Raw genomic sequence first — 288358 nt, 5'->3', positions numbered from 1 at the left:
CCCAGTTTGGGTGCATAGATCCTGAGAAATCAGTACCCAGAACAACAACCTCTGGCCATAATAATGGCCTTTATACGCCTGAACATTGAGTCAAACACAGCTTGGATGGCGTGTATAGGTACAGCTGCCTATGCAGCTTCAACACGATATCACAGTTCATCAAGAGTAGTGACTGGGATCGAATGAAAGGTAGAACCACGGGTCGTAACACATCTGAAATGTAACGTCCACTGTTCAAAGTGCGAACAAGAGGTGACCGAGACATGTAACCAATGGCACCCAATACCATCACGCGGGGTGATACGATAGTATGACGATGACGAATACACGCTCCCAATGTGCGTTCACCGCGATGTTACCAAACACGGATGCGACCATCATGATGCTGTAAACAGAACCTGGATTCAACCGAAAAAATGACGTTTTCCTATTCGTGCACCCAGGTTTGTCGTTGAGTACACCATCGCAGGCGCTCCTGTCTATGATGCAGCGTCAAGGGTAACTGTAGCCACGGTCTCCGTTACAGCCATGTGGACAAGACGCCTGTCATCTCGACTGCTAGTGATACGAGGCCGTTGGGATCCAGAACGGGGTTCCGTATTACCCTCCTGAACCCACTGATTCCATATTCTGCGAACAGTCATAGGATCTCGACCAACTCGAGCAGCAATGTTGCGATACAATAAACCGCAATCGCGATAGGCTACAATCCGACCGTTATCAAACTCGGAAACGTGATGGTACGCGTTTCTCCTCCTTACAAGAGGCATCACAAGAACGTTTCACCTGGCAACGCCGATCAACTGCTGTTTGTGTATGAGAAATCGGTTGGAAACTTTGCTCATGTCAGCACGTTATAGGTGTCGCTACCGGTGCCACCCTTGTGTTAATGCTCTGTAAAGATAGTCATCTGCATATCACAGCATCTTCTTCCTGTCGGTTAAATTTTTCGTCTGTAGCAAGTCATCTTCGTGGGGTAGCAGCTTTAATGGCCAGTAGTGTAGTATACCACAATACTTTTGTAGCTAGAAGGGACGTTCAATGAGCAATGTAATAATTTATTTTCTGAAAGCAGGTTGGTTTTATTCAAGCTTCCAATATACCATTCTATTCCCCACACTTTTTCATACAAACCCCTATTTTTCAACGTAATCTCCGCTAAATTCGACGGTGTTGGGTCACCTTACTGGGAGGGCCTTTATACCCGCATTGTACCAGTCCACTTGTCGACGTCGGAGTCAACGTCTTGTTGCATTAATAACTTTCTCGTCATCCACGTACTGTTTCCCGCTGAGTGCATCAGTAATTGAACCAAACACATAGAAGTTGGAAATTGGAAATTTGTGGTAAGTCCTTGTGCTACCAAACTGCTGAGGTCATCGGTCCTGAGGCTTACACACTACTTAATCTAACTTAAAATGACTTATGCTAAGGACAACACACACACCCATGCTCAAGGGAGGACTCGAACCTCCGACTGGGGTAGCCGCCAGAACGGTGGCATGGTACCTTGATACGTCCTTTGGAAAATTAAGAAAGATTGTGCTGGTAAACTTCTACGTTATCTGATACTGAAAGAGCTGAGTAAAACTAAACGTATTGAGACTGTTTTATCTTTACTTATTCTGATCATGTCTAAACTGACAGACAGTATTTTAGCGCAACGCAATCTGACTTTCAATAGTCCCTGCATAAGAATGGCCCTGACTAACAATGAATCACTTACCTCACAAAAATCTTCGTTACTCGAAGTACTCCAATACAGCGAGCGCCACTACTGCCAGTTAAATAAAAGATTCTAACTACTGAAGGCACTAACTACTGATAGGGATAGTTAGGAAATGAAAGATTTTGATAGAGAACAAACAACGTATTTACCTTAATAGTCTTCTAAATTCAAATCCAGTTCGACAAATTTTCTTTTTCTGACGGACACACGTCCAGATTGTCCGCTCATATTAACATCTCAAAACTCTGGCATCTCTCTCCCCACATCCACCACTGCTGGCGGCTCACCTCCAACTGCCAAACGCTACGCGCTGTTCACATCTAACTGCCCAACACCACAATGGCGAATATTCCAACAATGAGTCCAACCAGCCACAGACTGCAGACAATGCAGTCAGCGATTTTAATACAGAGCGCTACGTGGCGTTACCAACATAAAAACCTAAACAGCCTACTTAAGAACCACAGACCGGGCGGCTAACCCGCGCAGCTAGAAGTCGGAAGGTGCAGGATCCGGTCTGTAGCGTGTATGAGGGAGAGCAATCCAATGAAAGTTCGTGAGCTTCTCTCGGGTTCGTACTCTAGTGTTAGGTCTTGCGTTGACGTGGAAAGGAGAATTTCATTTGCATTATTGTGGCTACGAACACAATGAAGTCGTTTCTTCAGTTTTCTGAGTGTAGCACAGCACACTTAGGGGGTTGATCGTTGCTCAATGAGGGAGGACATGAAACCGAGTGACCACTCCAGAATTCCAGAAGACCGTCGCGATGTCTTTATCGGCAGAGGGTGCGGCTTTGAACTTTTCCTTCCGGGGAGAGGTTGTAAGGCGCCATTTTCTATCTGGTTCGAAGTGTGGGTTCCATGTTTCATCGCCTGAGACGATGTTCGACAAAAATTGTCACGATCAGCTTCTTAACGCGCAAACAACTCCGCACGGATGATCCTTCGTTATTCTTTATGACCTTCTGTTAGGAGGCAACGTTCCCAGAGGGTACACACATTTGAGTGCCTCAAATGGTGGACGAGTGTGTCAGGAATACCAACAGAGACGTCCAGGTGAGTAACGGGGTGTTCGACTACTACGAGCCGTCGATCACCTCGAATGAGTGTGTACACACGTTCCAGCACTGCAGGTGTAACAGCAGTGTGCAGCCGGCTAGCACGCGAGAGATCGGATACGTTTGCGTTACTCCTCGCCCAACGACTCGTCATGCTTTTGTTCACTTCCAGCTCTCCGCAGACATTCTCCAAGCGCCTATGGGTATCTGAGATAATCTGGTTTTCCGCCAAAAGAAACTCAGTGGCAGCTGTCTGCTTGAATGAACCTTTTATTACAGACGCCATTTTGAAGGATATATTTAGCGCCATCACCTTTAGAAACTTTATGAAATTATATGAGCTGACGCGGGAATATTTCATGATGTCTCAAAACAAACTCTGCACTTTTTCAGCCGAAACCGGCCGAGTAGAAAAGCTTTGCATTTTTTTATTGGACGCTCCTCGTATTTATCCCAGCATTTACTTCACTTATCCTTATACTACAAAATCATAGTACATACTGAACACAGAAATGTTGCTTTGAACGGGTTTGTACCCATTAGGAAGGTTGCTGAACATTCCATTACCAAGACGCAACGAACTGTACATAACTGTGTGCCCGACCGAAACTCGAACTCGGGACCTTTGCCTTTCGCGGGCAAGCGCTCTACCATCTGAGCTACCGAAGCACGACCCACGCCCGGTACTCACAGCTTTACTTCTGCCAGTACCTCGTCTCCTACCTTCCAAACTTTACAGAAGCTCTCCTGCGAACCTTGCAGAAGCTGTGAGTACCGGACGTGAGTCGTGCTTCGGTAGCTCAGATGGTAGAGCGCTTGCCCGCAAAAGGCAAAGGTCCCGAGTTCGAGTCTCGGTCGGGCACACAGTTCTAATCTGCCAGGAAGTTTCATATCAGCGCACACTCCGCTGCAGAGTGAAAATCTCATTCTGGAACTGTACATAGTCTCGATCACGATTTGCGAAATATCTAGGTAGAGTATATAGAGCGGATTTACTAAATGAAGACAAACTTCAGGAAACTACCTCTGAGAGGTTGAGGAGTAAAGAAGGTAATATGGACATACAACTGAAAATGTGCTGCAAGGGAGGTACATCCACTTGAAGGTGTGAATAAAAGATCTATGGCAGTGTACGTTTTAATGATTGAAAGCACACATTAGAATCCACGGGGCAAGTGTTCTGGTCAAGTGGGATTATTCTTTCTGTACTAGTGTTTTAGCTTCGCACTCACAAGGACATACACAGGTCCATGCTTCACAGTCACCACTGAGACATGTCCATAGGTAATGAGATCTGCATGCTTTGTATGTGCTATGAATGATGTCTTAGAAAGCATTAAATCTCTCTTGAATGATGGCAAACAGAACATTTCCACATGCCTTGTGTGTTCTGATCTGTGCTTTTAATCTTTGATTCCTACACTATCAGGCAGCTTTATCTCCACCATCAAGTGGATGTACCTCTCTTGGAAAGCATTTACAGCCATACCCATACGACTTTTTTGTTTCTTATTCTCTCAGTGATTGTTTCGTGCTGTTTGTCCATATTTAGCGGAATCTACTTTTATACGAGGGTTGGAACTTAAATAGTGGGAACTACTTATTCACAACCGATACAAAAAGGTTACAAGTTTGCACCTGTTACTGTCATTCAACGTAGTCACGAGCGTTGTGTAGAACCCGTTGCCAGCGATGTGCAAGGCGTAGTATACCGTTAGCAGAGTCTGTTCTGTCGAAGGTGCGAATGGAGCGGTCTAATGCCAGTAAAATCTCTCTAATATTTCTGAAACGAATACCACGAAATGGGTACTTCATCTTCAGAATCAAATCAAAGTCGCAAGGACTTACGTCCGGGGAGTATGTTGGATGGTACAGTACTTCCCAGTCCCATCAACCGAACAGAGCAGCCACAGCTAGAACTTTATGTGCCCGCGCATTGTCGTGCAAAAAGATGAGGGGGTTGCGCAGGAAGTGTCGCCGCTTCTTTCGCAAAGCTGGTCGCAGGCAGTGCTCCAAAAACGAAGAGTATATTGTGCACTGAAGATGGCATTCTCTTCAGAACTGTTCCAGAGATTCGACAGGCAGTAGACCGCTCCATTCGCACCATCAAGAGAACGGGCTGTGCTAACGGTATACTACGCCTTCCACGTCGCTGGCAACGGGTTCTACACAACGCTGGTGACTACTTTGAAGGACAGTAACAGGTGAAAACATGCAACTCTTTCGTATCGGTTTTGAAAAATTGTTGCCACTATTTAATTTCCAACCCTCGTAGAATACTGGCTTTCGCCCCATGGTGTTACGCATAGTTAAACAGCTATTTATAAAGAAATGTTAATGCTGAGACTCACTATCCATGTGTATGACCCCATTACAATATTTTAATATTTTCATGTTCGTACATTACTTGTCACAAAGCTTAGCGATGATTTTATTCTACAGAAATATTTATGATCTCCTAGATTTACGTATATACTTATTTGTCAAAAGATTTAGGAAACTAATCCTTAAGCTAAACTTAATGCGTTCATTTGATAATTAACTTCCAGGACAATTTTCTTGTTACGTTACCGATCCCACAGGAACAATAGCAACGTTATCGTCCCATCGGAACAGTGCCCTATGAGGTAATTCAGGGTATTGGCTATGTGGTAATTTAGGATATTGGATATCTCCACTCTGAAATTCATCTGAATCTGTCCAGCCACCTCAGCGTGAAGGAGTAAAAAACATACTAACTGGACAAAGAAAGAAAATAAGAAATTTCTAGTTATGTGCAACGCAAATTTTTTAATATTTGTACATGCAACAACGTCTTCTGACCTCGCGCGTGTGCCTGTTATCAGCAGATACGCTCGCGTATCAGAATCACATCCAGCCCCACTAAAGGCCAATCTCGTTCTACACGTAGAAGCACAACGTCTCTCTGCCGAACATAATTTATATGACACCGTCATTCCGAGACTTTAAGCGTCTCTGAAGCTATAAAACATACCTGACGCTCAGAGTCTGAAATGTAATTAGCTTCTATGGAGCTATGGACGGAACACCTTGAGGATTGTATAAGCATTGTGTTCACCAAGTTGAATCTTATTATGTAGACATAAAGTATTAAACAATGGAAACATTTTCACAAATACGATATAGCTCAAAAATCAAAGAAAAAATTGCTTCTCCTAAGAGTAATTATTGTTCTGCATTTCGCATCATATTCTTCAAATCAATAAATATATTGTACTACGGTTTTAAAAGTAGCCTTTGTGTTAATTCAGGGTATAAGTTAAATACATTCCCAATTTCTTCCAAATCCATCCAACCATGAAACAGTAACAAACATACTCTCACACGAACTTCCGCATTTATAACTAGCGAGTGTATGGGAAAAAATGGATAGCGATCTGAAAGACATTTGGGATCCATTATTACAGTCACAGTTTGACAAGGATGTAGAAGAGTTTGAATCAAACAAGACGGAAGGATATACAAGATACCTTCGTAATTTCTAAAGTCATTGGGGGAACTGAGAGCCAACAAATGACTATTGAAGTTTACTTGTAGAATATATGACACTGGACCGCTGGAGACACTCCATCAGACTTCCACAGAATATCATTCTCCCAGCAGCGAAAATTTAAAAAAAAGAAATAATTAAATATGGTACACTGTCGCACAGATCATGCACCCAAGTTACTAAGAAAAAGAATGAAAAAGAAAATTCAGAATATCTTAGTCGAAAATCAGTTTAGCTTTAGGCAAAATAAAGACGCCGGAGAAGATTAACTGACGATGCGCTTGATGACTGAGGAAAAGTTAAGAAAATAGTGAGGACACTTTGATATTACTTGGAGAACTTACGAGAGCGTAGCCAACGTGAACTGATGAAAGATTTTAGAAATTCTCGAAAAAACAGTAGTTTGAGCTTTGGGGAAAGATGGGCAAGAATGGAAGACCAAGAGATGTGACTCGGAAAAAAGGATATAAGGTAAAGACGTAGTTTTGCCTCCCTGATATCAACCTGTACGTAGAAGAAGTAATAACGGTAGTAAAATTAAGCTCGAGGAGTTAAACTAAAATTCAGGGTGAAATGATATGTGTCATAAACATCACTAGGGAAGCGTTAGTGAAAGCGACGAAAAATTGCAGGTCGTATTGAATGAACAGTCTACAGAGAACATATTATGGACTGAGAATAAAACAAAGTAAGAGCGAAGTGATGACGAGTAGCAGAAATGACGTAAGTGAGCAACGTAAAGACAGTATTGAGGCCGGGAAATAGACGAAGTGAAGGCGTTCTGGTACCTTGGAAGCAAAACAACATGTGTCGGAACAATATTTTATAAGTACCAGACCAGACTAGCGCAGGAAAAGAGGATATTCCACGTTAAATTAAGTCAACTAGAGTAAAGCATAGTACTAAATATGAAAATGAAATTTTTGAGAATGTACTTCTGGAGCACAGAATTGTAAGGTAGTTGTCCTTTGTCTGCGGGAAATCAAGAAAAGAAATGAAGCTTTTGCGATGCGGTGTCACAGAATGATGCTGAAGTTTAAGTGGACTGATAAGATGAGGAAGACTGATAACGCAAAGAAAATATAGTTTTATAATCTCTTATGCTAGTGAAGAAGTGACAAGCAGTACGCAAGTAGACTACAACGCGGCGTATACAACTTTACAAGAAACACACACAAAAAAAAAAAAATACTTACAGACGTCCGACCCGTCAGTCGGCAAGACTCACCGGCGGAGAAACACCCCTCTGAAGATGTCCAGTGCAGCTCTGGACGAAACGTTAGGAGCTGAAGAGTTTCATGGACCACGACCTTACATTCCGGAAGGTTTACCGGAAGATACTTACAGGAATGTTTTAAGGTAAAAAAAATAGATAGTGTGAATTGTGATCTCGATCTGTTGTTACAGGAACAAGAACATCAACAACTGTATACACGCTGCATGAGGTGTACAACTGACTTGAACTTAAGGGAAGTGAACCCTACTCGTCGCCAAAGAAATCGACGTAGAAGGGATGCAGAAAAATTTTCGGTAACGTGGATCAACTCGTGTTTCACTGCTGTCCTTAAAGTCTTGTACCTCTTGACAGGAAAGACGAACCACTTTTAATCATGCAACAAAAGTTAACTTTAAAATTCGAGACCTTGAACAAAAGTATATTGGAACAACTGTTTCTCGAGACATCATCACTAAAAAACGTAACAAACAAACAAAAACATGGCTCTGAGCACTATGGGACTCAACTGCTGTGGTCATCAGTCCCCTAGAACTTAGAACTACTTAAACCTAACTAACCTAAGGACAGCACACAACACCCAGCCATCACGAGGCAGAGAAAATCCCTGACCCCGCCGGGAATCGAACCCGGGAACCCGGGCGTGGGAAGCGAGAACGCCGTAACAAACAAATTCTAGGGTACGTCTATAGGCGTTAGAGAGAGAATAATCGTCACAACTTCCATAGTCAGGAAGAGTTTTATGTATTAGACTTGAAAAAATTCCGTGAAGCCTTGAATGACCAAACGTCAGAGATATCTCTACTAAAATGTAAAGGCGAATAGCATGAATGGCTGCGGGACCCCGAAGGGCAGGTTCATCCAACTGAATGGGAAAGCTGTTTCCTTTCTTCGCACCCATAGGCATCTTCCCTTCGCGAAGTGCGGTCTTTGTGTTTTATTGAAATGTAACTGTTAAGAGTAGGTGATTATAATGGGTGTGTGTATTGTATGTTGTCATGTATGTGTTGTATGAAGATGCGAGAAGGGAGAGTGTCAAACCCGGTGCCGGCACGTATAGTCCTCTCGAATAGCATCAAGGGTGTTACCGAGCTTAACGTTCACATCTGACGGACGGATCATAATCAACAGTGTCCCATGCTCTCTCTTCATGAGACAATGCAGAGGGCTTTGGACTTCAATCCATGATATTTACGTCAGGACTGTTGATCACGGACTTCATGCCGTCACCCGTCCTGCCCTTCTACCGGGAAGGCAAAAAGCCAATTGCCAACAGCGCTTAGCGTACGTTGACTGTCATCCATCCAAGTACGGGCCACGCCCGATGTTGCTTATCTCCGGTGATCTGATGGGAACCGATGTATCCACCGCAGCACTGCGTGGTATTGAAGACGTTCTGTCCTTCTAAACCAAACTTCTTCATCTATGGACACATTACTCCACTCCATTTTGGCCTGATACAGCAACAGTGTTTGAATGTTCCAAAAATAGAAAAAAATCAGTGTTGCAAGTGAATTATTAATGTGACGTGTTTAGTGTGGTTAGAGCATCTTTAGATTGTCTTGTACAGCGAAGATCGCATTAGTCATATATTTTAAACACATTGATACATCAAATACAGTGGAATGTCAGGTCTTAAATGGCTACACAGGATAATTGAAATGGCCTGGGAGTCGGGACAGGTTCCATCAGACTGGACAAAAGCAGTAATCACACCAATCTTTAAACATGGAAACAGAAAAGATTGTAACAACTACAGAGGTATCTCTTTAATCAGCGTTGTGGGTAAATTCTTCTCAGGTATTGTTGAAAGGAATGTGCGAGTATTAGTTGACGACCAATTGGATGAAAATCAGTGTGGGTTTAGGCCTCTTAGAGGTGGTCAGGACCAGATCTTTAGCTTACGGCAAATAATGGAGAAGTGTTATGAGTGGAACAGGGAATTGTATCTATGCTTTATAGATCTAGAAAAGGCATATGACCGGGTTCCTAGGAGGAAGTTATTGTCTGTTCTACAACATTATGGAATAGGAGGCAAACTTTTGCAAGCAATTAAAGGTCTTTACATGGATAGTCAGGCAGCAGTTAGAGTTGACGGTAAATTGAGTTCATGGTTCAGAGTAGTTTCAGGGGTAAGACAAAGCTGCAACCTGTCTCCACTGTTGTTGATATTATTTATGGATCACATGTTGAAAACAATAGACTGGCTGGGTGAGATTAAGATATGTGAACACAAAATAAGCAGTCTTGCATATGCGGATGACTTAGTTGTGATGGCAGATTCGATTGAAAGTTTGCAAAGTAATATTTCAGAGCTAGATCAGAAATGTAAGGAGTACGGTATGAAGATTAGCATCTCCAAAACGAAAGTAATGTCAGTGGGAAAGAAATATAAACGGATTGAGTGCCAAATAGGAGGAACAAAGTTAGAACAGGTGGACGGTTTCAAGTACTTAGGATGCATATTCTCACAGGATGGCAACATAGTGAAAGAACTGGAAGCGAGGTGTAGCAAAGCTAATGCAGTGAGCGCTCAGCTACGATCTACTCTCTTCTGCAAGAAGGAAGTCAGTACCAAGTCTAAGTTATCTGTGCACCGTTCAATCTTTCGACCAACTTTGTTGTATGGGAGCGAAAGCTGGGTTGATTCAGGTTACCTTATCAACAACGTTGAGGTTACGGATATGAAAGTAGCTAGGATGATTGCAGGTACTAGTAGATGGGAACAATGGCAGGAGGGTGTCCACAATGAGGAAATCAAAGAAAAACTGGGAATGAACTCTATAGATGTAGCAGTCAGGGCGAACAGGCTTAGATGGTGGGGTCATGTTACACGCATGGGAGAAGCAAGGTTACCCAAGAGACTCATGGATTCAGCAGTAGAGGCTAGGAGGAGTTAGGGCAGACCGAGGCACCAATGTTAGCACTGGATAGGGGATGGTGGAGGAACTGTATAAGGGGGGCTATGCTCCAGACTGAACGCTGAAAGGCATAATCAGTCTTAAATGATGATGATGATGATGATGATGATTGATACGACGGAGGTCTTCGCTTTAAAGACATTAATGACTTTTAAATATGGCTAATGCGGCCTCTGCTGTTTAGGATAACCTTAAAATGCTCGAAATGCGCAAAATACGTCATTATTAATTAAACACTTGCAACAGAGACTGCTTTCCATTTTTGGAACTCTTCATCTCTGCATAATTACTGCAAACCAATATCCATTTGAGATGTGCAGCAAACAGCCCCAAAAATATATAAAATTTATTTTTGCCAGCCGGCCGTGGTGGCCGAGGGTTCTAGGCGCTTCAGTCTGGAACCGCGCCACCGCTACGGTCGCAGGTTCGAATCCTGCCTCGGCCATGGATGTGTGTGATGTACTTAGGTTAGTTAGGTTTAAGTAGTTTTAAGTTATAGGGGACTGATGACCTCAGATGTTAAGTCCCATAGTGCTCATAGGCATTTGAACCATTTGAACATATTTTTGCTATGGGAAAAACATAAACCTGTCACTAAATATTCAACTATTCTTGTGCGGTTCTGGAGCTGTGAACAGCTGTTTCACCTAACATCTAAATAAAAGCATGTTTATTAGGACGTTTTTGCTGTTGAAACAACATAGAAGTGTCACTAAATATTCGAATATTCTAGTGCATTGCTGGAGCTGATGACATGCCGCTGATGAAAAAAGTTAGCCATTTGCAGACGGGGATGAATGAAACCAGTTATGGCTCTTTTACATGTAACCATTTTACGAGTAGCTGTGGCTGGATGTGTTGTTTACTAACAATGGCCGCAGATTTCACAAGATCCAGCATGGATAAATTAACATTTTCTGTTGCATCTAGAACTTTTTTGTTGTTTGGTTATTTCTTAGGTGGTGCCTCAGTGTACCACATGTTAAACATGTGAATAATTATTTTCATCAAATCGTTGAGCTTTCAAGGTCTGTCTGTATCAATAATTATGGTTTGAGTGGAAACAATTTCCACTAGAATTAAAGGTTCTATGATTCACATTTCCATGCCACTAATGAATTTATGTTGTGCGAGTAGGTTAATGGCTTTTTATGCTTTCAGCAGGAATTCTACTGAAAATGAGACATAACTGCAGTCGGTATGAAATTTTTGGACCGCTGCAGCAGAAAAAATATGCTATACTCTCAAAGCTTTACAAATTAGAAGGTAAGTGTCAGCGTAGCAAACCCAGGCTCTGTAGCTGTTTAGTGCTGTATGCTACATCTAACAGCATTACGTCTACTGACTGTCTGCTTGAGCATCTTCTTGATGTTCTTCTTGTATCTAGCTGACTACAATAATGAGTATTTGGTACGATTCTTTCCTATAAATTTCTGATTTTTCCATTTCCTGACAGCTGATGTGTGATCATACGTTTAGGTGTAGTTCAGGGTATATGACCATTTTATATTTTCATTTATCGGTTTAACAGTGTATTTATTATATGTTTGGTTGTCAAAGGTTTTTAATATAATGATGTTGAACAACTGACTTTCTTTTACTTTCAGCGTAAAGTAGTGAACTTGCGGTGTTTTATTTTATTTATTTTATAGACAGTTCTTAAGACATTTATGCATAATAAGACTAAAAACAGCGAACCAGTTGCAATGGATAAAGTAATCTTTACCTAGGTTTCGACAGATTTAAATCTATCTTCTTCAGAAGGCGGCAGTATTACATACACTCCTGGAAATGGAAAAAAGAACACATTGACACCGGTGTGTCAGACCCACCATACTTGCTCCGGACACTGCGAGAGGGCTGTACAAGCAATGATCACACGCACGGCACAGCGGACACACCAGGAACCGCGGTGTTGGCCGTCGAATGGCGCTAGCTGCGCAGCATTTGTGCACCGCCGCCGTCAGTGTCAGCCAGTTTGCCGTGGCATACGGAGCTCCATCGCAGTCTTTAACACTGGTAGCATGCCGCGACAGCGTGGACGTAAACCGTATGTGCAGTTGACGGACTTTGAGCGAGGGCGTATAGTGGGCATGCGGGAGGCCGGGTGACGTACCGCCGAATTGCTCAACACGTGGGGCGTGAGGTCTCCACAGTACATCGATGTTGTCGCCAGTGGTCGGCGGAAGGTGCACGTGCCCGTCGACCTGGGACCGGACCGCAGCGACGCACGGATGCACGCCAAGACCGTAGGATCCTACGCAGTGCCGTTGGGGACCGCACCGCCACTTCCCAGCAAATTAGGGACACTGTTGCTCCTGGGGTATCGGCGAGGACCATTCGCAACCGTCTCCATGAAGCTGGGCTACGGTCCCGCTCACCGTTAGGCCGTCTTCCGCTCACGCCCCAACATCGTGCAGCCCGCCTCCAGTGGTGTCGCGACAGGCTGAATGGAGGGACGAATTGAGACGTGTCGTCTTCAGCGATAAGAGTCGCTTCTGCCTTGGTGCCAATGATGGTCGTACGCGTGTTTGGCGCCGTGTAGGTGAGCGCCACAATCAGGACTGCATACGACCGAGGCACACAGGGCCAACACCCGGCATCATGGTGTGGGGAGCACGGTACATCCAAACCGTCATCGAACCCATCGGTCTACCATTCCTAGACCGGCAAAGGAACTTGCTGTTCCAACAGGACAATGCACGTCCGCATGTATCCCGTGCCACCCAACGTGCTCTAGAAGGTGTAAGTCAACTACCCTGGCCAGCAAGATCTCCGGATCTGTCCCCCATTGAGCATGTTTGGGACTGAATGAAGCGTCGTCTCACGCGGTCTGCACTTCCAGCACGAACGCCGGTCCAACTGAGGCGCCAGGTGGAAATGGCATGGCAAGCCGTTCCACAGGACTACATGCAGCATCTCTACGATCGTCTCCATGGGAGAATAGCAGCCTGCATTGCTTCGAAAGGTGGATATACACTGTATTAGTGCCGACATTGTGCATGCTCTGTTGCCTGTGTCTATGTGCCTGTGGTTCTGTCAGTGTGATCATGTGATGTATCTGACCCCAGGAATGTGTCAATAAAATTTCCCCTTCCTGGGACAATGAATTCACGATGTTGTTATTTCAATTTCCAGGAGTGTAATAATACGCTTGTGAACTCTGCAACATCCATGTACTAAATTTTATTTACATGACAAACCCTATTTACAGGGCTATATTTTAATTTGGACTAATGGAGTTATGCAGATATTTATAAAATTGACGATGATACATCATCCCATATTAATGTAATACTGCCGCCTTCTGAAGAAGATAGATTTAAATCTGTCGAAACCTAGGTAAAGATTACTTTATCCATTGCAACTGGTCGTCTGTTTTTAGTCTTATTACGTGGAACCGTTGCTGTTGCGCAGCTATGTTTAAAATACATTTATGCATGTGACATATTAGTTGCCAATTGAAGCTATTTCTACTAAGATTATGAATATAGGTGTTAAATACCTATTGTGTCTAGGAATCCTTCATACTCGGTTCGCTAGACAAACAATTAAACCACTTGTATTAATTAGTTTTATTACGAGACAAGTACAAATACTTAACTTTGGTCTGAACATTCTTGTAGTCCTTTCTACATATCATCCAGAAGTGCAATGACACACATATGTCATAAACAAAGGGCGACATACAAGATAATAAGTCTTCTTCACAATAGACAAACACAAGTAACACTTCAGGTTAGGCAGAGATTGCTAAAGAAGAGGCTACGATGCGTCGGCTAACGAAGTGCCTAATGTCAAAGCTGCTATAGAAGTGGGCTGCCACCAGTCGGGCGTGGCGCTTATGCCCTCTTCACCTAGGGGCCGCTGTTGTCGCGTTGTCGTCCTGGAAAGAAAGTCGGTCAGCGTGCGATTTGCTCACCCCTTCTCACAGTTTTCTCTCCTATGTCGTTCCCGACCAGCGTGCTGGCGCTGACTTTATGCCGTAACAATACCATTTAAACGGGGCTGCATTAATAACAGATAATTCATACAGTTTCAAACATATTCCTGTACTTACCTATAATGTATACTTGATTATGACTCATGAGAGTTCCTGACGCTGTTGATAGAAACCTCTTCTTGTGCTGTATTATTCGCTGAATTTTTTTTTCAGCCGTCAGTGTTCTGAGTGGTTTGATGCGGCCCGCCACGAATTCCTCTACTGTGCCAACCTCTTCATCTCAGAGTAGCAACCTACGTCGGCAGTTATTTGTTGAATGAATTTCAATCTCTGCCTTCCTCTCCTGTTTTTGCTCTCTACTGCTCCCTCTACTACCACGGGAGTTATTCCCTGACGTCTTAACAGATGTCCTATCATCCTGTCCCTTCTCCTCGCCAATGTTTGCCACATACTCCTTCCTTCTCCGATTAGGCACAGTACCTTCTCATTCCTCAGCTTATCAGTCTGTAACGCCGGAAATGCATATCCTCCTATTTCCATCTATTGTACTAAAATTTGTTTTCCTTGTTTTGTTACCTCAAGATACGACATTTCTGTGTCTTTATATATTGTAATTGTTTTACTATTTGTATATATATATATATATATATATATATATATATATATATATATTTATGTCGATGTATAATTGGTTGTTTTGTAAATATTATTTGTATTTTTACACCGGGTCTTGCCTAGGGAAAACTATGCTATCGAACGAATACGTCGATAGGTCGTGTGGAGAACCAGAGTGTTTAGGATCTTTGGTAGTGTTAACTCTGCCGCGTGGAGCGCGGACAGAGCAGAGGGGGTCTGGCTGGGGTGGTGCAGTGGAGCAGGTGTGTTGTGTGAAGCTCCCGCGAGTTGCCGCGCTTTCGGGGTTTGGCAGCATGTAATTGCGCTCGACTTGAGATTATAGTTTCTGACATGGTGTCGCGGACGGGAAGCATTACTTGGCGCACATCAAGAGCCCGTTTCGTCTGGTGACCGTGTCGAGAAGAAGGCGCACCAACATCCAGCTTCTGCTACAGCGACGGCTGACAATGAGTGACTGTCGCCACCTCCTCGATCGACGGCTTGAAACCTTCCATCAACCAACAAGGAAGACTGGAAGCACGTAAAGTTTTAGAACTGTATGGCAGACCTCAGTTTTTCAAACTTTTAAAATTGTTGCATCACAAAATTACAGCTACTTAGCATGAATGTATGTTGCTCATTGTCCCAATTGCATTACCAAGCAGGGTCCCTTCCTTTTCTGGAATGAACCCGAGTGTCGTTGAAATTCAAACGCCAGCCACATTCGATTTCACTGCTTTAATTTCAAAGTTCAGTTAAGGTATTCATAGCTGGCTACGATATCTAGATTACAGAAGCACAAATTAAGAGTGCGAGTTTTGTTACCGTATTTTAGCTTACCTGTGACTGCAGCTCAGCTTGGTACGTACTAAATTTTTCTATTGTTAATTTTTCAGAATCATTTAATTCAAGTTCAAAGTTAAATCTCTTATTTCTAAATTGCGTAGATTCAAGTAGTTTTTGAAGTGATTGTTGAGGTAGTCCAAGACTAACCGTATTTTACTGAATTTCGATGTGCTTCAGAAAGAAAGCTCACTATTAACTTCAGTCACTAAATTAACTTTCGATTTTCCGGTTTTATTATTTCTTTTGCTAAATTAAGTCAGGGTGTAGGGAAATTTATTACTTCTGACAAACTTTCGTTTTCACACTACACCTGTCAACCTTCAGTTGCCACGCTTCTAGTGCTAATTATGTGTCTAATAATCTTTCTTTTTCAGTTACTATATTAATTGTCCTTAGGACTGGCGACCGTAATTTCCCCCAAATCTCAAATACCTAAGTTACCGCTAGTTAATTGTTAACGTAACGGCCGCACATTTACTTTCTTTATTAACTTTACCCCTTTTTCAAAATTAATTTCCACCAGTTTCATTTGCATTTTTCCTTTCATTTTAGATGTAACCCTTTCCTCCCTCTTTACCGACAGGTTAACTTCGGTGACGATTGCTTTTCCCAAATTTCCATTAGGTACACGCGGTTTAATTTTTCACTGTCATTATGGTCGATAAGTGAGGGGGAGGTTACAAGTCCACCTAATTTTCAACATTCATCTGTTGCACCGTACCACAAATGCTTCGATTATCTTCTGTTCCTGCTTCTCCCATAGTCCATGTTTCACTACCATGCAATGCTATGCTACAAACGTACATTCTCAGAAATTTCTTCCTCAAATTGAGGCCTATGTTTGATACTAGTAGAATTCCCTTGACCTTTTTTGCCAGTGCTAGTCTATTCTTTTGATGTCTTTCTCACAGCGCCCATCACTGGTTATTTTGCTGCTGAGTTAGTAGAATTCCTTAGCTTCACCTACTTCGTGACCATCAACCCTGATACTAAGATTCTCGCTGCCCTCATTTCTGTACTTCTCATTACTTTCTTCTTTTTCCGATTTACTCTCAGTCCATTCGGTACTTATTACTTTGATCATTCCATTCGGCAGATCAAGTAATTCTTCTTCAGTTTGACATCAGCGAATGTTGCAAATGATGCCATTTCACCTTGCACTTTAATTGCACTCCTGTATCTTTCTTTTATTTCCATCATTGCTTCTTCGATGTACAGATTGAACAGTAGGGCCGAAAGACTACATCAGTGTGTTACAACCTTACTAATCCGAGCATTTCGTTATTGGTCGTACACTCTTTTTTTCCCTCTTGGTTCTTGTACGTATTGTATATTACCCGCCTCTCCCTATAGCTTACCCCAATTCTACTCAAATTTTCGAACATCTTGCACCATTTTACATTGTCGGACGCTTTTTCCAGGTCGACAAATCTTACGAACGTGTATTGATTTTTCTTTCGCCTTGTTTCCATTATCAACCGAAACTTCAGAATTGCATCTCTGATGCCTTTACCTTTCCTGAATCGAAACTGATCATCTAACATATTCTCAATATTCTTTTATGCTCTTCTGTATATTATTCTTGTCAGAAAGAAACAGGAGTCGACTTAGAAGAGATCGGGATCCAGTATTCGAATTAGTATTTAAGAGAAATTTGGAAGACTTAAGACCAAATAAAGCAGAAGGCATAGATAACATTCTGTCAGAATTTTCAACATCATTTGTGAAAATCGCAAAAAACCGACTATTAACGATTGTGTATAGAATCTGTGAGTATGCTGACATATCATGTGACTTTCGCAAAAATATCATCTTCACAATTCCGAAGACTGCAAGAGCTGACAAGAGCGAGGATTATCGCACAATCAGCTTAACAGCTCATGTATCGAAGTTGCTGACATGAATAATATACAGAAGAATGGAAAAGAAAATTGAGCATGTGTTAGATGACGATCAATTTGGCTTTAGGAAAGGTAAAGACACCAGGCATTCTGACATTGCGGTTGATAGTGGAAACAAGACTGAAGAAGAACCAATGCACGTTCATAAGATTTGTTGACCTGGCAAAAGCGTTCGAGAACGTAAAATAGTGCAGGATGTTCGAAATTCTGAAAAATATTGGGATAAGCTATACGGAGAGACGGATAATATACAATATGTACAAGAACCGGGAGGGTATAGTAAGAGTGGACGGCCAAGAACGAAGCGCACGGATTGAAAAGATTGAGAGACGGGGATGCAGTCTTTCGCCTCCACTCTTCATTCTGTACATCGAAGAAGCAATGATGGAAATAAAATAGAGATTCAGGGGTGGGATTAAAATTCAAGGTAAATGAATATCAATGATACAATTAGCTGATGACGTTGCTATCCTAAGTGACAGAGAAGAAGAATTACATGATCTTCTGAATGCAAAGAACAGCCTGTTGAGTACAGAAAATGTACGAGGTGTGGCTAGAAAAAACCGGACTAGTACTGGTGAAACAATAAAACGAATGCAATAAGGCTGAAAGTCGCGTGGCCTGTCACGTGACTCTCGCTCCTCCTACTGCTCGAGTTTCATCTGCCTCCTGCACTCAGTCTGCCCGTGGCGTCTGTTTTAAGTAGTTGACGTTTTGTCTGTGCGTCGGAAAATGTTGAGTGTACAGAAAGAACAGCGTGTTAACATCAAATTTTGTTTCAAACTATGAAAATCTGCAAGTGAAACGTTTGTAATGTTACAACAAGTGTATGGCGATGATTGTTTATCGCGAACACAAGTGTTTGAGTGGTTTAAACGATTTAAAGATGGCCGCGAAGACACCCGTGATGACACTCGCACTGGCAGACCATTGTCAGCAAAAACTGATGCAAACATTGAAAAAATCGGTAAACTTGTTCGACAAGATCGCCGTTTAACAATCAGAGCAGCGTCTGAGTTAACAGGAGTTGACATGGAAAGTGTTAGGCAGATTCTTCATGAAAGTTTCAACATGCACAAAGTGTGTTCAAAAATGGTTCCAAAGTGTCTCACAATTGAACAGAAGGAACGCCGAAGAATGATTTGTTCTGACATCCTGGAAAACATTGAAAGTGATCCCACCTTCTTACAAAATGTTATTACTTGCGATGAATCGTGGTTTTTTACTTACGATCCCGAAACTAAACGCCAATCGATGCATTGGAAAACTCCTGGTTCTCCACGACAAAAAAAAGCACGAATGTCAAAATCGAAATTCAAGGCAATGATGATTTTTTTTTTTTGACGTCAAAGGGATTGTGCACTTTGATTGGGTACCAGAGGGACAAACAGTGAATCAGCATTACTACATTAGCGTCCTGGCTACCCTACGTGAGCGAGTACGGAGAAAACGGAACGATTTGTGGAGAAAAAAGTCATGGATCCTTCACCAAGACAATGCCCCAGCTCACAGTGCGTTGTCAGTGAAGACGTTTTTGGCAAAACACAACATTCCCATCTTAGATCATCCACCCTACTCACCTGATTTGGCCCCCTGTGACTTATTTCTTTTCCCTAAAGTCAAGTCAGCTTTGAAAGGAACTAGATTTGAGACTGTTGAAGCAGTAAAGAAAAAGCGACGGAAGTAATGTATGGACTTACCGAAAATGATCTGCAGCATTGCTATGAACACTGGAAAATTCGTATGGAGCGGTGTAGAGACCGAGGAGGAGAGTACATTGAAGGAGATAACATGAAATTGTAAATAATTGTAAATAAATGTTTTTTTCCAGCATCAGTCCTGTTTTTTTCTAGCCGCACCTCGTATTGAGAGTAAATCGAAGAAAGGCGAACGTAATGGGAAGTATCAGAAGTGAGAACAGCGAGAGACATAACAGCAGGGTTGATGGTCACGAAGTAGATTAAGTTGCTCCCTAGGCAGCAAAATAATGCATGACGGACGGAGCAAGGAGGACATCAGTAACAGACTGGCGTTGGCAAAAAGGTCATTCCTGTCCAAGAGAAGTCTGCTAGCATGTTACACAGACCATAATTTGAGGAGAAAATTTCTGAGAATGTATTCAGAGCACATACCGGCAGCGAAGCATGTACTGTGGTGAAAGCGGAAAAGAAGAGATTCGAAACATCTAAGATGTCGTGCTACAGCCAAATGTTGAAAATTAGGTGGACTGATAGGGTAAGGAATGAGGAGGTTCTAAAAAATGGCTCTGAGCACTATGGGACTTAACATCTGAGGTCATCAGTCCCCTAGAACTTAGAACTACTTAAACCTAACTAATTTAAGGAAATCACGAACATCCATGCCCGAGGCAGGATTCGAACCGGCAACCGTAGCGGTCGCGCGGTTCAAGACTGAAGCGCTTAGAACCGCTCGGCTACACCGGTCGGCGAGGAGGTTCTACACACAGTCGTAGAGGAGAGGAATAAGTGGAAAACACTGACAAGGAAATGGAAATGGAAATGTCGTGTGGCTAGGGCCTCCCGTCGGGTAGACCGTTCGCCTGGTGCAGGTCTTTCGATTTGACGCCACTTCGGCGACCTGCGCGTCGATGGGGATGAAATGATGATGATAAGACAACACAACACCCAGTCCCTGTTATAGGATGATATGACATCTGTTAAGACATCAAGGAATGATTCCTATGCTACTAGAGGGAGCTGTAGAGGGCAAAATGTCTAGAGGAAGACACAGATTGGGATACATCCAGCAAATAATTGAGAACTTAAGTTGCATGTCATACTTTAGGTGAAGATACTGGGGCACTGGAGAGGAACTGGTGGCGGGTCGCATCAAACCAGTCAGAAGACTGATGACTAAAATCAAAGTAAGAACCCTGCGTCTAATAAAAAATTACGTTCGTTGTAGTTAGTTCACTAGGCGACAGTGCGGAATGATGGGCTGCCGTTATCTGCTAGATTAGAGATTTCATAGAGAAATACAGCTAGCTCAGTACCATAAGAATGATGTTCATGGAATCCATCTTCATTCCTGCAGCAGTAGTCTTCCATCTGAAATTAGTCTATCACAAGCAAGCGTAAAATGCTTCCCATAGCTCTACGACGTATTGCCGCGCGGGATTAGCCGAGCGGTCTGGGGCGCTGCAGTCATGGACTGTGCGGCTGGTCCCGGCGGAGGTTCGAGTCCTTCCTCGGGTATGGGTGTGTGTGTTTGTCCTTAGGATAATTTAGGTTAAGTAGTAGTGTATAAGCTTAGGGACTGGTGACTTTAGCAGTTAAGTACCATAAGATTTCACACACATTTGAACATTTTTGACGACGTATTGAGGTCACCGATTCGTGGATAAAGTTGTACATAACACTTAGGTCAATGTTCTCAAAAACCCTGCCCCTCTATTAAGTCACCTGGATGGATTCGTTCTTCTCGACTCTTACCAGGGCGCTTCGAAAAGGAAGCTACACATTATTGTGGCAGGAGAAGTTACTTTTATCGAATGCTAAGTACACTTCAAAGTGACACTGATATCTGGTACTATCCGCTATCACAGGAAGTCTCTGTATGCAACGGTCTGAACATTCTAGCAATAGTTCAATTCCCCGACGATAAAAACCCCTGCTTGGTCACGGACACGTAGAAGAACCCCTGTGTGAAAGTCTACTTCGTTGGAAAATCTCTGTTTCCCTCTAGACGTTCTTTGAGCTTGCCGAAAAGAAGGAAATCACATGGTACAGGATCCGGAGATCCTGAAGAAGATCATCTACATCTGTATGCCCTTGGTCAAATTGGTGGCACCATTTCACTTGTGGCTTGACGTGACATCTCTTTGCAACGATCTTAGCGAGAGCAACATATGCGACTAACTTTATGAAGTTAGCATGTAAAATAAACTACTGCCAAAAACCAGTTACTTCTTTTGTTCTGTCTACCTAGCGTCGTACAGGTAAAGAAAATACTAGATTCTTTTCCTCTGGCCCTACAGATCATGTATATCAGTAAACGGTGGCCGGCCGAAGTGGCCATGCGGTTAAAGGCGCTGCAGTCTGGAACCACAAGACCGCTACGGTCGCAGGTTCGAATCCTGCCTCGGGCATGGATGTTTGTGATGTCCTTAGGTTAGTTAGTTTTAACTAGTTCTAAGTTCTAGGGGACTAATGACCTCAGCAGTTGAGTCCCATAGTGCTCAGAGCCATTTGAACCATTTGAAGTAAACGGTGTTTCAGCATTCGTGGGAGCTGAAAACTGATAGCCGAGCTCATAATTGTACCATTACCTCTCAAATATATATTATTATTTATTCATGGACACGCTGACTAACTTTTTACTTCCGGTCATAACATTTATTCAGATGAATTCCGAAGCTTTCAGAAATATAATGTCACGGCAGTGTAAAATTACATTAAATTAAGAGCGGAATTAATTTTGCGCGAGTCGTGCAAATTTCGTTGAAATGATAAGAGGGCAGAATAATAATTGCTTGTCGTAGTGAATTCAGTCACAGCAAGGCAGAAAGCGCAAAAATTCCTGGAAGATCTGGTACTGAGCCAGCTGAATTGCCGAAAGTCCATCGCTACGGTGGTACAATTCGCTACGCTTGCGGTACCTTTGGACCAATACGTTATATTTAGTTTCTACCGTATGAATAAGGACTGCTGAAGAAAACCTTGAGCAAGAACTTCAGTTACTGTATCTTTTTCAGTTATGAATATTGAAAAAATTTACACCCTCAAATAATAACGCTATTAACATTATTTGGACGGTAATAGTTTGTGGCTTGTCTGTGAAACGCCCCCTTAGAAAAATTTATCAATTACTGTACTGGTTAACCCCTTACGTTATTTGGTTTTCAAACAACTGAGCAGAACTGAACGTACTCAGACATTTCTCTCTTTACGTACTCTGATCAACATTAAACTGACACACAATATTTTTAGCGCAACGCAATCTGACTTTCAATAATCCCTACAAAAGAATGGTCCTGACTAACAATAACCTACATCTTTCATGAATCACTTACCTCACAAAAATCTTCGTTACTCGAACTACTGCAATACAGCGAGCGCCAATACTGCCAGCTAAATAAAAGATTCTAACTACTGAAGGCACTAACTACTGATAGGCATAGTTAGTAAATGAAAGATTTTGATAGAGAACAAACAATGTATTTACTTAATAATGTTCAAAAGTCATCATATGTATCATTTCATGATATCCAATATTACAAATTTACTCCTTCTGATGGACACACGTCCAGATCGTCCGCTTTCAAAACTCTTCCATCTCTCTCCCCACATCCACCACTGCTGGCGGCTCACATCCAACTGCACAACGCTACGCGCTGTTCACATCCAACTGGCCAACATTAGAATAGCAAATATTCCAACAATGCAACCCAGCCACAGACTGCACACAGCACAGTCAGTGATTTTCATACAGAGCTCTACGTGGCGTTACCAACATAAAAACCTAAACAGCCTACTTACTTCTGTTTGATGCTTTCTGGTTAGAAAACATTTTTCCCACGCCTTTTACCATAAATTATCGCCGAGATTACTTACAAAGAGGCCTTATTAATACACTCGATACTTCAAAAGTTATTGTAAAATACAGTTGAATGAGAATGGTTAATCCTCTAAAATTAGTAAGACACGGATAAATATTGATAAAAAAAACTCTTCTACATGTCAATGGATGACGTATGTCAAGCACTGTAAGAATGTGCGGGGACCTTGTAACCTCCCCCTCACTTATCGACCTTAATGACAGTGAAAAATTAAACCGCGTGTACCTAATGGAAATTTGGGAAAAACAATCGTCACCGAGGTTAATTTGTTGGTAAAGAGGGAGGAAAGGGTTGCATCTAAATGAAAGGAAAAATGCTAATGAAACTGGTGGAAATTAATTTTGAAACAGGGGTAAAGTTAATAAAGAAAGTAAATGTGCGGCCGTTACGTTAACAATCAACTAGCGGTAATTAGATATTTGAGATTTGGGGGAAATTACGGTCGCCAGTCCTAAGGACAATTACTATAGTAACTGAAAAAGAAAGATTATTACACATATAATTAGCACTAGAAGCGTGGCAACTGAAGGTTGACAAGTGTAGTGTGAAAACTGAAAGTTTGTCAGAAGTAATAAATTTCGCTACACTCTGACTTAATTTAGTAAAAGAATTAATAAAACTGGAAAATCGAAAGTTAATTTAGTGACTGAAATTAACAGTGAGCTTAGTTTCTGAAGCACAACGAAATTTAGTAAAATGCGGTTAGTCTTGGACTACCTCAACAATCATTTCAAAAGCTACTTGAATCTACGCAATTTAGAAATAAGAGATTTAACTTTGAACTTGAATTAAATGATTCTGAACAATTAACAATAGTAAAATTTAGTATGTACCAAGCTGAGCTGCAGTCACAGGTAAGCTAAAATATGGTAACAAAACTCGCACTCTTAATTCGTGCTTGTGTAATCTAAATATTGTAGCCAGCTATGAATACTTTAACTGAAATTTGAAATTAAAGCAGTGAAATGCCATAATATTACTTTAATGCTGGCGTTTGAATTTCAACGACACTCGGGTTCATTCCGGAAAAGGAAGGGACCCTGCTTGGTAATGCAATCGGGACAATGAGCAACAAAGGTTCATGCTAAGTAGCTGTAATTTTGTGATGCAACAATTTTAAAAGTTTGAAAAGCTGAGGTCTGCCATACAGTTCTAAAACTTTACGTGCTTCCAGTCTTCCTCGTTGGCTGATTGAAGGTTTCAAGCCGTCGATCGAGGAGGTGGCGACAGTCACTCATTGTCGGCCGTCGCTGTTGCAGAAGCTGGATGTTGGCGCGCCTTCTTCTCGACACGGTCACCAGACGAAACGGGCTCTTGATGTGCGCCAGCTAATGCTTCCCGTCCGCGACACCATGTCAGAAACTATCATCTCAAGTCGAGCGCAATTACATGCTGCCAAACCCCGAAAGCGCGGCAACTCGCGGGAGCTTCACACAACACACCTGCTCCACTCGCTACTCCAGCCAGACTCCCTCTCTCTCTCTCTCTCTCTCTCTCTCTGTCCGCTCTCCACGTGACAGAGTTAACACTACCAAAGATCCTAAACACTCTGGTTCTCCACACGACCTATCGATGTATTCGTTCGATAACATAGTTTTCCCTAGGCAAGACCCAGCGTAAAAATACAAATAATATTTACGAAACAAACCAGTTATACATGGACATAAATGCATAAATATATATTTACAAATAGTAAAACAATTACAATATACAAAGACACAGAAATTTCATATCTTGAGGTAATAAAACAAGGAAAAAGAATTATAGTACAATAGATGGAAATAGGAGGATATGCATTTCCGGCGTTACAACCTCTGCCATATACAGATTTGTTTAGCCAGCAGATAGGGAAAGCCGCTAATGCCGTTAATGACATTAATTTCTGATAATGAATGGATACGCTGACATACACAACAGCATGCACGAGAATAAATCAAACTCAACCAAAATATTGTTTTAGATCTTGGTATTTTAATTACGTCATACTTAATTAATAAAATTTTTGATCATGTGTCTAATTACCGGAAAGAGGAGTAAACGGTGGGTTCATCACTGTCAAGAGAATTAAAAAGTTGCTAGACTAACCTCATGTGCCAATGAGACATAATAATTAGAAAATTTCTATTGCATTATTTGCGTACTTACCAACTTCTGGGGGTATTCATAAGTACAGCGGTTAAGAGTTAGGCCTTAACTGGCGTTTTTTCAGGTGTCGTATTCTGGAAAGAAGAATGAGGCATCCCTACATAAGGCGCAGCACATGAACTGGTCTAGAATACGATTGCAGGCGCGAAACGACGTACAGCCTGTGTTGGTTTGAAGTGTGGTTTTGTGTGAACTTGCACGAATCCATAGTTACGTGCAGCACAGTGGACGCAGTACCTGTAATATTTTGAATCGACTACATTTCTCTATTCTGCCTGTTTCACTCAGAAATCCAGCAAAGACTTGGAAGAAATCCGACAGCAAGTGGGAGATTGTGTACTTGACACGACTTTGAATTTAAACATTAATAGCAGTTGTGGCCTGCGGTTAGGTTGCGGTATTTTACAAATCGTGGGCAGGACTACAACAAAACCAATTACTTACGATTAATGTAACAGGAGGTTTCATTTACTCACTACCTCACCCGGCTGAAGATAGTTATTCTGTCGAAGAAAGCTCCACCTGGGAACGTGTACCAATGTTGTCTGTCAAGCAGTGTAAATGGGACTAAATTTTTTCACAAGAGTGATCTCACACAATGTAGCAAACTATTATTGAAGGTGGCAACATTTTTTCTCGAAGAATATGAATTATTTTTACACACAATACCACACGCACACCGCAATAATGTATTCTTTCCTGTCAAAAACATTTCTTGATAGTTCTGACAAAATGATCAGGGTTCATACATTAGCAGAGAACAATTTCACCACGTTAAGATACTGTTTGCAGCATATTTAAAGATTATTCATAATCTAAGTCGAATTTATGATTTCTGGGTACTATCGTGAAAATTGACCAAGATTCTTGTGTCCTTCAGTAGTTTTATTTAAAACTGCCGCTGCAATATTTCACTAAGATGGCGACCAATATAAGACAGTCACTTATCAATTCTGGTTCAGGCGTTGTTTCACTCTTAACAAATAATATATATATCAAATCTTTTCTGTACCTTAACTATATGCATTAACATTTAAAAGTATTTTTCCATGTTAATCACTCATTATTCAACACTTTACCAATAATCCGCGCTGTAGATAAATGGCGCTAATGGCTGCTCTCCATTCTCGCCGTACAGAAACCTTAACATTTGTATCGGACGAGAATCATATTAAAATAAAAATTCAAACACATGTATTGATTTCAGTGACACAAACTCTATTTTCCAAATATTACTTAACAACATAATACAGTTTTCTACCGACATCAATCGCGTCCGATCATTACAACAGTTCGAACAAGAAGAAGAATTATTCTAGAAGTAACAAAGATAGAAAAAAAAGATGAAGATTTCCATTATCTTTTTCCATGAATATTGTCTGAGATATAATTCCCACTGAAAATTAAATTATGCCACTGTCATAATTAATTATTATTATTTTAGTATCGGCGAAGTCCTTTTTTTAATTAATATCGCGAGAATATTCGCTCAAATACACACACAATGCTGTTGTGAATATTGTTCTGATTAAAATATAGTCGTGGATATTACACAGTTGTGTGCTAAAACTTTGTTTCAGTTTCGCAGGGATCAGTCTACCATTAAAACTTATTCGTATATTGGGAACCAAGAGAAAACTCTAACAAGGGGAGGCCGCCAATTGTAAAATTCAGATTCAATTCGTACTGCGCATAATAAAAGCTCATGGCCAGAGTTGCAATGTGGCAAAGTACCAAGATGCACTTCTCAGCCGTTTTCGAGAAAATCGACAGTTTCCCCGAGCACGGGGTCCCGGGTTCGATTCCCGGCGGGGTGAGGGATTTTCACCTGCCTCGAGATGACTGGGTGTTTGTGTTGTCCTCATCATTTCATCATCATCCCGGAAAGTGGCGAAATTGGACTGAGCAAAGATTGGGTAATTGTACGGGCGCTGATAACCACGCAGTTGAGCGCCCCACAAACCAAACATCATCATCAAAATCGACAGTTAAAAGAAACCGTTGCGGTGAAATACTCTCTACGATTAAAAGTTTTCTACAGCGTCGTGGCGCAGCGGTAAGCGCTCGGGTTCGTAATCCGAAGGTCGCCGGATCGAATCTCGCGCCACGCAACTTTTTCTTTTATTATTAGTTTTTTGTAATTCAAATATATATATATATATATATATATATATATATATATATATATATATATATATATATATATAAACTATTAATGAATTGCTTACGCATGTTGGTGAAGGCGGATCGCTCAGCAGTTGTACCGCTTCCATTTTTGCGTTTGTTTAACAGGTTGGACCAAAGCTCTCACGTCCGCACTGATTTTCGACGATGTTATAAGTTGCGCTAGGGACCGCATCTGCCTTCTTTCGAAGTTAGCAGGCAACTACGCTGTTATGCGGCGGCTCGTTTCGGCCCATTCAACATCTGTCCTTCAAGTGCAACGAGCGAGTAACGGAGTTTATATTTCATAGCTGCCACAGCAAATTTGTGTTCCTGGGTTTTCTATTCTTAATTCGAACGTTTGACTTACGCAATACGTATTCGTTTCGGAATATCGTTTCTACGTCTTCCGTTAACCATACGTGGTTAACATTATGAAGACAATTAATAACATTACAATTAATAACATTTGTGAAATACAACTTTGTTTGCGGAAAACGTAATGATGTTCGAAGTCGCCAGTTTTTCCACGACAAACGACTTTCAACAACTTATTATATGCATAATTGTTGCAACTGATTACCGGGAATTTTATATATATATATATATATATATATATATGTGTGTGTGTGTGTGTGTGTGTGTGTGTGTGTGTGTGTGTGTGTGTGTGTGTGTGTGTATACACACACATTTGAAGTACAAAAAACAAATACTAAAAAAAATTTAAAAAAATCTTGCATGGCGCGAGATTCGATCCGGCGACCTTCGGATTACGAACCCGAGCGCTTACCGCTGCGCCACGACGCTGTAGAGAATCATATATCGTAGAGAGTATTTCATGGCAACGGTTTCTTTTAACTGTCGATTTTCTCGACAACGGCTGAGAAGTGCATCTTGGTGCTTTGCCACATTACAACTCTGGCCAGAGCTTTTATTATGCGCAGTACGAATTGAATCTGAATTTTACAATTGGCGGCCTCCCCTTGTAAGTGAAATTCACCAGATTTTAAGGAACTCGTATTGGTTTGGAACTGTGTTCAAATTAGGTCCCACCCGAGATATTTTCTTTTTGGCCCTGACAGACCACGTGATCGCCTATAACTTACTGGTTCTTTTCTCTAGCTCGATTGATTATTTCAAGTCAGCCAGAAGGGCAAACGGGCCCTCAATCTTTGTTTTGTCTGACATCGAGCAACAGCCCTCTTTGTATCCACACGTCAAGGTGTGGTGACGTACTCACTAGCCTCTTGATGAGGGCCCTTATTCCGAGCTCGCTGCCCAGTTGCCGCTTGCAGATGTCCCAATGCCCTTTTTCTACATGAGCTGCTTCTTCCCTGAAGGCAGCTACATCCAGACCGTGCTTCTCACTCCACGTCTACCGACTGCCAAGTTAGTGTATGCCTCGCCGCAATAGCGGCTTTCGCCAAATGTGATTGAAGAAAAGTACTGTCTCGTCCGGTGGAACTCTTGCGTCAGACGTCCAATCCACTTGGTAGTGACAGTTAATGAGAAACAGTAGTAGACACCAAAAAATCCTGAGGAAGATCCCAGCAGAGGGGTCGAAACGTCGAACATTTTAGAAGAAACATGACGCGGCCTAATAACTCAGAAGATTTTAACTTCAGTGACAACGGCCACGAAAACCTGCAGACTTACAAGAAACAGTTATGCCACTCCCTTGTTCACAGAGTGGATCTGGTGGTATCGTGCAAGGCGACGATAGTCATCGACTTGTCTGTGGCGAAGCAGTCGACGTTTTGCGTTTGGTCCGCCATGATGTTGGCGTTCATCACCCGCACGACTCCGAACAGCATCCCCGCCCAAATTATTTCTCTTGCCGGACGCGGACTACTTCCCGCTAGCGAAGACCCACTCAGTTACTTTTTTGTGAGGACGCTGTCCAATATCTGTTTGGTGGCAGTGACATTTCAGCCGATCTTGTGGACTTAGCAAGAACTCTAAGTACCAACGGTATTTCTCGAACTTTCTCCCGAGTGCTTCCCCCCCTCCCCCCCCCCCCAAACATCTCGCCCATCGCAGCTGGATCATCCATGCCAGAAGCAGCTGACATACGTCCTTTCATGCATTTTACAGATTCGATCCTCTCAACGCTTATCCATACACACTTGCCAGAAGACGAGCATCGATAATCTACTGATGCGTCGGCACAAAGCGGGTTTTCTCTCACTCACGTCGAAGGCGAACGCCTTCCTTGTCTCCACCTTTCCTGCTTTTCTTAGACGTTCTTGGGATCCCTATTAGTAGGTGCCAACGCCTGAAGTGGCGGAGCTTTCTTATGTGGCTTCTTAAGTTTAGGGTAAAGTTGGCCTCTTTTTGTAGGCTGGCATTAGCTTCCCCTTTTTTTGTAGGCTTAGGTATATTCTGAAACGTGAGTAATTCAGAAAGAGAGCTTCTATTACGTTTGGAAGGCAGGAGACGAGATACTGGCAGAAGTAAAGCTGTGAGGAAGGGGGCGGGAGTCGTGCTTGGTTAGCTCAGATAGTAGAGCACATGCCCGCGAACGGCAATGGTCCCGAGTTCGAGTCTCGGTCAGGCACACAGTTTTAATCTGCCAGGAAGTTTCATGTGAGGAATTACTTTTAAAAAAAGCGGTAAAGCGCATGTCTGGAAGCCCTAAGGTCCCAGGATCGAATTTTGGTTGGACTACGAATTTCTCACTCTTCGTTTTAACGTAGCTTACCCCTCTCAACGATGTGAAGAGCCGCCAGAAACAACACGTGGTCCGGATTTCACGTTAAAAGTGTATCCCCTTTCCTTGGTTGGGTAACTGTGGCATGTCAGCAACATGTAAGTTGCCGAAATGCCATCAATGGAAGGACTTCCACCAGTCCACTGAGCCACACGCACTTCTTTTTTTTGTTTCTTTTTTCTGTTTCTTTAGTCTCAAAGAGTTTCTTCCATCCAACAGATTCGGCTACTCTTCCTCACGAGGAATGTCAAGGTATCAACAACTTTTATCTCTGACCTCTTCATCAAGAATTTTAATTTTACTTCTGAGAGTTTCTTCTGAAACTTCCCAGCAGGATAAAGCTTTCAGGCGGACCAGGCCTCGGTCCCAGGATCTTGCATTTCACATGTAAAATTCTAACTAGCTCAACAACTGCTTCTACCCACCAAACTGATATGAATTTTATACGGCGTGAGTAGGCTGCTTCCCTACAAACACGTGGTCCGGATTCCACGTTAAAAGTGTAGATCCCCTTTCCCTGGTTGGGAAAGATCACCTCCATTCCTTGTTGGACGAAAACTCCTGGAAGACAGTTAATCCCAAAGACATAGCCACAGTTAAGTCAGGTCCAGTGTAAAGCCGCGCGCGGTAGCAGCGCGGCCGAAGTGCGCCTTGCTACGGTTCGTGTGGCTCCCCTGGTCGGAGGTTCGAGTTCTCCTGTGGTTATCTGTGTGTGTGTGTGTGTGTGTGTGTGTGTGTGTGTGTGTGTGTGTGTGTGTGTGTTTTGTCCTCAGCGTTAGTTTAAGTTAGATATAGTAGTGTGTAACCCTAGGAACCGATGACCTCAACAGTTTGGTCCCATAGGAATTTAACAGCCATTTCCAGCATAAAGTCTTGATTGGTCCAGATATTTTTGTTCAGTGCGCACTGTACTGCATGGTTAAATATTCATTTTCTATAGCTTGTAAGGTGGCGTGGTCTCCTGACCTTCATTTCTTACATATTCTATCGTCACAATAGTACTCTGCACATCAAGATGCTTCATTCGAACCTAAACTCGATAAGGTAGAGTCAATTTTGTATGAATTCATCTAAGTGATGTGCAAATCTAATAAGTAAATCGCAAGTGTGCACCAAGGCTGTTAAAGTCGAGGCTGGCGTACACAACATGGCGGACACAGGAATTTTCGTGACAGGAGGACAGTATATGCCTAACGGAGATGCTACATATTTCCGCATTGGTCGACTTAAACATCTACATCTACATCTACATCCATACTCCGCAAGCCACCTGACGGTGTGTGGCGGAGGGTACCTTGAGTACCTCTATCGGTTCTCCCTTCTATTCCAGTCTCGTATTGTTCGTGGAAAGAAGGATTGTCGGTATGCCTGTGTGTGGGCTCTAATCTCTCTGATTTTATCCTCATGGTCTCTTCGCGAGATATACGTACGAGGGAGCAATATACTGCTTGACTCTTCGGTGAAGGTATGTTCTCGAAACTTTGACAAAAGCCCGTACCGAGCTACTGAGCGTCTCTCCTGCAGAGTCTTCCACTGGAGTTTATCTATCATCTCCGTAACGCTTTCGCGATTACTAAATGATCCTGTAACGAAGCGCGCTGCTCTCCGTTGGATCTTCTCTATCTCTTCTATCGACCCTATCTGGTACGGATCCCACACTGGTGAGCAGTATTCAAGTAGTGGTCGAACAAGCGTACTGTAATCTACTTCCTTTGTTTTCGGATTGCATTTCCTTAGGATTCTTCCAATGAATCTCAGTCTGGCATCTGCTTTACCGACGATCAACATTATATGATCATTCCAGTTTAAATCGCTCCTAATGCGTACTCCCAGATAATTTATGGTATTAACTGCTTCCAGTTGCTGACCTGCTCTTTTGTAGCTAAATGATAAAGGATCTATCTTTCTGTGTATTCGCAGCACATTACACTTGTCTACATTGAGATTCAATTGCCATTCCCTGCACCATGCATCAATTCGCTGCAGATCCTCCTGCATTTCAGTACAATTTTCCATTGTTACAACCTCTCGATACACCACAGCATCATCTGCAAAAAGCCTCAGTGAACTTCCGATGTCATCCACCAGGTCATTTATGTATATTGTGAATAGCAACGGTTCTATGACACTCCCCTGCGCCACACCTGAAATCACTCTTACTTCGGAAGACTTCTCTCCATTGAGAATGACATGCTGCATCCTGTTATCTAGGAACTCCTCAATCCAATCACACAATTGGTCTGATAGTCCATATGCTCTTACTTTGTTCATTAAACGACTGTGGGGAACTGTATCGAACGCCTTGCGGAAGTCAAGAAACACGGCATCTACCTGGGAACCGGTGTCTATGGCCCTCTGAGTCTCATGGACGAATAGCGCGAGCTGTGTTTCACATGGTTTTCGAAACACATGCTGATTGCTACAGAGTAGATTTCTAGTCTCCAGAAAAGTCATTATACTCGAACACAATACGTGTTCCAAAATTCTACAACTGATCGACGTTAGAGATATAGGTCTATAGTTCTGCACATCTGTTCGACGTCCCTTCTTGAAAACGGGGATGACCTGTGCCCTTTTCCAATCCTTTGGAACGCTACGCTCTTCTAGAGACCTACGGTACACCGCTGCAAGAAGGGGGGCAAGTTCATTCGCGTACTCTGTGTAAAATTGAACTGGTATCCCATCAGGTCCAGAGGCCTTTCCTCTTTTGAGCGATTTTAATTGTTTCTCTATCCCTCTGTCGTCTATTTCGATATCTACCATTTTGTCATCTGTGCGACAATCCAGAGAAGGAACTACAGTGCAATCTTCCTCTGTGAAACAACTTTCGAAAAAGACATTTAGTATTTCGGCCTTTAGTCTGTCATCCTCTGTTTCAGTACCATTTTGGTCACAGAGTGTCTGGACATTTTGTTTTGATCCACCTACCGCTTTGACATAAGACCAAAATTTCTTAGGATTTTCTGCCAAGTCAGTACATAGAACTTTACTTTCGAATTCATTGAACGCCTCTCGCATAGCTCTCCTCACACTACATTTCGCTTCGCGTAATTTTTGTTTGTCTGCAAGGCTTTGGCTATGTTTATGTTTGCTGTGAAGTTCCCTTTGCTTCCGCAGCAGTTTTCTAACTCGGTTGTTGTACCACGGTGGCTCTTTTCCATCTCTTACGATCTTGCTTGGCACATACTCATCTAACGCATAATGTACGACGGTTTTGAACTTTGTCCACTGATCCTCAACACTATCTATACTTGAGACAAAACTTTTGTGTTGAGCCAACAGGTACTCTGAAATCCGCTTTTTGTCACTTTTTCTAAACAAACGCCTCCCCCTTCACTGTTCAGCCTGTCTCTGCGGTATACATTCCAATCTGAGTTTAGGATTTCATTACTGTTTACGTCTGGTTTCAGCCAACTTTCTGTCCCTAGTACTATATGGGCGTTGTGACCGTTTATTAATGGGAGCAGTTCTGGGACCTTTCTATAGACGTTCCTGCAGTTTACTATTAGCACATTAATATTGTTATTCCCTGTTGCATTTTGCCTACTCCTACCTTGCCGCGTCTCAGGAGGCGTCTTGTCGGGCCTAGGGAGGGGATTCTCTAACCTAAAAAACCCCCATGTGCACTCCACACGTACTCCGCTACCCTTGTAGCCGCTTCCGGCGTGTAGTGCACGCCTGACCTGTTCATGGGGACCCTACATTTCTCCACCCGATAGCGGAGGTCGAGAAATTTGCACCTCAGATCTCCGCAGAATCGTCTGAGCCTCTGGTTTAAGCCTTCCACTCGGCTCCAAACCAGAGGACCGCGATCGGTTCTGGGAACGATACTACAAATAGTTAGCTCTGATTTCACCCCGCGAGCGAGGCTTTCCGCCTTCACCAATTCCGCCAACCGCCTGTACGAACTGAGGATGACCTCTGAACCCAGACGGCAGGAGTCATTGGTGCCGACATGAGCAACAATTTGCAGTCGGGTGCACCCAGTGCTCTCTATCGCCGCCGGTAGGGCCTCCTCCACATCTCGGATGAGACCCCCCGGCAAGCAGACAGAGTGAACACTGGCCTTCTTCTCCGACCTTCCCGCTATTTCCCTGAGGGGCTCCATCAGCCGCCTAACGTTGGAGATCCCAATAACTAATAAACCCCTCCCCCCGTGTGCCTGCTCGGACCTGCTGAAGGAGCAGCCACATGTCCACTCACAGGCAGAGCGGGCGATGCCACACGACCAGCCTCCACATTGACCTTCCGCCTCGTGCGCCGCGAACGCCGCTGAACCCGCCACTCCCCTTGGAGAGAGGGTGGCCCAACCGCGCCCCGTACCCGCGAAGATGTCTGGACAGCAGGGACAGTGGGTGCAGCATGTAACACCTGGGGTGTACCCTGCGACGCACCAGACTCCCCACTGCCGCCACACTCCGAGGCAGCAGCCTGAAGACGGCTGACCGCGACCATCAACACGCTCAGCTGTTCGCGAACAGTGGCCAGCTCCTCCTGCGTCCGTACACAGCAGTCACACATCCTATCCATCCTAAGGAATCAATTTACTGAAGAGAGTTAATCAACCTTTAACTAGACTGCTAATTCAATAAAGGCCGCTGTTTATTCACTAAATTGTGGTTGCTAGCCACTTCTTGTAGAAAACAATGAAAATAGCACTACCTGTCTCTGGACTGTATTGAAAACAAACTCTAGCACTCCTGGCACTATGGTTGACTAAAGGGACTCTGACTGTATTGAAAACAAACACTTAATAGCACCCGACAATTAAAGCTTCCTAAAAGCAAATACACACGGAAGAAGAAGTGACAAGTAAGAAAAATACAGTTAATACTTAAATTATGGTAACTCGCTGCAGAGCAGACGTGAAGCAGACGGCAGTTACGACGACACTGACTCTACGAAACGTCATTCTCCCGTTTTAAAAGAGCAGCGCTGATTGGCGGAATATTTGTGACGCAAAGAGCCAGAGGAGTGAGGGAAGACAGCGAATGATATACCCTTGCAATTTTTCCAGAAAAAGGGGCTGTTCCGTTGTTGCTCTTGGAGCGGGAACACGTAACGAGAGCGAATGCGCTCGTACCTGCACGCGAAGAGTGAGGAACAAAGTATCTCCTCAGTAGTTCACTGGGAGAGCGCCTCTGTCGTTAGCGAATCGGTTCACTACGTTGGCCGCCACACTTATTGTGGGGTGTGAACATGGAAAAACGCCTGTGAGCGAATATTGAGTGGTATCGTGGTGGACTGGTTATCTGACCGGTGTACCACGCCAATAGTCAGACTAGGGCGGATAGGAGTCCTTCATCAAGGCATAGGGAGAGTTTGATTGGCGAAGGTCAGTCCAGATAGAAAGAGATAGTTGTGTTATTTGTCAGCTGCGAGCGACGCAGGCAGCAGTCGCCGCAGCTCACGGTATTGTGCACTACAGCGTATGCGAGCCCCATCTGTCCTCCCCAGCAGTACACTCCATTTACATTTCTCACTCGACAGCCTTGACTGTACCTAGAAAAGTTATTCAAGTTGTGTAGGCGCGGCTCTCAGCTATTCTGCCGAGTAAATAACATTCTTGAAGAAAAGGGGGGAAACAACCTTTCCGTACTTTGTAAAATAATATTCCTATCCATAAGAGCAAAAAGAATACCACAACTTTAGGAATTTAAGACTCTGCAACGACAAAAGGCAGAGCTAAGCACTATCTGTCGGCGAATTAAGGGAGCTACAAAGTTTCATTTAGTTGTACATTTGTTCGCTTGAGGCGCTGTTGACTAGTCGTCAGCGTCAGTTGATGCTAAGATGGCGACCGCTCAACAGAAAGCTTTTTGTGTTATTGAGTACGGCAGAAGTGAATCGACGACAGTTGTTCAGCGTGCATTTCGAACGAAGTATGGTGTTAAACCTCCTGATAGGTTGTGTATTAAACGTTGGTATAAACAGTTTACAGAGAATGCGTGTTTGTGCAAAGGGAAAAGTTCTGGACGGCCGAGAACGAGTGATGAAAATGTAGCACGCATCCAGCAAGCATTTGTTCGCAGCCCAGGAAAATCGACTCGCAGAGCTAGCAGAGAGCTGCAAATTCCACAATCAACTGTATTGAGAGTCCTACGAAAAAGGTTAGTTATGAAACCTTATCGTCTGAAATTGGTTCAAGCACTGTCTGCAGCTGATAAGATTAAAAGAATCGATTTCTGTGATTTTATCCTTGCTCAAATGGAAACAGAAGAATCTTTCGTTTCAAAGATTGTGTTTAGTGATGAAGCAACTTTCCACACTAACGGGAAAGTAAACCGTCACAATGTCTGTATATAGGGCACTGAGAATCCGCGGGAAACAACTCAGTATGAACGTGACTCGCCTAAGGTGAACGTTTTCTGTGCCATTTCAGCCAATAAAGTTTTTGGTCCCTTTTTCTTCGAAGGTGCTACTGTAACTGGACTACAGTATCTGGAGATGTTAGAGAATTGGCTGTTTCTTCAGCTCGAACAAGAAGCACAACAATTCATATTTCAGCAGGATGGAGCGCCACCACATTGGCACTTATCTGTCCGTAACTACCTGAACGTCAACTACCCGAGGCGATGGATCGGCCGCCAGGCAGCCCGTGACAGAGCACTTCATCACTGGCCTCCAAGAAGCCCTGATTTTACCCCCTGCGATTTTTTCTTATGGGTGTATGTTAAGGATATGGTGTTTCGGCCAACTCTCCCAGCCACCATTGATGATTTGAAACGAGAAATAACAGCAGCTATCCAAACTGTTACGCCTGATATGCTACAGAGAGTGTGGAACGAGTTGGAGTATCGGGTTGATATTGCTCGAGTGTCTGGAGGGGGCCAAATTAAACATCTCTGAACTTGTTTTTGAGTGAAAAAAAACCTTTTTAAATACTCTTTGTAATGATGTATAACAGAAGGTTATATTATGTTTCTTTCATTAAATACACATTTTTAAAGTTGTGGTATTCTTTTTGAATCACCCTGTACACTTCCGAAAAGAACCTGGAAATTTATTATTTTATAAGAAAAAGGTTCACTTGATTTCTCAGATTTTTTTTGCAATAAATAATGTTTTTTGTTCGTTTAATGTCTTTGTTACAGTAACTAGCAATACTCCAGTACCCAACTATTCCTGTAGTTACGTAAGAATATAGAATATTTTTCTGTTTTTTCCTTACAGCGGACGACTCGAGAAGATATTTGTTGCTGAATGTTTTTCAAGCCGTTGTTGTTGGTACATGAGGAGCGTCTGTCTGCCTTCTGTGGTAGTATGAGGTGGAAAGTGTTTCTTGCAGGAGCCAAAGAGTACTTGTTGGATCAATCCATTGGGCAACTTGACAAAATAAAACTCACACACTCATAGAATATACTCTGTTCGCGATTGTAATGGTTCCCTGTTGAAACTGTAAGAAATATATAAAATAAAAATGTAAGAGGAACGCTGCGTTCGTTTACTGAAGAATAGTTTCTGTGCCAAGGCTCAAAATTTAGCCGCGTGTGGCTGCTGACGTTGCTTTCTCCTGCTACATTTTCCCGTGTGGCAGTAACTGCAACGCACAATACCCTCGCTCTCGCTCTTGACCTCTCCCAGCTACGCACACGCACCCACACACTCGTATGCACGCATTTGCTGCGGGCAAACACGAAAATGGTATGAAAAGCAAAACCGCAGAGGGCTGGCCGCCTGGCCGCGGTGTTGTCGTAATGAATTGTCGGGGAACGCACTGGGACGTAACGCGCCGCGCGGATTTATGTGCGCCCGGCGCGCGTATGACGTGACTTGTGCGCGGGGTGCCCCAGCCAGCGGTCGGCAGGAAACGCAGGCGTGCGTGGTTCCCGTGCAGTCAGGGCCGCTCTGCGACACGCGTGTAGCGGAGGAGGGGAAGCCGAGCCTGCCGCCGCCCGAAACTGCCGCGAACTTTAGCCCAGTCTGCCCACTCTGCTGCGGCCGTAATGCAAAACGTAAGCTCATCGTGAAAAATAGTAGTCACCCTCTTACAAGGACGCACAGATAGCTTTGCAGCGTTTCAGAAAGTGTACAACAGCTACCAGCCGTTCACGGCAAAGCGGGGACAATGTGCAGTTCGGTTGTATGAAATCGTCGCAGTAAGATAGGTCAATCTGGAGACAGAAAAGCACAGAGGAGCTATCGTGAGCCGTGCCGCTCGCGATTCTCAGTGGTGTTTTGTAATATTATACCACTAAATTGCGCGTCATTTATGTTGGCGGCCGAGTTTAGGTTCGTTCTGCGCATCTGACGTCACAAAACACAGTCAGCCAATGATCAGAGAACGACGTTGCCAGATCTCGACTGCAGTACATAGCGTGGACGAGTGTCTTCAGTTTTAGAAACGTTCAGTCATAAATAAAGTAATAGAACAAAAGCAATGTCTTGATAGCAGACTTTCTTTTATAGAAAGTTTGGAAAAAGCATTCTTTATATCAATTGCTTCATATTCTATTAATTAATTAAACCAAACAAGCAATAAGACTTCTAATTCAGGCGATAGCAAGGAAAGGTGCTTGTATCAATTTCACGAACCGCTTTTACGCAATAAAGAACAGTGGTAATTGTTTATTTCCTATTGTACTTCGCCGAAGCGTGAGTAATTCTTAGTCATACCAACAGTGTTTATCAGTATTTTGCGTGACATGTTATAATCCTCATGGCATTTGGTCGTCAGACGAGCTGCATTAGCGTAACGGTTAAGGTGTTGGGCGTCTAAGTGAAAGGTTATGAGTTCAAACCTCATGCGCTGCTTAGTATTTTCATTATTTAAAAACAATATCGAAGTGCCTTACTTCACGAATTACGTTCGTTTGAATGCAATTTTTTGAAATTTCTAGTGCTTTGTCTCTTCTTTAACCCTTTCGCTGCCGCAGACACGTGCTCCCCGCATTCCGCGCTGTGCGCGATTTTGTCATCACTGCACTGCTGGCCTGTGCAGACACATGGTGTTCCCACTTGACACACTTATCATTCGATTTCACAAAAACTATTTGCCCCAAAAATTTGATTTTTACACGTCTTCTTGACTGATACCTTCCCCCGATAAATGACTTAATTTTGTTTCGATGTTCAACGCAGTTATTATGTAGTAATTTTATATGAAATTTAAGTATCTTGTCCACATTTCATTCTCAACATCGCGGCAACAAAAATCGACCATTCGGAAAGTATACTCTATGGACTTTTACCTCTGCAAACTCTTCAAAATTTCGTGCAATGGTTTACTATATTTAATGCTGCATAATAACTGCGTTGCACATCGAAACAAAATTAAGTCATTTATGGGGGGGAGGTATCAGTCAAGAAGACATGTAAAAATCTAATTTTTGGGCCAAATAGTTTTTGTGGAATCGAATGATAAGAGTGTCAAAGCAGTCGGAACACGATGTGTCTGCACAGGCGAGCAGTGCAGTGACAAAATCGCGTACAGCGCGGAATGCAGGGAGCACGTCTTTGTAGCAGCGAAAGGGTTAATGCGTGGTGGCTTAACTTCATGAACTGTGCGCTCCCCCGTAAACGTAAGCTTGCGAACTATGCTATACTATGGCGGTGCTTCCATTGGCGCTTGCGTCGTGTGCAACTGGCAACGCAGCAATCTCCCGCGTCTGGGCTGGCATGCGCGAGCCGCCAAGATAAAAGAATTGAACTATAGCAACTAAAAACCTAATCCGAAAACTTGAACTGACTTTAGCAAATGGCTCCGAGCACTGTGGGACTTCTGAGGTCATCAGTCCCCAAGAACTTAGAACTACTTAAACCTAACTAACTTAAGGACATCACACACGCCCATGCTCGAGGCAGGATTCGAACCTGCGACCGTAGCGGTCGCGCGGCTCCAGACTGTAGCGCCTAGAACCGCTCGGCCACCACGGGTGGCTGACGTTAGCAGTCTCCTACGAGTGTACTTTACCTGTTGGGTGACATACAGATATACTTAGAGACAAACCAAACAAAAACACAGTGATCACTGGAAGTGAGGTATTAAGGCGAACTGTGTTCCTCAAGTGCCAAAAAGCGGACATCCCTGGTACACAAACCAACTGTGTGAAACTCCAGGTCAGCACATTTAATGGAATTAAATTTTAAAAAAATAAATTAAATAGTTACTTTTTTTATAATTTTTTTTGTTATTATTTTTTCCTGCTGTCTTTCAGTACGAACTTTGTTGTAGAACCCCTTATTTACGTGTGGTAATAAAAATTCATTTAGACAGAATTAAGTACATTTAAAATTACGTGAACTTAGTCAATCAACCCTCTCATGCTGATAAATTCATATTAACTGATTAAGAATATTTAGTTGAGAATTAAATCCTTTACATAATTCGGCCTTGGCACATATTTTCTAAATGCAGTGTTTTTTTTTAAATATTTACTGAACTCTTTCCCGGCGTTAGCTATGGAACACAAGACTGTCTCTATTAGCACAAAATGGTTAAGTATTGCCAAGCCAACGTTTAGTTATCATTGATGAAACACACTCCACTATACATTTAAGTTATTTGAAAGAACCAACAAAGTGTTAAATTTCAACGTTAACTATCCGCCTATGAATGGACAAATGTGAAACTAGTAATAAATTCCGTCAGTCTCTGGATCGCTGTAAAAGAAAAACATTTTCTTAATTCACTGCTAATTTTTATCTGCTCCCGATTTACGGGTTTGGTTAATTTTTCTTAGCGGAACAATTTTTTAAATGTGCCGCCGCTGCAAATCGTTCGGTCGCGGCACAGCCCATCAACACTAGCGATCATTGCTAAAAATGCTGAAAATCCTTTAAAGAAATATTATAGATGACATGGGCAAGCTAATTTACATTAGTAATACACACTTTTGATAAATTACAATGTATTTAGACCACAACAATAATTCAACTTACATTAGTTTGTAATTTCTCCTCTAATGGCGGCTAAATCTAGATACAGACAAATGAAGTCTATCCATTCATAAAATGCTACGTCACAGGTTCCTCTCTCTCTCAGCTCTCGAGGAAGACGACAAAGAATACACACTACATGGTGCTTTTTATACTACTGCTGACCATTAACATCTCTTTGTAATCTTACAACATTATTTTCCTCTGTGGCTGAATTTTACATTTTTATTATCACAGATATTGACACATTTCGCAATTACATTATGAGTATAGAAATATTACAATCATAAATACATAGAGAATATCACTACAGAAAATATTACAATAATAACGAATGTCCTTTACACAAAATTAAATAATATTTTTTGTTAAATAATTACAGTATATACAAATTGTTTCATAGCGGCGTATATAGTACAATTAAATTTTAGTTTATTAATAGTGTGAGTGTTGCCAGGGAACGTTACACACATATGCACTGATAAGATCACAAATCGGCAACGAAGATTCTTCACAAATAAAAAGAAGCGAAATGCATATGGAGTAATAGAAATGGCTTTTCATTTAGTGTCATTAGACGAACCACCTCAAAAGATATTTTGACATGTGATGCGTTATTCCTTTCGACACATCGAAATTAAGCGCATAACCAGTCTGTAGTTGCCGTACACTTCTTTATTACAAACACATGCTCTTAATGAAATTAACAGTAACAACGATTATAATAAAAGGTACCTGCCCTACCGAACCACCAGCAGGACTTAGATTCAGACAGTAATGCATTTAAGTCCGATAGACACAGATCTTTCAAAATTTACGCAACCAATTTTTATTAAATAAAACAATGTTCATAAAACCACCATTAATCAAATTTAACTGACCTAACTGAACCACAAAAACCTTTTACCGAGCGAGGTGGCGCAGTGGTTAGCACACTGGACTCGCATTCGGGAGGACGACGGTTCAATCCCGTCTCCGGCCATCCTGATTTAGGTTTTCCGTGATTTCCCTAAATCGCTTCAGGCAAATGCTGGGATGGTTCCTTTGAAAGGGCACGGCCGATTTCCTTCCCCATTCTTCCCTCACCCGAGCTTGCGCTCCGTCTCTAATGGCCTCGTTGTCGACGAGACGTTAAACATTAATCTCCTCCTCCAAAAACCTTTTAAACGTGCTTCATGACTTACATAGAAACTGCCCTTCTCATAACTCATATCAAATTTCAAAACTACTTCCAACAACTAAGACATCTTCCATGGACTGATCTTGAGCAATTCTAACAAATTAAAAGTATTATCAGATTAATACACTCATCGAGGCTTCTATTTAGTATTACTTCCAGGTGCAAGGTTCACATACATTTCATCCCCAGAATATAATAATAGCGTATTAAATAGTCTTAAATAGGGCCATTTCAATTTTACGTTGAAAATTAGTGATGGACGCGAGGAGACCAAAAGGTTCTAACAGATACAGGAGATTCACGCACCAGACGGTGAAGTAGAAGTATACCCAACTTCCAGCTACAATTAAGCTACCGGGAAACCACAACGCTCCACCGGAAAGATGGAACTGCAGGACACTGACAACGTAACCATAGACGCCGATCCAGGTCCTTAAATTTCCCTCTTCGACCGCGATATCCCCATCGGAGTTTTCTCGCGTCGACCACTGCCATTTATCTGAAACATAAACAAATCAGCGGCGGACAACATTCTGGCGCATCAGATACACAAAACATATCTGCCCAACTGGTTATAAATAAAACTTTATTTATAAACGGCACAAAATGAACGCAAGCAGAACTAACCTATGTGACCACTTGACCAGCAACAGCTATTAAAATTTTATTAGCCAATTCTCTAGAACAAACAAATAAAATAATAACGAAGAAAAAGGAAATAGGGAAAATTATTTCGGCCCGCTCTCTAGCGCCAGGCACTGACTTACGCACTACTTGGTAAGACCTCTAGCTACGCATTAAGCACGGATTCACGTCTATTTGTTTTACGTAGCTAGCACTCCGTTATATGCCGTCATTATATCAGGCGGCCAGACCAAATACACTGACAAGTAACTGAAAGAATCAAGACAGTTTTAAGTGCACTCGGGTATTCAGCTAACGTGAATTGAACCCGCCAACGTACAATTCGACGACTCCAGTTCATTCACTTTGAGTAACATGTAACCGACGCGAAGGAAATCTGTCCTTCAGATCGCAAGGAAATCCCAATCACCGCCGGCAGCGGATCTGCATTCCAACGGCTGAACGCGCCGCAGCGGCTGCCCTCCCCCCCCCCCCCCCCCGGTCCACCTCCCTACCGACTCGGCCACTCGCCACCCTGCATGCATCTACAGCGCCACACCTCGGTGTCGCTCACAGATGATATTCGAAGTCGAGCCCCAGCAGAGCATTTTTTTTCTTTATTGTTATTTTAATCAACTTATACAAGGCAGGCTGTCAGCAGCATATTACGCTGCTCTTCAGCCGTGAGTGGTACAATACGAGGTGCATTCAAGTTCTAAGGCCTACGATTTTTTTTTCTAATTAACTACTCACCCGAAATCGATGAAACTTGCGTTACTTCTCGACGTAATCGCCCTGCAGACGTACACATTTTTCACAACGCTGACGCCACGATTCCATGGCAGCGGCGAAGGCTTCTTTAGGAATCTGTTTTGACCACTGGAAAATCGCTGAGGCAATAGCAGCACGGCTGGTGAATGTGCGGCCACCGAGAGTGTCTTTCATTGTTGGAAAAAGCCAAAAGTCACTAGTAGCCAGGTCAGGTGAGTAGGGAGCATGAGGAATCACTTCAAAGTTGTTATCACGAAGAAACTGTTGCGTAACGTTAGCTCGATGTGCGGGTGCGTTGTCTTGGTGAAACAGCACACGCGCAGCCCTTCCCGGGCGTTTTTGTTGCAGTGCAGGAAGGAATTTGTTCTTCAAAACATTTTCGTAGGATGCACCTGTTACCGTAGTGCCCTTTCGAACGCAATGGGTAAGGATTACACCCTCGCTGTCCCAGAACATGGACACCATCATTTTTTCAGCACTGGCGGTTACCGTAATTTTTTTGGTGGCGGTGAATCTGTGTGCTTCCGTTGAGCTGACTGGCGCTTTGTTTCTGGGTTGAAAAATGGCATCCACGTCTCATCCATTGTCACAACCGACGAAAAGAAAGTCCCATTCATGCTGTCGTTGCGCGTCAACATTGCTCGGCAACATGCCACACGGGCAGCCATGTGGTCGTCCGTCAGCATTCGTGGCACCCACCTGGATGACACTTTTCGCATTTTCAGGTCGTCATGCAGGATTGTGTGCACAGAACCCACAGAAATGCCAACTCTGGAGGCGATCTGTTCAACAGTCATTCGGCGATCCCCCAAAACAATTCTCTCCACTTTCGCGATCATGTCGTCAGACCGGCTTGTGCGAGCCCGAGGTTGTTTCGGTTTGTTGTCACACGATGTTCTGCCTTCATCAAACTGTCGCATCCATGAACGCACTTTCGACACATCCATAACTCCATCACCACATGTCTCCTTCAACTGTCGATGAATTTCAATTGGTTTCACACCACGCAAATTCAGAAAACGAATGATTGCACGCTGTTCAAGTAAGGAAAACGTCGACATTTTAAGTATTTAAAACAGTTCTCATTCTCGCCGCTGGCGGTAAAATTCCATCTGCCGTATGGTGCTGCCATCTCTGGGACGTATTGACAATGAACGCGGCCTCATTTTAAAACAATGTGCATGGTTCTATCTCTTTCCAGTCCAGAGAAAAAAAGATCGGAGGCCTTAGAACTTGAATGCACCTCGTAATATGACATATAGGTGGCACACATAGTACAATAAAAAACGGCGGGCAAAAAAACTGTAGACACGAAAAACAACAAACATGAAGCTGTTCACACTGGACGAGAAAAAACACTAACACTTGTTCACACGGCGCACATAACATGGATGAGTGCGACGGCACACGTGAACAGTGTTGGCGTGACGGCGAAAGAACACTAAACACAAAACGAAGGCACACATACGAGACACTGATGGCGATGATCTCCGGCACGCGAATGTCCACTGAGCGTGTGCGAGTCCAGGGACCTTCCGAGAGAGAAGGAGGGGGGGTGGGAGAGGGAGAGGGGAGAGCAGAGAGGCCACAGGCAGGGGAGATAGGGGGAAGGGAGGAACGGGGAGGGGAAGCCCGGGGGAAAAGGGGTGGAGGAAGGGGGATGGGGGGAAAAGGAGAGAGAAGGGAGTGAGGGTGCCTAAAGGAAAAGACACAGGAAGTGAGGGGGGAGGATCAAAGTTGTGGAGGGGAGGAGGACATCATCAGGGAGGGGGAGCTGGCGGAAGCCACCTTGGGAGAGGTTAAGGAGGGTGGAGACCGGGTTAGATGTGGGAATACAGGCGCAGCAGCGGGTGGGGGTGGAAGAGGATGGGCGACACAAGCGGGTGAGGAGGATCGAGTTTATGGGAGGTCCCCAGCAGAGCGCGCGCGCCGCAGTTAAATAGCAAAGATGCGAAGAAGACAAGCAGGCATCGAAAATCGACTCACAACAATCGATGGAGACTGGCGCCAGCAGTGCACCAGCTCAATGTGTGCTAAATTTTTACTGATCTTCGTAAATTCGGTCGTAAGCCGAATAAAACTGCCTGCTTACCTTAGAGTCAGAGTTCAAGTAGCTTGACCACTGAGGGGTTAGTGGATGTGAGAGAGAGGAATTTTTTATTGTTTGTCTTCCAGTACCGACAAGTCACGGACGAGCGCGACTCGTACGGATCAGCTGCTATGGTGTAAATTTTGACCTGCAACTAAGATTGATTCGCGAATGCAAAGATGGTGATCTTCAAATGCGGCACATACAATATATGTAGCAAGAAATATGAAATTAAATTAAGGAAGGAAGGAAAATTAGGATTTGATGTCACGTCGACATCGAGGTCATAAGAGATGGAACACAAGTTCGGAACGTTTCAGGAAAGGAATCGGTCGTGCCCTTTCAAAGGAATCATCCCAGAATTTGCCTGGCACTATTTAGGGAAATAACGCAAAATCTATGTCTGTATGTCCGGAAGCGGATTTGAACCGTCATCTATAGTATCAAGTCCAGGGTGCTAAGCACTGTGTCACCTCCATAGGTGTAATTAGATTAATGCTGTTGTAACACAACGCAATGAGTAGAAGAAAAACGACATTAAAAACATTTCGTAAGCTTTATTTGATCACGTGTCTTATTGGGAAATACATTAAAATGCAGGTACTATTACTGACATTAATCAATAAATCATCCCCTCACACAGAGCATACAACATTTCATCAGACAATGGCAGTGTCACAACTTTGGTGTCACTGAGGATGGCAGCAACGTGGAACGGAGGACAGTCGACACGAAGTGTGTCTTTCAACGATCACAAACTCGGGAGACGACGGCCAAATTGTCACGCCACGAATGTAGCTAGGCCACGTGAGTGGACGACATTCCGTTAGAACCACTGTTAGCCTTGGGAGAGCCAGCTGTAACAAAACTCTTACATCGGGTTAGCAAGATGTTACATACACGTGAAATACTCTCAGACTTCAAAAAGAATGTAATAGTACCCATTCCAAAGAAAAGAGGTGCTGACAGGTGTTAATATTACCGACCTATTAGTTTAACAAATCGTGGTTGATAATACTAACACGAATTCTCTACAGAAGAATGGAAACCCTGGTAGAAGCCGAACTCGGGGAAGGCCAGTTTGGATTCCGGGGAAATACAGGAGCACGGGAGGCATTACTGACCCTACGACTTATAATAGAAGATAGGTTACGGAAAGGCAAACCTACGTTTATAGCATTCATAGACTTACAGAAATCTTTCCACAACGTTAACTTGAATACTCTATTTTGAGGGTAGCGGGTGTAAATTACAGGGAGGCTATTTACAACTTGTATAGAAACCATCCAGCAATTGTAAGAGTCGACCTGTACTTGAGAAGGGAGTGAGAGGGACAATTGCCTGTCCCCTATGTTATTCAATCTGTACACTGAGCAAGCAGTGAAGGAAAAAAAAAGGAAAATCTGAAGTAGGAATTTAAGTTCAGGGAGAAGAAATAAAAACTTTGAGGTCTGCCGATGACATTGTAATTCTGTCAGAGACAGCAAAGGACTTGGGACAGCAGATCAACAGAATGGACGGGGTCTTGAAAGGAGGATGTACATCAACAAAAGCAAAACAAGGATAATGCAATTTAGTCTAATTAAATCTGGTGAGGCTGAGGGAATTAGATTAGGAAACGAGACACTTAAAGTAGTAGATATTTTTTGTTTCTTGGACAACAAAATAACTGATGGTGGCCGAATTAGAGAGGATATAGGATGTAGACTGGCAATGGCAAGAAAATCATTTATGAAGAAGAGAAATTTGTAAACATCAAGCATAGATTTATCAAGAAATCTTTTGTGAAAGTATTTGTAAGGAGTGGACCCATGTACGGATGAGAAATATTCACGATAAACAGTTGAGACAAGAAGGCAATAGAAGCTTTTGAAATGTGGTGCCACAGATGAATGCTGAAGATTAGGTGGGTGTAGCACTTAACTAACGAGGGAACACTGAAGAGAACTGCGAAGGGAAGAAATCTGTGACACAACCTGACTAGAAGAAGGAATAGGTTGCTATGACGTATTCCGAGACGTTAAGGGATCCACAATTTAGTATTGGAGGGAGGTTTGCGGAAGGGGAGGGGGAGGGGGGTTGAAAATCGTAGAGGAAGACCAAAAGTCGAATACACTAAGCAGATTCAGAAGGATTTAGGTTGCAGTGGGTACTGGGAGATGAAGAGGCTCGCACAGGATAGAGTAGCATGGAGAGCTGCATCATACCCGTCTTTGGACTGAAGAGCACAACATCAACAACAACAGCTACTGTGGCTAGTCAATAAAGGGTTAATAATGTACTAACTTATGTAGATTAAAAACTAGCAATAATGTCTTCGTACATCCATAGATGAGATGGAGGACAGTGGGACGTCATCTGATATAAATTTTTATTAAAAATGAAGAAATTCCTCCTGCTGTATTTTTGGTGTCGATTTTACTTTTGGTAACTAGTTTCAACGTTGTAACAACGTCATCTTCAGGCCCATACACTTGTTGACGTCAACTGCGTGCGGCTGATACTAGAAGTCCGTGGTAAGATATGGACATGCTCCGTTTGGAAGGTGGGTAGTAAGTAGTATCTTACTACGTTACGGCAGTGTGTAAGAAGGCATCATCAACTGTTCACTCCACAAACAAATTCAAAAACCATTTCTCTGCTGACCTTAAAAAGAAACTAGTATAAACACTTATGCTTCCAGTTCCTCGCATTTATTACAGCGATGTTACCCAGCAGGGCTTTTGTGAAGAAAGCTCACTGCTGGAAATGGTTACGAATATCTGATATCTGTGATGTTGGACTCATCGGCTACCATGGCTTTGTGCAGACAAGCGCAGAGAAATATCCTCTGTCTCCTCTACTCTTATAAACGTATACTGGCCCACATGTCTCTCTCGAGCTCAACGTTCTTATCTGAACAACACGGTTTTTAATATATTGCTAATTATGAGACTTAATTTTCTTCTTTCTCTTTTTCTGGTTCATTTATTCTGTTCACCTATCTCTGACGGTTTACGGTATTTGTTGTTTTGTTCTACAAGATGAAATGTAACTGTTTTTGGCTTTGTTAATATTGCTAGATGAACCTGTTTTAACTGAGTATGCAAAAGTGTCAATGTATGTTTGATACGCTTTGTAATGCTTTTGGGAAATGCACTGTGTTGAAAAAAATGTAATGTGCACCACTGTTGTATATACTGTGGTGCCACAGCGACATCGAGAATTGGCAGTCGAACAGTGACACTGAATGGGTGTGCAGCGTCGTGTAATAATCGTCCTAGACAGAAGAACACGAAAATTTCTGGCTATGTTCTTATTTTTGGTCCAGGTATAAAATAAATTTCGACGTGAATGTATGAAGCAAAATGTTAGACTGTGAATTGTGTGAGCTTCATTGAGTACAATAAACAGCAGCGACAATGCTTATGCGAATGGACTGTGATTGTCATCGTTTGAACCGAACTGTTTCGCACGCAATTAAGTTGCACAAACTAATGTTAGGTTGACAAACTAATGTACTTGGAACTTATTATCCCGTGAGTTACTTAATGAATGAGATGCAGCGCGCACAAAAGCGTTATCTGTCGCTGTGAAGAGTTTTAAACTGTTGGTTACGTAAGGTACTATTTTATACTAGAACTGTGATTGCTAAAACCTAGCGTACTGTAACTTCACGATCGGGAAGTTTAAATGTATCGTATACTGTTTTAAACCCGTGTAGGGCCTCTAGAAACAGACGTGTGTGTGTAGAAACGTTGTAATCGCACACATATAAGCGCGGATTTATACAGCAACAAATATTTCTAACCGGAGGGATAATATTACCGCCTGGGGAAACATATTCCAAGCCAGAGGTTGAATCCGTTGTAATTTTATGGTTGATGGATCTACAATAATTACGCCGCCAGAATAACCAAGCCGCTCCTGACGTCACAATGCACTGTGGACAAAAAGGTAAACTGCAACGCCACACGCTCTCTCCCCGCAAAATCTCGAAGAATTTCGTGTAGTTTCAAATCTAATTTCTTTCTCGTTTGTGACGAACTTTGCTAAATATTTGCTTTCCGTAGAAATAAATGTAATTTCAGTGAAGTGTGTTTACTATCTGTGTTGACATTGTTGATCCACATTAATTGTAGTTATTGCTATTTACTTTCTCTGTTTTACTCATTTATTTTATTACGGTTCCGTGCCTTAATCCGTAGAAACGGAACTCTTACACGATAGCTCTGTTGTTCGTCTATCTGTCTGCCCGAATGCTACGAACTCTTTTTCTCAGGAATGGGTAGACGTATTTAGTATCAATTTATGTCAAATATTACGATCTATGGTCCCTTGATCATGTAAAAATTTTAAGCTTCTAAGCCAATTAAATCAAAATACAAGGCCATTTATGTCACATGTTTTGACAGTCGAAAAACGACTCGCCAAATCCATTTCCTGCTGACCGAAAATGACATAATTTGTCATGCAGCGAAGTTTTGCAGAAAAAGTGAAGGAACAAGTCCTGAAATTGTTAATTTTAAGAATGTGTCCGTTAACACTTCTTTTTCTCTGGGATAGTTCAAAGTTATGCCACATAATGAAGTATATCGTGGTGCAAAACAGTCTTCTAAGTCATTCAAGTCAAAAGATTCGGAAATTAGTTTCACATATTTTGCAACTCGATAACCCACTCATCAAAACCAATACGACGCTACCCGTTGACGTGGAATCACGAAATTCGGCAAGAAGCACGGTTTCACACTGCCGGTAAAAGAAAAAATCCGAAAATTGTTAATTTTTTATACAACACGAACATATATTTTTAGTCATTTCTATCAGTCTATCTATTTGTCTATCTGTTTGTTAGGAGCCCTTCTCCTCGAGAACATCTTGTCGTATCAAATTCAAATTTATGTCACTACGATGTATGGTCCTCTGGCGGTGTACAAAATTTACTGTTATAAGTCAATGCAATCAGAACATTCAGCCATTTATGTCAAGTGTTTTGATACCCGCAGACTGACTCACAGAAGACTTCATGTTCAAGTAGAATCATTAAATTTGGCAAGAAGCTAGATTTCACAGTACAAGTAATAAAAATATCAGAAAATTGTTAAACTGTAATTATACCAAATAAAATTGCATTCACCATTTAGGAAAAGGATAACAGACGAACACAGCCGCATGCAAAAAGTAAAATGTAAGTTTTAGTCAGGTTTTAGTAATTAAATAAAAAAATTATTTTATTAAATATTCCATATCTAAATATATAAACTGAGGTACTATGCTCGGTTCATTTTATATGTCTGGGCTAGTCTCAGGAACTATTGTGGACATTTTGACAGGGTCTTGGAATCCACAGGAGCGACATCTTGCCAGTTTCTATATCGAAAACAGCCAAAAATCATTTAGGTTCTCTGTTCCAAGGGTGGGTAAACTGCAAACACACGCGCGCACACAGATACACACACACACACACACTCACACACACACACACACACACACACACACATAATAAATAAAAAAAATAATAATAAAACCAACAACCTGCAGGGGCATTTGCCTGTCTGGAATGGAGGAAAAAAAGGTCCTGGGAACATGTATCAGGAAATGCATCATTATCATGGCAGATGGCGCTAACGAATAACAATTCCTCTGACCTCGTGCCGTGTATTCTTTGTGTGTTGTAGGCTGTGTGTTAGACGCAGCTTCAGCAAGCAGCAGAGTGGTTTGGGAACATGGCAAGAGCCGGCCGGGGTGGCCAAGCGGTTCAAGGCGCTACAGTCTGGAACCGCGCGACCGCTACGGTCGCAGGTTCGAATCCTGCCTCGGGCATGGATGTGTGTGGTGTCCTTAGGTTAGTTAGGTTTAAGTAGTTCTAAGTTCTAGGGGACTGATGACCTAAGATGTTGTCCCATAGTGCTCAGAGCCATTTGAACCATTTGAACCATTTGAATATGGCAAGATGGTGTTCGTGTACCGCCAAGCAGATGGAATCGGTTGAGGAGCAACACGGATAGACCAAATCAAGTACCCTCACAGGCACCAACGAATCGCACAGCATTTGAAGCCCTTTATGGGTGTTTGTGTGGTCATATGCCCTTTCAGACAAACGAACGTGAATGAAGGAGGCCGACTGTGCATATACCAGATTTGAGCTCCGGGTTCTATAGGATATCACCAACCCTATTACAAACTCCAGGCAAGAGGTCCGCCAGCGTGGTGTAAGCTAAAGTATGATTATGTGCACCCGGCACGGCAACCGTTACAATACCTACCACCTGCAGCGAGTGCAAGCACTACCAGCGCGGATTTCTCTGTATGGGAAGGATTTTATGGATGGTTTTGCACCGGGACTTCTGTCATCAGCGCGGCAATCCGTGATGCGACGTGTAACAGCGAGCATTACATCCTTTGGACGCTACTTTGAAAATCTGCGATGCAGCTCTGGACTGTGTTCCGGCACAATTTGTTCTCGTTGCATCCACGCCGCCCGTTTCCAGACACTTGTTCAAAGACCATATTTTCCTCTTTTTCCAGTTTGGAGCCGGTCTTGCAGTCCTGCAGTTCGTCGGTTTTAATATATATACACTACTGTCCATTAAAATTGCTACACCACGAAGATGACGTGCTACAGACGCGAAATTTAACCGACAGGAAGAAGATGCTGTGATACGCAAATGATTAGCTTTTCAGAGTATTCACACAAGGTTGGCGCCGGCGGCGACGCCTACAACGTGCTGACGTGAGGAAAGTTTCCAACCGATTTCTCATACCCAAACAGCAGTTCACCGGCGTTGGCTGGTGAAACGTTGATGTGATGCCTCGTGTAAGGAGGAGAAATGCGTACCATCACTTTCCAACTTTGATAAAGGTCGGATTGTAGCCTATCGCGATTGCGGCTTATCGTATCGCGACATTTCTGCTAGCGTTGGTCGAGATCCAATGATTGTTAGCAGAATATGGAATCGGTGGGTTCAGGAGGGTAATAAGGAACGCCGTGCTGGATCCCAACGGCCTCGTATCACTAGCAGTCGAGATGACAGGCATCTTATCCGCATGACTGTAACGGATCGTGCAGCCACGTCTCGATCCCTGAGTTAAGAGATGGCAACATTTGCAAGACAACAACCATCTGCACGAACAGTTCGACGAAGTTTGCACCAGCATGGACTATCAGCTCGGAGACCATGGCTGCGGTTACCCATGACTCTGCATCACAAACAGGAGCGCCTGCGATAGTGTACTCAACGACGAACGTGGGTGCATGAATGGCAAAATGTCATTTTTTCGGATGAATCCAGGTTCCGTTTACAGCATCATGATGGTCGCATCCTTGTTTGGCGACATCGCGGCGAACGCACATTGGAAGCTTGTATTCGTCATCGCCATACTGGCGTATCACCCGGCGAGATGGTATGGGGTGCCATTGGTTTCACGTCTCCGTCACCTATTGTTCGCATTGACGCCACTTTGAACAGTGGACGTTACATTTCAGATGTGTTACGACATGTGCCTCTACCCTTCATTCGGTCCCTGCGAAACCCCAATTTCAGCAGAATAATGCACAATCGCATGTTGCAGGTCCTGTACGGGCCTTTATGGATACAGAAAATGTTCGACTGCTGCCCTGGCCAGCACATTCTCCAGATCTCTCACCAATTGAAAACGTCTGGTAAATGATGGCCGAGCAACTGGCTCGTCACAATACGCCAGTCACTACCCTTGACAAACTGTGGTATCGTGTTGAAACTGCATAGGCAGCTGTACCTGTAAATGCCATCTAAGCTCTGTTTGACTCTATCCCCAGGCATATCAAGGCCGTAATTACGGCCAGAGGTGGTTATTCTGGGTACTGATTTCTCAGGGTCTATGCACCCAAATTGCGTGAAAATGTAATCACATGGCAGTTCTAGTATAAAACACTTGCTCAATGAATACCGGTTTATCATCTGCATTTCTTCTTGGTGTAGCAATTTTAATGGCCAGTAGTGTATAAGCCAGATTTTTATGAAAACCGATGTACTGTCGATATAAACCCGTCCTGGCGATAGCAGCGTCACCTGCCGAGAAATGGCTACTAGTCTGACACACATGTTGTTCATCTAGCATCACTGAGCATCCTGTCTGTGTTAAGAATGGGGAAGGCACGCGATCTATCTGAGCTTGACCAACGGCAGATTGGATGGCCCAGAGGCTCGGCACAAGTGTTTCGGAAATTGTACGACTTGTCCCGTTGTGGGGCGGCGAGTAAGTTCCTTCTACTGGTTTAAAGTTTTGATGCCGTCTTTAATTACGTGAGCCTGGCAACTAGTCTGGTGGTCAGCCAGAAAGCGAAGGGAAACGTACTGACCTTAGTTCCAAGTCTGCACGGCCACATTCCGGTCCAGCCCACTGAAAGAAAAGTGTCTATTTCCTATATCTTTGCGTGATCAGGACTATGACTTCAGTAAAAATTTAAATTTCCAATTAAGATTTACTTTAATTAAAGTTTCTCACAAACAACACTTAAAATTGCGTTATGTTCAACTGAAAACAAGTGTTTCTAATCTAACAGCACCTTTAGCAGTTCAGAGGCGACCTCTACGGTAACTTCCTACCAGATTGTTTTTCGCCCTGACTAACATCTCTCAATTGAAAGTTCGCAATAAATGTTCAAAAATTAATGCTCGCCATAAAAGTGGAAATAAATTCACCACTTGCTACGCGGAATTGAATTTCACACGGACGGTACACTAAGAGTTATTTTACCGATTTCTAAACGATTCAGGACGGTGTACAGTCCTCGCGAGTTCACTATCCGTTTTCACTGCCAAATACGCGCTTGTCACAGCTCGGCTCTGACGCCATCCGAGGCAGAGCGCGACCAGACGTTTAACTGGCGTGGACCTCACAGTGTCAGAGAGCGAAGTGAATCTTCCTACTGCTTCAGGGGCTGTATTTATAAGGTGTCGGTGCGGACTGCCGAGAAAACATTTATTGTCTCTGTCTATTTGCTTACGGCGGCAGTCTACAAACGACCGCTATCTCGGGCACATAATCTTTAATAATATACTAACCAATTACTTCTGAAACTTCTTAATTTTTGCTGATATGCAGATAAGCAGTTTGAAAGGTCGTAGAAAGTTTCAGCTCGCTAGAATGAAAACTTTGCTTGATAGAATTTATTTGGTCGAACTAACGGTAGATTGTTACCTCTGAATCATACCTTTGCTAAGACTTACATCAGTTGCTATTTATGTTACAAGTCTTAAACTTCGTGTAGCTCTATTATTTGATATGTTTGATAATCTGGTTTAACCAAAATCCTCTATCATTAAATTTTCAAGTACTTAATCTACAACACTTCGGTACATTTTAGTTACAAATTTAGTTTTTACTTAATTACTTAAAAACTATAAGAGGTAGATTAACGTGGACTGTCTGTTATTATTTTTGGGGTTTAGCGCCTCTGTTTTTTCCGAAAACGTGGATTCTGGCGTTAATTTTTGTTTTATGGTATTTGGAAACCAGCATCACTTATTTATAACTTGTAACTGCACCTTCTGACCAAATTCTGGCCTTCTAGCGTCATTATTTAGCGAATATGATTTTTCCCTTAAAACGGCAATCTATTAAGAATGAGATTTTCACTCTGCAGCGGAGTGTGCGCTGATATGAAACTTCCTGGCAGAAGTAAAGCTGTGAGTACCGGGCGTGAGTCGTGCTTCGGTAGCTCAGATAGTAGAGCACTTGTCCGCGAAAGGCAAAGGTCCCCAATTCGAGTCTCGGTCGGGCACACAGTTTTAATCTGCCAGGAAGGCAATCTATTAAGTTTAGAACATCAAGACCAGGTATTACACTAAACTATAATTTAACAAAGTTTTAAACACAAATTTTGATTTTTAATTTCATACCAAATTGTGGTGCAACACTTGTGCGCTACATGCAGACGCGTTAAGGTGACGTGGCGCTACTATCAGGGAACTGGGGTAAGTCCCGGCGCACTCGCTCGCCTCTATACCTCACACATGATACAGCGCTTGCTTTGCTTCACCGTGGTAGAGGAGTTCTGTGGTGAGTGTCTTCAACACTTGGCGAAACCAAGATGAAACCACGCCCAGACGTCGTGGGATTGGACGGTCACCCTTCATTACAGATGTCGGACGCCGCAGACTGGACATACTCGTAAAACAAGAAAAGCATAAAACTGTAGAGGAACGAATATCAGACAGTAAAGCTGGACACAGTGCAAATGTGTGTGAATTCACAGTGCACCGAACACTCCCGGCCTCTGTAGCCGATGTCTCAGGCATGTGCCAGTGTTAACACCACGAAACAAGGCAACATCGGCAACAAGGACAGAAATGGGCACGTGACCATCGGCACTGGACGTTGGCGCAGTGGTAGAGGGTTGCATAGTCTGATGAATCCCCATGTCTTCTTCATCAGGCTGATGGGATAGAGCGAATCTGTCGTCTTCCAGGGAAGCACCTCCTTGACACTTGTACTGCCGGACGAAGACACGCCGGCGGCTGCCCTGCTATGCTCCGGGCAACGTTTACGTAGTCATCCATGGGTCCAGTGGAGCTCGTGCAAGGCACCGTGACGGCCAATAAGTGTCATACACTGGTTGCAGACCACGTACACCCCTTCATAACGAACGTGTTGCCCGACGATAGTTGCGTTTTTCAACAAGATAATGCGCCGTGTGACAAGGCTGGGCGAGTGATGGAATGGTTCGCGAAAAACATTGACAGGTTCCAGTTCATGTTCTGGCCTCTTCAACTCGCCAGATGTGAACCCGATCGTACCCATCTGCAATGTGATTGAACGTGTCGTCAGAGCTCACGCCCCCCGTGCAGGATTTCTTTGAATTAGGTGCAGATGTGATCTCAAGTCCCTACAGAGACCTACCGAGGCCTCATTGCTTCCATGCCACGACAAATAGCTGCTGTTATCCGTGCAAGAGGTGGACTTACCGGCTATTACGTAGGTACTCACAATGTTCTGACTGATCAGTACACTTTTTTTTAAGATTGCGCAGTACGCGAGTCCTGCTCGCATTTGGCCAATGTTTGTAGTTGATATTCCATGTGTTTTATGTATTCTTTTCGAGAGATGTGTTTTCATACATGTCTGTAGTGTTTTATCGGGTGAATTTACGCATTTTTTTGTTTATATCTAAATCTACGTGGATACTCTGGAAATTACACTTCAGTATCTGGCACAAGTTTCACGGAACAACCTTCACAATAGTTCTCTATTATTCCACTTTCGAACAGTGGGCGGGGAAAACGAACACACATATCTTTCCGCACGAGCTCTGTTTTCCCTTAATTAATTATGATGATCGCTTCTTGCAAAGTACGTCTGCGTCAAAACAATATTCAGAGGAAAAAGTTGGCGACCGCCCTCATACACATTGAGCTAAGCCTATTACTAAATATGGAATTCCTGATAATAAATTAGTAATTACTGTTGCACCTCAGAATGATATTTGACCTCAAGATAAAACATTTCGTGAGAAGACCTGCCATAATGAAAAACACCATTGTTTTACAGATCTCCACCCTGAATCCTGTATCATGTCCGTTACACTCTCTCCCTCCATCTCGATAATGTGTTGTTGTGGCTGGTTTGATGCAGCTCTCCACGATACTCTATCCTGTGCAAGCCTCTTCATCGCTCCGTAACTGCTGCGACCTACATTCTTCTGAATGTGCTTACTATATTCATCTCTTGGTCTAGCTCTACTACTTTTACCCTCCACGCTTCCCTCCAGTACTAAACTCGTGATCCCTTGATGCCTCAGAACGTGTCCTACCAACCGATCCCTTCTTCTAGTCAAGTTGTGCCACAAACTCCTCTTTTCCCCAATTCTATTCAGTACATACTCATTAGTTTACGTGATCTACCCAATTAACCCTTAGTATTCTTCTGTAGCACCATATTTCAAAAGCTTCTGGTCTCTTCCTGTCTAAACTGTTTCTCGTCCATGTTTCACACTCATACATGGCTACATTCCATACATACACTTTCTGAAAAGGCTTCCTGACACTTAAATCTATTCTCGATGTTAACAAATTTCTCACCTTCACAAACGCTTCCCCTGCCACCATCCGTCTAAATTTTATACCCTCTCTACTTCGAACATCGTCAGTTACTTTGCTGCCCAAATAGCAAAACCCATCTACTACTTTAACTGTCTCATTTCCTAATCTAATTCCCTCAGCATCACCTGATTTAGTTAGTTATTCCAGTATCCTCGTTTTGATTTTGTTAATGTTCAACTTATATCCTCCTTTCGCGACACTGTCTAATCCGTTCAACTCCAAGTCCTTTGCTGTCTCTGACAGAATTTCTGTGTCATTGGCAAACCTCTAGCTTTTTATTTCTTCTCCCTAGATTTTGAACCCTACTCTAAATTCTTTTATTTGCTTTAGTGCTTGTTCAAAGTAAAGATTGAGTAACATCTGGGGTTACGCTACCACCCTGTCTCACTCCCTTCTAAACCACTGCTTCCCTTTGGTGTCCCTCGACTCTTACAACTGCCTCCTGGTTTCTGTACAAGTCGTAAATAGCTCCCTGTATTTTACCCCTGCCATCTTCAGAATTTGGAAGAGAATATTCCAGTCAACACCGTGAAAAGCTTTCTCTAAGTCTACAAATGCTATAAACGTAGGTTTGCCTTTCCTTAAGCTAGCTTCTAAGATAAGTCGTACAGTCTGTATTGCCTCGCGTTTTTCTACATTTCTACGGAATCCAAACGGATCTTCCTTGAGGTCGGCTTCTACCATTCGTCTCTAAAGAACTCGTGTCAGTATTTTGCAGCCGTGACTTAATAAAGTGATAGTTCGATAACTTTCACACCTCTCTACCCCTGCTTTCTTTGGAATTGGAATTATTATATTCGTCTTGAAGTCTGAGGGTATATTGGTAGTCGCATACACCTTGCCCAACAGATGTAAGAGTTCGCTCATGGATGGCTCTTCCAAGTCTATCAAAAGTTCTAACGTGATGATGTCTTCTTCTGGGGCCTCGTTTCTACTTAGATCTTTCAGTGCTCTGTCCAATTTCTCACGCAGTATCATATCGCCCATTTCATCTTCATCTACGCCCTCTTCCATTTCCATAATATTGCCCTCAAGTACGTCGCACTTGTATATACCATCTATATACTCCTTCCACATTTCGGCTCTCCCTTCATTCCTTAGAACTGTTTTGCCATCCGAGCTCTTGATATGCATACAGGTGGTTCTCTTTTCTCCAAAGGTCTCTTTAATTTCTCTGTAGGCGGCATCTGTCTTACTCCTAGTGATAATGCTTCTATGTCCTCTAGCCATTCCCGCTTAGCCGTTTTGTATTTGCTGACGATCTGATTGTTGAGGCATTTGTATTCCTTTTCGCCTACTTAGTTTACTTCGTGTTTATATTTTCGCTTTTCATTAGTTAAATTCAATATCTCTTGTGTTACCCAGGGATTTCGACTAGCCCTCGTTTTTCCACCTACTTGATCCTCTGCTGCCTTCACTATTTCATCTCTCAAAACTACCCATTCTTATTCTACTGTATTCTTTCCGCCTGTTCTTGTCAATCGTTCCGTAATGCTCCCTCTAAAACACTCTACAACCTTAAGCTTTTTCAGTTTATTCAGGTCACGTCACTTTAAATTCCTACCTTTCTGCAGTTTCTCCAGTTTTAATCCACAGTTCAAAATCAATAAATTGTGGACAGAGTCCACATCTGACCCTGGGAAGTCTTACAATTTTAAACCTGGCTTCTAAATCTCTATCTTACCATTATATAATCGACCTGAAACCTTCTGGTGTCTCCAAGTCTTTCGACATATACAACCTTCTTTCACGTTTCTTCAAGTGTTAGCGATGACTGAATTATGCCCTGTGCAAAATTTTACCAGGCGGCTTCTTCTTTCATTCCTTACCCCAGTCCACACTCATAAACACATGACGTACTTCTTTGAACTTTCTCGAAGTACTCCTTTAATCCCCTCTGGTAAGGGTCCAACACCGCGCAGCAGAACTCCAAAAGAGGACGAACAAGCGTAGTGTAGGTACTCTCTTTACAAGATCTGTTGCATATGCTAAGTGTTCTGCCAATAAAACGCAGTCTTTGGTTCACCTTCCTCGCAAAATTTTCGGGCCGGCCGCGGTGGCCGTGCGGTTCTAGGCGCTTCAGTCCGGAACCGCGGGACTACTACTGTCGCAGGTTTGAATCCTGCCTCGGGCATGGATGTGTGTGATGTCTTTAGGTTGGTTAGGTTTAAGTAGTTCTAAGTTTTAGGGGACTGATGACCTAAGATGTTAAGTCACTTAGTGCGCAGAGCCATTAGAACCATGTGAAAATTTTCGGTGTTCTTTACGGTGAGGTTGTTCGTAATTGCATTTCCTAGGTATTTAGTTCAAATAACGGCCTTGAGATTATAATGATTTATCGTGTAACCGAGGTTTAAAGGATTCCTTTGAACACTCATGTTGATGTCCGCTCACTTTCTATTATTTAGGGTCTATTGCCAATCCTCACACCATACATACATCTTTTCTAAATCGTTTTGCAATTCGTTTTGATCTTCTGATAGCTGTACTAGGGGATAACCGACAACTTCATCTGCAAACAGGCTAACAGGGGTTGTGGTATACTGCATAAGGTGTAGGTTACGGCGTCCGCCATTACATTCTGAGTGCCGATTAATCAAAATTAGGCGCACCGTAGATTATTGGTGCAAGGACGCTCTAGGTGGGAATTTTGAATCTGACAGCCGTCAGGTACGAAAACATTCCAGAAGACGTCGTATTACGACGTACTCGTGACCTAGTGCGAGTTAGTCTGACGCTTACAGTTATAACTGAACAAAGATACAGTCATTTCCTTAATCATTTACTGATTTATTTACGAGAATTTTCGTATTTTATGTTCTCTTGGAGTTTGTTGACAGAATCAGACGTGGTTACTTTCGTTAAGTTTAGAAGTAAAACGGATTCTTGTGAGTTAAATAATCAAAGTTCAAGGTCAAAATTATGCAACGTAGATCTCTGACTACCGTTTCTTCATATATGACTCAGTTCGTGACAGGAATGGGTAACACAGTATGTTATGCCTTAAATTCGTTACTTTATTCAGTCATTTTCTTCATAGTAACTGACACACCCGTTCAGATCAGAGCAAAATCCTTTGTGTGTAAATTGATCTTTCACCCATTTTCTCGAAGTCGTTTTCAGTAGAAGGATCCCGTCTCTGGAATAAAACGAGTAAAAACCAGATCCAAACACAATGCATAACTTAGTAAAACGTGGAACACAATAGCCTCCACAAAGCAACTGTATTGGAGAGATATCTATAATTTCAGCAACCATTGCAGGCAGCTGTTCCACTACGCTCATTATTCGAAGCAACCCTAGGACGGAGGTTCGCATACCTGGAAAGAACGCTCAGTATCATCTATTCTTGAGAAGGTCGCAAACATCCATGGGGAAGCATAATACACTCCTGGAAATTGAAATAAGAACACCGTGAATTCATTATCCCAGGAAGGGGAAACTTAATTGACACATTCCTGGGGTCAGATACATCACATGATCACACTGACAGAACCACAGGCACATAGACATAGGCAACAGAGCATGCACAATGTCGGCACTAGTACAGTGTATATCCACCTTTCGCAGCAATGCAGGCTGCTATTCTCCCATGGAGACGATCGTAGAGATGCTGGATGTAGTCCTGTGGAACGGCTTGCCATGCCATTTCCACCTGGCGCCTCAGTTGGACCAGCGTTCGTGCTGGACGTGCAGACCGCGTGAGACGACGCTTCATCCAGTCCCAAACATGCTCAATGGGGGACAGATCCGGAGATCTTGCTGGCCAGGGTAGTTGACTTACACCTTCTAGAGCACGTTGGGTGGCACGGGATACATGCGGACGTGCATTGTCCTGTTGGAACAGCAAGTTCCCTTGCCGGTCTAGGAATGGTAGAACGATGGGTTCGATGACGGTTTGGATGTACCGTGCACTATTCAGTGTCCCCTCGACGATCACCAGTGGTGTACGGCCAGTGTAGGAGATCGCTCCCCACACCATGATGCCGGGTGTTGGCCCTGTGTGCCTCGGTCGTATGCAGTCCCGATTGTGGCGCTCACCTGCACGGCGCCAAACACGCATACGACCATCATTGGCACCAAGGCAGGAGCGACTCTCATCGCTGAAGACGACACGTTTCCATTCGTCCCTCCATTCACGCCTGTCGCGACACCACTGGAGGCGGTCTGCACGATGTTGGGGCATGAGCGGAAGACGGGCTAACGGTGTGCGGGACCGTAGCCCAGCTTCATGGAGACGGTTGCGAATGGTCCTCGCCGATACCCCAGGAGCAACAGAGTCCCTAATTTGCTGGGAAGTGGCGGTGCGGTCCCCTACGGCACTGCGTAGGATCCTACGGTCTTGGCGTGCATCCGTGCGTCGCTGCCGTCCGGTCCCAGGTCGACGGGCACCTGCACCTTCCGCCGACCACTGGCGACAACATCGATGTACTGTGGAGACCTCACGCCCCACGTGTTGAGCAATTCGGCGGTACGTCCACCCGGCCTCCCGCATGCCCACTATACGCCCTCGCTCAAAGTCCGTCAACTGCACATACGGTTCACGTCCACGCTGTCGCGGCATGCTACCAGTGTTAAAGACTGTGATGGAGCTCCGTATGCCACGGCAAACTGGCTGACACTGACGGCGGCGGTGCACAAATGCTGCGCAGCTAGCGCCATTCGACGGCCAACACCGCGGTTCCTGGTGTGTCCGCTGTGCCGTGTGTGTCATCATTGCTTGTACAGCCCTCTCGCAGTGTCCGGAACAAGTATGGTGGGTCTGACACACCGGTGTCAATGTGTTCTTTTTTCCATTTCCAGGAGTGTAGTTAAAAAGACCGTGTTGTCGCTCTGACGACAACGCGAAAAATAACGCGAAGTTAGTGGATTTTAGACACGTATCGCAAAATTAACTGATTTTACAAACTGTAGCGAAATTTGGGATTTTACCCATTAGGGTGTAAAATAATTGTGAATCAGAACTGAAGGGAAGTTGCACATGAAACTCAATCTTCACCTGACGGCGGCTTACTGAATGACAGGCGTGCATTGTCCTCGTGCCTACATTTGTTTGCTGTTTACTTCAATAAGTGGACGATTATGTTATCCTAGATACTTGTACTGCGTGTTAGTACAGAAAAATCCAAATCAGTCAGGCCTAGAGGAGAAGAAGTATCAAAAGTATAGTTTTTTCTGTTTAAAAAGGCGTATTGCTGATCATGTCTTCGTAACAAACAAAGTAACAAGAAAAGTAAGCCTGCTGATTAATTTTACTCTGGTAATCAGACAACATTTGCTTGCAAAAATTTTTATTTTGTTTCTGGATAAGTGGAACACACTATACAACCAGTTGTAGTGCCCCACCTACCATTTGCACAGTCTCAGATAACGTCGCATTTGATTACCTTCTGTAGCTCAGTACTCGGTGAAGTATATTTATACGTGTTCTGCTCACCAAATAAGTTTGGACCCCAACATAAAAGACAGCGTAAAGTGAAACTTCTAATATATTCGAGTGACTCGCTTGCACGCTTGCTACTATACGTATTTGGGAGCGATCGTAAACTAAAACAAATAATTTGGGCAATATAGTCTGTAGCAAATAACAATCATTTATTGAAATTATGTACAAAAGAAAGAGTGACCTTTAGATTGACGATCAGGCATGGCACTGAAATAAAAGCTTTGAACATTCATCTACCCTACTGGTTAAACGCTAAATAATATAACTGTTGTTCAGACTGGACTGCTTTACGGTAGTTTTTAGGTCAGGCTCGAATAATGGTAAATACTTCGACACTCAGTGTTGCCTGTCTGACAACCACTCGCTGATAGTTGCAGGGTTATAACTGCGACGACTGTAGGTAATTGTAATTGTTCTGCAATTCTAAATGGTTTGCAGCTCGTGATCTGCGGCAACAGGTGACCTGTGACAATTGGAACAACTGCTGGAACTGTGAAAATTCCCCGAATGAAGCTGTGCGGCCGCGTCTATCCTCGAACGGTGGCGGAACTTTGCATCTGCAAACTATTGGCGGATGCAGAAAGTTGCCCCTTCGGCATGTACATGTACATAACTGTACTACAAATCACGCTTAAGTGCCTGGCAGAGGGTTCATTGAGCCACCTACACACTACTCTCTATTATTCCACTCTCGAACACCATGGGGAAAATACGAACACCTGAATATTTCCTTGCGATCTCAGATTTTCCTTATTTTATTATGACGATAGTTTCTTTCTATGTAGGTATCCATCAACAAAATATTTTCGCATTCGAAAGAGTGAATGAAATTACTCATCTGATAATCCCCATTGCGCAGCAGTACTCCAAAAGAGAACGGAGAAGAGTAGTGTAGGCAGTCTCTTTATTTGATCTGTTCATCTTCTAAGTGTTCTGACAAAAAAGAAAAAAAAATCGCCTTCACTACAACGTTTTAGATGTTTTATTTACAATTTAAGTTGTTTCTGATTGTAATTCCTAGGTATTCGTTTGAATGTACGGCCCTGAAATCTAGAAATACGGAATCAGTTTGAAATCCCTTGTCCACAGCACTAAACACTTTGTGTGAGTAAACAGCTAGTTGTGTTTCAAAGGAACGATGTTTTCTAAACCCGTGTTGACTATGTGATAGTAGATCGTTCTCTTGGAGGTAATTCATAACGTTCGAACACAAAATATGTTCCATATCGACGTGGGACCGTCATTTAGTGTATTATTCCTATTGCCTTTCTTGAATGTTGGTGTGCCTTGTGGCACTTTCCATCTTTGGCCATATATCTTTCGTCGAGCGAGCGGTTGTATATGATTGTTAAGTGTGAAGCTATCGCATCAAATACTCTGAAAGGAACCTAATTGGGATACAATCTGGCCAGGAGGACTTGCTTTTATTAAGTGATTTAAGTTGCTCCATTACTCCGAGGATACCTGCTTCTAAGTTATTCACGATGGTAGATGTTATTGATATTAGAATTCTGGAATATTTACTTCTACATCTACATCTACATACATACTCCGCAAGCCACCTGACGGTGTGTGGCGGAGGGTACCTTCAGTACCTCTATCGGTTCTCCCATCTATTCCAGTCTCGTATTGTTCGTGGAAAGAAGGATTGTCGGTATGCCTCTGTGTGGGCTCTAATCTCTCTGATTTTATCCTCATGGTCTCTTCGCGAGATATACGTAGGAGGGAGCAATATACTGCTTGACTCTTCGGTGAAGGTATGTTCTCGAAACTTTGACAAAAGCCCGTACCGAGCTACTGAGCGTCTCTCCTGCAGAGTCTTCCACTGGAGTTTATCTATCATCTCCGTAACGCTTTCGCGATTACTAAATGATCCTGTAACGAAGCGCGCTGCTCTCCGTTGGATCTTCTCTATGTCTTGTATCAACCCTATCTGGTACGGATCCCACACTGCTGAGCAGTATTCAAGCAGTGGGCGAACAAGCGTACTGTAACCTACTTCCTTTGTTTTCGGGTTGCATTTCCTTAGGATTCTTCCAATGAATCTCAGTCTGGCATCTGATTTACCGACAATCAACATTATATGATCATTCCATTTTAAATCACTCCTAATGCGTACTCCCAGATAATTTATGGTATTAACTGCTTCCAGTTGCTGACCTGCTATTTTGTAGCTAAATGATAAAGGATCTATCTTCCTGTGTATCCGCAGCACATTACACTTGTCTACATTGAGATTCAGTTGCCATTCCCTGCACCATGCGTCAATTCGCTGCAGATCCTCCTGCATTTCAGTACAATTTTCCATTGTTACAACCTCTCGATACACCACAGCATCATCTGCAAAAAGCCTCAGTGAACTTCCGATGTCATCCACCAGGTCATTTATGTATATTGTGAACAGCAACGGTCCTATGACACTCCCCTGCGGCACACCTGAAATTACTCTTACTTCGGAAGACTTCTCTCCATTAAGAATAACATGCTGCGTCCTGTTATCTAGGAACTCCTCAATCCAATCACACAATTGGTCTGATAGTCCATATGCTCTTACTTTGTTCAGTAAACGACTGTGGGGAACTGTATCGAACGCCTTGCGGAAGTCAAGAAACACGGCATCTACCTGTGAACCCGTGTCTATGGCCCTCTGAGTCTCGTGGACGAATAGCGCGAGCTGGGTTTCACATGACCGTCTTTTTCGAAACCCATGCTGATTCCTACAGAGTAGATTTCTAGTCTCCAGAAAAGTCATTATACTCGAACACAATACGTGCTCCAAAATTCTACAACTGATCGACGTTAGAGATATAGGTCTATAGTTCTGCACATCTGTTCGACGTCCCTTCTTGAAAACGGGGATGACCTGTGCCCTTTTCCAATCCTTTGGAACGCTACGCTCTTCTAGAGACCTACGGTACACCGCTGCAAGAAGGGGGGCAAGTTCCTTCGCGTACTCTGTGTAAAATTGAACTGGTATCCCATCAGGTCCAGAGGCCTTTCCTCTTTTGAGCGATTTTAATTGTTTCTCTATCCCTCTGTCGTCTATTTCGATATCTACCATTTTGTCATCTGTGCGACAATCTAGAGAAGGAACTACAGTGCAATCTTCCTCTGTGAAACAACTTTGGAAAAAGACATTTAGTATCTCGGCCTTTAGTCTGTCATCCTCTGTTTCAATACCATTTTGGTCACAGAGTGTCTGGACATTTTGTTTTGATCCACCTACCGCTTTGACATAAGACCAAAATTTCTTAGGATTTTCTGCCAAGTCAGTACATAGAACTTTACTTTCGAATTCATTGAACGCCTCTCGCATAGCTCTCTTCACACTACATTTCGCTTCGCGTAATTTTTGTTTGTCTGCAAGGCTTTGGCTATGTTTATGTTTGCTGTGAAGTTCCCTTTGCTTCCGCAGCAGTTTTCTAACTCGGTTGTTGAACCACGGTGGCTCTTTTCCATCTCTTACGATCTTGCTTGGCACATACTCATCTAACGCATATCGTACGATGGTTTTGAACTTTGTCCACTGATCCTCAACACTATCAGTACTTGAGACAAAACTTTTGTGTTGAGCCAACAGGTACTCTGAAATCTGCTTTTTGTCACTTTTTCTACACAGAAAAATCTTCCTACCCTTTTTAATATTCCTATTTACGGCTGAAATCATCGATGCCGTAACCGCTTTATGATCACTGATTCCCTGTTCTGCGTTAACTTTTTCAAATAGTTCGGGTCTGTTTGTCACCAGAAGGTCTAATATGTTATCGCCACGAGTCGGTTCTCTGTTTAACTGCTCAAGGTAGTTTTCAGATAAAGCACTTAAAAAAATTTCACTGGATTCTTTGTCCCTGCCACCCGTTATGAACGTCTGAGTCTCCCAGTCTATATCCGGCAAATTAAAATCTCCACCCAGAACTTTGCCTATTTTGTTGAAGGAATTTCGGAGGGCTGTGTTTATAAACTGTGCTTTAGCAGCATTGTCATCAACAGTATTCCCAATACCACCGAGGAGAGAAGGATTTATTGTGTCGTGCATACTTTAAATACTTTACATACTACCAGAATCACTGTGGATTTTCTGCAGGGCTTCGAGACAAAGTTTTGTTGCGGAAACTATCATAAGCATATCGCATTGAAGTCCGCGCTAAATTTCGAGGTTCGATAAAAGGTCGCCAGTCTTGGGAATTTTGAGTTCGTTTTCCGTTGTTTCTGCAACAATTTTACGACCTGTTTTGTGTACCATCGGAGATCAACTCTGACTTGACTTAATTTGTTTGGTATAAATCTCTCAGTTCACGTCGATAATACGTCTTTGAATTCAAGCCACATCTGGTCTACACTTATATTGTTGGTTTGTAAGGGTGGAGACTGTCAGGAAGGTGACAAGTGAATTCTTATTTGCTTTCTTGAATAAATAAGTTTTTAGTTTATGTTTGCTGCATTTGGGGGCTATGGTATTCAGTTTCGCTACGACAACCCTGTGTTCACTAATCCCTGCCTCCATTTAGATGCTCGTTATTAGCTCCTATTTATTTGTTGCTATGAAGCCAGCTCTCTCTTTGGTGGCTGACCTATCAGTGATAACAAAAACGTAAAATTCTTTTTCAGATTAGAAAAGAACCACTCAACATAACTACTACCGCGCTACTTAGAAAGCTACGGTATGCGCATAACACGGTGATAAGGTGTGAAAGCTACTTGAGAAAATGGGCAGCAGCATGTCGTGTTCCTCTGGGCGAATGAAACATCTTAGGGAAGGAATTTCTGTCAAGTGTGCCTCAGGGGTCTATGACAGGTCCACTATCGCGTCCATGCATGTCAATAACATCTTGTCGGTTGTGTTATTCCACAAATGCCTTTCCTATGTCGAAGATCTCGATCTTTAATTAAGTGCGAGACCCTGAGACATCAATACAGGCCTCGTGAAGACGAATGATAGAGTGTTTCGTTGGGCACAAGAGGAAAGAAAGAACAAACTTTAACGTCTCGTTGACAGGGCGTCATTAGAGACGGAGCATAAGCTCAGATTAAGACAGGATGGGTAAGGTAGTCAGCCATATCCTTTTCAAAGGAGCCATCCCGGCATCTACCTTAGAGAAATCACAGAAAATATCAATCAGGATGCTCGATATGAATTGGAATCGTCGTCCTCCAGAATACAAGTCCAGTGCGTTAACTGCTGCGCCACCTCACTCCGTTGATGGGCACAAAACTTGCTAATTAAGGTGATTGCAAAAGAAGTGTCTAGTAATTTCATTATCTCATTAAAAATTAATTCCTTCTAAATTCCACAAACAACTGCTCCCTTTTCTCCTGGAAGGTATCCCTATATCGTATCAGAAAACAGTGAACTTTGGAGAAACAATCAGAAGTTCCGAAAAGACACTTGGCAAATGTAAGACTTCAGCTGACCTCTACGCCCTTCGGAAGCTTTCGAACGTTATTCCGCAGGGTGAGGAACGGAAACTCGTGCGATCATTCGTTCTGCCGAACCTCTACTATTCAACTGCAGTGTAATCCTACACTTTACAAAAGTGAAAGCTCTAGACAGAATTAACTACGGAATGTTTTGTGTATTACATCTGCAACACCTGTCTAATTCATCGTGTCTGGACTTAGAATGGTTGCCGCTCCTCAATGTGCACGCTCCCCTGTACACAATAAGAGAAAATAATTAGCATCTTACGTACTTGCTTTACTTTTCCGTGTCCGCAAAATTTCTTTTTAATTTTTTTTGCATCCAGTATCAGGCAACCTCCAGTGCTTCTTTCGTATCAATCCTTTGGTCGTCAAAGATACATTTCGTGGAGCAATCTGAGCATTGTAAGCGATGTTCGCTATCCTGGACTTCATTACAGTCGCATTTGTTGTCGGGATCGTTTTCGAGGCCCTATCGAATTAAATTTCTTTTGAATGACGCTACACCCGTCCTGATGTTCTGCAAATCTTCCAGTTCGACGTATTGGCGTTGAGCATTTCAAATGGTTCAAATGGCTCTGAGCACTATGGGACTTATCATCTATGGTCATCAGTCCCTTAAACCTAACTAACCTAAGGACATCACACACATCCATGCCCGAGGCAGGATTCGAACCTGCGACCGTAGCAGTCGTGCTTGAGCATCTCATTTGAGGCACGGTAGTCCTTCGGGGTTTTACCTCAATACTAAAGAATAGTGCGTGATGAAAGTCTGAGAAATCCGTATGAAGCACCGTGTACGGAATGGTGTTCATCGAAACTCTGTTTAAATTTTTCTTTATACATTTCTTCGTGATTCAAGATCTGAGAATCAGGCCGCCTTATGTAGCTCCCCAAGTGTTACAGGTTTCCTGCACCCTGATGTCAACCCAGTTGTCTCACTTAGGATTGCATAGACTTATTTAGCATGTGCGGATCTGGATCATAGATGGCACATACACTATGTGATAAAAAGTATCCGGACACGACCAAAAACATACTTTTTCGTTTTAGGTGCATTTTGCTGCCACCTACTGCCAGGTACTCCAAATCAGCGACCTCAGTAGTCATCAGACATCGTGAGAGAGCAGAATGGGGCGCTCCGCGGAACTCACGGACTAAGAACGTGGTCAGGTGGTTGGTGCCATTTGTGTCATACGTCTGTACACCAGATTTTCTCACTCCTAAACATCCCTAGGCCCACTGTTTACGATGTGATAGTGAAGTGGAAACGTGAAGGGACACGTACAGCACAAAAGCGTACAGGCCGACCTCGTCTCTTGACTGATAGAGACCGCCGACAGTTGAAGAGGACAGTAATGCGTAATAGGCAGATATATACAGGGCTATTACAAATGATTGAAGCGATTTCATAAATTCACTGTAGCTCCATTCATTGACATATGGTCACGACACACTACAGATATGTAGAAAAACTCATAAAGTTTTGTTCGGCTGAAGCCGCACTTCAGGTTTCTGCCGTCAGAGCGCTCGAGAGCGCAGTGAGACAAAATGGCGACAGGAGCCGATAAAGCGTATGTCGTGCTTGAAATGCACTCACATCAGTCAGTCATAACAGTGCAACGACACTTCAGGACGAAGTTCAACAAAGATCCACCAACAGCTAACTCCATTCGGCGATGGTATGCGCAGTTTAAAGCTTCTGGATGCCTCTGTAAGGGGAAATCAACGGGTCGACCTGCAGTGAGCGAAGAAACGGTAGAACGCGTGCGGGCAAGATTCACGCGTAGCCCGCGGAAAATTGGCTCATGCCACAACTGGAGACCGACAGCGTCGACTTCATCTTTCAACAGGATGGTGCTCCACCGCACTTCCATCGTGATGTTCGGCATTTCTTAAATGATCAGCAAATCATGTCATGGCCTTCACGCTCTCCCAACTTAACCCCATGCGATTTCTTTCTACATCTACATCTACATTTACATCTACATCCATACTCCGCAAGCCACCTGACGGTGTGTGGCGGAGGGTACCTTGAGTACCTCTATTGGTTCTCCCTTCTATTCCAGTAGGAGGGAGCAATATACTGCTTGACTCTTCGGTGAAGGTATGTTCTCGAAACTTTGACAAAAGCCCGTACCGAGCTACTGAGCGTCTCTCCTGCAGAGTCTTCCACTGGAGTTTATCTATCATCTCCGTAACGCTTTCGCGATTACTGAATGATCCTGTAACGAAGCGCGCTGCTCTCCGTTGGATCTTCTCTATATCTTCTATCAACCCTATCTGGTACGGATCCCACACTGCTGAGCAGTTTTCAAGCAGTGGGCGAACAAGCGTACTGCAACCTACTTCCTTTGTTTTCGGATTGCATTTCCTTAGGATTCTTCCAATGAATCTCAGTCTGGCATCTGCTTTACCGACGCTCAACATTATATGATCATTCCATTTTAAATCACTCATAATGCGTACTCCCAGATAATTTATGGTATTAACAGCTTCCAGTTGCTGACCTGCTATTTTGTAGCTAAATGATAAAGGATCTATCTTTCTGTGTATTCGCAGCACATTACACTTGTCTACATTGAGATTCAATTGCCATTCCCTGCACCATGCGTCAATTCGTTGCAGATCCTCCTGCATTTCAGTACAATTTTCCATTGTTACAACCTCTCGATACACCACAGCATCATCTGCAAAAAGCCTCAGTGAACTTCCGATGTCATCCACCAGGTCATTTATGTATATTGTGAATAGCAACGGTCCTATGACACTCCCCTGCGGCACACCTGATATCACTCTTACTTCGGAGGACTTCTCTCCATTGAGAATGACATGCTGCGTCCTGTTATCTAGGAACTCCTCAATCCAATCACACAATTGGTCTGATAGTCCACATGCTCTTACTTTGTTCATTAGACGACTGTGGGGTTATGTGAAAGATTCAGTGTTTAAACCTCCTCTACCAAGAAACGTGCCAGAACTGCGAGCTCGCATCAACGATGCTTTCGAACTCATTGATGGGGTCATGCTGCGCCAAGTGTGGGAGAAACTTGATTATCGGCTTGATGTCTGCCGAATCACTGAAGGGGCACATATCAAACATTTGTGAATGCCTAAATAAACTTTTTGAGTTTTTGTATGTGTGTGCAAAGCATTTTGAAAATATCTCAAATGATAAAGTTATTGTAGAGCTGTGAAATCGCTTCAATCATTTGTAATAACCCTGTATTCAGACCATCACACTGGAATTCCAAACTGCATCAGGATCCATGGCAAGTAATATCACAGTTAGGCGGGAGGTAAGAAAACATGGATTTCATGGTCGAGCGGCTGCTCATAAGCCACACATCACGCCAGTAAATGCCAAACGACGTCTCGCTTGGTGTAAGGAGACATTGAATGATTGGACAGTCGAAAAACGTTGTGTGGAGTGACGAATCACGGTACGCACCGTGGCGATACGATGGCAGGGTGTGAGTATGGCAACTCTCCGGTGAACGTCATCTGCCAGCGTGTGTAGTGCCAACAATAAAATTCGGAGGCGATGGTGTTATGATGTGGTCTTGGTTTTAATGGAGGGGGCATGCACCCCTTGTTGTTTTGCGTGGCACTGTCACAGCACAGGCCTAAATTGATGTTTTAAGCACCTTCTTGCTTCCCACTGTTGAAGAGCAATTCGGGGATGGCGCTTGCATCTTTCAACACGATCGACCACTTGTTCATAATGCACAGCCTGTGATGGAGTGGTTACACGACAGTAACATCCCTGTAATGCACTGGTGTGCACAGAGTCCTGATCTGAATCCTACAGAACACCTCTGGGATGATTTGGAACGCCGACTTCGTGCCAGGCCTCACCCACCGACAACGATACGAGTTCAATGGTCTGTTGTATTTACAAAATGGGTGAAGCGCTTTCTTCTGTCAGTCTCATAATTTATAAAAACATAGAAGTATAAGGTCTGTCAGAGGGTAAAGCAATTGCTCTCATCTTCCTGCAGTTTTTCTCTTTTAGTTTCCTTACCATTCACGCCACATGCTTTTGCTCACCGTTCACAACTTGTGTTCTATCATTTTTCTCTTTCTCATCCTTTGCCATCGTTTCCCTGCTAAGCAATCATCGTTTAAATTCAGCTGCCTCTAATATGTCTTCGTTGTTCTATTCTTGAAGGACGAAAATAAACAATTTTCTTCGGCTATTACTACTGCTGTTCCCCCTTTTTTTACGTCATCTATGTTTTGAAATATTGGATTCTACATTAAAGGTAAGATCTCTTATAAGATTCTTGTCGCAGTGAATGTAATGAAAAGTATGTGGAATGCCTTGCTACATGTGAGAGAGCGCCGGAAGGCCATAGTATTCTCCGGATAAATAAATAATTAAATACACTTAATAAATTCATCACTGAAATGTCGTACCTGTTGAGGGAATGACTTGACTTGATGAATCTTTCAGAGGTTTACAGTTCACTCAGGGTATTATCGCAACAGCGTATATGGAGTACATGAAATGAGTACATTTAGAGGTCAACTGCACAAGTAGTTATGAGGGGCTGACCCATGCCGAAACGCCCATATTAGTACATGCTGCAGCCTCCAATGGCGATGTTGGAGGTGCCAACTCTGGTATCCAGTCGACAATACAGATGGCTAATACTGTACTGGGATACGTTATGCCACAACTGCTCGACCTGGTCACATAGTTCTGTGAGAGTTGTTGGCTGAAGACTCGCATGAGTCACTTCTTGTCCCATCATATTCCACAAGTGCTTGACTGCAGACATGTCCGGAGATCTTGCTGGCCAGAGAAATTGCTGTACGTCATGTACACTGAGTGTCATGGGCTGAGTGTGAGTGAGCATTACCCTGTTGGAACAGCACTTCACCTTCCTGTTGCAAGAACAGCAAAAGACCGGGTCTAACAACATTCTGCACTTACCGAGCACTGGTTAGCGGCCCCTCCAGAAACACCAAAGGTGATGAGAGTTGTAGCTTATCGCACACCAGACCTTAAGGGGTGTAGGACGTCAAACGGGCCGACTTCGAGAAGGAGAGGCACCACAGGACATTTTAATTTCCACTGTCTATACTTTTACGAATAAATTTATAAAACTTTGTCAGCATGACCTTGCCGGCCGCGGTGGTCTAGCGGTTCTGGCGCTGCAGTCCGGAACCGCGGGACTGCTACGGTCGCAGGTTCGAATCCTGCCTCGGGCATGGGTGTGTGTGATGTCCTTAGGTTAGTTAGGTTTAAGTAGTTCTAAGTTCTAGGGGACTTATGACCTAAGATGTTGAGTCCCATAGTGCTCAGAGCCATTTTTTTCAGCATGACCAGGAGGGATTCACGATTCACATTCGTGGCAGTGCAAGGTCAAAAACATAACAAAATAACTTTTTTTACGTGTGAAATGTCATCTTTTTTCACTTACTGTTGGCTGCATTTGTTGCTATAGGTACACTTTTCTTCATAAGTAAGAGAGACTGTTCGATGAATTTTGCACAGCATACAAACCATATTTACAGGTGTCTGAGACTCTAGAATCTACACTCCTGGAAATGGAAAAAAGAACACATTGACACCAGTGTGTCAGACCCACCATACTTGCTCCGGACACTGCGAGAGAGCTGTACAAGCAATGATCACACGCACGGCACAGCGGACACACCAGGAACCGCGGTGTTGGCCGTCGAATGGCGCTAGCTGCGCAGCATTTGTGCACCGCCGCCGTCAGTGTCAGCCAGTTTGCCGTGGCATACGGAGCTCCATCGCAGTCTTTAACACTGGTAGCATGCCGCGACAGCGTGGTCGTGAACCGTATGTGCAGTTGACGGACTTTGAGCGAGGGCCTATAGTGGGCATGCGGGAGGCCGGGTGGACGTACCGCCGAATTTCTCAACACGTGGGGCGTGAGGTCTCCACAGTACATCGATGTTGTCGCCAGTGGTCGGCGGAAGGTGCACGTCCCCGTCGACCTGGGACCGGACCGCAGCGACGCACGGATGCACGCCAAGACCGTAGGATCCTACGCAGTGCCGTAGGGGACCGCACCGCCACTTCCCAGCAAATTAGGGACACTGTTGCTCCTGGGGTATCGGCGAGGACCATTCGCAACCGTCTCCATGAAGCTGGGCTACGGTCCCGCACACCGTTAGGCCGTCTTCCGCTCACGCCCCAACATCGTGCAGCCCGCCTCCAGTGGTGTCGCAACAGGCGTGAATGGAGGGACGAATGGAGACGTGTCGTCTTCAGCGATGAGAGTCGCTTCTGCCTTGGTGCCAATGATGGTCGTATGCGTGTTTGGCGCCGTGCAGGTGAGCGCCGCAATCAGGACTGCATACGACCGAGGCACACAGGGCCAACACCCGGCATCATGGTGTGGGGATCGATCTCCTACACTGGCCGTACACCACTGGTGATCGTCGAGGGGACACTGAATAGTGCACGGTACATCCAAACCGTCATCGAACCCATCGTTCTACCATTCCTAGACCGGCAAGGGAATTTGCTGTTCCAACAGGAAAATGCACGTCCGCATGTATCCCGTGCCACCCAACGTGCTCTAGAAGGTGTAAGTCAACTACCCTGGCCAGCAAGATCTCCGGATCTGTCCCCCATTGAGCATGTTTGGGACTGAATGAAGCGTCGTCTCACGCGGTCTGCACGTCCAGCACGAACGCTGGTCCAACTGAGGCGCCAGGTGGAAATGGCATGGCAAGCCGTTCCACAGGACTACATCCAGCATCTCTACGATCGTCTCCATGGGAGAATAGCAGCCTGCATTGCTGCGAAAGGTGGATATACACTGTACTAGTGCCGACATTGTGCATGCTCTGTTGCCTGTGTCTATGTGCCTGTGGTTCTGTCAGTGTGATCATGTGATGTATCTGACCCCAGGAATGTGTCAATAAAGTTTCCCCTTCCTGGGACAATGAATTCACGGTGTTCTTATTTCAATTTCCAGGAGTGTATTTAATTTATGAAATAAATGAATTAGCTGTTACGATTTAACCGCACGGCCACCTTGGCCGGCCGCACAGTTTTTAATATATTTGGAAAATTCTAGAGTTTCTTACACCTGTAAGTATGGTTTGGATGCTGTGCAAAATTCATCAAAGAATCTCTGTTACTTGAGAAGAAAAATGTACCTATAGCAACAAATGCAGCCAACAGTAAATGAAAAAATGATGAAATTTCATATGCAAAAAAATGTATTTTGCTATGTCTTAGCACTTCCGCTGCTATGAGTGTGAATCCTGAATCCTTCCTGGTCAGGCTGACAAAGTTCTAGGAATTTATTTGTAAAAGTAGAGACAATAGAAAATAAAATGTCCTGTGGTGCCTCTCCTGCTCCAAGTCGGCCCGTTTGACGTCCTACCGCCTTAAGGCCTGCGGTGGGACTACTGTGTCCTGGACGATGCACTCACCAGTCTACGTCGTACGTGCAAACGACTATCACTTACGTGCAGGCAGACTCTGCTTTTATCACTGAAGACCATGGTGCACCACGAAAGGGCCCTCTGCTTTCCTGTGATGCAGAACTCTCTGTTATGCGTGAGTGAATGAATGTAGGTGGGTTTCATTTTGCTATACAGTGGTGTAGTCTCCTGCAGAGAATCAGCGGTAGTCGTACAGAATGGCCAACCCTCGTAGTTTTCAGGTAAGCAAAGAGGTTTGCTCCTCTTGTGTGAAAGTTACCGGTGTTAGGTTGGTGGCGGAAGCCTCATCTCTGGGTTTTCCTGGCCACGGGGTCGCGAGGGAGCCGTTGGAGTGTGTGAGACGGGCAGTCTGCTTCCAACTCGCCGAGGGTCTGCAGCCGAAGTCTCTTCGAAGAAGGTTGAGTTGACTTAACCACGTGGCGCGGTTATCGTAGCGAGGGGGGAGCTTTCAGCTTTTGGTTGATTGATTTGCTGGGTCGCAGCAAGGAATGCAAGGCTTTTTCAGACTTTCAGTTTGATTTCTAGCGCAGACTTTGTAACCTTCCCCTCACTTATCGACCCCAGTGACAGTGAAAAATTAAACCGCGTGTACCTAATGGAAATTTGGGAAAAGCAATCGTCACCGAAGTTAATCTGTCGGTAAAGAGGGAGGCAAGGGTTACATCTAAATGAAAGGAAAAATGCTAATGAAACAGGTGGAAATTAGTTTTGAAAAGGGGTGAATTTCATAAAGAAAGTAAATGTGCGGCCGTTACGTTAACATTCAACTAGCGGTAATTAGATATTTGAGATTTGGGGGAAATTACGGTCGCCAGTCCTAAGGACAATTACTATAGTAACTGAAAAAGAAAGGTTATTACACATATAATTAGCACTAGAAGCGTGGCAACTGAAGGTTGACCCGTGTAGTGTGAAAACTGAAAGTTTGTCAGAAGTAATAAATTTCGCTACACTCTGACTTAATTTAGCAAAAGAATTAATAAAACAGGAAAATCGAAAGTTAATTTAGTGACTGAAGTTAATAGTGAGCTTTCTTTCTGAAACACATCGAAATTCAGTAAAATACGGTTAGTCTTGGACTACCTCAACAATCATTTCAAAAGCTACTTGAATCTACGCAATTTACAGGTAAGGGATTTAACTTTGAACTTGAATTAAATGATTCTGAACAGTTAACAGTAGTAAAATTTAGTATGTACCAAGCTGAGCTGCAGTCACAGGTAAGCTAAAATACGGTAACAAAACTCGCACTCTTAATTTGTGCTTGTGTAATCTGAATATTGTAGCCAGCTATGAATGCCTTAACTGAACTTTGAAATTAAAGCAGTGAAATCGAATGAGGCTGGCGTTTGAATTTCAACGACACTCGGGTTCATTCCGGAAAAGGAAGGGACACTGCTTGGTAATGCAATTGGGACAATGAGCAACAAACGTTCATGCTAAGTTGCTGTAATTTTGTGATGCAACAATTCTAAAAGTTTGAAAAGCTGAGGTCTGCCATACAGTTCTAAAACTTTACGTGCTTCCAGTCTTCCTTGTTGGCTGATTGAAGGTTTGAAGCCGTCGATCGAGGAGGTGGCGACAGTCACTCATTGTCGGCCGTCGCTGCTGCAGAAGCTGGATGTTGGCGCGCCTTCTTCTCGACACGGTCACTAGGCGAAACGGGCTCTTGATGTGCGCCAGCTAATGCTTCCCGTCCGCGACACCATGTCAGAAACTATCATCGCAAGTCGAGCACAATTACATTCTGCCAAACACCGAAAGCGCGGCAACTCGCGGGAGCTTCACACCACACACCTGCTCCACTCGCTACTCCAGCCAGACTCCCTCTGCTCAGCCCGCGCTCCACGCGGCAGAGTTAACACTACCAAAGATCCTACACACTTTGATTCTTCACACGACCTATCGATGTAATCGTTCGATAGCAGTTTTCCCTAGGCAAGACCCAGCGAAAAAATACAAATAATATTTACGAAACAAACCGATTATACATCGACATAAATGCATATATATATTTATATATACAAATAGTAAAACAATTACAATATGTAATGACACAGAAATGTCGTATATTCAGGTAACAAAAACAAGGAAAAAATTTATAGTACAGTAGATGGAAATAGGAGGATATGCATTTCCGGCGTTACAACTTGACTTCGATCCGCAAGAAGAACGTAGCACAAAGGTGTTGCATATGTTGAAGCGTCCTTAGTTCAGTGTCAATATTTATGTGCCTGCAGCTGCGTGTATATGCACTCTCATCTTTTCCGAATCTGGGTAATTTTTGCTTCTCTGAATTTTCATTGTCTCAGTTCCTTATGTCCGGTGGAAACCATCCTCGTGGCTTAATATTAGAGTTTGTTGGCCCTCTGTCATTATCCTCTGTCTATTAAAATGTATCCTGTGTAAGATGTGAATTGTTCGCGACTGCTTGGTATGATGTTACCAAAATTTGGCCACGGTACGTAGAAATTTTGTCTCCACAAACCACGTGGGCACACTAGTCTGTTGTGAAACGTATGAGGCTTCACAAGCAGTTATACTTAGTTACCAGGCAACAGCAGTCTATAGATGCATTACATCAATGCTTTAAGGAATAAATAATTGTGCCTCCAATCTTATCCACTGTACCGATGTTATGCCTCCGTTACCTATACCATTTACCTTCTAGTTTTCCTTGTTAGCCCATCCATAACGTTTCCATCTGCACAGCTCCAATAACTAGTGTCCTTTTTTTTATTTAAAGCAAGTGCTCTGGAATAGATTTTGTTTACAGGAATGTTGCTGCAAGTTGCACTTATGCACAGTTTTCGCGCACCCTTTACTCTATTCTATATTTGATTCACGGGAACAATGCGTGGATCATATTAATAATTACATCCCATTCTTTATCAGTGACTTTACAATGAATGTTTTCTGTGAGTTTTTCTTACGAGTAAATTCCGACTCAGTGCAACGTCTTATCTGTTGTGTGGCTAGAACTGGGGGTGGGAGGGGGGGCGACTCAATCTTTTACACTGATTTCAATGTCAGATAGCATTTTCTTATTCAAAGTGCGAGTGGCTCTTTTAGCCATCAGGATACATTCAAAGTGTGCTTCACGCTTCTTACAAAAACCGACCTTTTATACACACTACTTACAACCATTCCATCTTCGAAGTAATCCTCAAAAAAATGGTTAAAATGGCTCTGAAGACTATGGGACTCAACATCTGAGGTCATAAGTCCCCTAGAACTTAGAACTACTTAAACCTAACCAACCTAAGGACATCACACACACACCCATGCCCGAGGCAGGATTCGAACCTGCGAACGTAGCAGCCCCGCGGTTCCGGACTGCAGCGCCAGAACCGCACGGCCACCGCGGCCGGCAAGTAATCCTCTGACGGCACCTTTAGATCCTTGCACGTCTATTGTATGGCGTCAGTGGCAACAGGTTAGAGGTGTGCCTGCCCGTAGTCCCACTCCTTATAGTCGGTTCGCAACAGTTCGTGTTGAGCGCTCTCAGATGTGCTGCCACTGGTGCCTTTACAATACGAAGATCCTAGCGGGCGTTTGTGTTGCGGTGACGTCCAGTACCTCATCTGTGGGTCTGAGTGTGTTCACGTGCAGCATCGTTGCACAGCTGACACATCACGTCCAACTTGTGTGGCAGTTTTCCGAAAGGACCATCCAGTCATGAGCCGTGTGCGGCTCATGTTCATGCCATTTGTTCTTTGGCATTTTGTCACGTCGAGTGGCGTCTTGTTTCTTCCTCACTTACTGGTATAACGAAGTTGCTGGCTTGCCTCCTTGAGTGGCAGCAGCAGCGCTTGTCGATTCTATTACTGTCGTACTATTTTTGGTGTGACCGCTGGTACTATCGGGTGGTGGTGGTATGTGTGGTGGTCAGTCGGTTGGGACGGAGCAGCGAGGAAGTCTCCGCGGCCAGGCTGGGACCGCTGGCGGCGTACACACTCTGCCAGATCGTGAGGCGCTACCTGCGAAAGCGACAAAGTTCGTTTCCCACCGAACCTGGACGCTGAAGTTGAGTGATCAGTTAACCTGTTGTGAAACCTCAACTACTGTGACATCTCTTCGTTCATTTGCAGGTTGCTTCTCCCTGGAACGTTCGAGCTAGCAGCAACGTGTGATATGTTGGCTAAATCTTGCAGCTGTCTTCCTATATTGTGATTAATTATTAAAGTGACTGTTACTTACCAGTGAAGTGCACCAGCGGTATTTTCTGCCCTGAGGCCGTTAACGCCCCAGTTACCTACCCTGGTCGTTAGCAGAGTTGTCCATAAGTGTGCCTTTCCTCGTTGTGTTGGTGCTGTATGGCATGGCGTGTAGTTCGACAGACTTTTTAGTCGTTTGGTTCATATTTTGCTTAGAGTGATTATTATTGCCTTGGCTGTTTTTAGATGCCAATTTCTTAAGACGTACTCGTGGTAATGCAGTAGCGTTCTCGCTTCCCACGCCCGGGTTCCCGGGTTCAATTCCCGGCGGGTCAGGGATTTTCTCTGCCTCATGATGGCTGGGTGTTGTGTGATGTCCTTAGGTTAGTTAGGTTTAAGTAGTTCTAAGTTCTAGGGTACTGATGACCTAAGATGTTAAGTCCCATAGTGCTCAGAGCCATTTGAGCCATTTCTTAAGACGTAGTGCTGTTCGTATCCTCGTCCTTGGCCAATATTTTCCATCTTTGTGCCGTTGGTCTGACGTAAGGGAATTGGTTAAATTGTTTGTCGGTCGCTGGGCCATCCCTAGTTTGGGTTGCCCCTTGGCTGCCTGTCCCACCTCATCTTACGTTTGAGCCACCTTCTCAGGCCGACCCTTGGAACACTTCTGAGCACCACTTGTTCTGCTTGTTTTATATTGTGATTTTCATTTTAGTTTGAAGTGTTGTGAGAGGCCTTCAGCCGTGTATTAATTTAGTTCTTTTAAATTTTACATAAAGGCCTGGAGCAGTGTTAAATTTTTGAAGATTTACTTTATTAAAAAAATTTTTTCCTGAAATTGTTTGTAATCCAGGCCCTAAGCTCTTAGTTGTGGCCGGCCGCAATGGCCGTGCGGTTCTAGGCGCTACAGTCTGGAACCGAGCGACCGCTACGGTCGCAGGTTCGAATCCTGCATCAGGCGTGGATGTGTGTGATGTCCTTAGGTTAGTTAGGTTTAATTAGTTCTAAGTTCTAGGCGACTGATGACCTCAGAAATTAAGTCGCATAGTGCTCAGAGCCATTTGAACCATTTGTTACTTGTGCTATATGTTATGTGTGGCCTTCAGCTGAGGATTTATGTGAACCACTTTTAATAAGGCCTTCAGCTGTTTGTATTCCTTAAAGGAAAAGTTTTATAAAAAGGAAGGGGTTTATTTTAAATGGTTTTTATGACTTGTTGTTCAGGTCTTCAGCCATTGTTCCAAATTAGTTTGTGGCCTTCAGCCGTGCAAAAAGTTAATATTTCTTTAATTAGGCTTTCGGCCGTTCGGTTTTAAGTTTAAAAAGAAATTGCTCGATTAGAAAAAATTGTTTATTAATGTGTTTTAATTATAGTTGTCTTTTAGACGTGTAGTGTAGGCCATTAGCTGCTAATTGTTTTCAACTGTATGTTTTTTTTTTTTTTAATGTTGCTTTCTAAGACAGGCCTTCAGCCATTCCTGCTTTTGGTGTGGTTTTGGGCCTTCAACCCAGAAGGTATCTCAAGTTTTCTTTAACTACGCCTTCAGTCGTATTGTCTAATTGTGATCTTTTAAAGCAATGTGTAAATAAGTGGTTCTTAGAAAAATAAAGTTGTGTGTCTGATTGTGCAACTCACAGTAACTGTTTATGGCTTCATCCACAATCGTAGCCTTATCCTGTGCGCTCTTTGAGTAGCTGCCAACCAGGTTCCAATAGACACCTTTCAAACACGCTCATTTGGCTGTAGGAAGCAAGAGTGCATCTCCATGGCGTGGTTCCCTGCTTGCTCCACACGTTTGCACTACGCGGAACCTCCTGGCTTCAAACATTCCCTAATAAAGAGTAGGGAGAGATAGCACTGTGGTAGTGTTCCCATTAAGCTATCTGTTGGCGGACGATGTTGAAACCATAATCAGTACATTTACTATCCTTAGGTTGCATACCCCATAATCGTATGTAAATCGGCGTCTTTATTTCATCTGCACTATTTTTTTCTGACAGTGTAGGGTAAAGGGACTTATACGAGTATGAATTTGTGTGTGCGTTTCACTATGCGAAGCACTTGCCTTTAGGCAACTGATAAAAGTGAGTAGCTGCTGTACGCCACTCCAAATTGCTATAGTACTGTTACGATGTGTAATGTAGTAATTCCGATTTCCCTTTATAATTCTCCGGAGAGAATGTTTCCGTTCGAATTCCAACACCTGTCACGAACATTAAAGGCCCGCACTTATAACGCAACGTGGACAGAGTGACGCGCGTACACGCGAGGGAAATTTGATTGCATTTGAGGGTTACCACCGCCGGCCCTTCGTTTCGCACGCAGCGGCCCAAGCCAGTGGGAGCGCCAGCGTTGTTTGCCGGATTTCGCATTCAGCGGGCGTTTCACTCTTCTCTTCCGTGAACTGGCCGAATAAACACGCTTTGCAGAAAATTAGTAATTACCTGCCTTTCAGGGCCGTGTGCTTTCCAAGGTATTAATTTGCCGCCCTTTGCCTGGGATCCCTGAGTAATCAAGTCCCGTTTCCAGCGCGAGCCGTATATACGCGCACGCCACCGGGCTAGCGTTAGCCAGGGCGTTAATTACATTGGCGAGTGCGCCGGCGCGCGTCAGCCCATTTCGTTAATAGATTCCGCTAGTATTATTGTAATTAAGTTCGGAAATCGCACTGCCGCCTACGGAGGCAGCATTACACTTCGAGACGCAATAACTGTGGACTGACTGATTAGTGACTCAAAAGTCCCACATCTGGGGGAGAAAATTCTCCTCGCAACATAAAGAACTGTGCTCTTTAGCTAAAAGAAGGATCCTGTTAATCAAAGCCGTCCTACTGTGGGTCAGTGAGTAGAGGCATCAGACGTAAGGAATCGATTAATAGCGTTAATTAACGATACTCTTAATTTTCCTACCTAAAACTACATGTACATAGAAACTACGCAACCCATGCAGGGTGTGTGGCGGAGTGTACCCAGTACCACTAATAGTAATTTCCCTTCCTGTTCCACTCGCAAAGACAGCGAGAGAAAAACGACTGTTTATATGTCTCCTTATGAGCCCTAATTTCTCATATCTTACCATCATGATCCTTACTCTCAATGCGCGTTAGAAGCAGTATAACAGTTCTGCAGCCAACTTCCAATGCCAGATCCTTAAATTTTCTCAATAGTGTTCCACGAAACGAGTATTGCCTTCCATTTGAGTTCCCGAAGCACCTACGTAAGACATGCGTGTTGTTCGAAACTACCTATAACAAATCCAGCAGCCCGCGGCTGAATTACTTCGATGACTTCCTTCAATCCGATCTCGTTTTTCTTTTTGGTCATTAGTCTTCTGATTGGTTTCATGCGGCCCACCACAATTTTCTCTCCTGTCCTAACCTCTTCATCTCACAGTAGCACATGCAAACTACGTCCTCAGTTATTTGCTGGATGTATTCCATTGTGTCTTCCTCTACAGTTTTTGCCCTCTACAGCTCCCTCTGGTACTATGGAAGTCATTCCCTCGTGTCTTAACAGATGTCCCATCATCCAGTCCCTTCTCCTTATCACAGTTTTCCACATATCTCTTTCCTCTCCTCATTTCTTACCTTTTCAGTCCACCTAATTTTCAACATTCATGTGTAGCACCACATATCAAACGCTTCGATTCTCTTCTCTTCCGATTTTCCCACAGTCCATGATTTACAACCATACAGTGGTGTACTCCAGACGTACATTCTCAGAAATTTCTTCCTTAGATTAAGGCCTATGTTTGATACTTGTAGTCTTGATCAGGAATGCCATTTTTGACATTGCAAAGTCAGATTTTCATGTCCTCCTGGCTTCGGCAGTCATTTGTTATTTTACTGCCTAGGTAGGAGAATTCCTTAACTTCATCTACTTGGTGATCATTAGTCCTGATGTTAAGTTTCTCGCTGTTCTCATTTCTACCACTTCTTATTACCTTCGTCTTTCTTCGGTTTACTCTAAATCCATGCTCTATACTCATTAGACTGTTCATTCCTTTCAGCAGATCACTTAATTCTTCTTCACTTTCACTCAGGATAGCAATGTCATCAGCGAATCGTATCATTGATATCCTTTCACCTTGTATTTTAATTCCACTCCTGAACCTTCCTTTTATTTCCATCATTGCTTCCTCAATGTACAGATTGAAGAGTAGGGGCGAAAGGCTACAGCCTTGTCTTACACCCTTCTTAATACGAGCATTTCGTTCTTGATCGCCCACTCTTATTATTCCCTCTTGATTGTTGTACATATTGTATGTGACCCGTCTCTCCCTATAGCTTACCCCTACTTTTTTCAGAATCTCGAACAGCTTGCACCATTTTATATTGTCGAACGCTTTTTCCAGGTCGTCAAATCCTATGAAAGTGTCTTGATTTTTCTTTAGCCTTGCTTCCATTATTAGCCGTAACGTCAGAATTGCCTCTCTCGTCCCTTTACTTTTCCTAAAGCCAAACTGATCGTCACCTAGCGCATTCTCAATTTTCTTTTCCATTCTTCTGTATATTATTCTTGTAAGCAGCTTCGAAGCATGAGCTGTTAAGCTGATTGTGCGATAATTCTCGCACTTGTCAGCTCTTGCCGTCTTCGGATATGTGTGGATGATGCTTTTCCGAAAGTCAGATGGTATGTCGTTAGACTCATACATTCTACACACCAACATGATTAGTCATTTTGTTGCCACTTCCCCCAATGGTTTTAGAAATTGTGATGGAATGTTATCCATGTCTTCTGCCTTATTTGATCTTAAGTCTTTCAAATATCTTTTACATTCTGATTGTAATACTGGATGCACTATCTCTTGTAAACCAACTCCTGTTTCTTCTTCTATCCCATAAGACAAATCTTCACCCTCCTAGAGGCTTTCAATGTATTATTTCCACAGTGGAGTTCCCGTTACGCTCTTAATGTTATCACCGTCGCTTTTTATGTCATCGAAGTTCGTTTTGACTTTCCTGAATGATGAGTCTGTCCTTCCGACAGCCATTTCTTTTTCGATGTCTTCACATTTTTTCTGCACAGCCATTTCGTCTTAGCTTCCCTGCACTTCCTATTTATTTCATTCCTCGGCGACTTGTATTTCTCTATTCCTGAGTTTCCTGGAACATTTTTGTACTTCCTCCTTTCATCGATCAGTTGAAGTATTTCTTCTGTTACCCATAGTTTCTTCGCAGTTACCTCCTTTGTACCTGTGTTTTCCTTCCCAACTTCTGTGATGACCCTTTTTATAGATGTCCATTCCTCTTCACCTGTACTGCCTACTGAGTTATTCCTCATTGCTGTACCTACAGCCTTAGACAACTTCAACCGTATTTCCGTATAGCCCTTCTTTGGGTATTGATCCTTCCTGACTAATGTCTTGAACTTCACAAGCTGCGACATCGTCGCCTACTCTTCATCACTACTATATTGTGATCTGAGTCTATGTCTGCTCCTGGGTACGCCTTACATTCCATTATCTGATCTCGTACGGATCCCCAACACTCGATCAGTACTCAAGAATAGGTCGCAATAACTTCTTATATGCGCTTTCCTTTACAGATGAACCACAGTTTCCTACAATTCTCCGAATAAACTGAAGTCGACTATTGGCCTTTCCTCCCACAATTCTGGCATGCTCGTTACATTTCGTATCGCTTTGCAACGTTACGCCCAGATAGTTAAACGATGTGACTATGTCAAGCAGGATATTTCTTATGCTGCTTCCGAAGACTACGGGTTTGTTTGCCCTACTCATTCGCATTAACGTAGATTGTTCTACAGTTAGAGCTAGCTGGCAGTCGTCACACCCACTAGAAATTTTGTCCAAATCATCTTAACTTTTACACCTTACCGCACACCACAGCATCATCGGCAAACAACCGCACACTGCTGCCACCCTGTCCGCCAAATCAGTTTTGTATATACGGGGTTATTACAAATGATTGAAGCGATTTCACAGCTCTACAATAACATTGTTATTTGAGATATTTTCACAATGCTTTGCACACACATACAAAAATTCAAAAAGTTTTTTTAGGCATTCACAAATGTTCGATATGTGCCCCTTTAGTGATTCGGCAGACATCAAGCCGATAATCAACACTCGGCGCAGCATGTCCCCATCAATGAGTTCGAAAGCATCGTTGATGCGAGCTCGCAGTTCTGGCACGTTTCTTGGTAGAGGAGGTTTAAACACTGAATCTTTCACATAACCCCACAGAGAGAAATCGCATGGGGTTAAGTCGGGAGAGCGTGGAGGCCATGACATGAATTGCTGATCATGATCTCCACCACGACCGATCCATCGGTTTTCCAATCTCCTGTTTAAGAAATGCCGAACATCAAGATGGAAGTGCGGTGGAGCACCATCCTGTTGAAAGATGAAGTCGGCGCTGTAGGTCTCCAGTTGTGGCATGAGCCAATTTTCCAGCATGTCCAGATACACGTGTCCTGTAACGTTTTTTTTCGCAGAAGAAAAAGGGGCCGTAAACTTTAAGCCGTGAGATTGCACAAAACACGTTAACTTTTGGTGAACTGCGAATCTGCTGCACGAATGCGTGAGGATTCTCTACCGCCCAGATTCGCACATTGTGTCTGTTCACTTCACCGTTAAGAAAAAAATGTTGCTTCATCACTGAAAACAAGTTTCGCACTGAACGTATCCTCTTCCACGAGCTGTTGCAACCGCGCCGAAAATTCAAATTGTTTGACTTTATCATCGGGTGGGTGTCAGGGCTTGTAGCAATTGTAAACGGTAAGGTTTCTGCTTTAGCCTTTTCCGTAAGATTTTCCAAACCGCCGGCTGTGGTACGTTTAGCTCCCTGCTTGCTTTATTCGTCGACTTCCGCGGGCTACGCGTGAAACTTGCCCGCACGCGTTCAACCGTTTCTTCGCTCACTGCAGGCCGACCCGTTTATTTCCCCTTACAGAGGCATCCAGAAGCTTTAAACTGCGCATACCATCGCCGAATGGAGTTAGAAGTTGGTGGATCTTTGTTGAACTTCGTCCTGAAGTGTCGTTGCACTGTTATGACTGACTGATGTGAGTGCATTTCAAGCACGACATACGCTTTCTCGGCTCCTGTCGCCATTTTGTCTCACTGTTCTCTCGAGCTCTCTGGCAGCAGAAACCTGAAGTGCGGCTTCAGCCGAACAAAACTTTATGAGTTTTTCTACGTATCTGTAGTGTGTCGTGACCATATGTCAATGAATGGAGCTACAGTGAACTTATGAAATCGCTTCAATCATTTGTAATAGACCTGTAGACACTAATGGTGGTCCCATCACACTTCTCTGGGACATTGCTGACAGCACCATTGTCTCTGATGAAACACTCACCGTCGACGACAACATGCCGTTCTCTGCAACTTACGAAGTCTTCGAGCCACTGACATATCTGCGAACCTGTTACATATGCTCGTACCATCTATAACAGCTTGCAATGCGGCATAGTGTCAAACGCTTTCCGGAAATCTAAAATTAAGGAAACTGCCTGCTGTCCTTCATCCATAGTTCGCAGTATATCATGCGAGAAAAGGGCACGCTGAGTTTGGCACGAGCGATGCTTTGTAAAACCATGCCGATTCGTGGACATAAACGTCTTTTTGAGCGAGGAGCTAGATATAGCGAAGACAAGCATTTTTTCAAGGGTAGGTCAACGCGCTGCTTTGCAGCTGTGGGGAAAAACAATGCAGCAGAAAAAAGTTTGCCGTTCTACGCAGACATCTCGCCAATGCAAGATAATGGACAGAATTCGATAAGTAAAACATAACAATTCTTTGCACTTCTTTAGATGTTTATAAATCGTATGCTTCTATTTTACTAAACGGTCATCTAGTGATCGAGTAACTAATGTTTGTTCAGACAGTCAAAGTGAAAGTTATTTACTCTTCTCCGAAACACGCTGTAAACGTTTCTTTTAGATCACACAAAGCTGCTGCTACTAGTTGTAGCAAGCAAAAATTACAAGTGCCAGTCCACACCTTGTGTATGTTTCATAAAGCAAGGAAATTGTAGTACTTAACCTCAAAACTTCAGTAAGGAATGGTAAGTAACATTCTCCATTGACTGTTTCATGAGAAGACTATTGAATCAAGTTTTCTCTTTTGAAATGATTATTCACTCCAAATTCGAAGTATATTTGGGAAAGCAAGGAAATTGTAGCATTTAAACTCAAAATTCCGGTAAGGATAGGTAAGTAAGTTTCTCCATTGACTGTTTCATGAGAAAAAAGTCGAATTACATTTTCTCGTTTGTAACTATTATTCACATTACAGTGCAACACTAAGTACATTACTGGCCATTAAAATTGCTACACCACGAATATGACGGGCTACAGACGCGAAATTTAACCGACAGGAAGAAGATGCTGTGATATGCAAATGAATAGGTTTTCAGACGATTCACACAAGGTTGGTGCAGGTGGCGACACCTACAACGTGCTGACATGAGGAAAGTTTCCAACCGATTTCTCATACACAAACAGCAGTTGACAGGCGTTGCCTGGTGAAACGTTGTTGTGATGCCTCGTGTAAGGAGGAGAAATGCGTACCGTCACGTTTCCGACTTGGATAAAGGTCGGATTGTAGCATTGTAGCCCATCGCAATTGCGGTTTATCGTATCGCGACATTGTTGCTCGCGTTGGTCTATATCCAATGACTGTTAGCAGAATATGGAATCGGTGGGTTCAGGAGGGTAATACGGAACGCCGTGCTGGATCCCAACAGCCTCGTATCACTAGCAGTCGAGATGACAGGCGTCTTATCCGCATGGCTGTAACGGATCTTTCAGACACGTCTCGATCCATGAGTCAACAGATGGGGACGTTTGCAAGACAACAACCGTCTGGACGAACAGTTCGACGTCGTTTATTGCAGCATGGACTTTCAGCTCGGAGACCATGGCTGCGGTTACCCTTGACGCTGCATCACAGACAGGAGCGCCTCCGATGGTGTACTCAACGACGAACCTGGGTGCACGAATGGCAAAACGTCATTTTTTCGGATGAATCCAGGTTCTGTTTACACTATCATGATGGTCACATCCATGTTTGGCGACATCGCGGTGAACGCACATTGGAAGCGTGGAATCGTCATCGCCATACTTTCGTATCATCCGGCGTGATGGTATGGGGTGTCATTGGTTGGTTGGTTGGTTTTTTGGGGAAGGAGACCAGACAGCGTGGTCATCGGTCTCATCGGATTAGGGAAGGATGGGGAAGGAAGTCGGCCGTGCCCTTTCAGAGGAACTATCCCGGCATTTGACTGGAGTGATTTAGGGAAATCACGGAAAACCTAAATCAGGATGGCCGGACGCGGAATTGAACCGTCGTCCTTCCGAATGCGAGTCCAGTGTCTAACCACTGCGCCACCTCGCTCGGTGCGGGTGTCATTGGTTACACGTCTCGGTCACCTCTTTTCGCATTATGGAACGTCCCCTTAGAACAATTCTACAAGACTGTGCTTCATCTGACACACAATATTTATAGAGCAACGCATCTGACTTTCAAAAATCCCTACAAAAGAATGGCCCTGACTAATATTAACCTATACGTTTCACAAATCACTTACCTCACAAAAATCATGGTTACTCGAACTACTGCAATACAGCGAGCGCCACTACTGCCAGCTAAATAAAAGATTCAAACTACGGAAGGCACTAACTACTGGTAGGCATAGTTAGCAAATGAAAGATTTTAATAGAGAACAAACAATGTATTTACCTTAATAGTCATAATATATATATGCAGGCTGCTATTCTCCCATGGAGACGATCGTAGAGATGCTGGATGTAGTCCTGTGGAACGGCTTGCCATGCCATTTCCACCTGGCGCCTCAGTTGGACCAGCGTTCGTGCTGGACGTGCAGACCGCGTGAGACGACGCTTCATCCAGTCCCAAACATGCTCAATGGGGGACAGATCCGGAGATCTTGCTGGCCAGGGTAGTTGACTTACACCCTCTAGAGCACGTTGGGTGGCACGGGATACATGCGGACGTGCATTGTCTTGTTGGAACAGCAAGTTCCCTTGCCGGTCTAAGAATGGTAGAACGATGGGTTCGATGACGGTTTGGATGTACCGTGCACTATTCAGTGTCCCCTCGACGATCACCAGTGGTGTACGGGCAGTGTAGGAGATCGCTCCCCACACCATGATGCTGGGTGTTGGCCCTGTGTGCCTCGGTCGTATGCAGTCCTGATTGTGGCGCTCACCTGCACGGCGCCAAACACGCATACGACCATCATTGCCACCAAGGCAGAAGCGACTCTCATCGCTGAAGACGACACGTCTCCATTCGTCCCTCCATTCACGCCTGTCGCGACACCACTGGAGGCGGGCTGCACGATGTTGGGGCGTGAGCGGAAGACGGCCTAACGGTGTGGGGGACCGTAGCCCAGCTTCATGGAGACGGTTGCGAATGGTCCTCGCCGATACCCCAGGAGCAACAGTGTCCCTAATTTGCTGGGAAGTGGTGGTGCGGTCCCCTACGGCACTGGGTAGGATCCTACGGTCTTGGCGTGCATCCGTGCGTCGCTGCGGTCCGGTCCCAGGTCGACGGGCACGTGCACTTTCCGCCGACCACTGGCGACAACATCGATGTACTGTGGAGACCTCACGCCCCACGTGTTGAGCAATTCGGCGGTACGTCCACCCGGCCTCCCGCATGCCCACTATACGCCCTCGCTCAAAGTCCGTCAACTGCACATACGGTTCACGTCCACGCTGTCGCGGCATGCTACCAGTGTTAAAGACTGCGATGGAGCTCCGTATGCCACGGCAAACTGGCTGACACTGACGGCGGCGGTGCACAAATGCTGCGCAGCTAGCGCCATTCGACGGCCAACACCGCGGTTCCTGGTGTGTCCGCTGTGCCGTGCGTGTGATCATTGCTTGTACAGCCCTCTCGCAGTGTCCGGAGCAAGTATGGTAGGTCTGACACACCGGTGTCAATGTGTTCTTTTTTCCATTTCCAGGAGTGTATTTACGGTTTGAGACTCAGCTTCTAAATGGCGCGCTGCAGGATTTATGTTGTTAGTTGGGTAAGTGTCATGATTTGCCGATACGTGACGGTACTGGTACGGCAAAGTAGGATTAAAACACAAGCGTGAGTGTGTGTTGCAGTTGCAGATAGTCAACGTGGGTCAGGAAAAAGTGAGCAGGGTTGTACAAGTAGAATTGTTTTATCAAAACAACAGCAATGCAGCTGATCTTTGCGAGCATTGACACATTATAAGCAACACTGAGAGGTCACCTTTTCACACCGAGGTTGAAGAAGAGGATTCGGAAGTTCGAAGTAACTGGAGATTTGGGAAATGCTCGTAGGAGGGGGCGACAGCCAATGCACCACAAACAGTTGAAGTGATCGGCTTGCCTTCATGCTGTTCGTTCTTTGGCATTTAGTCACAATCGAGTGGCGTTTTATTTCTCCCTGAGATACTAGCATAACGAATTGCTGACTTGACTCCGTCAGTGGCAGCAGCAGCAGTTATCGATTCTAGGACTGCTGTACCGACTTCCGTGTGACCGCTATATTTCCGTGTGGTGATGTGTGTATTTGTGACAGTCGGTCGGTTAGGACAGAACAGCGAGGAAGTCTCCGTGGCGTGAGGTCAGGCTGGGGCCGTTGGCGGCGTGCACGCAATGTCGAATTTGTGAGGGGCCGGCTGCGAGAGCTACAAAGTTCGTCGCTCACTGAACCTGCACACTGAATTTGTGTGATCAATTAACTTGTTAAGGGGCTCCGGAAAGGCTCAAAATCATGAAAAGTTCAATTTTTACTTTTTTGAGTTTTCTGAATCTGAATTTTAATAGATATATAATTTATTCAATTCCGAAGACTACAACCAATTTAAATTTTTTTTTAAATGTGTTCTACATGGGCGTGACCCACTGTGGCGCTGTTAAACTGCTGTCAAATGGTGTTATTATTAACGTCCGTGTTCATCAGGTACATTTTAGTGATGTGAGATAAAGTATGTGTTGTGGCTAACCTGTGATGGTTCAGTATATATCGCTAGTGTGATTGTCGATTGTTTCATGTTTATTTACTCTGTTGTTATCTCGAAAATATTCGTAATTAATTCTGTTTCTTGAGTCTCTGTTTTGTTGAAGTATAATAATGAGTAAAAGTAAAGTTGCTGTTGCGACTTTCAATGATGGCAACATTGTAAGGTGCAAGGTATTTAGAAATATGGGAATGAAGATAGGTTCTAACATGGTACGAGCGATGCTTGCTTTAGACAAGGAACGCCTTCGGGCTGCAGACAGGGCTGTAAAGAGTCTAGAAATACAACAAGAGTAAACAGGAGGAGGAACAAGAGGAAGCTGGAGGAGGAGTTTGCAGAGGATGAAGATAATCCATCCTATGGACCTGGAATGCACTAAAAAGTTAATCCAATCTTTGTCGCTCGATTCCCAAAACCTTTATTTTCTCATACTAATTACATGTTTTCTAAGGATCTTCCAAACATATTTGTTTCAAACTTTCAGTAAATGTTACACAGTACCTTCTGCATAATTTAACACAGCCTTTTTCCAAAAAACTGTATAATTTTGAATATATAAATAAAAAATTGCAAAAAAATGTTGTGAATTTTCATTACAATTGAAAAAAACTCATCTTTAATAACTGAACTAAAATTTTGTAAAATCCCTGTGTTACGTTGTAGCCCATATTCCAATAAATAATCTGTAAAAAGTTCAACTTCCTACCTCAAATACTTTGTGAGGAAAGATGTAATTTATAAGCGTTATTTTAACATTGCAAGTATAGGGCGTTCCGGAGCCCCTTAAGAAACCTCAACTGCTGTGACATCTCTTCATTCATTGCCGGTTGTTGCTTCCTGGGCCCTTCCTGCAAGCAACAACGTATGGTGTGTTGGAGTCGGCGAAATTTTGCAGACGTCTTCCTGTATGGTGTTTATCTACTGAATTGGTTGTTACTTATTAGTGAAGTGCACCAGCGGTATTTACTGCCTTCTAGCCGTTTACATTCCAGCTGCCAGCCCTGGTCGTTAGGGTAGTTGTCCGGCAGTGTGTTTTCCTCGCCGTGTTGATGCTGTCCGGCTCGGCGTGTAGCCTTGGTGTTGTTCATATTTTTGTGTGGTTATTGTGCCTTGACTGTATTTAGACGCCAATTTTCAAGACGTAGTGCTGCTGATATCTTTGTCCACACTGATATTTTCCGTTGTCGAGCAGAAGGGAATTGATTAGCTTGTTGGTCGGTGCTTCAGCCGTCCCTGCGTCGGGTTACCATACGATTATTAACTTTTAGTCTTGGCTGCCTGTCTCACCTAAACTTATGTCAGAGTTACCACCTCAGGCTGACCCTTGGAACACTTCTGAGCACCATTCTTTGTTGATTTTACATTGAGAATTTCTATTAGTCTTAAGTACTGTGCGAGGCCTTCTGCCGTCTATTAATTTAGTTTGTTTCAGTTTTAAAATAAGGCCTTCAGGCGACTTAAATTAAGGTTGCAACACTGAATTGTTTAAAACTTATTTTAAAAGAAGGAGATTTTGCTCTATTGGAAATCTTTGTTATTCAGGCCTTAAGCCTCCAGTTCTTCAATGTTCAGTATGTGCCCTTCAGCCGAGCTTTTACGTGAGATATTTTTTAGATAAGGTCTTCACCCGTCTTAAATTAAAACCTTGAAGAATCTTGCTTAAATTAATTTTTTTAAAAAAAATAAGGGGATTTTGCTCTCTGGAAATCCTTATTATCCAGGCCTTAAGCCTAGAGTTGTTCTGTGTTCAGTATGTGGCCTTCAGCAGAGCTTTTATGTCATATATCTTTAAGATAAGGCCTTTACCCATCTCAAATTAAAATTTGAAAATTCACTTGTTTAAAATCTTTTAAAATATTCTTCTCTATCTTAAATTGTTGTTATTCAGGCTTTAAGCCTTGAGTTGTTCTATGTCAAGAGTGTGGCCTTCAGCCGAGTATTTACGTAATTTTTTTTTTTTTCGTAAAGCCTTCAGCCGCGTGTATTCCTTAAAGCAATTGTAATAAACTGTGTTCGGGCTTTCAGCCGTATTGTTTTGAATACTTTTAAGGGGATATGTGATTATGTGTTTTTAGGAAAATAAAGTTTCTGTATTTTGTCCAATTGATGCGCTCTGGCCTGCGAAACCGGATTTCATTTCTGTTGCTATGGCTGATAATGTTGTGCGCAATGTCCGCAGCTCGTGGTCGTGCGGTAGCGTTCTCGCTTCCCACGCCCGGGTTCCCGGGTTCGATTCCCGGCGGGGTCAGCGATTTTCTCTGCCTCGTGATGACTGGGTGTTGTGTGCTGTCCTTAGGTTAGTTAGGTTTAAGTAGTTCTAAGTTCTAGGGGACTGATGACCATAGCTGTTAAGTCCCATAGTGCTCAGAGCCATTTGAACCATTTGTTGTGCGCAATGTGCGACCTTCAATCAGTACGCGAGCTGTGTTAGGACAAAGGATTTCCTTTTTGAAAACTGCCGCGAACAATTCTGAAATGGTATCGGTACAAACTTCACATTCCGCATTACTCTCCAACTTTTACTAGTTGACGCAGACAATCAAGTCGACGTTGCTATTACATTTCTTGCGACGGGCGAAGTTGACGACATGTATTCTTGGAACATTTTTCGGAGTGACGAAGCACACTATACTGTCACTGGGGCAGTGAACAGGCACTTGGGAGTCGCCACCGCCAGTGGACGTTCATGCAGTTCGTCTGCATAGTGAACGCTTATATGAGGGGTGTGGCTTCACAGCACTTCTTGTGATTCGTCCTTTTTTCTTTGACCAACCCCAAGAACGAAGGACATGCGGCGTGAAAGGCACACATTACAGCTTCGCCAATACGTGATCCATAGTCTACGGGAGACAGATGTTACAGTTTTGATACACGATGGAGTTCCACACTGCACTGCTCGTGCGATCACTCGGTTGCTCCCCAACTCATATGGAGAAAACCGTATCATTGACCGAGCGTCCCAAAGTGTTACGAAGACCAGCAAGACAACAAGAACTGCCCCTGTGTGATTTAAGTCTACGAGGTTACCGTGCGGTTAAAGGCGCTGCAGTCTGGAACCGCAAGACCGCTACGGTCGCAGGTTCGAATCCTGCCTCGGGCATGGATGTTTGTGATGTCCTTAAGTTAGTTACGTTTAACTAGTTCTAAGTTCTAGGGGACTAATGACCTCAGCAGTTGACTCCCATAGTGCTCAGAGCCATTTGAACCATTTTTTTCTACGAGGTTACATGAAAAACAGGGTTTCTCAGCGGGATACTAACACATGTTGAGGATTGAAGATGAGTGTAGCCGACGTCCCACTTGAGATTTCTCAGGAAGTACTAGGGTAATCCCTATTGCGTTTCCAAACTGTCGTGGATACAGTTGTTCGTAACTTTGTTTAACGCACTTAACAAATGTTACACTCTCGTGTGGAAACTGAGGTGAGTTTCTTTCAATGGTTTATTCGTTTTATCTCTTCCTCGAGTCCATACAAATGTTTCCACAAATTTTCCTGCTACCATTCGCTTTTTATGGCGGCCTTCTCAAGTAGCGAAAGTTTGATTACAACCAACCTGCATAACCGTCCACTTTAAATTGACGCATATGTATGAAGTATCTTGACGGCTCAGACGCTTTGTATTATTTGAAAAAGTAATGCAGATTTGAGACTCATTGGAATACGGTAGAAACCTCCAATCAGATAGTGTCGAGTTTGTGTGTAGTTTGGTCTATTACAGACTTGCAGGTTGTTACAAACTGTGTTTCGCCCTATATTTGATTCTACATGTCCATTACATGCGAGTACTTCAAAACGTTTGCACAGAACGTCGTTGACATGGGTCTTTATTAACTGGCAGAATGTTTGAAAACGATTGTCTTTGGGAAGATGCGACACTTGTCTCCAGTCTCAGTATTTTTTAGGCGCTTTAGGACTACTGTTCTTACACGGAGCTACATGTCGGGGAGTAATACACCATTACATGTAGATACGTTAGACCAGGTTTTTCCTGACTGGGCTCCTGTCCGGGTGGCAGCCAGGAGTGCTCAGACGCAGGTGGGCAGTGATGGACAAGCGGCTGACGTGCAGACGGTTTCGCTGTTGGGTAGCAGGGTATCTGACTTAACTTCGCTGCGGCCAGGTGTGGCCAAGTACGTCACATGTGAACAGAATACGGGCAATAGGGACGCGTGGCAGGCAGGCAGGACATACTAGCTGTGTCTGTTGCCGAGCGGGATGAGAGGTAGATACGGGTGCTCTTACCCCCAGGGGTATCCCTTGAATAGCCTACGTTAGACAGATATTTAGGGAGTGAAATATCTAGGGGTGGAAGAATAACTAACGAAATTAATAGGAGGTTACAGAAGGCAGGCAACTTCTACCAAACAATAAAACATCTCATTTGGAATAATGAAGTTTCAGAAAGCGCAAAACTCCTGACGTATAAGAATTATTACTTCCCTATTGTCACCTATGGTGGAGAAACATGGACAATGAAAGAAAGGGACTCGAGCAGACTGCAAGCAGGGGAAATGAAATTTCTCGGAGCAGTTAAGGAAAAAACAAGAATGGACAGAGTAAGGAATGTAATTAGAAAGGACCTCAAACAAGAAAGTATGAGAGAAGAAATTGAAAGAAAGAGATTAAGATGGTATGGGCATGTTAAGAGGATGCATGGGCAGAGACTCCCCAAAATTATGGAAGAACTAAAGATGGATGGGAAAAGACCTAGAGGGCGCCCAAGAACACGGTGGGAAATGGGAGCGAGAATATCTGTTGATAGGAGAGGTGTGACCTGTCAGCAAGTGGAGGAAGAAAAGTGGTGGGAGGACCGAGCCAAATGGAGAGGACTCGTCAGCACCCAGACCCGGCAGCAGCTGGAGCGGGATTCGGATATAGATAGATAGATAGATAGACAGATATAAACTGGACAACGTCACTGACGACGTGGTCATGTCATGTCCAAATATTATGGCCCGTTTCTGCGATTGGGTCACATCGGCTCGTTGATCCACCTTACTGTGCTGATTCCATGTACCCAATGGATACATCAGCGCCACTTCACAGCGACAACTTTCGGCAAGAGCTTAGTTTCAATTACACACCATATTCAACGTTCCAAGCGGTGTGTGTGATGAGCTAATATAGTGTGTTGAACGTCGACTTTCAACATAAAGTGAGAGGAACTGAGCTCTGGGATGAGATGGCCTTGTGAAGAAACACGTTTTCTTTGATTCGGTCCGGTGCTAAAGACAGTCGTGATAGAGCTTGAAAGCTACCAGACAATGATACTCTCGCCGAGGAATTGAACCTGCGGATAAGATGGCAGAGAAATGGGAATTGAGTCAGAATCAAGAACACCTGAGAAAGAGGTTGAGACAGACAGAGGAAAAGAAGGCGATAAGTGCGTTCTACTTTACGTTCGCCAAGAATCCGGAATGATCGGCAGAGTCGTACAGAGACTTGACATCCAGTGTATTATGCTCCCGTGAACAAAGATATAATTTTAAAGACCATCGAGGCTTTTGAAAGATAGTTGTGTGCGGCATTCCATGCGAATACTTCATGTCTCAGGTGAGGCGATCTGTTAAGCTAGTCGAGGAGAGATACATGAAACACGAGCGACACATCCTAAGACAGCCAAGCAAATCATCTGTCAGTTAGCGCTGTATCGAGTATGATCATGAAATAAAATACTGCGAGACCAGTATCCTGGTACAAACATTACGCTACAGAAACAGCGCAGCTATTATGGAATCTCTCGAAACGAAGAAGTCGGAAATCCTTGCAAATTGTAGCTGAGATTTCAATCTGAGCAACACTTGGCTTCCGGTACATAATATATTAAGATCTCACCGGGCATTACACACGTCAGAACTTGGAAACGCTGTGAGTGCGTGCATTTCACGAAATGTGTGCTTAGGCTCTGTAGAAAAACTTCAAAGAGCGTAATAGGAGTCGTACAGTATGTCTAACTCGACGATAAACAGTGGGGCGAGATGAACAGTAGTTCACAGTCTGGTTGTAGTCCACACAGCGAGTACACAGAAAGGGAAATTCGCAGCATCTGGAGAACGGCTGGTGCGGTCGTCGAAATACTGTGCAAAGTGTGAAGAAAAAGAACCTAAAAAACTCGGAAGCAAGTCACTACCACGATAGTACCAAGTGCCTACAGCATAGATTCTGAATGTGGACTAATTTCAGATACGTGTTGAAGGTGAAACAAACATGACGATCGTGTGCTTTTAAAGATCTCCCGTCTCAGGAGTAGTAGTAAGGCGGAACAGTTGAGGGAAGACATGGAGAAGATCGCGGTTTCATTTCCTGGAATGTTTTAGCCATCATCACGGGGGCATCAAATTAGCTGCATCAGCTAACTTGAAGTCGACCAATACAACTTCACGAGGCGGAGAATCCGGATTACACGGGATGTGCTAGTTACTGTGATTTGCGACATCAGCGCTCTCCAGCCGTAGCTGTTAGCACTACCTAGCACCAAAACCACACAGTACGTTTCATAAAATGGACACGCGGAAGGTTCCTACATTAGCTCTGTCGAAACGCACATTTCCTCTCTTGTCATACTCATCTCTTCCTGGTAGAAGTAAAAAGTTCAGCGTCGGCGTGTTTAACACAAAAACGGAAATTCCGTGACTAGTCGGTAAGGACATCAATTTACAAAACTTCAGAAACCGGATAAACTCACTTCCGAGAGTCAGCGTACTTGCATTTACATATCATCGAATATTACTGATAATATTCCTATTAATTAATTAAGAGAGTTCCATAATCTGCTAGAAAACGAAAGGATGAAAAGGGAAAGATTTCATACAGGAGCAGGCGAACATGCTCACACAGTTTCTTGACTTGGCGGCTCTGTCACCAATGCTGCGCTGAATTTCACCTACCCGAACGACCTCGTATTTTGTGTTACGATGAATTTTCAAGATCTTGCTGTCTTAAAACGGCGTACTTTCACAACACGGCAGTTATAACACCAAAGTAACTAAACGTGACAAATTTTTAACCACGAACATGACGTTTCCTGTCATTTACAGCAAATCGTTCCGAACGGTTACCTTCCCCGTTGTTATCTTTTTTTCTCTCTCTCCCAATTTATGTTAGTTCGTTCCGGTTGCGTGTGTGCCAAGGCACCTTGGTTCAAATGGCTCTGAGCACTATGTGACTCAACTTCTGAGGTTATCAGTCGCCTAGAACTTAGAACTAATTAAACCTAACTAACCTAAGGACATCACACACATCCATGCCCGAGGCAGGATTCGAACCTGCGACCGTAGCGGTCACGCGGTTCCAGACTGAAGCGCCTTTAACCGCACGGCCACACCGGCCACCCAAGGCATCTCATATACACGCTGCTTACCCTTTTGATTCAATGTTCTGAAGGATTCTTTGAAAGGGGACCGACCCGAAGGTAGTATTTGATTGATTAGGTGATTATCATATTAACATTTCGCAACGGATAACGCGTGGGAGGACTCAAGCAACCACGCTCTAACATGTTCTATATTCTCTATCCTTGTTGATTTTCATTCCCGCCAGATTATCATGACTTCAGTTTCGTACTAGCATTGTTCTCTACACAAGATGGGGGTATTATGATCAGTCGCTGAATCCATGAAATTAAATTCATATGACCTTTTTTTTTTACCCAGAAAATTTATAGATGTTATAACCATTTTTTTCTCGCTACTTAAGCGAGCTCACAATTAAAATTATCTAAGCTAAGACGAATCTAGCACTGAAGGTGCCCATATTGTCAGAAACTGAAGCTGCTTATACTATCAGAAATATGGTCTCGTTCATATTAGTGTGGAATGGGAAAAGGGGGGGGGGTTACGTTGCTGCATCTGTAGTCAGTCTGCTTGGACTAGATCCGATCGTTATGACTTAATGAACCGCGCTTCGGTTCGTCAATGGCCACTCTCTTTATTACTTCTCAGTACCGTTCCCTTAGTAAAAATTATATCAAAGATTCTTGGCGGGAAAACGGGGGGGGGGGGGGGACGAAGCAGACACCAACAAACAACAATTTCTTAAAAAATAAGACTTTCTGAAATCTGTTTTCACAGGATAAAACGGATCAGGTTATGAAAAGGGGTCCAAATCAGTTGCTCTTAGTTGCACGAACATACAAACTTTATCTTGCTAAACCACTTGGTCACACATGCCCTTAAGGATTCAAAACAATATGGATGAATGCTCGAACACAAGTTATTAAATCGCCTTAAGGAACACACACGGCTGAAGGCCTTAGTTAAAAAAGAAATTACATAAATACTCGGCTGAAGGGATACACTGACATAGAACAACTCAAGGCTTAAGGCCTGGATAACCAAGATTTCAAATGGTGGCAAATATCCTTTTTAAAATAGTTTTAAACCATTGAATCTCGAAAGCTTAGTTTAAGTCGGCTGAAGGCTTTATTTTAAAATTAAAACAAACTAAATTAATAGACGGCTGAAGGCCTCGCACAGTACTTCAGAATAAACGAAAATCACAATCTAACACTAACAGAACAGTAGTGCTCAGAAGTGTTGCAAGGGTCGGCATGAAGAGGTAACTAACGTAAAGCTGGGTGAGACAGGCAGTCCAGTAATAATCGGATGGCAACCCGACCCACGGACAGATGAAGGACCGACCAACAACCTAATTAATTCCCTTCCGCACGACCAACGTCACGACAACGGAAAATGTCAATGTTTTTAATGACATCTTAAATTGGTTCTCCTCAAATGGTCTCTCACTCAATGCAGATAAAACTCATTATATGAGGTTCCATACATCACAAAGTAATCCCGATGAAATTAACATAAAATGTAGAGATCAACCAATACAGAAAGTTGAAGATACAAAATTACTGGGTGCTTACATAGACAGTAAATGTAATTGGTCAGTTCACATTCTTCATCTATGTAAAAAACTTGACTCGGCAACATTTGCGTTACGGGTAATTCCTTCAGTGGCTGAAGCTGACACTATTAAGGTTACCTACTTTGGCTACTTCCACTCATTGATGTCATATGCTATCATATTCTGGGGGAACCAACCACTTGCAAAATAAGTTTTCAAGTTTCCAAAAAAAAAAAAAGCAATCAGAATAATGTGTGGGGTCCATCAAAGACACTCTTGCAGGCACTTGTTCCGGAAGATATGTATCCTAACAACTGCCTCCCAGTATATTTTTTCCTTGCTGGCCTTTGTGTGCAAAAATTATTCCATCTACCAAGACAACAGTAAATTCCATGGTTATAACACCAGAAACAAAAACAATCTACATTTCGAAATGAAACGTCTCACTCTGGTACAAAAAGGAGTTTACTACTCTAGCATTAAGCTGTTCAGTGCTCTACCACTACATATCAAATGTGTTCATACAGAACTGCCAAAATTTAAACAAGTTCTCAAAGATTACCTGACAGAGAAATCTTACTATACTGTGGATGAATATCTGAAAGAAAATGTGTACCATCACTAAACTTATTGTGTCTAGAAGTAGTTCAATTGATTTTGGTGTGCATTTGGGCATTAGCACACTTTTTGTAACAACAGATTGGCTGTACATGTATTTACTCTTGTAGGCCTAAAATCTGATTTAACTTTGTGCTCTTTCCTTAACCTTTATTTGAAACTCCTTTTTCTGTTAAATGGTTGTTATGTTATCTAGCTGACATTGTATCTGTTACTTTATTTATAGTATGTCTTACTTAAACTATGTACAATTTGCCATTGAATTGCCCTTGTATTTATTGTAAGTTTAAATTGAAACCTGTACAATTTGACACGTTCCATATACTTGTGATTTACTCACTAACTGGATCTACGGAACAAGAAATAAATAAATAAAAATAAAATAAAATGTCAGCGAGGACGAAGATACCAGCAGCACTACGTCGTCAAATATCGGCGTCTAAAAACAGCCAAGGCACAATAACCACCCAAAACATTAACAGACATCTAAGGCGCTGCAGTCATGGACTGTGCGGCTGGTCCCGGCGGAGGTTCAAATCCTCGCTCGGGCATGGGTGTGTGTGTGTTTGGCCTTAGGATAATTTAGGTTGACTAGTGTGTAAGCTTAGGGACTGATGACCTTAGCAGTTAAGTCCCACAAGATTTCACACACATTTGAACATTTTTGACATTAACAGACACCAGTCCGCAGCTCGTGGTCGTGCGGTAGCGTCCTTGCTTCCCGCGCCCGGGTTCCCGGGTTCGATTCCCGGCGGGATCAGGGATTTTCTCTGCCTCGTGATGACTGGGTGTTGTGTGATGTCCTTAGGTTAGTTAGGTTTAAGTAGTTCTAAGTTCTAGGGGACTGATGACCACAGATGTTAAGTCCCATAGTGCTCAGAGCCATTTGAACCATTTTTGAACAGACACCAGAGGCTGTCGAACTACACACCGTGCAGGAGAGCATAAACGCGGCGAGGAAACACACACTCGCTGCTCTGACCCAACCGACCGACTGCCGACTCCGGTACGCAGACAGTACTCATAACAGCTGAGTGGAAGTCGTAGAAGCTACTCTCAGTTCTGCGTAATCACTTGCACCAAAAACTCTGACACTCCTAAAACTAATCACTGTGGAACAACAGGGAGAAATCACAAGTCGACACACACAGAGCTTCCATAAGCGGTCGGCGACAAATGAACGTCGGCCGATGAGCCGACAGACCGAACGACCGACAGAGGTCGTTATGTGTGTCGGCAACAGACAGGCGAGTCATGGCTGTCCGGAGCTCACTACAGCTGCAAGCCGACTCCCTTGATGTCCGTTCGGAGCTCGCAGACACGGCGGCCCGGGCACACTGCCTCGGACCCAACCACGCAGAGGGAACACTTGCCTATTGGCCACCCGACATCTTTGCACAAGGAAGGAACCGACCCATGTCTGGCAGGATGACCAACTGACGAGGCAACGTAGAGAGATTAAGGAGACGAAGCGCATTTCTGTAATTATGAATTAAATAAACAGGTAGTCCATTTTTCACTCGAGTTACAACATTTCTTAAATTTCGAAAAATGATGAAAATACACTCCTGGAAATGGAAAAAAGAACACATTGACACCGGTGTGTCAGACCCACCATACTTGCTCCGGACACTGCGAGAGGGCTGTACAAGCAATGATCACACGCACGGCACAGCGGACACACCAGGAACCGCGGTGTTGGCCGTCGAATGGCGCTAGCTGCGCAGCATTTGTGCACCACCGCCGTCAATGTCAGCCAGTTTGCCGTGGCATACGGAGCTCCATCGCAGTCGCGGGAGGCCGAATGGACGTACCGCCGAATTGCTCAACACGTGGGGCGTGAGGTCTCCACAGTACATCGATGTTGTCGCCAGTGGTCGGCGGAAGGTGCACGTGCCCGTCGACCTGGGACCGGACCGCAGCGACGCACGGATACACGCCAAGACCGTAGGATCCTACGCAGTGCCGTAGGGGACCGCACCGCCACTTCCCAGCAAATTAGGGACACTGTTGCTCCTGGAGTATCGGCGAGGACCATTCGCAACCGTCTCCATGAAGCTGGGCTACGGTCCCGCACACCGTTAGGCCGTCTTCCGCTCACGCCCCAACATCGTGCAGCCCGCCTCCAGTGGTGTCGCTACAGGCGTGAATGGAGGGACGAATGGAGACGTGTCGTCTTCAGCGGTGAGAGTCGCTTCTGCCTTGGTGGCAATGATGGTCGTATGAGTGTTTGGCGCCGTGCAGGTGAGCGCCACAATCAGGACTGCATACGACCGAGGCACACAGGGCCAACAACCGGCATCATGGTGTGGGGAGCGATCTCCTACACTGGCCGTACACCACTGGTGATCGTCGAGGGGACACTGAATAGTGCACGGTACATTCAAACCGTCATCGAACCATCGTTCTACCATTCCTAGACCGGCAAGGGAACTTGCTGTTCCAACAGGACAATGCACGTCCGCATGTATCCCGTGCCACCCAACGTGCTCTACAAGGTGTAAGTCAACTACCCTGGCCAGCAAGATCTCCGGATCTATCCCCCATTGAGCATGTTTGGGACTGGATGAAGCGTCGTCTCACGCGGTCTGCACGTCCAGCATGAACGCTGGTCCAACTGAGGCGCCAGGTGGAAATGGCATGGCAAGCCGTTCCACAGGACTACATCCAGCATCTCTACGATCGTCTCCATGGGAGAATAGCAGCCTGCATTGCTGCGATTGGTGGATATACACTGTACTAGTGCCGACATTGTGCATGCTCTGTTGCCTGTGTCTATGTGCCTGTGGTTCTGTCAGTGTGATCATGTGATGTATCTGACCCCAGGAATGTGTCAATAAAGTTTCCCCTTCCTGGGACAATGAATTCACTGTGTTCTTATTTCAATTTACAGGAGTGTATCTCAAACATCTATAGCATTCAATATAATGCGACGGAACAAGCTGATTGTAATGAGATGGAACAAGCCGTTCCCTCTCAGTACGAATAACGACTTTATTTCCAAAGATTGTCAGTGTGCTGCTGCTTGGAAAAAGTGTATACTCAATTCCAGTAAGTTTAATATGTTGCGGACTGGCAAGAGAGCCAATCCACTAGGACGAAGCCGAAAGGCACGCGTTTAAGCTCACGCAGGCTGGCGTGAGGTCTGGAACAGTTAAAGGAATAGAGACTAGCAAAAAAGGTACGTAGCTTCTGGAATACTTAACTTTAATCCATAATTGGTGAACATCGCTCTTGACGGTACATGTTTTACAGCATCAATAGTAACAGGTAATGGCGCCTTGCTAGGTCGTAGCAAATGACGTAGCTGAAGGCTATGCTAACTATCGTCTCGGCAAATTAGAGCGTAATTTGTCAGTGAACCATCGCTAGCAAAGTCGGCTGTACAACTGGGCGAGTGCTAGGAAGTCTCTCTAGACCTGCCGTGTGGCGACGCTCGGTCTGCAATCACTGATAGTGGCGACACGCGGGTCCGACGTATACCAACGGACCGCGGCCGATTTAAAGGCTACCACCTAGCAAGTGTGGTGTCTGGCGGTGACACCACATAATATAAGGCCCCCCAAATGCGGGTTTCATTTGAAAACTAAAAGTACAATGCCGGCGTGTCACAAGCTGTGCTTGCAACTTAGGGAGCGTTCTTTCATCTTATTTGTTTAACCTTTCATAGCACGTTGCCGAAATATCGCAAATATTATTTTGTGTTCAAGCGAGGCACTATCTCCTCAGCGAGAAATAGCGTGAAGTGGTGTCACAATACTACACTCATGCTCATAAATTAAGGATAATGCTGATACATGGTGAAACAACGCCCTGGTGGGCGGTTTGCGGGTTTAAATCACCTCGGGGTATGACCATGCGGTGCATTTGACCTGCGGTCGTCGCTCGGTGGCGCTGGCAGCAGTCCACATTCGCAGAGGTGTGTTGGTGCATGTCAGGGTACGGTGCAGCGAGTAAGTGTGCAGACGTTTTCAGACGTGCTAATGGTGACTGTGTGTTGAAAATGGCTCAAAGAACAAATATTGATGACGTTATGAGGAGTAGAATACTAGGGCGACTCGAGACTGGTCAAACACAGCAGGTCGTAGCACGGGCCCTCCGTGTGCCACAAGGTCTGATCTCAAGATTATGGCAACGATTCCAGCAGACAGGAAACGTGTCCAGGCGCTACAGAACAAGAAAGCCGATATCTCACCATCAGTGCCTGCATACGGCCACGGAGTACTGCAGGTAGCCTTGCTCGGGACCTTACTGCAGCCACTGGAACAATATTGATGACGTTATGAGGAGTAGAATACAAGGGCGACTCAAGACTGGTCAAACACAGCAGGTCGTAGCACGGGCCCTCCGTGTGCCGCAAGGTCTGATCTCAAGATTATGGCAACGATTCCAGCAGACAGGAAACGTGTCCAGGCGCTACAGAACAAGAAAGCCGATATCTCACCATCAGTGCCCGCATACGGCCACGGAGTACTGCAGGTAGCCTTGCTCGGGACCTTACTGCAGCCACTGGAACAGTTGTCTCCCGACACACAGTCTACAGACGACTGATCAGACATGGTTTATTCGCCTGGAGACCTGCAAGGTGCATTCCACTGACCCCTCGTTACAGGAGAGCCCGTAAAGCCTGGTGTCAAGAGCACAGTACATGGTCATTGGAAGAATGGTCCCAGGTTATGTTGACGGACGAGTCCAGGTATAGTCTGAACAGTGATTCTCGCCGGGAACCAGATACCAACCCCTTAATATCCTTGAAAGGGCTCTGTATGAAGGTCATGATTTGATGGTTTGAGGTGGGATTATGATTGGTGCACGCACACCCCTGCATGTGTTTGACACAGGAACTGTAACAGGTCAGGTGTATTGGGACGTCGTTTTGCACCAGTATGTCCGCCTTTTCAGGGGTGTAGTGGGCCCCACTTTCCTCCTGATCGATAATAATGCACAGCCCCACCGAGCTGCCATCGTGGAGGAGTACCTTGAAACAGAAGATATCAGGCGAATGGAGTGGCCTGCCTGTTCTCCACGCCTAAACCCCATCGAGCACGTCTGGGATGCTCTCAGTCAACGTATCGTTGCACGTCTTCAAACCTCTACGACACTTCAGGAGCTCCGACAGGCACTGGTGCAAGAATGAGAGGCTATACCCCAGCAGCTGCTCGACCACCTGATCCAGAGTATGCCAACCCGTTGTGCGGGCTGTGTACGTGTGCATGGTGATCATATCCGATACTGATGTCGGGGTACATGCGCAGGAAAGAGTGGCGTTTTGTAGCACATGTTTTCGGGTCGGTTTTCTCAACTTACCACCAATACCGCGGACATACAGATCTGTGTCGTGTGTGTTCCATATGTGCCTATGCTATTAGCGCCAGTTTTGTGTAGTGCCACGTTGTGTGGCACCACAATCTGCAATTATTCTTAATTTATGAGCATGAGTGTAGTACAGCGCCAGGTCAATGTAAGCTAACGTAGTCTGTAGGGACAGCTGTAGGGGAAGATTCCAACTTACTAGGTATGTACATAGATTCATGGTGATTTTGTGGCAAATGCCCTATCCGAAAGTTAACTGGAGCAGTTTAGTAGAGAAAATAATTGTAATGGTAACGTCTTAGATGTCCTGCTTACCTGTAGGGCTGAACTTTTAATAAGTTAGTGCAGAGAATTAACGATCATAAGTCGTTCGTCATGGGAATGATTAGCAAACTCGAGAACTTTAAGGCGAAACTCAAAAAACTCCAGTGCAAATAGTGCAAAAGAGGCGTTATGCATAATGAAGAGATTTACTGTAGAAAATCCGAGAAAGAGCGCTTCAAGAAGAATTTGGCAGTCTTATATTTGTTGACATGTAAGTCTCCTCGAACTGACCACGACTAGAATATCAGAAAAAGTTGAGCTCATACTGAAGCTTACTGATAGCCATGCTTCCCACGCAGCATTCGCTAGTGCAACAAGACCGGGACGAAATTGTAGTGGTACCAGAAGAGTCCTGTGTCGCACGGCGTAGGGCGGCTTGTGCAGGCTCGGTGCAGATGTTATAGCCGGCCGGAGTGGCCGTGCGGTTCTGGGCGCTACAGTCTGGAACCGAGCGACCGCTACGGTCGCAGGTTCGAATCCTGCTTCGGGCATGGATGTGTGTGATGTCATTAGGTTAGTTAGGTTTAATTAGTTCTACACTCCTGGAAATGGAAAAAAAGAACACATTGACACCGGTGTGTCAGACCCACCATACTTGCTTCGGACACTGCGAGAGGGCTGTACAGGCAATGATCACACGCACGGCACAGCGGACACACCAGGAACCGCGGTGTTGGCCGTCGAATGGCGCTAGCTGCGCAGCATTTGTGCACCGCCGCCGTCAGTGACAGCCAGTTTTCCGTGGCACACGGAGCTCCATCGCAGTCTTTAACACTGGTAGCATGCCGCGACAGCGTGGACGTGAACCGTATGTGCAGTTGACGGAATTTGAGCGAGGGCGTATAGTGGGCATGCGGGAGGCCGGGTGGACGTACCGCCGAATTGCTCAACACGTGGGGCGTGAGGTCTCCACAGTACATCGATGTTGTCGCCAGTGGTCAGCGGAAGGTGCACGTGCCCGTCGACCTGGCACCGGACCGCAGCGACGCACGGATGCACGCCAAGACCGTAGGATCCTACGCAGTGCCGTAGGGGACCGCACCGCCACTTCCCAGCAAATTAGGGACACTGTTGCTCCTAGGGTATCGGCGAGGACCATTCGCAACCGTCTCCATGAAGCTGGGCTACGGTCCCGCACACCGTTAGGCCGTCTTCCGCTCGCGCCCCAACATCGTGCAGCCCGCCTCCAGTGGTGTCGCGGCAGGCGTGAATGGAGGGACGAATGGAGGCGTGTCGTCTTCAGCGATGAGAGTCGCTTCTGCCTTGGTGCCAATGATGGTCGTATGCGTGTTTGGCGCCGTGCAGGTGAGCGCCACAATCAGGACTGCATACGACCGAGGCACACAGGGCCAACACCCGGCATCATGGTGTGGGGAGCGATCTCCTACACTGGCCGTACACCACTGGTGATCGTCGAGGGGACATCCAAACCGTCATCGAACCCATCGTTCTACCATTCCTAGACCGGCAAGGGAACTTGCTGTTCCAAGAGGACAATGCACGTCCGCATGTATCCCGTGCCACCCAACGTGCTCTAGAAGGTGTAAGTCAACTACCCTGGCCAGCAAGATCTCCGGATCTGTCCCCCATTGAGCATGTTTGGGACTGGATGAAGCGTCGTCTCACGCGGTCTGCACGTCCAGCACGAACGCTGGTCCAACTGAGGCGCCAGGTGGAAATGGCATGGCAAGCCGTTCCACAGGACTACATCCAGCATCTCTACGATCGTCTCCATGGGAGAATAGCAGCCTGCATTGCTGCGAAAGGTGGATATACACTGTACTAGTGCCGACATTGTGCATGCTCTGTTGCCTGTGTCTATGTGCCTGTGGTTCTGTCAGTGTGATCATGTGATGTTTCTGACCCCAGGAATGTGTCAATAAAGTTTCCCCTTCCTGGGACAATGAATTCACGGTGTTCTTATTTCAATTTCCAGGAGTGTAAGTTCTAGGCGACTGATGACCTCAGAAGTTAAGTCGCATAGTGCTCAGAGCCATTTTTTTGCAGATGTTATAGCATCACTGACTGCGCATGTCAGTAAGAACGTAGAGAAAGGTAAGAAGACATTTCTGCTTAGTAGGCCTGCTGCAACGCGAGAAAGCTCTCAGAGTACTTGGGCAGTCACCAAAATAAATCTCTGAGTCTGAAAATACTGAGTATGAATAGACGAAGTTCAAGAGTATTGTAAAAACGACTTAGATACTAGACAGTAAAAGTTGTGAGGAATGGGGAAGATCAGTTGTGGCTCAGCAGCGGTGTTAGAAGGCTACTCCGAAAGCAAAGAAAAATTTATCACAGACTTAATCGTATCAAAATCTTTTTGGCAGAAAAAACTCAACGAAATGTAAATGAAAGTAAGTAGCGTGCGAGAAGCTTTGAATGAATTGGAAAGTAAGGTCTCCCTACCGATATTACTGGAAATCTTAAGATAGTCTTACTACGCTAACTACGCCAACAGATAAATGCCTTCTGCACCACACGGCAGGTAGAGTGAAGGCAGAAATACTACATTTTGTTTTTCACAACGGTATCCCAGATGAATATTGCACTGCAGTTCGTCTAATTAATCATCACGTTGAGCAGCAAATAGAAATTTCTAACGAAATGAACTATATTCACAGGGTCGAAACTTGGCGTAGTTCACATTCAATCTACTAAAAGTAACGTATTGGGCAGAAACAGACTGAAAGACTCGCAGTTGTATGACTACGCGATTGCCGAAAAATCACTGGCACGACCTTTAAATAAAAGGTAATATGCTCACGGAGCGATTTAAAGTGGAACGAACACGTGAAACTCCAATGCCACTGCCTGAAGCTGCAAGAGAGGGGTTGTCCGTCACCCTGTGGTTTATACACTCCTGGAAATGGAAAAAAGAACACATTGACACCGGTGTGTCAGACCCACCATACTTGCTCCGGACACTGCGAGAGGGCTGTACAAGCAATGATCACACGCACGGCACAGCGGACACACCAGGAACCGCGGTGTTGGCCGTCGAATGGCGCTAGCTGCGCAGCATTTGTGCACCGCCGCCGTCAGTGTCAGCCAGTTTGCCGTGGCATACGGAGCTCCATCGCAGTCTTTAACACTGGTAGCATGCCGCGACAGCGTGGACGTGAACCGTATGTGCAGTTGACGGACTTTGAGCGAGGGCGTATAGTGGGCATGCGGGAGGCCGGGTGGACGTACCGCCGAATTGCTCAAAACGTGGGGCGTGAGGTCTCCACAGTACATCGATGTTGTCGCCAGTGGTTGGCGGAAGGTGCACGTGCCCGTCGACCTGTGACCGGACCGCAGCGACGCACGGATGCACGCCAAGACCGTAGGATCCTACGCAGTGCCGTAGGGGACCGCACCGCCACTTCCCAGCAAATTAGGGACACTGTTGCTCCTGGGGTATCGGCGAGGACCATTCGCAACCGTCTCCATGAAGCTGGGCTACGGTCCCGCACACCGTTAGGCCGTCTTCCGCTCGCGCCCCAACATCGTGCAGCCCGCCTCCAGTGGTGTCGCGGCAGGCGTGAATGGAGGGACGAATGGAGACGTGTCGTCTTCAGCGATGAGAGTCGCTTCTGCCTTGGTGCCAATGATGGTCGTATGCGTGTTTGGCGCCGTGCAGGTGAGCGCCACAATCAGGACTGCATACGACCGAGGCACACAGGGCCAACACCCGGCATCATGGTGTGGGGAGCGATCTCCTACACTGGCCGTACACCACTGGTGATCGTCGAGGGGACACTGAATAGTGCACGGTACATCCAAACCGTCATCGAACCCATCGTTCTACCATTCCTAGACCGGCAAGGGAACTTGCTGTTCCAACAGGACAATGCACGTCCGCATGTATCCCGTGCCACCCAACGTGCTCTAGAAGGTGTAAGTCAACTACCCTGGCCAGCAAGATCTCCGGATCTGTCCCCCATTGAAGATGTTTGGGACTGGATGAAGCGTCGTCTCACGCGGTCTGCACGTCCAGCACGAACGCTGGTCCAACTGAGGCGCCAGGTGGAAATGGCATGGCAAGCCGTTCCACAGGACTACATCCAGCATCTCTACGATCGTCTCCATGGGAGAATAGCAGCCTGCATTGCTGCGAAAGGTGGATATACACTGTACTAGTGCCGACATTGTGCATGCTCTGTTGCCTGTGTCTATGTGCCTGTGGTTCTGTAAGTGTGATCATGTGATGTATCTGACCCCAGGAATGTGTCAATAAAGTTTCCCCTTCCTGGGACAATGAATTCACGGTGTTCTTATTTCAATTTCCAGGAGTGTAGTTGCGATTGCGACAGCGTAAGTTCCCATAACGGTCAGCCGATATTTTGTTTCGTCCTACATATTCCCCCGCAAAAATACGAGTGGGGTAAGGGGTAACATTACACAGATTAGAGCTCACGTGGAAGCTAGCTAATGGTCGTACTTTCCGCACTAAATTCGCAACTAGGAGAGGAAACAAGGAAGCAGCAATCGTACACTAAGTACTTTCCGACATGATTCTGCTCGTGTTCATTACAAGTCAACCATGTAACGTTCTAATCCTCTCTTTTATTATATAAACTAGGATTCTGAGTAGCCGGCCGCTGTGACCGAGCGGCTCTAGGCGCTTCATTCCGGAACCGCGATGCTGCTGCGGTCGCAGGTTCGAATCCTGCCTCGTACATGGATGTGTGTGATGTCCTTAGGTTAGATAAGTTTAAGTAGTTATAAGTCTAGGGGACTGATGACCTCAGCTGTTTAGCCCCATAGTGCTTAGAGACATTTGAACCATTTTGAATTTGATTCTGAGTATGGCTACGTCGAACCGCGTTTCTGGTTTTCACTGCACTGCAATTCCTTCACTTTCGACCAAATCAGCAAACTGAAGACTACGTAAATTACTCACAATGGGCACCTCCCTGCTGTGTGGCTTTATGAAATACCTTTGTTACATTCATTTTCGGCGTGTCTCCTTCCTGTTCGACGACGATGCCCGGATTTCGTGACCCACAAATTCTTACATTACGGTGGTTTACTTTACCCGATATATGAAACGTCGGTTCGTCCGAGAAGATGAGTCGTTCTGAAAAAGTGTCCTCCGTCACGTTGAGGCATAACGCCGTATACCGATTCTGCCTTGGAGGCGGTTAAATGGGACATGTGTCTCAGAGCTCGATGGCGACAAATGGTGACGTGAGACTGGACGCCCACATAGTTTATGTATCAGCCGATAGAGGACACCATTGGGTAGGGGACTGTGATTTAGTTTCGATTGTGCCCACTAGAGTGCACTAATAGAATATTTTTCATAAACTGTTCCAGTATTTTCATGAAGTGTTATTATGTCTTTTCGTGTATGTAAAATGTTGTAAATGTGTTTTAGCAGTATGAATGATGTGTGAGTGTGGTTTAAGGTTAATATGAAGATAATTGTTTAACAAGTTATGTGGTGAGATTTAGTGTGGGAACATTCCGAAGAAGTGTGGATGTGGACAAAGGAGATTTTTATAGAATAAATTTGTAAAGTAAATTTATGGTAAAGGGAAAGTTAATTTAGGTATAAATAACAATAGTAACTAACTTTATGAATAAACAAAACTTCAGCATATTAGATAATTCCGTTGGTAAAAAGTGCAGTGGTTAGGTTTACTATTTTGTGATTGGTTATTGATGAAAAGCGCGGACTGACGCGGGAAAATGTTGTTTTGGTATTGGCTGTTGAGTAAACTGACCAATTGTAAAGCAATATTCTTCGCGCGCCTTACTCTGATGGTAGAGAAGACTTAGAGTATTCTAGAGAGGAGTCGGAGTCTAGCCTTGAAACACTTCGGACGTGTGTAGTAGTAGTTCCGATGGAAATGAAGTCGGATCTAGCAGTGTTTCATACATCAAAAGTGTTGTAAAGTGACGGCATATTTATTCCGATGGGTCTGTAGAAATTTCGGAATTTTTAAGTGAATTTTGTGACGAGAAAAAGACATAAATTCCGCGTGGCGTATTGAGCAGGTCGGGGGCTAAAAACTGTAACTGCATTTGGTACCGACAGACTTAATATTTGGCGACCATTCTCAATCAAAAACAATCCGTATTTTTGTAGCTATTGCGTTTTCGGGAAATGCAACACCATAAACTTGCTAACGTGAGAGAAAGTGATTGTGAGTGACTGTGTTAAGACTAGCAAGGGCTTGGCGGTGATACTTGTTCACCTAAGTTTCAGAATATATTAATTAAGGACAAAATTTCCAACCTTTCATTTCGTGTGAAAACTTTCTCCCGAAACGTAGATTAGTTACTTAAATTGCAGCCTGGTTCACGTCGAAGTACAGTAGGTTTCACCCGGCTTTCCTACTGATGATCTGCTGAGACAATGTTCACAGGTAGGTGCAGGTTCGTCGTAAAGGGACGAACGGAATCGCGCCGCCGCAAGTCCTGCAGAAATGAAGTGCAAAAGTCAAACCTTCTGTTATGATTGCCGGGACGCTATTTCTCTAGTATGTTTCATATGCAGACTTCATTTCACAACACGCCACACCGTTATTTGAAGAAGCTGAAGTACTAGCCTTCCCGTCTTGTGGACTACCGACGGCTTCCTGTGAACACAACTCGGATACATTCGAAATTTTGATAAACTGTGCGTGGCTAATTAGTGCTCTGCCCTTGGCATCTGCAATCAGCTTCCAAGAATTTTGTATTGCGATCATAAATCTGAGTGTACAGAGGCGGTTTCTTCATGAATCCATGGAATAAAGGTCACATTTGAACAATGGATTAACTCTGCGCAAATTCCAATACACACAATGCTTATTCTTATGGTGTACTTCTAATCAGGCTGCGGGCCTATGGGGTATGGTCTCAGTTGTGCGACTGGATTCGTGATTTCCTGTCAGGAAGGTCGCAGTTCGTAGTAATAGACGGCAAATCATCGAGTAAAACTGAAGTGATATCAGGTGTTCCCCAGGGAAGCGTCCTGGGACCTTTGCTGTTCCTGATCTGTATCAATGACCTGAGCAGTTCTCTTAGGTTGTTCGCAGATGTTGCTGTAATTTACCGCCTAGTAAGGTCATCCGAAGACCAGTATCAGTTGCAAAGCCATTCAGAAAAGATTGCTGTATGGTGTGGCAGGTGGCAGTTGACGCTAAATAACGAAAAGTGTGAGGTGATCCACATGAGTTCCAAAAGAAATCCGTTGGAATTCGATTACTCTCAAGGCTGTCAATCCAACTAAGTACCTTGGTGTTAAAATTTCGAACAACTTCAGTTGGAAAGACCACACAGATAATATTGTGGGGAAGGCGAGCAAAAGGTTGCGTTTCAGTGGCAGGACACTTAGAAGATGCAACAAGTCCACTAAAGAGACAGCTTACACTACACTCGTTCGTCCTCTGTTAGAATATTGCTGCGCGGTGTGTTATCCTTACCAGGTGGGATTGACGGAGGATATCGTAAGGGTGCAAATAAGAGCAGCTCGTTTTCTATTATCACGTAATAGGGGAGAGAGTGTGGCGGATATGATATGCGAGTTGGGATGGAAGTCATTAAAGCAAAGACGTTTTTCGTCGGGACGAGACTGTGTCGAAACTTTTAACCTACCTCTTCCCAGTGACATGCGCAATATTCAGAATACGATTTTCACTCTGCAGCTGAGTGTGCGCTGATATGAAACTTCCTGGCAGATCGAAACTGTGCACCGGAGCAAGACTTGAACTCGAGACCTTTGACTTTCGCGGGCAAGTACTCTACCATCTGAGCTACCCAAGCACGACTCACGCCCCGTCCTCACAGTATCACTTCTGACCATATCTCGTCTCCTACCTTCCCAACTTCACAGAAGCTCTCCTGCGAAACTTGCGAGATTTTCACTCTGCAGCGGAGTGTGCGCTGATATGAAACTTCCTGGCAGATTAAAACTGTGTGCCGGACCGAGACTCGAACTCGGGACCTTTGCCTTTCGCAGGAGAGCTTCTGTGAAGTTTGGAAAGTAAGACACGAGATACAGGCAGAAGTGAAGCTGTGAGGACGGGCCGTGAGTCGTGCTTGGACGGCTCAGATGGTAGAGTACTAGCCCCCCGGTCGCAGGTTCGAATCCTGCCTCGGGCATGGATGTGTGTGATGTCCTTAGGTTAATTAGGTTTAAGTAGTTCTAAGTTCCATCCAATCAGAGGTAGTTGGCATATAAACTTGTACTACTGTAGTAGGCATGGGCTTTGTGTCTATCTTGGCCACAATAATGCGTTCACTATGCTGTTTGTAGTAGCTAACCCTCACTCCTATTTTTTTATTCATTATTAAACCTACTCCTGCATTACCCCTATTTGATTTTGTATTTATAACCCTGTAATCACCTGACCAAAAGTCTTGTTCCTCCTGCCACCGAACTTCACTAATTCCCACTATATCTAACTTTAACCTATCCATTTCCCTTTTTAAATTTTCTAACCTACCTGCCCGATTAAGGGATCTGACATTCCACGCTCCGATCCGTAGAACGCCAGTTTTCTTTCTCCTGATAACGACGTCCTCCTGAGTAGTCCCCGCCCGGAGATCCGAATGGGGGACTATTTTACCTCCGGAATATTTTACCCAAGAGGATGCCATCATCATTTAATCATACAGTAGAGCTGCATGTCCTCGGGAAAAATTACGGCCGTAGTTTCCCCTTGCTTTCAGCCGTTCGCAGTACCAGCACAGCAAGGCCGTTTTGGTTAATGTTACAAGGCCAGATCAGTCAATCATCCAGACTGTTGCCCCTGCAACTACTGAAAAGGCTGCTGCCCCTCTTCAGGAACCACATGTTTGTCTGGCCTCTCAACAGATACCCCTCCGTTGTGGTTGCACCTACGGTACGGCCATCTGTATCGCTGAGGCACGCAAGCCTCCCCACCAACGGCAAGGTCCAGGTAATGCCGCGAAAACATTCCCCAGACCAGAACGCTCCCCGCTCCGGCCTGGACCCTTGCGACGATTGTTGCAAGGTATTCACTTTCAGACGTACTCGCCAACGGCCATCTGTCCGATGAAGAATAAAACGCGATTCGTTTGAAAAGATCACATGTTGCCAATCAGTGGACGTCCAGGTGAGGTACTAAGGTACAAATTGCAGCCTTCGTCGCCTATGAACAGCAGGCAGCATGGGTGGATGAAACAGGCGCCTACTGCGGAGGCCCACACTCAAAACCGTTCGCTGAACAGAGGTGTTCAGGAGAGTCTGTTTATTCGCCCGTACTCATCTCCGCAGCCGTCGTTCGGTCCTGACATCTATGGTCCGCGACGCACCACAATTGCCTCTGCGACTGTTTTGAATAGTGCCATTTTGCCATGCGCGGTATACTTAAACCAAGGCAGCACGTGAACACTTTACTACAAACTTAGGCGTTTTGGAAATTTTCCTCCTTTGGCCCGAAAGCCAATGTAGTGCCCTATTTGGACGCTGGACAAATCGCTTCGTTTCCGCATCACGACAACGACTGCACTGTTTTCCACATCCCCCCGATAAGCTTTATATAACCAACAGTGCACGTGCTGCCACCTGCCGTCTGTGAACGCTTATATGGGACTTAACATCTACACAGTTTTGGCTCTAAGCACATCTGAGGTCATCAGTCCCCTAGACTTAGAACCAACCTAAGGACATCACACACATCCATGCCCGAGGCAGGAATCGAACCTGCGACTGTAGCAGCAGCGCGGTTCCGTACTGAAGCGCCTAGAACCGCTCGGCCACAGCGGTCGGCTGCACAGTTCTAAAACAAGTGCAACATAAGAGATTATGTTACAGTAGGCTGTCCCAACGCTATCCCTTAAGGGGCGGGCATTGTGGGGCGTCCCTCAACGAATTTGTAACACCTGTACGGAGTACACTAGTACGGAGAGGGGAAGTATTGACACTTGTATGGAGCCCACGACACTGTACGTAATGAACAGAGTGTTCCACAAGTAGGATATACCAGCCTATCTGAGACGTGATCTGGGAAATGCCAAAAGCCCATTACCTGCATACAAAGTTTCCTGTCCCCCAATTGTTTGTAGTGTGTGTTGCTTTCTCCCAAGTTCAGTACTGCAGTTGACCTTAGACTGGCTAACAGTGTTCCGTGTTTTAGTGCTGAAATAATGGAGTTACCGAGACCACCTAAGGGAAGCCCTTACTGATTTCCAGCTGGCATCAGGAAACAGTCGACTATACAAACAAACAGACAAGAAGTGACTTACTGGTGTTGCGTAAACTTTAAAAATAATAAATGCAAAGGAACACTATCAAAAAAATAACACAGTTTTAGGGGAAGTTAGCCATATTTTTATTCCAGATGAAGCAGCAAATGAAGTTTGAAAAAATTTTTATCAGCGCAAAGAAGCGAGCAAAAGAAACAGACGCTACAGTTTCATCAGTTTACGCTGAAGAAGTGCGGCAGCTCTTCAATCGAGACTGCTACTTAGTAACGTCGTTCCTATCACTTCGTTACGTTGCATTAGCCGAAAATATATGGGAACTACACAGATCGCACCGATTTTGAAGGGGTATTCTGCCAAGAAAATAATTTACTGATGAAAATGGTAGAACGTTTTACTTGCAGATGATAACAGGGGACCGACTGGCAAAATACTGGCGTTTGCCAGCGAAGAGGGAAAAGCGTATTTATCAGGCTGCGAATCATTCTTTGTAAATGGAACTTTCGAGAGTTCGAGCAAGCAGTTTGGACAGTTGTTTATACTCCACGCTAACCTCAATGGTTCTAGGGAGGAAACGAACGCCCTTCCAGTTGTTTACGCTTTACTGCCACATATGCTCAACGGCAGTCTTCAACTTAAGACCTTGTCTTCGAAGTAGCATTACTCGAAATGTGGTATCAGATACAGATGCTTTAGTGGAAAGCAAAATAAGTAATATTCATTGACATTCTGTGTTTTTACGTTTAACGTTTAAATAAAACGGTAACGAAATATAAATTTGACAATTCTAATTATTTTCTAAAACGGCAATCATCATAACGCTGCAACAGTTGTAACAAGTACCATGTTTCTTCCTTAGCTGCCCCCGTTCTTTGCTTCATCAAAATATGAAAACAGATGTTGAATTTCAGATCAGTCAATCATCCAGAATCCTGGAATTCGTCAGTAGGAAAAGGGAGAGAAGGAAACATAGTAGGTGAATATGGATTGGGGGGTAGGAATGAAAGAGGAAGCCGCCTTGTAGAATATTGCACAGAGCATAACTTAATCATAGCCAACACTTGGTTCAAGAATCATAAAAGAAGGTTGTATACCTGGAAGAATCCTGGAAATACTAAAAGGTATCAGATAGATTACATAATGGTAAGACAGAGATTTAGGAACCAGGTTTTAAATTGTAAGACATTTCCTGGGGCAGATGTGGATTCTGACGACAATCTATTGGTTATGAACTGCAGATTGAAACTGAAGAAACTGCAAAAAGGTGGGAATTTAAGGAGATGGGACTTAGATAAACTGAAAGAACCAGAGGTTGTAGAGAGTTTCAGGGAGAGCATAAGGGAACAATTGACAGGAATGGGGGAAAGAAATACAGTAGAAGAAGAATGGGTAGCTCTGAGGGATGAAGTAGTGAAGGCAGCAGAGGATCAAGTAGGTAACAAGACGAGGGCTAATAGAAATCCTTGGGTAACAGAAGAAATATTGAATTTAATTGATGAAAGGAGAAAATATAAAAATGCAGTAAATGAAGCAGGCAAAAAGGAATACAAACGTCTCAAAAATGATATCGACAGGAAGTGCAAAATGGCTAAGCAGGGATGGCTAGAGGACAAATGTAAGGATGTAGAGGCTTGTCTCACTAGGGGTAAGATAGATACTGCCTACAGTAAAATTAAAGAGACCTTTGGAGAGAAGAGAACCACTTGTATGAATATCAAGAGCTCAAATGGCAACCCAGTTCTAAGAAAAGAAGGGAAGGCAGAAAGGTGGAAGGAGTATATAGAGGGTTTATACAAGGGCGATGTACTTGAGGACAATATTATGGAAATGGAAGAGGATGTAGACGAAGACGAAATGGGAGATAAGATACTGCGTGAAGAGTTTGACAGAGCACTGAAAGACCTGAGCCGAAACAAGGCCCCGGGTGTAGACAACATTCCATTTGAACTACTGATGGCCTCGGGAGAGCCAGTCATGACAAAACTCTACCATCTGGTGAGCACGATGTATGAGACAGGCGAAATACCCTCAGACTTCAAGAATAATATAATAATTCCAATCCCAAAGAAAGCAGGTGTTGACAGATGTGAAAATTACCGAACTATCAGTTTAATAAGTCACAGCTGCAAAATACTAACGCGAATTCTTTACAGACGAATGGCAAAACTGGTAGAAGCCGACCTCGGGGAAGATGAGTTTGGATTCCGTAGAAATGTTGGAACACGTGAGGCAATACTGACCTCACGACTTATCTTAGAAGAAAGATTAAGAAAAGGCAAACCTACGTTTCTAGCATTTGTAGACTTAGAGAAAGCTTTTGACAATGTTAACTGGAATACTCTCTTTCAAATTCTGAAGGTGGCAGGGGTAAAATACAGGGAGCGAAAGGCTATTTACAGTTTGTACAGAAACCAGATGGCAGTTATAAGAGTCGAGGGGCATGAAAGGGAAGCAGTGGTTGGGAAAGGAGTAAGACAGGGTTGTAGCCTCTCCCCGATGTTATTCAATCTGTATATTGAGCAAGCAGTAAAGGAAACAAAAGAAAAATTCGGAGTAGGTATTAAAATTCATGGAGAAGAAGTAAAAACTTTGAGGTTCGCCGATAACATTGTAATTTTGTCAGAGACAGCAAAGGACTTGGAACAGCAGTTGAACGGAATGGACAGTGTCTTGAAAGGAGGATATAAGACGAACGTCAACAAAAGCAAAACGAGGATAATGGAATGTAGTCAAATTAAGTCGGGTGATGCTGAGGGAATTAGATTAGGAAATGAGACACTTAAAGTAGTAAAGGAGTTTTGCTATTTAGGGAGTAAAATAACCGATGATGGTGGAAGTAGAGAGGATATAAAAAGTAGACTGGCAATGGCAAGGAAAGCGTTTCTCAAGAAGAGGAATTTGTTAACATCGAGTATAGATTTAAGTGTCAGGAAGTCGTTTCTGAAAGTATTTGTATGGAGTGTAGCCATGTATGGAAGTGAAACATGGACGATAACTAGTTTGGACAAGAAGAGAATAGAAGCTTTCGAAATGTGGTGCTACAGAAGAATGCTGAAGATAAGGTGGGTAGATCACGTAACTAATGAGGAGGTATTGAATAGGATTGGGGAGAAGAGAAGTTTGTGGCACAACTTGACTAGAAGAAGGGATCGGTTGGTAGGACATGTTTTGAGGCATCAAGGGAACACAAATTTAGCATTGGAGGGCAGTGTTGAGGGTAAAAATCGTAGAGGGAGACCAAGAGATGAATACACTAAGCAGATTCAAAAGGATGTAGGTTGCAGTAGATACTGGGAGATGAAGAAGCTTGCACAGGATAGAGTAGCATGGAGAGCTGCATCAAACCAGTCTCAGGACTGAAGACCACAACAACAACAACAAGTTCTAGGGGACTGATGACCTTAGAAGTTAAGTCCCATAGTGCTCAGAGCCATTTTTTTTTACTAGCCCCCAAAGGCAAAGGTTCCGATTTCGAGTCTCGGTCCGGCACACAATTTTAATCTGCCAGGGAGTTTCATATGCGCAGTGTGTTTCTATCTTTTCTAGTTTGTCTACTGAAATCTGTTATTTCTTCTGAATCACACGGAACTTAATATGCTTAGTAAAGTCCAAACCCTGATTTCTCCTTCTGGAGTTCCCTAACTATTTTTCCGTTACACAGTTTTCTCTTTAGGACGGATGCTGAGGCTAATGACCAATTGCAACTCATAGAATATCAGGTTATTGGGCACTCGGCGCCGAGCAAATAATTTCAAGGACTGTGTTTGTCCACTCTTAGCGCTCACCTGTCCAAAGTCCTTGTTATAAGGCGAAGTGAACATTTTTATAAAAAGTGAAGCTAACTTTTGATACATGTTATTATTATTATTATTATTAGATACTCTTCATCTTCTGCGGCTATAGTTGTGGCTATTACATCCAATATTATTATTGGTTGGTTGGTGGTTTTGGGGAAGGAGACCAGACAGGGAGGTCATCGGTCTCATCGGATTAGGGAAGGACGGGGAAGGAAGTCGGCCGTGCCCTTTGAAAGGAACCATCCCGGCATTTGCCTGGAGCGATTTAGGGAAATCACGGAAAACCTAAATCAGGATGGCCGGACGCGGGATTGAACCGCCGTCCTTCCGAATGCGAGTCCAGTGTCTAACCAGTGCGCCACCTCGCTCGGTCATTATTATTATTCTTTCTTTCTTTTCTCAGACGTTATGTCTGGTCAAAAATGGAAAGTGACGCGGACCTTGATCAAGCGTGACTTCCTTTTAAGTGTATGGTATATGTTATATTGCATTTAGGAACTTTCGGGTAAATCAACATGTATCAGTAATTACGGATTTCTGTAGTTGTATATATAAGTTTGGATGTAGCTGTATTGCATTGATGTACTGGTGGATTTTGTGTGGTATGACTCCTGTAGTTGATAGTATAATTGGTATAATGTCAGCTTTATCCTGATGCCACATGTCCTTGACTTCCTCAGCCAGTTGGATGTACTTTTCAATTTTTTCTCCTGTTTTCTTTTGTATATTTGTAGTATTGGGTATGGATATTTCGATTAGTTGTGTTAATTTCTTCTTCTTATTGGTTAGTTTGATGTCAGGTTTGTTATGTGCTGTTGTTTTATCTGTTATAATGGTCCTGTTCCAGTATAATTTGTATTCATCATTCTCCAGTACATTTTGTGGTGCATATTTGTATGTGGGAACGTGTTTTTTTATAAGTTTATGTTGTAAGGCAAGCTGTTGATGTATTATTTTGGCTACATTGTCATGTCTTCTGGGGTATTCTGTATTTGCTAGTATTGTACACCCGCTTGTGATGTGATCTACTGTTTCTATTTGTTGTTTGCGAAGTCTGCATTTATCTGTTGTCGTATTGGGATCTTTAATAATATGCTTACTGTAATATCTGGTGTTTATTGTTTGATCCTGTATTGCAATCATGAATTCTTCCGTCTCACTGTATATATTGCCTTTGCTTAGCCATGTGTTGGATGCGTCTTGATCGATGTGTGGCTGTGTTAGATGATACGGGTGCTTGCCATGTAGTGTTTTCTTTTTCCAATTTACTTTCTTCGTACCTGTTGATGTTATGTGATCTAAAGGGTTGTAGAAGTGGTTATGAAATTGCAGTGGTGTAGCCGATGAATTTATATGAGTGATTGCTTTGTGTATTATGCTAGTTTCTGCTCGTTCTAGAAAGAATTTTCTTAAATTGTCTACCTGTCCATAATGTAGGTTTTTTATGTCGATAAATCCCCTTCCTCCTTCCTTTCTGCTTAATGTGAATCTTTCAGTTGCTGAATGTATGTGATGTATTCTATATTTGTGGTATTGTGATCGTGTAAGTGTATTGAGTGCTTCTAGGTCTGTGTTACTCCATTTCACTACTCCAAATGAGTAGGTCAATATTGGTATAGCATAAGTATTTATAGCTTTTGTCTTGTTTCTTGCTGTCAATTCTGTTTTCAGTATTTTTGGTAGTCTTTATCTATATTTTTCTTTTAGTTCTTCTTTACTATTTGTATTATCTATTCCTATTTCTTGTCTGTATCCTAGATATTTATAGGCATCTGTTTTTTCTATCGCTTCTATGCAGTCGCTGTGGTTATCCAATATGTAATCTTCCGGTTTAGTGTGTTTTCCCTTGACTATGCTATTTTTCTTACATTTGTCTGTTCCAAAAGCCATGTTTATATCATTGCTGAATACTTCTGTTATCTTTAGTAATTGGTTGAGTTGTTGATTTGTTGCTGCCAGTAGTTTTAGACCATCCATGTATAGAAAATGTGTGATTTTGTGTGGGTATGTTCCAGTAATATTGTATCCATAATTTGTATTATTTAGCATGTTGGATAGTGGGTTCAGAGCAAGGCAGAACCAGAAAGGACTTAATGAGTCTCCTTGGTATATTCCACGCTTAATCTGTATTGGCTGTGATGTGATATTATTTGAATTTGTTTGGATAGTAAGTGTGGTTTTCCAATTTTTCATTACTATGTTTAGGAACTGTATCAATTTAGGATCTACTTTGTATATTTCCAATATTTGTAGTAACCATGAGTGGGGTACACTATCAAAAGCTTTTTGGTCATCAATGTATGCGTAGTGCAGCGACCTTTGTTTAGTTTTAGCTTGATGTAACACCTCTGCATCTATTATCAGTTGCCCTTTACATCCTCGTGCTCCTTTACAACAGCCTTTTTGTTCTTCATTTATAATTTTGTTCTGTGTTGTATGTGTCATTAATTTCTGTGTAATGACTGAAGTTAATATTTTGTATATTGTTGGTAGGCATGTTATGGGGCGATATTTAGCTGGGTTTGCTGTGTCTGCTTGATCTTTAGGTTTCAGATAAGTTATTCCATGTGTAAGTGTATCAGAGAATGTCTATGGGTCTGCAATGTAACTCTTAAATAAATTAGTTAGATGTGAATGTGTTGAGGTGAACTTCTTTAGCCAGAAATTTGCTATTTTATCTTTTCCAGGGGCTTTCCAATTGTGAGTAGAATTAATTGCTTGGGTGACTTCATGTTGCAAAATTATCACTTCAGGCATTTGTGGTATCATCTTGTATATATCTGTTTCTGCTTGTATCCACCGTGAATGCCTGTTATGTTGTACCGGGTTTGACCATATGTTGCTCCAGAAGTGTTCCATGTCTGTTATGTTTGGTGGATTGTCTATTTTAATGTGTGTGTTATCTATTGTCTGGTAAAATTTCTTTTGGTTTGTGTTGAATGTTTGGTTTTGTTTCCTTCTATTTTCACTTTTTTTGTATCTTCTAAGTCGTTTGGCAATGCTTGTAATTTCTGCTTCTTTTCACCTAATTGCTCTATCGCTTCTTGTTGTGAGATTTTACCTAACCTTTTTCGTTTTTTTTCTGACATTTCATTACCTATAAATTGTGTTAGCTGTCCGATATCTTTTCTCAGTTTTTCTATCCTGATCTGTAGCCTGTGTTGCCATGCTGGTTTTGTGTGTTTCTTCTGTGTGTGGTTGGTTCTGAGCTCTGCCTAGTGTGTATATTTAGTGTAGTGAGTGCTCCTATATAAACCAGTAGTTGTAACTCTTCCATAGTTGTGTTTTCATTTATTTTGTTGTGTATGATTGTGTTGATAGATTTTATTGTTGTTTCGACTTGTGGGTTATTTGGCGGTCTATGCAAGAATGGTCTAATGTCTGTATTTGTGTCTTTGTACAGGGCTATTACAAATGATTGAAGCGATTTCATAAATTCACTGTAGCTCCATGCATTGACATATGGTCACGACAAACTACAGATACGTAGAAAAACTCATAAAGTTTTGTTCGGCTGAAGCCGCACTTCAGGTTTCTGCCGCCAGAGCGCTCGAGAGCGCAGTGAGACAAAATGGCGACAGGAGCCGAGAAAGCGTATGTCGTGCTTGAAATGCACTCACATCAGTCAGTCATAACAGTGCAACGACACTTCAGGACGAAGTTCAACAAAGATCCACCAACTGATAACTCCATTCGGCGATGGTATGCGCAGTTTAAAGCTTCTGGATGCCTCTGTAAGGGGAAATCAACGGGTCGGCCTGCAGTGAGCGAAGATATGGTTGAATGCGTGCGGGCAAGTTTCACGCGTGGCCCGCGGAAAATTGGTTCATGCCACAACTGGAGACCGACAGCGCCGACTTCATCTTTCAAGACGATGGTGCTCCACCGTACTTCCATCATGATGTTCGGCATTTCTTAAACAGGAGATTGGAAGACCGATGGATCGGTCGTGGTGGAGATCATGATCAGCAAGTCATGTCATGGCCTCCACGCTCTCCCGACTTAACCTCATGCGATTTCTTTCTGTTGAGTTATGTGAAAGATTCAGTGTTTAAACCTCCTCTACCAAGAAACGTACCAGAACTGCGAGCTCGCATCAACGATGCTTTTGAACTCATTGATGGGGACATGATGCGCCGAGTGTGAGAGGAACTTGATTATCGGCTTGATGTCTGCCGAATCGCTAAAGGAGCCCATATGGAACATTTGTGAATGCCTAAAAAAACTTTTTGAGTTTTTGTATGTGTGAGCAAAGCTTTGTGAAAATATCTCAAATAATAAAGTTGTTGTAGAGCTGTGAAATCGCTTCAATCATTTGTAATAACCCTGTATTCTATATATGTCAGCTGAAATTTTTCTTCTATATCTAACATGTGTGTTACTTCGAGTTCTATTTGTGCTTGTGCTAGTGGCTGTCTTAAGATTTCGTTTTTCTCTGATTGTTTAATTGATTTGTGTTGTTCTTTGTTTGTATGCTCTGGGATGTTTGAGTCCATTACTGTATTTTCTTCTTCTTTTGATTGCACATTATTTTGTTCCAGTATTTGTTGTACTTGTTGTTTGATGTTTTCTAATTCTGACTGGGGTATGCTGTTATTTTTTATTATTACACGGATCTGATCAGCTAGTCGTTGTTCTGTTAAAAATTTTAATTCTGGGTATCTGATAATAAATGTTGTGTATACTTGTGATCTGTATCCAGTTGTGTTGGTTCCTAGGTTTGTTGCTTGGTAATAACAGAACATGAGGTGTCGATTAACTTCATCTGACCATCTCATCCTCTGCCTATGTTTTCCTTCTAGGGTGATTGCAGGAAGCATATCCTGTAAAACACCTCTATTTGGTTTTAAATCATATTCCAGTTGGCTAGAAGTGTCGGCAGGGCAGGCATAGGGTGGGCAGGCATAGGGTTCAAACGTCGTCCCCGACCATAACGGCGCTTGTCCGAGGCTTCTTTAGTTCTGTCCTGAACCAACTAATCACAATAAAAGGGGGGTTAGAACTATTAGTGGTTTGTTCTTTTCGTCGTCTTTTACGACTGGCAGAACATACTGGAGGCCTATTCTTATTCTTATTCTTATTGTTATTCTTCTTCTTCTTCTTCTTATTATTATTATGTACCACATATATTCTAATGTTAACTCACTGTGGGTGTCTGGTTGGATGTAAGATTGCATTGACACATTTTTATATTTCTGCGATTGATTTGTTTAGTAAACGAATACTCATGGAATACTCTTTTCGGTGCCTGTGACGAGGAACGCAAATGATGGGTGTCTCAAAAATTTGGTTTTACTTAATGGTGATATTTTCAATCCTTCTGTGAATTTACAAATACTGAGTATTTTTGTTATACAGCGTGTTTTCATATTGTCATAAAACATCATAAGTGGTCTGTACGAAATGTATTTACAATGTGCCTTGATTTCTAGATCTAAAAACAGTTCGTTACCTACGCTATTTTTTGACCGATTTTGACTTACACCTGGAAGTCTAGTCTCGTAGCACATTTTTGAGATATTTCTTCACTTGGCGTTACTGTTTCTTGCCTTATCCCACATTAGTTTGCAGCACTACACATTTCTTGAGGTGAAATGTGACGAAACGTAGCACCAAAGCTGTTTGTTAGCATACTTCTAGCTAAACCTGTCTCTATGTGTTTTTGTGTGAGTCGTTTAAGAAACTTAACGATTATTTTTGCTTCCCCTTCACCTAAACATAATCTTTTTCTCTGCGATACATCATATATATATTATGTGGTTATGTATTTATTTAATATGTACTTGAACTGAGGGACTTGGGAGGGAAGTTAAGACCAAAGGTGAATAGGGAGAGAAAGGGGAAGGGGAAACAGGGGTAAATGGAGGGGAGGGCGAGAGAACGAGAAAGAGTGAGGCGTACGAAAGGAATTTTTTTTATTTTTAAATTTTTATTTTCTACTGCATTTTTAGTATGTGATTTTTCAGTGATTTTGTATAATGTCTGTTTTCCAATATTTATCTGGATATCAAACAGCGTTTTAATGTGTTAGTGCTTTGTGTATCTGGTAGTTCTCTTGAAAAGTGGGGAGGTATCTTTTTACTGATTTCTGTGATATTCGTGTCTTTTTCTATTGTGCTTAGCCTATGATATTTATGATAGCCTACTGTTTTTGAATAACTGGTACTGTATTTATATGCCTAATGTGCTCTTTATATGTTTCAAATGCCCTACCATTCATCCCTATCAAAATTTTATCACATTCCCTGCAATAGAGCACGTAGATACCAGACTGTTGATATCTGTCTGATATTGGTTTTGTTTTGGGATATTTTTCTGTATTGAATTATTCAGTTTGTAGGCAATGTTTATGTCCTTTTTTCTGAATATGTTATCTATTTCTCATCTGTTTTAGAATGTGTTCAAAATAATCCATCTGACTTTCTCCATTGACTTGCTACCACAGACGAGATAAAGCTCATCCATTTGACCTTGGGAACAAAAGCAGTATTAGGTGTATGGAAGTGGCCATCCTTGTATAAACACAGCGATATCATCTGGGAAGGATGTTTCTCCCGACGACATACTTGGAGAAAATGTACTCCATCTCCTTTCATGCGTCTAATTAGAGTACAACTCGAGTTTTGACGGTTATCTCAATCATCTTCATCAGCATCGATCGAGTCATAACTGCCAATTAATTCTCTGGCAGTGTGACGTCAGACTGACCTAGATGGACCAATTAATGTAGTTGGAGATATAGTCGACATATCGAGCTTCTACCCTTTTGATATGATCAGAGGATCGATTGAAACGCAGTAGAACGAAAGACAATGCCAGAGTTACAAATTTCATTTATTTTTTTGTTTACTCAATGTCTAGTTTCGGGCAGGTACCTATTTTAAACCATAGTTCCACATAGTAAAAATTGTATTTCCACAAATCTATCTATTTATCCTGTAAGATGTCCCAAGTGAAAACTGGAAAGCACACGTGGTACCAAACGAAATGAACCACTGCAAAAGGTACCGTTTAAATCATGAAGATCAGGTAATTCTAAAACTAAAACGCGCTCAAAAGAAATTAAATCAGCACGAGACAAGAAGCATTATAGTGCAATAGTAGAACGAGAGGCACTTGAATGGCAGGTACCAACCGGAAGATAAAAGTACGCACCCAAAGATAGACAGTCACGGAGGAAATGAATAAAATCACACACGTACCAAGATCGAATTAAACTTGCATTCGCACTAGAGATATGTTTGTTAGATCAATCTAATCATGTCGGTGATGGATCCTGCCCACCAAGTAGTCCTAAAGGAACAAAGCAAGGTACGATCAATATAACCATCGAACATAATCATTTACTAATACTGAAAAACACGCAGCACAACCTGTGAAATTATGACGCTTCAGTTAAGCTGAAGACTCTAAGTATTTAAACGAAATTTAACTTAGGCAAAACGTGACTCTACGTATACAGGGTGAGTCACCTAACGTTACCGCTGGATATATTTCGTAAACCACATCAAATACTGACGAACCGATTCCACAGACCGAACGTGAGGAGAGGGGCTGGTGTAATTGGTTAATACAAACCATAAAAAAATGCACGGAAGTATGTTTTTTAACACAAATCTACGTTTTCTTAAATGGAACCCCGTTAGGTTTGTTAGCACATCTGAACATATAAACAAATACGTAATCAGTGCCGTTTGTTGAATTGTAAAATGTTAATTACATCCGGAGATATTGTAACCTAAAGTTGACGCTTGAGCACCACTCCTCCGCTGTTCGATCGTGTGTATCGGAGAGCACCGAATTACGTAGGGATCCAAAGGGAACGGTGATGGACCTTAGGTACAGAAGAGACTGGAACAGCACATTACGTCCACATGCTAACACCTTTTTATTGGTCTTTTTCACTGACGCACATGTCCATTACCATGAGGGGTGAGGTACACGTACACACGTGGTGTGCGTCAGTGAAAAAGACCAATAAAAAGGTGTTAGCATGTGGAGGTAATGTTCTGTTCCAGTCTCTTCTGTACATAAGGTCCATCACCGTTCCCTTTGGATCCCTACGTAATTCGGTGCTCTCCGATACACACGATCGAAAAGCGGAGGAGTGGTACTAAAGCGTCAACTTCAGGTTACAATATCCCCGGATGTAATTAACATTTTACAGTGCAACAAACGGCAGTGATTACGTATTTGTTTATATGTTCAGATGTGCTAACAAAACTAACGGGGTTCCATTTAAAAAAAGGTAGGTTTGTGTTAAAAAACATACGTCCTTGCATTTTTTATGGTTTGTATTAACCAATTACACTAGCCCCTCTCCTCACGTTCGGTCTGTGGAATCGGTTCGTCAGTATTTTATGTGGTTTACGAAATATATCCAGCGGTAACGTTAGGTGACTCACCCTGTATACTATCTCTGCCTTAACCTAGGAGCTACGTCCATACCTGCAAAGAGCCAGACGAAATGTGTCCGTCCGCCACCGAGCTCCTCGCAACCACTGATGCTACCAGAGGGGTTCGCTTCCCCCACTAACCAGACAGACAAGCCAACCTCGAGCAAAAAGGAATAAACGTCTCCGGCCATGCACAGGGATCCTAAGATGTTCATGCAGTGCCCCCCTCCTACCGAGAAACACACATCTCTTGCTCCCACCAGACGACAACGAACACAAAATAAACCCAGAATTAAATATATTCATTCACCCGCATCCACGCATACAAAAGGTAAAATGAGGAAGAAACATGGTACACGTGGATCAGGAAACATAAAGCGGTATATAATATATTAAAATATTAATGCAATGCTACAAAGTCCATGCACTTATCTCGCTTAGTCCTGGATTTTCACTTGTTTCCGCCGTTGATTGCTCCTGGGAAGGTTAACAAGCACAACCGCAATTACACTGTGAACCACACGAGCCGTAATTGAATAAAATGTAGGAATAGTCTTACGAAAGTTCTCCACAGAGAAGTTTCAATCTATCTAACACAATGATTTGAAAATGGGTCCCAGCCCCGAAACTTTTAAACTAAATAAGTGAAATGTGCAACTTTGGCTGGTTTTCCACTGCACTGATTAACAGAGCTTGCTGACCTGCAATTATTTCAGCATGCTGTAACTTCAGAAGAACAATGACGTCTGGATTAAATAAATCTAATAGATAACTATTTACTGACTAATTTTACCTACGTCGTCTGGACAATAAGATGAACATAGGTTTAAGGGCTCCAGGTTTGCAAAATAGTACGTCACATACTATACTAATTATGGAAAGTTTGATTACATTCACCGCCAGTCGCGGTGGCCGTGCGGTTCTAGGCGCTGTAGTCTGGAACCGCGGGACTGCTACGGTCGCAGGTTCGAATCCTGCCTCGGGCATGGATGTGTGTGATGTCCTTAGGTTAGTTAGGTTGAAGTAGTTCTAAGTTCTAGGGGACTGAGGACCTAAGATGTTAAGTCCCGTAGTGCTCAGAGCCATTTGAACCATTTGATTACATTCACCAAAAACTGCACAGAGTTTAACACATTTTGCATTCGATGAGGGATTCTACTACTCATAAAATTACGAATATCGCCTTACAACATGGATGTACTCGCCAGGAATGTGTTTGGCTACGTGTGGTTGCAATGTTAGTTGCTGCTGATAATGTGAAGGTATGTGCACTTGTCCCATTTATTTAGTTGTTTATGAAGATATTACACCTGACACGAATACAGAGGCGAGATCAGCGGTCATGTTGGCATTTGGAATCAATGTTTAGTACGATTCGCAGTTTAGCGAAACGCTTCGGTAAGTTAACGCGTTTCTGCTAACGCCATCGTCAAAATCATATAAAAATACAGTGAATACGATACAGAAAATCACTTCAGGTTTAGTACTTCAACGCAGAATCATTAAGTGCTACAAGTCGTACTTTTATGATTGTGTTGGCCGATTCGCCTTAATGGTTTGATTCCAAATTACGTGTCACTTTCGTTACCATCAGTATTCTTTATTTCTGATTTCCTTAACTAAGTTTTCCTGGTTTCTTTAGTCACAATTCAAAACGAACTCGGCATTTTTTCTGCAGTTTTCCAGATTGTTACATCCTCAGTTAACATTAAGCCCCAGACTCTCTCCTACATTCATAAGAGTCAACACAGTAACTTATTTCTGTTACTAACATCAATACCGCAGGTTAATTTTAGTGTCTTCACGTTAACTGCCACCAAATTCTACTGGTTCATACTCTTATCTGCTCGAACAGAAAACCCTTACACCTAAATACCCCAACAAACAACAAAAGAACCCCTAAAAGCCCATCAGGCTTGACGGGCTATGAGCTGTAAAGGAGTAAAAACGTATCTCCTTCTCTAGTCACTAGCTTCAGACATACCCACCGCCAAACATTCGACATAGGCCTGTATCGTCAAGAAACAAATTGCAAGTTACAGACATCAAAGAAAAAGGAAATACAATGTTCAAGAAATCACAGATCACCATAAATAATAAGTACAAGATGTTCCAGAAGGATTCGTCAAATTTCAGAAGAGAGATTCCGCAAGGGTATATCCGTCACATGAGTGCAGCAGCAACCCGGGGGCAGTTTGTAGAATTATGTGGAGAATCACAATTATCATTTCCCTTGCACAGATGTTCAATGTGCCAGCCATCGGATTCATGACAATCGCCCATGCTTTGACAAGCATGTGTAATGTCATAGCATTAGCTGTTGTTGTGCGGTGCTGTAGTTCACCGAAAGGGCATGAACAAGAGTCTTTAACAACCCTGTTTCCCAAAAATAAGAATAAAATAAAATAATGAGAACAGAGCCACAACATACATACCGTGAGACAATGTTATCTTACTGGCCAATGGTGCGATGTGAGATGCATACACCCCTTAGCGCCTATCCATCGTTGAAGCACCTCACTGTTAAGAAATTCTCTTATATGCAGGAGCCAATGAAAGAGGTGTGGCTCTATCATGTTGAAAAACGAAGTTTTCGGCATTGCTGTAACCTTCTTCCCAGCAAAAAGGAATAGACCGCAGTTATTTTCTCGGGAAACGGTACAAATCGAATGAAGCTCCGGACAATTTATCTTGTGCTCACCTGTAGCACGTGTTCCCGATATCCTTACGTTGTGGCGAATGACTTTTCCACTTCCAATCACTGAATAGTAAACGTGCAAGGAAACTGTTGTCTTCCTTCAATACGCCCAGAATGAATTCACGAACCTCTTTACATTGTTGTTTATCACCATCCACCATCATGAAGAGCATTTCACAAATGAATTCTCCATTGTTTTAAACACAAACGTCAACACAAGGCACGCGAGTTGCACTGAGCAAGAACGACTTACTCTTGACTGGCAAGACTTCTGTGAAAAGTCTACTGTTTGCACTCTACGTCAGGGAAGAGCACCTCAAGCTAACCCGCCAGTGCATGTTTATTTATCGACATCACAAGAGCACCAAAATCAGCTTTTCTTGGCTTTGTAACGTTAATATTTAACTTAACACTCCTCACTGTGTACCTTAATCACAATCCATTGTTACTGTAGTTCTACTGAAGCACACTTGAATACCCATGGACAGAGGTCACAGTCAACGAACCGTCAGGACCTGTGTCCGCCAGTACCGTTACTGCGTCGTCAGTGTAACTGAGTATTGGTCAAATGATATTGTTTAACTTATATATGGCTCGCCTTCCTTCCGCTCTTGGGTGTGACAGGTGACTTAATATCACAAACACACACACACACACACACACACACACACAGTCACATAAAACAAATATAAAAGAAAAATCACAGGCATATTTTTATAACTATCTACATAGATAAGTTAGAGCTCTGTTTCGACTGAACTGCAATGTTTCAGTATAGTTAGACCGACTTTTCATCTGTGAAACTAAGAATGTATAAGTTAATGTGATTTTCTGAAACTTATCGAGTACTCTGTATGTCAAAAATCGTACCGAAACTTTCGACATGAAACGTCTGTCAGAAGGGTTTGGCTGGAATTGTGTCAGTCCAGTTCACTTTTGATTTTTTTTATAATTCATCGTGAAGTGATGCAATTAACCACTGAAACTTCCTGGCAGATTAAAACTGTGTGCCGGACCGAGACTCGAACTCGGGACCTTTGTCTTTCGCAGGAGAGCTTCTGTAAAGTTTGGAAGGTAGGAGACGAGGTACTGGCAGAAGTGGAGCTGTGGGGACAGGGCGTGAGTCGTGCTTGGGTAGATCAGCTGGTAGAGCACTTGCCCGCGAAAGGCAAAGGCCCCGGGTTCGAGTCTGCGGTCCGGCACACAGTTTTAATCTGCCTGGAAGTTTCATATCAGCGCACACTCCGCTGCAGAGTGAAAATCTCATTCAATGAACCACTTCTTACAAATCAAAATTGTTAAGTTACCAATGGTAGTGGATCTAATTTACCTTGTCTGAATTAGCTTTCTCTGTCACTTAAATTAGATTTCTGGTGCCTGCCGCGGTGGTCTAGCGGTTCTAGGCGCGCAGTCCGGAACCGCGCGACTGCTACGGTCGCAGGTTCGAATCCTGCCTCGGGCATGGATGTGTGTGATGTCCTTAGGTTAGTTAGGTTTAAGTAGTTCTAAGTTCTAGGGGACTGATGACCACAGATGTTAAGTCCCATAGTGCTCAGAGCCATTTGAACCATTTTTGAAATTAGATTTCCATAGTCGAATTGAATAGTGGGCTATATCATTTGAGTGTGAAACAGTTCTACACGTATGTTTGAGAGTAAGCTACGAGTACACTTTTTCTAAGCCCCTTAATTGTTACCATTGTAACGTACAAGTTTGAAATTCGGCTCATACGTCTGTAAAGGTGCAAAAGCCTGCCGCTATTCCGCTCTGCCACGTTACCCTCGGGCTAGCGACGCTTCAAACAAGGTGTCGATACATGCGAAAAAAAGGCCAGAGGTCAGAAGTTCGTGTGGCGTGTAACATCGGTTAATGACATCACGTCAGCACCGAATTTCACCACAATTCTGCCCACCGCCACAGTGGACACGTCATACGGTGGACAGGTCGACCCCCCAACCCCCCCCCCCCCTCTTGACCACATTTAATCCCTTGATGGAGGCCAGAACAGCGAAGCCAAGTGTTGAAATCACGTGGATTTCTTACGGGGGAGGGGGGAGGAAAACATTTCAAACACTCCGCCGTTCAGAATCGAGACAAAAAGCCCTCGCGGGGGGTAGCGTAAAGGTTTTCAGTGAAACCAGCCCCTCCATTGGGAGGTTGATTCACACAACTATGAGAAACATGGAGACCATCTTGAACATCTTTGGCACTGCTGACACCACACGCACAAGGGAACCCCTCATTACGGACTTCGTGGGGCCAGCAATACCGTTGAACGTGAGCTGATCCCTTTGCAGTGCGGTAATGTAGTACCTATTTATTAATACACTCCTGGAAATGGAAAAAAGAACACATTGACACCGGTGTGTCAGACCCACCATACTTGCTTCGGACACTGCGAGAGGGCTGTACAAGCAATGATCACACGCACGGCACAGCGGACACACCAGGAACCGCGGTGTTGGCCGTCGAATGGCGCTAGCTGCGCAGCATTTGTGCACCGCCGCCGTCAGTGTCAGCCAGTTTGCCGTGGCATACGGTGCTCCATCGCAGTCTTTAACACTGGTAGCATGCCGCGACAGCGTGGACGTGAACCGTGTGTGCAGTTGACGGACTTTGAGCGAGGGCGTATAGTGGGCATGCGGGAGGCTGGGTGGACGTACCGCCGAATTGCTCAACACGTGGGGCGTGAGGTCTCCACAGTACATCGATGTTGTCGCCAGTGGTCGGCGGAAGGTGCAGGTGCCCGTCGACCTGGGACCGGACCGCAGCGACGCACGGATGCACGTCAAGACCGTAGGATCCTACGCAGTGCCGTAGGGGACCGCACCGCCACTTCCCAGCAAATTAGGGACACTGTTGCTCCTGGGGTATCGGCGAGGACCATTCGCAACCGTCTCCATGAAGCTGGGCTACGGTCCCGCACACCGTTAGGCCGTCTTCCGCTCACGCCCCAACATCGTGCAGCCCGCCTCCAGTGGTGTCGCGACAGGCGTGAATGGAGGGACGAATGGAGACGTGTCGTCTTCAGCTATGAGAGTCTCTTCTGCCTTGGTGCCAATGATGGTCGTATGCGTGTTTGGCGCCGTGCAGGTGAGCGCCACAATCAGGACTGCATACGACCGAGGCACACAGGGCCAACAACCGGCATCATGGTGTGGGGAGCGATCTCCTACACTGGCCGTACACCACTGGTGATCGTCGAGGGGACACTGAATAGTGCACGGTACATCCAAACCGTCATCGAACCCATCGTTCTACCATTCCTAGACCGGCAAGGGAACTTGCTGTTCCAACAGGACAATGCACGTCCGCATGTATCCCGTGCCACCCAACGTGCTCTAGAAGGTGTAAGTCAACTACCCTGGCCAGCAAGATCTCCGGATCTGTCCCCCATTGAGCATGTTTGGGACTGGATGAAGCGTCGTCTCACGCGGTCTGCACGTCCAGCACGAACGCTGGTCCAACTGAGGCGCCAGGTGGAAATGGCATGGCAAGCCGTTCCACAGGACTACATCCAGCATCTCTACGATCGTCTCCATGGGAGAATAGCAGCCTGCATTGCTGCGAAAGGTGTGGATATACACTATACTAGTGCCGACATTGTGCATGCTCTGTTGCCTGTGTCTATGTGCCTGTGGTTCTGTCAGTGTGATCATGTGATGTATCTGACCCCAGGAATGTGTCAATAAAGTTTCCCCTTCCTGGGACAATGAATTCACGGTGTTCTTATTTCAATTTCCAGGAGTGTATTTCAGTGCAGCTTTAACAAGTGCTTTCGTTCTCAGACTAGTAGTCAGACACAAGGGTCTCCATAACTGTTTACCCGGATTTCAGGATTAAACATTTATTATATCTATGATGGTAACGTTTCCAGGAGAAAGCTCAGTGCGTTATGTGGCTAGCGGAAACCAGATCACCGATTACGGTGCAGCGAAAGTTTGTGTCCTTTTAACGAAAGGAAGGACCGGATGTCAAGTTAATCAGAATATGAATGGGAACGTTTTTTTTTTCAATGGTGTTGGTTCGGAAATGCACAAGCCGTTGTGGACTGTGTGTTTCGGAGGAGACTGTGCAGGCAGTTCAAACCGTATTCACGAGGCCACCACAAAAATCGATTAGACAAGCTTCGCCGGAACTTCAAGTGGCAAAGTGCATAATGCATAAAGTAGTTCACTAACGTTTTCAATTATATACGTACGAGGTCTGAATTGTTCAGGCATTACAAACACATGATTGCCGTAAACGTGAAAAATTTTTAATGCACACTCTGGACCGCTTGGATCAGGACAATGATTTCTTGAAGTATGCGGCTAAGTTTTACGTTTTGGGTTCAGTTAACCGCGATAATGCCCGGATCTCGAGGTCAGAAAATTCTCATATCGTACGAGAACAAATTGGGTTCAAATGGTTCAAATGACTATCAGCACTATGGGACTTAACATGTGAGGTCATCAGTCCTCTAGAACTTAGAACTACTTAAACCTAGCTAACCTAAGGACATCACACACGTCCATGTCCGCGGCAGGATTCGAACCTGCGACCGTAGCGGTTGCGCGGTTCCAGACTGAAACGGCTAGAACCGCTCGGCCACACCGGGCGGCGAACACATTGGGGACAGGCCAAAGTTAATGTGTGGTGTGGGTTAATGAGTGATCTAGTAATTGGCCCAATTTTCATCACTGATAGCAGTGGAAGTGGATATGTTTACTTAGACAAGCTGGTGAATTACGCCGTTCCCCAGGTGCAGGATAAGCAAGATACTATCACATTTTTTAGCACGACGTAGCTGACCCTCACTAGGCCCTAGAATGCCACGATTTTCTTATTGGAACCTTCCCCAAGAGGTGGATTGGCAGAGACGGACCAATTCCATGGGCGCCGAGATCACCTGACATTAACTTCTTAGATTTCTTTCTTTGGAAGTATGTGAAAGATACTGTGTACAAAAAGGCATTTTCTGGTATTGTGACATCACAACAACGCATCAGATATGCCAACGGCATGATCACACAATACATGTTGCAGAGTGTGTGACAGATTGAATACCACCTTGATATTTTGCGTGTTACCAGGGGTGCTCATGTTGAATTGATTTAAATGCAGCAGTGTATTAGCTGTATAAAATGTTTATCGAGATTCAAAGCTTAATGAGTAGAGGGATATATGGTACAACGCATGTTTCATTTACTGTATCGAGGAAAAGACTTACACTGTTTTGCATTACTCAATTCGCACCCCACCTCATCAAATACGGAAATCGTTATGTTTTATAAACACAGTCCACACCACTGACGTAATTCTGTATTTCTTCTTTGCACATAATCTATGTTAGTGCAGCGTATACTCGTGTATTGTTACAACAACTGAACCTTTCTCGTGGCTTTCGATGTCCCTGATTATTCGTCTTGATTATCTAGTGAATCTTAAAAGTTGGGCTATCTCTGTCCCCTCTTTCACCACAAGCCATGATCATGGTTCCTCACATCTTGATGTCAGAAGTAACAGCCATGTGCCTCTCCAAAACGACGACAGAATGTGACCTTTCTCCAGACCACCACCATATCCACCGACGATGGTCATCCGGTATAATTTAGACCGTGATTCGTTGCTGAACACAATGCGAGCCCATTCTCCATTCTTTTCTGTCCCGTCACTTCTTTTGTGCTTTAAGCGGCAGACTACTCACGGAACGATAACTCCGTAGTCCTACTGCTGCTGCTGCTGATCCATTACTGTTCTTGAATGGTAGGCACCGCTCTCGAGTTCGCATGCAACGCAGTATAGGGGCCACTGTCACACCGGAATGCCTTACAAATCTGAATATTGGATGATTCGACCAGCTAGCCAAATGGAGACGAATATTGACACATCTCAATGTCTTGCACAGTAATCTCTCAACATCTGACCCTATTCGTGCTGCTTATATTCCTAACCAGGCCTAGTAACAACACGACCAACAAACAATACCAAAGCAATCCGATGGCCATTCAACCGGTCACAGACTATTTTATTTATAATCATGGGCTGTACTTGTAGGATGCTACATAAATATCGGACCATGTCTCCTGGGTGCTTCACTTTTTTTGTTAGGCATTGTATTAAATCGAAATGAAAAACTTTTTACTCTTACCTTTTTGGCATAGTGTCGTTTGAGGACAGCATGCTGTACTAGACTCTCTCGCAGAATGAGAAACACCCACAGGCTACAACTATTTCCATTACTAACGGAAATGGCTTTTTTATAATTTCAGTATTTTCATTTTGACTGTCAACACAAATGCAACGCGGATGATCACCCTAGTTCACATACAATGTCTCCCTCCACACGAAATCAGTTTTCTTTTCCATTCTGCAAGAAGTGTTGCAACAAACAATCAACGTCAATAATGTGCGCAACTGGCTAGCTACTTTTCTTTTGATTTCTGAGTGATCTATCTTCTGACTGATTTAATGGGGCGCGCCACGAATTCTTCATCTCAGAGAAGCACTTGCAACCAACGTCCTCAATTATTTGCTGGTTGTATTCCAATCTCTATCTTTCTCTGCAGTTTTTGCCCTCTAGAACTACCTGTAGTACCAAGGAAATCGTTCCCGATGTCTTACCAGATATCCCATCATCCTGTCCCTTCTTTTTCTTTTTTTTTTTTTTTGTTTGGCCTTTGAGTGTGTACTCAATTTAGCCATCGGCAACACAATGACAATGTACACATAATTGAATAAACAAATACAGAAATGCATATTTACAAGAATAAAAAGCTTAACTGGTTACAGTTTTGTACTTAATGTTTTAAAAATTGAATTGAATTGGAAAATAATTAAAAGCGTCTTGGCGTACAATTCACACAAATTCTTAAATATCTTCATCAGCAAGACATATTTATAATTGACGTACACCATTAAAACCTACAGATTGTGACCAGTACTCTTGATGAAGTTAACGATCACTTTATATAGACGAACGTCTTTAGCACACAAAAGAGAAGAAGCTGATTGAGGAAGATGGTAGCCCATACTCAGCAATATCTTCAAAAAGACCAACCGTCCACGGTAAAATTTGGGGCACATAAATAAGATGTGGTTGACATCAGCTTCCGACTCAGGATCACACTCACATGCTGGTGAACTGTAAACGTTGATCCGATGTAGATGCTGTGGGAAAGAGGCATGATTGAAGCGGAGTCTTATGATGGTAGAATCCCTTCTCCTTATCAATGTTTTCTGCATCTCCGTTTCCTCTCCGATAATGCGCAGGACCTCCTCATATTCCTTACCTTCTCAGTCCACCTAATTTTCAACATTCCTTTTGTAACACCGCATCTCAAAAGCCTCGATTCTTTGCCGTTGCGGTTTCGCCACAGTCCATGTTTCACTACCACACAATGCTGTGCTCCAAACGTACGTTCCCAGGAATTTCATCCCCAAATTAAGGCCTATGTTTGGTCCTAGCAGACTTCTCTTGGTCAGAAATACTCTTTTTGCCAGATTTATTCTACTTTTGATGTCCTCCTTTCTCTGTCGGTCATTGGTTATCTTGCTGCCTAGGCAGCAGCATTCCTTAACTTCGTCAATTTTGTGACCATCAATTCTTATGTTAAGTTTCTCGCTGTTCTCATTTCTGCTACTTCTCATTACTTTGGTCTTTCTTTGATTTACTCTCAGTCCATATTCTGTAGTCATTGGACTGTTCATTCCATTCAGCAGATCATGTAATTCTAGAACCTTCAACATCGCAGCGCGTCAGCAATCGTTGGTTAATACATTAAAAAACTAAAAACCCACCTCGATTGCGAAAATAGCACCTAGTGTTAAGTGTTAACAGTAGGTGCTTTTTTCGCAATCGAGGCGGGTTTTTAGGTTTTTAATATATCATGTAATTCTCCTTAGCTTTCACTCAGGGCAGCAATGTAATTAGCGAATCGTATCATTGATATTATTTCACCTTGATTTTTAACTCCAGTCTTGAATCTTTCTTTTGTCATTCCTTCTTCGATATACAGACTGAACAGCAGGGAATGAAAGACTACATCCCTGTCCTACACCCTCTGTAATTTGAGCACTTCTATCTTCACCGTCCACTCTTACTATTCTCTCTTGGCTTTTATACGTACTGTATATTACCCGTCCCTCCCATAGCTTGTGGCCGTGCGGTTCGAGGCTCTACAGACTGGAGCTGAGCGACCGCTACAGTCGCAGATTCGAAGCCTGCCTCGGGCATGGATGTGTGTGATGTCCTAAGGTTAGTTAGGTTTCATTACTTCTAAGTTCTAGGCGACTGATGACCTCAGAAGTTAAGTCGCATAGTGCTCAGAGCCATTTTGAACCATAGCTTACCCAATTTATTCAGAATTTCGAACATCTTGCACCATTTTATATTTCGACAAATCCTATTAACCTGTCTTGATTTTTCTTCAGACTTGCTTACATTGCCAACCGCAACTCCAGAATTTCCCCTCTGGAGCGTTTACCTTTCCTAAAGCCAAACTGATCGTCATCTAACACATCCTCAATTTTCTTTTCCATTCTTCTGTATACTCTTCTTGTTAGCAGCTTGGATGCATGAGTTGTTAAGCTAATTGTACGATAATTCTTACACTTGAAACTAATACAAAGCAGTAATAAATTCAGATAGAGCCCCAGAGAAGCTGGTCGACATTTTTCGTTAAGAAGCAGCTGATCAACAGTCAAAGAAATGGGCGATAAGACCTTCAAGAAATTGCTAATCGCCAATAAATATTATAAATAAATTTTCGGGAGCTCGTGTACGTTTTAAGAGATCACAAAATGGTTTTCTCCCGTCCAGCTGGTACATGCATTACGTTTTGCGTCATCCACGTCGGCCGCAGAGGCCAGGCGCTATAACAGGGCTCGCAGCGGCTCTGTTAGCCGCTCTGGCTGCGCCATCCGTCAGCCGCCCGCTGGAATCCCGTTATCTGGCGGCTTTGCAGAGGCGGCGTTTGTCACTCCAGCGTCACCACCCTCAGCCACGCGCCACGCCCATTTGCATCGTCATTGTCGAGCCGTGCTTTGTGCATGGCTGGGTGCAGCTCCGCTCTACCGTGTTACGTCACGCCCGCTGCCTGCTGCCACATTCTACTGCGTTCCAAGTTCGGTGCGGCTACCTACGTCCAAACCAATATAACGCGGCCAGCGTGTAACGGGCGGACCTAGAAATTTCTGGTGCTGCACCATAATCGGCATGGCTACTTGAGTGGCTGTAAATGCCATATCATGCAAAGTTACATGAAATAAGCACTGGAATTTGTTGCACTCTTTTTTACAGATTCTGCAACTTTTGTACTTCTCTTTCTGCGTCATTCCCATTGTGTGTTTTTACCCTTCGGCATGTTTAACTCTTTCATGACAAATTACGTTTAACTTATTTTTGAGATCGGAACATGACTTGAGTTTCTCACGGAAAACGAGTATTGTAATCTTTTTATTTTTGAAAATACTAAGGGATACAGTTTTGTCCAAATGGAACTAAGTTGGGTATTTGTAAAACGGTTATTGTAAAAATTACCGTGATGAAGTTCATACCAAATAGGTAGTGGCTTTGTCGTCCCACGCCAAGACCAGCGCGCAACAAGACTGATGTATTGCTAAAAAAAATGTGTATGAAATCTTATGGTACTTAACTGCTAAGGTCATCAGTCCCTAAGCTTACACACTACTTAACCTAAATTATCCTAAGGACAAACACACACACCCATGCCCGAGGGAGGACTCGAACCTCCGCCGGGACCAGCCGCACAGTCCGTGACTGCAGCGCCCTAGACCGCTCGGCTAATCCCGCGCGGCTGATGTGTTGTCAGAGAGTACATTTTCCGGTAGTCGCAGTTCTTCTGCGGTACCGATAACAGGTGCATCTACAGGTTTGAGTGAAGTAGTGGAGCAATGGCCTTATTACGTCAAAGATGAAATACGCGGAACAGTTTGATTCTTGGCCTCAATATGTCTAACTTGTACACAAATTCGTTGTGAAATTCTGGCGATATAGGGCCAAATGCTACGTCGCGTAGACCGTAGTGAAATGATCCTACAATTCGACCGAGGCCGCATACAGGCGGTCGACGTATAGCGATACATACTCTTCATGAAATAAACATGAAATAAACACTTTGTAATCTGTTGCACTCTTTTTACAGATTTTGCAACTTTTGTACTTATCTTTCCGCGTCACTCCCTTTGTGTGTTTTTGTCCTTCTGCATCTTTAACTCTCAAGACAGATTTCGATTAACTTATTTTTGAGATCGGAACGTTTCGGTTGTGGTTCGCTTTACAGTTATATAAACGACACATTCGATGTCTGGCCATACGCTTGTGAAAAAATGGAAGAGTTCTCAGACCGCATCAGTAACACCCATGACGACATCCGTTTCGCGGCGGGATAGAGACTAACTGTTTCTTGCCGTTCCTTGACGTCCTTCTGAAAAGCAACAGTGTTCTCCAGAAACACATCCTTACAAACTGGTACCTACACGTTAGAAATTACCTATTCTTGAGTACTGCTCGAGCATTTGGGATCCCTATCAAGTCGGATTGAGGGAGGACATAGAAGCAATTCAGGGGCGGGCTGCTAGATTTGTTACTGGTAGGTTTGATCATCACGCGAGTGTTACGGAAATGTTTCAGGAACTCAGCTGGGAGTCTCTGGAGGAAAGGAGTCGTCGTTATTGTCGTGAATCGCTACTGAGGAAATTAAGAGAACCAGCATTTGAGGCTGACTGCAGTACAATTTTACTGCCGCCAACTTATATTTCGCGGAAAGACCGCAAAGATAAGAGAGATTAGGGCTCGTACAGAGGCATACAGGCAGACATTTTTCCTTCGTTCTGTTTGGGAGTGGAACAGGGAGAGAAGATGCAAGTTGGGGTACCAAGTACCCTCCGCCACGCACCGTATGGTGGATTGCGGAGTATGTATGTAGATGTAGATGTACTGATAAAATTCTCTCGAGCTTCTAGCGGCATCAAGTGTCGTGGATTTGGTTACACACCCTCTCCCGTCATCATAGTTTTTAAACGTATAGAATAATTGAACCGAATGGATGGTGTCGCGACGGGAAGCTGGCTGCCTCAATTACAGCCGACTTGGAATACTTACAGGACATAGCCGTGGACTCTTATGAAAATCATGGTTCCTTTTACAGTTATATAAACGACACGTTCGATGTCTGGCCATACGCTTGTGAAAAAATAGAAGAGTTCTCAAATGGTTCAAATGGCTCTGAGCACTATGGGACTTAACATCTATGGTCATCAGTCCCCTAGAACTTAGAACTACTTAAACCCAACTAACCTAAGGACAGCACACAACACCCAGCCATCACGAGGCAGAGAAAATCCCTGTCCCCGCCGGGAATCGAACCCGGGAACCCGGGCGTGGGAAGCGAGTACGCTACCGCACGACCACGAGATGCGAGCGAAGAGTTCTCAGACGACATCAGTAACAGCCATGACTACATCACTTTCGCGGTGGAGATAGTCTCTAACTGTTTGTAGCCGTTCCTTGACGTTCTTGTCCGCTGAAAAGCAACAATGTTCTCCAGAAACAGATCCTTACAAACTGATAGCTACACGAATGAGATTTTCACTCTGCAGCGGAGTGTGCGCTGATATGAAACTTCCTGGCAGATTAAAACTGTGTGCCCGACCGAGACTCGAACTCGGGACCTTTGCCTTTAGCGGGCAAGTGCTCTACGTTAGCTACACGTTAGAAATTACCATCACCCACTGCAGGAAATCTGTGTTGTTCTGACCTTGGTCTATCGAGTGGGAACCCTTTCTGACCATGAGAACATGCTAAAACAAGAATCGCCTGTAATCGAACATTTTAATATTTTCGTAGCAGGAAAAGAGGTTCTAAGAAACTAGCAATTTTTAGCTGTTGTTAATAGCTGTGTTTGTATTCTATGATGTTTGATACGGTGCATAACAACATTTTTAGTTACGGCAAAGAAAATGTTGCGACGCCTGTGCATCTCCAAAAAACAATCCGCTGTATTGTCCTGTTTCACGGCCGCACAGCCGGACGCGGTGGTCTAGCGGTTCTAGGCGCTCAGTCCGGAGCCGCGCGACTGCTACGGTCGCAGGTTCGAATCCTGCCTCGGGCATGGATGTGTGTGATGTCCTTAGGTTAGTTAGGTTTAAGTAGTTCTAAGTTCTAGGGGACTGATGACCATAGATGTTAAGTCCCATAGTGCTCAGAGCCACTTGAACCATTTTGAACGGCCGCACAGCTCGCACCAAGACGCTGCCTCGCGTATTTACACAAAAATGCCATTCTACTGGCCTACCTGTCTCTCTATCTCTTCCTAGAAAACTAAAGCTTTTTATTTACTCAGTTGAGCATTGGTATTTAATTTACACTATATGATTGTTATTACTATTGCTGACAATGTTTAGTCAGTGTAATGATCATGTGTTACATAACGGGATATTGTTAACTTTAGGCTGCTATCTTTCATTTGGATCTCTCTCCAAAGTTCTATGAGGTTAATGGGGCTTGATTTGCAAAACATTTGGCTCACTACAACGAATATTACACTAAGTACTTCACCACCTGCCTTGTAGTTCTATCCTCACTGTCTTAGCGAACGGATTGTAGGTTGGTATAATCTTCCCGTACGACAATTTCTCTGAAAAATATACTAATTGTACGAAGACTTGTAGTCGCCAGCTCTAAGGGAACAATTTCGGTTTATACTTTCAGAAGCTGAAATTTATTTAAGTCATTACACTCGATTTTCATTCATGCAATATCTGCTAATATCCAGTCGGACCTTCTTTTGAGCGACGTATTGCAGCAACCGGACGTGGCATGGGCTCAACAAGTCGTTGGTAGGTAGGTAGGTGGGTAGTGTTTAACGTCCCGTCGACAACGAGGTCATTAGAGACGGAGCGCAAGCTCGGGTTAGGGAAGGATCGGGAAGAAAATCGGCCGTGCCCTTTGAAAGGAACCATCCCGGCACTTGCCTGAAACGATTTAGGGAAATCACGGAAAACCTAGATCAGGATGGTTGGAGACGGGATTGAACCGTCGTCCTCCCGAATGCGAGTCCAGTGTGCTAACCACTGCGCCACCTCGCTCGGTACAAGTCGTTGGAAATCATCCGGATTCCTGGCTGAAAATGTCTTACAAGTTCGTGGCGCCCTCCATGGTTAATGCTGGAATTCAGTACGGTGTTTGGCCCACCCTTAGCCTTGGTGACAGCTTCCACTCTCGCCGGCATACGTTGAGTCAGGTGCTGGAAGGCTTCTTGGGGAATGGCAGCCCCTCCCCTCACGGAGTGCTGCAGTGAGGAGAGGTATCGATATCTGTCGTCGGTATGCCTGGCACGAAGTCTGTAGTCCAAAACATCCCGCATGATTCAGGTCACGACTCTGTGCAGGCCAGTCCATTACGGGGACGTTATTGTCGTGTAACCAATTAGCCACAGGCCGTGCATTATGAACAGGTGCTCGATCGTTTCGAAAGATGCAATCGCCATCCCTGAATTGCTCTTCAGCAGTGGGAAGCAAGAAGGCGCTTAAAACATCAATGCAGGCCTGTGCTGTGATAGTGCTACGCAAAGCAACAAGGGATGCAAGCCCTCTCAATGAAAAGCACGACGACACCATAACACCACCGCTTCCTAGTTTTACTATTTGCAGTTCACACGCTGGAAGATGACGCTCACTGGGCGTTCACCATACCCATACCCTACCATCGGATCGAAACATTGTGTACCGTGATTCGTTGCTCCACACAACGTTTTTCCACTGGTCAATCATCCCTGTTTACGCTCCTCACACCAAGCGAGACCTCGTTTGGCATTCACTGGCGTGATGTGTGGCTTATGAGCAGCAACTCCCGCCTAACTGTCAGAGCACTTGTAATGGATCCTGATGTAGTCTGAAATTCCTGTGAGATGTTGTGGATACATGTCTGCCTAATACACATTACGACCCTCTTCAACTCTCGGCGGTCTCTGTCAGTCAACAGACGAGGTCGGCCTTACGCTTTTGAACTGTACATGTCCCTTCACATTTCCACTTGACTATCACATGCATTTCAGTTACCCTCGTCCAGCGGGGTACCATCTCAGGCATGTGTTTTGTAGTATCTGCAGCTGTTTGATATTAGTTTTACAGGTAGTGCCCCATGCTGCCGCTCCGTATAATACTGCTGGTACGATCGTGGATTTGTGTAGCTGGAGTTTTGTTTTGGTATTTAATTCTTTGCTTTTGAAGAAGGGAATTAAAATTTTCATCATTTTTTGTGCTGTTCTTTTTCGTTCTGTGGTGCCGTCTTTGAAGGTTAGAGATTGGTCAAGTTGTATTCCCAGGTATTTTGTCTTCGAGCTCCACGGTATAGTTTGATTTGCTACTTATATTTGCGTTCTAAGTCTCGGTTGTCTCTTTATCATGAAAAATACTGCTGTTGTTTTGGTTGCATTAAAAGTGATCTTGTTCTGATGTGTCCATGCTTCCATGATATCAATTTGTCGTTGGGCTCTTGCTGTTATTAGGTCAATATTTCGTCCGGATGTCGGAAACGCTGTGTCGTCTGCATAGAGGCTCAGGGCTACGTGCGGTAAAGTAGGTAAATCGTTGATGTAAATATTGAAGAGTATCAGTCATATGACTGATCCTTGCGAGATTCCGGCTTCGGGTATTTTGGTGGTTGATCTTTTTCCTTGGATTGTAACAAAGAATTGTCTGTTTTGCAAAAAGCTGTCGATAATTTTTATGTAACAATCTGGAATGGTGTGGTGCGATGTAGTTCAATTATTAAACTTTCCTTCCATACTTTGTCATAGGCTTTGGAAATGTCGAAGAATACTGCTGTTGTGGATTTGCTGAGATTGTAGTTGTGTTGGATGTATTCGGTGATTCGGATTAACTCTGCTGATAATTTTGAAGTGAAGCCGAATTGTTATGGGCGCATTATGTTGTGTTCAATGAGACATAGTTGTACACGTTTTAAGATTATTCTTTCAAGTACATTTGCAAGTGTTGGAGGTAAACTTACTGGTCTATGTTTTACCGCTTCCGCTGAGTTTTTCCCCGGTTTTGGAATGGGTACTATTTTCGCAGTTTTCCAATTGTCTGGGAAATATTCCAATATTAAACAGCTGTTGACTGTTCTTGTCAGTCGAACTGCTGCTGTTCGTGTTAGATGTTTTAAGTGAATATTGGATATTAGATCAGCGCCTGGTGCTGTATTTTTCGTTTTCGATATTAACTTCTTTATTTCTGCTGGTCTTGTGAGTGGAGGTCTTTCTGTTGACGGTGTGTTTCGGAAATGTTTAGGAGGTGTCGGATTCTTTGTCTCTGTTGTTAGGGTTTTGTTGTTCGTTACTTGATAAGACATTTGTGGATTGTATTCGTCGGCAAATAGTTCCGCTTTTGCTAGTGCGTCAAATATTAGTCCTGATCCATTGATAGCTGTGTATGGGGTTGGTTGTTTTCTAATGTTTTCGACTAATTTCCACTCGTCGCATGTTTGCAGGAGTAAGTCTGACATTTTGTCTTCCCAGGTTTGCTGCCGCTGTACTTCTACACATTAATGTAATTCTCGCGATGGTCTCTTCGTTTCTTACCTGTCGTGAGGATTGTGTAATTGTTGAAAATATAGACTCACTTATGGATAATTATTAATAACCAGAGTAGTATAAACTGCCTGCGGGAATTGGATGTTCCGTTCCACGCATCTCTCTTAAAAAAAAAAAAAAAAAACACCACAAAGCCAAGACACGACCAAAACCATGATGACATCTCCCCGACCAACACATCAAGCAAGAAGGAGAAGCGCCCCAGAGGCGCTAAGACTTCGCCACCAGCAGAGGGTCAACCGTCCATCATGTGCGTCTGCGTCTCTCTGGAATAAGTAACCAAAGATGTATATTCGAGGACTCTGAAGCGATCGGACATCTCTGAAGAGATCGGACATGTTTTATGTTGGAGAGATTTTGCTATAGTTGTGCGGCGCCATGAAGCTACATTGTTAATATTTAGTCAATCGATAGCACAATAAAAAAATTCAAGAAAGTAATACGCATTCAAGATGTGTATTTATCGTTTTATAATAGATTTGACAAACGTTCTTCAGATATCACGTGACGCAGATCGATCGGAGGTGATAGTGCGAGCCTGCATCTTTTCAAAGTCAATATTCTTCGAGAGAATATCTCAGAAGCAATAAACTTTTCGTTGATAAAAGAAGTTGGACACATCAATCCACACACACCACACAAGATTGAACCTATTTGTGCCGAACGATCTTCGTAGCGAAATAAACATTTTAGAGATTTCAGGTGGAACAGTTCAGACGAGGAGTACCAGCGAGATCGACCCTGCGGGACATACATCTAGCTTTCCTGTGGTATTTAAAACCAAAGATTTATGTTCTTCAGCTTTTAAAAGACTGAAGCTAAAACACAAATAAAACCACTGGAAATCATAACAAAAGTACCAAAAATATATAAGAAGCAGTGAATTTTCTTAAACAAAATTTCTGAAATAAAAAAATGAATTAATTAAAATATAAGAAAGACAACAGGAAGAAGAAGACAAAAGACAGGAGGTCGGAGACCCCTGTTTGAAAATTAGGGAAATATAGAAGCGACAAGACAAGGAGGAAAAGAGAATGTACGAAGTCATGAAAGAAATTAAGGAAACTCACAGGAAGGCTGATGAGATTGTCGAAACCGTAAATAAGGTCAGGAATAAATTTAAGGGGAGGTTGAACACATTAGGAAAATGTCATATGAGACGCGAGAAGTAGAGATAGAGTCCAAACGTGAGGCAAGGACAGCAGGATTAGTGGCACGAGATGGGCGAAAAAATGCCCAAATTGCGAGAGATCAGGCAGCGCAGGGAAAGATCGAAGTGGACGGAATACAGGAGACCATTTCTGCTCTCAGAAAACGGGGACAGAGAGTAGCTGAAGGAAGAAATGTTAGAAATCGAAGACGAACAATCACATCTCACTACCCAGCTCAATGAGAAGGCGGATGAGATAACCATGCGAACGCTTCACTCGCGTAGAAATTCAGCCAAAAGCAACAGCACGTCGCCCGAGTTCGTTGGTTACCAGGAATATCGAAGTCAAAATTTTGCAACCCAACCTGGAGCCACATCCCTGGTACAGGCCGACAAACGGCAGGAGCGCCTGCTTGACGGGGTATGACGCACGGCTGAGCGCGCGCAGTCAGTAGCACGTAGTGCACGAAGTACCGAGTCAGACCAAAGTTGCGCGATACTCAGACGTATGGAAAAATTACTACGTGAACTTGATGACAGGAGACGAGCACACAGCAGTATTCAGGGATCGGTAGGCCTTGAAGTCTTGGGCGCACACGCGACAGAAGTTGGAGAAAGTCCAGGGGCGCAAAATTGGGAATATTTCTACTTCCACATCACACCTACATCTACTTGATTACTCTGCTACTCACAGTAAAGTGCCTGGCAGAGGTTTCAATGAACGACCTTGAAGCCCTCTCTATATCGTTCGACTCTCGAAAGGCGATCGACAAAAACGAGCACTGAAACTTTTCTGTGCGAGCACTGATTTCTCTTATTGTATCGTGATGATCATTTCACGCTATGTAAGTGGGTGCCAACAGAATGTTTTCGCAATCGGAGGATAAAACTGGTGATTGAAATTTGATGAGAAGATCCCGCCGCAACGAAAAACGCCTTTGTTTTAATGATTGCCACTCCAATTCAGGTATCATGTCTGTTGCACAATCGCCCTATTTCGCGATGATACAAAACGAGATGCCCTTCTTTGTACTTTTTCGATGTCATCTGTCAGTCCCATATGATGCGGATCCCACACCGCACAGCAGTACTCAAGAATAGGGCGGACAAGCGTGGTGTAAGCAGTCTCTTTAGTACACCTGATGCACCTTCTAAGTGTTCTGCCAATGAATCGCAGTCTTTGGTTGACTCTACCCACAACATTATCTACGTGATCGTTCCACGCATTTTTTTCTAAATTAAAAATTGTCGCGTTTCAGGGAGAACCACAATTCGACACATGACAAGTCATGAACGGCCCAGGATGACAGAGATCTACCCAAGTCATGTCCACTAGCATGCCAATTGGAATTTCTCTGTCGATTCCTGGAAGGTTCAATAGAATAGCACATGCGTAGAGTTGCAGAAAACTGTCGCAGTTACGAAGAATTCATAGAGGTTTTCTTGGTCACAAGATATCCAAGAAATTATTAAACGGGAGATTATGTTAGGCAAGAATTACGAAGCATCTGAGTGCCGCAGTCCGGTAAGATGTTTTGAAACCCTTGTCAAGAAGAACCGTTGCCTTGACCAACCGTATAGTGATAAGGAGATAGTTCAACAATGCTACGTGAAACTGCGATTGAGGTTCAGGAACTGCTCGTTGCAAATATAATGACACGATACAGTTATTCAAAACCGCTCTACGAGAGTTAGACTTCGTCAAGGAAGCACGAAACTCGAGGGACCGAATGAGACACAATGAACGAAATTCTCTGGTGCATCACGTGGAAATAATGAAGGGCAAAACACAAATTGAAACAGGGCGAGAAAAAACCAGTATCAAGACCAAAGACTTTGGAATGAGCCTCACTGTTACGACAGAAGAAGACTGGGGCGTATGGTGGTACTTTTCAAGAAAACACAAATACCAACACAAGGAGTATGAAAAATTGTAGCCAATTGATGCAACTGGTCTGGAAGTCAGGGCAAACAGGAAACAATGGAGGGGCTAGTAGGCGAAGTCGAAATGTGATCACCAGAATGACGTAGTGGAAATCAGACCATTTAACCCCTAAAACACAAACTGCAGCAGAAGTTCGCGTAGGAACTGACAGTCGGCAGTTGCAGCCTCAGCGCAAAACAAAGGCGCACATACACACAGCAAAAAGGTTTTGCTTCACCCCGGTTCCTAGAAATCCTGAAGATAGACGTTGACTGTGGATATTGTATCACAGACATAGTCCCTTTGACTGTTCAGAGATGTCACTAAACCCGCCAAATGACGTAAACAACGATGCATTAGCAGTGCCTATTAGACGGAGGGGGTCCGACAGCCGATCAGTTTCAGTCATTCCACCAGGAAGGAGGAACACGGCTCGGGTTGTCTGCTGTTCAACCATGCCTAGACGGCCCGTACCGCGGTTCGATAGCAAGAAAAATGGTTCAAATGGCTCTGAGCACTATGGGATTCAACTGCTGAGGTCATTAGTCCCCTAGAACTTAGAACTCGTTAAACCCAACTAACCTAAGGACATCACAAACATCCATGCCCGAGGCAGGATTCGAACCTGCGACCGTAGCGGCCCTGCGGTTCCAGACTGCAGCGCCTTTAACCGCACGGCCACTTCGGCCGGCTCGTTCGATAGCATCCGCATTGTTACTTTGTGTCAGGAAGGGCTGTTGGTTGGTTGGTTGTGTCGGGGAAGGAGACCAGATAGCGAGGTCATCGGTCTCATCGGATTAGGGAAGGACGGGGAAGGAAGTCGGTCGTGCCCTGTGAAAGGAACCATCCCGGCATTTGCCTGGAGCGATTTAGGGAAATCACGGAAAACCTAAATCAGGATGGCCGGACGCGGGAGTGAACCGTCGTCCTCCCGAATGCGAGTCCAGTGTCTAACCACTGCGCCACCTCGCTCGGTGGTAGGGCTGTCAACAAGTGCCCAGGCGTCTCGGAGTGAACCAAATCGATGTTGTTTGGACATGGGGGAGAGACAGAGAGACAGGAACCGTCAATGACAAGCTTCGGTCAGGCCGCTCAAGGGCTGCTACTGCAATGGATGACCGCTACCTACCGACTATGGGTCCGAGGAACCCTGGCAGCAACGCCATCATGATTAATATGCTTTTCATGCAGCCACAAGACATCGTGTTACGACTCAAACTATGCGTAGTAGGCTGCATTATCAGCAACTTTACTCCCGACATACATGGCGAGGTCCATCTTTGCAACCACGACACCATGCAGCGCGGTACATATAGGCCCAACAACATGCCGAATGGACTGCTCAGAACTGGCATCACGTTCTCTTCACCGATAAATGTCGCATCGGAGACGTCTTTGGAGGCAATCCGGTCAGGCTGAACGCCTTAGACACACTGTGCAGTGAGTTCAGCAAGGTGGACGTTCCCTAATGTCTTGGGGTGGCATTATGCGGGGCTGACGTACTTCGCTGGTGGTCATGGAAGGCGCCGTAACGGCCGTACAATAGGTGAACGCCATCCTCCGACCGATAGTGCAACCATGTCGACAGCATATTGGCGAGGCAATCGTCTTCATCGACGACAATTCGCACCCCCATCGGGCACATCTTATGAATGACTTCCTCCTGGATAGCGACATCGCTCGACTAGAGTGGCCAGCAAGTTCTCCAGACATGAACCATGTCGAACACGCCTGGGACAGATTGAAAAGGGGTGATGTACGACGTGACCCACTAACAACTCTGAGGGTTCTACGCCGAATCGCCGTTGAGGATTGGGGCAACCTGGACCAACAATGCCTTGATGAACTTGTGGATAGTATGTACGACGAATACAGGCATGCATCAGTGTAAGAGGACGTGCTACTGGGTATCAGAGGTACCAGTGTGTACAGCAATCTGGACCACCACCTCTGAAGATCTCGCTGTATGAGATAGTGGGCATGCGGGAGGCCGGGTGGACGTACCGCCGAATTGCTCAACACGTGGGGCGTGAGGTCTCCACAGTACATCGATGTTGTCGCCAGTGGTCGGCGGAAGGTGCACGTGCCCGTCGACCTGGGACCGGACCGCAGCGACGCACGGATGCACGCCAAGACCGTAGGATCCTACGCAGTGCCGTAGGGGACCGCACCGCCACTTCCCAGCAAATTAGGGACACTCTTGCTCCTGGGGTATCGGCGAGGACCATTCGCAACCGTCTCCATGAAGCTGGGCTACGGTCCCGCACACCGTTAGGCCGTCTTCCGCTCACGCCCCAATATCGTGCAGCCCGCCTCCAGTGGTGTCGCGACAGGCGTGAATGGAGGGACGAATGGAGACGTGTCGTCTTCAGCGATGAGAGTCGCTTCTGCCTTGGTGCCAATGATGGTCGTATGCGTGTTTGGCGCCGTGCAGGTGAGCGCCACAATCAGGACTGCATACGACTGAGGCACACAGGGCCAACACCCGGCAACATGGTGTGGGGAGCGATCTCCTACACTGGCCGTACACCACTGGTGATCGTCGAGGGGACACTGAATAGTGCATGGTACATTCAAACCGTCATCGAACCCATCGTTCTACCATTCCTAGACCGGCAAGGGAACTTGCTGTTCCAACAAGACAATGCACGTCCGCATGTATCCCGTGCCACCCAACGTGCTCTCGAAGGTGTAAGTCAACTACCCTGGCCAGCAAGATCTGCGGATCTGTCCCCGTTGAGCATGTTTGGGACTGGATGAAGCGTCGTCTCACGTGGTCTGCACGTCCAGCACGAACGCTGGTCCAACTGAGGCGCCAGGTGGAAATGGCATGGCAAGCCGTTCCACAGGACTACATCCAGCATCTCTACGATCGTCTCCATGGGAGAATAGCAGCCTGCATTGCTGCGAAAGGTGGATATACACTGTACTAGTGCCGACATTGTGCATGCTCTGTTGCCTGTGTCTACGTGCCTATGGTTCTGTCAGTGTGATCTTTTGATGTATCTGACCCCAGGAATGTGTCAATAAAGTTTCCCCTTCCTGGGACAATGAATTCACGGTGTTCTTATTTCAATTTCCAGTAGTGTGTGTATATATATATATATATATATATATATATATATATATATATATATATATATATATATATATATACAAATAGTAAAACAATTACGATATGTAAAGACACAGAAATGTCATATATTCAGGTAACAAAAATAAGGAAAACAAATTTATAGTACAATAGATGGAAATAGGAGGATATGCATTTCCGGCGTTACATAGTGATTTGGATCACACCATGATACCGATGAGGGTATCTTGCGAGATGTACATGGTTTCCCACGCCGGAGGCCCGCTGCCGTTGGCGTATGCTTTTTTTTTTCTTTTTTTTCTCGCTGTGGGTCGATTAGGGATATCGCCAGTGGAGCAATGTCTACTCAATGATGGTTTTCGAGTGTGGTTACAATTATGGAACGCTTATGGATAATCGCCTAAGGTGCGATATTTTTCGCTGGTGGTACTTTTTCGTCAGTGGTTATCCATTATGGATTATTACCAGTTGTCCGATGATGTTTGCCTTGTGCTATTTCGATTGTGGATCGCCGTCACCAGACGTGCGTCATCGGCAAAGTTGTGAGCACGTGGAGTGCGAAACACGAAAGTACGTTTTTAAATGACTACGAACGAAATGGAGAATGGAATCTGATGGAAGCCGGCTCTGAGTTGCCGAGCGGTTCTAGGCGCTACAGTCTGGAACCGCGCGACAGCTATGGTTTTAGGTTAGAATCCTGCCTGGGGCATGGATGTGTGTGATGTCCTTAGGTTAGTTAGGTTTAAGTAGTTCGAAGTTCTAGGGGACTGATGGCCTCAGAAGTTAAGTCCCATAGTACTCAGAGCCATTTTTTTTTTTTTGATCTGACGAAAAAAAGGAGAAAATAATCCACAAATACTTATGCACTACAAATTTCACAGGTCATCGTTAGAAAAACTTTTTGCTGAAAATATCTTGTTCTTATGTTGTTTTGGGTGGGAAATCAAAATACGAGTATGATATTTCAAAAAATTTGTCAACCACCATTTCTTCACATTTTAGAGTTAAATTTATTACATTAAGCGACTTTTTAAAATAATTTAACAGCTTTTACATAGTTAAAATAATTTAAAAAGGAGGTACAGTGAAGTAGATCACTTTGGTAGCACAGGTGAAAAACATTTGCTGGCAAAAAAAGGTGGATTCTATTTTTGTGTTAACAGGTGGTATTTTGTTTACTGTCAGCCTAACCTCACTTTATCGTTTCCTGTACGTGTGCTCAGTACAATGTCTAATCGTGATTGTAAAATCTCTGCTGACAGTTTTTGTATTATTTCTAGTGAATTCGTGATTAAAAAACACCAAAGAAACATTACAGACTTTGTGAAAAGCTTTCTCTATCGTACTTTGGATCCAAACTTGGTGATCAAGATAAATCTTGGGCGCCGTGTAAGGTAATTTATGTGTGTGTTGAAGATCTTAGAAATTGGTCCAAAAAGGAGATAAAATCTTTTAGATTTGATGTTCCTATGATAAGAAGGTAGCCAAGAAATCATTCCGATGATATTAATGGTCATAATTCAAAAAAGAAGAAGTTAATAAGCTACTCTAACCTTGCGTTCGCCATCCTACCAGTAGGGCATGATGTAGATTTGCCGGCTCCTGAACCACTACTTGATTTAAATTCTACTCTAACAGAAGTATTTTCTGATGTACAATGTGATTTGTATGAACCAGATGGCGATTAATTCCATTGTAATACAGAAAGTATAGAGCCCAAATTGTTTACTCAGACCGAGCTTAACGATTTGGTTAGTGATCTGGGCTTAACGAAAGAGAAACCTCAATTTTTCGGCTCTACATTAAAAGAAAAGAACTTATTGGCAGTTGGAACCAGCATATACATGTATACAAAGAGAGAGCAGCAATTTTCCAAGTTCTTTCAACAAGAGGGTGGTTTAGTGTACGGCTCAGACATTCCCAGTCTGATGAATGAGTCTGTTATTGCATATAAAAAGGAAGACTGGAGGCTGTTTATTGATTTGTCCAAAATTAGTTTAAAGGCTCTTTTATTACACAATGGTAACATGTATTCATCTATACCTGTTGGACATTCTGTACATATGAAATAAAGCTATGAAAACCTAGAAATAGTGCTAAATAAAATAGGCTGTTGTGCCCATGGTTGGATGATACGTGTCGATCTAAAAGTAACATGCATGCTCCTTGGTCAGCAAGGTAGCTTTACCAATTTTCCATGTTTCTTTTGTGAATGGGACAGTAGGGCTAGGGATCAACACTGGTGCAGAAAGATCTGGAGGGAGTCTTTAAAACCTGATGAGAAGAACATTCTGCGCAAAAGCGTTGTAGATCCAAAAAACATACTCCTACCATCTCTACATACAAAGTTAGGCCTAATGAAACAGTTTGTAAAGGCTTTGCCTAAAGATGGACCATGTTTTTAGTATCTCTGCCAAAAGTTGCCACACCTTCCAGAAGGTAAACTAAAAGAAGGTGTCTTTGACGAAGCTGACATTAGAAAATTGATGTTTGATGTTAACTTTGAACCCACAATGACCTTAAATGAGAATGAAGCATGGGTATCATTCAAGCAAGTCGTTACAAAGTTCTTAGGACATGAAAAATACCCGGTATATGTTTCTATTATAGCTACAAAGTTAAAGAAGTATAAAACTTTAAGATGTTTAATGAGCCTGAAAGTTCACTTTCAGAACAGTCTCCTTGATTACTTCCCGGACAATGTGGGAGATGTTAGTGAGGAGCAAGGAGAGCGTTTTCACCAAGGCATTAAAGTGATGGAAAAACCCTACCAAGGCCGCTGGAACACCAACATGATGGGGGACTACTGTTGGTCACTTCACTGAGAAGTCCAGCAAGCGACGAATCGTAGAAGAAGCTACTCAAGAATCTTCCAAGAAAAAAGAGAAAGAAAATACAAACCAATTCCAGCTGACAATTGAAACCTCTATCAACACATATCATTGTTTTAAGTAGCTTACTGTAAATACAAACTAAGCTTATGTTGCAATAAAGCGAGTCATTAATTTCCCCATTTACCGTACAGCATAGGATTTTTATACTATATAATAAAAGAATATTGCTCGAAAACCGTGGGTGATTCAGAAAAACTAAGGCTGGATTTGGATTCAGCTCATAAAAATCTATGAAGATCAGCTATCAAATTTTAAAAAAAGTTTTCGTTCTCTTGTATTATTAAAAAAGGTATTTATGTCTGCAGCAGCTCTTATTTGATATCTGTACGTCCATTTTTGAGAGTTATTGGTCAGTTTCAGAGGGAAACATGATTTCGTTCCGATGTCTGACCATTTTGAGAGCACTGAAAGGTGTGTACAGATAGTGGTGATTGGTATTCGACCAAGATTCGGCGCCAGATATCTGCATCAGCGTCACCATCCTGTAACATGGGATCAAGAGAAGTATCAAAGTCCAGATTAGCGTGAAGTAGAAAGGTTTAGAGGTAAATTCATTTGGCAGTTGGTAGAATAGTCAGAATGGTGTGACAGTGCTTGAATATGAATGTGCAGGCTCTGCTGGCTTACGTCACTGGGGTGCTTGAGAAGTGTTGGCAAACTAGCAAAATAATGACATACACTACAGAAACTTCCTCACTAGAAAATGATTAATTGATGTCTTTTAGATAAATCATTCATTGTAGATGATACTATAGTTTTTCTCAGAAGTACCATAGTAGTAACATTATTTAAATGAAAGAAAGCAGTAAAGCACTTTCATACATTAATCGTATTGTGAAGTTTGAACTACAAACTGTTCATATTTTTGTTATGTTTTCATATGTATGTGATTTTATAAACATTCATTGTAAAGAAAATATGGCACTAAAATTAAGGACTGTGCAGAGAGCTACGGTGTTCCAAACTGCGAGCAAAAAGTGGGCCTTGTTGGATGTGACTGGGCGCGAGGCAGGCGCCATGTATCACAACATGGATGGTAGGGCTGGCCTATGACGTAGTGCTACCGCTACTGCGACTGACGGCATAACGTCACAGCACGGCGACCACCCCAGGAAAGCAGCCAGGTGATGTGACATCAGCATAAGGCCACATTAACAGCTGCCGCTGTTGTGAGGAATGTCGTTACAATTATTGCCAAATGCATTGAGGTTACGGACTCCATTTTGAGCATTTATTGCATTAATGTGGTATTTATAGGTAATCACGGTGTAACAGCATGCGTTCTGAGAAATGACAAGTTCACAAAGGTACATGTATCACATTGGAACAACCGAAATAAAATGTTCAAACGTACCTACGTTCCGTATTTTAATTTGAAAAAACCTACCTGTTGCCAACTGTTCGTCTGAAATTGTGAGCTATATGTTTGTGACTATTACAGCGCCATCTATCACAAAGCGAAAAATATGGTCCAACTAAAACATTCATATTTCTTTACGAATTACACGAATATGTAATAAAAATGGTGGTTTCTATTTAAAAAACGCAGTTGATATCAGTTTGACATATGGCAGCCACCATATATATATATACAGGGTGAGTCACCTAACGTTACCGATGGATATATTTCGTAAACCACATCAAATACTGACGAACCGATTCCACAGACCGAACGTGAGGAGAGGGGCTAGTGTAATTGTTTAATACAAATCATACAAAAATGCACGGAAGTATATTTTTTAACACAAACCTACGTTTTTTTAAATGGAATCCCGTTAGTTTTGTTAGCACATCTGAACATATAAACAAATACGTAATCGGTGCCGTTTGTTGCATTGTAAAATGTTAATTACATCCGGAGATATTGTAACCTAAAGTTGACGCTTGAGTACCACTCCTCCGCTGTTCGATCGTGTGTATCGGAAAGCACCGAATTACGTAGGGATCCAAAGGGAACGGTGATGGACCTTAGGTACAGAAGAGACTAGAACAGCACATTACGTCCACATGCTAACATCTTTTTATTGGTCTTTTTCACTGACGCACATGTACATTACCATGATGGGTGACGTACACGTACACACGTGGTTTCCGTTTTCAATTACGGAGTGGAATAGAGTATGTCCCGACATGTCAGGCCAATAGATGTTCAATTTGGTGGCCATCATTTGCTGCACACAATTGCAATCTCTGGCGTAATGAATGTCGTACATGCCGCAGTACATCTGGTGTAATGTCGCCGCGGGCTGCCACAATACGTTGTTTCATATCCTCTGGGGTTGTAGGCACACCACGGTACACATTCTCCTTTAACGTACCCCACAGAAAGAAGTCCAGAGGTGTAAGATCAGGAGAACGAGCTGGCCAATTTATGCATCCTCCACGTACTATGAAACGCCCGTCGAACATCCTATCAAGTGTCAGCCTAGTGTTAATTGCGGAATGTGCAGGTGCACCATCATGCTGATACCACATACGTCGACGCGTTTTCAGTGGGACATTTTCGAACAACGTTGGCAGATCATTCTGTAGAAACGCGATGTATGTTGTAGTGCTCTCCGATACACACGATCTAACAGCGGAGGAGTGGTACTCAAGCGTCAACTTTAGGTTACAATATCTCCAGATGTAATTAACATTTTACAATGCAACAAACGGCACTGATTACGTATTTTTTTATATGTTCAGATGTGCTAACAGAACTAACGGGGTTCCATTGAAAAAAAAAACATAGGTTTGTGTTAAAAAAACATATTTCCGTGCATTTTTGTATGCTCTGTATTAAACAATTACACTATGCCCTTTCCTCACGTTCGGTCTGTGGAATCGGTTCGTCAGTATTTGATGTGGTTTACGAAATATATCCATCGGTAACGTTAAGTCACTCATTCTGCATATATATATATATATATATATATATATATATATATATATATATATATATATATATGTGTGTGTGTGTGTGTGTGTGTGTGTGTGTATGTATATATTTCTGGTAGTATTTGTATGGGGTGTAGCCATATATGGGAGTGAAACGTGGACGATAAATAGTTTAGACAAGAAGAGAATAGAAGCTTTCGAAATGTGGTGCTACAGAAGAATGCTGAAGATTAGATGGGTAGATCACATAACTAATGAGGAGGTATTGAACAGAATCTGGGAGAAGAGAAATTTGTGGGACAACTTGACAAGAAGAAGGGATCGGTTGGTAGGACATATTCTGAGGTATCAAGGGATCACCAATTTAGTATTGGAGGGCAGCGTGGTGGGTAGAAATCGTAGAGGGAGACCAAGAGATGAATACACTAAACAGATTCAGAAGGATATAGATTGCAGTAGGTACTGGGAGATGAAGAAGCCCGCACTGGATAGAGTAGCATGGAGAGCTGCATCAAACCAGTCACAGGACTGAAGACCACAACAACAACAACATCATGAGCATGACTGTCTGGGAAGCTTAACAGCCGTATTTCAGAAATTGCAAATGGTCAGACTGGAAAGATTAGATCTCTCTGTAAATGAGGGCCTGTGGTCTCTTGATAGACGTTTTTTTGTCAAAACATGGTCAAGTTTAGCGTGAGACAAGGACATTTGGAGTCTCTGATCGGCTCCTCTCAGGATATTCAACTTGAGGCTTGCTCCTCCAGCATGGGGACCCCGGTGTTGTGTCTGTAGTGGCTACCACACCAAGAACATTTACGAGGAGAGTTTCAATGATTAGAGGATAGTTTGATTGGTCTGTGCAATGTGGAGGCGATTTTATTTTTTGTAAATCGGCTCCTGTATCGAGGATTGGTAGAAAATGGAGAACTTCAGGTTTTTCCTTAGTGTGTGAGACTTTTCGTCTGTATCCTGTAGTGGACTAAGAGCCAGTGGCAGTTACCATCTCTGCCGGCAGTGCAACTGCATATCGTCTCTGACATATCGTGTGTCATGAGGGTGAACTAATTCGTCCTGAGTCGGTCATCTGCCTTTTGACAATTCCAGCATGCGCTGTCATGTCTGGCAGCCAGACTGGTTTTGACAGACCAGTGAAAGGCTGCACCTCACAATGAAATCTGCTGGGATTTCAGGGCTTAGATAGGGACGTTTCCCGTATTATGACAATCAGGACGCCAGACCACCTTGGTTTGCAAATATTCGTAGATTTGTCACAACATTACAGCTGCCACAGTGAGTCGCTCCTCGCTCACACCGTACTATTTACTACTGCCACGTGAATGAAGGTGAAAGGGTCAAACGCTGCTTCTCCGCCATAGCGTTGTTAAATGATTACCACAGCTCCCTGTTCTCTGTTGACCCTTAGGTTGTGGTATACTTGGTTGTAGTTGGTTCAATTTAAATAGAGATGGGCCTCACAGAAGATTCTCGTAAACATAGTCAGATTGCAATGTAAAAGGGATTAATTCAGGTTAGAATTTTTATAGCTTCCATCCCAATGCATGCCTTGCCATTCAAAGACCATCTCTTTTCTGATTTGCGTTTGTAATTTTTTGCATAAAATTTATCAGCTCGTTGTAGTTGTAAAACTATTAATAAAATTTGCCATTATTTTGTAAACCTAAATACGCCACTGTTCTCATTCATACTTCCTCAGCTGTTCACTGTTTTTTATTTATTGAGGTTCTACATGGGTACACCAGTATTATTGTCATTGTTTTGTTAACTTAAAAACGCCACTGTTCCCATTCATAATCCCTCAACTATTCACTGTTCTTAATTAGCAAAGTTACTCATGGAAATTTTGTTGCCTCTGGCTAAGGCCACTTTCAGACCTCAAATTAATAATCACATTGATTAATTTAATAAGACTGAACCTTAAACTGATGGTGTACCCATGTAGCACCACAATAAATTAATAACAGTGAATATTTGAGGAAATATGAATGAGAACAGTGGCGTATTTAACTTAACAAAATAACGACAATAAACCTGGTGTACCCATGTAGCACCACAATAAATTAAAAACAGTGAATAGCTGAGGGAGTATGAATGAGAACAATGAGGCCCATCTCTATTTAAATTGAACCAACTACAACCAAGTATACCACAAACTATGGTCCAACTGAGATCAGGGAGCCGTGAAAATCATTTAACAACCCTATGCCAGAGCACCAGCGTTTTACACTAGTAGCTCACGATTTGTAGGTTACAAGATAATCCTTTTCTTTATGTAAAAATAACATCACGCAGTCATATATTTATGGTTAAAGCAAGCGACGGCTTGCGACATAACGTCATTGTCTGGGAACATGAAGTCCATGAATGGCTGGAAATGGTCACCAAGAAGCTCAAAATAACCATTTCCACTGAACGATCCTTTAAGTTGGACCAGTGGACTCCATCTAAAGATAGCGCACACCGTTATGAAGGCTTGCATCAGGGGGCCGAACAGCCCCACGGTGTCTTCCAGCCACTAACGCCGTACGAGAATTTCCTTTCATTTCCCTCTTATCCTTTTTCACCGAAAACGTAGCGCTCCCCACTGCAATTAGTGCAGCAGCACCGAGCGCAGATGCAGGGGAACCGCTTATGCAACCAGGCCGAACGTCCCAGGAGAGCATTAATGGCAGGTAGTCTGCCGGAACCGGCGCTCCTTCGCGCCGGCAACCGGCCCGCTGCATTATTTACGCGCGTTACGTTAATTACTCAGACGAGCGCGACCGCCGGAGAACGAGCCCGCATCGCCGTGCTGCCGGAGAGAGGCTGAAAGGAATTCCCGGGGCGGGAAGCGTCCAACCACCTGCAGTCCCCACTCTCGCTGTACGTAGAGCAGCAGCGGGGCCGCGGTCGATGCGATTCGATGCGTGGAGGTGGAAATTGTGGCGATCCGCCGCACGCGCTGCTTCCGCCTCCAACAGGTTAATAACGAGCGGAACACAGCCGACTCCCGTAATTAATCTCGCGAGAGCGTGCGCGGGTAATGGCCCCTACGTGCCTTAGTTCCACTCAAATTCTCTCTCTGTCCCCGTCCGTCTCTCTTACAGACAGACACGTACACACACACACACACACACACACACACACACACACTGACGCAGACACGGACGCTCACACATATATACACACACAAGCTTGCGTGAGAGCCTCCGCACTTGTACAATTTCAGGGAAACTATGATGAACGATCCTCTCCAGCCTCTCTTATGCCAATGTCGACTGAATTTCCGCTCCAATCATTTTCTCCGAATATTCGAACTTATGCACTCCTCTTTCGACCTTCGCATCTGCCTGCTGCATCCCAGACCAATTGTGTATCATTTGCAGCCCTCCATCCTCTCCCTTCTGCACCGCACGTTCTCTAAATTCCTCACATACGTGTCAACAACCAGCTACTTGTCTCTTCCGTCATAAGTAATCCTGTAGCTCTACCCTGTTATGCAAGTACATCTCCCGAACCTAGCACCAACAATCATCCAACATCTACATCTATATGATTACTCTGCAGTTCAGAATCAATTGTCAGGCAGACGTTTCATCGAACCACTTTCGAGGTATTTCTTTACCGTTCTCTCGAACAGCGCCTGGAAAAACGAACACGTAAATCTTTCATTATGAGCTCTGATTCCTCGTATTTGATTATGATGGTTATTTCTCCCTAACCTAAACTTTGGTGACAACAAAAAGAATTTTCACGCTCTGAAGAGAAGGTAGGTGGTAGAAATTTTATGAGAAGATCTTGCTACTCCTCTACACCAAGATAGTACAAAACGAACTGCCCTTCTTTCAACTTTTTTCGATGTCCTCCGTTAATTTTATCTTATGTGCATCCCACACTGCACAGCAGTACTCCAGAGAGGATGGACAAGCGTAATGAGTCTGGAACCGCGCGACCGCTACGGTTGCTGGTTCGAATCCTGCCTCGGGCATGGATGTGTGTTATGTCCTTAGGTTAGTTATGTTTAAGTAGTTCTAAGTTCTAGGGGACTGATGACCTCAGATATTAAGTCCCATAGTGCTCAGAGCCATTTGAACCAGGCGTAATGTAAGTAGTCTCTTTAGTTGACCTGTTGCCTTTTCTAAGTGCTCTGCCAATAAATCGCAGTCTTTGGTTTGCTTCCCCCACAACATTATCTATGTGACCGTTCCAGTTTCAGATAATCGTAACTGAAATTCCTAAGTATTTAGTTGAACTTACACAGTTGGAATTTTATAGTTTATAGTGTAACCGAAATTTAGCGTATTCGTTTTAGTAATATCGTGGATAGCTTCACACTTTTATTTAGAGCCAATTGCCATTTTTCGCAACAAACTGATATCTTGTCTAAATAATTTTGCATTTTTTTTAACTAGTGACTTTATACGACGGAAGATGACAGCATCACCCACAAACAATCTAAAAGAGCTGCTCAGATTGTCTCCTAAATCGTCGATGTAGATCAGGAACAACAAAGAGCCTGCAACATTATTTCATTGCAAAAAGCCAGATATGTCGGTTTTACTGTGAACTGTAACTTTTCTGACAGAAAATCACGAATCCATTCCCACAACTGAGGATACTTCATAGTCACCCTATTTGATTAGAAATCGCTTGTGAGGAACAGTGTTAAAGCCTTCTGCAAATCTAAAGATATGGAATCAGTTTGACTTCCTCTGTCGACTGCACCAATAAAATGTAAATGTCGTGTGACTAGGGCCTCTCGTCGGGAAGACCGTTCGCCGGGTGCAAGTCTTTCGATTATAAACCATTTCGGCGACTTGTGCGTCGATGGGGATGAAATGATGATGATAAGGACAACACAACACCCAGTCCCTGAGCGGAGAAAATCTCCTACCCAGCCGGGAATCAAACCCGGTCCCTTAGGATTGACGTTCTGTCTCGCTGACCACTCAACTACCGGGGGCGGACAATCGCACCAATTACTTCGTGAGGATACAGAGCTAGTTGTTTTTTACAAGAATGATATTTTTTGGCTATTCGTCAATAACTTGTTTTCTTCGAGGTAATTCATAATGTTCGCAGACGATATATATTCCAAAATCCTACTACAAATCCATAATCTGTATTAACGGAGCTTCAACCACCTCCCATAATCTGATCACCAGATGAGTCCATCTCATATAACCAGATTATCCCAAAAGCAATCATACAGCCTTTTTTTTAGTTACTTGTTTTCTGACTACTTCCTTGTGCCCCCACCACGTCTTCGTATCAGAGTCCGCAGGAATGCCCTGTTTTTACGTGCTGATGTGCTTTTTTTCCCTCTTTGCTTTGTCTATCATGTTTTATTTTGCTTCTATCTTCTCTACTCCACCTACTTCATGGTTCGAATGTTCTTCTTCGTTCTGCGTTTGGCTCATCTAAGGACCATGCACTAATTTCAATACCTCCTTCTTTGTTGTTCTTTCTTTTTCCACCAGTATTCTTTTATCTTTTCACTATGTATCCTTGTTGTCTCCTCGGATCATTCTGACCCTGTCTTCTTGTTCCTCTTGTCTTGGAATCCTTCCATTCTTAACATTTTCCTCTTTAAACGCTCTCTTTCTGTTGCATCTTTTTCATTTATGTTGTTTCTCTCCAAATCTTTCCTAACTTCTTGATTCTAGGTTATTGTTGACTCCTTGTCCCAAAGATATTTAAAAATCTGTTCAGTTAACGTGTTGCTGTTCATTCTGTATAAGTGTCCAAAAAATACCACTCACCTCTTTCGTAGTGTTTCATTTATGTTTTCTATGTTGCGATAAACTTCTTCATTGCTTCTTAATTTCCATTTTTGGTGGTCCAAGTATTTTTTGAATGATTTTTCTTCCTAGGACTTCAAGTTTGTGTGATTTGTAGTTCAGTACTAAGCATTCACTTGCATAAAGACATTCTGGTTTTACTACTGTGTTGTAGTGCTGTATCTTCAAATGTGTAGACAAAAGACATTCTGGTTTTACTACTGTGTTGTAGTGCTGTATCTTCAAATGTGTAGACAGACACCTTTTGTTGTCGACATTCCTAGTTATTCCATAAGCTCCTCCATTTTATGTACTCTTTCTTCTGTAGCGAATTTTTCTAAGCCATTTTCTTGGATAATTTCTCCCAAACATCTAAATTTATTTACCCTGTTTTTCTGACCAATATCCGTTGCTAGGGATTCCAGAGCATTTTTTATATCTGTCATGTTTTTTATACAGATATCCTTAAACCTGGTTTATTCGCTATTTCTTCTAAGAGACTGATTTGTATTCCAGCATTTGTTAGGTTTTCAGAAAGAATGGTAAAATTATTCGCAAATGCTAAACAGTGAATTTCAATACCTTTGTTTTTAGTTCCGAGTCTGAGTGGTGATAGCTTCTCTTCTTTTAGATTTTGTTTCCATTCTCTTACTATATTCTCAAGTACGCAGTTAAAGAGGAGTGGAGAGAGGCCATCCTCTTGCCTTACACCTGTTTTTATGTAGAATGCCTTCGATATTTCACCCTGAAACCTTACTTTTGCTTTGATGGCCGTGAACGTTTCACGAATAAGGTTTCCTAATTTAGATTTGATGCCAAATTCTCTGGTCACTTTATCTAGTGTTTCCTATCAACTGAGTCAAATGCATTTTTAAAATCTATAAATTATACAGTTTTGGAGTTTGTAAGTCTGTGACGAATTATGGACTTTAGTTGGGAAATCTGTTCTGAGCAAGATCTTTCCTTTCTAAATCCGCTCTGATACTCTCCAAATTAGCTATCAAGTGTTGCTCCTACCATGCTTAAAAGTATTATTGAATGTATTTTAAAACCCACTGGCAACAAAGATATACCTCTGTAGTTGTTTACATTTTGCTTATCACCTATCTTGTGCAAGGGATGGATGAGAGCCACTTTCTAGTGTTCTAGTATCTTTTCAGTTCCCCATATTTCTTCTAACATAACCTGGAGGAGAATTATAATTTTTGGTTGAGACCATTTAATAGGTTCAGCTGTAATTGAGCCTTCTCCACTTTCTTTGTTGTTTTTCCGGGTACGTACTCCTTTTTTAATTTCTTCGGCTATAGGTGGTGGATCTGCTTCTGTATTTCGAGATTTCTAAATTCTAGCTTACATTTTGGTGCAATAATTTCTCAAAGTACTTTCTTAGTATTTCACAATTCTTGCTGTTGCTTAGGCCTACTTTACCATTTTCATCTGTGTTGTAAATACTTGGAAATTGGTAGCCCTTTAGATGAGTTTTAAACATATGATAGAAATTCCAGGAGTTAAATTTTACAAATTTGTTTTGTATTTAAAGAAGTTGTGATTTCTCAAATGATCTTTTAGTACTCTTTATTGTTCTTGCTGTTTCTTTCCTTTGCATTCTAAATGCACCAAGGTATTCAGGCTTCCCAGAAAATTTCCATTTCTTCCATTGCTTTGTTCTTTCTGTAACTGCTTCTTCACAGATTTCATTTTACCAGACTTTCTTCTCCATTTTTGTTGTTCCAAACACATTTATCGGTGTCCTGTTGGTTTCTTTCGAAACTTCTTCCCATTTCCCTAATTTAGTTCCTTTAATTTCTTCCTAAAAAGTATTTACTACTCTTTGGTGATGTTGATCCTGTCTGTGTTGTATATGATTAATTTTTGCTGTCTCTTTTGGTTTTTGGTTTTTACTGGGAAGAACTTTTAGTTTAATCTTAGTCAGGTAATGATCAGAATCAAGTTCCCTGTTTCTTGCTACTTTTATATTCAAGACTTCTTTAAAATTGCATTTAGAAATAGCCATGTGATCTAACTGGAAATCCCCCGGCATTGGATTCGGAGAGATCCATGTTTTTGCCTTTTTTGGTAATTTTGTGAAGAAGGTTGACATTACCTTCAACTGAAGTGTTCTACAAAGACTGATTAGTCTGGTACCATTTTTGTTTATTCTTTTATGAGCTGGATAACATCCTACAATTTTTCGAAACGTTTTTTCCCTCCTTATTTGTGCATTAAAATCCTACATTAGTATAACAACAGTTGATTTTGGAATTTTTCATATTTCTTCTTCTAGAAATTCCCAGAATGCTTCTACTTTACTTGGATTTTCCTTATTGTGAACATTGATTGGAGCATGGTAACAAACAAAGGTATACTGTTTATTTTTGCATTTAACTATGAGAAGAGATAGTCTTTCTGAACTGTATCTGAATTCTGTAATGTTATCTAATAAATTTTTATGGACATAGAAAGCGGAACCAAGTATTGACATGCCTTTCATGATTTTTATTGTTGGTTTACCCTTAAAAATTCTGTGGTTTTTTGGTTCTGTAACATTTTCATCCAAAAATCTTGTTTCTTGAAATGCTAAAATTTGTATTTAATGCTTGTCTAAGAGAATTTCAAGTTCTTTTTGTTTACCAATTTTTAGTAATGAATTTACGTTCAGCGTGTCCGCAAAGAATTTTCTTTTGAACTTGAGTTTGGAAGGATACCGAGAATGCTCCAACTCATCAGTGATGCAGATGTTGGGACTTCCCAGAACCCTAGGTCCCGATGTATTGCATAAAGCAATGGTGGATTCCTGTTTCGGGTTACCACCTGGGGTATTGCTTTCTTCTAGCGAACTTTCCATTCTAAAAATGAAATTGTACATTGTATCCCCATCCTTCCTCATCACTTGCGAGACGAGACCCCAGGCTTGGGACCAGCAGCGGCGGAGTTGGTTCGAACTTTATTGTTAAGTGTATCGTTAATCTGTCATGGCTTCTTCGATGTACGGTTTGAACAATAGGAGCGAAAGAGTACGTACCTGTCTTACACCAATTTCATTCCAGTATTTCGTTCTTGACTTTCCAGTCTTATTGTCTCCCTTTGATTCTTGTACTTATTGCATATTGCTCGTCTTTCCCTGTAGTTTACACTATTTATCTCAGAATTTCTAGCACCTTGCAACATTTGACTTCGTCAAACGCTTTTACAGGTCATGTCAAAAGATTCTATGATCGTATCTTGATTTTTCTTCAGTTTTTCTTCCATTATCTACTGCAACGTCAGACCTGTCTATATGATGTCTTTACCTTTCCTAAAGTGAAGCTGATCGTCAGCTAACAGATTCTCAATTTAATTTTCCATACTTCTGTGTATTATACTTGTCATCAACCTGGATTCATGAGCTGTTAAGATAATTGACCGATAATTTTCGTACTTACCAGCTCTTGCTTGGAACTGTGTGGATGATGTTTTTTCCAGAAAGTCTGATCTTATGTCGCCAGACTTTTACAAACTACACACTATCGTGCGTAGACCTTTTTTGTGGCAAGTCCGCCAATGATTTTAAACATTCCGTTCAAATGTCATCTCTTCCTTCTGACTTATTCGAGCTTCAGCCTTCCAGAGCTATTTTAAATTCTGATTCCTCCACCTCTTATCGGTTTTGAACAAGGTATTCGTTATTACTCACTGAAATTTATCGCAGAACCCAATTACTCTTTCTCTTGTAAAGCCTTTCTTCTATCTCTTCTCTTATAACCGCATTCCAGACTTGCCTTGACTATTAGATTTTCATCTCCGTTTATGTACGGAATTACCCGTCAATATCCTCATATAATTTTTCTACCTCTCTATCTTCCACTTGCAACCTCGGCATCTAATCCTGAACCTTCTGATATAGGTGTTGGTTTGCTGTCGATTCATATGAGAACAGCCCTATCACTGAACTGCTCTCCGTAACTCACTTTTTTTCTATTTATAAGGATTGTTTGTAAGTGGAATAGGAATAAAATAAATGTATTCATGATACAGGTATTCGTCTAACCAGAAATCCTTGTATTCTTTCTATTTCTCTTGACTCACGCCCTCTATATCGAGCCACAGTCTTGACATTCCCCTTTCCAAATTTTCTAGCTTCCCTACCCCCATCAAACTTCTGACACTCTACACCCAAGCTCGTGGAACATTATCCTTTCATTGGATGTTCAGTCTTTTTCTCAAGGTCACCTCCGCCTGGCAGTCCCCTCCCGGAGATCCGAATGGAGGATTAGTTCAGAATCTTTCGCCAATGGAAAGATCTTGACGACAGTTTGTCGCCTCATGTCATGTGGATCCACTTCATATACTTTTAATTCGCTTTTTTTCCATTGCCATCTGCATTCTCATGCCTTTGGTCGTTGTTGATTCTTCTTCCCTTAATGGCAAATCCCTACCCCACGGTCAAGGGAGTGTTTTGAACCCCTGTCCACTCTCCGACCTCTTTGATAAGGCCGTTGGCAGAACGATAGTATCTTTTTATACCGAGAGTCTCTTCGAAGATTTTCAATTATTTGCTATTCTTATTTCAACCAAAATGCACAATATCATGTTTTTCAGTTTTGGTAGTTAATTGGTCAATAACGTGGAACCTATGTTGCAAAAGTAGAGAATAAAACAAGTGTGTTTTCGCATATAGTCTCAATCGACGTCATGTTTGTAAGTGGAATAGGAATAAAATAAATGTATTCATGATACAGGTATAGCAAAGTGAATGTATTCCAGTTGAAATGACATGCAATATGCGTTGTGTGACTTCGCAGCGATAAGCAGATTCAACTGAATTTATGCGTGTATATTTCTGCCTTCGACAGGTGTTATCTTCAGCTTTTTGAGTGAGAGTGATTACAGGGAAGTATCAACAATTTACGATAGTTGATACTGTAAAATTTGGTCAGCATTTTTCCATTCAGGCTATATTTAAGTAGACCTCTTCTACGATTGACAATTACTTTTAGATTTTTAAGCCTTTACCAAGCACTTAGATGTATAAGACGAACGGTACGTTACCGATAAGAACCTGGAACACAGTGGTAAGAACAAAATTTGGCAGAAGGTGATTAGCTAGAACAATATGTATATGGCGAGCTGTCATTCGTTCTCGTTAACAAAAGACAGTATTCTTGATGGTCTGGCTGATAAACGGCGCACATAAGGCGGGAAAAATGCGCTAACATATACCGATGAACAAAGAATAAAGAGATTGAACTACGTATATTTTTGCGTATAGCTAAAACAGTGCTAATAAAAAACAGAAATAAAATTAAAACTATAAAAAACAGATCAGGGGAAAACGTGAATACTGAAAAATTAAAAAATGTCACATAGAATATTGACTGTATAAATAACCATGTGTTTCAGGGCTGAAACCACGAATGGAATTACTAATTTGGTTTTTATTAGGCACTGATCATTCTTTTCACTGTATGCTTGGCACAGAATAGATTATCGTTTACCGAGCGAGGTGGCGCAGTGGCTGGCACACTGGACTCGCTTTCGGGAGGATGACGGTTCAATCCCGCGTCCTGCCATCCTGATGTAGGTTTTGCGTGATTTCCCTAAATCGCTCCAGGCAAACGCCGGGATGGTTGCTTTGAAAGGGCACGGCCGACTTCCTTCCCCGTCCCCCCCTAATCCGATGACATCGATGACCTCGACGTCTGGTCTCCTCCCCCAAACAATACAATCAAGAGTGGATTCTGATATGTGCCATTATCACACTGAAGGACGCTGTGACCCATAGTGAGTATAATAACTGCGAAATAATGAACAGTCAGTCGTTGTAGAATATTTTCCTTTAATTTATTCCCAGTTTCAATCTATACGATCATCATCACATGAGTTTTTCATGTTAACGTAAAAAAAACTTATACCGAAGATAGGAATCGTCAACAAAATTAAAGGCATATTATAAATGTGATAAAAAAACTATCGATCCATAGCGTCAGAAAGCTTGGGTGACAGCAGCCTCACACTAAGGACAATTTTGGTTGTTTATTGCAATTTATTACATCTGCCTGTGGCTCCTGTCTCAGATATAAGTTTGTTATGGTAGTAGCCGACCTCGGGGGAGATCAGATTGGATTCCGTAGAAATGTTGGAACACGTGAGGCAATACTGACCTTACGACTTATCTTAGAAGAAACATTAAGGAAAGGCAAACCTACGTTTCTATCATTTGTAGACTTAAAGAAAGCTTTAGACAATGTTGACTGGAACACTATCTTTCAAATTCTAAAGGTGGCAGGGGTAAAATACAGGGAGCGAAAGGATATTTACGATTTGTACAGAAACCAGATGGCAGTTACAAGAGTCGACAGGCATGAAAGGGAAGCAGTGGTTGGGAAGGGAGTGAGACAGGATTGTAGACTCTTCCCGATGTGTATTCAATCTGTATATTGAGCACGAAGTAAAGGAATAAAAAAAAATTCGGAGTAGGTGTTAAAATCCATGGAGAAGAAATAAAAATTTTGAGGTTAGCCGATGAGATTGTAATTGTGTCAGAGAAAGCAAAGGACTTGGAAGAGCAGTTGAACGGAATGGACATTGTGTTGAAAGGAGGATATAAGATGAACATCAACAAAAGCCAAACGAGGATAATGGAATGTAGTCGAATTAAGTCGGGTGATGCTGAGGGAATTAGATTAGGAATGAGACACTGAAAGTAGTAAAGGAGTTTTGCTATTTGGGGAGCAAAGTAACTGATGATGGTCGAAGTAGAGAGGATATAAAATGTAGACTGGCAATGGCAAGGGAAGTGTTTCTGAAGAAGAGAAATTTGTTAACATCGAGTATAGAATTAAGTGTCAGGATGTCATTTCTGAAAGTATTTGTATGGAGTGTAGCCATGTATGGAAGTGAAACATGGACGGTAAATAGTTTGGACAAGAAGAGAATAGAAGCTTTCGAAATGTGGAGCTACAGAAGAATGCTGAAGATTAGATGGGTAGATCACATAACTAATGAGGAGGTATTGAATATTGAATAGAATTGGGAAGAAGAGGAATTTGTGTCACAACTTGACAAGAAGAAGGGACCGATTGGTAGAACATGTTCTGAGGCATCAAGGGATCATAAATTTAGCTTTAGAGGGCAGAGTGGAGGGTAAAAATCGTAGAGGGAGACCAAGAGAGGAATACACTAAGCAGATTCAGAAGGATGCAGCTTGCAGTAAGTACTGGGAGATGCAGAAGCTTGCACAGGATAGAGTAGCATGGAGAGCTGCATCAAACCAGTCTCAGGACTGAAGACCACAACAACAACAACAACAAGATATCTCCCTTGTTTTTAGCGTACACTGTCCGGATAACACCTGGAAGGTATATATACGCCTTTTAACTGTCGGAGGATTAGTGTATAAAACGGAGGGAAGTCTGCCGCATTCGTTAAAGCTCTCCATTCCTTTGAAGTCTTCGTTTTTGCACGCCTCTGATCCCGTGGCCCACCTGTTTATTCGCAGCCCCTGAGCGGCATTAGACTGCCAAGTGTCGAGGCGTGACCTGAGTCTCCCCCCCCCTCCCCACCCTCCCCTCCAACGCCCGGCTGGCCCCATTCGCCCAAGCTTTCCTCCCCCCCCCCTTCTCCGTCAACCCTCTCCTCGCTCATCCCTCCAACCAATTCCTTGAGGAGGGGTGAGCCGTGTCTCGGCGCAGCGCCTTAATGTAAGAGCGACCCGGGCGCGGAGCGGGGGCGTGCGCCGCTTGATAAGCGCATCACGTCGCCGATGGAGCGCCCTGGTAATCAGGCGAGTAAACTCCCGCTCTGCCCGGCGTATATAACGAAAACCGAAGTCAGGCAAAAACAGCGAATGAAGATGGATGCGACGGCAGCGGATGACTGAAGAAGTGCACGGGCAGGCGTCGCGAATCAAGAAAAGTGCTGTGTACGGGACGAGGAGGGGGGGGGGCGGGAGGGGTTGTTGGATCGATACCAGGGCGAGCCACTCTATCTACCTAACCCCCCACCCCCTCCACTCTACCACACCCCTACTCCTGTTTCAATACGCTTCGCCCGCTCAGAACGGGCCGCGCTTGGGAATTAATTTTTCCGTGAAATGTCGCCGAGTTCCGCTAGGTTCTTTCCGATCACGATACTCTACACCCTCGGCGCTGCAGAACGGATGCTGTCGAGACGATATCATCCACACCAGGCGTGGAACCTGGAGAAAGGAATCCTATTCTCACGTCGGGCTCAATCAGCGTCGATGGTCGGCACCTCTCACGGAGTGCTCGGTAGGAGATTGCATACAGTCTATATACTTTCATTTCCTTTCTTTCACTTCCAAATTGCCGGCCGCGGTGGTCTAGCGGTTCTGGCGCTGCAGTCCGGAACCGCGGGACTGCTACGGTCGCAGGTTCGAATCCTGCCTCGGGCATGGGTATGTGTGATGTCCTTAGGTTAGTTAGGTTTAAGTAGTTCTAAGTTCTAGGGGACTTATGACCTAAGATGTTGAGTCCCATAGTGCTCAGAGCCATTTGAACCATTTGAACCACTTCCAAATTCGCTCGGTAAAAAGAGACTTGCGGATCCTTCTGGGCTGTTTTCTTTGTGTTCAGAAATGAGATGCTAATGATCTTATAGCGTCAGAAAAATCATTATATGAACGTCGGCCGAAGAACCCGAGACAGAAGCCAATAGGCAGTTTGTCAACAAGTGGCCACGAAAGCCTTAACAATTTTGGATCCTATAGGTGTTATGCAATACGAAATTTAGGACTTTTTGTAAAACTAGACCTACAAACGTGATATTGTGAGACCTTAGCTTTTCCCGGCGAATTGAATGCTCAAATAAGTTACGCGTTTGCTGCCGGGTGACGTTGTCGACCACCGCCGATATTTCGACAGGAGCACACCCTGCCATTCTCAAGGCACAAATGCAAGGAGGTAGAAATGTGCAAGAGAATTTAATACCTAGGGTCACAGAGCAGAAACAAGGAAGATACCTCACACGGAACAAGTGTCAACACAAACAAAGATAACCGGCATCAGAAATATCGATAGTGACTAATAATCAACAGGTGATGTGTCACTGATTCTGTCCCTCTGTTTTTTTATGAGAGACAGAGCAGGATTCCAAGCAGCATTTAAACAAAATCCACCATTTCTGTTAATAAGGTTGCTTGATAGTTTGATTTCAACTGCTTCCTTAATAACACTATCCAGCAGGATTGGCCGTATTTTGCGGAAATATGATGTGAAATGTGTTTTTCGACCACCTTCTAAGATTAAGGCCCTTTAGGCGTCCGTAAAAGATGATCTTGATTTGCGTAAGGCTGAGGTCTATCGTATTCCTTGCAGTTGTGGCATGTCATATATTGGTCAGACAATCAGGACTGCGGAAGACCGGTGTATTGAACATAAGCGTCACACACGCTTACAACAGCCGAACAAATCCGCTATTGCAGAACATTGCCTTGACACCGGACATCCTATGGAATACAACAACACGGAGAGTCTGGCTTGCACGTCCATCTATTGAGATAGTGTTATTAAGGAAGCAGTTAAAATCATACTATCAGGCAACCTTATTAACAGAGATGATGCATTTTGTTTAAATGCTGCTTGGAATCCGGCTCTGTTTCTCATCAAAAAACGGAGGGACAGAATCAGTGACACATCACCTGTTGATTAATAGTCACTATCGATATTTCTGATGTTGGTTATCTTTGTTTGTGTTGACACTTGTCTGTGTGTGGTACCTTCCTGGTTTCTCCTCTGTGAACCGAGGTATTAAATTTCCTTGCACATTTCTTCCTCCTTGCATTTGTGCCTTGAGAATGGCAGGGTGTGCTCCTGTCGAAATATCGGCGGTGGTCGACGACGTCACCCGGCAGCAAACCCGTAAGTTATTTGAGCAAAAGTGATATTTTTTTTTTTTTGCTGGAAGGCGGTCTTATCGTAGGATACCTCAGAAGTCACCTCATAGCTGTGCGAGGGTGAGTCAAATGAAAACCTTAAATATTTTTTAAATACGATTTATTGAGCAGAAGTGGTACAAAGCTGTATCACTTTTCAACGTAATCTCCCCCACACTCAATGCAAGTCCTCCAGCGCTTACAAAGTGCATAAGTTCATTTAGAAAAAAATTCTTTTGGTAGTCCGCGCAACCACACATGCGCCGCGTGGCGTACCTCTTCATCAGAACGGAACTTCTCTCCTCCCATTGCGTCTCTGAGTGGTCCAAACATATGGAAATCACTTGGAGCAAGGTGTGGTGAGTATGGTGGATGAGGAAGACACTCAAAATGCAGGTCTGCGATTATTGCAACTCTTGTACGGTCAGTGTGGGGCCTTGCGTTGTCATGTTGCAAAAGGACGCCTGCTGACAGCAATCCACGTCGCTCTGATTTGATAGCAGGCCGCAGATGATATTTTAGGAGATCTGTGTATGATGCACTGGTGACAGTGGTCCCTCTAGTCATGCAATGCTCCAAAATGACGCCTTTTTCGTCCAAAAAGAGAGTCAGCATATCCTTCCCTGCTTATGGTTCTGTTCGAAACTTCTTTGGTTTTGGTGCTGAGGAATGGCGCCATTCCTTGCTCGCTCTCTTCGTTTCCGGTTGAACCGAGGTTTCGTCCCCAGTAACGATCTTGCAAGGAAGGCATCACCTTCTCGTTCAAAGCGCAGAAGAAGTTCTTCACAAGAATCAACACGTCGTTCTCTCTTTTCAGGAGTCAGCTGCCGTGGCACCCATCTTGCAGACACTTTCTGAAACTGAAGTACGTCATGCACAATGTGATGTGCTGACCCATGCCTAATCTTTAAACATGCTGCAATGTCATTCAGTGTTACTCAGCGGTTTTCCTTCACTATGGCTTCGACTGCTGCAATGTTCTGTGGAGTCACAACTCGTTGTGCTTTACCTGGACGAGGAGCATCTCCCGCTGAAGTCACACCATTTGCGAACTTCCTACTCCACTCCTAGACCTGCTGCTGTGACAAACGTGTGTCACCGTAGTGAACCTCCATTTGTCGATGAATTTCAATGGGTTTCACACCTTCACTACGCAAAAACCGAACAACAGAACACTGTTCTTCCGTGGTGCAAGTCGCATGTGGGGCGGCCATCTTTATACTGATTCTGCGACGGTATGTGTGCATTTGCAATATGCTGCCACCTACAGGCCATTATGCACGCTGTTTGTAGCACGCTTACCAACTTACAGGATAACGGAGCGGAATTTCGATTTCTTATTACAAATTTAAGGTTTTCACTTGACTCACCCTCGTATTAATGCACAGATGATTATAGACACTCGTATGTAAATGAATATTCGAATTTTCCCCTAAAGTTTGTGCCTCTTTGAGGTATCTGTTTGATTATAAAAGTATCGCAAAGAGAAGTAACTGTTCAGAAGAATATTTGCTTTCCACCACTGCGTGCTGTTCACGTGATCTGTTCACTCAATTAGAGGCTGCCTGCTTCAGTGGATGCCATGTTACTGTAGGTCAGACAGTAGCAGCGAGAGGATAGAGTATCATATGGATGCCGTGGGAATATTTGCAACGAACTGATAATGTTAATACTTGGGATTGTCTGTCGTGGATGCAAGAAAGACTTGAGTATTACAAGTAGAGAAAGTGTTTGAATGTTTCACGGATTTCTGGCGTGACTGATCAAGGGTACATGGTTAACAGTTGGTGCCGAGAAACAAAGTGAAGAGTAATAACTGTCAACCAAAAGACTTATAAATACGTGTTTCTTCTTTAATCATCTTCCCAGAAAAATTTCTGCAACGAAAGTTTACAGTGAAGTGAAAGTGAAATGACTCACTCAACTAGCATGCGCTGCCAATGTTGCAGGTAAACAAGAGCACATTATTTGCATGTTTCAGAAAACATCACTTCAAGTACAGAAGACGGAAACAAAGACTACTAGATTCGGTGCCCAAGAATATATATTACATGTCGCAGCGTCTTTCCCAAATATTTTCTGTTGCAGTCGGATTAGATTACACAAAATAAAAAACCATAGTGCAAATAAAAAGCAAAATTGACATTCGCAGGATCGTAATTAATAGTCAGTATTTACGCTTTAGAATAAACATTTAATAGTGATGCAATTATTATATTATACATGAATTGCAGTAACAACGTCACATCTCAAACCGCAGTCATATAATGACGTGTACACTAGTGGTTGTCAAACTGCAGCTTCTGCGCCACGCGCAGCCCGTTAGAGGTAATTGGTGGCCCATGGCTCTGCAGCCGTATTTCATAATAATATGCTTATAATTACTAACATTACTATTTATTGAAATTTTCCTCTATATAAGGTTTTTCTCCAACATAACAAATATCCGGAAATTATTACATCTTTTACACAAGATCTTAATTTATCTCCTCAGGATGTCCCTTCAGGTGTTTCAGTCTTGTATACCTTCTTGTTCTGCGCCAAGTCTTCCCATTGTTAACAGTACTTTTGGAGCCAGGTTGTCATAGGACGTCCTCTTCTCTTCTTCCCCTCTGGGTCCCTTTCCAGGATTATTTCCGAAATTCTGGCTTCCTCCATTCTTCTTACGTGCCCCTACCATTGTAACTTCCTTCTGTGCGTCACGTCATGTATTCCTCTCTATTTCGTCGTTTCTTTCTCATTTCTAGAAATTCTTTCTCATCTTCCCCAGAAGTTTATGTCTACTGCTTGCGGTTTTTTTGGGTGTTTCAGATTTGTAGCCCAAGTCGTCACTCCATACATAACTACGCTCTCTAGTACGGATTTATATATTTTTTTTGTTCGGTTTCATCGATTTCTGCCCCGTAAGATTGAATTGAACGTCCCAATGACCTTCCTTCCACTGCTAATTCCTTTAGTATTGATGTTAATTTTCTTTCCCTGTATGTAAAAATCTTCTGTATCATTAGTAAGGTATTCTGTTTTCTGGTAATTAATTTTCAATCCGCAGTCTCTGTATTCCATTGCTAATTGGTTACATCTACATCTACATCCATACTCCGCAAGCCACCTGACGGTGTGTGGTGGAGGGTACCTTGAGTACCTCTATCGGTTCTCCCGTCTATTCCAGTCTCGTATTGTTCGTGGAAAGAAGAATTGTAGGTATACCACTGTGTGGGCTCTAATCTCTCTGATTTTATCCTCATGGTCTCTTCCCGAGATATACGTAGGAAGGAGCAATATACTGCTTGACTCCTCGGTGAAGGTATGTTCTCGAAACTTCAACAGAAGCCCGTACCGAGCTACTGAGCGTCTCTCCCGCAGAGTCTTCCACTGGAGTTTATCTATCATCTCCGTAACGCTTTCACGACTACTAAATGATCCTGTAACGAAGCGCGCTGCTCTCCGTTGGATCTTCTCTATCTCTTCTATCAACCCTATCTGGTACGGATCCCACACTGCTGAGCATTATTCAAGCAGTGGGCGAACAAGCGTACTGTAACCTACTTCCTTTGTTTTCGGACTGCATTTCCTTAGGATTCTTCCAATGAATCTCAGTCTGTCATCTGCTTTACTGACGATCAGCTTTATATGATCATTCCATTTTAAATCACTCCTAATGCGTACTCACAGATAATTTATGGAATTAACTGCTTCCAGTTGGTGACCTGCTATTTTGTAGCTAAATGATAAGGGATCTTTGTTTCTATGTATTCGCAGCACATTACACTTGCCTACATTGAGATTCTATTGCCATTCTCTGCACCATGCGTCAATTCGCTGCATATCCTCCTGCATTTCAGTACAATTTTCCATTGTTACAACCTCTCGATACACCACAGCATCATCCGCAACAAGCCTCAGTGAACTTCCGAAGTCATCCACAAGTTGATTTATGTATATTGTGAAAAGCAACAGTTCTACGACACTCCCCAGGGGCACACCTGAAATCACTCTTACTTCAGAAGACTTCTCTCCATTGAGAATGACATACTGCGTTCTGTTATCCAGGAACTCTTCAATCCAATCACACAATTAGTCTGATAGTCCATATGCTCTTACTTTGTTACAGATACAATTTGCAGCCTCCCCGTCTTGTGCTGTAACTACTTGGTCATCAGCACATAGTAGTTGATGTAAATAAACTCCATCTTTAATTTCAAGTCCAATCCCACTGCCTTTACGAGACCACGGCTTAAGACTGATGTCTATATAGATTTTAAATCATGCTGGTGACATGGAGCAGCCCTGTAACAGACGCTTGCTTGTTCAAAATTTCCATGAAAGTAACATTCTATTGAATAACCGTGTTATTAGTTTCCCAGTTTTGTCACCACCGTATTTTAAGAACTCCAGATTGATATTTCGTGGTCCATGTGTTTTACCATTCTTCCCTGCTCTTAATCCCTTACGTCGCTTTCCAAGACTTGGAACTCCTCCTCTTCCTTCTCCTTTTCTTCCACTGTTCCTTCTTCCGCGTACTCTTCTCTATCCCTATTTAATTATTTCCGGAAATATTCTTCCCATTCTTTTGATGTTATTAGTTAAAGATTGGTTTTGGCTTTTGTCTCTTGCCGAAATCCTTTTAATACTGACCGCGCTTGTGTCCCAAATCCTAGATTGCAATTGACACTGGCACATGTCCTTTTCAATGATTCATTATTTGCTATCCTTATTTTTTTAGTACATTGTTCTTCTTTTCTGCGTAGATAGTTCTTGTTACTTGCGATTTAACATTCAGCCACTGGTTGAATACGTTCCTCTTTTCTTTAACTGCCACTTCCAATTCCTCGACCATCGACTGCTGTACGACTGTAGTTTTTCCCCCTCATGCCCAGCACCTCTGTTGCTACATTTATAATACTGGATTTTATGTAATCATACATTTCCTCCGTACTTCCTTCAAATGATTCTTCCAATGTTCTTTTCTATTCTGGCAGCAAAGAATGCTTGTATACTTTCATCTTGTAGGGTGTCAATGTTGAAGTACAGAGTTTGAGCTTTCTCAGCACAGTTCGTTTCAATGTTGTTACGATTATTCTTTGCATTCTTCCATGGCCTCTTCATTTATACTAAATAATGGTCTGATCCACACCGGGCTCCTCTATAAGATCTAACATCTGCTGCCTTGAAACTACTTGTCTCTTTAATGATAATATAATCTGTTATAGAACGAAGTTCTCTAGTATTCCGTTTCCAAGCATATTTATAAATATCCTTGTGTTTAAAAAATGTGATGGTAATTTTCAGATCCAGCTGTTTGCAAATTTCAGTCGTTCTCCATTGTCATTATTCTGTCTCTTCATGTTTTCCAACTATCGGACATGATTCTCTAATTCTTACCCTTCCGTTCATATCACCCATGATAACCAGTTCCTTCCTCCTTGGGATTTTCTCTACAGTCTCCCTAAGGACTGTCCAGTAAGTATCTTCCTCCTGTTCTCTTGCATCATTCGTGGGTGCACATACACCAATAATTACAGCTTCTCTGGAAAATAGTTACTTCGACCACAATAATACGTTCATTAATAAATTTCCAATTTGTGATTCTCTTTTTCCATGCTTTCTTTATCACAATGGAGCCTCCTGCTTTGGCTCTTACCGCTTGAAGATCCCACTCCAAATACACTACTGGCCATTAAAATTTCTACACCACGACGATGACGTGCTACAGACGCGAAATTTAACCGACAGCAAGAAGATGCTGTGATATGCAAATTATTAGCTTTTAAGAGCATTCACACAAGGTTCGCGCCGGTGGCGACACCTACAACGTGCTGACATGACGATAGTTTCCAACAGATTTCTCATACACAAACAACAGTTGACCGGCACTGCCTGCTGAAACGTTGTTTTGATGCCTCGAGTAAGGAGGAGAAATGCGTACCATCACATTTCCGAGTTTGATAAAGGTCGGATTGTAGCCTATCGCGATTTCAGTTTGTCGTATCGCGACATTGCTGCTGGCGTTGGTCGAGATCCAATGACTGTTAGCAGAATATGGAATCGGTGGGTTCAGTAGGGTAATACGGAACGCCGTGCTAGATCGCAACGGCCTCGTATCACTAGAGATGACAGACATCTTATCCACATAGGTGTAACGGATCGTGCAGCCACGTCTCGATCCCTGAGTCAACAGATGGGGGCGTTTGCACGACAACAACCATCTGCACGAACAGTTCGACGACGTTTGCAGCAGCATGGACTATCAGCTCGGAGACCATGGCTGCGGTTACCCTTGACGCTGTATCACAGACAGGAGCGCCTGCGATGGTGTACCCAACGACGAACCTGGGTGCAAGAATGGCAAAACTTCATTTTTTCGGAAGAATCCAGGTTCTGTTTACAGCATCATGATGGTTGCATCCGTGTTTGGCGACATCGCCTTGAACGCACATTTGGAGCGTTTATTCGTCATCGCCATACTGGCGTATCACACGGCATGATGTTCGCAGCTGTTGGTCTTGCGGTAGCGTTCTCGCTTCCCGCGCGCGGGGTCCCGTGTTCGATTGCCGGCGGGGCCAGGGGTTATCCCTGCCTCGTGATGACTGGGTATCGTGTGTCTTTAATCATCATTTCATCCGCATCGACACGCAAGTCACCGAAGTGGCGTCAACTCGAAAGACTTGCACCAGGCGAACGGTCTACCCGGCGGGAGGCCCTAGCCACACGGCATTTCCATTTTACCCGGCGTGACGGTATGGGGTGCCATTGGATACACGTCTGGGTCACCTCTTGTTCGCATTGACGGCACTTTGAACAGTGGACGTTACCTTCCATATGTGTTACGACCCGTGGCTCTACCCTTCATTAGATACATGCGAAACCCTACACTTCAGCAGGATAATGCACGACCGCATGTTGCAGGTCCTGTACGGGCCTTTCTGGATACAGAAAATGTTCGACTGCTGCCCTGGCCAGCACATTCGCCAGATCTCTCAGCAACTGAAAACGTCTGGTCAATGGTGGCCGAGCAACTGGCTCGTCAGAATACACCAGTCACTGCTCTTGATGGACTGTGGTATCGTGTTGAAGCTGCATGGGCAGCTGTACATGTATACGCCATGCAAGCTCTGTTTGACTCAATGCTTTGGCATATCAAGGTCGTTACTGCGGCCAGAGGTGGTTGTTCTGGGTACTGATTTCTCAGGATCTATGCACCCAAATTGCGTGAAAATGTAATCACATGTTAGTTCTAGAATAATATATTTGTCCAATGAATACCCGTTTATCATCTGCATTTCTTCTTGGTGTAGCAATTTTAATAGCCAGTAGTGTATGTACATAATTACCATGTTCTTCTTCTCGTTTGCCTTTCCGCTTGGTCTCAAGAGAGTACGGCGACATCCATTTTGAATCTGTCTAGTTCTGTTGGTAGTATATTCAGTTTTCTGGAGATACCTTGCACATTATAGCATAAAAATGTCATCTCCCTTTTTTCTTCGCTAGTTCGACCTCCAAGATTCTTGATTTTTTTGATTTTTTAGCATTTTAATTTTTTCACGTGAGTGAGGAGCTGGCCTACTGCACAACGCCCAACCTGGAGGACCAGGCAATTTATTCTCAAGGTTTTCTTCCTTAAGCCTTTGACAAGCCAATATCACAAGGCAGCAGCCGCTAGTTTTGGTCCACCCCGGATATTTATTTCCCCGATATACACCATATCTGGGGAGCATTCCCCTATCCGCCACGTGGAGAGGCGCCCTATGGAAGACTATAAACTCCACAGGGAATAACAACTAACTACCAAATCCAAAAATTTAACTTAACGGCCGGCCGCGGTGGTCTCGCGGTTAAGGCGCTCAGTCCGGAACCGCGCGACTTCTACGGTCGCAGGTTCGAATCCTGCCTCGGGCATGGATGTGTGTGATGTCCTTAGGTTAGTTAGGTTTAAGTAGTTCTAAGTTCTAGGGGACTGATGACCACAGCAGTTAAGTCCCATAGTGCTCAGAGCCATCTGAACTAACTTAACGTAAACAGCTTCTTAAGAAAGTAGCTTGCAACTTAATGGTAAATAAAAGTACTTATAAAGACATTAAAACTTTAAAAAAATGATGTGCTTAATTATGATTGACGTTGGTGAATTCTGCCACGAGCTAAGCTGGCTCAGGGGCAAAGGTCTGAGTAGCGCTGCAACTGTGGCAGAATATGATGTGAGAGTGGGAATTTTTTTACTGTTTATGCTCCAGTACTGACGGCTCACGTGCATGAGCGATTCGTACCAGTTCACGATGTAAATTAATTGGTGAATGTGCATTACAGACAGTTGTCTTCAAATGAAATACTTATTTGTAACAAGAAACATTAAATCAATTAAGTCTCCTGTAATGTAATACAGTGAGTTTGAGAATACTGCATTCAAATAAATTACAATTTTTTATGGTGCCTCTTATTCAGCACTGCATTTAAATATTATTAATTAATATTATTAATTAAAGCCATTTGCGTACATAGTAAAACCAGTGACAGTCCACAACACAGATATAGCGTTGCAACTATTAGATGATTAAGGATGGCATCTACCTGAAACAGACCACAGTCAACACAGCGTGTTCAAACGATTCCCGAAATGTAGCGATCAGTACTTTGGGACCGCCAGCAGACTTTCCATGTATACCATGGAATAATACTATTATTAACAAATGCGACCGATATTTAGTCAGAAGTTTTGAGCGCTCTTGAAATCATAGAAACAAACGAATACCTTAGTGTTCTTAGTGCCATGCGAATGACAGAGAAGACTGCCCAATGAAATGCAGATGTTTACTGCAACTACAGTGCAATTAAAATTCCTCCGTGCAAGTTTCTTGGTATCTGACCGAGCCAATCGTATCTTCCAGTCTAGCATACGAACACTGCTTAGTTGGCAGCTTCCAACATGCAGTCTGTTACAACTGTCCTTGCACTTTGAACGGTGACAAAACAGCATATCTCTGTTGTTGGCTGTCTGGTGCAAGGCAATTATAGCTCCACAGTAATGACAATCAAAGTTTCAGTATTTAGAAGAAGCATTGAGGATTGAATGTCTGATGGGATGAACGGTTTCAGGCCTTTGAGCCAATAACAGCACACCAAGGAACGGTCGCTGATCCCTGCCAGTCGCTGACCTTCGTACTCAGCGCCCCAGCCGAAGTCACTGTTCGCGAGTCGTCAAGCCCGGCTTGTCAGGATATGCCATAAGTTGTGAAATTAGTAGACAGTTTTGTGGATATCATACTCAGAATTCGCGTCAGTTCATATGAGCACACTGAGGATCGTAACGCGAATAAAGTCATATTAAAGAAAGCTGAACATAGAGCTCTTGATGCGTTTTTAGGGGTTTGCTGTCAGGAATATCATTTAGCGTTTATACGTACTTCCCAAGGACACTTAATGTAGCACTGGAAACCCCAATACGAGGTGCATTCAAGTTCTAAGGCCTCCGATTTTTTTTCTCCGGACTGGAAAGAGATAGAAACATGCGCATTGTTTTAAAATGAGGCCGCGTTCATTGTCAATACGTCCAAGAGATGGCAACACCGTATGGCAGATGGAATTTTACCGCCAGCGGCGAGAATGAGAACTGTTTTAAATACTTAAAATGGTGACGTTTTCCTTACTTGAACAGCCTGCAATCATTAGTTTTCTGAATTTGCGTGGTGTGAAACCAATTGAAATTCATCGACAGTTGAAGGAGACATGTGGTGATGGAGTTATGGATGTGTCGAAAGTGCGTTCGTGGGTGCGACAGTTTAATGAAGGCAGAACATCGTGTGACAACAAACCGAAACAACCTCGGGCTCGCACAAGCCGGTCTGACGACATGATCGAGAAAGTGGAGAGAATTGTTTTGGGGGATCGCCGAATGACTGTTGAACAGATCGCCTCCAGAGTTGGCATTTCTGTGGGTTCTGTGCACACAGTCCTGCATGACGACCTGAAAATGCGAAAAGTGTCATCCAGGTGGGTGCCACGAATGCTAACGGATGACCACATGGCTGCCCGAGTGGCATGTTGCCAAGCAATGTTGATGCGCAATGACAGCATGAATGAGACTTTCTTTTCGTCGGTTGTGACAATGGATGAGACGTGGATGCCATTTTTCAATCCAGAAACAAAGCGCCAGTCAGCTCAATGGAAGCACACAGATTCACCGCCACCAAAAAAATTTTTCTTCGTGATAACAACTCTGAAGTGATTCCTCATGGTCGCTACTCACCTGACCTGGCTCCTAGTGACTTTTGGCTTTTTCCAACAATCAAAGACACTCTGTGGCCACACATTCACCAGCCGTGCTGCTATTGCCTCAGCGATTTTCCAGAGGTCAAAACAGACTCCTAAAGAAGCCTTCGCCGCTGCCATGGAATCATGGCGTCAGCGTTGTGAAAAATGTGTACGTCTGCAGGGCGACTACGTCGAGAAGTAACGCCAGTTTCATCGATTTCGGGTCAGTAGTTAATTAGAAAAAAAAATCGGAGGCCTTAGAACTTGAATGCACCTCGTAGGACTAGCAGAAATTGATGAGGTCACTAAACCACAGGAAAAGGAAGCAGTACTCAATACAGATATCAAATGTTTTAGATGTGTTTTGAAATAAGACAGTCTTGATAGCAAAATTTATTTTCTTTAGAGGAAAAGATGCATTTTACCCTTTTGGGGCATCATCAGATTGGTGCAAAAATTAATGTTAAAAACTAGCATTCCATTTGTCTATTAATGCCCACATATTGTACTAAGATAAAATTTTATAACGAACCAATCTGATGATGCCCCAAAAGGGCTAAACGCGTCAATTCCTGTAAATGAAAAAAGGATTTTGCAACCGAAACTGTCTTATTTCTAATTCTTTAACCATATGTCACCTGAAGATGTGGCTTTAACGCCACGAAACCGGTAGTGGCAAAGTAATAATGGACCAAAATACAGCTGAAGCTGTTATTAATACCCAAGATTGTTTCAAGGCGTCCTGTATGGAATGGAACTAATTTTATTTGCTTTATATGTGGTTGTACAGGTCATAAGAAGTGTACTTTCAGGTAACAACATAGTCGGACTAGTAAACGTTTTGGACATCCCTGTCGGAATTGTACAAACAAAAGTTTGTAGAGACGGGGAAGATAATCAGAGTGTGGGCCACGCACTCTGTCATTAAATGGGGTAGGGGCAGTTTATCGATTTTACCGTCCTTCATGTGAAAATTGTCACAGGTCAGTTCTGTGCAGAATGAGTGGCAGAATTTTTCTGACTGGTTTTGTGAAAGGAAAGTTTCGTAAATGGTTATTACATTCAGGATGTCAATATCTGTGCAAAGTACGAATACACTTGATCAAGTAGAAGTAGATCTGTTATGCTGGTGATTAAATGGTTTAGTTGGGGGTCACGAAGATACTCTTGGTTCGACGGCATGATTCCGAATGGAGGGAGGTTACTTCTGCGTAAAGACATAATTTCTCCCTATTGTTGGCAGTGGCTACAAAATCATTCTCGGTTTAGATTTCTTGGTTGTACATCACGCCGAACATGACTTGGAGAAAAAATTTAATCTTTGCTTTATTGCTGGAAAACCATTACTGCTGCAAAGGTGATTCCTAGACCAGAAGCAGCTGCCTAAACTGCATACTGATTTCCTTAAAGTAAACTTGTGGGCTATGATACTGAAATGTACTGGAAAGTTTAGCTAATTTGATATAGGAGCTGATCTGCTCTGCTTCCATCAATTTCCTGTCTGCCTAAGCGTCAGTTAATTTTTGTTCCAAATTCCAATTTTGTTCCAAGAATTTCGAAAGTTCTCTGAAATTGCGAGACCTCTCACCCAGATATTGGAAAAAGGTGAAAAGTTTGTGCAACAGCGTTTCTAAAACTAGCAGATTTATTGACCTCCAACCCAGTTTGTGCTTTTCCGTATGACAAAAACCAAATTGTAAGGCATCAAATAGCGTATGCACTAGAAAAATAAGAAAGCAGAAAAAAATTTTTCGACTACAGACAAAGAAATGCTACTAGCGCTAATATGTCAATAAGGTACTTCCGCTTTTCTTTCAATGAGCGACGCTCCAGAGTAATACCTGATCATGCAGCCTGTGTTGTTCAACGCCATATTGATGAACTTCTCCTCCACCTGTGCATCTAGATGAATGGCCAGCTCAGCACTCCACCATCTTCACAGAAATACGATGCGAGCGTTCCAGCTATCCTCACCCATGCCAAAATACGAGCAGAGGACTTCAGTGCCCTGCACTGCTAGTCGGCGTGCAGCCTGAGTTGTTTACAACGATGCAGCGTCCCCGAAATTACGCATTCTGGACTAGGAAATGCGAACCTCCCCTAGACGTCAAAGCCACAGAGGAAGCGCGTGGCCAGTGCTATCACCCAGCTACAGCACGTCGGAGTTTCCATGACGTGTAATAGTCTCGCTCGTCATCAGCTCCAGAAGCTTCATATCCAATGGTTGTCCGCCCCGGTAGCTGAGTGGTCAGCGCGACAGACTGTCAATCCAAAGGGCCCGGGTTCGATTCCCGGGAGATTTTCTCCGCTCAGGGACTGGGTGTTGTGTTGTCCTGATCATCATCATTTCATCCCCATCGACGCGCAAGTCGCCGAAGTGGCGTCAAATTGAAAGACTGGCACCAGGCGAAAGGTCTACCCAACGGGAGGCCCTCGTCACACGACATTTCATTTCATATCCAATGGTTGTAAGCAAACAGTCAAATGAAGTACCTATATCAACGAACTCCTCCTGCTCCTGCATCCATCTTCGGCAGAAAACGTCTCCCACACGCATCCATCTCGGAGACACTATTACACACTGCACGAGAAAGTATTACTTTTTCTAAATCACGTAAAACTGTCTCCCAGTGCGTTCCATTGAAATTAGGCTCGAAGGTGTCTACAACCTTCCTCTGCAACTGTGATAATGAGCGGCTACCTGCGAGAATACCCTCTGACTCGAAGACGCTTCAAACCGGAAAAAAAGACGAAAAAAAAAAAAGCCACAGCTCATAAATTTATGTAAGGTCTGAAGCAGATTAATGATTTGTCATTGGCAACAAATTTTACTACAGTTCTGCCCAATACGATTGTGGGCGTGTCATACTTCACCCCTTCTTCGGAAGCCTCTTCAATGAATGCTAGAGCCGTGACGTGACGTCTAGCGTTGAAATCACTTTTTCTTACGGGTGGCAGAAGAAAACATTTCGGATACACCATGGCTTAGAATGGACATAAAATGCCCCCAGGGGATGGCATAAATGGCATCAATAACCCCCCCCCCTTGCAGTGTTGATTCCCACACATTACGCCGTCCAAAACGACAGTTTGCATTGCAATAAGCAACAGAACGACATTTTTGACAGCGTTCGCCACTGCTGACAGAGCGCAGACGATTCAGCCCTACTCAGAGGACATCTTAGGGCTGCAACCCCAGCGAACGGAAGTCTTCTTCAACTGGCATTCCCTCTATGACACTACCAGCTGCGATATCCATGACGTCACCTCAGATTTCATATGCACTGAACTAATTATTATCGGGAAAACTACAGAAATTAGTATGTCATGAGCCTCCAGTTTACTATCTGCAGTAAAGGCAAGATAAGGTGGTAGCCGGCCTACAAGTACTGACTGACAAATTTTTGCAGTATACTCCAACTGACATGTAAATTTTTCTCTGTTTCAAATAAACTGTTGCTACCGTCAGCGACTGTGAAGTTGTCGCCCTGTAACTGCCTGACAAAGCGTTGTTGTGTGAGAGGATGATAACCCATATATACATATTTGGTGATTGTTTTCCAATCTCTGCATTCCTGTGCTGTTCTTACTCTCCACAGTACACGCTGGCTCCATGGAAGCTATTCCGTGATGTCTTAATATATTTCCTATCGTCATGCCCTTCTTCTTTCAGTGTTTTCCATATATTCCTTTCCTTGCCGATTCTACGACGAATCTCCTCTTTTCTTTCGTTATGAGTCCACCTAATTTTCAATATTTGCCTGTAGCACCACATCTCAAAAGCTTCGATTCTCTTCGGTTCCGCTTTCCTCACAGTCCTCATGCAACGCTGTGCTCCAAACGTACATTCCCAGAAATGTCATCCTCATATTGAGGCCTATGTTTGATTTAAGTAAACATCTCTCTGTCAGGGATACACTTTTTCCAGTGCTAGTCTGCTTTTCACTTCCTTACTCCGTCTGACAGGGGTTTTTTGCTGCCTAGGTAGCAGAAACCCTCAACATCATCTATTTCGTGACCATCAATTGTAATGTTAAATTTCTCGCTATTTCTCATTTCTGACACTTTTCATTACTTTCGTCTTTTTACTCTCAATCCATCTTCTGTACTCGTTAGACTGTTCAATCCACTTAACATATCCTGTAATTCTTCTTCGCTTTCACTGAGGATAGCAATGTCATGAACGAGACTTATCATTGATATCGTTTCGCCCTGAATTTTAATTCCACTTTTGAACCTTTCTTTTACTTCCGTCATTGAATTTTCGACGTACAGATCAAACAGAAGGGTCGTAAGATTACATACCTGTCTTACACCCTTTTTAATCTGAAAACTTGCTTCTTGGTCTTCCACTCATATTGTTTTCTCGTGGTACATATTGTATATTATCCATCTTTCACTATAGGTTATGTTTTCCTTAGAATTTCGAACATATTTCTCCATTTTTAGTTGTTGAACGCTTTTTCCACGTTGACAAATCCTACGGACAGGTCTTGATTTTTCAACAGTCATTCTGCCATTTATTTAATGCAATGTCAGAAGCGCCTCTTCGATGCTGTTATCTTTCATAATGTCAAACTGATCGTCATATAAGAGCTCGTTAAATGTCCTTTACATTCTTCTCCATATTATTCTTGTCAGCCACCTAGATCCAGTTGTTAAGGTGATTGTGCGGTAATTCTCACATTTTTCACCTTTTTCTATTTCGGATGTGAGCGGATGATGTATTTCCTAAAGAGTGATGGTCCATAGACAGTCTCAAACGTTCTACCTAACAACGTGAGTTGTCGCTCTGTTGCCACCCCTGCCCCCTCCCCACTACAACATTTTTAGAAATTCCGGTGGAATGTGATCTAACCCTTTTGCCTTATTTGATGTTCAGTTGTCCAAAGCCCCTTTAAATTCTGATTCTAATACTGGATCCACTATCTCTTCCCTGTCGGCTACTGTTTCTTTTTCAGTCGCGTCATCAGGCAAATTCTCCCACTTATGGACACCTTCAATGAACTCTATCCACCTATCCCAGTGCACTCTTAATGTTAGCACACTTGTCTTTAATTTCGCTAAAGGCTGTTATTACTTTTTTGTGTGCTGAGTCAGTCCTTTCGAAAATAATTTCTTTTTCGACTTCTTCACATTTTTCAAGCAGCCATTTCGCTTCAGCTTCCCTGCACTTCCTATTTATTTCATTCCTAAGTGCGTTGTATTTCGGTATTCCTGAATTCCCTGAACGTATCTGTACTTCCTTCTCTCATCGATCAACCGAATTATTTCTCCTGTTACCCACGGTTTCTTCGCAGTTACCTTACTTGTACCCATATTTCCTTTTCAAACAGCGGTGATGGCCCTTTTTCGAGATAACTATTCGCCTTCAGCTGAACTGCCTGCTGAACTACTCGTTATAGCCTCAGAGAGCTTCAAGGAAGGCTATCCCTTCATTTCTTAATACTTCCGTATCCCACGTCTTTGAGCATTGATTCTTTCTCAGTAGCCTTTTAAGCCTCAGCTATTCTCTATTATTATTAAACTGTGATCTAAATCTATATCGGCTCCTGGATATGTCTTACAATCCAAAATATGTTTTCGGGAGCTCTGCCTGACCATGATGTAATCTAGATGGAATCTAGCTGTTTCTCCCAACCTTTTCCAAGTATACCTCCTCCTCCTGTGATTCTTGAATAGAGTATTCTAACTGAAATTAACTGCAGAACACCATTAGTCCTTCTACTCTCTCATTCATATTACCAAGACCATGATCTTCCGTAACCCTTCTTTTTACTCCTTCTCATACAACCGCATCCCAATCCGTCATGGCTATTAGATTTTCATCTCCGTTTTACATTCTGAACTATCCATTCAATATTCTCATATTCTTTCTGTATCTCTTCAACTTCTTTTTGTTATGTTGGCATGTATAACTGAATTTTTGCTGTCGGTTTTCATTTTCAGTCAATTCTGATGAGAACAACCCTGTCACTGATCAGTCACTGCCCTGCATTCTTATTCATAACGAACGCTACACCCCTTATTGCATTTTCTGTTGCTGTTGATATTATCCGATACTCGTCTAACTAGATACCCTTTCCTTCTTTCCATTTCACTCCACTGACGCACACTGTATCTAGATTGAGCCTTACCATTCCACTTTCCAGATTTTTCTAGCTTCCATACGATGTTAAAACTTCTGACATTCCATGCCCTGATTCATAGAAAGTTGTCCTTTCGTTAATTTTTTTCTCATTGTCACCTCTCCTTTGGCAGTTACCTCCCAGTAATTCGAATGGGGGCCTAGTCCGAAATCTTTTGCCGATAGACATTTCATCATGTCACTTTCTGAATTACAGACCACATGTCATGTGTACACACTTACGTGTCTTTAATGCAGTGGTTTCCATTGCCTTCTACATCCTCATGTCTTTGATAATTGCTGAGTTTTCCGCCTTGAGGGGCATTTTTCTACCTCAAAAGCAAGAGAGCGCCCTGAACCTTAGTATACTACTGTGCCTTCTTTGAGAATGCCGTTGACAGAACGAGGGTGACCTCCTATGCCGGAAGTCTTTGCGGCCAGTGCTGAAGATATTTATTCAAAATGTAAGCAGCGGGAAGGTTTGAGCTACCGACCTAGGAAGTTCATATTATTAGTGAAAGAAGCTAACACAGACCAAAGACGCAACAATAATTGATTAGTAAAAGCAATTGTACTTGCTAGTAGTACATTTATGGGGTGTGCAGCACACTTTGAACTTAGCAGGCCTTCAAAATTACAAATAGTCTAGAAATTCCATAGATCTACCAGCCATGACATCACAAGTCCTCCCCCTCCCCCTTTTCAGTGCATCATCATCACAGCATCATGTTGTAACGCCGGAAATGCATATCCTCCTATTTCCATCTATTGTACTATAAATTTGTTTTCCTTATTGTTGTGACCTGAATATATGACATTTCTGTGTCTTTACATATTGTAATTGTTTTACTATATATATATATATATATATATATATATATATATATATATATATATGCATTTATGTCGATGTACAATTGGTTTGTTTCGTAAATATTATTTGTATTTTTACGCTGGGTCTTGCCTAGGGAAAACTGCTATCGAACGATTACATCGATAGGTCGTGTGGAGAACGAAAGTGTTTAGGATCTTTGGTAATGTTAAATCTGCCGCGTGGAGCGCGGGCTGAGCAGAGGTGGTCTGGCTGGGGTGGTGCAGTGGAGCAGGTGTGTTGTGTGAAGCTCCCGCGAGTTTCCGCCCTTTCGGGGTTTGGCAGCATGTAATTGCGCTCGACTTGCGATGATAGTTTCTGACACGGTGTCACGGACGAGAAGCATTAGCTGGCGCACATCAAGAGCCCGTTTCGTCTGGTGACCGTGTCGAGAAGAAGGCGCGCCAACATCCAGCTTCTGCAACAGCGACGGCCGACAATGAGTGACTGCCGCCACCTCCCTGAACGACGACTACAAACCTTCAATCAACCAACAGGAAAGACTGGAAGCACGTAAAGTTTTAGAACTGTATGGCAGACCTCAGCTTTTCAAACTTTTAAAATTGTTGCATCACAAAATTACAGCAACTTAGCATGAACGTTTGTTGCTCATTGTCCCAATTGCATTACCAAGCAGGGTCCCTTCCTTTTCCGGAATGAACCCGAGTGTCGTTGAAATTCAAACTCCAGCATCATTCGATTTCAATGCTTTAATCTCAAAGTTCAGTTAAGGTATTCATAGCTGGCTACAATATTCAGATTACACAAGCACAAATTAAGAGTGCGAGTTTTGTTACCGTATTTTAGCTTACCTGTGACTGCAGCTCAGCTTGGTATGTACTGAATGTTACTACTGTTAATTGTTCAGAATCATTTAATTCAAGTTCAAAGTTAAATCCCTTATTTCTAAATTGCATACATTCAAGTAGCTTTTGAAATGATTGTTGAGGTAGTCCAAGACTAACCGTATTTTACTGAATTTCGATGTGCTTCAGAAAGAAAGCTCACTATTAACTTCAGTCACTAAATTAACTTTCGATTTTCCGGTTTTATTAATTCTTTTGCTAAATTGTCCGAGTGTAGCGAAATTTATTACTTCTGACAAACTTTCAGTTTTCACACTACACGTGTCAACCTACAGTTGCCACACTTCTAGTGCTAATTATATGTGTAATAACCTTTCTTTTTCAGTTACTATAGTAATTGTCCTTAGGACTGGCGACCGTAATTTCCCCCAAATCTCAAATATCTAATTACTGCTAGTTAATTGTTAACGTAACGGCCACACATTTACTTTCTTTATTAACTTTACCCCTTTTCAAAATTAATTTCCACCTGTTTCATTAGCATTTTTCCTTTCATTTAGATGTAACCCTTTCCTCCCTCTTTACCGACAGATTAACTTCGGTGACGATTGCTTTTCCCAAATTTCCATTAGGTACACACGGTTTAATCTTTCACTGTCATTAAGGTCGATAAGTGAGGGGGAGGTTACAATGTTACCAGTTATGCTCCTCTCATCTGTGATGTCATTCACGTTACAAGAATCCACATCTTACTTTTTGGAATGGTGATGATTTTTTAAACGTAACAGCCACTTGTATATCGCAGTAGCTTAGAAGCACTTTAAATGAAACAGTCACCTTGGTTGTGCTCAGAAGTATCCTAACAGTATGAATGTTCTTTTTTCGTGCGATATTCAAAAGTATTTATCCAATACTTACAGAACACACGTGCACGTACCCGAAAACACACACACACACACACACACACACACACACACACACACATGTATATATATGGCATGGATAAGCAGCACTGGCGAGTGTCCAAAGTTAATTTTCTGTAACATACATAGTGTAAGCTGCAGCAGAGCCTCAAATTAATTATTTTGCTAATCTAAATAATGTAGGTGTTCTGTGAGAGTTGGCAAGAATCACAAATTTGTCCCTAGTCTGAAGTATCTGTAAAAATTACGCCAGCAATACAAAATATGTCATATTTACGTCAAGTGCCACAATGTTATTCTCCTGAAATTATACATTTGCCACACGTAGATTGCTCTTTGATTCTTGACAGGTGTCACAATGTTCTTTCTACATCTAAAATATCTTCCAAAATTCTTCATAAACTTAAAACAAATCCAAGCCTTGAACAAATCCAACTTCAGTCATATGCCCCATCATACAGTTCAATGTCTTATATGCATGAGAACAAAATTTCGTACAATTTTCATTCTTGCATTTTGTAACATTTCTTATTTAGTTCTCTTAGTTCTTCTATCCAAGCAAGTTCAAAGAACATATAAAAAACATCGGCAAATCTGTAAGGCAGGGGTCAGGTAAGATAACTTGGTCCATTAAAAAAACGCATTCTCGTTCTCAGCGCTGGGCGAATTCATTCCCCTTTTGTGAAGAGACGGCCGCCTCAGATGCATTACGCTTACTGAAGCATGTGCTTTGCCTGCTATGATTGAAACGTTCTTTGTCAACTTCGGCTGCTCTACTGGAATTGAGGTGTGCGCATCCTGGCTGCACTTCAGATTTCTCAAACGATTTAAAAAAAAAAACCTGTTCTCTAAAAACATTGGTTCGCAGGCATATCATAGCCTCATTCGTCAGTTTCATGACGAACTACCTGTCATTTATTTTACGGTCTTAGTTATTGTGATATTTCTATGCAGAATGTGGGACTGTGAGGAGTTCTAATACTTTGGAATGATAAATTGGGGTTTCTATGAACTGTTATGTGCTACATGTCAGACCATACATTACTGCGCACAACATGGAGCTAACGAATGTTTCTTTAAAATTGAGGCGATATTTATATATATCCCCCAAATGAATTTCTATAGAGCACTCACTTCCAACCAAGTAAAAATATTCATATTTTAAGAGTCGTCGATAGCTGGTGAAATGAGAAAGGGCGTGGGTTTGTAACAACAACAAAATGTTCAAATGTATGTGAAATCTTATGGGACATAACTGCTAAGGTCATCAGTCCCTAAGCTTAAACACTACTTAACATAAATTATCCTAAGGACAAACATACACACCCATGCCCGAGGGAGGACTCGAACCTCCGCCGGGACCAGCCGCGCAGTCCATGACTGGAGCGCCTTAGGCCAGTAACAAGATAATGAGGCAATCACACTTTTATTTTTTTTTATTGACCGTGAATTTTCATAAACTATTGACGTTATTTATTGTCAGCTGTTTGATCGATAGTAGGCTGCTTGTGGATTCTGTCACACTTTGAGGTGAATTAACATGTCAGTGAGGTGACATTGTGTAAACGATGCTCTGTTTTTGGAAAAAAAGATAATTTTAACACATGAACAACAGAAAGAAAAAGAAGTGTAGGATATTGCAGCAGTAAATCGCTCCTTGTGTTGTAATTTCAGCTGCAAGGGAACCCCACCACTATTGATGTCTCCTCACCTACCTCTCCACCTGCACAGTTGGGGGTCAAGTAACGTTGCACGTAGTCTACTCTGATTGTTTATTTGATGCACTGATTCTTCCACAAAATTGGCCTTGAGAGTAATTTGTATTTATAACAAAGGTAATTTGAGTTAAAAGACCTCTGCAATATCGACCGGTTGCTTGATCACACCCCACCATTGCCGGCCACGGTGGCCGTGTGGTTCTAGGCACTTCAGTCCGGAACCGCGTGACTCCTATGGTCGCAGGTTCGAATTTTGCCTCGGGCATGGATGTGTGTGATGTCCTTAGGTTAGTTAGGTTTAAGTAGTTCTAAGTTCTAGGGGACTGATGACCTCAGATGTTAAGTCACGTAGTGCTAAGAGCCATTTGAACCATTTGAACCACACCCCACCATTACAAAGGAAGCTGTCACACGCAAGGGTGGGTAGGGCATCATCAGTGACAGGCAAGGTCAGTCTGTGGTTAGTCTGGCAGTAAGTTATCACTTCAGACTGCACTCTGTTTTCGTTTTTAATAATTATACACTCCTGGAAATTGAAATAAGAACACCGTGAATTCATCGTCCCAGGAAGGGGAAACTTTATTGACACATTCCTGGGGTCGGATACATCACATGATCACACTGACAGAACCACAGGCACATAGACACAGGCAACAGAGCATGCACAATGTCGGCACTAGTACAGTGTATATCCACCTTTCGCAGCAATGCAGGCTGCTATTCTCCCATGGAGACGATCGTAGAGATGCTGGATGTAGTCCTGTGGAACGGCTTGCCATGCCATTTCCACCTGGCGCCTCAGTTGGACCAGCGTTCGTGCTGGACGTGCAGACCGCGTGAGACGACGCTTCATCCAGTCCCAAACATGCTCAATGGGGGACAGATCCGGAGATCTTGCTGGCCAGGGTAGTTGACTTACACCTTCTAGAGCACGTTGGGTGGCACGGGATACATGCGGACGTGCATTGTCCTGTTGGAACAGCAAGTTCCCTTGCCGGTCTAGGAATGGTAGAACGATGGGTTCGATGACGGTTTGGATGTACCGTGCACTATTCAGTGTCCCCTCGACGATCACCAGTGGTGTACGGCCAGTGTAGGAGATCGCTCCCCACACCATGATGCCGGGTGTTGGCCCTGTGTTCCTCGGTCGTATGCAGTCCTGATTATGGCGCTCACCTGCACGGCGCCAAACACGCATACGACCATCATTGGCACCAATGCAGAAGCGACTCTCATCGCTGAAGACGACACGTCTCCATTCGTCCCTCCATTCACGCCTGTCGCGACACCACTGGAGGCGGGCTGCACGATGTTGGGGCGTGAGCGGAAGACGGCCTAACGGTATGCGGGACCGTAGCCCAGCTTCATGGAGACAGTTGCGAATGGTCCTCGCCGATACCCCAGGAGCAACAGTGTCCCTAATTTGCTGGGAAGTGGCGGTGCGGTCCCCTACGGCACTGAGTAGGATCCTACGGTATGGCGTGCATACGTGCGTCGCTGTGGTCCGGTCCCAGGTCGACGGGCACGTGCACCTTCCGCCGACCACTGGCGACAACATCGATGTACTGTGGAGACCTCACGCCCCACGTGTTGTGCAATTCGGCGGTACGTCCACCCGGCCTCCCGCATGCCCACTATACGCCCTCGCTCAAAGTCCGTCAACTGCACATACGGTTCACGTCCACGCTGTCGCGGCATGCTACCAGTGTTAAAGACTGCGATGGAGCTCCGTATGCCACGGCAAACTGGCTGACACTGACGGCGGCGGTGCACAAATGCTGCGCAGCTAGCGCCATTCGACGGCCAACACCGCGGTTCCTGGTGTGTCCGCTGTGCCGTGCGTGTGATCATTGCTTGTACATCCCTCTCGCAGTGTCCGGAGCAAGTATGGTGGGTCTGACACACCGGTGTCAATGTGTTCTTTTTTCCATTTCCAGGAGTGTATGATGACGACACTCATATGTTTTTCTTTGTGCCGGAATTTAAGAATAAATGAACTTTCCGCAAAGATTCTGTTTGTTACTCAAACGTCACTATCATCGCAACCATCAAAGGAACCTGTGGACTTATGGCTGTGGATGAAACGAGATCAAAAATGGCAAGTGTATCCACTAGAGTTGTGTATTTGGGATTTGAGAGCACACTAATAGAGGCTCGATTAAATGCCAGAAAGTGAACTTAGGTATAATTCACCTCATACATATTCTGATCCAGCAGAGCACCAAAGTCTTGCTACCTGACAGTGTAGTCAAGGAATTGTAGCCACGTAGACATGAGAATAATGGCTATGGCATAGAAATAAAGCTTATTTAAAGAGTTTTTTAAAAGAAGATTCATATTTCAGAATTACTCACAGCTACTGGCGAAGTAATTATTTTAGATAGTTTGACATTATAAAACTGTTTGTGATAGCCCACATGGTAATGTCCTTAGCTTGATGACAAATAAAACAAAACTGACATCAGTCATAAAATGTGTTACGTAGTCCACGGTAAAATGCACACTGGCGGTTAACGTCCGAACTTTCCATCAATCAGGATCTATCAGTGTGGAGTGCACTGTGATAGGATTCTGAGAGAGGCGGTAGCCATCTTTCCTTGAGAAGCTAAGCGTCCGCTCCACTCCCGGCGGACATCCTTCTCCATTAATTCTTCGCCTCGGTCCGGAGTGCTCCTACCGCTCGTACAAGAAGCGGACCTCGGCCAAAAAGAGTCGACTCACAGGACGCGGGAGGTATGAGGAACAACAAACTGGTACCCTCTGCAGCGGACGCTATTAACAGCGTTGACACCTCCTTCTTGACGGAATACTTGGAATAAAGTGCGTACAGCGAATGTTTTCAAAAATCGTCCCAAGATCTATGGAGGCATGCTGGAAAGTAAAGCTTCAAATACTCTGAAAGCTTTTTAAGTTTTTTAAATAAACCAAATGATATTTACATTTGCATCTTTATTGCTCCTGTTTATTTATTTCTCAACATAATCCCCCTTTCGACGAACACATTTCTCTCAACGAGAGACCAGTTTTTTGATACGTCACTATACAATATTTTACTTTGTTGACGGAGCTACAACCCCACTCCTGCTTGCATCGCTTCATCACCGCCAAAGTGAAGTTCTCGAAATTGTCCTTTAAGCTTTGGAAACAGATGTGTATCGAATGGGGCCAAGTCGGGACCGTATGGTAATGATAGAGGATAGTGAACATACGGCGACGGACTGTTGCACATGTCGCAGCGCTCGTGTCTGGTATGGTATGCATTAGAAAATTGCAGAGAAATGCAGGAAGATCTGCAGCGGATAGGCACTTGGTGCAGGGAGTGGCAACTGACCCTTAACATAGACAAATGTAATGTATTGCGAATACATAGAAAGAAGGACCCTTTATTGTATGATGATATGATAGCGGAACAAACACTGGTAGCAGTCACTTCTGTAAAATATCAGGGAGTACGCGTACGGAACGATTTGAAGTGGAATGATCATATAAAATTAGTTGTTGGTAAGGCGGATGCCAGGTTGAGATTCATTGGGAGAGTCCTTAGAAAATGTAGTCCATCAACAAAGGAGGTGGCTTACAAAACACTCGTTCGACCTATACTTGAGTATTGCTCATCAGTGTGGGATCCGTACCAGGTCGGCTTGACAGAGGAGATAGAGAAGATCCAAAGAAGAGCGGCGCGTTTCGACACAGGGTTATATGGTAAGCGTGATAGCGTTACGGAGATGTTTAGCAAACTCAAGTGGCAGACTCTGAAAGAGAGGCGCTCTGCATCGTGGTGTAGCTTGCTGCCCAGGTTTCGAGAGGGTGCGTTTCTGGATGAGGTATCGAATATTTTGCTTCCCCCTACTTATACCTCCCGAGGAGACCACGAATTTAAAATTAGAGAGATTCGAGCGCGCACGGAGGCTTTCCGGCAGTCGTTCTTCCCGCGAACCACACGCGACTGGAACAGGAAAGGAAGGTAATGACAGTGGCACGTAAAGTGCACTCCGCCACACACAATTGGGTGGCTTGCGGAGTATAAATGAAGATGTATTGTCGTGCTGAAAGTGAGAGTGCTCCACATGTGAACGAAATCTTCGAATTCGAAACTCGATTACAGCAAACTGTTTCCCACGCAAAGCGTAATTAAGTTACAGACCGCAATGTTACACGCTACAAATCTGAGTCCTCAAGCAGCAGAGGGCTGCAAATATGTGGACATGAAGAATAAAGGTGTAGAATGGCTTTCAGCCTGTATCTTTACCAAGTCGAAGCACACCTCTAACTCACTCCAGAATTGTGGCAGAAACTATGAAAACCGCTGCTTATTGTGTCGGCTAGAGATCGTATTACAATGATGATTAAGACGTTCTACCGAAATAGGTAAGTGTCTAATTAACCTACAAAACAGCACAATCACAGCTACGAAGCTGCTTTAACGCAAGAAGGTAGTTTCTTAAAATTGACTAATGTCCCATCGAGAACAGAGCCATTAGAGACGGAGGAGCATCCTGGTTAGGGGACAGAAGGGAATGGAAATGAACAGTACTCCTCTAAATTTAACCATCATGATATTAACTTTAAGCAACTTGAGGATACCACGTAAACCGAAATCTGGATGGCGATACAGGAACCAAGTACTCTGCAGAATATGCGTAGAGTGTTTCATCATTGCGTCATCTCCTGTAACATTAAAGGACGAGTGAGGGAGGAATGAAAGAAATTTTGACAATTTTACATGTCTGGTCTTCCTTATGAAATCTAGTATGGTGCTCTTGAGGCGTGGCCGGCTGGCGTTTCCGCCGTTTCTTTGGCATTTTCTCACAATCGAGTGGCGTCTTATTGCTCCCTGAGTTACTACCACAACGAGTTGCTGACTTGCCTCCATCAGTGGCAGCAGCAGCGATTATAGATACTGGTACTGTTGTACCATCTTTCGTGTGATACTGGAGTTGAATAATCAGTTAACCTGTTATGAAACCTCAACTGCTGTGACATTTCTTCATTCATTGCCTGTTGTTGCTTCCTGTGCCGTTCCCCCAAGCAGCAACGTGTGGTGTGCTGGAGTCGGCAAAATTTTGCAGCCATATTCCTGTATGGTGTTTAACTATTGAATTAATTGTAGCTTATTAGTGAAGTGCACCAGCGGTGTCCTCTGCCTTGTGGCCATTAACATTCCGGTTACCTCCCTGTCATAAGCGTAGTTTTCCGGCAGTGTGTTTTCCTCGCTATGTTGATGCTGTGTGGCACGGCGTGTTGTTCGACAACTTTGGTGTTGTTCACATATTTGTTGAGTGGTTATTATGACTTGACTGTATTTAGACGCCAGTTGTCAAGACGTAGTGCTACTGGTATTTTCGTCGTCGCTGATATTTTCGGCTGTCGTGCCGTTGGTCGGGTGGAAGGGAATTAGGTTGTTGGTTAGTTCTTCAGCCGTCCCTAGGTCGTCATCTGAGGACATCAGTCCCCTAGAACTTAGAACTACTTAAACCTAACTAACTTAAGGACATCACACACATCCATGCCTGAGGCAGGGTTCGAACCTGCGACCATAGCTGACGCTCGGTTCCAGAATGAAGTGCCTAGAACCTCTCGGCCACAGCGGCCGGCGATCCTTGGAACACTTCTGAGCACCACTGTTCTGTTAGTATTAGATTGTGATTTTCCTTTAGTCTCAAGTACTGTGCGAGGCCTACAGCCATGTATTAATTTAGTTTGTTTTAATGTGCATTATATGGCTTTCAGCCGAACCTTATGTGAAATATTGTAAGATAAGGCCTTCAGCCATTTTAAATTAAATTTTAAAAATGATTTAAAATTTGCCTTTCTATCTTAATTTTGTTATCCAGGCTTAAGCCTTGGGTTGTTCTATGTTCAGTATATGGCTTGTTTAAAACCATTTGAAATTTTCTTACTGAAATTCTTGTTATCCAGGCCTTAAGCCCTCTATTCTCCTATTTTGTAACTAAGGCCTTCAGCCATGTGTATTCCTTAATGCAGTTTTAATTGTTGTGGATTGGCAAGAAAGCCAACCCACTATAAGGAAGCCGAAAGGCACGCATTTAAGCTCACGCAGGCTGGCGTGAGGTCTGGAACAGGACAAGGAAATGAGACTAGCAAAAAAGGAGGTAACTGGTAGAATACTTAACTTTAATCCATAATTGGTGAACATCGCTCCTGACGGTACATGTTTTACAGCATCAATAGTAACTGGTAATGGCGCCTTGCTACGTCGTAGCAAATGACGTAGCTGAGGGCTATGCTAACTATCGTCTCGGCAAATGAGAGCGTAATTTATCAGTGAACCATCGCTAGCAAAGTCGGCTGTACAACTGGGCGAGTGCTAGGAAGTGTCTCTAGACCTGCCGTGTGGCGGCGCTCGGTCTGCAACCACTGATAGTGGCGACACGCGGGTCCGACGTATACTAACGGACCGCGGCCGATTTAAAGGCTACCACCTAGCAAGTGTGGTGTCTGGCGGTGACACCACATTAACAACTGGCGTTCTGGCCTTCTGGCGTGTTGTTTCTGAGTAAGGGCGTGTGTGTGATTAAGTATTTTAGCAAAATAAAGTTTGTATGTTTGTGCAAATAACAGCAACTGATCTGGGCTCCTTTCCACAATCTGTCGAGCGCAACCAGGTTTCAGCTCTGTCAGAGTTACTAAAAGTTTGACAATTCTCATTTTATTCGTTACATCGAAAGACTGTGCTGCACTGCTCTGCAAAACTTCCAGAGACTAGGTGCTGGTCGATAAAGTAACATTAGGTATTAACAAAACGGTGGAAATGAATAAATGTGCAGGTACGTGTCGTCGACGACATCTCAGCCGTGCACAAAAACATGGTAGTCACATGGTGTGAGGTCAGCGTGGCCCTAGCGGCAAATGGGGTCGGCCTAAAAACAGGAGGGAGTTGAAGGAATGGGAAAACATAAACTAAGTCAGCCAGCCAGCACTCACAGTGCACTGTGCTGGCGTTCTTCACTATAACATGGTCCGAAGGCAGCATTTGGATGACTTCACCTGGGAAAGAACCATCGCTAAACCGGAAAAAGGACGAAATGTGACGGGTGTAGCGCAAGGAGATTGGTACTGCTCACAGCATTGTTTCAAGTGCATGATCCGCAGCACAAACTGCCCGAAACAGCATAGGTCGTCGATTACGATCGACTACGGTATCAGAAGACCACTAAAGGGTGCAACAGGCCAGAAAGAAACCACGAAAAACATCGGATGCAATTCCAACCACATTTAACCGGACTGCACAGTACGCAATATCAAGCTCTATTGTGGCACGGCAACTCCATCGAGGAGTGATCCGTAGACACTCACAGATCGGCAGCACTGCTCGCAGTGGTGCTGAAAACATGGGGAGTGGATCAGCGAGGAGTGAGTTTGCGTGCTAATCCGGTAAGAGAGCAGATTCATCTGAGCAGCGATTCTGGACGTACCATTATACGACTAGATGTGGCAACAGATAATCCACCCACAAATGGTCGTTGTGACTTGGCAAGACAGCCAAGCCACTATGCGAGGAGGAAGCCGAAAGGCACGCGTTTAAGCTCACGCAGGCTGTCGTGAGGTCTGGAACAGTTAAGGGAATTTATAGTAGCAAAGAACGTAAGTAACTACTGGAATACTTAACTTTAATTCATAATTGGTGAACATCGGTCTGACGGTACATGCATCACAAGATAATAGCAAATGATAATGGCGCCTTGCTAGGTCGTAGCAAATGACGTAGCTGAAGGCTATGCTAACTATCGTCTCGGCAAATGAGAGCGTAATTTGTCAGTGAACCATCGCTAGCAAAGTCGGCTGTACAACTGGGGCGAGTGCTAGGAAGTGTCTCTAGACCTGCCGTGTGGGGGCGCTCGGTCTGCAATCACTGATAGTGGCGACACGCGGGTCCGACGTATACTAGCGGACCGCGGCCGATTTAAAGGCTACCACCTAGCAAGTGTGGTGTCTGGCGGTGACACCACAGTCGTTTTAGTTGTCCAGCTGTTATGGTGCTGTAAGTGTAGCGCTGCATCGCCGCACTGATGTCCACATCCTTGAACATAGTACACTCACCGATCAAAGCATTTGTGACACTGCAGTCCTTCCCTATGTGCGTCTTTTCTGGGATGCATTAGGCCTTGACGTTGTTTTTATGGCTAACAATTAGGGACCGTATCGAGAATTGCAGGCGGCGGAGCTCTTGGAACAAAGTTTTTGTTGAGTTGGTCTTCAGTCCTGAGACTGGTTTGATGCAGCTCTCCATGCTACTCTGCCTTGTGCACGCTTCTTCATCTCCCAGTACCTACTGCAACCTACATCCTTCTGAATCTGCTTAGTGTATTCATCTCTTGGTCTCCCTCTACGATTTTTGCACTCCTCTCTGCCCTCCAATGCCAAATTTGTGATCCCCTGATGCCTCATAACATGTCCTAACAACCGGTCTCTTCTTTTTGTCAAGTTGTGCCACAAATTCCTCTTCTCCCCAATTCTATTCAATACCTCCTCATTAGTTATGTGATCTACCCATCTAATCTTCAGTATTCTTCTGTAGCACCACATTTCAAAAGCTTCTATTCTCTTCTTGTCCAAACTATTTATCGTCCATGTTTCACCTGGCTACACTCCATACAAATACTTTCAGAAACGACTTCCTTACACTTAAATCTATACCCGATGTTAACAAATTTCTCTTCTTCAGAAACGCTTTCCTTGCCATTGCCAGTCTACATTTTATATCCTCTCTACTTCGACCATCATAAGTTATTTTGCTCCCCAAATAGCACAACCCCTTTACTACTTTAAGTGTCTCATTTCCTAATCTAATACCCTCAACATCACCTGAGATAGTTTGACTACATTCCATTATCGTCGTTTTGCTTTTGTTGATATTCATCTTATACCCTCCTTTCAAGACAGTGTCCATTCCGTTCAGCTGCTCTTCCAAGACCTTTGCTGTCTCTGACAGAATTACAATGTCGTCGGGGAACCTCAAAATTTTTATTTCTTCTCCATGAATTTTAATACCTACTCCGAATTTTTCTTTTGTTTTCTTTACTGCTTGCTCAATAAACAGATTGAATAACATCGGGGAGAGGTTACAGCCCTGTCTCTAAGTATATTCAACGAATCGGCTCTCCTGCCCGTCGGGCATGTGAAGAGCGCGTATTCTAGCTCTGCGCAAGGGCGCGCACCAACGGCGTGGGACCAGCCGATCATTTAATACTGGTGGGCAATCAAAGCACCCTGCCACGAGCTTCCAGCCAACCAGAATTACAACATCGAAGCGCATGCGCATTAGTTTCTTGATAACATTTAATCATCATACTACGAACAGCAGCACCTTTTTTTTTTTTTTTGTGATATGTTACAATACAGCATCACCGGTCTATTGCGGTCTAACTGTGTTGGTGAGGCAGTAAAATTATCCACAGGGCAGTGACTGCATCACTGCAATTCACTTTGGAGGTGTGGGGGTGGGACTTGTAGTCCCGTACCACCCTCTGACGGTGACAGTACTACATGAGTCAGGCAGAAAAAATTAGCCTAACGTGAGCAGGTATGATTGGAAAGTATTGGACGTAGAATGGGGGCTAGTCCCGCCAAATGATGCGTCCGTGGTGGGCGTGCCAGACCTATCGTTAGCCATGGTCGGAATCCGATTCCTCTAGGATGGTTAGGGGAACCGGATGTCGATGCCAGTGGCGTGGAAGTGTGGTCCCAACGTGGCGTAACCCATGGACAGTGTCCCGCAAGGCATCCACTTTCTCATAGAGCCGCCGCGCGTTGTTGCGTATGGTCGTCTTTAGGGGGACGATATCAGCTTCCTCGTGGAGAGTGACAATTCTCGTGAGTGGCGGGGCGTGCAGACTCCACCTGAGCACCTTGTTCTGTAGGCGCTGCAATGTCCGCATCCTGGTGACACTAATCGTGGCCCATGCAGCAGATCCATACGTGAGGGCAGGCAGGATAACTGTTCGGTAAATGCGGAGCGTGGTATGCAGGTGAAGTTCCCTGCTGCGAAAGAGCGGGTACAAAGCCCTGGTTAGCTTTTGCCCCTTGTTGGTGACATACTCCGCATGACAGTGGAAGAGCAACTTGTGCTTTTTTTTTTATTTTTTAAATGGACTTGTGCTTTTGAGCGACGAATTGATATTGTGGTGAACTGCATATACTGACTGCGAGAATTGGGTGTTCTGTGCTACGAACACATCCCTGTTTTCTACTGAAAGAAAGATTTTGTTTTACGTACTTTGTCAAGAAAAGGAGAGAGATTGTATTGTTGTGAGGCTGCATTATAGTAAACGTCCAAATAGTTTTTTGCGTAAAATAAAATCCAATAAATAACACAAGTATTCAAGGTGTGTGTATCGCCAAAGAAATTAGTTAATTATCACGGTACAGATATTACGAGACGTAGATCGCTTGGAAGTGAAGTTTTGAACGACATTGCGAACCTGCATTTTCCACGGTCAATTTTCGTCAAGAAATTACCTCTGAATTAATAAACTTTAACTTTTTAAATTGTTGGACTTTATCATCCAGACTCATCAAACATCATAGCACACAGTTGTGCCGAACTATCTGCGTAGCGAGTAAAGGTTTTAAAGATTTCAGGTGGAGCAGATAGCGACAAGGAATTTCCTCGAGATCGCCGCTGCGGAATACATCTCTTGCTCTCCTGTTGTATTTAAAACGAAGTATTTATATTTGGCAGGTTTCCAGGAGAGTTAAGATGGTTCATATGGCTCTAAGCACCATGGAACTTAACAGCTGAGGTCATCAGTCCCCTAGAACTTAGAAGTACTTAAAACCTAAGGACATCACACACATCCATGCCCGAGGCAGGATTCTAACCTGTGACAGTAGCGGTCGCGCGGTTCCAGACTGAAGCGCCTAGAACCGCGCGGCCACATGGGTCGGCAGGTTTAATATAAAAGGAAATAAGGAACTAAGCTAAACCAACTAAAACCAATAATTAAAATAAAAGCACACATAAAGAACATTTATTTATAATAATAAATAAACAATATTTTTAATTAACTAACCAATAATATATTAAATCACACACACAAACACACACACACACACACACACACACACACACACGTCCCACCTTTCTCAATGTCCAGTTGGCAGAGATGAATCGCCTTAGCTTGATGTAATTGTTGTCTTTGATAAAAAATATCATTTATGCTCTTTTCGTTATGTATTTGTTTCTGTTACCTTCCGCACTATACCGTAGTAGTTCTTTGTATGTGCGGTCCAAGTTCCATCGGGTTAAGTAACATGACAGCGGAAATTTCTTTCGTCCTCCAGTTTCGTACACCAGTGTAAGTGTGCGTGAAGCGTTAGCTCATTTCCACGCGTTGAAACGAATTTGCCGGAATGTTAACACCCGTGTTGACAGCCATCACAGGTCGAGAACGGTAATTATTTCTCTCCTGTCACTTTCGCGCACGCATATTACCAGCGTAAGCGGCTTCAGGGGATAGCGCATTCAGCACACTTTGTACAGCATAAATGAATATACGTGCTGTGATTCAAATATCGCGATGTTAATTAACTAAATACAGCAGAGAGATCTTTAAAAAGTCCAAATTTCTGTTACTCACATATTTTCATTACGGTAATTAATCCTCTCTCAGGCGCATAAAAGTTACACAGCCTGCATCAAGGTAACGCTTCTGCAGTTGCCAAAAAATAAATACATGAGCAAATAAATGTAAACTCGTGCTGCTTATCTTTTAAGTCGGTAATTTTTATCGTTGTTGGAAAAGGGTAAAATTTTTTAATGTCACGAAGTTTTTTCCCTTAGAGAATCGTGTTAGAACTTGTTGTGCCACTTCGAAGCTTGTAGAATTTGTAATTCCCAGTAACGGCTTTGAAAAACCGGTGAAGGTGCAGTATCCAGAATTGCAGTTAAGACGTTCTTCTACACCATGAGAAAACATTTCGATTAGCTGATCGGCTGCTTCATATGAATAATAGTCTATTAATATAAAAGAAAATTTTTATTGATTCTCAAGTCATAAGATAAGAAATATGTCTCGCTGAAGTTGAGAAATAGATTGGAATCTCCTTGTGCACTTTTACAGATTACCTTTTTTGGGTGCAGACTTAAACAATCGCTAATTACTGAAGTGCTATGCCTCTCCTTAGGGGAAATATCCTAAGAAAGTAATGATGATTCTACAAGATCTCCTGCTGATTAATGAGTTGAACTAACTACAAGATGGCGGATACATTTGTTTACATCAGATGCTGATTTTATATGCCAAAGAACGTGATACAGTGCGCCATATCTGTATACACATCATTCTGTTTGACACATCAAATCGGCAGCCGATGTAAGCAAATGTATCCGCCATCTTGTATTTAGTACAGGTTATTGATCAGCATGAATCCTAAAATAAAACCAAACCTCTGTCTTATAATATGTAAAGAAGAAGTTTTCAAAAGGCAGTTACAACGTACAGAGCAAATATAAGTGTAAAACTGTGTACTTAGATTAGGGATATGATTAGATTAGTACTTGGTCCATAGATCATGAATACGACACTTCGTAATGATGTGGAACGTGTCAGGTTAATAAAAGGTGTCTATACAAGATATTACATTACACAAAATATTACATGACACTTAATATTTTTAATTTTTTTGTGGGGGTTGCGGGAAATTACCCACTTACTGTATCCAAAAATTCATCTAATGAGTAGAAGGAGTTTCCATTAAGAAATTCTTTTAATTTCCTTTTAAATGCTATATGGCTATCTGTGAGACTTTTGATGCTATTAGGAAAGTGACCAAAGATTTTTGTGGCAGCATAATTTACCCCCTTCTGAGACAAAGTTAGATTTTACCTTTAGTAGTGAAGATCATCCTTTCTCCTAGTGTTGTAACCATGTACACTGCTATTACTTTTGTATTCGTTCGGATTGTTAATAACAAATTTCATAAGTGAATATATATATTGTGAGGCTACAGTGAAGGTCCCTAGCTCTTTAAATAAGTGTCTGCAGGATGATCTTGGATGAGCTCCAGCAATTATTCTGATTACACGCTTTTGTGCATTGAACACTCTTTTACTCAATGAGGAGTCTCCCCAGAATATGATGCCATACGAAAGCAGAGAATGAAAATAGGCGTAGTAAGCTAATTTACTGAGATCTACATCGCCAAAATTTGCAATGACCCTAATAGCATAAGTAGCTGACCTCGAACGTTTCGGCAGATCCTACACCTACATCTACATTTATACTCCGCAAGCCACCCAACGGTGTGTGGCGGAGGGCACTTTACGTGCCACTGTCATTACCTCCCTTTCCTGTTCCAGTCGCGTATGGTTCGCGGGAAGAACGACTGTCTGAAAGCCACCGTGCGCGCTCTAATCTCTCTAATTTTACATTCGTGATCTTCTCGGGAGGTATAAGTAGGGGGAAGCAATATATTCGATACCTCATCCAGAAACGCACCCTCTCAGTGTGTTTTTTCCAGTTCAACCCCTCATCAGTGCATACATCTAGAAATTTTGAATATTCTACCTTAGCCACCGATTTGTGATCGAAGTCTATATTTAGTAATGGTGTCATTCCATTTAATGTGTGGAATTGTATATACCGCGTTTTGTCAAAGTTTAATAAATCTTTGTTGTATTTTAGGACGCAAACGTAAAACCTCTTTTAAACTACGCAATCATATTTGGTGCTGAGATATAAAGCTTGTAAAGAAGTCAACGCTACCACCTGACAGTTGTCTCAGTCCTAAAACTAGTAACGATATAATAAACTGATTTCAAAATCTTGTGGCTGGTTGCAGTGTTTCCTGCAATGTAATTTACTCTCGCTATTGTCTGCTACAGCGCAACATCCCAGGTGAGCCAAAGAAACATCACGGTGATTTACCCTGGTGTGAGATATTGTTTTTTATATCTCTTCTAAACATTTACCTAGCAACAGACTTTTCTTTTGAACATCGACTAAAGTTGGACGTATATTAACGACAGTGAAGATTGGACACTTATCCGAAACAGTACTGTGCTAAATATACCTTATTTTCACTCGAACTTTAATTCTCCTGTACTTAAATGTTGTTGCAGTACTGTCAAAGCTGGCAATGAAGTTACGGTTGAAACTTCCTGTCAGATTAAAACTGTATGTCGGACCGAGACTCGAACTCGGGACCTTTGCCTCCAGACGGCAAGTGCTCTACCAGGTGAGCTACCCAAGCACGACTCACGGCCCCTCCTCACAGCTTCAGCTCTACCAGCACCTCGTCTCCTGCCTTCCAAACTCCACGGAAGCTCTTCACGGAAGATTCGCAGAGGAGCTTCTGTGAAGTTTGGAAGGTAGGAGACGAAGTACTGGTAGAACTGAAGCTGTGAGGAGAGGCCGTGAGTCATGCTTGGGTAGCTCAGTTGGTTACAGTGTCGCCTTGCGCGTCGAGCGAGCAGGTCGTAGTTGACTTCCACCTGTGCCGCAGCTGCGCTTGTCTCGAAGCTACTCAGTCTTGTTGGCGTATCGGCCGGAGTCACATCGTAGTTGCGTAGAGGAGTTTGTTGTCGATTTTCTCTTGGTGGCGGTGTTTTCTGACCGCGCCATGGTGTCTGTCGAGTCTCCTAAGTCTATTCCTCGTCGAGCTACTGTTCGTCTAAGTTTTGACAAGAGTACGCGTCGTGTTCAACCTGGCTCCTCAGAAATTGACGATTGGTTGGTTGATGTTATCCGTGTTACACCTGATCAGGTAGATACTGCTTACTTTGATTCTGATTTCTATGCATTCTTTGTGTCGTTTTATGGTCCCGTTCAAGTAGAACGGCTTCTCTGTTGGGTTGGTTCTACAGTGTTGTTTACAAATCGAATGGTTCTGTTAGCCAAGTCCTCCTTGAAAATGCGGCACTCGAGTATACTCTGGTTAGAATTTATAACCATCCTCCTGAAGTGAAAGATTCATTTCTTAAAACAGCGTTACTTCCTTATGGAGTAATACGGCATATCCGATGGGGTCAGCACAACATCGCTTCCAGTGTTATAATGGTATCCGGACTGTGGACATGTGCGTTAAAAAGAATATTCCTTCCCGCTTAACTGTTTGTGGTTACCGGATCCATGTTACCTATGCAGGGCAAGACGGAATGCGTTTTCTCTGTAACGAAAGCGGTCATCTCAGATCCGATTGTCCACGCCGTGCTTATCGAAACGATCTTATCGAAAACGTCTTCGTTTAACATTAGCAGACATAGTGTCATAGCCGTCTACTGACAGTCAATCTCCAGCATTAAGCGATGTTGGGGCAACGTTACCCCCTACTCCTCGCGAATTTCCACCGTTACCGGCGCGTCCCAGTGCGGCCTCAGTCCACGAGGGGACAACGGCTCCTGGTTGGTTGGTTGTTTGGGGAAGGAGACAAGACAGCGTGGTCATGGGTCTCATCGGATTAGGGAAGGATGGGGAAGGAAGTCGGCCGTGCCCTTTCAGAGGAACCATCCCGGCATTTGCCTGGAGTGATTTAGGGAAATCACGGAAAACCTCAATCAGGATGGCCGGACGCGGGATTGAACCGTCGTACTCCCGAATGCGAGTCCAGTGTCTAACCACTGCGCCACCTCGCTCGGTCAACGGCTCCTGGAACGCAAGTCAAACGCCGGCGGACTGAGGACGGTAGAGATTTCGAGGACGCCCCATTCCATCCAGTCTCGTTCTTCTGATACGGCGTTGACAGATGGTTCATCTTATGGCGGTAATGAGTTGTCTACTGTCGTTAATTGTGACTCCATTATTACCAGAGATGATGTAATGCTTCCGTTGATGTTGAAATGTGTGTTGAATCTGCGTCCCCCTCTCCACCCTTAGACGCGACGGTTTTATTTACTATCCATAGTGGCAGTGATAAACAAATTTTACTTAAATGAGGTTCAGTGGGATTTAAGTGTCGTTTAGTTGGATATTCTCCATATTCGGGATGTGAGTTCGTAGTCCAAGGAACTTTTCTGTTCCTGACGTTTCGTCCAGGACTGCACTGGACATCCTCAGAGGCGCCCCTCCACTGAGTCTTCCGGACTGACCTGTCGTACGTCCGAGAGCGACATAAATACTGTAGGCGTGGTCAAAGTAACACGTGATGAGCAGAGGTAATCCTCGTCAAAGATAAAACATAACTATGGATTGTTGTCTTATCAAAGATAAAACTGCAGTGATTCTGTGGACCTACTGTCTATATGTCGCTAAGTTTCATTCCCTCCTCATTCCTACACCTTCAGTCAGGAAACCATGAAGTGAAGTTTTATGAAACATAAATTTTATTTAGAACGTCAAATTATTATCCACGACTATGTAGAGAATTCACTGAAATTTATAAGCATCAGGGAAATTTTAATAGGAAAGATGAGGCAATGAAACTTTAGACATATGAACAGTAGCTGTGCAGAATCGCTACACAATTTTATCTTTGACAAGACGACAACCGGTAGTTACGTTTTATCTCTGACATGGATTATCTCTGCTCATCACATGTTACTTTGACCACGTCCTCTTTCCTACAGTATTTATGTCGCTTTCGGACGTCCGACCTGTCACTCGGCAAGACTCAGCGGAGGAGCCCCTCTGAGGATGTCCAGCGCAGCCCTGGACGAAACGGCAGGAACAGAAGAGTTTCTTGGACCGCGACCTCACATGCCGAAAGGTTTACCAGCAGGTGTGTCATCCGGTCGTGAAAGCGATCATTTTATGAACGTCCATATTACTTGGACCCTGTGTTATTTAGGCAGACAGGAAAGAGTTTCAAGTCCCTATATTTCTATTTATTCTGACAGTTTTAACAGTCAACATACCCTACCAGTCCTGGTAATAACTGACATGCTATCTGATGACCGTACTGTCATAGATGTTCGCAACTCAAATAATTCTCGTACCTGCTGTTAATGTGTATGTGTACGAAAAATGGTTCAAATGGCTCTGAGCACTATGGGACTTAACATCTATGGTCATCAGTCCCATAGAACTTAGAACTACTTAAACCTAACTAACCTAAGGACACCACACAACACTCAGTCATCACGAGGCAGAGAAAATCCCTGACCCCGCCGGGAATCGAAGCCGGGAACCCGGGCGTGGGAAGCGAGAACGCTACCGCACGACCACGAGCTGCGGACTATGTGTACGAAATTACCTAGGCACGTGACCATGTGTTATGAGGGATCCCCATTTTTTAGCATGTAGTACATATATTCTGGTTCTGATGAATTGTGATTTCAAGAGACATTAACTCACACACCGAAAGAGAATATCGATTTGGATCCGTAACCGGTTTATTTCTAAGGTTTCACAAGTGTATTTTGAGACAGTAGATTAATCATGAGAAACACACTGAGCAGAAAATACGACTGTACCTTATGATACTCGTCCTTCTGTTTGGAGCTCTTCATTTCAGTGATAACAACCCCCCGTTTCTAATAGACAGTTTCCGTGACAGATCGATAGGATCTCCACGCACTCCGAACTAAGGTCTCTATTCATTGGTCCATTTGAAAGTGTTTGGGTGTTGAATGCCAGAACGAGTCTTTCTACATATATTGTGGAACGCTTCGAAACCATACGTAAACTCATTACAACGGCGGATCAGTGCATATTAGTACAAACTGGAGACGGTGGTGGGATAGAACTCCGTGTAAGGTTATTGTTAAGTGTAATAGCCTGGTACATTCGGTTCCTATGTGTTGCACATTGTTAATATAGAAGTTGGTGCGTAAGCTCGTAGCGTTTCTCCGTATGTTTAACGAGCACAATAGATACATATAACAGACGTTAGTCACAAACAATATATTCTCCTTCACTATTTACAACAGTTTGCCAACGCTGGGGTAACTTTTCTTTTCAGCGGCTGTAGAAATTACGTGGTTTCAAGCGAACAGCTCTTCGAGCCATATTCGGAGCGCATTTTCATCCAGAAAAGAAGTTCCTTTAAGGTTATTTAATGAAGTGCGGTAAAGGTGAAAATCTGAGGCCGCAAAATCAGGTGAATAATATGGGTGCGGAATGACTTTCCAACCCAACTCCTGTACAGTGTTTCCTGTCAGTAGAGCAGAACGCGTGCGGGCGTTATTATGGAGCAGAACCACTTAACGCAGTCTTCCTGGTCGTTGTTCTTGGACTGCGTCTGCAAGCGTTCTCTGTTGCTGATAGTAAATATCAGCAGTGATGGTTACACTTCGGGGAAGTAATTCGTAGTCCACCACACCGTCTTTGTTCATCCAGATGCATAACAATACCTTTTTTTTTGGATTCGTGCACATCTTTGCTGCTTCTTTTAGGGCTCAACCATTTCTTGCTTTTCCTTTTGTTAGCACACAGACACTACTTCTCGTCACCAGCAACGATACAGGATAAAAATGTTCGATGTTTCTCACTAGCCAATATAGCGACCAGCAAACAGACTTGCAAATATGGCCACCCGCAGTTGTTGGTGATTATGGCTTAGCGCATGCAGTACCACTGCACCCGATTGTAGAACCTTCCCCATTGCATTCAAATGTCGTACGACGGTGCAATTATCGTTGTTCGTTACATTTCCCAATTCTCGATTATACTGACGTGGATCGTCTTGGATTAATGCATTTGAACGGTCTTCATCAAACCCCAAAGATCTTCTTGAAAAGGAAGAGTTATTAATGCCGAAACTATCCTTCTTAAAATATGTAAGTGGGCTGCTTCTGTGCTGGCAGCGCTGTGTAGCGCTTTGCGTTAGATCTCTGACTGCGCTTTCTTTGTACGATACTCTCTGGCTGGTTGGACTCGTTGTTGGAAGTTAATCGCCAGTAGTGTTGAGCAGTTGGAAGTTAGTCGCCAGCAGCGATGGAAGTACTGTTGGGCAGTTGGAGATGAACGGCCAGCAGTGATGGATGTTAGATGTGAGAAGTTAGCATTGATGGAGGGTAAAGGTCTGAAGTATTAGCATAGGCTAACGATCTGTACATGTTCGACCTGGAGATTGAATATTATTCATGATTATGTACCTTTGTACTAGATGTCAATGACGATTTATGTTTGTGTCTCAAGTGGATGTCACATTATTAAGGTAAAAAAATACGTTATTTGGTTTGCAACAAAACCTTTCCCTTGCTAACTACATGGCTATTACTAGTTAGTGGCTTTAGTAGTTAGAATCTTTTAGTTAGCTGGCAGTATTGACGCTAGCTGTATTGCAGTAGTTCGCGTAATGAAGATTTTTGTGACGTAACTGATTAGTGAAATGTATAAGTTGTTAAGATTTCTTTTTAGTCAGGGCCATTCATTTGAATTAATTGATTGAAGTCAGGTTGTAATGTTTTTGAGCAGTAAGATTGCGTTGCGCTAGAATATTGTGGGTGAGTCTTGACATGATAAGAATAAGTAAAGATAAAGTAGGTTCACTTGCATTCAATTTCACACAGCAGTTTAAATAAAATATCTAATAAAGAAGTTTCAAACAGATATCCACTACCCTGCCGTGCTCGGTCCAACGGAGCGAATGTTCTGGTTGACTCCACTGCTGTCACACCTCTATTGAACTCAAACAAGACTATCTCGGAAATGATCCGATTTCTCCACCTGGCACACCGTTTTGTAGTGTCCACAGCTTCACTCATTCTCGCCAAATGAAAAACGATAACATGTAAACATAACCAGCATGAATGAACTAAAAACAGAAAAAGGACAACCGAGAAATAAGCCCATAGCAACCGCAATAACAATATGCAAAACAAAAACGCCACGAACTTATGCACCAGCGTAATACTATGAAAATTTGTGGAGAATAAACTTTAACGTGAAAATAAAGCGTTTCTGTATCCATGCTAAACTATCTGCCATAAACTAACTTTGTAAGGCCGTAATTCCATATCCTCCTATTTCCAACTATTGTACTATAAAATTTTTTCTTATTTTGTTACCTGAAGATATGACATTTCTGTGTCTTCATACATGGTAATTGTTTTACAAGTTGTATATATCTATATGTTTATGTATTTATGTCGATGTATAATTCTTTTGTTTTGTAAATATTATTTGTATTTTTACGTTGGGTCTTGCCTAGGGAAAACTATGCTATCGAACGATTACATCGATAGGTCGTGTGGAGAACCAAATAGTTTAGAATCTTTAGAACTCGGTCAGAGCAGAGTCTGGCTGGAGTTGGGCGGTGGTGCAGGTGTCTTGTGTGACGCTCCCGCGAGTTGCCGCGCTTTCGGGGTTTGGCAGCATGTAATTGCGCTCGACTTGCTATGATAGTTTCTGACACGGTGTCGCGGACGGGAAACATTAGCTGGCACACATCAAGAGCCCGTTTCGCCTGGTGACCGTATTGAGAAGAAGGCGCACCAACATCCAGGTTCTGCAACAGTGACGGCCGACAATAAGTGATTGTCACCACCTCCTCGATCGACGACTTCAAACCTTCAATCAACCAACAAGGAAGACTGAAAGCACGTAAAGTTTTAGAACTGTATTGCAGATCTCAGCTTTTCAAACAGCTCCATTTGCATCATTAAAATACAGCAACTTAGAATGAACCTTTGTTGCTCATTGTCCCAATTGCATTACCAAGCAGGGTCCCTTCCTTTTCCGAAATGGACCCGAGTGGCGTTGAAATTCAAACGCCAGCATTCAAGTAATATCATTCCATTTCACTGCATTTAAAGTATTCATAGCTGGCTACAATAAGCAAACAGAACTATATTTAGATTACACAAGCACAAATTAAGAGTGCGAGTTTTGTTACCATATTTTAGCTTACCTGTGACTACAGCTCAGCTTGGTACGTACTAAATTTTGCCATTGTTAATTGTTCAAAATCATTTATTTCAAGTTAAAAGTAAAATCTCTTATTTCTAAATGGCGTATATTCAAGTTGCTTTTGAGACGATTGTTGAAGTAGCCAAAGGCTAGTCTTATTTTATTTAATTTCGTTGTGCTTCAGAAACAAAGTTCACTATTAATTTCAGCCACTAAAATAACTTTCAGTTCTCCAGTTTTATTAATTCTTTTGCTAATTTAAGTTAGAGTGTAGCGAAATTTATTACTTCTGGCAAACATTCAGTTTTCACACAACATTTGTCAACCTTCAGTTGCTACGCTTTTAGTGCTAATTATATGTGCATTAATCTTTCATTTTCAGTTATTATATTTGTTGTCCATAGGAATGGCGACTGTAATTTTCCATAAACTTCAAATATCTAATTAACGCCAATTAATTGTTAACGTAACGACCGCACATTTACTTTCTTTATTTACTTTCAAAGTTAATTTCCACCAATTTCATTTGCATTTTTCCTTTCATTTAGATGTAACCTTTCCTCCGTCTTTGCCGAGAGATTAACTTCGGTGACGATTGCTTTTCCCAAATTTCCATTAGGTACACGTGGTTTAATTTTCACTGTCATTGAGGTCGATAAGTGAGGGGGAGGTTACAACTTGCAGTTGGCTTAATTATTCGTAGCTTTACATTTTACGTAAAGTATTTTATATGGGATCAGTCAATAATAATTAACGACGTAAGAATCTTGAAAACAGTTTATAACATTCGTAACCAAGATGGTAACTGAATATGACTTAAGATAGTTCACTAAACGACAACAATGTTTCTTTCCTCTCAGAATTGCAGTAATGTTACAGATCGCTGGAGAACGACGTTAACTGCTTGTCGATGAAGCTGCAAATTCTGAAACCATACTGCAGATGCAGTGCAGAGTAATACAACGGAATTGTAGAAAGGACAAAGCACATTCCATTAATGGTATATGTAATGCACTAAACGACCACAATGTTTCTTTCCTCTCAGAATTGCAGTAATGTTACATATCGCTGGAGAACGACGTTAGCTGCTTGTCGATAAAGCCGCAAATTCTGAAACCATACTGCAGATGCAGCGCAGAGTAATACAACGAAATTGTAGAAAGGACAAAGCACATTCCATTAATGGTATCTGTAATGAAACAGAACAACATCATAATCGCAATCAGGTACGTGATATCTTCAAGAAAATCGGCAGCATCACCGTGAATTTAATCCTCGTACGTGGGTGTTAGATGACGAGAAGGGTAACCCTATCGGAGACAAGGAAGACATTGTTGTGAGGTATGAACAGTACTGTACTCTGGAATTAACAACAGTACGGACAGTCAAGTTGTTGAGCAACTTACTTTGGAACCTATAATTTTACTCAGTGAAACAGAGAACGCGATTCAACATCTGAAGAATTATAAAGCCCCTGGTGTAGACGGTATATCTGGAGAAATGATGAAAGAAATGGGACAGGAAGGTATTTATCTTTAAAAGAATGATTGGTCAAAGTCTCTCTTCATCCCCTTACGCAAGAAAGGGTCTATCAGCAACTGCTCCAACTACCGATCTATTGCCTGCATATCTCACGCTAGTAAAATTTTGCTATAGATCCTGAACCAACGTTTGAAGCTGTACATTCGGCCTCACATATCCACAGGACATCCAGGTTTTGTTGAAGGGAAAGGAACTCGTGAACAGATCCTCAACATAAGACAAATAACACAAAAATCGCGAAAGTTCTGTGTTCCTGTTCTTACCTGCTTCCTTGACTATAGGAAAGCCTTTGACTGAGTTATCTGGGAAAAGTTATGGCAGATGCTTGCATAGTTCGGTGTCCCACCCCACTTGATAGCATTGATCAGAAGTCTGTACAATGATCACTTCGCAGTTGTAAAGACAATTGCTCGCACATCTGATTCCTTCAGAGCATCAAAAGGTGTGAGACAGGTCTGTATCCTATCCCCATAACTGTTCAACATCTACGCAGAACATGTCATTAGGAACGCATTGATCAAAAGTCTATGCAATAATCACTTTGCAGTTGTAAAGACAAGTGTGGCACGTCTGATTCCTTCAGAGTACCAAAAGGTGTGAGACAGTGTTGTGTCTTATCCCTACAACTGTACAACATCTATGCAGAACATGTCATTAGGAAAGCTCTTGATGGTTGGACCAAAGGCATCTCAATTGGTGGGAGAAGTATCAACAACCTCCGTTTTCCTGATGACACTGTGCTTTTAGCTTACAACGAAGGTGAACTTGCTGAACTACTAACAAGAATAAAGGATATTAATCTAGCACATGGATTAGATGTAACCTCAGCAAGTCCAAACTCATGATAATTGATGGGTCAACCATCTGCAGCAGGGGCAGTTGTGAAGATGAGGTAAGAAGATAGATCTCGCTGGAGCGAGTGGCTATGAAGAAGCTCACCAAGGTCTGGCAGAGCAGAGCGATCACAAATAGCACATAGATCCGGCTAAATAAAACACTCGTGTTTTCTGTCTTCTTTTGTGGTTGCGAAACATGGACACTCAAGGCCAGAGACAAACAGCGCATTGATGCGTTTGAGCTTTGGTGCTGGCATAGGATGCTGCGCATAAAATGGACCGAAAGACCAACAAATGTGTCCATTATTGAACAACTCGATATCCCCAGACGCCTTTCTTTTCGATTCACCGAAAAAATTCTCCAGTTCTTGGGCCACATTGTGAGAAGAGATGAAGAAAACCTAGAGAAAATAATCTTGCAGGGAAAGATCGAGGGCACGAGACCAAGAGGAAGAGCAGCGAGCAGTTGGGTTGATCAAGTCAAGGAGATCTCCGGTAGCCTCGCGGAGTGGTCGTGCGGTTTGAGGCGCCATGTCACGGAGTGCGCGGCCCCTCCCGCCGGAGGTTCGAGTCCTCCCTCGGGCATGGGTGTGTGTGTAGTTCCTAGCATAAGTTAGTTTAAGTAGTGTGTAAGTCTAGGGACCGATGACCCAAGCAGTTTGGTCCATTAGGAATTCACAGAGATTCTAACATTTAAGATCTCCGGTCTACCTCTTCAGCAGGCACTAAGAGAAACCGGCAACTGTCCGGGATGGAGACGTTTGGTGGTGGTGGTGGTTGTTGGGATGTTTAAGGGGGACTAAACAGCTAAGGTCATCAGTCCCCCGGAGACGTTTGGTTCATGGGGTCAACAGCAATGAGCACAACGATGTATGATGATGATGATCACTACAGATCAGCCGGAATCCGTCGTTGTGGTATGAGAGCATTCTTAATGGAAAATGAGCGGTAGGAATCACCCGTGAGTTCCAAATCGCTACCAGCAGTACCACTCATTCAGTGACGGTGCGCAAACAGTTAAAAAGAATGGGGTACAGTGTTTGAACAGCTTCTCATAAGACACACATCTCAGTGGTCACTGCTAAGAAAAGCTTGATGTGATGTAAAGAGCGACGCCATTGGACAGTGGATGACTGGAAACTAGTGATTTGGAGTGATGAATCACGCTACACCCTGAGGCAGTGCGATGTATGGGTTTTGGTTTGGCGTATACCTGGAGAACTTTGGCGGCCATAAAGTTTAGAGCCAACAGTAAATTACAGAGGACGTGGTCTTCCGGTAAAGAGATGATTTTCGAGGTTGGGGTGTGTCCTCTTAAAAAAACACGAAGTGCAGAAGGATACCAACGCACTTTTTGTCATTTTGCACTATGTACAGTAGAGGATTAAAAAGGATGTGAGACAGGGTTGTAGTCTTTCGCCCGTACTGTTTAGTCTGTATACTGAAGAAGCAATGATGGAAATAAAAGAAAGCTTGAAGAGTGGAATTAAAGTTCAAGGTGAAAAGATATCAATGATACGATTTGCTGATGACATTGCTATCCTGAGCGGAAGTGAAGATCTAATGAGTAAAGAATACGGATTGAGAATAAATCGAAGGAACACGAATGTAATGAGAAGTAGCAGAAATGAGAACAGCGAGAAACTTAACATCAAGGTTGATGGTCACGATGTAGATGAAGTTATGGAATTCTGCTAAGTATCCACTAAAATAACCAATGACGGACGGAGCAAGGCGAATATCAAAAGCAGACTACTGGCAAAAAGGGCATTCCTGGCCAAGAGAAGTCTACTGGTACCGAACATAGGCCTTAATTAGAGGAAGAAATTTCTGGGAATATACGCTTGGAGTACAGCATTCTATGGTAGTGAAACATGGACTGTGGGAAAACTGGAACAGAAAAGAATCGAAGCATTTGAGATGTGGTGCTGCAAACGAATGTTGAAAATTAGGTGGACTGATAAGGTAAGGAATGAGGAGGTTCTGCTCAGAATTGGAGAGGAAAGCAATAAGTGGAAAACACTGATACAGAGAAAGGACCGGATGAAAGGGCAACTGTTAAGACATCAGGCATTGACTTCCATGGTACTAGACAGAGACTGGAATACATCCAGCAGATAATAGAGGACGTAAGTTGCAAGAGCTACCCTGAGATGAAGAGGTTGGCGCAGGAGAAAAATTGGTAGCGGGCCGCATCAAACCAGTCAGAAGATTGATGACTCAGTTCATAGACGATGGCTGTTTGTAGCAGCACTCCAATATACCCTGTCATAATGCTGCACCTGTGACGCATTAGCTTGAGGACAATAACACTCCTGAAATGGATTCGTATGCTCAGAGTCACGACCTGAGCCCAAGAGAACACCTGTGAGATATTTTAGAACGTGCACTTCGTCCCAGATCTGTCGATCCAACATCATTACCTTCTCTGGTTTCGATTCTTGAAGAAAACTGGGCTGCTATTCCTCCAAAGACACTGAGATACTTCACTGAAAGTATCCTCAGCAAAGTTCAAGCCTTCACAAAGAAGAACTATCAAGATATCCCATATTAATGCACACCTGTAGGAGTCCGGATACTTTTGATCAGAATGTGTACAGTATGTCACATGACATTTATTTTTTGGGAAATGCAAATGATCAATATTTACCACTTGATGATGGTGACACTGCCGAACTGCAATAGTGAGTTGTATAATGAAATAAATTTTACAGTCAAACGGCGACCATGATGTCACTATCGAAACATTTCTAAGAAGCTTGAAATGAGATTTATAGTTAAGATTTCTTTTATGAAGTTTGACTCAGGTGATCCACATCTGTTAGACGTCTAATAAATAAATATTAATTAATCAGCTTAAAATTCATGGTCCTAGAATACGCATCTATCTGACTAATGTTCCGCTGCTCCGAGCTTTACTCACCTCCAAGCAATACTAACTGTTGAAAATGGAATACATGAATGTCTCAAGTCCACACAGCACATACTAATGAATAACGCACACTGCACAAAATGTTGTTGTTGTTGTGGTCTTCAGTCTTGAGACTGGTTTGATACAGCTCTCCATGCTACTCTATCCTGTGCAAGCTTCTTCATCTCCCAGTACCTACTGCAACCTACATCCTTCTGAATCTGCTTAGTGTATTCATCTCTTGGTCTCCCCCTACGATTTTTACCCTCCACGCTGCCCTCCAATACTAAATTGGTGATCCCTTGATGCCTCAGAACATGTTCTACCAACCGGTCACTTGTTCAGGTCAAGTTGTGGCACAAACTTCTCTTCTCCCCAATCCTATTCAATACTTCCTCATTAGTTATGTGATCTACCCATCTAATCTTCAGCATTGTTCTGTAGCACCACATTTCGAAAGCTTCTATTCTCTTCTTGTCTAAACTATTTACCGCCCATATTTCACTTCCATACATGGCTACACTCCATACAAATACTTTCAGAAATGACTTCCTGACATTTAAACCTATACTCGATGTTAACAAATTTCTCTTCTTCAGAAACGCTTTTCTTGCCATTGCCAGTCCACATTTTATATCCTCTCTACTTCGACCATCATCAGTTATTTTGCTCCCCAAATTGCAAAACTACTTTACTACTTTAAGTGTCTCATTTCCTAATCTAATACCCTCAACATCACCCGACTTAATTCAACGACATTCCACTATCCCCGTTTTGCTTTTGTTGATGTTCATCTTATATCCTCCCTTCAAGACACCATTCATTCCGTTCAACTGCTCTTCCAAGTCCTTTGCTGTCTCTGACAGAATTACAATGACATCGGCGAACCTCAGAGTTTTTATTTCTTCACCATGGATTTTAATACCTACTCCGAATTTTTCTTTTGTTTCCTTTACTGCTTGCTCAATATACAGATTGAATAACATCGGGGAGAGGCTACAACCCTGTCTTACTCCCTTCCCAACCACTGCTTCCCTTTCATGTCCCTCGACTCTTATAACTGCCATGTGGTTTCTGTACAAAGTGTAAATAGCCTTTCTCTCCCTGTATTTTATCCCTGCTACCTTTAGAATTTGAAAGAGAGTATTCCAATCAACATTGTCAAAAGCTTTCTCTAAGTCTACAAATGCTAGAAACGTAGGTTTGCCTTTCCTTAATCTTTCTTCTAAGATAAGTCGTAAGGTCAGTATTGCCTCACGTGTTCCAGTAATTCTACGGAATCCAAACTGATCTTCCCCGAGATCGGCTTCTACTAGTTTTTCCATTCGTCTGTAAAGAATTCGTGTTAGTATTTTGCAGCTCTGGCTTATTAAACTGATTGTTCTGTAATTTTCACATCTGTCAACACCTGCTTTCTTTGGGATTGGAATTATTATATTCTTCTTGAAGTCTGAGGGTATTTCGCCCTTTTCATACATCTTGCTCACCAGATGGTAGAGTTTTGTCAGGACTGGCTCTCCCAAGACCGTCAGTACTTCCAATGGAATGTTGTCTACTCCGGGGGCCTTGTTTCGACTCAGGTCTTTCAGTGCTCTGTCAAACTCTTCACGCAGTATCGTATCTTCCATTTCATCTTCATCTACATCCACTTCCATTTCCATAATATTGTCCTTTAAGTGCATCGCCCTTGTATAGACTCTCTATATACTCCTTCCACCTTCCTGCTTTCCCTTCTTTGCTTAGAACTGGGTTTCCATCTGAACTCTTGATGTTCATACAAGTGGTTCTCTTATCTCCAAAGGTCTCTTTAATTTTCCTGTAGGCAGTATCTATCTTACCCCTAGTGAGATAAGCCTCTGCATCCTTACATTTGTCCTCTAGCCATCCCTGCTTAGCCATTTTGCACTTCCTGTCAATCTCACTTTTGAGACATTTGTATTCCTTTTTGCCTGCTTCATTTACTGCATTTTTATATTTTCTCCTTTCATCAATTAAATTCAATATTTCTTCTGTTACCCAAGGATTTCTACTAGCGCTCGTCTTTTTACCTACTTGATCCTCTGCAGCCTTCACTACTTCATCCGTCAAAGCTACCCATTCTTCTTCTACTGTATTTCTTTTCCCCGTTCCTGTCAATTGTTCCCTTATGCTCCCTCTGAAACTCTGTACAACCTCTGGTTCTTTCAGTTTATCCAGGTCCCATCTCCTTAAATTCCCACCTATTTGCAATTTCTTCAGTTTTAATCTACAGGTCATAACCAATAGATTGTGGTCAGAGTCCACATCTGCCCCTGGAAATGTGTTACAATTTAAAACCTTGTTCCTAAATCTCTGTCTTACCATTATATAATCTATCTAATACCTTCTAGAATCTCCAGGATTCTTCCATGTATACAACCTTCTATCATGATTCTTAAACCAAGTGTTAGTTATGATTAAGTTGTGCTCTGTGCAAAATTTTACCAGGCGGCTTCCTCTATCATTTCTTAGCCCCAATCCATATTCACCTACTATGTTTCCTTCTCTCCCTTTTCCTACACTCGAATTCCAGTCACCCATGACTATTAAATTTTCGTCTCCCTTCACAATCTGAATAATTTCTTTTATTTCATCATACATTTTTTCAATTTCTCCGTCATCTGCAGAGCTTAGGAAATTAAAAAATCTCACTTACACTTCATTTGGTTGCTAAAGAAAACGATGAACCGCGGAGAACAAATAAAATCGTACATCGTTTGAAGAAAAATAAGAGACCTGTACCCCGTGAGTTTGACTCTCTAAGGGCTTTAAATCGGAATTAATAATGACAGCGGTAACCGAACCTGGGACAACGCAAAATACCTCACTCCAAAATGGATACAAATCTACTACTGACGATTACACAGCATAAATAAAAGCTTTTCTGTTACAATGGCCAGTTACGGATGTCACCTCCACCTATTTCGCTTCCCTCATCCGGGTACTGCATTCCTCAGATGACAATCTGTGTGGATACTCGGAAGCGTGTTGACGACAATATGAAAGAGATTTTTTTTCCGAGGAATATTAATAAAATGATATCTCCCCTCTTGCAGATTCTTTTCGAGGAATGTTAATAAAACGACTTCCCCGCTGTTGCCGTCTTCCTCACTCATGTTTGAAATTAATATTTTGATGAAGAACAGCTTTTATTATTCTTAAAGAATCAGTTTGTCCAGAGCGCTACTAATTCGTTTTATTAGTATGAACGGTTTTCATAGATCTACGCTGTCATCATCGGATCTGAAAGCTACAAAAACATATATCCCAAATGATGGTGGATTAAACATATGCCACTTCAAACAACCACTGTGTACACGACTTCAGCGTTAGAACGTACCTTGTAACAGTATTAGATGCACTTGCTTGTCACAACAATGAAAGTCGTGTAGTGATATTGCGTCAAAGTGTAATAAGAAAGCCGGCCGGTTTGGCCGCGCGGTTCTAGGCGCTTAGTTTGGAACCGCGTGACCGCTGCGGTCGCAGGTTCGAATCCTGCCTCGTGCATGGATGTGTGTGATGTCCTTAGGTTAGTTAGGTTTAAGTAGTTCTAAGTTCTAGGGGACTGATGACCTCAGATGTTGAGTCCCATAGTGCTCAGAGCCATTTTTTTTGTAATAAGAAGTGGCAGGGAACATCAGCTCGTCACAAATAAAATAACACACAATTAAAACGCACAACACGTTGGGCTGATTTCTCTGCATACACTGATCGCTTGACACCATAGTGGCCATTTGACTTTTATAATATTTTCACATATAAGTAAGTAGACAGTTGTTTACATAGTGGTGTCCGATAACCGAAAAATTTGGGTACATATGCCTCACTGAAATTGTCTGGTCTCCAAACTTATAAAATTATTTTTACACTATTTAAGTAACATTTTATATCGCAAATTTCTCGACTAACGGTCACCACTATGTAAACAACTTTATACTTGAATGATATTTTCACTCTGCAGCGGAGTGTGCGCTGATATGAAACTTTCTGGCAGATTAAAACTGTGTGCCTGACGGAGACTCGAACTCGGGACCTTTGCCTTTCGCGGGCAAGTTCTCTACCACTTAGAGCACTTGCCCGCGAAAGGCAAAGGTCCCGAGTTAGAGTCTCGATCCGGCACAGTTTTAATCTGCCAGGAAGTTTCAACTTTATACTTACTTATCTGTAAAAATACTTTACTCTATCGTCATTGTGGAGTCAAGTAATTAGTGTATGCTGGGACATCAGTACATGTTGTACTCGTGTGTTTTAATTGAGTGTTACTTTTTTGCAACGTGCTGATGTTTCCTCACACTTTTTATTACAAATTGACGCAATTCCACTATGTGACTATAAGTTTTGTAACAAGCATGTACGTCTAATAATGTTACAGAGTACGTTCTAACACTGGTGTACACAGCGAGTGGTTGGTTATATGTAATCGTACGAATATACGTTTAAGCCATCTTCACTTGGCATGTTTGTCTCCGTAGCTCTCAGATCCGATGATGAGGAGCGTATATCTGTGAAAACAGCTCACAGTAATAAAAAGAATTGCTAGCAATCTTGGCAAACTCCATTCCTCAACACCATCATCATCATCATCATTTAAGACTGATTATGCCTTTCAGCGTTCAGTCTGGAGCATAGCCCCCCTTACACAATTCCTCCATGATCCCCTATTCAGTGCTAACATTGGTGCCTCTTCTGATGTTAAACCTATTACTTCAAAATCATTCTTAACCGAATCCAGGTACCTTCTCCTCGGTCTGCCCCGACTCCTCCTACCCTCTACTGCTGAACCCATGAGTCTCTTGGGTAACCTTACTTCTCCCATGTGTGTAACATGACCCCACCGTCTAAACCTGTTCGCCCTGACTGCTACACCTATAGAGTTCATTCCCAGTTTTTATTTGATTTCCTCATTGTGGACACTCTCCTGCCATTGTTCCCATCTACTAGTACCTGCAATCATCCTAGCTACTTTCATATCCGTAACCTCAACTTTGTTGATAAGGTAACCTGATTCCACCCAGCTTTCGCTCCCATACAACAAAGTTGGTCGAAAGATTGAAGGGTGCACAGATAACTTAGTCTTGGTACTGACTTCCTTCTTGCAGAAGAGAGTAGATCGTAGCTGAGTACTCACTGCATTAGCTTTGCTACACCTCGCTTCCAGTTCTTTCACTATGTTGCCATCCTGTGAGAATATGCATCCTAAGTACTTGAAACCGTCCACCTGTTCTAACTTTGTTCCTCCTATTTGGCACTCAATCCGTTTATATTTCTTTCCCACTGACATTACTTTCGTTTTTGAGATGCTAATCTTCATACCATAGTCCTTTCATTTCTGATATAGCTCTGAAATATTACTTTGGAAACTTTCAGTCGAATCTGCCATCACAACTAAGTCATCCGCATATGAAAGACTGCTTATTTTGTGTTCACATATCTTAATCTCACCCAGCCAGTCTATTGTTTTCAACATATGATCCATAAATAATATGAACAACAGTGGAGACAGGTTGCAGCCTTGTCTTACCCCTGAAACTAATAAAATAATTTTCACACTGCACTCAACAACTGATGCAATGTCAGACACATATTAAGAAGGAACGTAGGTAACTGGACGGTTAGAAATACAAGATGGAACTGAATTTACGCGGGCTGCAAGATGGCTTTCATAACATGCGGACCGCTGGAATAAAGGATACTTTGCGGGGTCTTTATATCTAAGACGCTAGATAAACAAGAGACGGTGAGGTGGCAGGTACTTGATCCGTGACGTGAAATATTGGGTTGCGTGCACACTGGGAAGCCGACGAAGCAGACACGGCGTATTCAGCGTCCATTACTGCAGGTGGCTTATGCTCCGCTGTTCCTTGTGTCTGTGTTATCTCCGAAATTAGCGCAATGCCACATCCATGGCCGCCGAGTGAATGCGGCGAGTCTACTCGCGTCGCCGTCTGTCGCTTGCTCCCTGTGAGCCTCTAAAAGCCGGCGCTAAGAGGCCGGAGATTGCAAACCGCGGCGCACAGCCCCGGCTATTGTTACGGCAGGCATTGTCTGCTCCACAATGAGGCGCTGCTGGCCAGGTGTGAATTGAGAGCCAGCCCGGCCCCCAGGCGTGCGTCTTTCCAGGCGTCACCAAAGCGCTGCCGCTCCCCGGTGATGAGACGCCAGTTTGTCGGGCTATTGGAAGATTTCGCTATCCTACAGTGCAGTGTGTGTGATGATCAAAAGCGAAAACTGAATCGGATGTAACTGTGTGACAAGCAGCGGAAAAATGCTCCTGTCGGAACACAAAAAATGAGAGAATTTTCCTGTTTAAGACTCTCTCTGAAAAACTGGGAAACAGCAGTCTCATCCTAACTTCCTCAGCACTTTAAAAATTTTCCCACAGGTTTTCGTTAGCGAATATATTCGCGCTTTCTGTAACATGAAACTCACCTTAAACTCCCACAAGTTCTCCAACTATAATTCACTCACACCCAGTAGTCCATCACTGTGAATCGCTCATACCCATTGTAACGTTGTTGCTTGATTTGCTATGAAAGCGGTGCTGATTGACAATAAAAGCGGGTTAAAAGCTGTGAGCTGTCTGGGGAAGTTAACCTTGCATTACTGAGCAACTGTTTCATCAGGTATCCAGTCTAGCTTACCAAGTTCCCAACCAGATTAACGTTAATTATAATCTTGTAATAGTCATACAAAAACCGGTGATATAAAAGAGAATTTAAATAAAAAGAAATAAATCAGTTTATATTTGGAAATTTATTTTAACATTGATCATTGAAATCTCAGCATATTAAACTTGAGTCATAACTAAGCTGGTGCCTTATTTAGGATTGTGAAAATGTGAGTTTGTAATCTTATGGAACACATCAAATATGGAGTGAAGACTGGGAGACTGCATACAACACTGCATTCATAAAATAACACACGAAGAACGTTGAAACATATGCAAGAGGAAATTAACCACAACCAACCGATTCAATTTTCACCCAAAGAAGTTACGTTCGTAGCGCAATCCTGTCCGTCATGTAATTACCACACACTCATATACTGAATTCATACTAACTCTCTGTGAAATCTTCCCGAAAAGAATAGCTGAGGGCTACTTTGATGATTACACCGCATGCTTCACGTGGTCAACTTGGTTTACACAAAAAGTGTAACTCCACAATAATTTTGATAATTAAAATAAATTAGATCGAAAAGCAATTTACAAAAGAAAAACCTCGTACTGGTTACTATCGTTTTACTATTAACCTGATGGGTCAAACAATTGTATAAGCACGTGGTACTGGTCTCACAAAGTACACCCCACGTGGGTTGAACATAAAGAAAAGTCGCTATATTGAAAAATATTGTCAAGACGAGACGTTATAATCTCACGCACATTCGCATTTAAGATTGATGATCTTAGTTAGAGTTACTGATCAACACGTGGTTCCACTTTACTCACAAAGTAGTGACAAAACTACTACCAGAATATATTCTGAACTTCACACTCGAATTACACTGCGTTGCAATTTAAGATAACATTAGATATTTTAGAGCTAAACCTGAAATAAAGGTGATTACATTTTCAGTTAGGCTGAACTTAAGAAATCCATTGTCGTACGGACTTAGCAGACACGCGCTTAGCTGGAGACCTTACCACTTCAGACGTTCGCCGCGGACAGACTGACGTGGTCCCTTCCTGAGGGGGGCTCACCAATACAAACGGAAGTGACCAGAGAGGCAGCTTCCTATACCAACATGAGAAGGGACGGACAAGACCATACTGAGGATAGAAACCTCTTTGCTTTTAGAAAGCGTAGCTACCTGCTCCGACGTTGGTCCTACTGTTCTCTAGCAGACAGGCTTGTCTGCTACCCTCAAGCATGCAACTAGAAATACATTTGCTCATTCATCCTCTCACACAGAAGGGAAGGGGGATGACAGTATCTTATCATATACAGTATATAAAAGAAAGCGGATGTAGGTTCCGTATGAGACTGTGTGACATGAATTACATATAAACTGTGTTTTAAAGTGTAGCAGTGTGACAGATCGTTCTTGTTTATGTGTAAAAGTAACACGTTCCACCACTCAGTCTCCTCCCAGATAGTCAGAAACGCCACAGTAAATTTAGAAGAGGAATTTATGCCGTAAATGACAACAGATTTAAGAAATTAACATGAAAGGAATCCAACAGAGACCTTTCACCATCCACTCCCGATTCTCCCTTCTCACTCACTCAGTCAGCCCAGCTCACTGTCATTATCTCTGTTTGTGTGTGTCTCTGTCGTTGTCTCCTGTTTTACAGTCTCAGTCCTATTCTTCCTGTCCTACTACATTCTCCCCTTACTTTCACCGTCTCCCTCTTGCTCTCTTACTGCTAATATCTCATTCCTTTCTTTCCTTCTACTGCTGTCTCTTTTTCACTGTCGCTATCTCTCTCTTCGTCTTTGTCATTGTCATATACTATCTCTCTCATTTGTACTAGTTCTCACCAACTTTCAGTTTCGCTCCTAGTTATCCGCCCCCCCCCCCCTCATCCCCTCCTGAGACTGTCTTCTTCAGTCTTTCCCTACCACTGTTTTGTTTCTGGGAACAACGTCCCACTACGGCTGTGCCCCTTCTCTTTCCCTCATAAGACATTGTCTCCGCTCTTTCTGTAACTCAACCACTATCTGCTACCTTCCTTCACTTTTCCGTATCTTTGACATTGCCACCGTCTTCTTCTTTCTTAGCATAAAAAAAAGTACGAACATTTTCTGATGGAAAAAGATTTAAAGGGGCTGAGCAAGATAGAATGAGGCAACTGGGCAGCTGGTGTCCTATTTTGTGCTCCGATAGTAGCATTTTTATGCTGATTCCCTTCTTTTCCCTGATGCAGCAGGACGTGTAACTCACATGAAAAGAAATATATTCGTCAGTAAAATTTAGATAGTTTACTAAAGTGAAACTGAAAAAATGAAAAACTAATTTTACACTTCATACCAGATTTTACGTGCAAAATAATTTGTTCCATTGCTATAACATGGGTTCCCATATGGTAACGGAAACACCTGACAGTAGCATTGGGTGCCCAAGATTTCGGCTCTAGTGCCAAAGCGCTTAACCTTGTTTCAGATACACCCCTCCGCCACCCCGCGTTGTGTGAGCGCAAGGAGGGGGAAGAGGGAAAAACAGTGAACACGCTGTATTTAAATGACAGTATAGGCGTACTGAGTACAACTTGGTTTTATACACTCCTGGAAATTGAAATAAGAACACCGTGAATTCATTGTCCCAGGAAGGGGAAACTTTATTGACACATTCCTGGGGTCAGATACATCACATGATCACACTGACAGAACCACAGGCACATAGACACAGGCAACAGAGCATGCACAATGTCGGCACTAGTACAGTGTATATCCACCTTTCGCAGCAATCCAGGCTTCTATTCTCCCATGGAGACGATCGTAGAGATGCTGGATGTAGTCCTGTGGAACGGCTTGCCATGCCATTTCCACCTGGTGCCTCAGTTGGACCAGCGTTCGTGCTGGACGTGCAGACCGCGTGAGACGACGCTTCATCCAGTCCCAAACATGCTCAATGGGGGACAGATCCGGAGATCTTGCTGGCCAGGGTAGTTGACTTACACCTTCTAGAGCACGTTGGGTGGCACGGGATACATGCGGACGTGCCTTGTCCTGTTGGAACAGCAAGTTCCCTTGCCGGTCTAGGAATGGTAGAACGATGGGTTCGATGACGGTTTGGATGTACCGTGCACTATTCAGTGTCCCCTCGACGATCACCAGTGGTGTACGGCCAGTGTAGGAGATCGCTCCCCACACCATGATGCCGTGTGTTGGCCCTGTGTGCCTCGGTCGTATGCAGTCCTGATTGTGGCGCTCACCTGCACGGCGCCAAACACGCATACGACCATCATTGGCACCAAGGCAGAAGCGACTCTCATCGCTGAAGACGACACGTCTCCATTCGTCCCTCCATTCACGCCTGTCGCGACACTACTGGAGGCGGGCTGCACGATGTTGGGGCGTGAGCGGAAGATGGCCTAACGGTGTGCGGGACCGTAGCCCAGCTTCATGGAGACGGTTGCGAATGGTCCTCGCCGATACCCCAGGAGCAACAGTGTCCCTAATTTGCTGGGAAGTGGCGGTGCAGTCCCCTACGGCACTGCGTAGGATTCTACGGTCTTGGCGTGCATCCATGCGTCGCTGCGGTCCGGTCCCAGGTCGACGGGCACGTGCACCTTCCACCGACCACTGGCGACAACATCGATGTACTGTGGAGACCTCACGCCCCACGTGTTGAGCAATTCGGCGGTACGTCCACCCGGCCTCCCGCATGCCCACTATACGCCCTCGCTCAAAGTCCGTCAACTGCACATACGGTTCACGTCCACGCTGTCGCGGCATGCTACCAGTGATAAAGACTGCGATGGAGCTCCGTATGCCACGGCAAACTGGCTGACACTGACGGCGGCGGTGCACAAATGCTGCGCAGCTAGCGCCATTCGACGGCCAACACCGCGGTTCCTGGTGTGTCCGCTGTGCCGTGCGTGTGATCATTGCTTGTACAGCCCTCTCGCAGTGTCCGGAGCAAGTATGGTGGGTCTGACACACCGGTGTCAATGTGTTCTTTTTTCCATTTCCAGGAGTGTATTTCACATTTCTCAACAACGTAAGTTTTCGGTATTAATTAATTGCTGTTGGCGCACACAAGACACGATATAACTTTTATCTGGTACAAACTGTCGGCACGCAGACAGGCATAGACAATTTCAGAAAGCTTTGCACTCCTCAAGTTGCCACGTAATCGTTACTTGTAAAGTCTCATAATCGAAATAAAGGTCTTTCACACAAATATGTCGATCGAGATATTGTAGCACTTCTGCAACCTCATTACGAAAACTTGGAAAACCTACTTCAGAAAAGCAATGTAGACATCCTGGGAGAAGTGTGGACACACCACCCTGGACGGTTATAAGGTAAAAAGATTTGCAATTAAAACTGGAATTACCTTTCAGGTCAATCAGTTATATCTGCACATGCACAGGGCCTCTTTTAACTGGAACGTCAAACGCTCCTGAAAGCAGATCGAAAACAGATTGAAGATTGACAGGGTCCTCAAAACCTTTATAAAACCACCGTTGTAATTCTTGTAAGGTCTCAATAAGTTCTTCCCATCTGGCGCTTTCTTTAACGACTGTGAGCTTAAGGAGCTGGATTGTCTTTGTCAGATTTTCTTTTTAAAGGCATCTCCATCAAATCAGAGAAGTTAGCTTGCAGTGTCTTACTATGAGCAGTGTCTGATCAAATCCAAAAATGGTTCAAATGACTCTGAGCACTATGGGACTTAACTTCTCAGGTCATCAATCCCCTAGAACTTAGAACTACTTAAACCTAACTAACCTAAGGACATCACACACATCCATGCCCGAGGCGGGATTCGAACCTGCGACCGTAGCAGTCACGCGGTTCCAGAATGTAGCGCCTAGAACCTCTCGGGATCAAATCCACTTAAAATGAAAAGTCTGCAATCTATTCCAGATTTTTAATTCCCGTTACTGGACAATTTTTTCTTCATAAATTCAATAACAACGAAACGTAACTCGAAAAATAGTTCCCGGCTTGATCCTTGACTTAACCAACGTACTTTGGAGTAACATATGAAGTACCCATAGTGTTTGTTCACTTCCCTTGAAAATTGTTACTACTGAAAATGGAATAATTAGTGCGACTTCAGAAATTTTACCAACCGAACCATCAATTTCTTCAACTGTCCATGCCTACATATTTTACACAGAGTGGTTCTTGATTTAAAGAACAATGAATCCTGTCCGTCGATCGTTGTACTTCTTTCGTTGTCGTCTAAAAGTAACCGCAGAAAGCTGCGTGGCACCAAAATGTCGTTTCACAGAAAATAAGCAGTAGCCATCGCTTATGCGAATTGAGAGGGTTTCATCCCTCTGTTCTGTCATTCCCATTCATTTTACGGGATTGTGATGACAGATGGCTAGATTGACTCTTTTTTTGTCCAATGAGCCAAACTCAGAGAGCTGTGCCGATCGAAAATGCCGCACAACAATGCTGAATGGAACGTCGCGATGTTCCGGATACTTCCGAGAAGGACCGATCAAACCCGAGTGACAGGCCGGGACTTGTCTTGTCCGCTACCCCTACACGTTGCACGCGTTACGTCTGGCCAATCCTGCTTTACAGCATATTTCTCCCTGCTAGGTCGCGTTGTGATCTAAGTTTCCGCCTCGCCTAAGATTTTACGTTCGTATTATATGTATGCAAATACAGTAACCATGAACCTCCAGAGAGGATAGAGGTATGAAGAAAATAACCAAGTCTTTTGGAGATCGTGATATTAGGAACATATTGTAAAAATTACAGCCATTTGGTGTGCATAGCCATCACGGAATCAGCGGCTGGGTTTTGATACATATATATATGTAAGCTAAAATTTTAACGGTTTAATCTTAGGCGTTTATCTAGAGCAGATGTCTTCCCTTTTTCAGGCGTCTTTATCTATTAACCAGAAAAACTCCATAATACATATACATATACACTCCTGGAAATGGAAAAAAGAACACATTGACACCGGTGTGTCAGACCCACCATACTTGCTCCGGACACTGCGACAGGGCTGTACAAGCAATGATCACACGCACGGCACAGCGGACACACCAGGAACCGCGGTGTTGGCCGTCGAATGGTGCTAGCTGCGCAGCATTTGTGCACCGCCGCCGTCAGTGTCAGCCAGTTTGCCGTGGCATACGGAGCTCCATCGCAGTCTTTAACACTGGTAGCATGCCGCGACAGCGTGGACGTGAACCGTATGTGCAGTTGACGGACTTTGAGCGAGGGCGTATAGTGGGCATGCGGGAGGCCGGGTGGACGTACCGCCGAATTGCTCAACACGTGGGGCGTGAGGTCTCCACAGTACATCGATGTTGTCGCCAGTGGTCGGCGGAAGGTGCACGTGCCCGTCGACCTGCGACCGGACCGCAGCGACGCACGGATGCACGCCAAGACCGTAGTATCCTACGCAGTGCCGAAGGGGACCGCACCGCCACTTCCCAGCAAATTAGGGACACTGTTGCTCCTGGGGTATCGGCGAGGACCATTCGTAACCGTCTCCATGAAGCTGGGCTACGGTCCCGCACACCGTTAGGCCGTCTTCCGCTCACGCCCCAACATCGTGCAGCCCGCCTCCAGTGGTGTCGCGACAGGCGTGAATGGAGGGACGAATGGAGACGTGTCGTCTTCAGCGATGAGAGTCGCTTCTGCCTTGGTGCCAATGATGGTCGTATGCGTGTTTGGCGCCGTGCAGGTGAGTGCCACAATCAGGACTGCATACGACCGAGGCACACAGGGCCAACACCCGGCATCATAGTGTGGGGAGCGATCTCCTACACTGGCCGTACACCACTGGTGATCGTCGAGGGGACACTGAATAGTGCACGGTACATCCAAACCGTCATCGAACCCATCGTTCTACCATTCCTAGTCCGGCAAGGGAACTTGCTGTTCCAACAGGACAATGCACGTCCGCATGTATCCCGTGCCACCCAACGTGCTCTAGAAGGTGTAAGTCAACTACCCTGGCCAGCAAGATCTCCGGATCTGTCCCCCATTGAGCATGTTTGGGACTGGATGAAGCGTCGTCTCACGCGGTCTGCACGTCCAGCACGAACGCTGGTCCAACTGAGGCGCCAGGTGGAAATGGCATGGCAAGCCGTTCCACAGGACTACATCCAGCATCTCTACGATCGTCTCCATGGGAGAATAGCAGCCTGCATTGCTGCGAAAGGTGGATATACACTGTACTAGTGCCGACATTGTGCATGCTCTGTTGCCTGTGTCTATGTGCCTGTGGTTCTGTCAGTGTGATCATGTGATGTATCTGACCCCAGGAATGTGTCAATAAAGTTTCCCCTTCCTGGGACAATGAATTCACGGTGTTCTTATTTCAATTTCCAGGAGTATATATATATATATATATATATATATATATATATATATATATATATATATAAAGAAAGATGATGAGACTTACCAAACAAAAGCGCTGTCAGGTCGATAGACACACAATCAAACACAAACAAACTCACAAAATTCTAGCTTTCGCAACCAACGGTTGCCTCGTCAGGAAAGAGGCAAGGAGAGGGAAAGACGAAAGGATTTGGGTTTTAAGGGAGAGGGTAAGGAGTATATATATATATATATATATATATATATATATATATATATATAATGGAGTTTTTCTCGTTAATAGATAAAGACGCCTGAAAAAGGGAAGACATCTGCTCTAGATAAACGCCTAAGATTAAACCGTTAAAAATTTAGCTTACATATTATTTATAGTGCGTTTAAAATAAGTTGCGACTTTTGACGTTTGGCTGAACGGAGAGGAACGTGAGAACGTGGCTGCCGGACTAGGCGGCCGAGCGGTTCTAGGCGCTTCAGTCTGGAACCGCGCACGCTACGGTTGCAGGTTCCAATCCTGCCTCAGGGCATGGATGTGTGTGATGTCCTTAGGTTAGTTAGGGTTAAGTAGTTCTAAGTTCTAGGGGACTGATGACCTCAGATGTTAAGGCCAATAGTGCTCAGAGCCATTTGAACCATCTGTTGAGGTCGTGTCCCAGGTAACACCAATGGTGTGCCAGCTTTCCCTACCACGCCGCCAGCGCGTCGGCTGGAAACGCGCCTCGTGTTGCCAGGCCAGCACGCATTAGATGCATCAACGTTCGCCAGCTCTCGTTGTAACGTCGTATTTTCTGTTACCTAAGTGTTCTGCAGTCGTCACGTATTGTGAACAAGTGTTTTGTGTTGCTGTTTCATTAATAACAACAGAGCAGTACATCCGAATATGAGATTTTCAATAAAAATGTCGCCGCGAAAACGTTCATGGGCTGGGAAGATAACGTTCTACTGCAAAACATTACTCGGAATTCGACAACAGTAACGGACAAAACGCATTTCCACTCTGTCGTGATGGATAAAGCTCCAACAATGCAGAGAAGGAAAGGGGATGTTTTGTGGGTTTAAAGAAATGTTCCATGAGATAAAGGTGAACCTAGTATTTATAAGGCGAAGGTAATGGAAATTGTAGTGTTCTACAAGCCAAAACTTCACGCTACCGGATCGACGAACTGACTGACGCTAAAGAGAATAGTTTAATCAGGCTTCCTCCGTATCGTGCTCATTTAAATCCGACAGAGTACTGGTAATGTGGCAAAAAACGATAAGAAGTTTACGCTCATTGAGGTTGAAATGCTCACCAAGGACGCCACTGAAAGTGTTGCAGGACTGGACTGGTCTTGATTTGTCAGCCATACCAAGAAGGTAGTTCAGGAGACTTAGATTCATGAAGGACTGTGACGAGTTTTGACGAATACGTAACTTCTCTTGTTGCCGTGCTAAAATCTACTTTTTTTGTCAAGACACAGCAGGGTTCTGAAATACTCATCTCACTAATATTCTAATGCAGTTGAAACTGCAACAGAATCCTGAAATAGTGCCTTATTAAACGAACAAATGTGCTCTAGTCAGGTCAATAGATTATGAAACAGTCCATTATTAGCATACAAATAAACTTGTAATTTCTTCACTTATATCGTCAAAAAAAAAAAAAAACCACACCAGTTCTCGTTTCACCAGCTATCGGTGGCTATCAATAATTACATCATTTCATTGAAAAAATCTGTGGTCGCTCGAATATCGCGGTAGAAATGGAGGTTTCGCATATTAATCGTAAGGCAAAATACTGTTGTCTTTGCACGCTATCATTTGCTAAAATCTAGTTTGAATGTCTCAAACAATTTATGAGATACGAGGAATTTGCGAAAATTTTATTCTAGCTGTTTCGCTGACGCACGAATTCGTCCTGTAGTGCTTTAAATACAATAAATTTTCTGAAAAACTGGGAACAGACAGCGATATCCCTACAATTTTATAGATTAATTCAATATATCATCTACATTTAATACGCAGCAACATGTAAGCTATTACGCACCAAACACATATTCATAGCGATACCTATTTTTCATTGCAAACTAAGAATTTCTTGCAGTAGTTTACCTAGGATCGAAATATCACAGTACTATGACCATTAACGAAATGATATACGGTTCATCACGAAGCCAACGAATTAAACCTTAAGATGTGCGAGAATTAGAGTTTGTTCTTATTTCTTTACAAATGTTTGAGAAAGATGGCAGATTGGTCAGCTTGCTCGACTTTCTGTTCACGCTGTCAAGCGACCCTGCCAGGTTCCGCGCCATGTATGCCTGGCGTTATACTGTGGTCATCTGGCAGATGCGTCGAGCACACGCTCGCTAATACGTTCCCTCCACTCGCTCCATACTGAACTGTCAAAGGTCGCAACTTACTCTAAACGCACGGTAGATTTCCCCTCTTACCGGATTTTACGAGTAGAAGTAATCGGAAATGGATGACGATATCAAGAAAATTTTCAAGGCTGCTCGAGATCGGGACCTTAAAGGCCTGGCCAGACAGAATGCGGCCTGGCCATCCGGCCTGTGGCCTTGAGCCGCAGCCGGCAGGCCGCACTGTTGAATCTCTCGTTACTGTATGGCGGCGGTCACACAGAGTGCGGCTCTGACGCACCGGCACGCGGTCTGCCGCACCGGCCGCCGCCGGGTTGTCACAGATTACAGATTCGCCGCAAGCCGGAGCGGCTGCTTGCCTCTGTTGGCGCACTCAACCGCTCTGCTGTCACACTGGAAGCAGCGGTTTGAGGCGGTTTTTGTCTTGCAGCTCGTAGTGCATGCATGATGGACACAGAAAGACTTACAGAGGAGGTGAGAGAATACAACTTTTTGTCTGATACACGCTATCCTGATTTGGAGGTAGAATACTTTTGCCCTCGATATACTCTTGATAGAAAGCTGAATTCTCGGAAATAGTGTTGTCACTGTGACGTCCATAACTTCCAATATCAACTACTGTAAACACCGTAGTATGGATCAACGATCGCCAGGAGAACTAGCTAAAAGAACTGTTTGTAACAGAAGAACTGGGATCCACTATCCTTCGGGCATTTTAACCTGATAGACTTTCCGTCTGTGCTTCCAAGGCAGTCCGGAAACCCCCATAGTTCTAGAAATCCTCCTTCAGATTTCTTCCACATCTCTGTTGTAGGAGTATGTAAATACTTGGGCTGTAGAACAGTCCATATTGCCTGGCAAACTTATTTCACAATATCTGAGACTGTTGAACATCCTAACCGAAAAGAGAAAGCTATGGTCTGGTGACTGTCGCCTGTAGTCAGGTATCTGCAAAAGATTAAAATCTGTTATGCCGATAGAACGAATGGATAAGTTAACGACCAAAGATACGTTTGTTTACATTCAATGACAATGGTATGAATACAATGAAGCAAAACAATCTATTAAGTAGAAAGTTCTCTCTAGCGGGACATACGGAACTAGATGTCACTATCGTTTGCTGTATTCGTAAACACTGCAAATAAATTTATCACTCCACTCGTAACTACGTTGTGGGATAGCACTTCCTTCCGCCGAACCCTTCATATGCTACAGCAAAACTGAAATGGAATAATTTATGTGACTTCTGTTTCAAGCACAGAGAGGCCACAAACGGTAAAACTTACCTCAAACAAATGGTTAGCCTGTGCCTCGTATCAAGGCTTTCTCCAGATCGTTGTGCGCTTCTCGGTGCTACCTTTTTATCAGGCGATTCATTTCCTCGAAACATTCTCGCGACATACGAAAATATTTGAAGAACCTATCTTCGTCAGACTCTTAGATCAATACACAGACGATGTTATTCTCCTAAGCTTTCTCTCTTGCTATTAATGTCGTGCAACTTACATCTCCTCTTCTTAGTGCCATTTCGTATCGCTAGTGCGAGTCACTCATTTCGGAAAAAAAAAAACTCGCACAAAGATAACACGTCCCGTGTGAGGATTCCAAATCGTCTAACGCCAAGACAATCGCGCTACGCATGCATGCACAGTGTAACAGCTGACGCATCAAGAGTCACTGGTGCGGCCGGCCATTGCCTGTGTGGGGTCCCTGGCCGCTGACGGGCCCGGCCCACCGCTGCGCCGTCCGTCGCAGCGGCAGGCCGGATTCTGTCTGGCCAGGCCTTAAGGCCTGGCCAGACAGAATGCGGCCTGGCCGTCCGGCCTGTGGCCTTGAACCGCAGCCAGCAGGCCGCGCTGTTGAATCGGTCGTTACTGTATGGCGGCGGTCACACAGAGTGCGGCTCTGACGCACCGGCATGCGGCCTGCCTCACCGGCCGCCGCCGGGTTGTCACAGACTACAGATTCGCCGCAAGCCAGAGCAGCTGCTTGCCTCTGTTGGCGCACTCAACTGCTCTGCTGTCACACTGGAAGCGGCGGCGTGAGGCGGTTTTTGTCTTGCAGCTCGTAGTGCATGCATCATGGATACAGAAAGATTTATAGAGGAGCTGAGAGAATACAACTTTTTGTATGATACTCGCGATCCTGATTTGGAGGTAGAATACTTTCGTCCTCGATATACTCTTGATAGAAAGCTGAATGGTGTTGTCACTGTGACGTCCATAACTTCCAGTGTCAACTACTGTAAACTCGGTAGTATGGGTCAACGATCGCCCGGAGAACTAGCGAAAAGAACTGGGATCCACTATCCTTCGCGCATTTTAACCTGATAGCCTTTATGTCTACGCTTCCAAGGCAGTTCGGAAACCCCCAGTTCTATAAACGCTTCTTCAGATTTCTTCCACATCTCTGTTGTAGGAGTAGGTAAATACTTGGGCTGTAGAACAGTCTATATTGCCTGGCACACTTGTTTCACAATACCTGAGACTGTTGAACGTCCTAACCGAAAAGAAAAGGCTATGGTCTGGTGACCGTCGCCTGTAGTCAAGTATCTGGAAAAGAGTAAAAAAATTATGCCGATAGATCGAATAGATAAGTTAACGACCAAAGATATGTTTGTTTAAATTCAATGACAATGTTACGAATACAATGAAACAAAACAATCTATTAAGTAGAAAGTTCTCTCTAGTGGGACATACGGAACTAGGTGTTACTATCGTTTACTGTATTCGTAAACACTGCAGATAAATTTATCACTCCACTCGTAACTATGTTGTGGGATAGAGCTTTCTTCCGCCGAACCTTTCATATGATACAGCAAAACTGAAATGGATTAATGTATATGACTTCTATATCAAGCACAAAGAGGCCACAAACGGTAAAACTTAACTCAAACAAACGGCTTGTCTGTGCCTTGTATCAATTGGCTTTCTCCGGTTCGTTGTGCACTTCTCGGTGCTACCTTTCTATCAGCCGATGCATTTCCTCGAAACATTCTCGCGACATACAAAAAGATTTGAAGAACCTATCTTCGTCAGACTCTAGATCAATACATAGACGATGGTATTCTCCTAAGCTTTCTTTCATGCTATCAATGTCGTGCACCCAACATCTCCTCTTGGTGCCATTTCGTATCGCTAGTGCAAGCTTCTAATTTCTGCAATTTAAAAAAAAAAAAAAATGAGAGAGAGAGAGAACTCGCACAAAGATAACGTGTCCCGCGTGAAGATTCCAAATCGTCTAACGCAAGACAATCGCGCTATGCAAGCAAGCTTAATAATGGATTTCGGCCCCTTCTACAGTGTACCAGCTGACACATCAAGAGTCGCTGTGCCTGTGTGGCGTCCCTGGCCGCTGACGGGCCCGGCCCGCCGCTGCGCCGTCCGTCGCTGCGGCAGGCCGGATTCTGTCTGGCCAGGCCTTTCGAGAAGATCGTAAAAATTTCAATCATTCGCTGTGCGTAGTGGTCTTGGTATCCTCCCGTGGGTTTTGGTCCGCTGGTAACAGTGAAAGTACAGTAAAGGAACCTTTTTTGGTTTTCACGGGAACAGCATGTGAAGTAATGGCGGGTCCGTAACTCCCATCCAGCCCACCGTAGACCTCATCAAACCACAGCAAAAGCAACGAACCGATTTGCTAAAGCAAGAGGGAGTGTAAAATATTAGATGAGGAAATCAAGAAAATTTTCAAGGCCATTCGAGATCGGGACCTTAGAGAAGATCGTAAAAATTTCAACCATTCGCTGTGCCTAGCCGTCTTGGTATCCCCCGGTGGGTTTTGGTCCGCTGGTAACAGTGAAAGAACAGTAAAAGAACCTTTTTTGGTTTTCAGAGGAATCGCATTTGAATGGCGGCTCCATAACTCCCATGCAGCCCACCGTAGACCTCATCAAACCACCCCAAAAACAACCAACCGATTTGCCAAAACGGGAGGGAGTGTACAGTATTCATACTTCGACCATGCACTGCAGGATAGTAACAGACGATCCTTCTGTGTGGTATGCAAATGGTCACTTGTCAAAGGAATATGCAAAACTCTTGACTCTACCTTTTTCTCTCCAATAGAATCCGAGGTATGAGCATGTTTTGACGATGCCATTATGGACTTATCACTTTAGGACATGGTGTAAAAAAGATCTGAGGATATTCATTACGGGCTGAAACCAGTCATCGCCTAAAGAATTTGATATTGTGATCAGAGAGAGATAAAAAAGAAAAAAAAAACATTTGACAGTATTGGATCACTATTTGTGTATGCGATTATGTCACAGTTAGTAAAACATCTGTGTTCATTAAGTAGTATAATCCCAGTAAGTACACTTTATTTGAAATGTAAGCTTTTCCATTTATTCCCCATGTAACTGGTCTAAAATTTCACCTATAACCTGTGGTTGCGGAATGTGGTGCCAATATGATGGAGCATTTTGCTGCATCTGTCTGGTAACATCAAACGAGTCTGTGGTCCAAGATGGATTGGTCTAGTAGGGCTTGCTACTCTTTACCTCCAAGATTGCATGACCTCACTCCTCTGGTTATATTGTTTCTTCTCAAAAGTGAGACGTGCAGCACTCCTGATAGAACTGTTTTGTAAAGCATTACGAGGGGATCAGATTTTCTTTGAAAAACTAGTAACCCACTTCTAAGATGAGTGCACTATTTCTTCGAAGTGAGAGGACGACGCGTGGAAAACATTTATTAGGAATTAAGGGAATAAGTGAATCGTAACATTTAATGTGCTTAAGTGTTATTTCTTATTCAAAGAGGCTATAAAGCGAAATTTGAGAGCCATTAGATGGGAACTTAATCTGACAGCTTACATCTCAGATACATTGTGAAACGCCAACCATACTATGATATAAGGATTCGCATCAGCTAGGTTATTGCGAAAAAGATGGCTCCCCAATGAACTCAGATACAGTATTAAGAACTGTGCGCAATGGATTTAACCGTATTAAAGGGGTGGCCCTAATAAACCTGTCCTGGGTGTGAGAGATTCACAATATCATTACTGGGTCACGGCAGGAAAAAGAGATTCCTAACTATCAAATTAAAATCTTGGCGCAAGTGAATCTAAGTTGCCGGCCGCTGTGGCCGAGCGGCTCTAGGAGCATCAGACCGGAATCGCGCGATTGCTACGGTCACAGGTTCGAATCCTGTGTAAGGTGTCAGGCAAATCCAACACCTTCCATGAAAACACTGACATGATAAGCAAATCCAGTAGTATGTCACATAGCTCCGAATAAATCGTGACATTAAATTAACCAAAGTAATACGAGTAACGAGTGAGCAAAATAGAATACCACAGACTAACACAATAATGCCCAAATGCATGTCATACCTTCCCACCGTGAGACAGACGCAGTTCCGAGGGGAGAAACGAGAACAGAAGCCGAGAGCAGGACCGTATTAAGCTGGAAGACCCTACGATAAAGGACGGACACCCACGTCGCCAGCTAACCGCTAGGACCACCCCCCAGCCCATGTTAAAAGCTAGAGCCCTCCAGAAGAACAGTATAGATCTTACGATAACACTAAAAGGGCCACACCAGCTGCAAGTTTTAGCGTGAGACTTTTTCGCGTCTCTGTTACGTTGCAAACTTTAAAAAACATTGCCCCACCACGAAAAGTATAACGTTTCTCATTGGATAGACAGAATTTTTGTAGGCGGCTGCATCTGTCTGGTAACATCAAACGAGTCTGTGGTCCAAGATGGATTGGTCTAGTAGGGCTTGCTACACAGTAGGGCTTGAAAACACAGGCAGATAGTTTTTTTAAACGAACTTCAGTAAATTGTAGTAAGGAGAATTTAGAAAACGGTTGCTTCTGAGACGGTGAGGTGAGCGAAGCTGTGCTGTCCGCCGCCCCCTGACGAACACCGACAAGGTAATGAATGCACATGATGCCGCATAACAGTGCATAAAACTTCACTCAGAACTGCAGAAGTCTCATCTGTTACACCCCCTTTTTGCGTAATGCTAGTGTCAATCGTCAATTAATGCTCATGGTGTTCACATTTGCCACTTGAAGTAAAAATCTGAAACGTGATGATTTTTCTGTTATATAGTTATTGAGAAGCCACATCAGCCACTGTAATTTATGACAAGTTAGATAAGTAATTAAAGATAATTGAGGGTCACTGTAGACGATTTTGATAGTTTTCTCTCTTGTGAAACTTAATTTAAACCTAGATTATAGATGTGATATGGCATAGGTCATCCTTCGATCCATTGTAGAACTTGGAAACCCACTCAGGGAATATTCGTTCACATTTTTGTTGAACGCAGTTGGTTTTTATCATCCTGTATTAAAACATTTCCTTTTATCAATAGTGCATTTATAAACAATGTTTTGTGAGTAGAATAAAATTTCCAGAGGTAAACTTAACTGCTTTTTCGACGTTATTTTACCAGCTAACTAAAAATAGGAAAGCCTTGAACCCCTTCCACTAAATTTAGTTAGCAGAATGTTAGACCTTCCTCGAGCATTGATGTGTGTGATGTCCTTAGGTTAGTTAGGTTTAAGTAGTTCTAAATTCTAGGGGACTGATGACTTCAGATGTTTAGTCCCATTATTCTCAGAGCCATTTGAACCATTTGAATCTAAGCACAAGTCAACCAATGACACTAAGAACTATCTTAATTTGAGCGCACGACAAAAACAACGTTTAATCACAACAAATAAATAAGATACAGCCAGCACTGATCAACCTGACAAAGCTTTTGGTACAGGAATCCGGGTTAAGAAATGATTATCATCCTAACAAATCCATCACATGGGACATAGCCAGGGGTAAATATGTAGTGATTGTAGGATCATTGCAGTCGGAGAAGAGAAAATAGTATGCAACTACCAGTGCTCACATGTTAGTGCTGAGTGACATGATTTGAATTAAATGACACAAAAATCCAAATTTCAGTCCATCCCTATCTCACCATAGCCATTGTGGAGGAATGCACAATGTGTAAGGTCCAGGTTGCTGCTACTTCTCAGAAAACGCAGAGTCCACCTTTCCACACTGAAGTTCCTTTTGCTGTTGCATCCTGTCACCCATACCTGAAGCCTATAATCCGAAGTCCTTGCGTTTTCTCCCAGAGTCTCTTTTTCCCCCTAGTCTCCTATCCCTGTTCTGAACAGAGCCCACGACACAAACAGAATCCTCCAAAAACCAAACTGCCCCATACTTTGGCCAATGAAGAAATATTGTTAATTCGCTATCTGTTCTTAGACGCAGGGATCTGCGTAAAAAGTTCTCCAATCGCTTGGCTTCGCACTGACGTCGTTTCTAGAACATTGCATGAGGCTGCTCTATATCACTGATTTATTTTTTAGTCCGCCAATCCTTAGTTTTCTCGTATTCAGAACATCAGGCCCGAGACTACCGATTTCTAGTATTTTTGAAGAGCACCCAATGAGAACACCTCCTGCTTTTTCGTGGAAGAACTCTTCCGTCACAGGGGCTGGCATCTGCGTCACGCCATTTGCTCTCAGTGAAGAGAGAAAACTCACTAAACACAGCTGAATAACTTTGCTTCCTTCGGGAGAGCAGGAGATAGTAATATGTCCGAACTATTTCCTACTTCAGCGACCTTCCAAGAAGTCACTGTGCGGAGTGCAGTACACTCTGCAAAGTGTGCTTCGACTGAGCTACACGCTGTTTGTTTGCTTCGGGTATTCTCGCCATGAATCGTTATTCTTAGACTTTTGTGTACACACGTAGAGTCTTACATAGACCCATGGTGCAATCACCGGCAGCAGATAACCCATGGAAAAAATTTGTGGGACGAACGTCATACCACCCATGAGAACACTGCTCGTCTGCTGAGTACCTGCATTGCGGCATGACCAGAGACAGCATTCCTCCTCCTATCAGCAGGGTTCTTAAAATTCAGTCCCCATCCAGAAAGTACCTCTGGAGGGATCTCAAACCACAGCCCTTACTGTGGCATCCGCTGACTGTACCAGATGCAAGAAATTCCCAATCAGTACAGAGAAAGTTATTAGATAGGAAAAGATGGCTTGACCTTTACAATCACGGATGTCATTACTCTAATTAGGATCAAGGAGCTGTCGGAAGCATAACTGTAGCTGTGATCTGTCATCAGTGGAATTCATGGACAAACATAGATGCAGGAAACGAACTGACCCCTCTCGGCATTTATGCTAACTATGACAATATTTCATATTGAAGCCAGTGGGAGCTCATTACCATAAATCCGCAATTATTGCACAAATGCCTTGTTCACAAACTCATGTTTACTGAAACTTTTGCCTCTTCTGTTATTGTGTACTTTCACCAATGTTAGTGTTTGCTATTGGTTGTGATACAATCTGTAGTATCGCTCACCCTCAACAGGAAACAACGAAACACAAACCTAAAATGAAAATATTCTGGCCATCGAACCTAATAAGATATTACAATGAGAAAGAGTGAAATAAAAAAATCGGTGATATCTTTTTTTTTTAAAAAATATGTTCGATCCTACAATATTATTTGTGGCCGTACATGGTATTATCCACACCAAAGACAGAGGAAACCAGGTTCATTTGGTGTTTGTATACTTTCAAAAATAATAAGATTCAGTAGCACATCGACACCATCTAAAAAAAATCATTCCTGTGTCATACATTATGAGATTTATAAGTGGATCAAAAATTTCCTCAGAGGCGCCATGCATTAAGTTACCCAGGATGGAGACTCAATGACAGACACTGAAAATATACATGTATGTACCAGGAGACTAAAACGATGCTGCTATTCGTCTTACATATCAATAATTTAGCAGATAGTATTAGATGCAGTCTCAGAATGTCTGAGCCAGTGTTGTTAATCCCGACGAAATCACAATCACCAAAAAATAATTAATGCAAGGTAACGAATTTTCGGGAATACACTTGTCCATGTAATTTAAGTGATTAACATACCAAGGTCTCAGGTTAACGTAAGTGCGAAATAAGTCATTGCAAATGTGAATTGCTGGTACATTAATAACTGGTGTAGCCACCAGAATGTTGAATACAAGCTTGCATACGTGCATGGATTTCATTATACCGGTGCTGGATGTCAGTTTGTGGAATGGAGTGCCATGACTGTTGCACTCAGTGAGTCATTACAGAGACAGTTAATGCCATTTGTGGTTTGGTGATCAAGCAGGCCAAGGCAACATGTAGACACCCTGTAGAGCATGTTGTATTATGAATGTGGTATGTGGCCAAGAGTAATACTATTGGAACGAACCACCTAGAATGCTGTTCCTGAATGACAGCACTATCAGTCGAATCGTCAGAACGATGTGCAAATTGGCAGTGAGGGGGTGTGGGATAACTATGAGAGGGCTCCTGCTGTCATATGAAATACCAGTTTATTGTTTTTGTATGTTCTGGGACACTAGGACAATTTTTTAATAAAAAAAATCTCTCGTGACTGCATCACTCACGATTTTCTTATTATTCACAAAATTGTCCTAATCTTCCAGAACATACAAAAACAATCTACTATCCCTTTTACCTAATAATAATATAATATAATACAATAATATTATAATACCTATAAACTAAAATAGTTTATTTTACATAATTTTCCCATAGGTTAATGTAATGAATAAATTAAGGAATTATCTATTATTTTAAAAAACGATTTTTAAAAAAGACATTTTTACATCTTTTTCTTAGCCCCAAAAAGTATCCTATTTTTGACTTTTGTGAAAAACGTGTTTTTCAAAATTATTTTTTAAACAAATTTTAAAAAAAGCATTTCTTATATCTTTTTCTTAGCCCCAAAAAATGTCCTATTTTTGGCATCTATGAAAAACGTGTTTTTTAAAAATTATATTAAAGAATAAGTATATAAAATTATTGACTGTCTGCTTTAGCAGCTATAAGATTATAAAGATGAAGTAAACATAATTTCAGGGTTTAAATTCTTAGATCTTGGGTTTTTAAAAAATGTAAATTAGATAGATAAAAAAATTACTTTACATTCAGCTACTTTTTGAATGTAAGTAACTTACTTAAAACTAAAGTAAACTATTTTAAAAAATGTTACATTGTGAACCTAATGAAATAATTAAAATCTATTATTTAACAAAAGTAAATTATATTAAAATTTTTAGTTTTTATTTTTTCTATCCTTCCTAAAATGTTTCAGAAATGTATATAAACATGAAGATAACATTTTTATAATTTTTTTAAGTTTTTCATTCGTTTGTATAGAAGTAGATGTTAATAATTAAAAATTTTCAGTAAGTATTCTATGTTGTGCATCATGTGTAAGATCCTTTTTACCATACATAATTACATAAGCAAGTGCATCCTTTGAAATTTTATCATTAAAAGTTGCACAAAGTTTCATAGTTGTTTTCTGTGTAGTTAAAACATTCTATGTGTCATATTAATTACATAAATTGGATAATTATTTACAAAAATAATTCGTTAAAAATCTAAAAATGCACCATATACTTTTAGAAAATTATTTGGAGGATTAGTATTCCACATTTCTTGAGGAAAAACTTCATTTCTACCATTTTAAATAAATATTCTGTAGTTTAACATGATCAAATAATGATGAATCAACTAATTGATTATTTTTATGATTTGTCTGAAATACAACAAAAACAAAATATGACATATCAAATTACTGTAGAGTTATAGCAATTTGTAATATCTAGTTCAATATTATTTTTACCTGATGATCCAGCATCTTCGTCTGTTTGAAGTTCATAAAAAGAAATAGGAATTTTAGGATCTTTAAGAATATTTTCACGTTGTTCAAGTTCGTAACTTGGTTCATATTTAACAACAGGTACACGAAATTCTATAGATTCTATAATAATTATACCTTCTTTCGGAAATGTTTCTTTTAGTTCAATTCCAGCATCATTTACATCAGACCGATGAAGAATAGAGTCTCCAGAAGATGAACTACGTGTAAAAATTAGTTAACTTTCCTTCCCACATAATTTCTTTACAATCTTTAAAAAAACCCTCTAAGTAATGATAATCGATAAAGAAATTCATTTCTTTTACTATTTATTTTTCCTGTATTAAATATGACCTCCTAAACTTATTTTGTCAGTAACAGATGAAGTTAGATCAAGTAAAAGAATTGAAGAATGAAAATTATACTGTGTTCTACATAAAATACTATTCAACTTGTTTTGTTACAAAGTCTAACAATTTAGTTACATAATTATCAATTAATTTTTTATTTGATTTTCTGTTCCATCATTTCCAATAATACTACTATTTGTATACGATTGTGCATTATTTGGATGAAGCCAACCATCACCAATATTTATCTCAACTTCTGTATCTTTGTTAGGAACATTCAAACTATTTTAATTTTCTCATTCACAGGGAACGAGTAAACTGATAACTTTTAATTTTATTCTGATTTATTAAGGAAAGAAATTTATTAAGATATTTCTAATACAACTGTTACAGTAGGACATTAAAGTCAATTAAATTATCATTTTCATCACTTATAGTAACTTCTAAATCTTGAATCGTATTAAAAATAGGAACAAATAACATGATATTTTGGTTCATAAATTATTGGTTCACCAAATCCTGCATTATCTTTAAATGAAGCAATAATAGTAGTTTCTTTAAGAAAATGATCAATACGTTTTACATATATCCCATCAGCAACATAAAAATTTATATTTATTAATTCAAAAATATCTTTAACTATGCCTTTTTCACTACGTAAAACAACTTGATTACTAAAACCAAGTATACTTCCAATACTATCTTCTATATCCATATACAATTTTACATCACTTTCAATAGTTACTCTGTTTAAAATTTCATCTGCTTTAATGTGTATATTGGGTTTTTTCGAATGAATGAATTGTTTTTAATTTTTAAAACTATATTGACCTATAAAAATTTCTATCGTTTCTCCATCACAATAAAGTTTATTATTTTCTGTTGTAATATTTAGCATTAAAAAAGTTGAATAAAAACCAACTAGTGAAACATTAGTATAACTGTCACATATCGGACCAGTTAATCTTTTTCCAAGTATACTAGATTTATCACTAAGTTAAAAAAGGTGGTAATATTGTAACAAATTCTATTAGATGTGCAATAATTGGACCAAGTGATTGTGGAAAAGTAACATTAATGATTGAAAATTATATTTTAGCTCCAGAATGGTTAAATTGGCATAAAATTAAACATTTATATGTTTATTCGAAAAGCTTAGACCAGCCAAAGTACCAAGAATTTGTAAAACAATGTAAAAAATTGAAGATGAAATTAATGAAAATATTGTTCGTTTTATTGAAAATAATGAAGAAATTATTCCTTTCCATGAATGTGACAATAATTCAGTTGTGGTATTCGATGATTTCATTTCAGATAATCAAGACATTGTATGAGAATATGTTACTAGAGGAAGACACAAAGGTATAGATTGTTTCTATTTTGCTTAAACTTATTAAAAAATAACAAAACAGTTTGATAGAGATAATTTAAATTTTTTAAATATATTTAGTCAAGATGATACAAATTTATATGATATTTATCATGAATTTGTTGGTGGAGATTTAAAGTATGATAATTTTAAAGAAATGTGTAGTAAATGTTGGAATGATGAATTTGGATTTTTCCCAATATGTATGACTAGAAAAACGAATGAAGGTAAGTTTAGAAATAAAACATTTGTTAACAACATAAACGTAAAACGTAAACATAAATTTTAACATTAACATAACCATAAACATAAATGTAAACATAAAAGGAAACATAAACATTAAATGTAACATAAAAGTTAAAAATAACTAATGTATTTTCTTCCTTAATAAATGTTAAAAAGCTAAACAAGATAGAAAGAAAGCTGAAGAATTGAAAGAATAATGTAAGCTTTGGAAAAAGCAACCAACAACAGAAAATAAGAAATATGAAAAGGAAGATCAACCTGTTATTGACGCAATTGAAGAAATTAAACAAGGAATCGAGGCAAACAGAGAAATTGAAAAACAAATGCTTCCATATCGTCATCATAGAGAAGATTTTGGAGACTTATCACCAATTAAATCATTAAATGACTGGTCTGATGACATTACTAAAACATGATTATAGATTAAGTGAATCATACATTCAAGATATATTAAATAAATACCAAGAAGAGAAAGAATCAAGTAGTCGCCAAAACGAAACTAAAAAGATAAATGTTAGTGAAAGAATGTCGCCAAAACGAAACTAAAAAGATAAATGTTAGTGAAAGAATATTAAGTATAGTAATCATAGTGAAGTTAAAATTTTTGGTTTACAACCTGTTGGTATGTTTAAGTATGTGAGTAATTTACCTGTTGAATTCAGTGGAGACATATTAAAAATTGGAGAAAAAACATATCAAGTTACAGATGGATTACTGAGACATTTAACTGAAAAACAAATTACTATAGATGATTTATATGACAAGTTTAATTCTGTTGATTTATTAAAAAATGCAGATAGATTATATAATTCTGGAGCATTGTATGCTGATAATAATCGAAATAAAATAAGATCAAGTAAAGGTAATAAATATAAATACTTAATGAAAAAGTTTGATGATTATTTTCCAAACTTAAGAACACAAACTATAGAACCAAGTTTTCGTGAAAAAATAGGTGAAGGTTTAATTAAAAAATATACAGAAAAACCAACTGAATATGTTTGGTTAGTTGATGTTATACAATTAATTGATAGAATAGCAGTTATTCATGGTGAAGAACCAGCTGGAAATTAGAATTATCATAATGAAACAGTTAGTATAACACGAATGTTAATAAATAAATTTAGTGATTTTATATTTGATAATCGAACAGGAATTCCATATTTAATTAGTTTTTTAAATATTCTTCCACATACATTTTGGAAAAGTGATAAATATGGAAAAGTATTATAAAATACTTTAATTAATAAATTGCAATATGAAATGCATCTCCCACATAATAATTACTGTGGTCCAGGTACAATATTAGAAGAAAGATTTACTTAAGGTTATAAAGGTATAAATCCATTAGATGAAGCATGCAAATATCATGATATTGCTTGTAGAGATAATAAAGATGTAAAAAAAAAAGACATATAGCTGATAAAGAACTTCAGTTAGCTGCAATAGAAAGACTGTATGCAGATGATGCTTCATATGGTGAAAAAGTTGCTGCACAGGAGTTACAGGAATAATGTATGGAAAACGAAAAAAATCTTTATCAGATTTTCAGATATACAGGGTTATTACAAATGATTGAAGCGATTTCACAGCTCTACAATAACTTTATTATTTGAGATATTTTCAAAATGCTTTGCACACACATACAAAAACTCGAAAAAGTTTTTTTAGGCACTCACAAATGTTCGATATGTGCCCCTTTAGTGGTTCGGCAGACATCACGCCGATAATCAAGTTCCTCCCACACTTGGCGCAGCATGTCCCCATCAATGAGTTTGAAAGCATCGTTGATGCGAGCTCGCCATTCTGGCATGTTTCTTGGTAGAGGAGGTTTAAACACTGAATCTTTCACGTAAACCCACAGAGAAAAATCGCATGGAGTTAAGTTCGGGGAGCGTGGAGGCCATGACATGAATTGCTGATCATGATCTCCACCACGACCGATACATCGTTTTTCCAATCTCCTGTTTAAGAAATGCCGAACGTAATGATGGAAGTGCGGTGGAGCACCATCCTGTTGAAATATGAAGTCAGCGCTGTCGGTCTCCAGTTGTAGCATGAGCCAATTTTCCGCGGGATATACGTGAAACTTGCCCCCATGCGTTCAACCATTTCTTCGCTCACTGCAGGCCGACCCGTTGATTTCCCCTTACAGAGGCATCCAGAAGCTTTAAACTGCACATACTATCGCCGAATGGAGTTAGCAATTGGTGGATCTTTGTTGGACTTCGTTGTGAAGTGTCGTTGCACTGTTATGACTGACTGATGTGAGTGCATGTCAAGCACGACATACGCTTTGTCGGCTCCCCCATCGCCATTTTGTCTCACTGCGCTCTCGAGCGCTCTGACGGCAGAAACCTGAAGTGCGGCTTCAGCCGAACAAAACTTTATGAGTTTTTCTACGTATCTGTAGTGTGTCGTGACCATATGTCAATGAATGGAGCTACAGTGAATTTACGAAATCGCTTCTATCTTTTGTAATAGCCCTGTATAAATGAATAACTATACAATTGATTATACTTTGTTACCTAGTGGCAAAACAAAACCAAAGTCAATTATATTAAAGTTAAATAATGGACAATTAAATGCAATTGAAACATTTGTAACACATGTTCAAAAAAGGAAAAAAGAGAAGAAAGTTGGTGGAAATATACTTATTACATTAGGTATTCCTGTTGTTAGAAACTATTGAATATTTAACAAAAAGAAAGATGGTAAAGGACTAACATTACATGAAGAAGGATTTTTACCATTATTATTAGCCACATTATTTTATTTAACAATAATTGGTTCTTTAGCTGGTGGATCTGCAGCAAATGGAAATGCAGTTATAAAGAAGAAGAAAGCTGATAAATAAATAGAAGAACAAAATAGACATAACAAAGAAATGGATAATGAAGCTGGAACTGGAATAAAGAAAACAATATAAATTTGAAATAGTAATTAATAAATATCCAAATGCATTAAGTAATTTTGATATAGAAGAACTTACTAAACAATTAAAAATTAAACTCTTTCATGGTGTATACATAATTGATGAATTACCAAATAAGCCATTTAAAACTGAATGTGGTATAGTAAATTTAGATACATCTGATAATCCTGGAACACATTGGATTTGTTATGCAAAAATAATTCTAAAAAAGTTGTTTTTGATTCAATGGTGGTAATATACCAAACAATTAGTTAATTATTAAGGAAAAGATGAATTATTTTACAATACAGAAAGAATACAGAATTTATATTTATTCATTTTAAAATTACTAAGTGATAATTATAATTTTAATGATATTTTAGATTTAATAAATTGATATTTTTGGAAATAAGTTTTATTTAAACAAAATGAACAAGTAGTTAATACAACTATAATAAATTTTGAAAAAATTGAAAAAATTGAAATTATATTTAATCAACTACAATCATCAATAGATCCAAAGAGACTAATGTGATTAAACTATTTCAAAAAGAATTTAATGCAATTTTTAAAGTAACTAAAGGATATATTGGTTTTAAAGGTAGAAGACTTGCTAACATAAATGATCCAATTGATGCAAAAGATGTAGTTAACAAACAATACTTAGAAAAAGATCATGTTATAAAACCAGAATACATGAGCATTCTAACAGAATTTAATAACTATGTCACCAATACACAAGTGAATGAAAAAATTAATCAGTTTTGTCAAGATAACTATAACACTTTTATGAATTTCTTTACAAAAAAGAAAGTAGACATAATTTTGCAGTTTATTTCTGAAAAAGAGATTTAACACCATACATAGAACAGTTAACTAATCTTAAAGAAAATGTATATGATAAACAAATAATTCAATTTACTTTTATGACAGGTGGTGAACAAAAAATGAATAATTATGAATATTATATTGTATGAAAAAGAATTATTATTGTTGGTAATAATATAAACAGAGATTTAAACTTCAATGATTTTGATATAACAGTCAGTGATAAGCTATATAAAATAAATAATAATATTCAATCAATAATGTTACATAAAGCAAATTTTATAACTGTAGTATTGAAAGATTCTGTTAAAACTGTTCCTGTTGGTGTACATATAATTGTAATTGGATGAAATAATTAAAAATTATTATAATTACATTACACCCACCTATGTAAAATGTATGTACACTAAATGATATTTTAATATAGGTTATTTTATATTATATTAGGTAAAAGGGATAGGAGATTGTTTTTGTATGTTCTGGGAGATTAGAACAATTTTGTGAAAAATAAGAAAATCGTGAGTGATGCAGTCACGAGAGATTTTTTTATTTTTTGTAAAATTGTCCTAGTGTCCCAGATGATACAAAAACAATCTACTAATAGCTCCCCACACCTTGATTGCAGGTGTAGTCCACAGTGCCTAGCATGCTGACACATTTGTGCTGGCACTCAACTGGCCTCATTCTAACCAGCAAACAGCCATCACTGGCACTGCTGCAGAACCAGCTTTCATCAGAAAACGCAACAGATCTCCAGCATGGCCTCAGTGACCACTCACATGACACCAATGAAGCTGTAAATAGCGATGGTTAGGATCAGTGGAGTTCAAGCTACGGCCACGTGGGCGTCCAGAACCCGGTCATCTTGCGACTGTGCATTCTCATGACCACCACTGCCAGTGGTCACGTGCAGTGGCTACATTCCTGCCGTGTCTTTCTGTGATATTGTGGAAGGAGTATCTAACTTCTCGTAGCCCTATTACACGACCTCATCCAAACTCAGTGGAGTGCTGATAATAGCATCTTTGTCACCTTAACACTAGAATGGCGGAGTTTCTGACATTCCTAAAACAATGGACGTAAAATATTTTCATATTTCGCAAGTAGTTCTTCAGTGTTTGTTAATCAATACTTTATTTCTAGTAATCAGAACAATTATTTACAATTGCAAATAATAATTACTAATTTAATTGAACAAAAATGTATCATACAAATTTAATTGTGCTACTGCTAACAAGTTTCTTAACTACAGATTTAAATTTATTAAATATTCTAACCACCTTCTAGACACATTTAGTATACTTGGTCCATTTTACTCTCACATGTGTTTTACAAACAGCTCTGTATTACTTTTCACTCATGTCATCTGAAGCTGCTGGAAGCAATTAGCACAGGTGATTTCGGTTTTCTGCAGACATTTTCCATGCGCGGCTTTGTGGAACATTACACAGTTTTCGCTGGTCTTGTTGCCTTTGCAGAGGCTGATTTGGCAGTTCCTCAGCTTTCTACGTGATTTAAGTCCCTTATCCTCTTCCTTTGCCTGAAATTCTTGCTCTTTAGTTCCCTTGAGTTCATTTGCCAGTTGATCTTCTTCTTTTCCAGTTTCTTGTTCCTTACTATGTTATAGATGACCCATGTGTTTATTGCTGTCATTTGTCTTGTAGAAGACAAGTATTGGCCATCTCCTGCATGCAACCTTTGTAGTATATTCATGGGTCATTTGATCAACCACATCCAACCCATAGTTTGATGCATTGTAGAACTTTACTGTTTCAGGTTTTTTTCCTTCCTTGCTTATTGCTACTTCAGCATGCAGCGTACTCAGAAGAGTGACATTTTTATTCTTCTTTCCTTGGTATACAGTCAAGGTGCGGTCTGTGTTGCCACTATTGTGCAGTATTGTGGTGGAGTGTATTTCAGAATTCGGCTTCCATGCTTCATCAGGGATTTCACGGTGAATCTTGTTCATTGTGTCAATTGAGGAAGCTTTCTTTTCTTTGAGTTTCTTTAGCAAGTTGACGAGACGTAAAGAAGTTGTCTGTGGTGACATTTCTTCCATGATTTACAAATGGCTCTATGAGATGCACAACGACATGCTCTCCAAGTGGTTGTTTCTCTCTACACGTGTCCTCTTTGACGAAGTATATACTTCATCGTTACAGCAACAGCCAACCTGAATTTGAGAGCATATTTGTATGGTTTGTTGGACATGAATTGAGTAACCTGTATCTGGCTTTGCTTGGTAACAGTTGCTTGTCAATGGTTATATTTTTTCCACGGCGGTAAGTGTGAATACTGTTTTCAATTACCTTCCCCAAAATTTCAGATACAAGAGCGAATTTTTTGGCTGCCAGGCGTTCAGCCCAGCCTGATTTTTCATCAAAACGAAGAAATCTGAGATGCTCCTGAAATCTGTCCCTTGACATAATGTTCTTGATAAAAACAGGCCTCTCCAACAGTGCGACCAGAGATCATCCACGGACATACCTTTTGTGCACAATACACTCCGAACATACGTGATGGCTATCAGTTTCTCCAGTTCGTCAACTGACACAGTCCAGTCACTGTTTTTTAGTACTTTTCAAGCATTTGATTCTGCGTATTTCTTCAAGAGACCTAGCATTGCTTCATCAAAAACAAGACGGAAAGCACTCATGACAGAGCTGTCTACTCGTTGGCCAGCATTAGCAGTGGGACTTCCTCTCTCCTTCAGAACATCCACAACTGACCGCCTTCCAGAAGATGAATAATTAATTCTCAATCTCCCACACTGTTCCATCCGTTGCAGTCATCTTTGTATAGCTTCCAACTGTACCTGCTGTGGTGAAAGAGGTGATGATTGACATATATCAGCATCTGAATCCTCTCCCACTAACCACTCCTCATTCACAATGTCTTCATCTCTCTTGTGTCACGTACATAATCATCATTTTTATCAGTAAAGTGAATTTCCGATTAAACTTCGGAATTCTGTAAGAAATGTAACACTTCTTCACTGGAAGGTCCTCACTGACAATACATGTCAGAGTGACACAACGTAAGCTGTGGTGGACTGGAATGTACACGTGCCAAGTTGTAACAATGAAGAGCAACTGCTCGTCGTTAGTGCTCACTGTTGCCACTGTATTGTTGAATAATTTACTTATATTCAAAAGAGAAATTACAGTGGGGTCGAATTGACCCCTTCCGCCATTCTAGGTATACTGAATGAAATGGCGAAGAAAATTAAAATATTTTTAATACTAAAACATCTTCAGAAAGAGGAGAAAAAATTAGAAAAAGTCATATAATTTCATAACGAAGTAAATAAATTGGATATGACAATGAACAAAAAACGTGTGACAGGGGTCATTTTGACCCCTTAAGCCGTTCTAGTGTTAGAGGCATTCTTGGCTAACATCAACTAACCACGTCCAGTCTGAAAAGTAACTGAAACTTACATCCGTTACAGCGTGTATTTAGAGCAAACTTAAGTTGCTACTAGCGCCTCTCATACGCAACTGGCGCGAAATTTAAATAGATATCATTTTTCAGATGTAGAAACACGCCTACCAACTTTCGTTTATGTCCCCCAATTCCGTTTTGGTTTGCGATTTTTTCCATCAACGTATATATATTGTAAGCCGTAAAAGACTTATATCCGTCCCTTCGGGATACGGGTAAAATTGATTTTGCACATGTTCATTTCGTTCTGTTAAGAATGTGTTGAGTTCCGACCGCAAGTAAGCCCTGAGTCTACTCACGAATCTGGTCTGAAAATTGATAAGCTACAGTTTCGCTCAGTGAAAGACATTGTGGAACTGTATCAAATACACTTCTGAAGTCGTGGAATGGACCAGCAAGCTGGACGCCGTTCTCTATGACGTTTCGAACCTCTCGGACTAACATAATGAGCTGTATTTCGGCAGAACTTTGCGAAATAGATTTTGATTTTTACAGAGAATATTTTCGTTTTCTAAAAACACCTTAATTTTACAACAGATTGGCCTGAGGGATATAGGGCTATAATTAAGTAACTCTGTTCTTAGACTCTTATCGAAAACGGCAATGACTTGCGATTTGTTTTCGTTTTGCTTTTTTTCAAATCGTTTGATGCCATTTCGCTGTTCCAGCGACCTACAGTAAACTGCAGCTGGAACGGAAGTAAGCTCTTCTGACTTTTCTCTCTGGAGTCTTACAGGCATCCCACATCGTGAAGATGCCTTTGCACTGGTGAGCAGTTTTGGCTGATTTCACGATTAGTTACCTCAAATTTCTCTCTCTTTGGCGTGCTTCTGGTGATTAAAAACAGAAACCATGTCATGATCTTCCACTGTGAAATAATTTTGGAAGGCCGAATTCAGTATTTCAATCTTCTCTCTCATTGATCCGTTTCGGTTCAAGCATGTTCAATGAGCGACTAAATGGTTTATTTCGATTTTTACGTAGGACCAACATTTGTTACGACTTTTGGTCTCTCTACTAGCTAGAATAGCTTTCAGTTTTCCCTTGCGTACGGTACTGATTCTGCTTCGCCGGTACCATCTGCCATCACTCTTCCCGAATGTTCTTGGACTCCTCTCCGATGGCGGACTGCGATGTTTGAATGCGTGATGCAATAACGCCACAGGACCGTCACTCTCCGCCGGCGCCGCTGTCGTTATTGTGTTTCGTTTATTCTGTTCCGGCTGCTCCGCCGACACACAAGAACAGTCGCGCTTCCCATATTTGATACGCCACGCGGTACCAAATCAAACGAATTCCGGATAGAGGCAAAAGGCTCCACATCCCTGTTGGTTTATTTAACAATAATTTCCTGTATGAGTCACGGTGTTAGGGCAAATCGTTACGAATGAGCGAGGATTTCTTTTGTAAACAAATTAAGGTCGCATGTACAACCAACAGTGGTAAACTACTGCCCATGAAACTCAACATAGTCTCGTACCATAACGGAGTCACTGTCAAGCTTATGTACAGAATACAGAAGTGTATTACATACACTCTTGAACAGAAAGCTCTTGAACAGAGCACAGATCATTCAAAAAGAAGTCAGCAAAACTGATTTTAAGAGTGGCCATCCTGTATTCTTTAGTGGAATGCCTAGATTTATTTCTGTTTTTTTTTTCTTTTCTCAGCTTTAATGACAATAAGTGGGACAAAGCTTCACGGTCATCGAATAAGTCACTATCTAATTAAAAACATGCCAGGAAGAAACCTGCACAAAATCGGAAAATAAAAAAGAACACATAAACATAGTATTTCCGTTAGTATAGCCAGATAAGAGAATTCGTCTAAACCACTTCGAGAAATTCATGTAGGGAAAGGTGGAGAAACGCGGCCAGTCCAAGGGGAATAGAATTATCACCAAATCATCGTTACTGGTTGGAGCTTTCCGCTTACAAATTCTGAGTTAGGAAATCGAAAGTTTCACGTTGAAACTTTCCAAGTAAAAAAATATTCATTGCGTAGGACCTATGTGCATTTTTCTGGAGTCTTACATACTGAGCACTTTTCCTAACCTAACGGACTAAAGTGGTCAGTGTGCGTATACCTACATCGCAAGTGGACAGAAACACTCTTTCAACTACAGTGACGCCGGCGACATTTAAGTACAAACACTTTGCAGTTCTTGGATTGAACTGTCAACTGTTTCAACGTCTATTAATATGATAAGTAGAGGGCTGCAAATATGTTGACATGAAGTATAAAAATGTAGAATATCAATAACGCTTATTTTATGTAAAAAGCTTTAAGAGGTTCACATAAAACATTCGGAGGTATTAGTTTTTAGCACGCCCTCGCAGTTTCTTCATCTATTGTCCACTGAAGTTGCAATATCAATCTCAAACTGCTGCAGCAGTACGTGTAAACCTGTTATAGGATTTGTGGTGAGTAATTAATTCCATGTACAATGTTCGTCAACTCTTTCTGAGTTAATACACTTCTGTGAACATTGAGATTATACCAAAATGCGACAAAGGTTATTAACCGTGATTTCTTCATGTATGACTGTTAACAGGATTTGTCTTTATGCGCGTTATGGACAACCACACTAATTTGGAATCCAGTTGACGTCTTTCATCTTTCAAAGATGAAATGTGAAGGATGTGGTAAGCAGTAGATATCGTCTGATCCTAATTCTCCTGCAGACCTAAAAGGATTGGAAAGATATTTGTAATATCGAATACACAACCCAATACCATGCCGAATACGTTACACAAAAACCCTTGGCATTCAAAAGAGCTTCTAGTTGTCTTGGATGGATAAAGACAGGTCCTGAATGATTTTCAAGGGAATCTTACACACACATCAAAAACCGATTTGTATCACCTCCTTTCCGAGAGTTCCGGAACCTGTACAGAAAATTGGAATAGAGATCAACATAAACATCTTTTCCGCCCTTTTTATTGCTCATGAAAACCACACACTGCATGTTGTACAACCATAAAGGGAGACCTTCAGAGGTGGTGGTCCAGATTGCTGTACTCGCTAGTACCTGCAACACCCAGTAGCACGTTCTCTTACGTTGAAGCATGCCTGTATTCGTCGTGGTATACTATCCATAAGTACGTCAAGGCAATGTGGGTCCAGATTATCTCACTCCTCAACGGCGATTCGGCGTAGTTCCTTCAGAGTGGCTGGTGTGTCACGTCGTTCATAAATAGCCCTTTTCATTCTATCTCAGTCATGTTCGATAGGGCTCATGCCTGGAGAACATGCTGGCCACTCTGGTCGAGCGATGTCGCTATCCTGAAGGAAGTCGTTCACAAGACGTTCATCATGCGAGCGCGAATTGTCGTCCATAAAGACGAATTCCTCGTCAATATGCTGCCGATATGGTTGCGCTATCGGTCGGAGGAAGGCATTCACGTATCGTACAGGCGTTACGGCGCCTTCCATGTCCACCAGCGGCGTACGTCGGCCCCACACAAAGCTACCCCAAAACAGCAGGTAACCTCTACCTTGCTGCGTTTAGCCTGACCTGGTTGCCTCCTAACACGTCTCCGACGATTGTCTGGTCGAAGGCATATGCGACCCTCATCGTTGAAGAGAAAGTGATGCCAATCCTGATGCCAATCTTCAAAATGTTGAAATGTGTGTGAATTCCTAAGGCTAACTGCTGAGGTCATCGGTCCCGAGACTTACACGTTGCTTAACCTAACTTATACTAAGAACAACACATACACCCATGCCCGAAGATGGACTCGAGCCTCTGGCGGGAGGGGCCACATAGTCTGTGACATGGCGCCTCAAACCCCACGGCAACACCCCGTGGCTGTGGTCCATGCGGCACGTTGTTTGGACCATCTGTACCGCACTGCATGGTGTCGTGGTTGCAAAGATCGACCTCACCAGGGACGTCGGGAGTGAAGTTGCGCATCATTCAGACTGTTGTCCACAGTTTGAGTCGTAACACGACGTCCAGTGGCTGCACGAAAAGCATTATTCAACGTGTTGGGGTTTCTGTCAGGGTTCCTCCGAGCCACAATCCGTGGGTAGTGGTTATCCACTGTAGTAGTAGCCCTTGGGCAGCCTGAGCGAGGTATGTCATCGACAGTTCCTGTCTCTCTGTATCTCCTCCATATCCAAACAACATCGCTTTGGTTCACTCCGAGGCCCCATGGACATTTCCCTTGTTGAGAGCCCTTCCTGGCACAAAATAACAACGCGGACGCAATCGAACCGCGGTATTTACCGCCTAGGTTGTGCAACAGGCAACACCAGCCGTGTACCTTCGGGTGGAATCACTGGAACTGGTTAGCTGTCGAGCCCCCTCCGTCTAATAGGCTCTGCTCAAGGATGGTTGTATACAACCTTTAGCGGGTTTAGTGACATCTCTGAACAGTCAAAGGGACTGTGTCTGTGATACAGTATCCACAGTCTAGGTCTATTTTCAGGTGTTCTTGGAACTGGGATGATGCAAAACTTTTTTTGATGTGTGTTATATCATTCCTACAATATGGTGGCAAGCTCAGATAACGATGCTGGAGTTGGATAGTGATCACGTACACTTCTCTCTAGAGTAGACCACAAAGGTTCAATTACACTGAAGTCTTGTGATTGTGGTGGCCAGGGGAGATGCAAAAATTTATCCCCGTGCTCTCGAAACCAATCCTGGACGATTCTAGGTGCATGAACAGGTGCCTTGTCGGTCTTATAACATGGCATCTGGGTAACAATGACTGCACCACAGTATAGACCTGATCAATCATAACGGTCATGTTATCGTTGGTAATGACCCTGAAGCATTGTAAGTAGGCTGTTTAGGTTTTCTTACTGGCAACGCCACGTAGCACTCTGTATGAAAATCACTGGCTGTGCTGTGTGCAGTCTGTGGCTAGTTTGCATTGTTGTCTGCCATTCTAGTGATGGGCAGCTGGATGTGAACAGCGCGTAGCGTTGCACAGTTGGAGGTGAGCCGCCAGCAGTGGTGGATGTGGGGAGAGAAATGCGGAGTTTTGAAATTTCTAATACCGGATGTCATGAACTGCTATGTATATTATGATTTTTCAACACTATTAAAGTAAATACATTGTTTGTTCTCTATTAAAATCTTTCATTTGCTAACTATGCCTATCAGTAGTTAGTGCCTTCCGTAGTTTGAATCTTTTATTTAGCTGGCAGTAGTGGCGCTCGCTGTATTGCAGTAGTTCGAGTAACGGCGATTTTTGGTGAGGTAAGTGATTTGTGAAAGGTATAGATTAATGTTAGTCAGGGCCATTCTTTTGTAGGGATTTTTGAAAGTCAGATTGCGTTGCGCTTAAGAAAATATTGTATGTCAGTTTAAGCACAGTCATGTATAATTTTTCTAAGGGGACGTTTCATATGTCGACCCTTAGCCGAGGATATCTCACTGGAATCTTCTGATTTTTTCTTGTAGTTTGTGTAATTAGAGTAGCTTTTGTTTATTGCTAGCGCGTAATTGTAGAGAAAATCTCCTTTGTAGTTGCAGCCTTTCATTGTTGTACAGTAAAACAGTTGTGGCATGCATGTAGATTTGCACCTAGTATTTCGCAGCTGCAATTAACTAGATATTATTTTCAGTGCTATGTTAATGTGTTCTCTTAATTTTACTCTTCAAATTGTGCTTTTCTGTGTTATCGTGTGAAATATTGTGACAATAATGGCGTGTGAAAAACGTAACACTAGGCTCCAAAGTAAACTGAGAAATAATAGTGACGACGAGTGTAGCTTATCAGCACCACTGTGTAGTGAATTAACAGACATTCCAAGTAGTAATTTGGTAATTGTGCATAGGGAAATGGAGCGGGTGGCAAATAATAGTGTAGACAGTGAAACAGGTAGTGAACAGGGAAGCATTATCGATCGATCGGTCGGCAACAGCTTGCCTCAGCAATCCGAAATGACAGGACACAATCTTGCAAATACTGTAGACTTAGGTTTTGGGTCCTCACCGTTTTCTCAAATGAGTCAAGACACATTTTCTGCTTGTCAAAATGTGAATGTTGCCGGTGAAAATGCACTGCCAAAAAGCATAGAGAAACAGATTCCAGACACTAATACATTATTATTGCAATTAATGCAACAAATGGAACAAAATCAGAAACAAATGGGACAAAATCTTCAAAAGTTAGACACAATGGAAGAAAATCTTCAAAAGTTAGACACAATGGGACAAAATCTTCAAAAGTTAAAGACAATGGAACAAAATCAGAGACAAACACAGCAAAAGCTTCAAAAGTTAGACACCACACTTGAACAAACACGTGAAGATTTAACTACTGAGTTACATAACATTGAATCGAAATGTCAAAAAGTCTGTAATGACGTAAAAACACAAATTTTTGAGCATTTTCAATCTATTTTTTCGCGGCATGAAAATGCATTACAGAATCACGAAGCAGCGATAAAAGAACTGCAAACCATTGTTCATGAAAATCATGAGACCTTGTGGGCTAAAACTGACTCAGTTGCATCTACCGATTCGGTTACCCAACTTGCAAAAACTCAAGAAAACTTAAAGGACACAGTAGATACTCTGAAAATTGGTTCAGAAAGACACATGGAGGAAATTAGTTCATTATCAGAGAAAGTAGTTGAACTTTCGGATCAGCTAAATAATTTATCTACGAAGGTAGATGATAATCTGAATGACACAAAACCGGTACTCTTTAATGACACAGAAGAGTGCGAACAAATTAGGAAACTGAAACAAAATCTGAATCAAATTAATACGCAACACCAAAGAGAAATCTGGGAAGTATAAGATCAGCTGACACAGGTAATACAAGAATTACGTATTTCAGAGGACACTCGCGCTCCAATACGGGAAGAGGGACGTAGAAATACGGAACAGCCACAAAATAATAACACAGGGCACTTCGGAAATTATGAAAGAAATTGGAAAGGTGCACCGAATTTTGAAATGGAACCGCCGAAACGACGTAACAATGACCCATATGCGACTCGCCGACATGATGATTTTGACTATAAGCTGTTCATTACTACACGTAAATACAAAACATTTAAGAATTCTGACAACGACATTCATCCACAAGCATGGCTTCATCAATTCTCTCATTGTTTTACTCCCAACTGGTCATTATAAGACAAATTAGAATTTATGTGTGGCTACTTAGAGAATGAACCAGCTGTAAGAATGCGATCGGTCATTCACGATTGCCACAGTGAAGGAGAATTTTACCATGCCTTCCTCTCAGCATATTGGTCTCAAGCTACACAAGACTGAGTAAAACATAGCATCATAATGATGAAACATTTCAAACAATCTGAATTTTCCAGTCTTGTGAAATATTTTGAAGACATATTGCACAAGAATCAGTACCTGTCAAACCCATACAGCCCTTCAGAACTCATCCGCATTTGCTTAATGAAATTGCCTGAACATTTAAGAAATATTATTTTCGCAGGGCGTTGGGAGACGACATTGAAGCTTCTCAGGGACTCTTACAAGAATTAGAAATTGACACAGACAGCCGTGGGATGCGAAAACAGGAAAACAATCACTACAGGTCACATCCGCCGCAATTCCGCGATGAAAGAAATAATAACTGGACACGACAAGGCTATTCTCACAATACAAATCATGAACAAAACAGACACCACCCATATGACAACCACTGGCAGAGTAATACTAGTTACAGAGAGAGATCGCATTTCCGTAGTAATGAGTATGACAGAGATAACCATAGGAACAGACAATATGGAAACCAAAACAATTATTATCAAGGGAGACAGAATAACTTCAGACGCAACAGTTCAGCGCGCAGTTATGATTCCGGGAGAAATTCTCCACCACATGACCGACAAACAAGAAACTATGTAAACTACCGACAAAACGACAGGCCTGAATTCCATCAAGCTGGGCCCTCTCGGCAAGGCGAATTTGTAGAAGTTAGGTCTCCTAATCCCAGTAAAGACGTGCGCCAACAAAGAAACAGACAATGACTCGCACCGCAGGGAGCCACGTGCGCCCGCTGGCTCAGGGAAAAATAACATAGACGCTAACCTTCAGCATATTTTAGCATTCCTTACTGACGTATACAACATGATAATTGCTTTGAAGTTGAAACTCTGCATACTAGGAAGAGTAAAGGATTGCACCACATTTCACTTGTAAAACCGTTTATTGAGAGATAATCTGTTGTTTAATTTAGTCTTTGCTATAAAATTTTTCACTTCACGTTACTAGTACTCTTTGTCACACTTACAAACTATTAACATGCAACAATGTTTGAAGTTAAATATCCAGTATAGAACCTAGGGAACATTTAAACAGAAATTACGAATGCATTGTTATTGTGAACAGACGACACAGTGTTATTGTGTGTGTGCATTCTTGCTTGTTAGTTGCACGATTATGTAACGACTATAAGGCTCACATACTTAGAACATATACTGGTACTGCTAATGAGATTCTAATGCAACATTTTGGTTTACTTGAAAATACATTCTGGATTTAAGGTGCTTTCTGTGGGATACCAGATGAGACAGTGGTCAGTTTATGTGACAGCTACACGATTTTATCACGACGCTACTAATGAGTGACAATTTACAATGTTGCTTTTGCGGTGTATCTGTTTTATACCTGCACAGTTTTTCTGTATTATTTTGGAAAGTAAAACATGTTTTAGTAGTAACTTTTGTGATATAGCTACAATGAGACAGCCTCTTCTGTAGCACAACAATACGTTACAGCACAGTAATTTCTTCATCACAACAATAAGCGTAATAACTAAGATATCTATACGCAAAGCATTTCACTTTTGTTTATCATGAGGTAAGTACATTGACTTCTGCAGAACTTAGCTTTTGGAGGACAATAACTACGACACTTCCACAGAGATTATCTTACAGCAAGACGCACATTTAGCGCTACAGGACACGTATTTGAGTGATTAATTTTGTACTTAAATCATTTATTTTTAAAGATATTTGAAGTACAATGATACAAAGGTTTTCCGTAATACATTTCATTCCATTCTTGTAATCTGTAACACCTGAGGGTATAATTACATTAATCCTCAGGGGGGGTACACGCTTACTTTGTGTACCATGTGTTTGGCAAGCACAAGGAGCCCTAGCTAATATGGTATTTGCTTATACAACTTTACACATCGGTACCATATTCCTCTAACACATAATTACACAGCTATCTGATCATTTAAATGAGAGAGACAAACTTTTTTATTACATCAGTGACACATGTTTACGCAATTACACCGTTGGGTAACTTCACACTTATGAAATTGTATTTTGTCTGTACTTTGTGAACTGTTCATATTTTTTCGGAACCATTGTGATACTATGAGAGCTTTGAATGATGTATTTGGTAAGGGAGCATGATTTTAAAGTACGTTTGAGGCAGATGACACTTTTGACATGAGTAAAGAATTTTTTTTGGGTTTTGAAATTATTGGAGGAAGCTACGACGATTTTGAGAGTTGACTGAGGTGTTATGATGTTATTATTACGATGACTATGTGTATTATGCTGTTGTGGTATGTTTATGATCAATAAGCTGATGCTATATGAGTTATTTGAGTGTGCTACATATCTGTTATGATGAAAAATTGAAGAAGTGTCGATGAATAAGGTAAGGAATAATGAGTAGTGGTTAGGGACTCTGGTTTGTGGGAAAGGATGTTGGAAACCAAGAATCGTACTTTAAGAGTTATGAAATGTGTGTAAATGCGTGAATGTATCACAATGCCGGAGAAAATTTTTTTGGACACTGTTATATTCATAAGATTTTGTTTCTACACATTTGCAACGCAAATTCTCGACCCGTGAAATTTTGTATATGAGATTGTCACTGTAGCAGAAACTGCTGTCGTAAATATTTCAGTAAGAAAGGTAAGTGACCTTGACGTAATGCGTTTTGGGCGCCCAGCTAAGAGGTAGTCATCTGACAAAAGAAAGCCATTAGGTGGAGAAAAAAAGAGGCCATTATCCTCGCCATTGACATTCCTTTAGAGAAAGCATCGCAAATACGACACACTCATTATTTGGAAACATTCTTACATCTGCACACCTGATTATGACGAGTATCTTTCTACGAGAGTTGAGAGATTTTTTTACTACATTATGAAATGCCATATGGCTAATGAATGATGTTTCATGCCTTCCTTTGTAAATATTTTCATTTTTTTTAATATCTAGTTTCTAGCTGCACTGCAGCATTGGTTAAAATGGAATTTTATAGATGTACTAATATAAGTATTTTCTGTCTACAGATCCAGTAAATACTAATTTTGTAATACATTTCCCAAAAATGGGGGAGCACAAAGACATTTCCCTTCACAGGAATTGCATACGGAATTTTCTTTTCAAGTACTTGGTAATTTTTTGTAGAATAACTTCTTGTGGTGCACCACTTTAATTACATAGACATTAAGATGTGAATATATATTTCCCTTGTCTGCATTGTTGTCTTTAATGTAATATTTTTTCTGCTTGAGCTATATCATGTTTAGATATAAGCTCTTTCATTTGCTGTTGCTGTTTGCCAGGCATAGTGTTACTGAATATGACTTTGTGTTACTCTGTTAAGCTAGTTTTACTACTGATTTATTTTTCTTGTTGCTGCACATTGGCTCATATTAGTTGTAATGTTGCATTGCTTGGTAATTTAGATTTACTGTAGCTTGCTTTGCAATTTTCCATTTTTTTTGTCATTGCTGTTTGTGTTAATTGTTTTGTGCTGCTGCATTGCCTGGTCCCTTGGTATATATGTCTGAGCTCAGTAGATTTAAGTTAGCTTAAGAGGGGGTAGCATATAAGAGAATGAGTTGCGATGAATTTGAAGAAATGCACTGAGAGGTTATACGAGAAAAATACTGAAAGCATGCTTGGATAGGATTTTTTTTGGTGGAAGTAAAGGTTGAAATAAGACGAAAGATCTATGGAATGAAGTTTTGGGTTGGACTGCAGTACCAAATGTTACACTGAAAACGAACCCTGTCCTTTCCTTTTGTGTTATCCCACTATGTGTTTGTGTACCCTAGTGCATTTATGTTCTTCCTGTCTTTATATGTTTATCTGATAAGACTTATGTTGTAGAATTTTTTCTTCTTCTAATACTAAGCTACATTCACTATGATGAGGAATACTGTTATCCTCAAAAATAATTTGCATTAATAATCTGTTATGTACTTTGTAAAGATGTTTAGACATTATTTATTCTGTTTTGTTTTAATGCTCATGTGTGAAGTTGATGTTTCGAAAGTTATTCTGATCTATTATGTATGTACTCATGTCATAATTCCTGTAACACTGATGTATATGTTATTTCTATTGTTTTGTAAAGCCTGTATTACTACAAATGTTATCTGTATTGTTATGTTTTTAATGATGTATTTTGTACCTTTGTAATTGTATTCTTATGTTATAAAATTATAATTGACACCAGTTCATCAAATTAAGTAACTTGTAAGTTACATTTCACTGCACACATTTCTGTTGGTCATAGTAATGCACAATATGTGAGAAGTTGGGACTGTTAGTGTTTGCACGTGTGTTAATAATTCAGCAAGGGACTGGATAACAGCATTGCTGGTTCTAAGGACAATTCCGAAAACTTTGTGAGTGTACAAGTGGTGGTTTAGGGTTATGGACTTGCTATCTTCTCTGCAAGACTCTTCGATGGTGATTGTGCACCTGCACAGTCGCAGCAGATGGCTGCTGGTCATCTCTACAAGGACTACAGTGGGTCTGAATCTTTGATGACCCAACAATACCATTATTTCTACAAGGACTGCAGTGGGTCTGCACCTCTGGTGGCCCACCAATACCGTAATCTCTACCAGGACTGCAGTGGGTCTACTCTGTGGTAACCTACCTACCAATATTCTTCAAAACGTCGAATGACTCTGCTGTGGGTTTGCTCTGTTGTGGCCCATTACCTGTCAGCATGTCAAGAGTCAGCACTGTCTTTCCGTTGGAAGGACCACACTACTTCTTCAAGACTGCATGGACATCCACTACTTCTGTGTGCATTGTCTTTTACTGCTCAGACTTTGATAAAAGAAACGGCAGTTTCACTGTGATGTATGATCAGGACTGTCTTTATGGACTGTGAGAAAATTTTAGCTTTTGACCAACATTGTATTAATAAGTGTGTGCATTTGATACTTTTCTTACTGTAATTATGAAAAATTTTTTCAAGTCTGTATTGGCCAGTGCCCAAAACAATTTGAAAATTTTTTTGTGGGGAGCATGGGGGCTATGTAAGTAGGCTGTTTAGGTTTTCTTATTGGTAACATCACGTAGCGCTCTGTATGAAAATCACTGGCTGTGCTGTGTGCAGTCTGTGGCTAGTTTGCATTGTTGTCTGCCATTCTAGTGATGGGCAGCTGGATGTGAACAGCGTGTAGCGTTGCGCAGTTGGAGGTTAGCCGCCAGCAGTGGTGGATGTGGGGAGAGAGATGGCGGAGTTTTGAAATTTGTAATATTGGATGGCACGAACTGCTATATATATTATGATTATTAAGGTAAATACATTGTTTGTTCTCTATCAAAATCTTTCATTTGCTAACTATGCCTATCAGTAGTTAGTGTCTCCCGTAGTTTGAATCTTTTATTTAGCTGGCAGTAGTGGCGCTCGCTGTATTGCAGTAGTTCGAGTAACGGAGATTTTTGGTGAGGTAAGTGATTTGTGAAAGGTATAGATTAATGTTAGTCGGGGCCATTCTTTTGTAGGGATTTTTGAAAGTCAGATTGTGTTGCACTAAAAAAAAAATATTGTGTGTCAGTTTAAGCACAGCCATGTATAATTTTTCTAAGGGAACGTTTCAGCATAACCGTGCCACCCATGGGATACCATGATATGACTGGCCAAATCATCAACGAATGCCCGCCATGTTTCATTCCTGGGACGTAAAAGTGCCAAAAAGTTCGAAAGTGCTGTTGAGTGCTACTTAAGATAGGTAAGTAAATTAGTGAAATCAATGTGAAGTGAAGTGGAAATTAGAAAATAAATGAAAAACTTAGTTTAGTTTAGAAGAGTTACACACTGGCAAACAGCGAGCAGAGCAGCAGTGGCAACGACCAGCGCTTGCAAGTCAGCACGTTCAGGAGAAGCCATCGCCCTCCCCACATAAGTGGAAGCTGTCGATTCAGCTGTCAGGGCATTACCCGACCATGTCACGTGTTTCTCAATTGTCACATGTGATTAAAGGCCCCCGCCTACATTCCAAGAGCCAATGACCGACGCTAAGAAAATTCTTCGAGAAGCTTTACAACGTGACAGAAGAGGCAATGACCGTGAAGTCGTTCACCTCCAGTGAACTGATGTAAATAAATAAGCGAGACGCAGTGGGCCCTACAGTAGTAGTTTTCAGTACCAGTACAGTTCAGTCGGTGCTGAAGACCGTCATGCTGGAAGAGACTACATCGTACCCAGAAGCACCAAGTCCGCCACTGTAATGGGATAGCAAGCAGCAGCCTCGCCGCCAGAAGACAGAAGTTAGAAGGTATTTGTAGACTGATTTTTACGTACCTGGGTGACTCGTGAGGACGGGAAGGAGACGGTCTCACATCAGCAGTCACCTGTGAGCTGGGATGAAGATCTGACAGGCGAAGACTGGCAAGCTGGAGTCCGTTGTTCGAGTCCGGGACACTGGTCTTCCCCCGCCGCGCCGCTCCGCTGACCGACGCACAACACGGACAGACGCGGCCGCATAGAGAAGAGAAACACTGGGACACCACATCCAAGGTATCACCATCCGATTCACGACTTCGTTCTCAATAATTAAACGGGCCACCGCACAGTGCGCGTCTCCAGTCAACTGGGCGAGACGGCGACACGAGATACACACCACCAGGCATAATCAGACTCCGCCACTGCCGCAACAGAAGGCTTCGCAAATGACACAGCTGCTGCTCTCCCAGCCAGAACGTCCAGTAAGGAAACAGTTGTACAAAACTTTCAATAAAAGTTACCTTATGTAAAAATGCTGTTTCATTCTACCTCATACCGGAGCCACGGAAGAACCCACCCTGTCCACATGTTGTTAAGAGAGAAAAAGTAATTTATTTAGTGTTTTTCACCCTGACATAATGCTTTAGAATCAAATGCCCTTTGCAGTAATTCTCATCCTGACAATTGACTAGCAACAAAAGAGGAAGCCCAGTTACAGTGCGAAAAATGATTCATCCGGCCACATTACTTTCTTCCATTGCTCCATAGCCCGGGTTTTATGACTTCAGCACCTTCATTTCTCGTTAAACGCAGTTAGATCACTGATGATCGCTTTCGGAGTTCTTGTTCGCCTTGCAGTTCCCACCTGATGGAGCTCCTTTCGTGTTGTTCTGGTGCTGACACGGTTTGCGAGCGCGAAATTTAGTCCTGCAGTGACTTTTGCAGCTGTCGTCGTTTTCTACATCTACATCTACATCTACATGATTACTCTGCTATTCAGAATAAAGTGATTGGCAGAGGGTTCAATGAGCCACCTTTAAGCTGTCTCTTGTAATGCCCCAAGAAACCCGAAAACCCAAATAAGAATGTCATGATAGTTTAAAGTAGGGAACACTGTTATCCAGACAGGTACGACAACTTTGACAATAATATAACACCTTAAAGTTTTCATGAACACCATTTTCAATAATTACTAAGTATGTCATGATATAAAGCTCCAAACGAAGTAAGGTTATTTTTAATTAGCTATGAAACATCTTAGTAATAACTGCAAATCAGTACGATGTAAGTTAAGTCCAAAGTAATATGCCAGTTAGAGACAACATTTATTGCGAAAGAGAGTTGTAAATGCGGCGAAAAGGAAATTCAATGCGTCTAAAATGCTCGATCATGGAAAAGTTTGTCGTTTGCTAGCTTGCTTGCTATCAAGTCGAGAGAGAGCACCGTTTGTTATAGTTTTACAAACGGAAGACTACGAGACTGTTTCTTTAAAAAAAAAAGTAATATTGTGTGATAGAGATGCGCGGACTTTGTTCTCAGTTATTCTGACTTGACAACTTGAACTGAAGTGATATTCTGATAGTGTACGACGAGTTAATGAACTTTAATTATTGTAGATATTATTGTTAGACTCAACCTTTCTTCAAAGTGAACAGTTAAAACGAAGAATGGACATAGTATCGAGCCGGCCGCGGTGGTCTAGCGGTTCTGGCGCTGCAGTCCGGAACCGCGGGACTGCTACGGTCGCAGGTTCGAATCCTGCCTCGGGCATGGGTGTGTGTGATGTCCTTAGGTTAGTTTAAGTAGTTCTAAATTCTAGGGGACTTATGACCTAAGATGTTGAGTCCCATAGTGCTCAGAGCCATTTGAACCATAGTATCGAAGACTGCAATACCGGATTAGCCTGGAGTAGGAAACGTTAATACGACCACACGAAGATAATACAAATACGCCGATTGTAAAAGTTGTCGTAATTGTCACGATCACCGAATTGAAAAGAATCGTAATTGATCTGATACATCGGTGTGCGTTACGTATGATGACTATAAACTAACTACTAAGAAGGAACAATAAAAATTATTCGTCAGTAATGGAAATCTCGTGTGTTGACAGCATCATTAATTGAACTGTGCGATAGATTATGATCAAAATTAATTAACTGTGAACAGTTTAATTGAAAGAGTGACTTGATAAACATTGAGCAATGAAAAGAGTGTTTTGCCGAAATCATATTACGACGCACAAAAGCAAGATAGCATCCTAGATTATCTTTGGATTTGTGTTGTGCCTTAATGAACAATTCTGCCCAGTAACGTAACAACAACTACTGATACTGAACCGCAAATTAAGTTTTCCTCGCTTCAGTGATGTGAAACGAGGCCGGTGATGAATGATTCACTCAGTAATGCAATAACTAACTACTCGGGCATAGAAAATCACCCTAAAACCATAACAGACAATTAAAATCAGCAGTTCGCATCGCTAAGAAGACTGTGCGGCCTGGCAAACGGACTTTCTTACAGTACAACAACTTTCTTTTGAGATTTTTAGGTGCCGATCCACGTTATCCGATGGGGACAACCATCACTGCACGTCGCGTCTCCATTCCACCGACCGAGCTGTAGCAGTAGCGGCTCAACATCAAAAGCGACAACAAAAGGGGAGAGGGGACGTTACACTACACACAAAGGCTCCACCAACATCATTATGAATCACATTGACAACCTGCCAGAAGCCTTCCACCAAATATCTGACACCCACACCTATAAACTATGTCACAGTGATCCCATCTCGCCGGCTGCAGTGGCCGAGCGGTTCTAGGCACTTCAGTCCGGAACTGCGCGACTGCTACGGTCGCAGGTTCAAAACCTGCTTCGGGCATGGATGTGTGTGATCTCCTTAGGTTAGTTGGGCTTAAGTAGTTCTAAGTTCTAGGGGACCATCACCTGCGACCAGCTTTGCGAAAGAAGAGGCGACACCCACCTATCATTTTGCACGAAATGCGCGGGTGCATACAGCGCAAGCTGTTGGCGCTCTGTTCTGTCGATGGAACCAGGAAGTACTGTACCATCCACCATACTCCCCAGATTTAACTCCTTGTGACTTTGACCTGATTCCGAAGATGAAGGAACCACTTCGTGGCATTCGCTTCAGAACTGTTCCAGAGATTCGACAGCCAGTACACCGCTCCATTCACACTATCGACAGAACAGCGTCTGCTAACGATATACTACGCCTTCCACATCCCTGGCAACGGGTTCTACACAACGCTGGTGACTACGCTGTATTGGTTGTGAATCAATGGTTGTCACTATTTAAGTTCCAACCTACCCATTAAACGCAGTTTTTTGAATCTAAAAGTGTGGTAGGCCGCTTAAACTTACTACTAGCGAAAATCAGACCAACACCCACATAACACGTATAATGAAACCGAATGGGGAAGATATATAGTCTTTTGATGCCACACGAGTAAATACTTGAACGAGAAGCAGCGGCTACTAGGTACGAAAAGTCTGCAAAGGTCCTTACCTTTGTAAACTTTTCGTACCTAGTAGCCACTGCTTCTCGTTCAAGTATGTACTCGTGTGTGCTGACTAGAGGCCAGAACGGGATGGAGCACGAGTCTAATGTTGAACGTTGCATACATTAGAAATCAAGATGCTGCCGTTACGTCAGTGCTATAACGGCCTCCTCCCTTCTAGCCGCATTTCCGCAAACACGACGAGGATCAGAACGATGGTGCTTCAGTCATTTCCTACCTCTCGACACCTTCTCTTACATTGATGTGTAAGGCTAGTCGCGACTTGCTATGACAGAGTGTCGGGGTGAAATGGATGCCAAAGAAGCTGACACGCCTGCCTAATATCGTGTAAGGCTCCCGCGAGCACGCGGACATGCCGCAACACGACGTGGCATGGACATGGCTAATGTCTGAATGTCTGAAGCAGTGAGTTCAAGCTGGTGGAGGGAACTTGTGGCGTCGCAACTAGTGCGCGATCGCCCATTTGTCTATTGGAAAAGCTTTACTTCAGAATGTATGTGGGCTGCAATGTAAGCCGGTAGAGTATTATACGGTCAGTAACGGACGAGTTGTGTCCTGCAGACTGACGTCACGACCATCTGTTGCAGCTGCGCGTGTGAAAGCAGTGGAGTAGCGCTGGCAGGCCACTTACAATATACGAAACTAAAAATATTAATAACTAAATAAGGTATAACCTGAGAAACGTCGTATTTGATGTACAACCTTCTGTTGTGAAAACAAACAATATGTCAAAGTCTGAGATCAAAAATAGTTGTATTTTGGAAGTTAGTAAAATTCCATAAATAAAAAAAAAACGTAATTTTCCGAAAGTCAAGAATTTAAATAAATACAGTGATGTAATAGTTCACCTTCAGTGACTATGTACGATGATCTGATAACACTTTCAGTGTTCATATATAAATTTGGAAAGTTTTAAGTTTCAGAAACCCTCTGTGACTTTTCTATAATAATAATTTCAAGAATTCTAAGTAAATATGTGTATTGTGTCTTAGGGTGTGTGTGAATGAGAATGCGTGTGGAAAGTATGTGGGACATTCGGCATTATTAAAAATCATTCATGTAACTCTCTACAGGAACTGGCAAGTGTTCTAACTCTGTAACGTGGGAACGAATCCACTAGTGGTTCCCCTACTAGCGAATGTCGGATGTCCAAGTATGTATGCTTATGTATAAGACAGCCAGAACATTCGCGACTACATAATAAATTTCCAGATGCAGAGTAAAGCTTATAGTTCATTTTGTTTTGTTTATTTAATTAGAAAGTTGTGTGTTACTTAATTTGATGTCGTCAATGAGCCTAAAGAAGTGGTTGGTGCTTGCTAGATTTTGGCGCGAGCCGCGCCCTAGAAGTGAGTTCTCATTGGTCGTAAGTGCCGACAGCCAATGAGAAGCGAGACGGTTGGCCGCCTAGCGTGGGGATATAGTTTTTGAGTGTGGGAGAGTGAGGAGACAGTCGCGAGCTAACTTGGATTGGAGGCGGTTATGCTGGATGTGACTTTTCGCATTATGTGTAAGATGAAGTCTTTGGATGACTCCCGCGTTATGGTCCAGTGTTAATGGTATCTGGTAGTGACCAGAAACTGTTTGTGAAAACTTTAGAGTGTTGTGATAATTCGTTCCGACGAAAAGCGTGAGTGAACTTTGAATTCTATAGCGTGGCGGTACTGAGTATATTCATACTGAGTATTTTATGGCGAGCATAAACTTTAACTAAAGACAACCACTGAATTTCGTGTGCAGAAGTAACTGGCCGAGCATTGACTGTGTTACAAGTAATTGGTTTCGGAATTTGGGAAGGTAAAAGTTCTGGCAGTTTTAGGTATGGTGATAACTGTGAGCAGAAACTTTAGTAATGTTCGTAAATGTGGGCTGATGATCTTGCTTAACAGCAATAAAGATCTATTGAAGGTTTAAATTTGAACTTCATGTTTAAAGTACGAGTGATATCCCGTTTCCGAATCATTTATTTAAAGTACATAGACAATTTTCAGCAAATTTTACTTACAGCGGCCTCCGGCGTGTAGCTTTGAGGTTACAGTTTCCTCGACACTGCTGTTCTGTGATTTCGTAAGTAGCTGCAGTCAGGAGTTTACGTGCGAAGATCTACCGCTGTAAAGAGGTAGGTGAACAAAAATTATAAAAGAAATTGCATTGTAGCCGCAACGTAATAATCCGACGCAACTGGTGCATCGCGTGCACGCACGTAAAAATCCGTCGCAAACTGACACCATGAATCCTGCACGGCTGTCCATAAATCCCTAAGAGTACAAGGGGGTGGAAATGTCTTCTGAACAGCACGTTGCAACGTATCCCAGATATTCTCAATAGTGTTCATGCCTGTGGAATGTTTAAACTCAGAAGAGTGTTCCTGAAGCCATTCTGTAGCAATTCTGGACGTGTGGGGTATCGAATTGACTTGCTGGAATTTCTAAAGTCCGTCGGAATACACAATATACATGAATGGACGCAGGTGATCAGACAGGATGCTCACGTACGTGTCACCAGTCAGAGTCGTATCTAGACGTATCAGAGATCCCGCATCACTCCCACCGCACACGCCCCACACCATTACAGAGCCTCCACCAACTTGAACAGTCCCCTGGTGACATGCAGGATCCATTGATTCGTGTGGTTGTCTCCATACCCGTACACGCCCACCCATTGACACTTGTTGATAGCCCAACATTGCGGAAGGCTTGCATTTCCGTCACGTCGAACGTTTCTCTTCAGTCTTCGGTGGCTCCATTCTTGCGGGATTTTTACCCGGCCGTGCCGAAGACGAAGATTTATGTTCAACAGAAATCCTGATATTCACGTTACACTTGTGAAATGGTCGTATGGTAAAATCCTCACTTCATCCCTACGTCGCAGATCCTGTGTCCCATCGCTCGTGCACCGTCTAAAACACCACGTTAAAACTCACTTTAAGCTTGATAACCTGCTATTACAGCAGTAGTAACCGATCTAATAACTGCGCCAGACACTTGTTGTCTTATATAGGCGTTGCCGACGGCAGCGCCCTATTCTGCCTGTTTACATATCTCTGTACTTGAATAGCGGTACGGTGTAAGGCGTTGCAGTCATGAACTGTGCGGCTGGCCCCGGAGGAGTCTTCCCTCGGGCATGGGTGTGTGTGTTTGTCCTTAGGATAATTTAGGTTAAGTAGTGTGTAAGCTTAGGGACTGATGACCTTAGCGGTTAAGTCCCATAAGATTTCACACACATTTGAACATTTTGTTGGTAACTGAATACGCATACTTATAGCACTTTTTTGGCTCTTCAGTGTGTGTGTGTGTGTGTGTGTGTGTGTGTGTCTGTGTGTGTGTCTGTGTGTGTGTGTGGTGGGGTGGGGGTGGGCGGATGATAGTTATAAATTCTGTAGTTGTATGTTGAAAGGTGGCTACACTGAGCCACAGCGCCAGAGATCGGGTCAGGGAGTATTGTTCCGCCTCCTCCACTGGCAGTGATTCTTGAGAAGTTGTGGTAGGCGGTTCTTGTGCAGATGTAGTGGAGAGTTCTTGCGGAGAAGTTGTAGTGGAGAGTGTGGTAGTAGTGAGTGTTTGTTCCATATTTTATGCAGTTATTTGATGGGAGAGATAGCAGATGTTATTATAATGGAGATATTGTAATGATCAGAGTGCTTTTCGTCAATATATATGAAGGTAACAAATTCCCTGTTTTTTTTTTCTTTTTATTATTTCTGTATCTCAAATAATGCATCATTACAGGTTCAGTCAACAAAGCATCTGGCTTGTGTTCTTGTATTAGAGTGTAATTCTGCTTTCCTTACGCAATTATAGTGTTTCTAATTTTCTTTTATCACGTCAGTATAATTGGTATTTAAAAATTCTTGTCTTGTTGGAAAAGAACCGTGCCAGATGTGTACGTTGAGTCACACTCCCACACACAGAACAATTACACTTGTGCTTTGGTTTAGTAGGTTTTATAGTTGCTGGGGACTTAATTAATTAATTGTATTAACGAAAATTTTCATTTCATTCTTTGTTGTTGTTCCATGCAGTCAGATTGCGCACTAATACTAGTCAGGGCCAGCCGTTTACGAGACTTGCGTAATCGGACTTACAGCTACTAAAAAATATTTGCATTTTATTTTAATTAAGCCCCCATGCAATGTATCAAAATAACCAGCAAAAGTTGCATAAAAAATTTAATTTCTGAAGGAGAATCCTTTCATTTCTCCCACATCTGGTCCCCCATTCCCGAAAAGCAGTGTCATCATCGAATCTTATCACTGATATCTAGCTACGTACTATTATCTGAAATGAGGGCACTTCTACAATATTAGTAGTTACGAGACATAGTAGTTACAGCACATTCTTTGTTCTCTGAAGCCAGTGTGTTATGCGACAAAACACTATAGTTGTGGAGTAAAAGAATTATTTCTAGAAAGAATCTTTCAGTAAGTAGTGCTGGGTAGTTGATGACAAAGTCAATGCTCTCTTACATACGTTATTGGTTAGGGTTTAACGTCCCGTCTGAGATGAAGGAGAGAAGATTAGTGTTTGATATCCCGTCGACAACAAGGTCATTAGAGGGTCGGTCACAAGTTCGTATGCGATATAGATGGGGAAGGAAATCTATATCATATACATCTATATCTCATGGATGGCCTGCAAATCACACTTAAGTGTCTAGCAGAGAGTTCATCGAACTACATTCACAATAATTCTCTATTATTCCACTCTCGAACAGCGCGCGACGAAAACGAGCACCTGTATCTCTCCGAGCGAGATCTGCGAGATCTGATTTCACTTATTTTATTATGATGATCGTATTTTCCTGTGTAAGATGGCGTCAACAAAATATTTTCGCATTAGGAGGAGAAAACTGGTGACTGAAATACCATGAGAAGATCACACCGAACGAGAAACGTCTTTGTTTTAATAATGGCCACCCCTAATCCTGTCTCACGTCAGTGACACTCTCTCCCGTATTTCTCGATAATACAAAATGTGTTATCCATCTTAGAACTTTCTCGATACACTCCGTTAACCCTATCTGGTAAGAACCCCAATCCGCGCAGTAGTGTTGCGCATGTAGTGTAGGTAGTCTCCATAGTAACTCCGGCATTTGTCTTAAGAGGAGGTGAGGCAGCACAACAAACTGTTTATGACCAGGTGGGGATTGGAACCAGTGTCCTCTCCAGTACGAGTCCAGCGTCTTACAATCGCTCCCTCTTCCTCAGTACCTACGATAAGATTGTTGCACAGGCGCTACGTGGAAATATGACGCAGATAAGACTCCACCATTGAAAAGTGGTTGGTTCCATAACGAGTCCTCTCGATTTCTTTGAAGCAGTAGAAATATGGACGACGTAGTTCAGGAAGTTACATAATGATATCTACCATTATTAATCTGTCGTATTCCTTGGCTTCAGTTCAATCTGCCACCATCAATTTAATTTCTACGTAAGTTTTTCCTCTCAGTTTTTGATAACTAGAGTTACAATATTTGAATTTCGTTATACTTTATGACTCTTCGCAATTTATTGAATCACTTTCCGCAGTTTCACACCAGACGATTTAAGACCTTCTCGCCGGTACTTCAAAGTGCGCCCTACAAAGAGAAAAGTAAGACAAATACTACAGCGAAATGATTTCAATTTATTTCTTTCGTTGGAAGCCCTTCTGTTCGTTCCCGGTATAATCGCATGCACCTCCGGACGGAAAAAGACCGCCTCCGGAAATTACGGCGCTTTGCAGGCCTGACCGGCCGCCTACAGACGGGCCGTGTTTACAAAGCCAGGCTCCTCGACCCTGCGAGCCGCTCCCCTTGGCTTTCATTAGGCCGTCCTCTTCTGATTCGTCAGACCGTCTGCCTGGCTACCTGGAATAATAACACAGCCCGGCAGTTTTCTAGCGTGCTTAAGAGGAGCTCTTTGAAGACTCGCCGACGGAGACTTCCACCCACACAATTCGTTGTGTAGCGACCTGTAGATTAAGTTGCTTGCATCCAATAGACTCGTAGCGTGACGTAAAATTCAGAGAATCGGGAGCTCTCATCTCTTTCAGTATACAAGGCGTAACATCTTGAAATGCAGATACTTCCATATGTGATACTTAAGTACTTAGCTCTTCTTATTCAAAAATAAATAATTGTTGGAAGGCCGGCCGGAGTGGCCGAGCGGTTAAAGGCACTACAGTCTGGAACCGCACGACCGCTACCGTAGCAGGTTCGAATCCTGCCTCGGGGATGGATGTGTGTGATGTCCTTAGGTTAGTTAGGTTTAAGTAGTTCTAAGTTCTAGGGGACTTATGACCACAGCAGTTGAGTCCCATAGTGTTCAGAGCCATTTGAACCATTTGAACCAATTGTTGGAAGGACAGACTCAGCATACACTACAGTCAAAACAACTTTTAGTGACATTAAAAGTAAATATTGTAATATTAAGAGTGCAACGGGAATTCCACTGTTAAATGCAGAGGAGAGAACAGATGGGTGGAAAGAATACACTGAAAGTCTCTATGAGGGGGAAGATCTGTCTGATGTCATAGAAGTCATAGGAGTCGATTTAGAAGAGATGGGGGATACATTATAAGAATCAGAATTTAAGAGAACTTTGGAGGACTTAAGATTAAATAAGGCTGAAGGGATAGATAACTTTGAATCAGAATTTGTAAAATCATTGGGGAAGTGGCAAAACAACGACTGTTCACGTTGGTGCGTAGAATGTATGAGTCTGGCGACACACCGTCTGACTTTCGAAAAATATCATCCACTCAATTAAGAAGACTGCAAGAGCTCACAAGTGCGAGAATTATCACACAATCAGCTTAACAGCTCATGAATCCAAGTTGATGACAAAAATAAGATACCGAAAAATTTTAAGGAAGTCGACGATGTGCTAGATGACGATCAGTTTCGCTTTAGAAAAGGTAAAGACACCAGAAAGGCAGTTTGACGTTGTGGTTGATAATGGAAGCAAGACTAAAGGAAAATCAAGACACGTTCATAGGATTTGTTGACCTGCAAAAAGCGTCCGACAATGTAAAATGGTGGAAGATGTCCGAAACTCTGAGGAAAATAGGAGTAAGCTACACTCCTGGAAATTGAAATAAGAACACCGTGAATTCATTGTCCCAGGAAGGGGAAACTTTATTGACACATTCCTGGGGTCAGATACATCACATGATCACACTGACAGAACCACAGGCACATAGACACAGGCAACAGAGCATGCACAATGTCGGCACTAGTACAGTGTATATCCACCTTTCGCAGCAATGCAGGCTGCTATTCTCCCATGGAGAAGATCGTAGAGATGCTGGATGTAGTCCTGTGGAACGGCTTGCCATGCCATTTCCACCTGGCGCCTCAGTTGGACCAGCGTTCGTGCTGGACGTGCAGACCGCGTGACACGACGCTTCATCCAGTCCCAAACGTGCTCAATGGGGGACAGATCCGGAGATCTTGCTGGCCAGGGTAGTTGACTTACACCTTCTAGAGCACGTTGGGTGGCACGGGATACATGCGGACGTGCATTGTCCTGTTGGAACAGCAAGTTCTTTTGCCGGTCTAGGAATGGTAGAACGATGGGTTCGATGACGGTTTGGATGTACCGTGCACTATTCAGTGTCCCCTCGACGATCACCAGTGGTGTACGGCCAGTGTAGGAGATCGCTCCTCACAGCATGATGCCGGGTGTTGGCCCTGTGTGCCTCGGTCGTATGCAGTCCTGATTGTGGCGCTCACCTGCACGGCGCCAAACACGCATACGACCATCGTTGGCACCAAGGCAGAAGCGACTCTCATCGCTGAAGACGACACGTCTCCATTCGTCCCTCCATTCACGCCTGTCGCAACACCACTGGAGACGGGCTGCACGATGTTGGGGCGTGAGCGGAAGACGGCCTAACGCTGTGCGGGACCGTAGCCCAGCTTCATGGAGACGGTTGCGAATGGTCCTCGCCGATACCCCAGGAGCAACAGTGTCCCTAATTTGCTGGGAAGCGGTGAGGTCCCCTACGGCACTGCGTAGGATCCTACGGTCTTGGCGTGCATCCGTGCGTCGCTGCGGTCCGGTCCCAGGTCGACGGGCACGTGCACCTTCCGCCGACCACTGGCGACAACATCGATGTACTGTGGAGACCTCACGCCCCACGTGTTGAGCAATTCGGCGGTACGTCCACCCGGCCTCCCGCATGCCCACTATACGCCCTCGCTCAAAGTCCGTCAACTGCACATACGGTTCACGTACACGCTGTCGCGGCATGCTACCAGTGTTAAAGACTGCGATGGAGCTCCGTATGCCACGGCAAACTGGCTGACACTGACGGCGGCGGTGCACAAATGCTGCGCAGCTAGCGCCTTTCGACGGCCAACACCGCGGTTCCTGGTGTGTCCGCTGTGCCGTGCGTGTGATCATTGCTTGTACAACCCTCTCGCAGTGTCCGGAGCAAGTATGGTGGGTCTGACACACCGGTGTCAATGTGTTCTTTTTTCCATTTCCAGGAGTGTAATTGTTGGAAGGACAGACTCAGCATACACTACAGTCAAAACAACTTTTAGTGACATTAAAAGTAAATGTTGTAATATTAAGAGTGCAACGGGAATTCCACTGTTAAATGCAGAGGAGAGAACAGATGGGTGGAAAGAATACACTGAAAGTCTCTATGAGGGGGAAGATCTGTCTGATGTCATAGAAGAAGAAACAGGAGTCGATTTAGAAGAGATAGGGGATACATTATAAGAATCAGAATTTAAGAGAACTTTGGAGGACTTAAGATTAAATAAGGCTGAAGGGAAAGATAACTTTGAATCAGAATTTGTAAATTCATTGGAGATGTGGCAAAACAACGACTGTTCACGTTGGTGTGTAGAATGTATGAGTCTGGCGACACACCGTCTGACTTTCGAAAAATATCATTCACACAATTAAGAAGACTGCAAGAGCTCACAAGTGCGAGAATTATCACACAATCAGCTTAACAGCCCGCGAATCCAAGTTAATGACAAAAATAAGATACCGAAAAATTTTAAGGAAGTCGATGATGTGCTAGATGACGATTAGTTTCGCTTTAGAAAAGGTAAAGACACCAGAAAGGCAGTTTGACGTTGTGGTTGATAATGGAAGCAAGACTAAAGAAAAATCAAGACACGTTCATAGGATTTGTTGACCTGCAAAAAGCGTCCGACAGTGTAAAATGGTGGAAGATGTCAGAAATTCTGAGGAAAATAGGAGTAAGCTATAATGAGAGACGGATAATATACGATATATACGAGTACAAGAACCTAGAAGGAATAATAAGAGTGGGCTACCAACACCGAAGTGCTCAGATTAAAAAGGGTGTGAGACAGGGATGTAGTCTTTCGCCTCTACTGTTCTCCTGTACGTCGAAGAAGCAGTGATGGAAATAAAAGAGAGGTTCAAAAGTGCAATTTAAATTGAAAGTGAAACGATGTCAGTGATACGATTCGTTGATGACATTGCTATCCTGAGTGAAAGTGAAGAACAGTTATATGGTCTGCTGAATGAAATGAACAATCCAATGAGTACATAATATGGACAGAGAGTATATCGAAGAAGGACGATAGTAATGAGAAGTAGCATAAATGAGAACAGCGAGAAACTTAACATCAGGATTGATGGCCACGAAGTACCGGGTGAGCAAAAAGTCAGTATAAATTTGAAAACTGAATAAGGCACGGAATAATGTAGATAGAGAGGTACAAATTGACATACATGCTTGGAATGACATGGGGTTTTATTAGAACAAAAAAAAAATACAAAAGTTCAAAAAATGTTCGACAGATGGCACTTCATCTGATCAGAATAGCAATAATTAGCATAACAAAGTAAAACAAAGCAAAGATGATGTTCTTTACAGGAAATGCTCAATATGTCCACCATCATTCCTCAACAATAGCTGTAGTCGAGGAATAATGTTGTGTACAGCACTGAAAAGCATGTCCGTCGTTATGGTGAGGTATTGGCGTCGGATGTTGTCTTTCAGCATCCCTGGAGATGTGGGTCGATCACGATACACTTGCGACTTCAGGTAACCCCAAAGCCAATAATCGCGCGGACTGAGGTCTGGGGACCTGCGAGGCTACAGTCTCCATTTCTTCCTGAACTGTCTCAGCAGCATTACGCCTTGTGCGCGGTCGGCCACTATGGGGTCTATCGTCTAAACAACGCATGGCTTCGAACTTCGAAATCATTCTCGCCACAGCTGCATTTGTCAACGGACTTTTACCCGTTAGAATCCCCTTCCTATGGCGATAGGATCGTAACGCTGAACTAGCACATTCCCCACTCTGATAATACAGCTTCACTTGTCAGGTAACGTCAACATGCTGCGACTGCTGGCGGATCTGATTCTCTCTCTCATTACAGCTCCTTTTACACACGATTGTCATGTTGCCATGCGCAGTCACTGACGTTTTGCTGTCCAGCGCCATCTGTCGGACATTTTGTGAACTTTTTTTGTTCTAATAAAACCCCATGTCATTCCAAGCATATGTGTCAATTTTTACCTCGCTATCTACATTATTCCGTGGTTTATTAAGGTTTCAAATTTATACTGACCTTTTGATCACCCGGTAGATGAAGTTAAGGAATTCTGCTACCTAGGCAGCAAAATAACCAATGACGGGTGGAGCAAGGAGGACATCAAAAGCAGATTATCAGTGGCAGAAAGGGCCTGGAATCCATCCTCACCCGACGCATCCACCAGCATCTCCGCCAGCATCGCCTCCTTCCCATTACCCAGTGTGGCTTTCGGCCGTCCTTCTCTTCCGATGACATTCTCCTTCACCTCACTCATCTCAAAAGTTTAAATCCCGTCGCTCCGCTATCTTCTTCACCCTTGACCTTGAACGAGCCTATGACCGCGTGTGGCATTCCGGTCTCCTCCTCAAGCTCCAAACCTTCGCCTTTCCTGTTAACTACGTCCGTCTGATCGGCTCCTTTCTTTCCCAACGTCCTTCCTACATCAACATCCATAACACGGATTCCTACACCTTTTTCCCCTCCGCCGGTGTGCCCCAAGGTTCCGTCCTTTCCCCTATTCTGTACCTTTTGTATAAGGCGGACATGCCCCTGCCTTCACCCCCTTCCATCTTCTCCAGTACGCCGATGACACCGCCTTCCTTGCCCTTGCCCCCACCCTGCAGCGCTCCCAACACCTTCTCCAATCCCATCTTGACCGGTTCACCACTTGGTGCAACCAGTGGTTGCTTAAAGTCAATCCTTCCAAAACCCAGGCGATCATTGTAGGCAAAACCACCCCTTCCTACCGCCTCCTCGATTTCTATATCACCATCTATGGCCGTCCTATCGCCCTCACCCCCACCCTTAAGTACCTTTGCGTCACCCTCGAGCGTCGCCTCTCCTGGACCCCCCCCCCCCCCATCTCCAGACAATCCAAGCCAAGGCACACTCCTGGCTCCATCTCCTCAGATTCCTTTCTGGCTGTACACGGGGTCTGGACCCCTCCACCATCCACCACACCTCTAAATCCCTCATCCGCCCTATCCTCTGCTACGCCCATCCTGCCTGGATCTCCACCCCTCCTACCTTTTACAAATCCCTTCAAATCCCTGAACGTCATGCTCTCCGCCTCGCCTATCGTATCCGTCTCCCCTTCCCCACGTGGATCCTGTATGATCTTATTCCGTTCCTCCACCTCCTTCTCTTCCTTGAAAACGGATACGGATCCTATACACCTCCCGTAAACTAGATCCTCCTCACCCACTTGTCTCTCACATCCTCTCCCACCCCCGTCCGCTGCCGTCCCTGTATTTCCATGTCCCACCTGCTCTCCATCTCTCCACCCTCCTTACCCTCTCCCAAGGTGGCTTCCGCCAGCTCCCCCTCCCTGATGATGCCCTCCTCCCCTCCATCTACCCCTCCTATCAACTTTGATCCTCCCCTCCCACTTCCTGTGTTTTTTTTCCTTTGGGCACCCTCTCTCCCTTCTCTCTCCTTTTTAGGTGGTCAAGGTCTGGTAAGTTCACGCGAATAATTTCGCTTGGCGGTCATTCTCTACTTTGACGACGATACACACAGAGATTATTGTTTCCTTACAATACAAATTGTTAACCTAAATGTGTCTTACTACTACAGTACTGAGAGAGTATCCCATGCAATTTTGAAATACATTTGAAGAGTAATTTAGTACCATTAATAAATGACAAGAAGTGGCTCGATTCACAGACAAGAGGATAATCTGCATTAGCTTTCGCAGCAGCTAATCAAACGACAAGTAGATTCTATTGGCGCAATTTACCACCACTGGCACATCATGGTAGCAGCATCTGTCGGGGTGGCCTATTCCACTCTGTGACATCATACAGCTACTACTATAGCCTCACTTACCTCAGGTGTGATATGTACGAATGAAGCAATGGTTCCAAGAGCCACAAATGGTACATAAAAGGTACAGTCGTCTGCAGTAGTTGGATGGACAGAATAAAATGTTAGCAAAAGAACAAAAATTGTGTCTTTCCCTCTAGGTACATAACAAAGTGTTTTCAGAATTGTGTCTACAATGTTTCGCATGTGGAAAATTGCAATAAAACGAATTAAGGGCGTAATTTTCACAGTCATAAAAATGAAATTCAAGTAGGCAGGATATGTTATCAGGAGGATGACAGAAGAAATTTAATTGGTGCATTCCAAAAGACAAAGAGAACAACGAGGGGACAGTTTAATTGACTTTTCGGAGTCACATGGGTGTGTATAG

This window comes from Schistocerca cancellata, chromosome 1, assembly GCF_023864275.1.
Source record: "Schistocerca cancellata isolate TAMUIC-IGC-003103 chromosome 1, iqSchCanc2.1, whole genome shotgun sequence".
Lineage (NCBI taxonomy): Eukaryota > Metazoa > Arthropoda > Insecta > Orthoptera > Acrididae > Schistocerca > Schistocerca cancellata.
Note: the sequence above shows the minus strand (reverse complement) of the source record.